The following is a 288,358-nucleotide window of genomic DNA, read 5'->3' as shown; positions in this document are numbered from 1 at the left end:
GCACTGCCCTTCCGTTGGAGCAAAGAAAAGAGGGGGGTTGACCAAAACTCAGGCCAAGGGGCTCAAGGGACTGCACACTGTCAGAGGTTACCAGCACATGACAGGTAGAAAACTGAAGCCTCAAACCAGCCCTCCTATCAAGAACAGGGATCCTTCTCTTTCGCTCTTTTACACCGAAACTCTGGTTTTGTGATGTCCAATGCCGTCTGATGGAGCAAGTACAATGCTTTGGAGATACCATTGATGGCGCGCTGACGATCGCTGTCCAGCCTTGCTACTTTCTGGGTGCTGGGACTGTAGGGCCAAGACGTCCGTCTTTCATCTGTAGCTGTCACTGGTGGGAATTAGGCTTAAATCAGTGTTCTGCAGGTTATTATGACTTAATTCCCGCAGAATCTAGTGACGTAGGGAATGTGACACAGTTGTTAGTTTCCTTCAGTTTAGTATAAAAACAGTTCATTGTATTTAACAATAGGACTGCAGGCAGGTGGCCTGCAATCTTCAAGGGAGTGGCCAGAAGCCATGGGACAACTCTGGTTTAGAATGCACTGTCACTCTCATAAGATGCAAAGGCAAAGGCAGTACTTCTAGTCCAGGGATCTCCAACGAGTAGCTCGGGAGCCACTGGTAGCTCGTTAGTACCTTCAAAGTAGCTCTCTGAGGTGAAGTTAAACCCAGAGTCAATTTCAGAGTAGGTGCCTATTAAAGAAGGCAGCACTGATCATCTCAAGACCCTAAGAGTGACAGCAAGCCAAACGTATCACAGTAACTCATACTAACACTCAAACACACAGTGTGCCAGCCTATAGGATCTGCTACATGACAGTCTGTATCCAATCTCAATATAATTAAGCCACAAGGAGATTGACCATGTTGCAGTCTCTCCTTTATCAGTCACAACATGTGTGTGAACAGTGCACCATCAAAAAGGTATGGCAGCAGTAGCCTGAGCTGTAATCAGTGCTGACCCACCAAAATGCAGGACTGCAGGAGTCAGAGTGAAAATGTGTCAGTTTAGATGCATGATCAGCTCAAAACCTGAGGAGAACAGGGTATGATACAGACCAGAGAAAACTAAGAGACTTTTAGAACAGATCACCATGTTAAATGCTCCTAATAGAGAAAGAGGTTGCTCCAAGGGGAGTGTGAAAAAAAAAAAGTGCTCATGAGGTAGGACAGATATAAAGGAGGGGAATCCAAAAGGCAAATTCAATAACCAATCAATTAAACATTCTGGTATAATTAGTAAAACTGGACGTGGTTCATAGTGGCACCAGTTTTACAGATAGGCCAGTCCCTTATGGATTTACAAATATTCATTTCATGATTTTCTAATGGGATAAACATCCCTTAAATTACTACATCTGTGTGTTCCTACATTCCTTATCTAGAACACCTCAAAAGAGGAAACGCATGATACAAATTATCAGGGGCATGCAGATACCTCCCTTTAATAATTGTGCAGCAAGTGCCCCATACACAGGCTAAACAATATCTCCTCATGATCACTGAGAATACCTGTCACCCTAGTCTAATAATTCTCAGGTCTCTGGTGTCTAATCTACAATTTTTCCTTTCCCTAGTCACCTATCCGGAGGGGGCACTATACCCACTTAAAATCACAATCCTGCTACTCAGGACAGCAAATAAGAAACTTTTGGTGTCTCTTATGACTACATGTAGAAGTGCAATATCATAAGGAAAGTTAGGTCACCTTTAGCAAGAGCCACAGATTTATAGTTCATCCTTAGGGTCTAATCAGGGAACATCAATCTATGCTGCTCGTCCCTTAAAGGAAGGAGCAGTAACATGACTAACTGCAGGTGACACACTTTTAATCCTGTATATCTCTTTTGTTTATTATTTTTAATACCATTATAGCCAAATAGACATGCACTGGTGAAGTGTTGTCTATCATATTCACAGCATGAAATATCATATCTGTGAAATTTAGTAACCAGAACCAACTGTTGCGTAGCGATGGGCATCGTCATGACCATTCCCTCACAACACAGGGGAGCTTGTAACAGTATTAAAAGCAAAAGCGTAAACACAACGCAAAAACAAAAAAAAACGTGCATAAAATAAAAACACACATGCCAAGCCATCAGGTATACTTGCTGTATACCAAGCACAGAAAGCATAGACAAATTTCAATATCATATGTAAATGAACGGTGACGCACAACACTATGTCATGTACTTTATACACAATGAACCTGCAACTCAACAACTAATATTCTGGCCTGCTTAATTTGTCAGGCTGCACAAAAATAAACACAAACATTTCTTTCCAAAGAAGTTATGCAAAAACACATCTGTTTCAACACACAGCTGACAGCACCCTCCTTTTTGCAATTTGCACATTGATTAGGTCCCACAGGGACATATGGAACACTCGTTCCACCATCTCATGATATGGACCATTGCTGTTTCGTTGGCTGTTAACCCCTGCTTTTTTCACTACTCCTCTTCACCTACTGTAACATTCTTAGTCCTTTCTAGTCTTCTCTCACCCTGATTTCCTGCCTATAGCCATTCAGGGCGCTCATTTCACCATTATTCCTTCACAACTGACATCTTCGTCAAACCAACTCACGTGTCCAACTGTAGTCTTGTCAGCCCTCAAACCACCCAGAACAATCCATGAATGATCTGTGGACAGAAGCAAAAAAAATATACAACACACAAAAGAAAAACACTTCACATAACACACAAAAATATCAACTATAACTTTTAATCAGGAGACAAAACATAACACACATTAACAAACCCCCCAAAAAAAAAAAATACAAACCTAGTGGTACTTAACTGTAACCATCTTGTCAACTTTGCAATGACTAAAACATGTAAGCATGTTAAGCCACCTTAATTTTAAGTGTCTAAAAGGAAAACATTTTCACAGACACTCTGTGTTCCCTTGCGCCACAATTCCTCCTGTGAAAAATGAATCTTAATTTGCTGATCGTTTTTAACTAGCTTCATCTTACTTTTTGTCTGAGGCTAATGCCACATTTGTTAAATGAAGGCAACTATGTGGACATTATTTTTCAAAAAGCAGAAATACCAATGTATCATTGTCTTCTATTTTGTCTTGAACAATATGGGAACAGACAGGGCTCCGTAACGATTCTCGGCTGTCCTATCTCATCAGAAAAGCTAAAAATAGCACCTCAGCGCGGAACCAGCCACTGCGAGGACTCCTGGCCCCCCACCTCTTTCCAAGGCTCTCCTGCTGCAAGCATTACACATTTTCATGTCAGAGAAGCTTTCTAAGCAGTGATTTCACCTCCTGGTTTACTCGCTCCTATTTCTAGCCCCCACCTTACAGGCTTCAAGGTCAAAATCTGCCTTCAATTTCTGCATTGCATTCTGCGCTCTTTAGCCCTGTTTCTCTCCTCACCCTGAAGCTTGTCACAGACAAAAAAAACCTTCCTAACTCTTCCTAACCTGCAATAATTAACCCTTTTTAAAAACACGTTATATATATTACTTCTTTTAGGGGCTACAATTTATTTCTATTCTTAAATTATTAAAACATCTACTGTGAATAACTCACAGAACATAATCATACTAGCTTTAGAACAAATGTTTGTTACTACCCTATGCAACGGTACTTAGTTCATCAACCTTAAAAGGATGAACGTCTCAGTAGGTCTAGCTAGAGTTAGAACCTTCAATCTTCATATTAAACTCAAACCTCTGCCCTGGGTATATTAGCTCACTGAGACATTAAAAGCAACCCCAAATGGGAACAACCTGCAAATTTGAATTATACCTAAATATATGCATTTACTGAAGCCTAAGGCACTTTAAAGCTATTGTAAAGGGCAATAATGCTGATAAAATAGTCTATTTTACCCAATTTCGACTTTGATATTTGGGGCACTTAAAAATAAATATCCTATAATTGTGCTACATATTAATCATCCTCAGAATGTTCTTTATAGATTGCAGATATTGGATATTAGACATATCTCTTGCAAATCCTTTAAAAAAAATGAGTTTTTTTAAAGCCTGCGCCAAGTGAAATTCCATATACAAATGTCCTCATTATGCAGTACAACACAACTTATAAAAATGCTTAAAGAGAGGAAACCCTTAATTGAAATGTCTTCCTGTAATACAAAATAATGAACCTTAGTTTTGGAACCTTTTTAAAACAACATTTTGAAATGCAAAGTTTCACCCGTGTTCAACTGAGGGCGAAGTCCTGGCTGAGTAAACATTCCTGTCTATTAGAGCTGCTTGCTTAGAGACAATAAAAGCTTGTCTCTCAGTGTTGTAACATGAGCGCGGTGGCAGTGTTTTTTTTCCAAACGAAGACATATCAATGCGTGTTGCGTTTGAGTTCAGCAAAAATGTACTTCAGCTGAAGTGTTTGCCTGTTAATATCTAATACAATGTATGTAAGTAAAAAATACTATAAGTTTATTTTTCTACAAAACACACAATTTCATTTTTGAGGCCATTGTATTCCTAGTGAATGTGAATTTTAATTTTATTTTTTAAGCATTTAACAGTTTGTACATGTGCATAATTGCTTACTCTATCAATTATATAGCAACATATAGCTATTTAGCATATCACATGGTTCATTTCTGGATTTTTATTTAATTTCTACTGACATTTTGCTTAACAGACTGAAAACATCAAGAAAAACCACAAACACACATTGAGCTCATTTCAAACATAAACAGAAAGGGGTCAAACACTCAGGACACATACATTTAACCCACAGATCAACACTTAGGACAGAAACAAAGGACAGCCCACAGACTGTACTTAAACCAAACCATTTGTAAATACTAGTTGCAAGTCATATTTACAAGAAACGCTTCTCAAAGGATCCTTGTATGTATTATGTCCATATTTTAATTCCCTGGGGATACAGAATCACCAAGGAAGAAATATGTTTTTATACCTAAACCTATTTAGGTATTCCATCAAGGGAGCCGGCTAATTTAATTCACATAGTTCCAACCGGAGGAATTGGACAAGAGTCCTCCAGCTGGGAATCCCTATCACAACCAAAACAACAAAACTTTCTAAACTTACTCAGACCAGGCATCGTTATTTCACTGGACTGTTCACAAACATCAAGGGGTTAAATCAAATAACACAGCACAAATGTACTCACCCCTCGGCTTCGGCTTTTGCAATAGCCGAATCAAAGACCCAAATCAAACAAAATTGTGGGAGCTACCCACCAATACTTAACTAAGTGTCTTCTTACGCCAACAGAGGCCCGTCTAACGTCTCGCATTACCATACATCACCAAAAAGGGCCAAAGCAAGACGGCAGTCAGGGCAGCAGTCAGCAGCCGTCAGGAAGGAGAAACCGCGCTGAAAAAGACCTTTGGACCACTTTGACATACAGGGGTCGCTTGACGTGGTTCGCGATTCCTCCAGAATTTTCTTGCGGGGTTCCTCACGACCTTCAGGCAAAACCGCTACCTCTGAAGCCGCCTCACAGAGGGCACCATTTGAAGAACCAGGCTGAATTAGGCCTGGCGTTGCAGGGTACGCCTTAATCTCCTGAGTTCACCTGCTTTGTTGAACAGAGACACAGGACACTCTGTTGAGCGTAGAAGATCAGGTTTATTAGCTGCAGCTAAGTACAGTTGTCCCAGAAGTACACCTGGTATGTTCTTAGGAGACTGCCACTTTACTCCATGGCGAACAATCTTTTATAGCACATAGATTCACCAAGAACACTCCCAATGCATACATGATTAGCCAATGAGAAGAGTTTGAAAACAAGGTATAACCAATGAAAAAAGTTTGAAAACAAGATATCAAGTAACCCAAATAAACCTCTTTTCCAACTGTTTTTGTCACCCCTCCCCACAAGTTAATCAGTGGTAGTATCTTCAACTCAACTTGCAGGTGGCAGGACACATTTGTATGCTTTGGAGGACAGTTGTGAAATGAGAGAATACAAGTAGAGAATAGCGAAGGCCAGAAGATAAGATAAAGTCAGGAAAGAATGGTGCAAACCAACAGACAGTTGAGACAGGGATCAGTCGGACCAGACGGGAATTAGTGGACTTAGCTAGTCCCTGACATCAGTCTCGTAAACAGAGGCAGGAGGTTATTTTGACACGTTGCAGTGAGATCAGCAGAAAAACTTTGTTTATTGTGCTGCCTGAGTGAGGGCAACACAAAATGGCGGTGGAACACAAAATGGTGGCTAAATACAAGCAAGATCGAAAATCGAATTTCCTCATGTACTCTACATAGATGTGCCAGATCTAGTGAGCTGAGGGACCCATTTGGGAATAGATCCCTGAATCCAGGATGTGATGAGGTGCGGTGTAGGAGCATGAAAATGAAGCAGTGATATACAGCACATGACAGGATATAGCAGATTTCCTGTTTCATTACAATTACAAATATTTTTTGTACAATCTATATTTTATGAACATACAAAAACAGGAAACCCATCATGCATTAGAAACCCATTTTGCTTAAGATGTACTTACTAATCAAAATAGAAAAACGCATCTGATTTAACATTATCACCAATATCGAGTTAGACGAGAAATTCACATAAGGAAAACAACTACCCAAAATATAAGTGAAACATCTTTATTGTCTAGGTTATTACAAATATTGAGCTTGATAGAACAGATTAACAAGAATAATAGTTCAATACAAACATATAGCTAAGGCTGGTTTGCAGAAACTAAACAAAGATGTTAGGCCCGAGTATAATGATTCATCTCCTCTAGCTCCACTTTTAACAATCCTCCCAAGTATCATTCAAGAAAAAATCTAGTTTTAATAATACCGATTAGTCACAATTTAGAACAAACAACCTTAGATACCAACTTTATTCAAGTAGGGAAGGTACCAAATAATTTTCCCTTTTGAGACTTTTACATTACCTGTATGAATGTAAATGCATATCAAACTATTGGTTCTGAGTTGCACCTACCTTGTATTGCCATTCTTGCTATTTATTTCGATCCTTCAAGGATACTCTTTGGGCAGATTCTATGTTTATTCCCCCACCCTGGCATCAATACATTTCAGTATTGATGAAGACATCCTGAACTCCTGGCCACTAAAGGCTAACAGAGAAAAGAATCTTTGGCCTAAAGCTCAGTCTGTGGCTGCGCTCTGCAAAGAGCAATGACTAGACACTAAAAACATGGAGCCCTGTCTCAATCATCTCCCTTACAATTGACAACACAGATAAGTACTTTTATTTAACAGCTCTCTTTTCCTGACCACCCCAGTGGGGACTGTGAGAAAGTATACCTGTGAAAACGTGTCCCACTGCCTTACTGATTTAGAGAGGGATTTCCACAGAGAGCTGGGGTCTCGTATGCATAACAGCCGACTGTGCATTGATCCATGTTGTTACTCTTGAAATCCTCTGGCCCACCTGTCACGGGAAGGACCTGACCCGCGCCTTGCTTGCAGTTGGTGCGTGTTCAGGGAGCCCTGATCGCCTCATTCCATTGGTAGCTCCAGGTCCACTCTGGCCTTGTCTCGGTGGTTGAAGCACTTGGAACTCTACTGCTTCCAGAACAGAAATGACTGCTTCCCAGATGGAGTGGAGTGGGAGTCTACATAACACAAATACAAATTGTCCCTTAAAAGCCACATTTTGCTTTGAAAGTTGAATTCCATTCAAGTTGTGACTGTGATGTTTATGGTAAATTAAATACAGTGCACAAAACATGGAAATGACTGACCTGGCCACATCCAAACAGGCAAACAGAGGGGCTAACTCACAACCACCCCTTATAACACACCCACCAAAAATTCAAACTGAGGCCCACCCACAAATGGACCAATAAAAAGGGCCCACACACACAAACCATGAGCCTTTGTAACAGACTCACTGCAGCTAGAGAGCATACACCAACAACTGCACCCATCCACCTTAACATATACACCCTCACACAACCTCCTTCACACATACCCCCTCTTCACATTCAGACCCACACCTTCACATTCAGACCCACACACCCACAACCATCCACACCCTCACCCCACACCATGCCCACAGACAAGAATTCAAAGTTCACAAGGGAGGAGCTGGAGATCCTTGTCAATGAAGTCATCAGAGTCGAGCCACAGCTGTTTGGAACATTGGTGAGACAGACCAGCATAGGCGAAAAATCACGCCTGTGGCAGAGGATCGTCAATAGGGTGAATGCTGTTGCACCCATCAGAAGGACCAGGACTGAATGCCAAGCCAGGTGGTACGATCTGCGGAGGTCAGTCAAGCGAAAAATGAATGACGACTACGCCCAGAGCAACATCACTGGAGGTGGTGGGCCCCGCAGACCAGTACATTTCCATCCCTGGGAGGAGAAGGTGATGGCCCTGCTTCCGCCGGTGGGAGTACATGGACTTCAAGGAGTTCCAGACCCTGGTGAGTACACAAACAACTTATGTAACATGGGGGTAATGGCATCCACACCCCAACTACACAAAATGCACGCAACTACCCCCAAGCCCTCTCCGGCCAGAACCACAGTCAAAAACAATGCTTATACCACTAACATGTGTATGCCCCATTGAGAAAGCAAGGCCATATTATGTCCCATGCTACACGAAGCACTAACCCAAGAATGGATGTCCGGTATGCTGGGAGGGTGGGTGTCACAAAACGCATTGTTAAACTCCAAATCAGACACAATTGCCCTCATCCCATATGGCCCAGGTACATACCCATGCACCATGCTCAATGCACAGGGACTGGGAAAGTACTGACAAGATAGCTGACACTGGGCCCTGATGTAGGCGGCACAAGGCCCTCCTGTGACCAGTGCAAACACAAACACCAAGACAACAAGGTCAGATATCTTGGACAGGAACTCACACTCACTGTCATGGCAGCATGCTCCATGGGGGGACAACTACATCACCTGGGAGCCCCAGTGCCAAATCACACTACACCCACCAGAAGGCCCTGTCACACACACCCCTTACACAAGCAGACACCCCCGGGACAGGCAATGGATTTACCCACTGTCACAATGGACATGTAACACAACAAGACCAATACATAGCCGAAGAAGCATCCAAGACAAAAATCAACATGTAAAACACTCAGGAGCACATAACAATCTGTCCCCTGCAACATACCGATCCACAAGTGAGCATTGAGGAGAATGCTAGGCACATACAACTACCTGGAGGAACAGTGCCAACTAGAATGTGTATGAAACATGGATGTTGCATGAAACAACATTAACATTGTCTGTCTCTCACACACAGGGCAACGTGAGGAATCTCCCCCCAACAATGGGGTGAAGAATCACAGACCCAGGCTCGGGAGTAACCTGATCCCACCGGCAGCGACACCTCTCAACACTCCGCGGATGACCCCGACCGACCTGGACCCTCTGGTGTCCAAGCCCCTGCAGCACCTGGTTCAGGAACATCAGTGGCAACCACCACCCCCATTCCTGCCACATCCCAGGAGACACCGAGGAGCCCTGCCCGCAGTGAACAACTGAGCCAGTCTGACCAGGAGGGACAAGGTTCGCCGGGCACCCAGGAGGAGGCAGACAACACCACCACTGCCATCCCTCAGGGGTCCCGTAGACCCGATGTGCCCACAATGGCAGGTCAGGCTCGTGTGGGCAGGGGTAGTGGGAGTGGAGGCAGGCGGAGGCGAGAACCTGACCAGCCAGCTGAAGGGACCGGTATGTCACACATACACAACATCATGGACGCATACCGGCGTGACACCAGGGAGATCAGCCAGGTAGTGGGGACCTTCACAGAGATAAAGGGAACCATCACAGAGATGAAGAACCAGCAGGCCGAGCAACACGCCAGTCAACAAGAACAGCAAGGACGGATGGAGGCAAGAGTGGCTGAGCTCCTAGCGGTGCAAAGGGACATAAGCCATTCACTCCGTCGGATCGCCGACAACATGGGCAACCCTCCCTGTGCCACCAGGCGAAGACCACCACCAGCCACAGGGAGGCTGAAGGAGGAGGATTCATCTGACGGAGCGTCCCAAGCATCGTCAAGGCCTGCATCTGAGGGTCCCCCAAGGAAGGTGGGTCGTCCACGGAAAAGACCATGAGAGGCAGCGGGCCATCCACATCTCCCAGGTCACCTAGCCTGGCACCTGGCCTTCAGGTGCAACAGCATCACCTCATTGACTGACATTCTCTGCCACATGGACTTGCTGGTCACAGTCTGACCAATGATGCCAAACTCGGCTGACTTCAAATGCCAAGGATCCCATCTCCCCCTGTGAACTTTGGATTCTATGGTCCCTGTATTGCACCTTTTTATTTGCACAAATCACGCCCCAGACCTATAATAAAATAAAAAAAATGAAATTTGATGTTGGTCATTTAGCATGAGTCCACAACATACGTGTGGGGATATGTCAAAGTATGCTTGAGTGTGGAACTAACTCCAGCCATCCATACACTGGGATCTGAGTCCGGTCGAGGACACACATGGGTCACAATGTATCATCAAATACAGACATGGAGCCCAATACTCACCCGTGATGGCCTCAAGCTGCTGAGGGGGGGCTTGCAACACTGCTCAGACAGACCAATTTGGAAGAGACCAATTTGGAAGAGTATCATGAAGGCGTAGAGGTCATGGGTCATGTGGAGGTGCCCGGGGAGGGAGTCCCAGGTCTGTTTGGCGAGGTGCATGCAGTTGTTCTGTGGATGTGATGAATGGTGGCCAGGGTAAGGTTGGCTGCACGGAGTTGGATGACAGACGTCCAAGGTCGGTTTTGGGTCTGGGGTTGTGGACTGCCTCCTGAGTGTGGGTGAGGAGTCGGAAGGTGATCCTGCAGCAGACAGTGAGCCATTGTAGCTATCTCAGGTGGACGGTGATGTGGCTGGCGCGGGGGATGTTGAAGATGAGGTGTGCGGATGCACCCTGGATGTGGACAAGTTCTCCTGGAGGGTGGCTGTTGTTCCTCCGTAGAGGGCGGTGCTGTAGTTGACCCGGCTGGTGTCGTGGACCTGGGGGACGGTCTGTCTTGCATTGGAGTGGATCTATCTGTGGATCATTTGCAGCATGCGGAGGGTGTTGCAGCATGAGGTACAGATGGTGTTGAGTTGCATGGTAATTGTGAGCGAGGAGTCCATGATGAACACCAGCTTGCGTGCGTGGCCACTGGGTGCTGGTGCGGTGCCCAGGCCGGTGGGACACAAGGAGTTGACCCAGCCGTAAGGGGACAATCCTCAGATGATGACCTCAGTCCTGTCCAAGTCCAGCCTCAGGTGGCTGATATTCAGCCATTCGTCAACGGACCTCATGCCTTCTTGAACATTGGATCTGGCAGTGGCTGGGTCTTTAGTGAGGGTGAGGAGCAGCTGGTTGTCAATGGCATACGAGATGATGAGGAGGTCGTGTGCGCATGCGATGGTGGAGAGGGGGGTCATGGAGACATTGAAGATTGTCACGCTGAGAGATGAGCCCTGGGGCATGGGCCAGATGACCCCAGTGTACTACATGCTGAAGGGTGGAGGCCGATTTCCTGGGCCTTGCTGGTGAGCTACTTGGTGATTTAATCCTGGACCCTCCTCTGGATACCAGTGTTGGAGATGTGTGAGATGACAGTCTGGTAGCACATGGTGTAGAATGCCGTTGAGAGGTCAAGGGGGGTGGTCTCACCATTGTTGAGCAGGGCAAAGTTGTCGTTGGTGGTGGCAATGATGACGGTTGCAGTGGTGTGATTACTGTGGAAGATGGTCTTGTGCCGGTTGCCTGGAGGTGTTTGCGTGGAGGAAGTTTGTCAGTTGCTCGTTGACTGTCTTCTTGATGGCATTTGCTGGGTAGGGAAGCAGGGTGATGTTCCAGGAGATCCTGCGGTACTGCCGTCCGTTGTTTAAGAAGGGCCTGGGTCTCTGCATGCCTCCAGCTCCCATTGAATGTGGCAAACTCAAAGGAGACATTCATGACGTGCTGGACGTGGGCTTCAAGGATGGGGAATGATGTGGTTGAGATGTTGTGTGGGAAGGGGCCTGATGGAAAGCCAGAGTGGATGGTGTACATGAGCCAGGTGGTGTCTTTGCTGCTTACGGGAGTCCAGAACCTGATGTCCATGAGCTTGCAGTGGTAGAAAGTTGCAAGGGATTTGCTCTGCCTTGCAAGGGTGGGGTGTCTTTTGGATGGAGAGCTGCTGTCAATTCACTCACAATGCTGATGAGCTCCTTGATGTCATGTGTTTTGGTGCCTCGGCACTATCTGAAGGATTTCCACTTGTCCTTGCTGATGATATGGTGATGGCTGTGTGTGGCGTTTTCCAGGGTTGTAAGGTAACTGATGGTTCTTTGTGTTGCAAGGTTTGCACAAGAGTCCGGCTAGATCTGTATGAGTCCAGTAGGTCTGCCTTGTCCCAGGTGGCTTAACTGTTGTTGTGCTTCACAGGAAAGTCCGTCAATGTGACAAGATTGTTGGATCAGTTACTGATCCAGTGTGTGAGGTTGCAGGGTGTGGCGGTGGTGTTGGTTTGAGTGTCCCACACAGCTTGTCTGTGGTGACTTACATCAAGCATCTTTGGGGGATCGGTAGCTGGGTTTGGGGCAGTGTGTTGCTTGTCGGAGACGTGGATGCAAATGTTGATGGACCAAAGATGGATGGTGATGTGGTTCTCCTCCAGCCAGAAGTTACTGGCCCCCAGCCACATGTAGCCTGTGGAGGTGAGTGCGTGCAGATGTACGTGTTGATGGCTTAGCGGAATTGTGGATGTAGGCCTGGAGATCTATAGATGAGTGTTACTCTGAGAGTTGCCAGGGGGTTGGTGCAAAACCTGATTTGTGACTCTGAGGGTGTACTTGTGAATAAATTGCAATTCATCCTCCGGGATTGTTGGTGCCGTCCCTGTGGGTGATCTTGTATCCGTCTGAGATGGCAATGAAGAAGTTGTGTGCTGAGGATGCTTTTATCCAGGTTACTGTCATGAAGGTGATGTGTGGGGCTGTTGTGTTGAGGAGGTAACAGAGTCCAATGGCGTGCTGGTGGACGGAGAGGGTGTGGAGTAGGAGGCACATGACCTGTTTTTTCTGACAGGGTCTGGTAGGCGGGGCAGCGCTGTGTAGGCAGTTGGAGTTGCACACTCAGCATGCGAAGGTGTCGTGTGTGCGCTTAGGGGTTGCCTGATAACAGGCGGTTGATTGTCTGGTGGACATTGCTTGGAGGGTGGCTGCAGCATGAGCCTGTTGTGTGACGTGGGTCATGCAAGGACCAGAGGGTCGTGCACCGTGCACGTTGCAGGCGCTGACGGTCGGATGTATGACGTTACAACGCACACTATTACAACGCATGCACTTACAACGCATTTTTTACAACGCATAATACATTACAACGCATGACATTACAACGCATGACACTACAACGCATTTTTAAAAAATACCTTTACAACGCACTACCATTACAACGCATACTACCTTTACAACGCATACCATTACAACGCATAATATTAAATTACATTTAAGGTAAGTATTAGATAGTATAAGGGTAAAAATTACTATTCTAACTCCAGGGGGTGCAACAGTAGGGTAAGTGTTGGATAGTGTAGGGGTAAAAATTACTATTCTAACTCCAGGGGGTGCAACAGTAGGGTAAGTGTTGGATAGTGTAGGGGTAAAAATTACTATTCTAACTCCAGGGGGTGCAACAGTAGGGTAAGTGTTGGATAGTGTAGGGGTAAAAATTACTATTCTAACTCCAGGGGGTGCAACAGTAGGGAAAGTGTTGGATAGTATAGGGGTAAAAATTACTATTCTAACTCCAGGGGGTGCAACAGTAGGGTAAGTGTTGGATAGTATAGGGGTAAAAATTACTATTCTAACTCCAGGGGGTGCATCAGTAGGGTAAGTGTTGGATAGTATAGGGGTAAAAATTACTATTCTAACTCCAGGGGGTGCATCAGTAGGGTAAGTGTTGGATAGTATAGGGGTAAAAATTACTATTCTAACTCCAGGGGGTGCATCAGTAGGGTAAGTGTTGGATAGTATAGGGGTAAAAATTACTATTCTAACTCCAGGGGGTGCATCAGTAGGGTAAGTGTTGGATAGTATAGGGGTAAAAATTACTATTCTAACTCCAGGGGGTGCATCAGTAGGGTAAGTGTTGGATAGTATAGTGTAATATTATGCGTTGTAATGGTAGTATGCGTTGTAATGGAATGCGTTGTAAAGGTAGTTTTTAAAAATGCGTTGTAGTGTCATGCGTTGTAATATCATGCGTTGTAATGGATTATGCGTTGTAAAAAATGCGTTGTAATGGTAGTGCGTTGTAAAAGTTGCGTTGTAAAGGTTGTTCCCCTGACGGTCCTGCCTTTGGAACGGCGTTGTCGCAACAGTGGGACAGACAAGCTGGGTGGAGGAAGGAATGGAGGAGCATCTTGGAGGATAATAAGGGTTGCAGAATCAGGGCACTCGGGGTGGTGCTGCAGGGGAGGCAGCAGCAGGTGGAAGGGGTGAGAAACTAGGCAAAAACTAGCACACAAAGACAAGGAGGTCAGAAAGGCACAGTGCAACAGGTGTATGTAAAGGAAGGAGTGTCAGGTTACTCATGGGTCACTCCGAGAAAATGGATGAACAATCACCAAAAATGACGGCCACAGGATTAGGCAACAAAATGCCGAGCTGCGCACAGGAGACACACCGTCAGTAGGCGTTGCCGTCCCGTTGTGGGGAGCAACCTGCACAAATACATACACAACCAGGTACTTCATGCACAATAGAGATTATTAGCCATGAAGAACTGCATGCATGTTGTCGAAGTACACATACAATCATATGCACAATCTTTGACAATTATGCCATAGATGGCGCATGCAAAGTGGCTGCAGTGACAGAGATGAGGCACTTTGGATTGTGGTGAACACCTTTATTACACAAACTCACACAAAGGGATCAAGTATGTGTTGAGGCCATGCTGCATGAGCCAATATCCATGGCCAGTGACATTGCTCTGCGGAAAATAACAGTCAAGTAATGAGTCTGCCTGTACTGATGGTGATCCAATATGCACATGACTGCCTGTTGCATGACAAACTGGCACAAAGGGAAATGCATCCATATGAACAGACTGACAGGTCAGTTGACATAACATGTGGGACATACGCTGGACCCCCCCTTCACAACACGGATGTTGTAAATCCCAATGAACTGGCACACAAGTTAAGGGGATGAGCCAAACACATCCTGCTGCACACGGAGAGGCTGCAATTCCCCATAGAGCCTGTTGTTGTGATGTCCCACACTATGTCCACCCGTAGCATCTGCAATGTTTCAGAGGCAAGGTTTACACACATTGATGCCTTCATCAGACTCCACACTCCACTACAGATGACTGTCAAGAAGGGTGACTATCATGTCATGGGAGTGATACTACATGTTATATGTTCTATGGTGAGAAGACATGTATGCATGGTACCACAACATGCACAAAAGCAGTCCCCACACATTCCCAACCCGTACCACCACCAAAAAGCCTTACTGCAATCCTTACCCAAACGGACATTTCCACATGTCCGTGCATGGAACGCTGATTCAGCACACGTTGCAATCCTCATGAGGAATAGCAGGAGGACAAAGATGACACGAGCAGACAACAGGCGCAAAAACCTGGGAATGACAGACACACAAGTAGTCACCTAAAACAATTCTCGCCGCACACATGGTCAGTTACGAAACAAGAACAATGTTGGACACATGCAAATTTCAAAGAAAGTCTCTCCGCAAAACTGTGTGGCATGACATCATCACTCGAGTGACACATCAGAACACACATCAATGTCACTTTACATCCAGTCAGCTGGACACACACATTGCAACACATGCCACTCAATGCTACAAGCTTGCACACTCATACCCAGTGACTCACCATTATGAGAAGAAGTTGCGTATGAGCTGACTCCGGATATCATCCTTCTCCTCCTCATCACTTGCCTCGTGACCAAGCCCTTGATCCTCCACGGGTGGATGTTCCTGCTCATCCGGATCCAGGATGAGTGGCACTGCCTTCTCAACTGCCATGTTGTGCAGCATGCAGCACACGATGAAGATTTTGCAGACCTTCTCCGGTGCATATGGGAGGGACCCGCCTGTCTTGTCAAGGCATCGGAATCGGCTCTTCAGGAGGCCAAACGTCCTCTCAATCACTCACCTGGTCTGCCCGTGTGCATTGTTGTACCGGTGATCTGCAGCTGTTCTTGGGTTGCGGGGAGGTGTTAGTAGCCATGGCATGTTGGGATATCCAGAGTCCCCTACATGGAAACATCATGTAAATAAGTGGGTCAGGAGATGCCGTAAGAGCCAAAGATACCGCAACACACAGGACAAACAGAGTATGCCCACCAACAAGACATGCTCGTTCGTTGTGCAGCCGCAGCATCATTTGTGGCACCCTGCTATGCCTCATGATGTAGGCATCGTGTGCTGATCCTGGAAAATGTGCACATACATGGGAAATCAGCATGTTAGCAAGACACACCACAAGGGCATTTATTGAGTGGTAATGTTTTTGGTTGCGATAGGCTTGCTCCAGTGCCTGTGGTGGTACCAAAGCCACATGTGTCCCATTGTTAGATCTGGGGGTCTCTAGTTGGCAGGGTAGGTACCACTGTCCAAGTAGGGACCCTTGCTTCTAGTCAGGGAAAGGGGGATACACTGTTAAGATAACCCCTGTTCACCCTCTAGGTAGCTTGGCCTGAGCAGTCTAGGCTATCAAAGGCAATGTGTAAAGTATTTGTACCAACACTCACAGTAACACAGTGAAAACACCACAGATTTACTCCACACCAGTTTTAGAAAAATAAGGTATCTTTACTAAAAACTTCACAAGACCAAATACTACAGACAAACCAACATATAATTCAAAAAGGTTACCTTAAAGATAGTTCAAGAGTTTGCAGAAAGTACTCCAGGATGTAAAAGTCAGTGTCTTGCACAATGCGACTCTCAATGCACAAAATGCGACACTTTCGTGCCCAACAGTACCTGTAGTTGCGATAAGGTTCCCAAAAGCTATAACAAGGAAGCTTGCAAAGGCGATGCGATACTCCTGAGATCCTGGGGAGGCTTTGCAGCAGCCCTGCTTCACGCAGCAGAGGTGGATGCGCCGGCTCCGATCTGTAAGGGGAGGATGCGATGACTTTGGCCTTCGTTGCGTAGGTTTCTTAGGGGGAAGCTTCACGCACAGGTTCGATGCGACACGCTTCGATGTGGCACGATGCGCGGCGCAGCGTTGACTTCCGGCGCCGCAACTCTCGATGCGCCATGGAACGGGACTCTGCGTCGACGCACACGATGACTGGAGACTTTTCACGCACCGGCAGTGGTGCGGCCCGCAAACTGGTTCTGCGACGACCCTCGCAATGTCAGGAATCTTCATGCTTCGGGACGATGCTCGACGCACTCGGCGATGCGGGGACCCTGCGTGTTGCGATGGTGCCGCGATGAAATTTTCCACGCACTCTCGTTCTTGCGACACGCAATCGGATGATGCGTTGGGTACCAGTTACTCTTTTCACGCTTCTGCTTCCCAGCTCCCAAAACACAGCAAAACGACCTCCTGAGGCCCCAAGACTGGGCAAGCACTCCAAGGCAGGTCAGAACTCCTTCAGCAGAGTTCCAGGGGAGCTGGTGGTGAAGTCCTTTTGTTCCTGGGACTTCTTAACAGGGAGCCAGCTCTTCTCAGGCCCTTGGAGATCAGAATCAAAAGAAGGGGACACAGCAAAGTCCTTCCCCTCTCCTTGGCAGCAAAGCAAAACAGCAAGCAGGCAGTCTTCTACTCTTCAGTCCTTTTCAGCTTTCTCCTTGGCAGAGGTTTCTTCTTAGTTCCAAAGTGATCTAAAGTTTAGGTGTCTGGGGTCAGCAGGAGGTGGAGCCTTCTTTGTGCCAGCAGAGGCAGAGTCCTCAGCCTGGCCAGCAGAGGGTGGAGCCAGCTTTGTGTTGGCAGAGGCAGCCCTATTCAAACCCAGGGACTACTCCTCCCACCCATCTAAAGCAGATCTCCCTATTCACCCTGCTGCTGACTCATCCAGGCTCCTGGAGCCACCTAGCCCATCACATGACACCGGTCAGCCAACCAGCACACAGGCACACAGGAAGGTTAAACAGGAGAATAGCTACTTTCTAAAAAGTGCTATTCTCACACAGTGAATTTAAAAACCATCTTGCTAAAAAGATGTATAATTAAATTCTGAACACAAAGATACCAAACTTGGATTTTCTATCTTGCCCTTATGGGAAGATAGGCATGTAAACAGCCTTCCCCATTCTATCCTATGGGCAAGATAGCCTCTCAGCAGTGAAAAACGAAAATGGCTGTAATTCACTACCAGGGCATGTTACACACCTCAGTACATGCCCTACCTTTCAGATACACTGCACCCAGCCCAGGGGGGTACCTAGGGCCACCATAGGGATGCCTGACATGTACAGAAAGGGAAGGATAAGGCCTGGTCAGAGGGTGCACTGGCCAGGTCGACATGGCAGTCCTGGACTGCACATAGGCACTGCAAGCAGGCCTAAGACATCATTTTAGCGCTACTCCTGTGGGTGGCACAATCAGTGCTGCAGCCCACTAGTAGCATTTGAATCACCAGCCCTGGCACATGCAGTGCACTTTACTAGGGGCTAACAGGTGAAACAAATATACCAATCATGGATAACCAATCAATATAACAATTTATACAGAGAGCATATGCACTTTAGCACTGATCAGCAGTGGTAAAGTGCCCAGAGTCCTATTGCCAACAACCACGGGTCAGAAAAAATAAAGGAGGAAGAAGCAAAAAGTTTGGGGATAACCCTGCAAAAAGGGCCGTTTCCAACACAACCCCCTTCCAGCCGAAAGCCAGGGTAGACCAAGCGATACCTCGATGGGATTCCCTGCTTAGGGTGATAGAACACGGAAACTGGCCCAAACAGCAGAGCACTATTCCTGTTCTACGCCTTCCTGAACCCGGTTAGATCTCTCCATCCATACTCTCAGGGTCCACCACGCCAACCCATGTGGAACCCTTCTCTTCAACTGTGGACACCACCTGTGCAGCACCTAGCCTTAACTTGCTCACAGGTGTGTCCCAACAGACAGACAGCAAGCCGCAGTGACCAGTGACAGTGGTCAGGGATGAGACCCAGGCCTTATGCCTCTCAGGGCCCTCAAACCCCTGTGGCGTCAGAAGGTGGGGGGCAGTAGCCCCAGGTGCTTGCCACCCTTTGTCCACTTCTTTTCCTGTCAGGTCGGGCCTGACAACCTGTCACTGACCCACCAGCCCCGGGCCTGTATCCGGTGGCTGGACAGGAGGCTGGGGTAGGCTTTTCCATACCCAGTCCTCCTCCTCCTTGGGGCTCTGTACCCTCCCACCTGGAGTGGTACCCCCTTCCAGAATAGTCAGGGCACCTGTGGCAGGTGTCCTGCACCATTCGCCCACCAGTTCAGGGGTTCTATCCTGCAACTGGGATCCCAGGTCAGGGGGGACACCCCGGACCTGGCCCTCCAACCTAGGGTCTACACCCTCCAGGTGAACCGGGGTCAGAGGCGAGGACTCCCTCCCTCTGCACCCCCTTCCAGAGTGCTGCACCCTCCCCACTGGAGTGGTACCCCTGGAAGCCAAACCGGTCAGGACACAGCTTACAGATGTCCTTCCCCCCAGGTCAGGCAGATCCTGAACCTGGCCTCCCAACCCAGGGACTAAACCCTGCGGTTGCACACCTGCCTGGCATGCCAGGACTTCTGGGGACTCACACAGTATCTCCCCGAGGGTGACACATGACTCATGTGTCTCGTGACAGTCTGCCTGGCGCAGATCTCCCGGCCCCTGTCCACCTGACAGTGCGCGAAGATCCCCCAGGACAGAATTGGTGTCACCATGGTCACTCCTAGGGGACTCAGCCCTTCTGGCTGGTCCCTGACCCACTGGTTCTCCCACTGGGGAACACATCCCCCTCTCACCCCTCAGTCTGGACTTCTGCACCCTCCCAACTGGAGCGGTACCGCCAGACACCAGAACCACTGGAGCTCTGTTTACAGAGGCTCCAGGTTCTCCTGACACTAGGAGATCCTCCTCAAATGGCCTACTAGCACTGTCTAGGCCCCCAACCTGGTGTTCCCTTAAGGAACCCACCAGGCCCTGAGACTGGGTTTCGGGCACCTTGGGACCCACAGTCCCACACTCACCCCTTCTCCACTGAGACAGGACGTGAGCTCCTACACCCCTCCCACTACACTGGGACCTAACTGGGCTACACTGAACCTCTTCCACCTCACAGATCTGGAAGATATCCGGGTCTCTCCTTTTGGGATCACTCCCCAATGCCTCTCCAGACCTTTTGACATCCAACCAAATGTCTGCCTCCAACGCAAGCTCTCTGGAACCAGAGAACTCACACTCCACCGGGTGTTGGCATAGCTCTGGAAAACAGGGACTTAAAATATGCTCTCCAACAAATGAATCACACAGCCCCCCACAGTTGTTAACCAAGCTACCGTTTGCCTCACCCTCCAGTGCCTCACACAAGTACCCCACACCACTCTCCTGAGATTGGCAAGACAGTATCTGACTGTCTCTGTCACACAACTCACACTCTTCTGGGCGGTCTCCACACTCACACACCAAGGTTTCTACCATGGGGGAACCCCTCTCCCTGTACCTCTCATCTAGGGTCAGTAGAGTGTCCCTCCCACCACTAGGAATATGGTCCCCTGTGCCAGTTCCCCAATCTACTTCAGGGACACTGCACTCCACTGGAACTACATAATATACCTGAACCCCCTGGTGTAAGTCAACCCCCTCCTTCAAGTTAGGTGCCACATCTCTGGGTGTTTGTACCTTTCTCTCAGCACTAGAAACTACAATCTTGCTGCCACCATCTGAGCTGGACTCCACCTCCAACTCAGCAAAGCTCACTTCTTGAGCTAACCATTTTTCTTCTTCAGCTGAGACACTCATGGCCTCAAGCCTCTCGAGCTCCAAATCAAGCTCCCTCATCCTCAACTCATGAGCCAGAAGCAATTTTCTTTCCTCAAAAGCAAGGGCATTCTTTTTCTCCTCCCTTGCCATTTCCATTTTCATTTTTTCCATTTCATGGTCTCTCACCCTTTGATTCTCCTCCAACTCCTCTGGAGTGAGCCCCCTACTGGAATGGGAGCTGCCAGCCCTTGAGACTGTTCTGCCCACGGGCAGATCTTGGGGAATAAAACCATTCTCTTCATCTGCATCATCTTGGTCTTGGGCCTCCCAACAGGCCTTCAAGAATCTTTGTAGCGCACCCTTTCTAGATCCGCTTTTCACCGGGCAACCAAGGTCTTTGCAGAATTGCTTGAGCTCTTCAACTTTGTACGGATACAAATCCTCAGTGGAAAACTCCAATCCTGCCCTCTCACTTGTTGCCACCTGAGACATGATGCTCTTGAAGAGTTACTCAAAAATAGAATAATGAAAAAATACAGTATGTGTTTGTATATTGGTCTGCACTTAAACTAGTGATGTACACCAATTACTGTGGCTCAAGTACAAATACAAGCTCAATCCCACCGCTGCCACCAATGTTAGATCTGGGGGTCTCTAGTTGGCAGGGTAGGTACCACTGTCCAAGTAGGGACCCTTGCTTCTAGTCAGGGAAAGGGGGATACACTGTTAAGATAACCCCTGCTCACCCTCTAGGTAGCTTGGCCTGAGCAGTCTAGGCTATCAAAGGCAATGTGTAAAGAATTTTTTTACCAACACTCACAGTAACACAGTGAAAATACCACAGATTTACTCCACACCAGTTTTAGAAAAATAAGGTATCTTTACTAAAAACTTCACAAGACCAAATACTACAGACAAACCAACATATAATTCAAAAAGGTTACTTTAAAGATAGTTCAAGAGTTTGCAGAAAGTACTCCAGGATGTAAAAGTCAGTGTCTTGCACAATGCGACTCTCAATGCACAAAATGCGACACTTTTGTGCCCAACAGTACCTGTAGTTGCGATAAGGTTCCCAAAAGCCATAACAAGGAAGCTTGCAAAGGCGATGCGATACTCCTGAGATCCTGGGGAGGCTTTGCAGCAGCCCTGCTTCACGCAGCAGAGGTGGATGCGCCGGCTCCGATCTGTAAGGGGAGGATGCGATGACTTTGGCCTTCGTTGCGTAGGTTTCTTAGGGGGAAGCTTCACGCACAGGTTCGATGCGACACGCTTCGATGTGGCACGATGCGCGGCGCAGCGTTGACTTCCGGTGCCGCAACTCTCGATGCGCCACGGAACGGGACTCTGCGTCGACGCACACGATGACTGGAGACTTTTCACGCACCGGCAGTGGTGCGGCCCGCAAACTGGTTCTGCGACGACCCTCGCAATGTCAGGAATCTTCACGCTTCGGGACGATGCTCGACGCACTCGGCGATGCGGGGACCCTGCGTGTTGCGATTGTGCCACGATGAAATTTTCCACGCACTCTCATTCTTGCGACACGCAATCGGATGATGCGTTGGGTACCAGTTACTCTTTTCACGCTTCTGCTTCCCAGCTCCCAAAACACAGCAAAACGACCTCCTGAGGCCCCAAGACTGGGCAAGCACTCCAAGGCAGGTCAGAACTCCTTCAGCAGAGTTCCAGGGGAGCTGGTGGTGAAGTCCTTTTGTTCCTGGGACTTCTTAACAGGGAGCCAGCTCTTCTCAGGCCCTTGGAGATCAGAATCAAAAGAAGGGGACACAGCAAAGTACTTCCCCTCTCCTTGGCAGCAAAGCAAAACAGCAAGCAGGCAGTCTTCTCCTCTTCAGTCCTTTTCAGCTTTCTCCTTGGCAGAGGTTTCTTCTTAGTTCCAAAGTGATCTAAAGTTTAGGTGTCTGGGGTCCTCTTCTTATACCCCTCCAAGTCTTTGTCCCTCTTTGTTCCAGTGGGGGGATTCCCCTGCTCAAACCGGTTCCTGGGTGTGCTCTGGTCTGGAGCACCTGGTTCCTTTCAGAGTGAGGGGCAGGGTCGTTAGACGCTCAGCAGGAGGTGGAGCCTTCTTTGTGCCAGCAGAGGCAGAGTCCTCAGCCTGGCCAGCAGGGGGTGGAGCCAGCTTTGTGTTGGCAGAGGCAGCCCTATTCAAACCCAGGGACTACTCCTCCCACCCATCTAAAGCAGATCTCCCTATTCACCCTGCTGCTGACTCATCCAGGCTCCTGGAGCCACCTAGCCCATCACATGACACCGGTCAGCCAACCAGCACACAGGCACACAGGAAGGTTAAACAGGAGAATAGCTACTTTCTAAAAAGTGCTATTCTCACACAGTGAATTTAAAAACCATCTTGCTAAAAAGATGTATAATTAAATTCTGAACACAGAGATACCAAACTTGGATTTTCTATCTTGCCCTTATGGGAAGATAGGCATGTAAACAGCCTTCCCCATTCTATCCTATGGGCAAGATAGCCTCTCAGCAGTGAAAAACGAAAATGGCTGTAATTCACTACCAGGGCATGTTACATACCTCAGTACATGCCCTACCTTTCAGATACACTGCACCCAGCCCAGGGGGGTACCTAGGGCCACCATAGGGATGCCTGACATGTACAGAAAGGGAAGGATAAGGCCTGGTCAGTGGGTGCACTGGCCAGGTCGACATGGCAGTCCTGGACTGCACATGGGCACTGCAAGCAGGCCTAAGACATCATTTTAGCGCTACTCCTGTGGGTGGCACAATCAGTGCTGCAGCCCACTAGTAGCATTTGAATCACCAGCCCTGGCACACGCAGTGCACTTTACTAGGGGCTAACAGGTGAAACAAATATACCAATCATGGATAACCAATCAATATAACAATTTATACAGAGAGCATATGCACTTTAGCACTGATCAGCAGTGGTAAAGTGCCCAGAGTCCTATTGCCAACAACCACGGGTCAGAAAAAATAAAGGAGGAAGAAGCAAAAAGTTTGGGGATAACCCTGCAAAAAGGGCCGTTTCCAACACCCATCAATGGACCCAATGACATGGGGCATCCTTCCCAGGGCATAGAAATCACCCTTGACATCTGTCAACTCCTCAGGAGTAGGAAATTTGATGAATTCATCAAGGTGCTCAAACATGGCTGCCAAAACATCACGCAGGACATGGCTGAACAATGTCTGTGACATCCCACCAACATCAGCTATGGTCAATTGAAACGTACCTGTGGCTAAAAAATGTAGGGCTGCCATCACCTTCATCTTGGGGGTCAGCGCAGTAGGATACCTGTATCGCGGTTTGAGGTGTGGTGCCAGCTTGTTAGTCAAGTCCTCAATCAACTGTCGAGTGAATCTGTAACGTCGGATGCAGGCACGTTCACTCATAGCAGCCAAGTCTGGAATTGGTCTTGGGACAGGCGGTGCCCTGCAGGACATTGTTTGGAATAATGAAGATTGAGAGTCTGCCAACATCAATGTCAATGAACATAGCACATGCTAAACTGCTACTAAACATCAGGTAACTATGGAGTCTGGTGTGTGCAATACATCAAGGACACATATGCCAGCTTGCTGGCACTCCTACGAAAAGCCAGAAACACCTGTTGATTGTCAAGTCTACATGACATGCCCTGAAATGAGCTGGGGGGGCCAGTCTGAGTGAACAGCCAGAGATATCACCGGAGTGACACACATCCCCATAGCTGCATTGGAAGGATGTCATCTCATCCAGACAGCTGACTGCAAGGCACACGCACAGGTCACATGGAATGTCAAATGTACATATCAAACACATTGCGATGAAGGGGTACACGTGACAACAAAAGAACACAGCCATTGAGACGACGCAGACATGTATGCCTGGGAAAATATGATGTCCGATGCACACAGACCCTACAGCCGTGGGAATCCACATGTGGCATGGTGTGCGTAGATGTGTGCCATGCCCATCTCCACACAGACCCATGTTGGATGCACCAACAGCAGATACAGTTGACGGAACACTAACAGCAAGCTCATAGAAACACATGACACACACCTGACATAGTCACATAGGGGCACGCTGATCGTGACATGTCAGTTGATAGAGTGTCCCTGTCCCTGGCAACAGGAGACAGGTGTGGGTGGTGATGACTGTGCCATCCCACTGCTGCTGTGCATGACACAGTTGGACTACAGACACACATGTGGCAAGTGTCAAGGCGATGTGTGCCACATAGTGCCCCATCACACATGACATGTGCCCACAGGTCATCACACATCAATTGTGCAACTAGATGAGATGACCTGTGCAATATCACTGGCTGCCACACCTAGGGCCTGCACATGAAAGTATGCAATGACAAGTACTTGATGGACATCCTTGTGCGACTCGTAGTCCTCCATTCCTGGCGTGTGTATGCCTCGTACCACTATTGTAATGGTGCCATACGCGATCGTGTGAAACACACCGTACCCCCGCATTGATTGCGTGTGTACGCCTCGTATCACTATTGCACTGGTGCCATACGGGTACATGTGAAACGCACCGTACATGTGTGTGGATTTCAAAATTACATAGGGGACACATAGGGGAGAAGTATTAGGCCCAAAATGCATGCTGGTTGCCATGGATACAGAGTTTTCAGTTGCAATGTGTCCATCAGGTGTCCTGGAAAAGTCAGTTGGCCCAAAAATACAATGTTGCAAAGTGGTTGTTAACTTGACATGATGCTCAAAATTTGAACGATGCGAATGCGTGTCATTGGTGTATGTTTAAAGGGATTGGAGGAAACGTACGATGCGAATGAGTCTGACCAATCACTATGTACTCCTCTAAATGAATGCCCCTCTGCAAGACAGATATAAGGCAGCCAGAACCCATGAGAGGGCACTTGCCTGCACAACTTTCGAGTCGACCACACTGCTGCTGTCTCTGCTTCTTCTGGACCATGGTGCGTACTGTGGAGAGGGCCAGGCCATTCACCCTAGAGGAGAATGAGGCGTTTCTGGACTGCCTCCTCCCACAGTACCCCAAGCTGTATGGGAGACCAGGGGAGCAGGTGAGTGCTGACTCCACTACCTTTGCCTATGCACCTGTTGTGTGACTGTCAATATTGTGTCCAGGTGGGACAGACATGCTATGTGAAACGAAGCGTATACCTGCATTCATTGCGTGTGTACGCATCGTACTCATGGTGTCGGTTCAAATCGTATCACTGTTGGAATGTTGCCAAAAGCGGTGTAAAACACTACCTTTGACTGTGCACCAGTTGTGTGACTGTCACTTCTGGCATTGTGTCCAGGTGTGACAGACATGCAATGTGGTTCCCGGGGGGGGGGGGGACATGCCATTCACCATGGAGGAGAATGAGGCCCTGCTGAATGTCCTCCTCCCACAGTACCCCAGCCTGTATAGAAGACCAGGGGAGCAGGTGAGTGCTGACCCCACTACCTTTGACTGTGCACCTGTTTCGTGGCTGTCACTTCTGACATTGTGTCCAGGTGTGACAGACATGTAATGAGGTTTAGAGTGGGTCCCAGGGGGGCGAAAGTCTTATGTCTCTCATACAGAGCATGATGTAGTTCCTGTGTGCACTCCTCACTTGCATTGTGCTTACTGTGACATTCACTGCATAGTGCATGACACATTCAGCCTGGCAAATCCTTGGTGGCTTTTTTCCTATTGTCCTGAGGTGATTCAGTGGTCCCCCCGGTGTGAAAGGTGACTGTACCCACAGATGTCTCTGACTTGAGTGGACCTATGGTGAGAGTGTCCAAATGATGTGTACACCTCATGGACATTGATGTGTGTGAATGTTCCTTGTCATGTGGGTGAGTGTCTATGTGAAGTGTTGCACCACAGCTGCATGGAGGAGGCAACAGCTATCCCCATCTGATGTGACAAGTAAGCCGTGCTGTGTGTCTGACTTGCAGAGCTAGCACGACACCTGTGACACCCCACAGGCAAGTGGCACATGTGCAGAGTGAGGGTTGTATCCGCTGTTGTCAGTGACAGGCGAGTGATCTGTGCCTGGGTGTGTCTGTCTAGTCTGCTGAGGGTGCGTCAGTGGAGTGGGACATGTGACTGCTTGGCACGTGCTGTCCAACAGCCTGCTGTTGCATGTGCTGCCCAGTGTGTGCCATGATCAGTGAGTGTGTCGCAACCCTTATGCCACCTGTTGACTTTCAATGCCATGTAGTGCATTGGGGCTTGCACACAGGCCAATTTCTCATTGAGAATGATGCAATTCCTGTCAGCATCCTATGCCCTGTTCAAAATATCAAAGATGTTTAAATGTGTGTCTCTGGGACATGGAGCAGGTGTAGTGATGTTGTCTCACTTTGTCATCCTGACAGGTAACTGCCTACAAGAAGAGGTTGATCTGGCGGGACATCGTCAGGGCCGTGAGATCGGCGGGGGATCGTAGTCGGTGCCTACAATAGGTCCGAAAAAGGTGTCAGGATATCCGGTGCTGTACCCGGCGAATCGCCCGGGTCCAGCTGGGGATCGACCCTCCTCGCCCCCACGACGGGCGCCGACGCTTGACCCCCCACATGACCCGTTTCCTGGCGGTGGTCTTCCCTGACCTCGATAGGCAGTTACAGGAGAGACTGCAGCAAGGAGGGGGTAGGTACATGGCTGTTTGTTGTGTTATGTGTCACCAGCTTTTTTAAAGTGCTCTGTAGCCTGGATACACTCCCAGAGTTTATATGTGCAGTGCCTTTTCTGTTCTGTTCTCCAATGTCACCTGGTGCTCTTTTTCATCCCTTCCCCTCCTTGACATATGTCCCCTGGTCTGTGTGTAATCACATTTGCACATGGTCATCTAGGGTGCCAGAAAATCAAAGTGCACATTGCTTTCCGCTTCATGTGGGATGGTGGTCTGTGACATGTGTTGGTACCTTGCCTGTACCATGACCTGTTCACTATGTTGGGGGTCCATATTTGTTGGCACTGATGATGAGTCTCAACATAGGAGTGTGAGGTTTCAACTGAACACCCTTGCAGAATGCATGACCAATGTTGTGGCCTCAGACATGATGTGCATGAGTGGGAGATATGCATAGTGCCATGACGGTTTCTCATGGTACAGTCAGCTCATTCCAGGACCATGGAGCAATGTGCCCACTACAGTCCCCTGAGACACCCTGGCCTCCTAATCATGTGTGTCATCCAACACTGTGCCCATTCTCTGTGGGTTCAGCATAGGTCTGGCTCTGTGGCATTGTTCCCTGGCCTAGTTTGTATTTTTCCGATGTGTGCTACATGTGTCCACTGGTCAGGGATACACCATTTGGCTTCTGCATACTCACACTGGGCAGTGCCTGTGTGGCTGTTCACAACAATCTGTTGATGGTTGGTTGTCACAAATATGTGTTGCCAGCCCCACGAGGTGATGTTGGGTCAATTTTGCAATTGTTGCTGACCAGTTTTTGTAACCCTGATTTAAGAGGTGTCACTTCTTGATCTGTATCAATCACATTGACTCAGGTATGGGGGGGTTGTGCGGGAGAGGCCTACATGGGCACCCCTGAATTTTCCTTGCCAGGTCTGACCTGTGTGTGAGAATTGGCTGTACAAAGAATCACCGTGCAGTGCCCCTGTGATGGTGGCCAGTGCTTAATGTTCGTGCTTTGCAGCCTGCGTCATTATTTTTCCAGACATGATTCCTGCTCATACATTTTTGTCACCTGTGTGTGGTTCAGATGCAATGCAGTTCGGTCTTGGTGTGCTGACATCTGTGTGGACATTCTGGCTTGCCATGAGGGTGTCTCCACAGTACAGCTATGCTTTTTTCCAACACAATTGCAGGCCCATTAGCTTATGCATTGTCCTGGGTTTGGACATGTGTGCCACTCCACATGACAGGCAGTAGGTCATATGTGTGGACAACTGTGTCATCAGGTCACGGATGGCCATGTGACAACTGACATAATTCAAGTTGTTCGTCAAAAATGATTGTACCTTGTCACTCACAGCACTTGTTAACAGTTCTTCATGTTTTAAATGTGGTAATTTGATGATTTGTGTTAAGAACACCTATGTGCCTGCATGAAAGATGTCTCCCAAGGAAGTGCACACCAAACTACATTTCCACTTTCATGGAAGACGCTGGCACCTTTTCAAAGAAGCCACTGTTAGAATTAAATAGGGTTGCAGATTATCCATATACATGTTCCCACAGTGGTCTTGATTTTGTGAAACTCCTTTGTTGTTGGTGATACAAACTAACGAGTGTCAAGACATCAAGACATCCGCGGGCCCATGTATATGGACTTTCTGCAACACCATTTATTTCTAACAGTGGCTTCTTTGAAAAGGTGCCAGCTTCTTCAATGAAAGTGTAAATGTAGTTTTGTGTGCACTTCCTTGGGAGACATCTTTCATGCAGGTGCATGAGTATTCTTTTCACGAAATGGCGAATTACCACATTCAATACATGTCGATTGTGTAAAGTATTGTGAGTCCCAAGGTACCAACATTTTTTTCGTTTTTTGTTCCAAAGCACTTACAGGTGTCTGAGTGTGGTAACACCTTGAGTATTGAGGTGTGTTAGTTTACCTTGGGTGCACCACTACTGTTTCTTTCAGGGTAAACAAGAGGTAGCATGACTTCATTGTATTGCTGTGCTCACCTGTTCACAGACACTAGCTTATCAGTGTATTTCTCATTCAAGTTGTGGCCTGGTGTGTTCTTTTTTTCCTTGTGTCCAAGTGGCATAGTGGGTCTACCAACTGGGCAGTACAGGGCTTACATATGTGCGGAGTAATCTAGCTGTTACTCATGATGCATTGCCTGATATGCACTGTGACCTATTGTTTTTGTGCTCATGTGTCAGATGTATACAGGTGACTGATGCATTTCTGTTTCTTCTCCTTGCCCACAGCATCATCACCCAAAACCGATAGAGACACCTGCACGGACCTGGAGGAGGGACCCAGCGACAGTGCCACCATTGCTGTCGAGTCCGAGGGAGCCAGGGGCACGGAGGGCAAGGGGAGTCAGTCCGAGGACCTGTCTGGAGGCGATACCACCTACGACGCCGACGGGTCCGACGCTGACTTCCATGAGGAGGCGGAGGCTGCTACACCACCTGGCAGCAGCCCCACATCTGTCCCCGCCTCCTCCGTTACCATCTCCGCCCTCCCAGTTGCTCTCGTCCCTTCTGTCTGTGTAGAGGCACACCATGTCTCCTTCGGCCCAGGCACCGCAGCCCCTGCCCCTGTCACCCCTGCTGCCCTCAGTGAAGAGTCTGTGGACATACTGCGGCAGTTGCAGGTTGGGCAGGCATCGGTGCTGAATGTCCTCCATGGCCACACTCAACTGCTCACACAGATGGTGTAGTTCATGGAGGGCCTGTCAGCAACGATGTCTGACCAACCCAGGATTCTGCGGTCCCTGGACTCTTCCCTGATGGCAGCAGTTACTCTCCTGCAGCGCTCCGTCCCCCCCACCCCGGACCCATCCACACTTCCCTCTCCCATACCTGTCCAACGCACACCCAGACAGTCACGAGCACCCACCTCACCAGACACAGGCAGCACACCCCCAAGTAAGGCGAAGCGCACACCTCCTGGCACGCACACTCAGGGGGATGTAGGCCCACCCACAGGGTCTGGGTACAGATGACATACACACAGCCACAGTCCGCAGTCCTCACAACCCTGTCCCTCCAAAACCACTCCCCTTGGCTCCCCTGCCAAACGCTCACCCAAGCAGCTCTTTCTGGGTGAGCTGGACCTCGCCCCCACTGAGCCACCACCCCGCAAGTGGGCGAGGAAGTCCCCGGGCAGGGGAGTTGAGTCCCCCACCATGTCGACCCCCTCCCCCGGGAGCGCTGCACCCCATCCCTCGCCCAACACAACCTCCCTTGACCCAGGGGAATCCTCAGGTGCAGGGGTTGGGCTGGACGAACTTGCAGCGGTGTGCAGTGCCGAGCTCGCCTCCACCTTCGGCGCTGCCCCACCCCCTGTGGTGGAGACGTCCACCCCTACACCCACCACACCTACCCTTCCCCCTCCTGTCCCTGCGGTGCCTGGTACTGCCCTCAGATGATGCCCCCCCGGTCGACGAACCTCGAGGTTCATTTGTGCAGGCAAGCTAGGGGTAGACGTGGTCCCCTACGTTCCCTCTTGGACTTTACATATGGACTGGCCATTGGCCTGTGTAAATAGTCTATTTATTGACATTATTTTTTTGTGCTGAATAAAGCCTTTTGTTTTGCTTTCACCACTATTGCATTTCAGGTACTTGATGTTGGTGATGAGGCTCCTGGAGTTGGTGTTCTGGTAATGTGTTAGGGTTCTGAGAAATGTTTTTGTCTGATGGTCATGAGGTGGACCATGGTATCTGTGTGCCATCACAATGTCTCTGCAAAGAATCATTGGTAGTGTGTGTTCATTTTGTTTTAAGACATTGTACCAATGAGTGTTCCTTCCTCTGTGGCACCTGACATCTTCCCTGCAAACAGTTGCACAATTGTTGTGCTGACATGTGTCAACATTTCCTTTGTTGGTGATGGATCCCTTCAACAATGGCCATGCCTGCTCACCGATGTCTCCTGCGGAATCATCTGTGCCATCCTTGCTAGTCACTGTACTTGTGTTTTGAGTATGTAGAAATGCCTTCAGGGACAAATTCACCCTTTTCAGCACTATGCATGTGTGTAATCACGGCCTACCACACAAATGGTACTTGTTATGCAGGGTATTTGGGCACCTGACTCACAATTGTGGGCATTGTATCTAAGGGGATTCCACCCTATTCCTTCCATGAGAGACAACATCTTGGTGGCTGGACCAGCACCTGGACATTCCTATCAGTCCTGGGATGTGCGTGACAGTGTGTATTCACTTTGGCACTCTTAGTTTTGTAGGCAGTTACATGACTATACAGTCTTGTGGCATGATATCAGGGTGTGTATTGTGCTGCATCCGCCATGGGTGGGTATGCATGTGTTATTTGTCCTCACACCCACATGTGGTGTGTCATGCAGTGGGTGAAAGACATCCATCCACCTGGGAGTGGGACACTGCTGTCAGTGATGTGTTATTATAGCACTACCATCATAGTCCAAAGTTAGGGATGCGTACTTACCCCCATGTAGGTGTGGTCATCTGATAATGATGTCCCCCCCCTCATATCTCTGTCCACTGCTGGGAGTCCTCTGCAGCCACCCCCATATGTCTGGACACTGCTGGTATTCATCTGCACCCACCGCTATATGTTTGTCCACTGCTGGCATTCATCTGCAGCCACCCCCACATGGCTGGACACTGCGGGTATTCATCTACAGCCACCCCTATATGGCTGACCACTGCTGGGAGTCCTCTACAGCCACCCCTACATGTCTGGACACTGCTGGTATTGATCTGCAGCCACCCCCATATGGCTGGCCACTGCTGGGAATCCTCTGCACACACCCACCCACACCCTTGGAGCAGTACACTGCTGGCCTGGACCTACACACACACCAATATGAAGGTAATATGCAGGGCCAGATCGTACCCCCACATTCGTGGCGTGTGTACGCCTCGTATCCCAAATGTACTGGTGTTGTACTCCCACATTCATGTCGTGTGTACGTCTCGTATCCCAATTGTACTGGTGCCGTACGGGTGCGTGTGTATTGCACCGTACCCCCACATTCATGGTGTGTGTACGCCTCGTATCTCAATTGTACTGGTGCCGTATGGGTGCATGTGTAATGCATCGTACCCCCACATTCATGTCGTGTGTATGCCTCATACCCCAATTGTAATAGTGCCGTACGGGTGCATGTGTATCGCACCGTACCCCCCCATTCGTGGCATGTGTACGCCTCGTATCCCAATTGTACTGGTGCCGTACAGGTGCAGCGTGCACCACACCGTACACGTCCACTTCCGCTGTTGCGGTACGCAGGGGTTGCTGGACACGCCCCCCAAGTGACCAGACCCTGGTGGTAATGTATGGGCTCCATATTATAGGTTTTGATTTGGGTATGGGGTATGTTTCCTGCCCCTCACCCCCCCTGGCCCCTGGTTGTTATTCTCACCTTCTGCGGCGTGCGCGTCGGTTTCGGTGCACCAGGTCGTAGGCTAAGAGGACTGGGATGACACGTACGATGGGGTTCATGGCGTGTACGTCGTATACCGGGGCTCCGTTTCGTAGCGGTTCGCGTCGGACTCTGCTTTTCCGGATGTTTTTGGCTCCCATAAGAAACGAGCCATACGGAGTGCCGTAGAGACGATTCGTACTTGCTGGGCCGGAAACCGCTGCTTAAATACGTCCGGATGTGGCGTACAGGCTGTTCCGGATCCGAATTGTGTTTTTTTTTTACCCGAACAGTCTTTTGTACGATTCGTACGGAAAGAGGCTTTCTGTACGAATCGTACTTCCTAGGTTGTAAGGAAAGTTTACCGGGTACGAGTCGTACGGAGAAAACGCTCCGTACAACGATTCGTACAGCCTTTTTCCAGGATTGGAATCGGCCCCTAAATGTTGTATTACAGTTATCTGCACTTTTAAACCTGGGGTTTTATGTTCTGCAAATGGTTCCTGTATGGCAATAGGGTGGATTCTTAAGAGAGCATCACATGTATATATATTAATGAAGGGTTGTAATACCTTTTGCACAAGTTACTAGATTTCCAGTCGGTGTACACATTGCTAAAAGTAGGGAACCACTGGATGTTGATGATGCTCCTTATTTTGCATTTCTACTGAAGTCAAGTAGAAACTTATTAAAAAGAGAATATATTGGCACAGCTTGACGTAGTTAATCTAAAGAGAGGCATAGGTGTGAATGTTTGCATTTTCTTGTGTTTGCTTTCAGAAATTCCTAGTTACAAGTTGAAGCATAAAGAGATGATTATACAGCAATATTGTTATGGTATATCTTTTCACCATTACAGTCGCGTTAATGTTTCCCTACAAAAATGCCTATTTTTGCATGAGCATCTCGATCATTATTTTGGATTGCTAGTGCTGGTTTTTTCTTCTGCCCACTGGAACTCTGCCATTCAGGCCCCATTGCATGTTCCCTACCCCTAAAACATTTTGAAATTGGTCATACTCATTATTGGCATATTTACCTTACCTATAAGTTCCTTGTATATGGTACCAAGTGTATCCAAGGCTTGCAAGTTGAATGTTACTAATGGACTGCATCACATATTATCCTCAATGTTGACCATGAGGTCAATTTCAGTCTTATGGGCACCTTTGAGTGGGGAGGGATTACTGACCTAAAGGAGGTAGCTGTGAGCCCTACAATCCAAGTAGACTGACTGAAGGTAAACGAACTAGAAACCTCTGCTTGGGTCGAGGTAGAAAGGAAGAATAATGCAGAAATGCTTGGCCTGGCTCAAACAGTCTGTCAGGCAAGTCAAGAAAGGCCGGCCACATCTCACTAAGTAGCTTAGGGTAGGAGGACCCTCCAAGGAAGAAGTCTATCAAGCATAGAGAACATGCTTAACTCTTGAAAGCTTTTGGCACCAGGCTGAAGTACAGGTGAAGGGGGACACGAGTGGAACCCATAGGATCTACTGGGAAAAAGGTGTCCTATAGAGTGAAGCTAAAGACCCAAAGCCTGGGAAGACAAGAGGATTGGTGTTCCCTCAACAGTACAGGGCCTCCCTCTCAAACCTATGTCATTATAACCCTTTAGCTGGGCATTTGAGGCAAATCAAAACCTGGAGAAGGTTGGTCAGCCATTTTTATTGGCTCAAGATGTCTGAAAAATTGGAGAACTTCTGGTAGGCTGACCTCAGGACACCCCCGCGCCGCACGGCCACCAGCTGTAGCGTGTGCGTCCCCTCGCTACTGCCCTCAGCCTCGCTGAGCCCGCCCCGTCGACCCCGCCCCCCGCCGTCACATTTGGTGTGTGCTTCTTCTTTCTATGCTGCCTGTATCGTTTTGCCCTTCTGTTCTGTGCCCTGATTGTTTTTCCTTTATTTTCTGTGCCTGCATTGTTTTAGCGCTGCTCTCTGTGCCCCCCCACCCGCTTCCCGCTCCCTGCTTCCCGCCGCCTGCGTGCGGCCATGCCCCCTTACCTTCTGTGCCCTCCCCGCTCCCACCTCCCAGCTGCTCCGCCCTCCCTCCCACTTCGCCATAAATGGCGACCGTGCATTCGCGCAGCGTTGACGCGCAGCGGGCGCGCCGATTGTGCGCCGAAGGTGCGCCAAAGGTAAGCCCGTCTGCGCCCGTCCGTGCCTGGCCCACGCCCAGCGCCCGAACCCCTGGCCCCCGAGGACCCCAGCCCACCCGTCAGACGTATGACGCCGCCACCCTCAACGCACTCAACACCGGCCGAACCCCGGGATGCCACCAAGCCACCCCGAGACGCACCCACAGACCCTTCAGCTGCCTCACCTGCAAGTTCACCTGCATCCGGACCTGCCCCACACCAGCACCCGCCAAGCCGAACACCAGCAGCAACCACCTCAAGTGCATCCTGCTCAACACCCGCTCCGTCCACAGACACGCCATCGAACTCTGGAACCTCCTCGACACCACATCTCCAGACGTTGCCTTCCTCACGGAAACCTGGATGAACGACTCCTCAGCGCCCGACATCGCCATCGCCATCCCAGAGGGATACAAGATCACCCGGAGGGATCGCGACAACCAGACTGGAGGAGGCATCGCCATCGTCCACAAGAACACCATCCGCATCACGACCAACACCGACGACACCCTGACTACCGCCGAACACCTACACTTCCAGATCCACACCGACCCCAAGACCACCCTCAGAGGCACCCTGATCTACCGACCCCCGGGACCACGCACACCATTCAGCGAAGACATCGCCGACTTCATCAGCCGACACGCCCTCCCCTCCGCTGACTACATCCTCCTGGGGGACATCAACTTCCACATGGAGAACAACAACGACCGCAACACCACCACCCTGCTTGACAACCTCGCCAACCTCAGACTCAAGCAGCTGGTGTCCACCCCCACCCACCTCGCCGGACACACACTCGACGCCGTCTTCTCATCCAGCAAAGACATCGCCTTCAGCCACGCCACTGGACTCCACTGGACAGACCACAGCTGCGTCCACTTCACCTTCAGAAGAACCACGATCCACCACCACCAGCAACAGGATGCTCGAAGAAGCTGGAACAAGATCACAGCCGACCAGCTCACCGCTTCCCTGAGCCAGCACCCTCCAGCCAGCTCAGCGAACCCTAGCCAGGCCGCCGACAACCTCACGAAGTAGATCAGCACCTGCGCGGACGAACTCGCCCCACTGAGGACCCCGCCCAGCAGACCCGGCAGCAAGAAGGCCCCATGGTTCACCGACGAACTCAAGAGCTCCAAGAAGAACTGCCGAGCCCTCGAGAAAGCCTGGAGAAGAGAGCCAACACCGGACAACATGACCACCCTCAAGCTCGCCACCCGGAAGCACCCTCAACTAATCCACGCCACCAAGAAAACTGCATTCAAGGACCGGCTGGACAACAACGCACACAACTGCAAGGAACTCTTCAACATCGTGAAAGAGCTCTCCAACCCCAACGCCGGAAACAACGACATCACCCTGTCGCAAGACCTCTGCAACTCCCTCGCCTCCTACTTCCACAACAAGATCGCTGACATACACAACAGCTTCATCCCACAAACAACGCCCCCCACGACCGCACCAACGCCCCCCACCACCACCCTCAGCGCCTGGACCCTGATCAACACAGAAGACACCATCCGCACGATGAACTCTATCCACTCCGGATCTCCGACCGACCCCTGCCCTCACCACGTATTCAACAAGGCCGACGCTGTCATCGCACCCCACCTGCAGGACATCATCAACACCTCCTTCGACGCCACCACCTTCCCTGAGAGCTGGAAGCACGCCGAACTCAGCGCTCTACTAAAGAAACCAACAGCGGACCCCACCGAACTCAAGAATTACCGCCCATCTCGCTCCTCCCGTTTCCAGCCAAAGTCATCGAGAAGACCGTCAACAAGCAGCTGGCCGCCTTCCTCGAGACGAATGGATCCCTCGACCCCTCACAGTCTGGCTTCCGAGCTAACCACAGCACCGAAACCGCCCTCATCGCTGCCACCGATGACATCCGAGCCCTGCTGGACAATGGAGAAACAGCGGCCCTCATCCTCCTAGACCTCTCCGCGGCATTCAACACTGTCTGCCACCGCACCCTTGTGCAGCGCCTCAGCAACGTCGGAATCCAGGAGAAGGCACTGGAATGGATCATCTCCTTCCTCGACGGAAGGACACAGAGAGTCCGCCTACCACCGTACAAGTCAGAGGCCACCAAAGTCATCTGCGGCGTCCCCCAAGGATCATCACTGAGCCCCACCCTCTTCAACGTCTACATGAGCCCCCTTGCGGCCATCGCACGCCAACACAACCTCAACATCATCTTCTACGCAGTCGACACCCAGCTGATCCTCTCCCTACCAACGACCCCGTCGCCGCCAGAGCCAACCTCCACGAAGGGATGAAAGACGTAGCCGAGTGGATGATGACCAGCCGCCTGAAACTGAACTCAGACAAGACGGAAGTTCTCATCCTGGGCTCCTCGCCCTCCGCCTGGGACGACTCCTGGTGGCCCCCCGCCCTGGGCACCGCACCCAAACCGACAGACCACGCACGAAACCTGGGCTTCATCCTGGACTCCTCCCTCTCCATGACCAGACAAGTCAACGCCGTCTCCTCGTCCTGCTTCAACATCCTGCGCATGCTACGAAAGATCTTCCGGTGGATCCCCACCGAGACCAGGAAGATGGTCACCCAGGCCCTTGTCACCAGCCGACTGGACTACGGCAACGCCCTCTACGCCGGAACCACCGCCAAGCTCCAGAAGAGACTCCAGCGGATACAGAACGCCTCAGCCAGACTCATCCTCGACATCCCCCGAAGCAGCCACATCTCCGGACATCTGAGAGACCCGCACTGGCTCCCCGTCAACAAGAGAATCACCTTCCGTCTCCTCACCCACACACACAAAGCCCTACACGACCAAGGCCCGAGCTACCTCAACAACCGCCTCAACTTCTATGCTCCCAAACGCCATCTCCGATCAACCAGCCACGCCCTCGCCGCCGTCCCCCGCATCCGAAGAGCGACAACAGGAGGAAGGTCCTTCTCCTACCTGGCCGCCAAGTCCTGGAACTCCCTCCCTCCCGACCTGCGCCTGACCCAAGACCACCTCTCCTTCAGGAAGAAGCTCAAGACCTGGCTGTTCGAGCAGTAGCGGCACCCCCCCCCCCCCCAAGCGCCTTGAGACCCTCCGGGTGAGTAGTGCGCTCTATAAATGGCTTTGATTGATTGATTGATTGTAGTCTTAGTGGCAACACAAGAGGGCAGCACTTAATTCCCCTACCTCTGTTTAGAACTCCTTTTGAGAGATGAGGGTGACATTGTTGGATCACTAGATCTGACAAAGCTTCAGGAAACAGGTTAATCTTGGTTGTGGTGGACTCTGTGACTTGATACTCTGAAGCCATAACTCGGAGGCTGGTGACTATGCCCATGGTTCCCCAAAATGGTAAACTCTGATAGCAGAAAAAACTTCAGAGTGTGGAGTGGCCTATAAGTTCACCAACCCCAAACTAATTGTCTTGTGGAGAAATTCAACAAATCCTTAAAAGGTATGAATATTGAGTTGTTTTAGAAACTCCATAGGAAGTTGGATGTCCCACTCCCATGGCTTGTATTTACGCACAGAAAAGTACCACATAAGGGATTGGACTTCAGCTCCTTTGAACTTTTGTGTGGGCACCCCGTCCGAGGTCCCTAAAGCCCTGTCCAAGAAAGGTGAACGAAACCTCTCAAGAAACCCAATCAGGACATTGTGGACTATGAGCTTGGCCTGTGTCTCTGCATGGCTAAGTACATAAAAAAAAGAGCTAACAAAAATTTGGAGATAAACCAGGAGCCTGTTAAGTACTGGTGTCATCCAAAGGCCACCTTGGTAGAGTGCCAGTCAAGTCAGAAATTGTGGGTCATGGAGCCTATGGCTCCCAGGGCCTTCCACAACAAATTGACAGTGCCCTAAACAGCACTGGAGAAGATGGATAAAGTCTCTTACCTGGTGGACCTTAGTACCCACAGGTACGTCCATTGTGTGATCCATGTCAACTGTCTGAAGCTCATGAACATGCTCATGGTCACTAATGGAGGGCAGAAAGAGGAGAGTGAGCCTCTCCAAGGCTTCCTATCCTACAATGCCAAGTGTGGATCCATGGAAGGAGCAGTGCTGACAGACAGAGCAGCAGCAGAGAGACTGTCACCAATTGTTGAAGCAGTTTACTGAACTGTTCTCACTGACACCTGGGCAGACGTAGTGGTGTGTTCATGTCAAGGTCAAGGAGACATTTCCTTGTACCAGCCCACTTGTGCTGGTGCCTAAGGCCAACCTGAAAGGGGGAACCCCAGAAATCAGGTTCTGCCTCGAGTACCGTAAGGAAATATCACTTTTTTTGCATATTCACCCTCACGTTTTTGGACTAATGCTGCAATTGTATGGACTTTCTGTACACTAGGTTGCTGCAGTTTTAGTGCCCGTCAATGTGATCAGATGTAGAATTAGCTAAGTATTCAGTTTTACAACTGCAAATTGAATCAAGCAAACTAAAACCTTTGCAGGGCCTAAACCTTCATTTTTAATGCCTATAACTCACCCTAAAGCTGGACCTAAATGCCCATAGTGAAGGGAGCATGGTACTTTTAAAAGTAGGATATGTATACTTCAGTATTATATGTCCTGGCAGTGGAAAATCTCCAACTGTATCATGGCTGGCTCTCCCATAGAATATCACTAGGTTACATTATAACACCTTATAATATATAATTTCAGTTTTGGAACCGCTAGAACCGTGATTCAAGGACTCCATTTATAGGGAATTTAGAAGCCAATATGATGATAAATTTGGATTTTAAAATACTATTTTGAAAATACCACTTTTAAAAGGTTTCCAATGCAAAACCAACAAGGTGATGGATTGAATGATTGAATTAATCTCATCCACTGGCAATCGCTCGAGCTGCAATCCAATCTATCGGTATATGCCCACCATGCCACCTTAGTTTGGACCCTGTCATATGCAAATCAGCCTTGACCCTGCTCCTCATGAGAACAGTGCAGCCCAAACTGCAAGGCCAGTTCCTCCCTTAACTGGAAAACAAGCAACCAAGGACCAGTTTAACCCTAGTTAGGGCTCTTCAGCCAGGTATAGCTTGGTTCCAATAACGCAGTGAACCTGGGACCCACATCTGCACAATTTAGGCATCAAATGCAAAAGCAACAAGGTGATTGACGGTGCACTTGAATTTATCTCAGCTACTGGCAATCGGTCAGGACCGCATCCCAATCCATTGCTTTTTGCCCACCATGCCACCTCAGTGTGGACCCAGCCATATGCAAATCAGTCTTCAGCCTGCTCATCCTGGGAACAGACCAGCCCCAACTGCCAGGCCACTTCCTTAATCAACCAGAACACAAGCAGCTTAGGGTCATCCAGTACAAGAAGCAGTTATGAACCATGAAAAACCTCCCACGTGACCTATATTTCTTTACTTGTAGGGCAGAAAGAGCTCCCATGGGTTATTAAACTACAATCTGAGACATGATACATGCAACACTTGCTAATTTATCAAAAATATTTGTATTTCTTTCTTATTTGTTAACATGATTCATTTCATTATTTGTATTAAAACAGTTAAACAACATACATTATATTCATGATTTTATCCATATTTTTTTTTTTACAATTGTGTTCTACAGTTTATAGGCATATTTGTACACAAATGATGTTATCTATAACCAATCCCTCTAAAGTAACCACACACTCGTACCGACCTCTCACATCCACACACATACTTGCACATGTCATCCACACTATCAACCCACCCAAGAACACATACTCCTCCTGGTCATACAGGGGATAAAGATACTTTAAGTCTCTGTGACCGTGTTGTGGGTTGGGTAAACACAAGAACTGGTAGAAGTAGTTATGGCCTTATGGCATGTTTAATTGGTTGCCTTCAGAGATGGCCCTTTTCTGGCTGGAAATGGATCGTGCATTCATGCCGATACAAGCAAGTCAAGTATAAGCAATTTCTCCAGATGATAAAAGTAAACATTTTAAAGTGTCACTCATAGCCCCAAACATTGAAGGATCTTCAGGTTGCACTCCTAACGTATGAAAGAATGAAACTGCAACATATTGGTTGTGTGTGGTTGGAGAGAAATTAACAAATTAAATTCCAGGTCTTGACTCATCCCTTCCAATCCATGGAGGCTGCTAAGCAGGATTGCATGCATACAACAAATAGCAAGGGGATCAGGACTGCTGGTGCACTTTCAAGTCTTACTCTTTGTGCGAATTGAGTAGGCAGAAGTTGTTTGAGCAATTTACTGTCATTCTGTTTTTATTAGTTTGTCTTCTAGAATTTTTCCTGTCTACAGCTATTTGGGAGCCGTAGGACATTTGCTTGGATTTAATAGGACAGGAATGATTATGGCACATGTTTGGATTTCTAGAGGGTGCAATGGCCCTGAGGAATTAATTTTGTCAGTTCATGAGTATAGTTCTGCAGCATGATCATACGATTTGATATTACCTGCCCCAATTGGGATCGCACCCAGACTCATCAGTTGAAAGGGGGGGGGGTGGACTTTTCTAAGGTGTTGGGTCAAATTACAGGATATGTTGATGACATCAGATTGCTAGGAATAGTGACATAGATCTTGAAAATTCATATTGGATCTCCATAAGTCAGAATCAAGACATGTATTTATTATATTGTAAACTACATTTAGCAGAAACTGACAGTCAAAAAATGGATGTTGGATAGTTACAGCCTTTGCTTAATGTATGTGCAGCTCAATATTTGACAAAGGGTCAACAATGGCTATAAAAAAAGAAATCAAAACCTGATATAAAGGTCGTCGTAATAGAAACCTCTCTGAATTATGGAACAAATGATTATTCAGGAGGAAAGTTCACCCCTATAAATTCTATTTACTATATTAAATCAAAACATTTTTATTACCACCCACATCCAATTAAAAGTGATTGAAGTAAAGGCTATTTGGAAGCAAAATGCCTTGTAGGTCTCCTCTGCTCATTAAGGGCCTCATGTAGGTAACATACTATTTACCGATTCATAAATACCGAATTTTACCGATTCGGTATTTATGAATCGGTAAATAGTATGTAGGTAAATAATCGGTAATTATTACCGATTCGGTAAATATCGGTAATTATCAATCGCATTTACCGAATCGGTAATAATGCATCCCTTCCCATCCATTCCTATGGGCCTGGAGGCCCATAGGAATGAATGGGAAGCCAGTTACTATTACCGATTCGGTAAATATCGAATCGGTAATAGGGGAGGCATTATCATGGGTGGCAGGGTGTCACATTCACACCCTGTTGCACCCCTGATTCGTGCATGTGTGCACATGTGGCGCACATACATGCATGTATGTCTGCCACATGGCACTTTACAAATAGCACAAAAATGCTTTTTGTAAGGTATTCGTCATTTACCATCAACTTGTAGTTGGTGGTAAATAATGAATCCAGACACCAATAATGCACTCACTTGAGTGCCCCCTACATTGCATTTCTGGATTCGGTATTTACCGAATCGGTATTTTACCGATTTCTTAAAATTCCGATTTGGTAAATACCGAATCCAGAAATCAGCCACCTACATCTCAAGTGCCTCAATACCGGTCGGTAACGGGATATTTACCGATTTTCGGCCGTTACCGACTGGTATTGAGGTACCTACATGAGGCCCTAAGTAACTAAGGGCCTGAGTTAGCGTTTGGCAGATAAAGACAGGTCGCAAAAGCATGTGTTTGCCCATTGGCCGCCATGAAACTTTGTCATATTTAGTGAATAGCGGTCTGAAGGCTGAACGTAAGTCAACTGTCCTTGCCCTCCTCCACATTTTACTTACTCTATTGAAGGCAATATACCTTAAAAACAATGGAGGGTACAGTGGACCCATCCAAAATATTGAGAGTAATATTTCAAAAGACAGATAAATGCAGGTTCATCCTCTGTGCTGGAGAAAAAGGAGCATAATTAAGAGCAATTTTCCCACCTCAATCACAGAACCTGTTCTACCAACATGTCCTTGCTACCCCAAGTCTTGGGACCCTGGCATTGCTGGATGATCAACTACGCAATGCACAATAAAATAAAAGGCAAGTACAACTTTTAAACTATCTTAAATGCACTATGTTAACTACCAAAGGCACTATGATTAAGTTTATTTACACCAAACCAAATTTAACAGCATTTTACCCTCCCCCCTGATTTGCAACAAGCTTTACTTTATATAACCATATTAAATACACACCTAATACAATTATACTATCCCTCACCCCCAAGTCGGTCAGTGAATGCTCATTTTTTAATGAATCCTCATGATCAGACAAACATAATACTAACACTCTATAACTAATATGTTTAAATGTATCACAAAATAAATATGTATATGTACTAATAATATCCACAAATCAGTGTTCTGAATAAATATGAGCCTATCATTGAAACCACTTTAGTCACTTACAACACACTTCACAATCATATGATGCAGCCATATACCCCAAGTAGATATTGCCACAATCCAATCGCTGCATTTCTACGTTTTTAAATGTGCCACTGCATATTTTCAGTAGGAAACAAACTCACATGCCAGACATTGTAGGTTTAGGCATACATAATGTATGGCATGGACTGCATGTAAATCCCAATATCCAAAGGAATTTCTACATTTTAACATCAAAATAATAAAGATGAGCCGTGTTTTTGGAACTTTACACGCTACGCGGAGTGTAGAGTGAGAAAAACTCAACAGACTCCATGAGCAGAGAGAAATTTCATGCCCAGGCCTAATCACAGTCACATCAGACGTTCATCGTGACTTTTATCAGCAAAATAGAGGTAGCACAAAATTCATTTTGGGATCTTTTCTTGATTGTTAAGTCTCTATCCTCTTTGGACTGAGTTACAGCCCTTCCTCCATTTTCAAAGGATAGCTGCAATGCGCTTGCTAAGTCTTTTATATAAGGTAGCATCCATCTACTCTTCTTTTCCAGAGACCTCTAAAAATGCCCCATGTCTTAATGTTTGGTTTGAACCTTAAGTAGATCCTTCGAGGCAACTCCAGTTCCAACCTATTGAGTGTGATGATTTTCACCTCCTATGCCGTCTGTTAAATCTGGATCTCCATTTGACCCCGCTTCTCCTGCTACTCTGGAGCAAGGTGCGAAAGAGATCTTACCTATGCTTGGTAAATTAATAGCTCTTTCGTGACAGCACAGGTCCCTCTGCACTGGAAGAATGCATCAGTAGTCCCCCTCTTTAAAAATTTATCACTTGACCCAACTAATATTGTTGCTCCCATTTTTGTAAAAAGGTTCCTAAAAATACGTCAACCAACAATTCTCGATGTTTATCACAGCCAAGGAGCTTCTGCATAGAATGCAGTCGGGATTTCTCCCTCTCTACAGTCCATTCAGCAGATTTTGGACAGGAGTGATACTGCTGCACTGCTGATGCTGCCCTAAGTTGGCAGGGTATGCCCAGATGTGGGTCCATTGCTCAGTTTGCCACTGGAGTCAAGCTAGCCTGGCTGATGATGGCTGATTAGCCAGAAACCGGTCCCAGGATGCTTGTTTCCGGTCCAGGGAAGACATGGCTTGGCAGTTCGGGCTGGACTGTTCCCATGAGGCACAGGGTCAGACTGATTTGCATATGGCCATGTCTAAACTGGGGTGGCGGAGTGAGCTAAAGAATGATGATGGATTAAACCCAGATCAGTTGACTGGGGGTGAGTGCTTGCAATGTTTAACACTCCATCCATCATCCCCTTTGGTTTTGCTTTGTTCGCCCTAAGTTGGCAGGGTATCCCCAGGCGTGGGTCCCTTGCTCACTCTGCCACTGGATTCAAGCTAGCCTGGCTGATGACGGCTGATTAGCCAGAAACCGGTCCGAGGATGCTTGTTTCCGGTCCAGGGAAGACAAGGCTTGGCAGTTCCGGCTAGACTGTTCCCATGAGATACAGGGTCAGACTGATTTGCATATGGCCATGTTTGAACTGGGGTGGCGGAGTGAGCTAAAGAATGATGATGGAATAAACACAGATCAGTTGACTGGGGGTGAGTGCTTGCAATGTTCAACACTCCGTCCATCATCCCCTTTGGTTTTTCGCTGTTCCTGAGCATGACCTTTGACACTGTATCTTACTTGAGAGGTTGTGGAACTGCGGTGTCAGCCATAAGGCCTTGCAATGGTTTTGCTCCTTTCTGAAGAGCTGCACTTTTCAGGGGCTGCAAAAACCTTTTAAATCCCAGGTTCTTCCACTGCAGCAGGAAGTGCCTCAGGGATCATCATTGAGCCCTACGTTGTTCAATCTATGTATGCACTCCCTTCTTACATCATCAAATGTTACAGTTTTAATATCATAACATTCACTGATGATACTCTATCACAGAATTCTGCCAGTGCGGCTTTGCCTTTAAGGACCTTTTTGTTGGAAGTCACCCAATAGATGGACCTCAATTGCCTGAAACTAAATGCAGGTCAAATCGTGGTCTGTTCCCTGGGCAACCAGGCTTCAATCTGGTCTCCTGCCTGGTGGCCAGATTCGCTTGGACCTCTTCCTTTGCCTAAAGCCTACAGTTAAAAATCTAGTCAAATTCAAATTCAAATTCAAAATAAGCTTTATTCGATTATTCAAAAAACAATCATAAAAGCACAAAGTAAAATAAAACTTATAAAATAAAATAATTTGTCCAAAAACATAACAGGAATTATATGACAAATTAGTTGATCATCAAAACAGAATAATTTAAAAGACCATACTTTTTCTAGCAGCAATAGATTTTAGGATAAACGTGGCAGTAAAAAAACATATTTCTATCTCATTTAAAGTGCACAACAGGCTCATAGCAGATTTCAGAGTTCGAGTCCCGTATTTTTTACAAAGAGGTTTGAGATTGATAATGCGCAAATGCTTATAAAAATCACATGTAAGGAGAAAATGTGTAACACTCTGTTTGGTGACACCATCACATGGGCAAGAAATAGTGGGGTATTTTCTTATACATGGAAAAGCCACCAAATGGTGAACAATACCTAATCTCAGTCGGGTCAATACGAACCGATGTGAGTTTCTGGTCACCGTTAGTAGGTATTGTTGAAACCCTACAGTATACTCCTGGGAATAATAAAAAGCCACAGTGGCTAGCTGCATAGACTTAGGAAGACGGCGTTGAGCTTTTTCCCTCAGGTAAATACATTTAAATTCTGACTTAGAAAAATCAGTCGCATAATACGGATTTTCCAAGATATTTACCTGAAATAGGTCCTTAAATGTAGACACCACATATTTTAACCAGGGGATTTGCAGGCATTTATCCAGACAAAATCAGTCATTTATAATACTTCTATTAAACCCGGTCTCTTTCTTCATCCAGATTGATCTCCACAACATTAGAGGTCTTAACTCTATCAGGTCAGTCAGATAGTTCAACCCCACTTTATTATGAATTAAAACAGTGGGGGCAGACGAAGGTAAACATAATAACTTCTTTAAAAAGACATTTTCCTCCACCTGAAGTTCTCCGTGAGGGCAATGGCCCCAAACCCCTGCTCCTTAGAGCGCTACCGAAACACATTTATTTCTGTTAATATGTAGCATATCTGATATACGGCGATCCCCCAATTTGATAGCAAATTTTAAAATGCCATAGGCGCTTTTGGACATTTTGGCCTTAACATTTAAAATCTCTTGATGCCACATGCCATTGCTAGAAAACATAACGCCAAGGTAACAAAATGTATTTACCAAAATAATTTTTTGGTTCTCGATATAGAAAGATTTAATATTTCTCATTTTCCGTCCACACGGTAAAATGAAAGTTTTGGAATTATTAAGTTTTGATTTCCTCTCTCTTATGAAATCAGAGAACCTATTCATTAATTTTTGTAAACCAGTGGGTGTTCTTGAGAGGAGTACTGTATCGTCGGCATAAAGCAACACAGGTACATCCTGTCCCTCAATTTGCGGGGCATCACATTTAACTTTTTTAAGATCAGCTTCAATGGCATTAATAAAAAGAGAAAAGAGAAGGGGTGCCAACACGCAGCCTTGCCTAATGCCAAGACTCACCGCAATTTGACGTGTGCATTCTCCTGCTTGACCATAGCGTCTACTTGCAGAAATCTTAGTATAAAGTCTTGCCAGGAAGTAGATAATAGCCTGGGGGGCACCTAGATCCAATAGAATTGACCATAATAGATGGTGATCCACCAGGTCAAACACGCTACTAAGATCAGCAAAGCAGAGAAAAAGAGATCCCTGCTTTGCGCGCGTGTATTTCCCGATAATAAGATCCAGATTTATACACTGTTCCAGGGTCCCCCGGCCTTTCCAGAACCCATATTGAGATTGAGCCAGGATCTCGTTATCCTCCGCCCACTCTTCTAACCTAAATAATAATACCCGACTCATAGTTTTTAATGATGAGTCTAAAAGGGATATGGGGCGATAATTTTTGGCTTCAGATCTGTTTCCCTTTTTATATATTGGGATAATAATAGACTCCCTCCAAGACGGGGGTATCTTTTCCACTACGGCTGCATTAAAAACATTAGATAAAACAGGGACCCATATCGTCGTATCCGCTTTATAAAGATCGATTGGCACTCCATCGGGACCAGGAGCTTTTCCACCTTTACTTGATCTTAGGGCAGTTATTACTTCATGGGGTGTAATATTAAGGGGAATAATAGGCCACACAGATGCAGTGGAACTTGACAGACTTATGGTATCGCTACTATTAAAGATAGATGTAAAATGAAGGACCCAACTTTCCTTGCTAACTTGAGATGTGATGGTAGGTATATCATCATTCTATAAAAAAGGGCTGTTGACCGTATCCCAGAAGAGCTTACTATAGGATAGCTCCGCCGCGACGGTCAATTTCTCCCAAGCTTCCTCCTGAAGTTCACGCCTCCTTCGCTTTAGCTGCACCTTATAGGCTATTCTACAGTTAGAAATAATTAATCTGTTCTGACGACTGCACAAGAGGGCTTTCTTTAACTTTTGTAATGTCTCGGTGCAGGCTTTATCAAACCATCCCCTTTCCTGCTTATGTCGCTTAACATTATTGATGGTCAGAACTTTGATAATTTTTTCATGAATTTCACCAAAACATTGTAAAATGCCTATATAACCAGCATTAACATCCAAACACTTGCTTATCTCAGGTAAACAAGTGGTAACAATTCTGTTCAAATACATCTCTGAATTGGTAACATTCCATTTAATCCTGTAACCATTGGCTCTACATAAAACAACATAATCTACAACAGTTTCAGTCACCTGCTTCTTAGAGCCCCATATGGACAGACATGAAACAATACAGTTATGGTCACTAACAGATAGATCCAGGGTCACCGGAGTTCCACAGAAAACATTTATGTTAGCCGAGATTACTATATGATCTATTACAGTGCTGGTGCCCCTACCAGTGAAAGTAGGGACATAATTACCCTGATCATCTTTTAGGCTCTGCAGAACTTCTAGGTCATATTTGGCCATAACAGAGTTCAACATCTCTCCATAGGGATTATGTGGGAAATGAACTTCCACCTCTTCACTATCAGTGGTATACCCACAGGCCTCAACTAGGGATAGATGACAGAGAGGAACATAAAAATCACCTACCCAAATATAATCAAAATTAATGAGATTGTCAGAGCACAATTTATCAAGGGCGCCCATGAGTTCCATGACAGCAAATGGATGCGTCTGATCAAATAGGTTATTATGATAATTAATAATCAGAACGTTGCGGCCATTTTCATGCTGTAACCATAACACTTGGGAGTGGTATCCGATCATTTCATAGGCTTTAACAACCACAGGTAACTTAATTGACAGTAATATTAAAAGGCCACCCTTTGCGCGACCCACCAAGGATTCCTGGGCTGGTAGATTAAAAGAAACAAACCCGTCTACATTGAGTTGTTCCTTGCACCAGGTCTCCTGCATGCAAAATAAATCACAACAACCAATGAACTCTCTCCAGCCAAGAATGTCCGACTTACGCTGCCACCCGGCAATATTCCAGGTGGCTAAGTAATAGCCTACATAAGTAGTAGTTGGTTGGGGACCAGAACAAACATATAGAGGCTGAGGTAATGGTCCCAATAACCTAGATGCGTTCTCAGTGGGAGTTGGACTAATTGGCATACTGGTAGAAGTAGATTGGGGGCCAGGACAATCATAAAATGACTGATGTAATTTTCCCGATGGTCTATGGGCATACTTGGGAGAGATTAAACTTATTGGCATACTAAGGCCCATATCTTCATCTACTTCGGGTGGAATATCCCCAGCCACCTGGGCGGGTAGATCTATATTATTAACAGCCTTTGTTAAGGATAACCCCTCTAACATCGGGTCATGTTTTCCAGGGTTCCCATCAGAGGTCGGGATGGTACTCCTATCTGGAAGACCCGCTGCTAATTCTCCAAGAGGGGCTCCACCCTGGCCAATTATATAACATCAATCGCAGTCTTCCAAACCCGACAAAGCCTCAAACTGGTTAAACAGGGGTATTCTCTCACTTAGCCTTCCTAGAGGGGTGCCAGGCATTAACGAACGTGGGAGACTCTTATTTTGTTGTGAAGGCGGATAAAAGAATGTAAGTGGTAATGAGTTAATGTGGGAAATCAGATTGTTTGGGGGCCAAGCGCAAATATGCTCTACGGCCCTTCTATCTCTAAAACTCAAAACAATACAGTCACCCTTCAAATATTTGGCTTGGGGGCCCACCCAATCCACCCGTCGTGCAAAGATGATTTCAGCCGAGACCGACGCTGGCAACGGCCTATATCTATTCGGCCAATGAATGCACTTATGTTTAAGATCTAGAAACTCCTCCCGTTTCCCATCCGATAATGGCGGGACCCCCGTAAGAACAACAACATAGGGATTCAGGCGGGCGATTTAAATATTGCCTTTGATCAGCTAGCCCTTGCGATTGAATACCCCGTTGCCCTTTAGATCTAACAGTAGCAGCATTAGTAACATTACCCCCATCTCTAAGTATAGCAGGTTGTGCCCCAGTGTCTGTTGGACTAGGAGGGACAACCAGAGGAGCTGGAATTACTTGGGGTAGAGAAACTACCCCTGTGGTTACTTGCAGTCCATCTTGGTTGATTGATGTTAGTCTAGAAACATTCTTAATGGGGTCATTTCCATTGGTGGCATTAACCCGCAAATCAGCTCTAGTTTGGGATGAGGCAAAGGCTAATTCTGGGCAAGAAAGCATATTGTCAATACGATCAAGTCTGTCCTGGATCGGTGAAACAGATTTTTTTAATACCGTTTCCAGTTTATGCCAAAATTCCTCTCCCAATTTATTGAACGTATTACCTACCGGGCCCAAGGAGGAGGTCAGATCTTCATATGGATCCCCTCCCTGGTCTCGGTCGACTGAGGCTACGGGCACAGCTAGATTGTTATTAGGAGGGCCAAGTTTGCGATTTTTAGGTAACTTTCCTTTACCTTTTTCCACCCACCGTTTCCTTTTCAGACATGTACTCTTCAATGCGGGGGCAGATGGTGGTTTAGTAACAGAAGAAGATCTAGTTCTAACTGGAGACAAAAAAATAGATGGAACTAGTGAATTAATACTATTAGGTTGGCATAAGATCTTTCGGTTAGACAAGCCTTCTTCCTCAGAGATTGGATGGCACCTTTGCCTAGTTTCAATCCTTTTCTCTAGCGGAGCTAATAAACTCCTGCTACCCATCATAGGCCCTTCGGATATACGGGGTGACGTTGCATGCACGGGGCTAGGAGACTTAGCAAGGATAAATGCTCCCATGGAAGATCGCTTTTCAGCCGCTATATCTAGAGACAATCACTTTTCAGTAAGCTCAGTTTCATGGGCTAATAATTTTGATGCTCTGATGATAAAATTATCTAGAGTTCCAGCCACTGATCCCTCAAATGAGGGCCTATGGGCAGTTCTCCCCGACGATTACATCATAATTAGCTAGGTAAAAACATATAACCCAATTCCAGTATATTTATAAATCTAAACCAATAATAATACTTGTATCAATCCCTTAATGATGTTGAAAGGGGGTGGGCCCGTCCCGTCCTCTACCGCACTCGAACGGGCTCAAACGGGCCTGCCCTTGGCCCGGGCTTCGCCCGGCGTCCGCCCGCGCGCGTCCCGCGGTGCGCGTTCTTTGCTGGATTATATACAGGGAAAGGGAGGGCCTCGGGAAGAGTCCGCAGCTGTGCGCGCCCCTCGGGCTGCTGGTCCTCGCAGTCCCGAGTCTGGAGTCAATTCAAGGAGGTAGCAAGAGGTCCTGTAAAGCAAAACAAACACCGCTACGAGCGGCACCCGCGAAGCTGGGGCCACGAGCAGTGATATGCACCTGGCAGCGATGGGAGGGCCTCGGGAAGAGTCCGCAGCTGTGCGCGCCCCTCGGGCTGCTGGTCCTCGCAGTCCCGAGTCCGGAGTCAATTCAAGGAGGTAGCAAAAGGTCCTGTGAAGCAACAAACACCGCTACGAGCGGCACCCGCGAAGCGGGGGCCACGAGCAGTGATATGCACCTGGCAGCGATGGGAGGGCCTCGGGAAGAGCCCGCAGCTGTGCGCGCCCCTTGGGCTGCTGGTCCTCGCAGTCCCGAGTCCGGAGTCAATTCAAGGAGGTAGCAAGAGGTCCCCACGTTTGATCCGACACCTTGGCTGCTGTGTACAGCTGCGCGGCCTCATATAGTCGCCACAGAGAAACCTTCGAATCGCCTACAGTCCCAGCAGCCCTTAAAACTTCTAAACTCCTGCCTGGTGGCCAGATTCGCTTGGACCTCTTCCTTTGCCTAAAGCCTACAGTTAAAAATCTAGTCATTTGGTTTGATGAAAACCATACATTTTATAGCCAGATCACAGACTTGGTGGGCAAGTGTTTTTAGGATTCTAAATCTCTCAAGAATATCATCTGCTTTCAGCCTGAATTTTCCATGAATACAGGAGTCCAGACACTGGTTAATTCGAGGCTGGCAAACTGCTGGGTATATTATCAAGGGCGGCGTTAAAAATTATCGCCGGTTTAGCGGCAGAAAACTGCCGCTAATGCGTCGATAATGGGCTTGATAATATGCCCTTGAGAATTCCAATAGAAGTCCATGGGCCTCATGTAGGTAGCTAAATACCGGTCGGTAACGGCTGAAATTCGGTAAATTTCCCGTTACCGACCGGTATTTAGTCAAGTGAGATGTAGGAGGCCAAAAACCATTTTCGGTAAATATGAATCGGTAAATACCGATTCATATTTACCGAATTCTAAAATACCGCTTCATATTTTCCGAATACATATTTTCCGATTCGGTAAATATGAAGTGGTAAATATGAAGTGGTAAAACGGGAAAAGATATGTAGGTAAATTCGGTAATTAAGAAATCCATGAAATTCGGTAATTAAGAGTCGGTATTTAACACTGATTGAAAGCAGGTGGTAAGCATCAACAGTGCATATAAGCAATCCCAAAATGCAACAGCGTGGACAACATGGCCGCTCTGTATGTCATTGCAAGGCGCCTACGTCTACAGGCAGCAGGACTGAGGATATGGAGACGGGAGGAACGCATTTACAGACAGCGAATCACACTATTTCAACTGACTAACGCTGAGATACATGAAAGGTACAGGCTACACCCCCAAACCATCATGGACCTGATAAGGGACCTGCGCCCACTCCTGGACCAGCCAACAAGAAGGGCGCATGCCATACCACCACATGTGCAGGTTCTTTGCAGCCTACACCTACTCGCATCTGGCAGTTACCAGGGGGTGACAGCTGCGGTGGGCGGTGTATCCCAGAGTTGCCTGTCCCGTTTCTTCAGGAAGTTCCTGGATGCCATGATGCAGAGAATGCACCACTACATCAGCTTCCCAAACACACAGGCTGAACTGCAGAAAACTAAAACTGACTTTTATCACATGGCACAGTTCCCCCATGTCATTGGCTGTATTGATGGCACACACATCCCAATCTGCCCACCAGCTGCCACTGAGCACATCTACAGAAACAGAAAGTCCACCCACTCCATCAATGTGCAGGTAATCTGCGATGCAGGGAACATCATCACAGATATTGTTGCGAAGTTCCCTGGGAGCACCCATGACTCCTACATCTTCCAGAACAGTGGGATCTACACACGACTGCTTGCGGGAGAATTTGGAGAAGGATACCTGCTAGGTAAGTAACAGTGACGCTCCATAGTACTCAGTGCAAATCATAGTGTATTGAGGCATGTGACTGATGTTTCCCTTTTACTCACCTAGGGGACAGTGCATATGCCGTGCGGTCATTCATCCTCACTCCCTACCTACACCCATCAACCCAGAGTGAGAGACGATATAATGTGGCACACAAATCTACACGCAATGTGGTGGAGCGCACATTCGGACTATTAAAGAGCAGGTTCCGCTGCCTCCATAAAAGCGGAGGTGCACGCCAGTACACACCCATCCTCTGCTGCAAGATAATTGCCACTTGTGCAATGCTGCACAACCTTGCCACGAAGAGAGGTACAGAGGTCGAAATTACATATATTGAGGACAATGATGATGAGTCTGCACAGCCAGAGGCCAACGCAGCAGGAGTGCCAACAGCAACAGATGGGAGAGTGAGACGGGCAGAGATCACATGCAACTATTTCTGAATGAATAAGGGGACACAGCCAGTAGTCGGATGCCATAACGTAGTTTAATCAGGCAGCACTACGCCACGACACAAAGGAAAACTTATTCCATCAACATAAAGAAATAAACTTATGTCAGTTAAGGGTTACTTCACCCAATGGTGTCATTGTTTTTCCTGACGCATTAATGTTTGCGCCCACGCGCACCAGTGCGGGATGGCATTGAGGGAGCGTCCTCACTGGCTGGGGTACCAGTGGCACCACCTTGCCGCCTGCTGCTCCGACATGTGTCAGGGACAGGGGGGGTTATGCTGCTCCTGCTGGTCGTGTCTTCTGTGTCACCAGAATCCAAAGCGCCAGTTGTTGCAGACTGGCTGGTGAGCAGCACTTCTAGTGCACTCGTGACCCTCACCATGCCCCTGGACACATCTGTGCTGCAGTGCGCAAGGCCCTCCTGCATCGCCACAGAGCGCCTGCAGAGCAGCGATGTGACAGTCGCCAGCCGGTTCACTGCCCTTGAGGTCAGATCCTTTCTCTGATGTCCCCTGCGCCGTGCTGCCCTGTCCCCATCATACTTTGAGCACAGCAGCATGATGGACTGGGACATGTCCCGCATGCCCGCTGCCATCTCAGCCATGCCCCCTGCCATGGCGCTGATGCCCTTGTCTATGTTTACAAAAGTCTCATTGAGGCCACGCATTTGTCGCTGTACGGACACCATTGCCCTAGCCTGGATGCGTTGGATTTTCACCATGGTGGCCTCAAGCCCTGAGGAGACTCCATGGCCCAGCCCTAGGGGAGGTGGACTAGGCGGCCGAGCCCTGCGGTGCCGTCTGCCAACTGTGTGTGCTCCCTCAGAGTCGGAAGGCACACTGGCATGGGTTACATCCTGGGGTACAGTGGACGTTTCCGCCCCCCTCGAGTCTTCAGACGATGAGTCTGTCACATCCAACCTGGCAGCAGGACGCCTCCTCAACCTGTACAGTGCAGGTGGTGAAGATGGTGGTGACACCTGCAGGAGTGGGGATGTTGGCAGGAGCGGCGATGCTGGCTGGGGGGGTGTGACTGCCTGTGGTGCCGTTCCCTGGGCAGTACTGGTGGTGGCCTTCTCCGCGCTGTGTTTGTGGTGTGCCCTCTCTCCCTTGTCATGGGCAGTTCTATGCGCAGTAGTGCCTGTGGACAGAAAAGCGACATCAGCTAAGTGTACCTGAAGCATTGATTTGCTGACATGACAAAACATTTTCTAAACAGTATCTCAATGTCCTCTGCCTGCTTCTCGCTACTGTGTGTCACATGCCCTGTTATTCTGTGCTACTCGTATCATGTTTGGGCTTTCAGGGACTACATCTCCCATGATGCATTGCTAGCATGCACTAACACCTGTACTGGAGTGGGATTCTCATTGCACATTTGGGGAGTTGGGATAGGGGTAGGGGGGGGGCACATTGCTGTGCAAGCATCTTACCTTGTTTGGTGGTGCCTCTGGCGGAGCTGTCAGCGTCCCCAATCCCCACGATGCTTTCTGGCTCAATGGTTGTCTCCACTAGCTCCTCCAGTTCTGTCAGGGCTGGTGCCCTGTTGCGTCCACCTCCTGTCTGGCTGGCCTCTTTTTTTAATTCTGCCACCTTCCTCTTCGTGATGATACGGATGTCGTACCACTGCTTCTTGAGGACATCGATATCCCGGGGGGTCACTCCCATGGCATTCACCTGTGCCTGGATTCCAAGCCAGATCTTGCGTTTCTCTGACTCAGGCACTTGCTGTGACTGTTTGCCAAAGAGCTTCTGTTGCTGCTTCACGACCTCCTCCACCAGTACTTGCAGCTCCTTTTGGCTGAATTTCAGCTTTCGCTTCCTCTCCCCTCCTTCCCTCTCTGTGCCCTGGCCGGCCATTGTTGCAGTTTCCAGGGCAGAATCAGGCAGTTGCTCTCTTCCTCTCCTCAGCACTCCCAGCCTCTCCAGAGTCTGCTGATTGTGTGCACCTGCCTGGGTGTGGCCACTTCCTGGTTGGGTGGGGTTTAGGTAGCACAGGATTGGCTGATTCAAGTCATGTGTTTTTGAACTACCGATTAGGTATTTACCGATTCGGTAATTACCTAATCGGAAAATACCACTTCGGTATTTACCGATTCGGTAAATACCACTTCGGTATTTACCGATTCGGTAAATTCCGATTCATGTTTACCGAATTTTACCGAATCGGTAATGTTTACCGATTGTTGACCTACATATAACTTACCGATTCTTAAATACCGATTCGGTAAAATTCGGTATTTAAGAATCGGTAAAAATTATTTACCTACATATGGCCCCATGTTCTGGTGTCAACATGGGCTTCTATTGGAATTCTCCAGGCCATATTATCAAGCCCATTATCGTCGCTTTAGCTGCAATTTTCTGCCGCTAAACCGGTGATAATTTTAACGCCGTCCTTGATAATATGCCCTTGCAATATTCTATATCTGGGAGTTTCTCAATCTCGCCTGGTGAGACTTCAGCGCGTGCAGAACTTCGCAGCACGGCTGCTGCTGAATCTTCCAAGATGGGTCTCAATGGGCTCTGCACTTTAAAAACTGCACTGTCTCCCTCTGAAGAAGCATCTTTCTGTTAAAGCTTTGTGCTACTGCTACAGGGCCTTTCCGAACACATGCGCCCAATATCTGCACCCCCTCATAACGCCATACTCCTCTTCAAGGCATCTCAGGCTATTGGAGGCTTTGCTGTCTTATGTCCCATCTGGGAAGAAAGTTTGCATAGAGGGCAGGTTTCTTTAGTTTCTTAGCATCCAAGCTGGGGAACTATCTACCCCCTCTCTTAAGACAGGGGAAGACAGAAACTCTGTTTTGTTGAAACTTAAAACCCTGGTTATTAGGGGGTGTGGCCAACTACTGAGGAAGATGACCACGCACTAGCACGGCTAAAGCACAACACATCCGGCAAGTTACAAAATCTGTGCACTGATCCAAGAAAAAGAGCCAAAATCAACCTCACTGTAGTCCATAGATTCCTAATAACACTAATAACACTCGAGTCAAGCGCTGTGTGGATCAAGTGCCCAGGAGCAGAGTTCAAACTGAAGACACACGGGTACACGTTCAATTCAGGAGCCCATGGTAGCCAGTCTCGAATTGACTACCTATTGACACACACAGAGGACATCCCCTACTTTACAGAGGCAAGTTGTTTAGTGAGGAGTATCTCCAATCACTCCCCAGTCCTTACCCAGATAGTAATACGCTCGGAGACTGGACGGACAACCCTCACAATCAATCCATGGTGTCTCGAAATCCCACATGTGAAAACAGAACTAATAACACAGACCTTTATTTTAACAAGAACACATGTACGGTAGAGTCACCACAAACCCTGCGGGGAGCATTGGGGGCTGTGATCCAAGGCTGAACACTAGCACTAATGGTAGGACACAAGAAAGAGTTGAGGGCATGCATAGAGACGCTAGGAAAAGAAATCCTGGTGGCAATTCAGCTAGACACACTAGACACGCCCTTAATATTAAAAGGTTAGATTACATGCAGCTATTAAAGAGGGCAGCCAGCTCCAAACGAAAGGCCATACAGCACAAAGTATGTGAACTGGGCTACAAAGCAAGTAAGTGAGATTGGGCCCAGAGATGGGTACCCCTCCTTGAGGGGGAAGAGGGAGAAGAGTTGAAATACCCACAGGAGATAACAGAGGCATTTGCCTTCTACTTTGCCCAAATATATACACCCGCCACCACAACTACAGCCATTGACTCTGAAGACTTGCTGGCCACTATCCCAGTTACTTCCTTGACCCCTGAAGAGCGGGAATCCCTGGAGGGAAACCTCACAGAGGAAGAATTATTAGTAGCCATACAAGGTATAAAATCCGGAAAAGCCATGGGACCCAACTGCCTCCAAGATAATACCCTTCCTCCAGGCCATTTATCTAGAAAGCTATCAGAGAGGCTCCCTCCCAAGTGACCTAAGATTAGCATTGATTGCCGTGATACACAAGCAAGGTAAACCGGTGGAGGAGCGTAGTTCCTTCCGGCCCATTTCGCTCTTCAACGCAGAAACCAAAATTCTGGCCAAAGCACTGGCCAACCGACTGGTGCCCATCATTAGCAAACTTGTACATCCAGATCAGTCAGGCTTTATGCCTGGATGAAGCACCGCCCTTATTCTCCGTCAGTTGCACGCGAACAAGGAGCACCGGTACGCGACGGACAGCGATGGACCCCAACCTACGCGTCATCCCGGCCCTCATAGCCTACCACCTCGTGTACAGAAACCGACACAGATGCCACAGAAGGTCAGAACAACCCCCAGTGGCAAAGGGGTGGGGGTGGGGTGCAAGGGGCAGGAAACATAACCCACACCCCACAAAATACAAATACAACCTGCACAATAATTACCTCCATGGTCTGGTCACTTCGGGGGGCGTGTCCACCAATCCCACGTCTAGCCACAACGGAAGTGGACGTGGACGCGTACCCGTCACCACCATAATGCTGTTACGGGACCCCAGAGCGTGGGTACGGTCCGTACCACCATAGTAGTGGTGTTGTAGGGGTACGCAAGTGGGTGGGTGGGTGCCTATCACTCCCAGCAGTGCCCAGACATATGAGGGGTGGGTGCCCATCACTCCCAGCAGTGCCCAGACATATGAGGGGTGGGTGGCTATGACTCCCAGCAGTGCCCAGACATTTGAGGGGTGGGTGCCTATGACTCCCAGCAGTGCCCAGACATATGAGGGGTGGGTGCATATCACTCCCAGCAGTGCCCAGACATATGAGGGGTGGGTGGCTATGACTCCCAGCAGTGCCCAGACATATGAGGGGTGGGTGCCTATCACTCCCAGCAGTGCCCAGACATATGAGGGGTGGGTGCCTATCACTCCCAGCAGTGCCCAGACATATGAGGGGTGGGTGTCTATCACTCCCAGCAGTTCCCAGACATATGAGGGGTGGGTGCCTATGACTCCCACCAGTGCCCAGACAAATGAGGGGTGGGTGCATATCACTCCCAGCAGTGGCCAGACATATGAGGGGTGGGTGCCTATCACTCCCAGCAGTGCCCAGACATATGAGGGGTGGGTGCCTATGACTCCCAGCAGTGCCCAGACATATGAGGGGTGGGTGCCTATCACTCCCAGCAGTGCCCAGACATATGAGGGGTGGGTGCCTATCACTCCCAGCAGTGCCCAGACATATGAGGGGTGGGTGGCTATGACTCCCAGCAGTGCCCAGACATATGAGGGGTGGGTGCAGAGGACTCCCAGCAGTGGACAGAGCCATGGGGGTGGATGCAGAGGACTCCCAGCAGTGGACAGAGATATGGGGGGGTGTACATCATTATCAGATGACCACAGCTCCATGGGTCAATGTACGTATCCATAACTTAGGACAATGATGATAGTGCCATAGCAACACATCACTGACAGCAGTGTCCCACTCCCAGGAGGATGGATGTCATTCCCCCACTGCATGACACACCACATGTGGGTGTGAGGACAAATAACACATGCATAACCACCCCTGGCAGATGCAGCACAATACACACACTGAGATCATGCCACAAGACTGTATAGTCATGCCACTGCCTAATAAACTAAGAGAGCCAAAGAGAACACACACTGACACGCACATCCCAGGACTGATAGGAATGTTCAGGTGCTGGCCTAGCCACCAAGATGTTGTCTGTCACGGAAGGAATCGGGTGGAGTTCCCACAGATACAAAGGCCACAATTGTGAGTCAGGTGTTCAAATACCCAGCAGGACAAGTAAAATATGTGTACTAGGCTGGGATTACACACATGCATTGTGCGGAAAAGGGACAATGTCTCCGTGAAGGCATGGCAAAACACTCTATACTTGAGTACAGTGAGTACCAAGGATGGCACAGACTATGCAGCCGGACACATTGCTGAGCAGGCATGGCCAGGGTTGAAGGGATCCATCACCAGCCAAGGATATAGACACAGGGCAACACAACAATTGTGCAACTCTCTGCAGGGGAGATGCCAGGTGACACAGAGGAAAGAACACTCCTTGGGACAATGTCTCCAAACACAAAGAGCAGACACGACAAAGAATCTTTGCAGAGACCTTGTGATGGCACGCAGATACCAGGTTCCACTCCATGAGCAGCAGAGTACAACATGTCCCTGAAACATAACACATGCCCACAACCCCAACTCCTGTAGCATCAGCATCAACATCAATACCTGAAATGCAAGACTTTCCAAATGAAAAAGAAAAGGCTTTATTCAGCAGCAAAATAATAATGTGTAAACGAGACTATTCACAAAGGCCAATGGCCAGTCCATTACATCAGTCTTTGGGGGGGCCACATGGCCATGCGTCTCCCCTAGCTTGCCTGCACATCACAAGACTGTGTCGTCGACTGGGGGGGGGGGCATCATGTGGGGAAGGACCAGGCAGTGCAGGGACAGGAGGGGGAAGGGTAGGTGTGGTGGGTGCAGGGATGGACGACTCCACCACAGGGGGTGGGGCAGCGCCAAAGGTGGAGGCGAGCTCGGCGCTGCACACCTCTGCCAGTTCTTCAAGCGTCTCCCCTGCACCCGGAGAAACAGGCCCCAAGGAGGGGGGGGTCGGAGGGATGGGTTGCAGCGCTACTGGGGAAGGTGGTGGACAGGCTGGGGGACTTAACTCCCCTACCCGTGGAGTGCCTTGACCGTTTCCGCCCAGGTGAACTAGTGGGGCTGAGGCCCAGCCCAGCAAAGTAGGCCTCCTTCTCCGAATCTGGGGCAGGGGAGCCAAGGGGAGTGACATCGGAGGGACTGGGGAGTGAGTCATGTGGACGAGGACTGTGGCTGCGTGCCTGCCTGTGTGCCCCAGACCCAGTGGGTGTGCCTGCTTCCCCCTGAGTGTGCGTGTCAGGAGGTGTGCGCTTGCCCTTATGTGGTGGTGTGCTGCTACTGTCTGGTGGGTGCGTGTGTGTGGATGTCTTGGTGTGACTGGGACAGGCCTGGTTGTGGGACTTGTGGATGGGGCAGGGGTAGGGGGGGACGCATCGCTGCAGGTGATTTGCTACTGCCATCAGTGTTGAGTCCATGGACCTCAGCAACCTCCGTTGGTCAGACATCGCTGATGACATGCCCTCCATGTACGACACCATCTGTGTCAGCAGTCTGGTGTGGCCATGGAGGACAGTCAGGATCGATGTCTGCCCAACTTGCAACTGCCGCTGAATGTCCACAGACTCGGCAGCGAGGGCAGTAGGGGGGACAGGGGTAGGGGGTGCAGTGCCTGGCACGAAGGAGACATGTGGGCGCCTAGCACGGACAGAAGGGACCCGAGCAAGTGGGAGGGCGGTGATGGGAATGGAGGGGGCAGCGAGAGATGTACTGCTGCTTTCAGCTGTGGGAGCAGCCTCCACCCCCTCTGGGAGCTCAGCCATGGACCCGTCTGCCTCGTAGTCTGTGTTGGTACTGAGCAGGTCCTCCGCCTCACTCCCCTCGCCCTCCGTGCCACTGGATTCCACCGACTCCTCAGCAGTGGTGGCACCACTGCTCGATCCCTCCTTGACTTCCGTGCCGGTGTCTCCCTCGGTGTCCTCAGATGATGCTGTGGGCAAGGTGAAGAGACAGGAAAAAATCAGTCACCTGTATACATCTGACACATGAGTCCAAACAAAATAGGCAACACTGCATATCAGGAAAGGCATCATGAGTAACATCTAGGATACTCCCCACATATGTAAGCCCTGCACTCCCCAGTTGTTTGACCCACCATGCCACTTGGATAAAAATAAAATTAGGACACAACAGCAAATAACTTGAAATCACAAGATCATGAGAAGCTAGTGTCTGGGATCAGTTGAGCACAGCGAGACTATGAAGGCATGCCACCTCTTGTTCACTGTGAAACAAACAGTATTTTTGCAACGAAGGCCAAAGACCACATGCCATTGTAGAAGGTGTCCCACACTCAGAGACCTGTGAGTACTTTTGACACCCCAAAGCAATACATTGTGACTCCTGGAGATTCACAACCCTTTACATAATGGACATGTCTAGCATGTGTGAATGTGGCACTCTGTGAACACAACACACATGTGTCTGTATAGCAGAAGTCACACAAGGAGGTGCACACCAAACTACATGTACACAGTCATTGTCTGAGCTGCCAGACTCATTCAAATCAGCCACTGTTAGGCAGAAATGGCGTATCAGTAAGTACATATACATGGCACCAGGGTGGTCTGGATGACTTGACACTCGTAAGTTGGTATCAGCAACAACCAAGGACGAACCCAATTGCTAGCACACTGTGAGAAGATGTATATGTATGAACTCCAAACAAGTTTTGTTCATACTGTGCCTTACTGTAAAATGTGCCAGCGTGTCCCTGGAAAGTGTAAAGGTGGTGTCTTGTGCACTTCCTTGGGAGACATCTGGCATGCAGGAACATCATTGTCCTTCACAACAAAACAACAAGGTCACACATATGAAACATTGAGACATGTAGACAGGTGTAGTGAGTGCCAATGGACATTTTCTCTGTGTAACAACTTGAATCATGTCATTTGTCACATGGCTATCCGTCACCTGATCACACAGTTGGCTACACATATGACCTACTGACTGTCATCTGGAGTGGCACATATGTCCACAACCAGGACAATGCATAAGCTAATGGGCCTGCAATTGTGTAGCAAAAAAGCCTAGCTGTACTGTGGGTTCCCCCTCATGGCAAGCCAGAATGTACCCACAGATGTCAGCACACAAAGTCACAACTGTGTAGCATCTGAACCACACACAGGTGGCAAAAATGTACAACCAGGATACATGATTGTCAAAAACTGACACTGGCAATGACGCATGAACATTAAGCACTGGCCAACATCACGGGGGCACTGCACGATGACTGTCTGTACTATGACTCATCACACACAAGTCAGAACTGGCAATGAAACATCAGGGTTGAACATGTTCGCCCCTCCCGCACACACCCACCCATACCTGAGTGAATGTGACTGATACCGATCAAGAAGTGACACCTCTTATTCAGGGTTACAATAACTGTGCTTGAAAACTAGCTTCATTAACACGACATCACCTCGTAGGGCTGGCAAACCATACTGGTCTGAAACAAACATCAACAGATTGTTGTGAATAGCCACACAGGCACTGCCCAGTGTGAGTATGCACAAGCAAACTGGTGTATCCCTGTCCAGTGGACAAATGTATCACACATGTGAAAAATACAACCTAGTCCAGGGAACAATGCCACAGAGGCAGAGCCATGATGTACCCACAGTGAATGTGCACAGTGTCGGATGACACACATGAGTAGGAGGGCAGGCTGTGTCAGGGGACTGTAGTGTGCACACTGCTCCATGGTCCTGGAATGAGCTGACTGTCGCAGGAGCAACCGTCCCGGCACTAAGCATATGTCCCACTCATGCATATCATGTCTGAGGCCACAACATTGGTAATGCATGCTGCAAGTCTGTTCATTTGAACCCTCACACTCCTATGTTGAGACTCAGCATCAGTGCCAACTATTAAGCACCCCAAAATGACCAAACAGGATAGGGCACTGGCAGACCACCCCCACACATGATGCAGAAAGTAGTGTGCACCTTGATAAACTGGCAGCCTAGATGACCATGTGCAATAGTGATGGCACACAGACCAGGTAACACATGTCAAGGAGGGGAAGGGAGGAAGAACAGCACAGGTTGACTTTGGGGAACTGGATATGCACTGCACATATATAGCCTGGCAGTGTACCCAGGCGACTGAGCAGATCAAAAAGCTGGCGACACACAACAAACACACATGTACCTACCCCCTTCCTGCTGCTGTAACTCCCGTATCCGCCTATCCAGGTCAGGGAAGACCACCGCCAGGACACGCCGCATCTGGTGGGTCAGGCGCCGGCGCCGGCACCCGCCACGCTTGCGAGGAGGTGAGTCCTTCAGCATGACCCAGGCGATCCTCCGGGTCCAGCACCGGATGTTCTGCCATCTCTTCCTCACTTGTGGCAGGCGCCGCTTGCGACCCTCTACCGATTGCACGGCCTTGACGGCATCCTTCCACATCTTCCCCTTGTGGTAGGGGGATACCTGTGTGGATGACAAAGTGGGACAACATCACTACACCTGCACCATGTCACAGAGACACACATTTGAACATCTTTGATCTGTTGAACAGGGCATAGTATGCTGGCAAGTAATAGCACCATAGTCATAGGGACTTTTTCCACTGTGGGCGCACCAATGCACAACATGGCATAGTAAGTGCACAGATGGCATGAGGGGTGCGAAACAATCCCTGATCATGGCACACACTGTGCATCCCAAGCAACAGAAGGCTGATGGACAGCACCGAAAATCAGTCACATGCCCCAGGCCACTGACAAAACCTCAGCAGAGTACACAGACACACACAGGCACACATCAATCACCTGCCATTGCCAACTGCGGATGCACACCTCACTCTGCACATGTGCCACTTGCCAGGGGGGGTCACAGGTGTGGGGCTACCTCAGCAAGTCAGACACACAGCACGGCTTACTTCACACATCATATGCATTGAGCACATGACATGACAAGGAACATTCACACACATCAATGTCCAGGGGACGTACACATCATTTGGACACTCTCACCACTCTCACCACAGCTCCACTCAACTCTCACACACATCTGTGGGTGCAGTCACCTGTCACACCGGGGTGACCACTGAATCACCGCAGGACAACAGAACAAGAATCCCCAAGAGGATTAGGCTGGCGGAATGTGCCATGCACTATGCAGCGAATGTCACAGTAAGCACAATGCAAGTGAGGAGTGCACACATGAACTACATCAAGCCCTGCATGAGAGACATAAGCCCCCCCCTCCCTGGGACCCACTCCAACCAACATTGCATGTCTGTCACACCTGGCTACAATGCCAGAAGTGACAGACACAAGAAAGGTGCACAGGCAAAGGTAGTGGAGTCAGCACTCACCTGCTCCCCTGGTTGACCATACAGCACGGGGTACTGTGGGAGGATCACATCCAGCAGGGCCTCGTTCTCCTCCTGGGTGAAAGGCTGGGCCCTCTCCACAGTCCTTGACATGGTGCCAGAGGGAGACAATACAGCAGCAGTGGTATCGACTGACATGTTGTGCGGGCAAGTGCCCTCTCATGGGTTCTGGCTGCCTTATATCTGCCTTGCTGGCCTATTTCATTTACAGGAGGACAGAGTGATTGGTCAGACTCATTTGCATCCTACATTTCCTCCAATCCCTTTAAACAGACACCAGTGACAGCCTTTGCATCTTTCGACTTTACAGCAAGATGTCAAGTCAACAACCACTTTGCAACATTGTTAAATGTGGCCAACTGATTTTTCCAGACCACATGATGTTCAATTTTGAACGTGAAACTCGGTATCCATGACAACCTGCATGCATTTAGGCCCTAATACTTGTCCCTCATGTGTCCCCATTGTAATTCTTAACTCCCTACACAGGAACGGCGCGTTTCGCACGTATCCCTAGGGCACCATCACTACAGTGATACAGGCCGTACTCACACGTGTACTGGCCGTACACGCGTGAGTATGTGCCTATCACTAGGACCTACAGTACCCCCAACTATAGTGATACAGGCCGTACTCACGCGTGTACAGGCCGTGCAAACGTGAATACGGCCCGTATCACTATAGTTGGGGGTACAGTAGGTCCTAGTGATACGGGCAGTACTCACGCGTGTACGGCCCGTACACGCGTGAGTACGGCCCGTATCACTATAGTTGGGGGTACCGTAGGTCCTAGTGATGGGCATGTACTCACGCGTGTACGGCCCGTACACGCGTGAGTACGGCCCGTATCACTATAGTTGGGGGTACCGTAGGTCCTAGTGATGGGCACGTACTCACGCGTGTACGGCCCGTACACGCGTAAGTACGGCCCGTATCACTATAGTTGGGGGTACCGTAGGTCCTAGTGATAGGCACGTACTCACGCGTGTACGGCCCGTACACGCGTCAGTACGGCCCATATCACTATAGTTGGGGGTACCGTAGGTCCTAGTGATAGGCACGTACTCACGCGTCTACGGCCCGTACACGCGTCAGTACAGCCCGTATCACTATAGTTGGGGGTACCGTAGGTCCTAGTGATAGGCACGTACTCACGCGTGTACGGCCCGTACACGCTTGAGTATGGCCCGTATCACTATAGTTGGGGGTACCGTAGGTCCTAGTGATGGGCATGTACTCACCAGTGTACGACCCGTACACGCTTCAGTACGGCCCGTATCACTATAGTCGGGGGTACCGTAGGTCCTAGTGATAGGCACGTACTCACGCGTGTACGGCCCGTACATGCGTGAGTATGGGCCCTACACATGCCCTCAGAGCGTGTGTACTGCATTTCACAGCTTACACTGGGGATAGGAGGCACACACGAAAGGAATGGAGGTGTCAGACTCTCACAAGGCTGTACATCAACTCATTGTCAGTGCAGTCCTTCATGTGCAGGGCCTAGGTGTGTCAGGCAGTGATGTGGCACATGTCTCCTCATATTGTGGCACAATAGATGTGTGATGAGCTGTTTACACATGTCATGTGTGATGGGGCACTACGTGGCACACTTCCCATTCACACTTTGCACATGTGTGCATGTAGGACACACGTGTCAAGCACTGCATCACTGGTATGGCACAGTCAGCAACACCCGCAACTGTCCCCTGATGCCAGGTACATGGATAATTACACCTCACATGTGACTCCCAGCGTTTCACGATGTGACTATGTCAAGGGTGTGTCATGTGTTCCCATGAGCTTTCCGTTGGTGTTCCGTCAAATCCATCTGCTGTTGCAGCATCCAACATGTGTCTGTGTGCATATGTGCATGACACACATATACGCACACCATGCCACATGTGGACTCACACGTTACATGTGTCATGATGGTTCGACGATGACTCCCTGACATGAGGCAATATCTGCATTCTCTCAATGTCTGTGTCATCAGTTTTTGACATGTTCCCCTTCATGGTAATGTGTGTTGTCAGTCCTTTTCAAGATTACATGTGACCTGTGCGTCTAGACTCCCGCCAGCTGTCTGTATGAGATTACATCCTTCAAATGCTGATATGTGGATGTCTGTCACTCCTGTAATGCGTCTGGCTTTTCACTTACACTGGCCCACAGCTAGTCGTGTTGACCTTGAGCACCCACGTGTGTAGCTGACTCTTGGTAGGAGTATCACCTGGCTGCCATACGTGGCCTGGATGCATTGCACAGAACAGACTCTGTATGTAGCATATGTGTATTAGCTGTTGGACATGTGCTCTGTTCATTGACATTTGAGTAGTGATGTACTCAATCTTCGTTATTCCTTCCAAATTTCTGCAGGGCACCGCCTCTCCCAGACCAATGCCAGACTTGGCTGCCATGAGGGAACGTGACTGTATACGCCGCTACCACTTCTCACAACCGTTGATTGACAACTTGACCGCAAAGCTGGCACCACACCTCCAACCGCTACACAGGTATCCAACTGCACTGACACCCAAGATGAAGGTGATGGCAGCCCTACATTTCTTTGCCACGGGTACGTTTCAATTGACCATAGCTGATGTAGGTGGCATGTCCCAGACCATGTTCAGCCGTGTCCTGCATGATGTGTTAGAGGTCATGTTGTTACACCTGGATGAATTTATACATTTTCCAACTCGTGAGCAGTTGACAGGTGTCAAGGGTGAGTTCTATGCCCTGGGAGGGATGCCCCATGTCATTGGGGCCATTGATGGGACACATGTGGCTTTGGTACCACCACAGGCACAGGAGGTAGCCTTTCGTAACCGCAAGCATTACCACTCCATCAATGCCCTTGTGGTATGTCTTGCTAACCTGCTGATATCCCATCTCTGTGCCCGTTTTCCAGGATCAGCACACGATGCCTACATCATGAGGCGTAGCAGGGTGCCTGAAATGATGCTGCAGCTGCGCAACGAACGTGCATGTCTTGTTGGTGGGTATACTCTGTTAGTCCAGTGTTTTGCGGTATCTCAATATCTTACTGCATCTCCTGACCCACTTCTGACCATGATGTTTCCATGTAGGGGACTCTGGCTATCCCAACATGTATGGCTGATGACGCCTCTCCGCAACCCCAGAACTGCCGCAGAACACCGGTACAACGACACCCATGGGCAGACAAGGCGCGTTATTGAGAGGACGTTTGGCCTCCTGAAGAGCAGATTCCGGTGCCTCCACAAGACCGGCGGCACCCTCCCATATGCCCCGGTGAAGGTCTGCAAAATCTTCCTTGTGTGCTGCATGCTGCACAACATGGCAGTGGAGAAGGCCGTGCCACTCATCCTGGATCCCGATGAGCAGGATCATCCACCCGTGGAGGATGAAGGGCTTGGGCATGGGGCAAGTGAGGATGAGGAGGAGGATGAGGATGAGGACAGCCGGAGTCAGCTTATCCGCAACTTCTTCTCATGATGGTGAGTCCCTGTGTCTGAGTGTGCACGCTTAGAGCCTTGTGTGGCATGTGTTGCAATGTGTGTGTCGAGCTGACTGTGTGCTGAGTGACTTGGAGGTGTGTTCTGATATGTCATTCAAGTGATGATGTCAATCCACACATTTTTGTGGGAACACAAAAAATCATTAATAGCATGGTGATGGCATCATTCATGTAGAGTACATGTACATGTCTGCGCATTACTAGTTCTTAGCTGACTTGTTGTGTGTCTGTCCTCCCCACGTTCCTGCGGCTGTCGTCTGCTCATGCCATCATTGCCGTCCTGCTATTCCTCATGAGTATTGCAACGTGTGCTGGATCAGAGTGACATGCACAGACATGGTGAACATTCATTTGGGGTAAGGAGTGCAGCATGGCGTTTTGTGGGTGGTACGTGTTTGTGATTTGTGGGGACTGCTCCTGTGCATGTTGTGTTACCATGCATACATGTTGACTCACCATGAGCCACATGACGTGTTGCATGGCTCTCATGAATTGATAGTCACCCTTCCTGACAGTCATCTGTCATGGATTGTGGATTCTGATGAAGGCATCAATGTGTGTATAACGTCCCTCCGGAACATACGGGATGCTAATGGTGAACATGGTGTGGGACATCCCCATGACAGCCTCAATGGGGAATTGCACACTCTCCGTGTGCAGCAAGGGGTGTTAGGCTCAACCCCTTCACTTGTGTGCCAGCTCTGTAGGATTTACCACATCTGTGTGTTGAAGGGGGTGTCCAGTGTAGGTCACACATGTTCTGCAAAATGACCTGTGAGTCTGTTCCAATGGTTGCATTTCCATTAGTGTGAGGCTGAGTAATAAAGGTGTTCGTAACACTCCAAGGTGCCTCATCTCTGTCAATGCAGGTCTCTTGCCACTTAGCATGCGGCATATCTGGCATACTTGTTGTAGATAATGCATAGGAGTCCATGTGTAGTTTAGCGACATGCATGCAGTTGCTCATGGATTAGGCTCCCGATTGGGCATGTAGTACATGGTTGTGTATGTTTTTTTGCTAGGTCAACCACACAATGGGCCATCAACAGCTGCTGAGGGTGTGTCTCATGTGCGCAGGTCGGCCTTCAGTTTCCTGATCCGGTGTAATGGCTCTTTGGTGATTGTGCATGCATTGTCGCTGGGTGTGCCATGTGACACTGGACACTCCTTACTTTACACCCGGGCCTGTTGCAGTTGTCCTTCTGACATCCTAGTCTTTGTGTGCAAAATGTGGCATATTGAAGGGAGATGGCGCCTGCTGCTGCGGGCCCTGCACAAGCACCCAGTGGCCACACACACAAGATGGTGTGCATCATGTTTGGCTGGCTCACATATGCCATGCTAGTCCACAGCATCTGTACCTCTTGCTGCAATGCCCTCTGAATTATGCACTTGATCCACAGATGGATCCACTCCAAGTAAAGACAGACCATCCCCCAGGTCCATGGCAACATCTGTGTCAAATACTGCCCTGCCCTCTACGGAGCAAGTACATCCAAACTCCCAGGAAACTGGTCCACTTCCAGGGGGCATCTGCACACCTCAGCTTCAACACGCTGCGCCCCAGCCACCTCACCATCCAGCATAGATAGCTGCAATGGATCACTGTCTGCTGCAGGATGACCTCCACACTCTCCACCCACACTCAGGAGGCAGTCCACAAACCCGACCCCACACCAACCTTGTACGTCTGTCATCCTAGATCCCGTTGGGCCATCTCCGTTCATCCAACCTTGCCCTGGGCACCGTCTTCTCATCCACCGTACTCCAGCATACAGGACATTGTTCTCCCACCTGGCCACACATACCTGGGACTCCCTCCCCGGGTACCTCCACATGAGCCATGACCCCTACGCCTTGATGATAATCTCCCAAATAGGTCTCTCCGCACAGTTTAGCAAGCACCCCCTCAGCAGCCAGAGGCCATCACAGGTGAATGTTGTGCTCCATGCCTACATTGTATGATACCTTGTGACCCATGTGTGTCCTGTACCAGACTCTGATCTCAGGGTATGGATGGCTGGAGTTAGTTCAACACTCAGGCATAGTTAGACATTTCCACACACATATGTGCAGAAAAATAAGATTTGATTTTTGTTGGGGTGAGTCTTTTGGTAGATGTGCTAAGGTGCACTACTGGGGGAATAGAATCCAAAGTTCACAGGGGGAGATGGCATCCTTGTCAGTTGGAGTCATCAGAGTCCAGACCACAGTGTTGGTCATCATTGGTCAGACTGTGACCAGCAAGTCAATGTGGCAGAGAATGTCATTGGGTGAGGTGCTGCTGTTGCGCCAGAGGGCCAGGTGCCAGGCCAGGTGACCTGGGAGATGGGGATGGTCCACTGACTCTCACGGTCTTTTATGTGGACGACCCACCTTCCTCCGGGGACCCTCAGATGCAGGCCTTGACGATGTTAGGGACGCTCCGCCAGACGAATCCTCCTCCTCCTCGTCCCTCCCTGTGTCTGGTGCAGGTCTACGCCTGGTGGTACAGGGAGGGTTTGCCAGGCTTTGGGCGATCTGACGGAGTGATTGGCTCACGTCCCTGTGCACCGCCAGGAGCTCAGCCAGTCTTGCCTCCATCCGTCCTTGGTGTTGTTGATGACTGGCATGATGCTCGACCTGCAGGTTCTTAATCTCATCGAGGGTCCCCTGCATCCCGGAAAGTCTGGACACGACCTGGTCGATGCCTCTGGTGTCACGCCGGTATGAGTCCAAGATGTTGCGTATGTGTGACATACCGGGGTCCGGAGCTGGCTGGTCATGTTCGCGCCTCCGCCTGCCTCCACTCCCACCACCCCTGCCCACTTGAGCCTGGCCTGCCCTTGTGGTCACATCGGGTCTACGGGACCCCTGAGGGATGGAATTTGCAGGGTTGCCTGCCTCCTCCTGGGTGCCCGGAGAACCTTGTCCCTCCTGGTCAGACTGGCTCTGTTGTTCAGTGCGAGCAGGGCTCCTGGGTGTGTCCTGGGATGTGGCAGGAATGGGGGTGGTGGTTGGCACAGATGTACCTGACGCAGGTGCTGCAGGAGCTTGGGCACCAGAGGGGCCAGGTTGGTCGGGGTCATCCACGGAGTGCTGAGAGTCGTCGCTGCCGGTGGGATCGTCTTCACGCGGAGCCTGGGACAGTGATTCTTCCCCCCCAGTGTTGGGGGGAGATCGACGACGTTGCCCTGTGTGTGAGAGAGAAACAATGTCAATGGTGTTTCCCGCCACATCTATGTTTCATACATATTCAAGTTGACACAGTTCCTCCAGGTAGTTGGTTGTCCCTAGCATTCCTCTCAATGTCCACTTGGGTATGGGTATGTTGCGGGGGACATATTGGGATGTTCTCCTGAGTGTTTGACCTGTAGATTGGTGGCTCTGATGCTTATTTGGCTCTGGATTGGTGTAGTTGTGTCACATGTCCATTGTGGGAGTGTGTAAATCCGTTGCCTGCCCCGGGGGTGTGTGCTTGTGTTAGGGGGGGGGGTGTGACCGGGCGTGCTGTCGTGTGTAGTGTGAGTTGTCATTGGGTCTCCCAGGTGATGTGTCTGTCCCCTCATGGTGCATGCTGGCATGACAGTGAGTGTGAGTTCCTGTGCCAGATACCTGTGCTTGTGGAGTTGGAGTTTGAGTGTACAGTGGTCCCAGGAGGGCCTTGTGCTGCATACAGCAGGGCCCAGTGTCAGCTACCTTGTCAGTAGTTTGCCAGTCCCTGTGCATTGTGCATGGGTATGTACATATGCCATATGGGCTGAGGGCATTGTTGTCTGCGTCTCATTTCCACAATGTGTTGTGTGGGGCCCAGCCTCCCGGACATCCAGTCTTGTGTTTGTGGTTGTTGTAGCCTTGGACATGGCCTTGCCTTGATTTGTGAAGGGTGCATGGAGACGTTAGTGGCATGAGCGTGGTTTGTGAGTGTGGTTGTGTGCGGTGAGTGCTGGGGGAAGTTGCATGCATTTGGTGTATATGTTGTGTGGACCCCATTGCCCCATGTTACGTAAGTTGTTTGTGTACTCACCAGGCTCTGCGACTCCTTCCACTCCGTGTACTCCCACCGGCGGTAGCAGGGCCATCACCTTCTCCTCCCAGGGATGGTAGTGTACGGGTCTGCGGGGCGGCCCACCTTCAGTGATGTTAGTCTGGGTATATTCTTCATTCATTTTCCTCTTGACCGCCCGGCGCAGATCGTACCACCTGGCTTGGCATTCATGCCTGGTCCTTCGGACGGGCGCAACAGCATTCACCTTGTCGACAATCCTCTGCCAAATGGCAGATTTTGCAGATATGCTGGTCTGTCTGACCAATGTTCCAAACAGCTGTGGCTCGACTCTGATGACTTCGTTGACAAGGAGCTCCAGCTCCGCCGTAGTGAACTTTGGATTCTTGTATGTGGGCATGGTGTGGGGTGTGGGTATGGGTGTGGATGGTTGTGGGTGTGTGGGTGTGTATGTGAGTGTGTTTGTGTGTGAATGTGAAGAGGGGGATGTTTGTGGTGGAGGTTGTGTGAAGGTGTGTGAGTGAAGGTGTAGTGAAGGTATGAGTGATGTGGAGTTGTTTGTGTGTGGGGTCTGGCAGCAGTGGGTCTGTTGCAAAGGCTCATGGGTTGTGTATGTGGGCCCTTTTTATTGGTCCATTTTTGGGTGTGGCTGTGTTTGAATTTTGGTGGGTGTGTTATAAGAGGTGATTGTGATTTGGGGCCTCTGTTTGGCTGTTTGGATGTGCCAGGTCAGTCATTGAGATGTATTTTGTCGTGTGGATGTGTTTGGTGGCGTTGTGCGAGTCGAATTGACCCTCCTTGTGCTGTTTTACAATGTCCTGGTTCTGTATGAGTCTTTTTCGTGTAGGTGTGATCCGTACATACGCGATGCTGGGTGTGGGTGCTGGGGTACGGTGTTGGAGTACGGCGCGTACATGCGGTGGGGGTACAGTGCGTACACGGGTGGACCAGGGGTACGGCGCGTGCATGCGGAGGTACTGCGCGTACAGGGGGGGACGGTGCGTACATGGGGGTGCGGTGCGTACATGCGGGGGGGCAGGGGGTACGGTGCGTACATGCGGTGGTGGAGGCAGGGGGTAAGGTGCGTGCAGGCGGTGCTCGGGTCCGGTGCGTACATGAGGTGGGGGGCAGGGGGTATGGTGCGTACATGCGATGGGAAGGCGGGGGTTCAGTGCGTACATGCGGTGCTGGTGTACGGTCCGTACATGCAGTGCTGGGGTACGGTGCGTACATGCGGTGCTGGGGTACGGTGCGTACATGCGGTGAGGGGCAGGGGGTACGGTGCGTACATGCGGTGGGGGGAAGGGGGTTCGGTCCGTACATGCGGTGCTGGGGTATGGTGCGTACATGCTGTGCTGGTGTACAGTCCGTACATGCGGTGCTGGGGTACGGTGTGTACATGCAGTGGGAGGGCGGTGGTTCGGTGCGTACATGCGGTGCTGGTGCACGGTCCGTACATGCGGTGCTGGGGTACGGTGCGTACATGCGGTGCTGGGGTACGGTGCGTACATGCGGTGAGGGGCAGGGGGTACGGTGCGTACATGCGGTGGGGGTACGGTGCGTACATGTGGTGGGGGAGGCAGGGGGTAAGGTGCGTACAGGCGGTGCTTGGGTCTGGTGCGTACATGCGGTGGGGCAAGGGGTACAGTGCGTACATGCGGAGGTATGGCGCGTACATGCGGGGGTGATGCGCGTACAGGGGGGGGCGGCGCGTACAGTTGCAGGGCTGGGTTACAGTACGGACAGGGTGGTGTACGGTGATGACAGAATTGGGGGTGGGGGGGCTGTACGACTCGTACACGGGCATAGGTTTACCCGTGTACATGTGTGCTACTGCATTAGCTCCGTACGGGCCTTTTTCCGTGCGAATATGTATTCGGACGGACGGTCGGGATCGTACTTGCGCGTTCGGACTTGTGTTTTACGATTTGCACATACAAATGTCCGGCTCACTCTCGTACACTTTTCCCGACGATATTCGAACGTAAAAAATTTCCTGCGCACTCTCGTAGACTTTTCCCGACGCTATTCGTAGATATTTTTCGCGTACGGATCGTACTTGGCCATTTGTACGGTACTTGTACGGCTCATACGTAAAAAAATACGGATACGAGTCGTACGGTATTTTTTTTTACCGGATCAGAATCGGCACCTATGTGTAACAAATTGTAAAACAAAAAAATGAATAAATTATACAATACATCAACTAAAACAGTAAATATTGGATAGCGTAGGGGTAAAAATGACTATTTCAACTCCAGAGAGTGCAACAGTAGGGGAAGTGTTGGATAGCGTTGGGGTAAAAAAAAACGATTCCAACTCCAGAGAGTGCAACAGTAGGGAAAGTGTTGGATAGCGTAGGGGTTAAAATTACTATTCCTACTCCGGAGGGTGCAACAGTAGGGAAAGTGTTGGATAGCGTAGGGGTTAAAGTTCCTATTCCAACTCCAGAGGGTGCAAAAGTAGGGAAAGTGTTGGATAGCGTAGGGGTAAAAATTACTATTCCAACTCCAAAGGGTGCAACAGTAGGGAAAGTGTTGGATAGCGTAGGTGCAAAAATTACTATTCCAACTCCAAAGGGTGCAACAGTAGGGAAAGTTTTGGATTGCATAGGGGTTAAAATTACTATTCAAACTCCAGAGAGTGCAACAGTAGGGGAAGTGTTGGATAGCGTAGGGGTTAAAATAACGTACTAATAATTAAAATATATATAATTTTTAAAATAATAATTTAATTATTAAATTGCAATAAATTAATTAACACTACCAATAAATAATTACTTTAAAAAATTACCAATTAATAATTAGTTAACAATTACATTGATGATAAATACAATTAATTAAAAATGTATTACCAAATAATAATGAAATAAAAAATAATTACTTTTCAATACAAAAAACAATAATTATTAAATAAACATTTAGCAATTAATAATCAATTAACAATTAATTATTGATAAATACTAATAAATAATAATTATTCAAATGCAATTACCAATTATTAATTAACGAACAATAAATTACTATATTATTATAAAGTTATTGCCAATAAATAATTAACAATAAATTAATTATCAATACTCAACGCTAAAATAAATAATTACTTAATTACAATTAAATTACTTCCCACCCAATTGCCCTATAACCTCACTTCAATAATAAATTAATGCACTGAATATAATTATCAATTAATGAATTAATAAAGATTAATTACCAAATAATAAAAATTAAATACCAATTAATTATTTAACATAAAATTAATTATCAATACCAATAAATAAAAATTAAATAATTACTTAATTACAATTAAATTCCTTCCCACCCTACTTCCCTATAAACCCACAACCCGCTACAGAACTAAGACACAAAATGTGTTTAAAAATAATTGCTAATTCCTAAATAAATTTAATTAATTTACTATAATTAAATTACTTCCCACCCTATTCCCCTATAAACCCACAACCCGCTACGGTACTAAAACGCACAATTTACTTAAAACAATTATTACTAACTTCTAAAAATGTAATACATATATTCTAAAACTAGTTCAATAATTAACAGAAAATATAAAAACAAACATATAAAATACATATTAAAAGACATAACACTAATATTAATATCAATATTAGTAACATCGATATTTTTGCTATCGATATTACTAACTTCGATATTAACAAAAACGATATTTGTTACCTTCAGGTCGATATTCTAATTGTCGATATTCTTGACTTCGATATTATGTCCCTAAGATATTTCCAACTCGATATTCTTGTAGGTCGAAATAAAAAACTCGATATTTAGACTGTTTACCATTTAATTTACCTGTCTGTCCCCAGTAATGTGGTATCTCATATACCGGTGGCCAGTAAATTAAATGCTACTGGTGGGCCTGCAGGGCTGCTTGCGCCACTGCCCAAAGTAGCCTTTCAAACCTGTCTCAGGCCTCTGCCGTTGCAGGGCCTGTGCACGCAGTGTTACTGCCGCTGAGACGTGGCACCTAAAGTGTGTGTCACGTCTGTGATCCCCTTTTTACTGCATTTCAGTCACCCCTATGATAGGCCCTAGCTATCCCTATGGGCAGGGTGCATTGTAGGTAAAAAGTAGGACATGTACCTTAAGTGTGTGACATGTCCTGGTAGTGACAAACAGCCATTTTGGTTTCTCTCTGCTGTGAGGCTGCCCTCCCATAGGAATGCATTGGGGATTCCCTGATAAGTGTTTCAGTAGTAATTCCTGATATGAGAGGAGCAGCGTGGTCAAGTTTGGTATGTTTGGAATAGTAATAATAAATGCTGCGTAATGGTGTTTTTATAATTGATTATCACTATTTTAGAAACGCCACTTTTAGAAGATGCCATTTTTGTGTGCTATGTGTCTGCCTGCCTGATGTGTATTGCGTGTCTAGCTCTGGAGTGACAGGGGCTGGGGAGGTGTGTGGCTCCAGGGAGGGCAGGGTGAGTCGTTGCTAGGCTGAATGGGCAAATCTGCATTTGGAGGAGTGAGAGGAGTAGTCGCTGCCACTGAATTGGTCTGTGCCTGCATGGGTGAATGCTGGCTCCTCCCCCCTGTGATATGTCTGATGACTGAGCACACTCTGACAAAAGAGGGTAGAATCCTGGTAAACAGAGTGCTTCAACACCCCCCCAAACCAGTTGAGACAGGTTCCCCCAAGCCCTGTGCTGGGCCAGACAAAGAGAAATTATGTACATATACTGGGGCTGTGACCCCATGAAAGTGTGCTTCGTTGTGCTTTTTTGGGTGCTTACTTGAAGACTGCTGGGCGCAAGGAGGTACCGCCATGAGGGACTGCCTCTCTGCTGGAGGGCCATATGTACTGTCCTGCATGGGCCCAGCTTTGCCGTTTTGGGCTCTGGACTAAGCGTCTCGAGAGCGCAACAACTTTGTTGCAGAGAGCCCTGTTGTGGGCCTGATCCTAAAGAGTGGGATCCCACCTGGCCTGTGCACCAGGAACAGCGAGGTGTTGGGCCGCATTGCTGGGAGCTGAGACACCATGGAGAGTGCCCCTGATTGCTGGGCCCTGGGGGCTTTTGGAGCTGACGGGGGCTCAAGGTCCAGATTGTCCACCAGACACAGAACGAGAAGGCACGCCAGTCTCAAAATCGAGGGAACCTTGCACCATGAAGTTTTCACGCGGAGACCAGAAGTCAGGCAAGTGCGGTAGAGCCTGACCAGAGGTGGGGCTGGCGGGAGCAGCCAAACCCCTATGCGGTGGCAGGAAAACAGGCGAGAAAAGCCTGACCCAGGGCGTGTCCCAGGCAGGAGGAAACCCAGGCGGGCGCCCACCCCGCTCTGGGCATCACCCGAGATCCCGCTCCTTGCTGCAGGACCCCTGTGTACCTGAGACTGAAGGTGGAGACCTGCAAGAGTGTACCACGTGGTCAGCGGTGTGGTTGTTTGCCCGGGGTGGGAGCCGAGGCTCACCGGACCTGGCGAGAAGGAGACCGTGGAAGAACTGGAGAGGTCCCGTGAGCGGGCCTGCCAGGGCACATTGACAGTGCCTTCCCCCCTGCCTAAACAGACCAGAGGAGTCGACGAAGAGCCCCGGTGAGTGGGGCTCACAGTGGGCATTGTGGTGCCAGTGCCTTATCTTCACAGCTACAGTCGTGTGGGCAGCTGCAACGACAGGGTACATTGTGTTGAAGTCCCGGAGTGGGGCTTTAGTGGCACAGTGGTGCCCAAGCTGATTGTGCATAGGTGCACCGCAAGAACGTGGGCAGCCACAACAAGAGGGCATTGTCATGGAAGTTCCAGAGTGGGGCTTCAGAGGCACAGTGGTGCCAAGCCTGATATTCTTTCACAGCTGCACCGCAAGAGCGAATGAAGGGGCATTGTTTTTGCTTCATGAGTAGGAGTGGGTGAGTCGCCTCCCCCGCCCCCCCAGTGCATCCTGCACATTTTGTTTGCTGCCAAGGCAGCTGGAGGGCCAGTTGGAAAGCCCCAGTTAGAGCCCTGACTTTTGGAACAGAGGGCATTTGGGCCCCAAGGAAGGCCAGTTGGCCTGGGGTCATTATGTGTCCTGTTGTGGCGTAAGGCCCCCAGGAGATGTGCGCACCTTCCTAGTGTTACTGGGGTGCACTGCTGGTTATTAGGATGTATGCCTAATGTGATGCCTAATGCAAATGTTATGCTATGATGTTTATGCCCAATGTGATGCAGACATAATGCATTTATGTTGCTTGTAATAATGCTGAGTACAGTATTTTACCAGTAGATACTCGTTGTTTTATATTTGCCACTTGTGCTTTCTAAAGGTTCTGACAGTGGCCTGATTGGCCCTGTCATGTTTATAATCCCCTGTGAATTTCTACCTGGTGCCAGTTGCCACAGTGTATATTGCGTGATTATGATTCTAATGTGTTTTGGATAATACAAAGGCTATTTTTTATATAACCTTGTGTGGAGTTTCGTTTGTAGTGTGCATAGTGTGTTGCTGCTGTGAGTGTGTGTTGCGCAAACGCTTTACACATTGCCTCTGGGATAAGCCTGACTGCTCGTGCCAAGCTACCATGGGGGTAAGCAGGAGTTATCTTCAGCGTGTAACTCTCTTTCCCTGACTAGAGTGGTCGTTTCTGCTTGGCTTAGGCGCAAGCCCGAGCCACCCAGATATCTTATTTCTAACAATATCCATCTCACAGAATATTATTAATAGCACAGTAGTGGCAACACGTCATGTTTAATAGAGCAAGCAGGTCTACAAGTCTGATTTGTAGTTTTGTAGTTATGTTAGTGCATCACAGATGTGGCACATATCCATTCCACCTTATTGCAAGGGCATTATATAGTATTTGACATCTAATTATGTATATGGGAAATATGTCACATTGTGATTGAGTACGGCTTCTGGCAAACAGAATCTGAAGGCCGTTTATGTTTAGTGCAGAGGGCACTTCATTTCAATTGCCAGGGAGTACCATGTCTACAAAAAACATTATCAGCACACTTTTAAGGTCCAGTGCCCTGTGGAATATTAAAAGGCATGGTCCCCATTGGCTTGTTTGTTGTAAAGCTAAATTTCACAGCCAGGGCTACCCTTGATTCAGATAGTGCTAAATCCTAAATCGGTAATAACATTAAAACAACATTCACACAGTGGATGGTATTCAATTTGAAACTCAGATTATTGTTCTCCATAGCTAGCAATGTGCCAAAGGGAGAACCTGCATGTCCTGACCAATGTCTGCCAGCAGTCCCCAGTGAAGACCTCGATGATTTGGTCAGATGCATTAATTACTGCATCCAATTTCAATTAGATAATGCTACACTGAACAATAGCAAGGCCGAGTTCCATGGATCAGGAGGCCTCACACATGTAGTTGGTACTATAGATGGAACACACTTTGCATTGTTGCCACCTGATGTCAACGGGAAAGTGAACTGCAGTAGGAAGCATTTTCACTCTATTAATGGGCAGGGGGTTTGCATGATATATATCTACGTTAATAGTGGTATATAGCAGCTACATACCACAACAGATGGCAGACATTGCACAATCAGTAAGTTTCAGTTTCAAACACTGTCTTGATTGAATTGTTTGTAGGAAAGTTGGTGCCTGTTCAAACATAATTTCCATAACTTTTGTGATTATATTTTCCTGGGGACTCAGCTTATCTGTTTGTTTACATCTCTGAGAAACCCAGCAATGCAAGGGGAAGTCTGCCCATCTGCAAATGAGGGGTTTTATGGAGCAGGGTGTTTGGATTCTAAAGGTCAAGTTCAGGTCTCTGGGCAGGTCCTTCCTTTACCCTCCTTGCACTGACTTTAGGTCTTCATAATAGTTGGAATCATTATATACCCTGCTGTGAACAAATTGGTACTGGCTGGGGGGGGGGGGGTCACTCTAGAAGCAAACACAATAATTGCCAGAGTGAAGCACAAGCAAATCCTACATTAACCTGTGCTCAACCCTCTAGAATCTTGGCACAGAGCAGTAAGGCTTAACTTAGAGGCAATGTGTAAATTATTTATGCAGCAATTCAAACATGAATAAAGAAAAACACAACACAGGAAAAATCCTGCATCAATTTAGAACAATAGAGTAAAATTTAATAAATAAATCAAGACCAAAATAACAAACATCCAATCAGTAGAACTGGAGAAATACAATCTGAAATATTTAAGTGTAAAATAGCTCCAGAAAGCCCAACAACACCACTCCTGGCTATCTGGTTGTGCGAGACTGGGAGAAAGTCACAAATTAAGGCCAACAGCTATGGAGTGTGGGTCACATACAGGGATCAGGTTAGTCCCCCTGATAAGTTACATTCTCAGTTCAGGGCAAAGAGACCTGTTTGAGGTGGAGGAGGCAGTGGGGAGCAGAGAAGCATCACATATGGTCATCAATGTTGCACAAAGAGCACACCTGTCGCAGCCAGTCATCTCTGTAGGGCAAAGATCCTGCTGTTGTTACAAGTGGGCGGGCCAGTGCTTCGCGATGGCACTCTCTGTGGGCAGTCAATGCTGTAGTGTGAAGGGCTGGGCTGACAGAACTTCTGGTTGGCGGACTATGAGTGTTGCAGGGATTCTGCTCATGCACAGAACTATGCGCAGGAAACCAGAACCTCAGTGAATTGTGGTGTACCAAATACTCACTTCAGTACCCAGAACCCCTATCCGACCAGCATCAGTGTCCCATTCGTTATCCGTATTCTCTCGGAGGGCCCAATGTATAGACAACCCAGAACAAGCGACTTAGAGTACTCTCAGGAATGGTGGGAATCAGAAATACCTGTTCGCTTTTATTCTCATATCGGTCCACAACAAGAGTAATCAGAGACACGGTAACGTTGAAAAGGTTTATTTTATAAACTACGTGTCCTAAGATGCAGTACTTTGGCTAACATAAGCAGACAAATGATTATAATTAAAACCATCAGCATTGTTACAATACCATAGAAAATGAAGGGAGAAATCATATTACAAATGACAGTGGATTACAGCCACCTTCCCTTAGCTAGTAGGCTAGTAATATTATATAAATAGAAGGTCTCTAGGCTTTAATGGGGAACCCCTTACCGTAAAGATCAGCGTAGGTGAATCACATCACAGGATCAGCTTTGCTCTGCGCCTGGGAATGTTCTTTTCCAGAATGTGTTTCTAACGCATGCAAACTGTAATATTAAAGGCTCTCGGCATTCAGGTATTTGCAGCTGTGTGCATATTATGACTAGAGAGTGGGCCGATCAACCTGAACTCAAAAACATACATTGTCTGGCGGCTCAGAGTGTTTTGCACACAAAGTTCAGACCAAGGTCGCAGTGCACGTCTAGGGATGTGAACAACAGACAGTTCTCATGTGAAGAAAAGGCAAGCAAGCAGTTATCAAATAATAACATGTCTCTGCAGTGTCGTGTGCAAAAGCAGCAAAAGTGGCAAGATGGCTTTCTAACATCTAACGCGCTTATGCTAACATAGCAATGTATGCATCTAAATCGCTGCCTTCACTACATGAGAGTGACAAGGTTTCGACACATGTAAGACAAAAAGATCCAAGGTCATGGATCCGTGAACCTAGTTAGTAGGGAATGGGGGGCAAAACTCAATGAGTCAACGTACCACAATTGAAAGAAAAGAAAATGCTTTTCTTGAGTCCCCTCACTCACCCAAGGTTTCCCTTAGGTGACATGCTTCATCATTGGGGCCATCCCAAGCATCTACTGCTTGGGGCGTGCTGCGACTTGCGAGAGTTATGTAGGAGCACTGAATTAATAAAGACTATGTGTAGTGCAGTGAGGGGGGAGTGGTGTGGATTGATTAAAATGTACCTAGTTAGTGAGTGTAGGATAAGTTTATTCTTGCTCCTAGCTGGTAAAGGATAAAAAGGGGGTTTATTTTGAGTGTAGGATAAGTTTATTCTTGCTCCTAGCTGGTAAAGGATAAAAAGGGGGTTAACTGACTCCTGTGTGTGTAGTAGAGTACCGAAAGAAATTATTTAATGTGGCCTCTCATGCCTCTGGGTCTCGGTGCCACAGCACCTGCTGCACAGTTGATAGCTACGTCCCTGCCTGAGCATTTCTTCGTTTCTCTCTTGGCAGATCGCGGTCAGGTGAGAGGCTGTGGACTGCATGCAATGTGGTCTGACAGGTGCTATCCCTTATATTCTCTGGATAAGGCTGCTTTCCAGCCTGCCACAGTAATGGAATCATAGAAAGAGGCCAGTCTGCCAAACCAAGGCGCGGCTCAGTACAAGGAACCACGCTATTTCTGAACATCGTCCCACATAGTTTCTGGCTTCTATTTAACCAGCGTTTTTTTGGATTTGTAGGAAATGCACCTGCAGTTTGGTATTCCGTTTGCAAGGTCATTTTACTTGCATTCCTTTCACTTATGGGGTAATGCAAAAGCCTAATGGCATGCTTTATGAAAAGAGCGAGGTCTCAATACCAGTGCTTCCTCACGTGATTTTGTATGCACAGGACTGGCGCACTGCGTTGCATTCTCACACATCGGATGGGCATTGCTGCATAAGTTCTCCAGCAGTAGGCATGAACTTTAAGCACTTTTTAGTGTATAGCTCAAGGAGTTCTGCTGTGTCACAATTGGTGTAATTTGTTCACCAGAAATTAATAAGGACGTGATTTATAGAGGATACTTGGAATGCTCAAAGACGACTGGAGCACGGTTCCCAAAACTGCACTATAAAAGTTAGCATTGTTGCTTTATTTGTAGTTTGAGGTGTGTACAGGTGGGGCATGCCAGGAGGCCTTCGGGTTCAGTGTTGGTTAATTGTTGTGTCCTGCGAGACACGTTCTAGTGTCTCGACAGGCACTGGTTTAGTAGCCACTCCCCTATGGGAGTGGGCACACACACACGCCACACCCATTCACCACCGGTGTCACGAGTGACGTGATCCGGCTAATAAAAGGGTCCGAGAGCATGTGCTCGTGGCCAGTTAAATAACGACATTCACGGTGTCTGTGTGAATCCTTAATCAGCATGTGGGCCTAGAGCCCACAACATCACGTTGGCGACGAGCGGGTATAGCCCCGCGTGTAGGCTTGAGGCTATTTGGGGTCCGCGTGGAGGAAATGTGGCTTGAGTCAAAGGCCCACCCTTGCACTGACCACTGGCTGAACGTGGCACGGTCAGACGTTGGCCATCCAGAACCCACACCAGCAAAGCTGTTACGACCCTCCTACTGACCGGGTGAGCCGCAGGAGGTCCAACGGAGTAAAGAGAAAGTAAGCTAGCGCTGTGCCAAGGCTGGCTCCACGTCACTAACCCTCCCATGAACGGTGAGAAGCACGCCCACTCCGGGAGTGCCCACGATGGCAGAGCGAGAGACCCGGCGGTGTGGTGAGCCAGAGTGTCCGCGGGGAAGGAAATAGTGGATTGGTCCGCGGCCACACTTGGGGTGAATGTGAAGCTTCTCGGCATCGATAAGAGGTCACCAGACACGGCCCGCAGTGGGACAGTGCGCCGCCAGCGTAGCAGCTGCAAGAAACGGCAGGGCAGCTGCCCTCCGCTGTAGAACTTCTCTTGTCCGCAAAGCGCCAGCAAGCCCCCTACAATGGCCCACATCGTAGGGCCAGCTAAGAAAAGGGACAGCCTACCTCGCCACCAACGTCGTCGTCCATCTCCAGCCCTCACGGTGCTCGCAGTGTAAGGAGAGACCGCCGAGGCATCGTTTAAGAGATGCGGCGCTGACATCGGTGAAGAAGGAATTGGGGCCGCACCAGAGGGTGGCAGGCCTGAGAGCCGCGACTGCATCCCCCCTCCCCAAAGCACTTGACAGAAAGGAAGGCGCAAGAGGGGGCTGGACAAAGCAATGATATCACAAGCATGGCTGCTCGTGAACTATAACGCCATCAAGCAGGTGTTCATGGCGCCAAATCCCAATCAGGAGGCATCACGAGCCGCGTGTGAGAAAAGCCCCCAGGTGAGACTACTCCATTCACCAGCCCAGGTGACGCGCAACACTGCCTGCACGAGAGAGGTGGCTGCTACGGCTCCAGTGCTCCCCAGGCCGCACGGGTGTCCTCCATAATTTTCAAGGCTTGAAATCAAGGGCGGACTGCACGGCCTACAAGGACAGCCGTAAACAGCGCCACCTAGCTGCCTGCTTCAACATTCAACACCCTCTGCATGCTGCGAGGTGGTTAGCACGGCAAAGCGAGAGACAGGCATAGAGACATGGAACCATGATGGGATGCACCACAGGCTGTATTCCCCACACTTGTCAGCCCGCACTCCTGCCACCAATAAAACTCCATCCCTCACACCTTCTGCCTGGCGGTAAAGAGGAGGCATAGAGCTGCTTGGCGAGAAGCACTATGGGGAACAGTCTATAAGGCCAGCAGCGACCCGGCCAGCAGATAGTAGAGCACAGCCAGAAGCCTCTCCAGCACATTCGGCCTTCCCAAACCCTCCAGCCTGCTGCAGAATCGAGGCAGCTGCAGCCTGCAATGAGTAAGGACAGCGCCACCTAGTGGCCACAGTGTCAAACCGCGCCCCAATCCGCCAATCAAGGAAACTGCAGAAGGCTCATCCAGGATGGGCTGAATGCACCATGAGCCCCCTTAGTGGTAGTAGGCCACTGCTACACCACAGCACCTCAACTCACCTCCACTAAGGGAGCACCGTTCGCCACAAGAGGCTGGAGAGACGCACCAGTACAAAGAGTGCTCACTGAGTTACTGCAGAACCACAGCATCACAGTGGCCAAAATCAGCAGTAGAGAGCCCTGGGACACTATGACGCTGAACTGCCATGTGCCAGAGGGGAAGCACAGAAAGCCCTGTGTGTTGTGTGGAAGGAGATGCGCAAACAAGCCAAGGCAGATGTAAGTGCGAAGCAAGCAAGAATAACTGGTGCAGAGAGCGCGCCACCAACGGCGGCCCAACGCAACCACAAGTGAGAGGAGCGCTCCACACACCCCTGGCGATGAACGACTACCACCGCAAGAAGGAAGAGCAGGCACACCAGGTGCCAGAAGAGGGCGCCCAAAAAAAGATGAAGAATGCGCAGTCCAAGGCGCGTGCCGCATGCACCCAGAAGTGCGACAGCACAGGTGCACGCCCAGGAGGAAGAGAGACCTATTCAAAAGCAAAGAAGCACTGCTGGAGACAGCAGGGAGATCCCATACATCTCCACAACAGCAACGGAGCCCGGAAGGGGCCAAGCGCAGCACAGTGTCCTCCCTCACACTGCCTCAAGCAGGAGTCGTCAGTGACCCAAGGCTGACGAGAGGAGAGTCGTACACCACAAGTAGCCAGCCGCCATCACAGCTCTCTACTGCCTGTGGAAGCCATTCACTGGAGAGGGACCACCCGGAGTAGGAGCTTTGCTCCCTACGGCCCGTGGAAGCCATTCCCTGCAGAGGGAACACCCGGAGTAGGCGCATCAAGAAGCTGCTTAAAGAAGGAGCACCAAAGATGTGTGGCTGCTCACCATGCAGCAGAGAAGAGCGACTGAAGTTTTGCCTGAGTGGTCCGAAGACCATTGAAGTTCAATGGCCCCGTTGGCCTTGTTAGAGCATGGTTCATGTCATTGCGCCAGAAGAAAAAGAGTGGAAATCGTGTCATCCAGAACAGCTGGACAAACGCAGGGGTGTCAAAGACGAGAGGAGAAGCACGAGGACTTGTAGCACCACAAGCCAAGAACACCTCCAAAGACACCAGACAGCCACCAAGGCGGACCGACGGCCCTGGTGACAGCACCAAGGGAGAGCCACACGTAAGCCGCCGCACGCGCAAACCGCGTTGCTCCCATCGCTTCACAGTGAGACCGTCCAGCCCGAGTGTTGGCAGTCGAAGTCGCGTGACATTCCTGCTCTTGATCGCAAATGCCAGAGGTGCAAGAGAAGATCCAGAAGAGGCAATCATGTGGCTGCGACGTCCATCCAGAAGCTTCCTCTCCTAGTTAATCGTCACCACCTGTCGTCCAGGCCCAATGGTAGCTATGTCATCAGTGCCATGTGCCTGACACTGCACTCAGCAAGATATGGGGAAGTGTAACCGAAGGGTCTACACCAAGAATCTGAAAATGAGATCCTGTGCACACGTATGGGTAATTGGCTGGTCCTGTATGTATTCAGTAAATGCCAGAAGGAGTCGGACAGATTCTTAGTAATGGATAAACACCGGTCGACATCAGGTGTGTTGCGTGCAAAAATTCTTTTAATGAAAAGTTTCAGTGCAATATACAAAAGAAAATTGATCAGCCGACACGTGTTTCGTCACAACGTGTAGCTGTTGTGACTCATCAGGGCTAAGGAAGGAAGGCATTTACTGAATACATACAGGACCAGCCAATTACCCATACGTGTGCATAGGATCTCATTTTCAGTTTTTGTTGTAGGTCTTGACCTACGCATTGCAGGGGTAATTTAATTGGGTTTGTCACCCCTGACCTAGTGGCACCGGACATCTTTGTTCACTTGACTAACCACGTACACGCTCGAGCGCCAAGCTTCCTCCAAATTATCAAACCCTCACCACTGTTATCACTACCTTCAGGAGGAAGGGCAGCCGCATCGTGTGATTCAGCCACTTCTGGTATATTACTTTCAACTGTCTTTCTGTGATATGGATAGAGACAAGGTCGCATCAGATCTTTTCGAGAATCTAGCCAAAGGTATACCTCTAACCAGCGCTACCTCCAACAACAACTCTCAACGTAAGGAAGGACTTAAGGATAAATTCATTAGACTAGAACGTTTAAAGAAGACGGAGAATTCTCGGTGGTGGGATAGCGCCACCTTGAAACAGTACCTAAGGCTGAACAGAGTCCCGAGGGGACTACGCTCACAAATATTCCCCACATTTGATGATCTGGATGACGATCTGTTGGGAAAGTGGGAAGAAGCTCTAACTAACAACTCTAAAACTCTTATTCACATCCTGATAGAGAAATGCAGAACGAAAAGTGACGAAACTCCAATCAGAAATCACCATTCTGGAAAAAGAAATAGAAGAGCTCAACCTGAAAGACGCAACTGAGAAAAATTACGCTATCCTTAACGAAATACTGGCTAAACACCAGAACGATATAAAGGAAAGAAAAACCAGACAACTTAGAAGAGACGAAGCAGACTACAAAGAGGGCCGTGTCTTCACCTTCGCTCGCAAATACGACCAACTGGTACACAACTCTACCAAAGCTGTGAACATCTCCAGATCCTCTATCTCCTCTAGTACATCTTCTCTCAATACAGCACCCACTAGTGATAGTGATCCAGAAACCACGGGACAGTCCAATCCCACACCCACGTCTTCAAGTAGTTTTTTATGGGAAGTACAAGCAATCAGACGGGAGACCAGGACTCAACAGAGACCAGGAATAGGAGACAGAAAACCCGTAGAGGGAAAAGATCAGGACAACGATCAATACAAAAAGAAACTGAGATCTGGCAACGGCAAGAAACAGTAACAACCAATACTAACATTCAAGTAGTAAATCTTTCCTCCAAACCTCTCAACACGAACATGGTTTCTCTACTAAACAAAGGTCTCAATTTCAACCCTTATGAATCAGGAGACTTATGTAGATCGAAGATAGATCTCTTCAAATTCATCAGGAATTTGAAACTCAAAAAGCATTTTGAACTCATGCCAGCATCTGACACAACAGGGAGAACCAATATCTGTCTCCTGGACACTCAGACCATCAAGGATGTTAATGATACACATCTTCTCCTCTCCATTACTGAAACTGATAATCCACCATACAGTCTGGAATCACTACTACAAGACCTAGACATTGATCCCTACGGCACTATACCCAGTGGCTTAAAAACCAAGTCCAAATGGACACCCACTCTCCCGGGTGGGAATGCCATAGATGTCTTCCACAATCTTGTACTCAAAGATCTTGACAAATATGAAAAAAGACTCATGCACAAAATGACTAGGATTAAAGACAATCTAACCAAAGGAGAGAGATCTGCGCTCAAAACACTCAGTGCTGACCCCAATATCATCATAAGAGAAGCGGACAAAGGGGGCAATGTGATCATTATGAACCGCGCTGACTACCACAATGAAATAATGGGCCAACTCCGAGACCAAACCTGCTATGAACATCTGAACTACAATCCAATTGGCCAGTTGAACAATCTCATCAACAAAAAAATACTAGCTTGGCAGACTCAAGGTATCATCGATGAAGACGAGGCACGGTACCTGAAAGTAACCAAACCGACCTTTCCCGTGCTCTATACCCTCCCTAAGATTCACAAGCAAGCACCTTTCCACCAGGCCGACCTATAATCTCAGGTATAGGTGGTCCCACAGAAAAGCTCTCACAATATGTTGACCTCTTTCTTAACCCCATTGTAAAGAATCTGCCGTCCTATATTCAAGATACGAAACACATTCTTAGCATCCTCACAGACATACAATGGCAACCCAATATGATCATGGCCACCCTGGATGTAGTTTCTCTGTACACATCCATCGAACCAGACCTAGGTCTAAAGGTAGTGACCAAATCTCTCCAACACCGTTCGGCATCATTGTGGGAACACACTAATATGATCTCAAGTATGATGGAGATTATACTCAATAACAATTACTTCCTGTATGACAACCAATGGTACAAACAAACCAAGGGAGTAGCAATGGGTTCAAAATTCTCACCATCTTTTGCTAACCTGTACATGGGAGCACTGGAAACTGACTGGCTATGGGGGAAGAAAGCAGCTCAATGGACGGATTTCATCGCCTATTGGGGATGATACATTGATGATTGCTTGTTATTCTGGTCAGGCTCACAAGATCAACTCGATTCCTTCTGTAACTATCTTAACTCCAACGACATGAACATGAAATTCACATGCCTAGCCAGTAACACCTGTGTCTCTTTCCTTGACATTGAACTGTACGTAAAAAATGACACCCTACATAGCAAGCTGTTTCGCAAAGAAACGTCCTGCAATGCAATTCTTCACGCCAACAGTGCTCATCCCCTGCATCAAATACGAACAATTCCCTACGGAGAGTTTTCCAGGGCCAGGAGAAACTGTAGCGAAGATTCTGAATTCAAAGACTGTCTTAATGACATGCAACACAGATTCTGTCAACGCGGTTATAAGCCCATGATCATCAAGAAAGCAACTAACAGGGTTAAAAATATCCGAAGAGCTATGACCTTACAACCCAAAACCTCTAAAGAAACAGACAAACAAACCGTGAGACTGATTACAGAGTACAATGCAATCAGCACCACCATGCGCAAAAGCTTCAATAAACATTGGAACACTCTACTGACCGACAAATCGCTAAGGAACAATATAACAGCACACCCACAGATTACCTTCAGAAGAGGAAGAACCCTTGGGAACAGACTGTGCCCCACCACACCACGCTGAGCTCCAACCTCCTCATGGCTCACCAGTCACACGGTCGGCTTTTTCAAATGTGGAAGCTGTGGAACTTGCAAATGGGCCATGAATGGTACCAAGGATTTCAGTGGATGGAATGGCAAAAAATACAAAATCACGACTAACATTAACTGCAATACCAACTTTGTCGTTTACATTCTGCAATGCACCTGTAAATTACAATATGTGGGAAGTACTATCAGACCACTGAAAGAACGCATCAGCGAACATGTCAGAGCTATGCACAACCAAGATGCCAAGTACCCCATGGCTTCTCACATATCCACATTCAAAACTCAAGGACCACGCAAGAGCCTGACTTTTTTTGGTATTGACATTGCCAAAAACAGTGTCAGGGGTGGTAACCGTGAATTAAGACTGAGAAGACAGGAAGCATCATGGATCATGCGTCTTCAGTCGGTCAAACATGGTCTCAACATTGACCACGAGCTGCAGTACTTCTTAGGGTCTTGACTCTTCATATCATATGTATTCTGCCCTACCATGTAACGCTATCTGCTCAGCCCTTTCTGGCCCGCCAGCGGCACATTATCCTTGCATATATCGGAACCCAGTGATGTTTATTATTTTTTCTCTCTCATATGTGAATGTCTGGTTTAATTTCTCTCCTTTGCTCGTTTCAGGTGTTTTATATCATGCATTTTCGTTGTTTTTAGATCATGGTCACTGACCCTCACTGGCCTTTCATTCTAAATTTACATGTTATGCCTTTTCTACCGTCCTAAATTTATACTTGTCACACTCTTTTTTCGTACTACCCTTGTTTCTCTTTTTCATCTTGATTAATTTTTACACACTCATTATCACTCTTACTATTCTTATCTCTTTTCATTTTTCCCCGGTTAACGCCACTCCTGTTGTGTCTTTATCTCCTCTGACCTTCAATCCCTCTCTACATACTTTAGATTCAGTTGCACCATCCGACTCATTCTCGCTAACCTACGTCCTCACTTCCGGTTCTTTAACCGGAAACACCATCTGCCGCTCTAGTTTTCTCAAACCTGAAGACTATTTCACTTCCGGTCTTACTGATACTCGCCATTCAGCTCCCTGGAATCACGAGCTGATCCCATACCCGAGACCGCTCTTCAACCGGTAAGGCCATGCACCACATACTCTTTCCCCTTCCCTACAGGGAATAATTCTACCTGTACTGATCGACATCCCTTCTCTCCATGTTTACAGATCCTGCTATTTTAGCGTCATCCGTGCGACCCTAGTTCCCGCCGTCTCCTCAGCGGGTCCTTTTACTCGAGTGACTTCATATCGAGGTCCTTTTTGTTACACACATTTACTTCCGTACAGGTAGTTGCCACTTCCCTCACTCTTTTTCTTCCATTCACAACTTACTCTGTGCTCCTGTCACGTTTCTCTATTGTTTTTCTAACCGGGATGTTTCTCCCACGAGCATTTTTGTATATATTTTTTGTATTGCTTATAAATTGGTGCCCTGTACCTGCCATGTAATTGTTTCGCTTAACTCGTGTCACTGACTTCATGAACCACTTACTGTTGCATTATGTGTACCCCTGTCACTTGTTTACTTTTATCCTTTATTTAATTTTTCTGTTTTATGCGCTTTTCTTTTGCTTCTACAATGATTATTATCGTTCAGGACCGTCACCTTTCTTAATTGATTCAGCTAGCCTAGTTTTTTGGGTCTTTTTCCCGTTATGACCTTCTGATCGTTCCCAGATCAACATGTGTTCTCAATTGACTGATTTTCGTCCTTGAATGTTTTCACCATTTAATGTGTTTACTTGATGGATCTTTCTCATGAACTGTTCGCCATCTGTTAGTTATTCTCTCTCATGCCTTTCTTTATCCTCTCACTGGCATGACTCACTACGTTTAGCTTATACCACTATCGACCTCGCACTTCTCCCATTATGGATCATTTGATTGTTGTAGAGACGATATACGACCTCCGACCCCACCACGTTTATCTACCACCGTGCCTATACAGGCACTTACTTATTCTTTCGCCCCTTTGTTTAAAATTTTTTAATTTTATATGCAACATTCCACGGTGATTATATACTATATTATTTATTTTATTTTTTGTTTTGCATCATAGACACTAACTTAGTCATTCGAGCAAGACTATGTCTTCACGGTCAATCTAATGTTCACGACATTTGCCTGCCTCATTTGTTTATACTTTCCATTCCTGTTCATCACGAACTTGCTTGACCATTCGTTTCATTTGGCACCCCGTTCCCAGCACACCATAGAATCCTCCGTCTCCCTCACCGACACCTTATGTCGAGCCGGTCTTTCTTGGCTCTCATACCTTTTGACTGTTGCAATGGCTCCATTTATTATTATTTATTCGTTTACCTTTATTTGCATTCATTTTGTCTTATCCCCTTCTTCCTTCCTTAGCCCTGATGAGTCACAGCAGCTACACGTTGTGACGAAACACGTGTCGGCTGATCAATTTTCTTTTGTATATTGCACTGAAACTTTTCATTAAAAGAATTTTTGCACGCAACACACCTGATGTCGACCGGTGTTTATCCATTACTAAGAATCTGTCCGACTCCTTCTGGCATTTACTGAATACATACAGGACCAGCCAATTACCCATACGTGTGCACAGGATCTCATTTTCAGTTTTTGTTGTAGGTCTTGACCTACGCATTGCAGGGGTAATTTAATTGGGTTTGTCACCCCTGACCTAGTGGCACCGGACATCTTTGTTCACTTGACTAACCACGTACACGCTTGAGCGCCAAGCTTCCTCCAAATTATCAAACCCTCACCACTGTTATTACACCAAGAATCTGACAACCAGCTGAGGTCAAAAGGGGAAGTCGTGAGTAGCAGGGCCGGACGATGAAGAAAACCCAAGCTATACCAGGAGGGAGTCCTGACACAGCGACAGCAAGGGAAGAGGGGGATAACCCGAGAAGGAACTGACAACCGCACAGCGGGAGTCCGAGAGTAAGCCGCACAGCCTGCGCAAACCGAGTCTCAAGTCGTACGTTCCTCAGCGTGTTCATCACTCCTCCGTCATCAAAGTCCCAACGGCCCAAGAAGTGCAAGTGCATGGATGCAAGTGCGTCCCCAGAGAACATGGAGATACCTGGCCACTCCCTGCCTCAGGTGATCAACTCCAGACTAGACACCTGCATCCATCAAGGCAAATCATCACCCGCCGTTGTCCCGATTCACCACATGGCTGGCAACGCTACCATGCCAGTCCTCATCAAGTGCGTCTACCAACACCATCTCAGATACACATGGATTGGAGTCCAACACTATTGCCCAACTAGCCAACAAGAAGACTCGGAGGCTACCTGCTAACCTGGTCTGCACCTGAACTGCAGCAGCGAGAGCATGTCCTGACCAAGACCCACACACCCTTGAGGTTTGTGCGAGATACTGGCTACTGGCTCATTGGCGGTTTGCAGCTGCCCTCAGCCGGCACACACGCAGCCCCATCGCAGCCTACCAGCAGTCCCGTGGCAAGCCCAACGAAGGGCCTCCCCAGGCGGGAGAGCTGGAAGAGATATTGCCCCACCGACAGGTCACCGGACACAGCAAGACAGCGTAATTGAGACTTCAGGCGATCCAGGAATAATCCAGTGAATTCTCACCATGGACTCCCACCATGATCTTGACGCACCCAGTCAATGAACTATTGTTACACACCACATACCATCATCCATGTCAAGCAGACAGAAGTTACTGGGGACTAAAGGACATGCTTACACTGGCACGTTCCTAATGCGCAGATGAAATCTTCAAGCAAGCGTTCGTATCCTGAACCGATCAGGTTAAATGATGAAAACCTGCTGAGAGTGTCCTGCCACAGTCGAACACACCAGCCTTTGTCAACCGTCTTCCTGATGCCAGACCCAAGAAACTGATGGACCCTGTGGTGTATATTTCATTACTTTTTATCCCTACAGGTTGACCTATAGAGCATTTGTTTCATTAAAGTTTTGGAGGAATGTTGTGTCCTGCGAGACACGTTCTAGTGTCTCGACAGGCACTGGTTTAGTAGCCACTCCCCTATGGGAGTGGGCACACACACACCCCACACCCATTCACCACCGGTATCACGAGTGACGTGACCCGGCTAATAAAAGGGCTCGAGTGCACGTGCTCGTGGCCAGTTAAATAACGACATTCACGTGGCTGTGTGAATCCTTAATCAGCATGTGGGCCTAGAGCCCACAACATCACAGTTAATGTATGGGGTGCAGCAATTTTATGGGGTACAGTGACTTGCTGTTTTCCTGAGCACCATACTTACAGAGCCTCGTATCCAGAGTCTCTCTTCTGGGGCCTCTCCCTGCCAGCCCTCACAACATCCACAGGCCGAGCATAGCTCATCTCCCTCATCGGGCCATAAATCTTCTCCAGCTGATCATTTGCTTTGCTCTGATGTCTTCAATTCTCTTTGTCTGTGTGTTACAAATGCTTCTCTTTCTTGGTTTCAACAACTATATTTCAGGCCTGCCAAAAAAGCAGTGTGTAAAATTTCAGGTTAAGAGCCAGTTGAATCCCGTTATGCACCCAGGGACAGGGATTTCTTCTCGAGGTATTTTCCATATGAATTACAAACGGTAAAGCAATCTGTTTTTTTATGTCCACTTCTTATTTGCAGTAACTTACGTGTTTAACTGCTACTTTTTTTCCCTTTCCTGGTTTGATTTTGGAATGTTTCAAACCATATCCACCACGAGTCGGTGTACTGAAGGGCAGTCATTATAAACTATCACTGGTAATCGCATTAAATAACTTAAAGTTGTCGCATGCTGTTAGAGACGTCTTGCATGATTAGACGAACCGAGACAGATTAAAGGACGTTATTTTCATAATCAGTTTTTAGGTTTCAGCATTTAGTCAAAAACCAAAACGTAAGCTAAGCACGTTCTTCATAGATTACATTTACACGCATAAGATATACTGGAAATACGACAGAGGCTTCGGGTTGAACTCCTAAAACGAGTTGAATGAATAAAACCTGCACTGCCTTCTTAATTTAACCAGTTGTGGCCAAATTATGCACAAATGTGTTCATCTCCGTTAAATTTACTTAAAGCTGTTGAAAATGGATGATCTAAACTGCATTTTAATTGCCACTTTCACATCTATTTCCTTTACTATTAACAGAGCTGCAGAATTACAGATTTGCCGGCATAACTACCTTCTGCATATTTAAGATTTTAACCCAAATCTTTCTAGCTCAAAAGGTACTAAAATTGCAGCTACACTTGTTGCTGCAAAACACCATATGTAAATGTTGAATGGTCATCGTTAAGTTGCTTACTAGAGTATTTGGATCTTAAACTGCTACCAATGAGGTTATGCGTTTGCCCAAACAATGTTAATGTGTGAATATGCCAAAGTTATGTAAGTCGTGTACTTTGCTGATACTTGCCATACATTTTTTTCAACCCTGCCACATAATTTGTTCGTCCCCGTATTGCATAATTTCAGTGGTTTTAGCTATTAATCGATTGACCGCAGTGCCAGTGTGAATACAATATTAAAGCTGCAGTGTTTCCCACAACTCCATAGCCTGTAGTTGATAGTTTTCCAGTCCCATCCAGTTAAACGTCCAGTTAATTGAGCTTTAATTCTAATGGGAAGATAGTCCTACGCTTACTGAGACTCAAATGGTAGTTGTCATGTCTGGCCCAGAAGAGGTCCGTAAAATACCAGCATAGCTTTCTGCTGACGGAGTTTACTTTTTAACAAAAATATTTCTGGCAACTGCCTCCATTTATCTTTCTTGAGACAAAACGATCAGCAGAGGTCAGTAAAATACCAGAGTCACTTTCGCATTCTCTAGATTCCAGTCCATAGAAATTGTCTTCCACGAGCACCCGTAGACAATAATATTTTTTTCAAATCTTGTATTTTCAGTAATATGAGCACTAAAGGCTCTGATTTTATATTAAAAACAGAGCTTTACACTATACCATTTCCCGCTAAAAGGCAATATTTCTCTCCATGTGTTCCCATACCTGGCGTATCATGCGGTTTGGTGCTTACTTTCCATCCATGTTAAAGAACAGTAGATGTTTCAGCACCCAGACTAATGTGCTGCACAGATAAATACATATAAGGTCCCAAAGGCGAGACCGATTGCATTGCAAATGCTTGTTTCTCCTGCAAAAGTCACCTTTTCCACCTGTTGCTATATCACTGACAGGTTCTTTGGGTGCTCTATCCTCCCTTAAATCGGGTTCCCCTAATGATCCCTGTCCTGTCAAACTTATGGCCAGCGCAGCTGTTGTCATCAACCCTCTCCTCAATCAGTTGATCAATGCCTCCCTGACATTGGCCTCTGTTCCCACTGAGTGGAAACAGGCACTGCTTATCGCTCTTATCAAAAACATGACTCTTGATCCCAACCTCCCAGACAGTCATCGCCCTATCTCTCTGCTCCCTGCTATCGCTAAAGTATGCAAAAAAATGGTTAATAGGCAGTTGGCTGCCTTCATTGAACAGCATGGCCTTCTGCATCCAGCTCAATCTGGATTCAGGGCCTCTGACAGCGAGGGGTCAGCTTTGGTGGAAATCACCGAAGCTATCCGTGAGACTGGGGATGGTGGAGGCAGGGCAGCTCTGGTCCTGTTGGATCACTCTGCCGCTTTTGATACTGTTCCCCATTCACTTCTTCTAGCCCGCCTACAGAAATTAGGTATCATGGGTGCCACCGGTGAATGGCTAAAATCGTTTTTAGAAGGCAGAACCCAACAAGTATGGCTCCCCCCTTTCACGTCCACTCCCCAAGCCCTTTTGACAGGGGTTCCGCAAGGCTCAGTGCTGAGCCCACTTTTGTTCAGTTTGTACATGACTCCTCTCATTCAGCTGGCAGAGGAAATGGAAGCTAAAGTTGTTGCTTATGCCGACGATACTCAGCTCCTGTTCACTTGGAAAAAACAAGAGACTTCCACTGCCCAAGTTAAAACGTGTTTGTCTGCGGTGTTCAGTTGGCTTACGTGCCCTCAACTGAAATATAATGAAGGTAAAACTGTGATTTTACTCTTTGGGGAGTTTCCCCCTCAGGTTTGGCATACTTTCTGGCCAGATGAGTCTCCCAGGCCCTCACCTTCAGGGCCCCTGTAAAAAATCTCGGGATTTGGTTTGATAAAAAGCTGAGTTTCTGCAACCAAATCAATAAACTGACAGGTACCTGTTTCGGCATCCTGAAGCTTCTCTGAAAATGTCTTCTCCTTTTGCCCTTAGCAGCAAAAGAAACGGTCATCCGAGCTCTCATTACCTCCCGCATCGATTATGCGAACGCACTTTACGTAAGCCTTCCTGCCTATCAAATGGACAGACTTCAGGTGGTGCAAACTGCTGCTGCCCGGCTGCTTCTTGACTTACCTAAACGTACCAGTGTCAGGCAACATCTGCTCTATCTGCTCTGGCTACCGTTGAAGGCAAGGGGCACTTTCAAGGCCCTGGTAACAGCTCATGCTGCGCTCTATGAGTAAGGCCCCCTCTATCTCAGGAAACGCTTTCAGTACAACTGCCCTAGCAGACATCTGCATTCCTCCAACATGCTTATGGACTCTATTCCTAAATTCCACTTGAAAAGAAAGGGTGTCAGCTCCCTGACCTATTTGGCAGCTAAGGAATGGAACTCCATCCCTTTTGACTTGCACAGCTTACAAAACTCTACCCAATTTAGGAAAAAAACGAAAAACCTTCCATTTCAAGTGAGCTGGTTCTGTGTTGTTGTTTTATCCCTCCTCTCTCCCCCTTCCTGCTGTCCCTTGGGCTCGCGCCGGGACACTCTTTGAGTAGCTGTGCGTGCTATAAAACCGTGATAACATAACATATTCACAAGGAATTACCACAGCGCGGTGCCGCAATGCGCTGCGTTTATTCCGAAGCAAAGCGACGAGTCATATCTACAATGATATGACAAATACCTTTGCTCTCCCCTGCGCTGGCGCACAATTAGCTGTCATGCGCCGATGCAGGCACCTTGCACCATGGTACAAGGGTGCCTGGATCATGGGGATGATTGTTTTTGTGCAGGAAAGGACACCTTCATGCACCAAAACAATCACAAGAGGTGATTTCCTCTTCCTATGTGTGTTACATCTCCCTACATCTCCCCTGGGGAGGCGTAGCATTCTGACACATATCCAGGTTTACAATGTCCCGTAAATCTGGAAATGCAGCAGAAGCCATGGGTGTTGTTTGGTAACACCCACAGCAACACCCATGGCACTCTCCTTTCACGCAAAGTGTTGCGTGAAAAGGGGCCATATTTACAAGGAAACGAAAAGCCATGCAGGGGGGCTTTATGTGTCCTTGTAAATATGGGGGAGGAGGTTGCACCGCAGGTGCATCACAAAAACTGACGCACCAGTGACACAAGGGGATTGTAAATCAGCCCCTGTGTTTTTGAGGTACTGAGTTTGAGATGGTTATCAAATATCCAATGGAGAACAGATGGTAGATATTTTCCATCATAGGTGAGGCTAGGACACATACACTTTAAAGCTTTAGAATGATTTGAGTGTTGTCAGCATAATTGAAGCAGTTGAGAGTGCAGGAGAACAGGAGCTCTGGCAGTGGATGAAGGGTAGATGTTGAGTAGATGGGGACCAACAAAAGAGTTGTGGCATTCCAACTTTCAACTAGAACTATCAGAAGAGAAAGGAGAATATGAAATGATGAGTATCCGTCAACGAGGTAGGATCTGATGCATTACAGGGCAGTTTGTTGAATACCAATGTCATGAAGTCTTGGGATGAGACTATGGCCATGCACTGTGACAAAAGCTATAGAAAGAGCAATTGGGATTAAGACCATGACTCCATTAAAGTGGCTGTTGTTTTAAAATCATCCGTGCCGCATCGCAATTAGAGAGGCAACAGGGCCACAACCACGGCAGAATCCACTTCGGCAGTCCGACAGCAGAATATTCTTTTCAATGAATGCTGATATTTGTTTGAATGTGGATCTTTCAGTCTGTTTCCCTACAAAATGGACATTCACGTAGGTCTGCAGTTATTAGGTGCTGATGGACTCGAACAAGCTTTTTATATCACTTTAATATGTGTCTTTGTTGTTCATTTTGGGAAGCTCTGGTAGCTCAAGAATGGTTGCTTATGGCTCTAACCAGGGTGGCAGCAAAGCCTTTAAGGAGTGTGTAGCTCCGAGCCCTGCGCACCAATAAAGCTGAGCGCTCCCTGCTAGCCCTTAAACAAAGATATTTTGAGGGGGGGGGACAAGGTGGGCAGACTGTTGGCGAAGCACTTGAGGGTGCGTGCAGCGAAGGCCCCACATAGCGAATATCCAATCGCCGGATGGAAATTGGGCTATCACGGAGCGAGCTAAATGCGAGGCATTTAGGGCCTATTACGCTGCCCTATATGCAGTGGAACCGCCCTCCCAAGCTCATATTGATGCTATTCTCAGCGCCCCTGGGCTCCAATTCACCCACAGCATGCCAAACAATTAGAATGTCCCCTCAGCGGAGGAATTGATGGCAGCGCTACAAGATCTTCCTCTGGGGAAGACTCCAGGGCACGATGGCCTACCATTGGTCTTCTACCGTATGTTCCTACTGCAACTCCAGCCCCACCTCCTGCGCCTCTGCAACTCCTTTTCAGACACGGAAGGGCCAACACCCTCCATGGGTATGGCTGAAATAGCCCTTATCCCCAAGCCGGGAAAAAATCTCAAGAAATGTGCCTCATATCGTTCCATCGCCTTGCTGAACACAGACCTCAAGCTCTACACTAAAATGCTAGCCAAACACCTGGATCCCCACATGCCTGGCCTTGTGGAGCCGGATCAAGTTGGCTTCACCCGCAATAGGCAGGGGACAGACAACGTGCGTAGAATTGCGCATCTGGTGGGGTAAGCACAGCACTGGAATATACCAGCCTGCCTTCTCTCGCTTGACGCGGAGAAGGCGTTTGATCGGGTGGATTGGGGTTTTCTTCGCGCGGTGCTACACAAGATCGGACTGGGCCGAAATATGATTTCTATGATCATGGCCCCTTATATATCCCTGCAAGCTAGTGTTCGGGTTAATGGACAACTTACAGACCCCTTCACCATACATCGAGGTACGCGGCAAGGTTGCCCCTTGTCGCCTCTGTTGTTTGCCCTGGTGGTAGAGCCCTTAGCAGAGATGATCAGGCAAAATATGGACATACATGGTATTTCTCTTGGAGGCGGGCAGAACAAGGTAGCGCTCTTCGCGGATGATCTTATTCTCAACATATCGCGTCCACATACATCCCTCCTGGCGCTTCACAATCTGTTACAGTCTTTTGAGCAGGCTTCAGGCCTTAAAATTAATCAATTAATCATGGCAAGTCTTGGGCCTTGAACCTTACGATCCAGTCTTGAAAACGCTCGCCCCTTAACAATGGGCCACGGAACATATTAGGTACTTAGGGCTTCAATTGACTCCCTCCTTGGCCACATGGACCCAGGTAAATTGGCGAGAATGCAGGAGAACCGTTCTGGAAGACTTACGGGGATGGAAGTCACTATATATATCTTGGTTGGGTAGGCTTAACGCCGTGAAAATGTTGATACTCTCTAAAATATTATACTTATTTCAATGTCTCCCCACCCCAATCCCACAGCACCAAATACAGGGCCTCCTGCGGGACCTCACTCGCTTTATCTGGGGCGGACGTAGGCCACGCTTCTCTCACAAGACCCTCATGTCGCCACGGGACAGAGGGGGACTGGCATGCCCTAATCTTCTGGATTATTATTGGGCCTTGCATCTCCGCTTGTATCGGAGTGGATAGCCGTTGAAAGTGAAAAGGTCTGGTTCCATATGGACAATACAGTAACTGGACGCTCCATCTGGGACCTTGCGTGGCACTATCGTGCGGCGCGCTCACGCAGTGCCTAATTGCAGTACCTACTAAAACGGTGCTGGACATATGGGACAAGGTAGCCGTGCGTAAGGGGCTAACGACCTTCCCCTCCCCTCATACCCCCATTGCAGGTAACCCACTATTCCCTTCGGCCTTCCATTCACATACATTCGCCAATTGGCTACAGGGGGGTTGCAGAGTGATCGGGGACCTGTATAGGGGGGAGCACTTAAGACATTTGCCCAGTGCAGGGAGGACTTCTCTCTTCCACCGCATGCGAGGCTACAATATGCGCAGCTGCAGCATTGGGTGTCCTCATCTGAGATACAACAGACCGCTGTCAGACCATTCACCCCCTTTGAACGGCTGGTCCGCTCCTTTGATGAATCGAAAGTCCTAATCTCTCAGATGTATCAGATTCTACAGCACCCTCCAATGCTTGCTGCACACACGTATCAGCGCCAATGGCAATCAATGTCAACCACGGAAATCACGCCAACGCAATGGCGGGATATTCCTAGGGTCTATCGCAGCATACCGCAAAGGGAAAATGCATATAAAATTATGACGCAATGGTATTATACGCCCACTCGACTGCACATATAGCACTGTACTGGAAAAGAACGGAACCTCCCCCAATAACTGCTTGGTTCACGCGCTTATGGCATGTAATAACCATGGAACTTTTTACAGTGCGATTGCAGTCGCGCGACACCCGCTTTAATGCTGTTTGGCGGCCCTTAGTCCAATATCTTTGCAAAATAGAACGTGCACGTTATCTACCCTCCAAGCTTAGAGCGTTACGACTTTTTGAAGATGCCATACTCCCGTCGGACCCCAATAGCAGCCCTGTGCAACGCTTCCCACGGTAAGCCTCATGATATGAGCTCTCAATAACATGCACCTCAATGCGCATATACCCATCCGCCTACCTAGCCGCTTTCCTTGCTGTGTCTTTCCTTCTTTCTCTTCTCCCCTCGTTTTCTGACTAGTTTCTGCTCCTTCCCTATTAGTTACTTTTTATGGGCCTTGTACCCGTGTTCTCACTGTTCTTGTTGTTGCACCCAAAAGGTCCTGCGATTCCACTCATCACTCTCATATTGTTATACATGCAGTGTCACGCAGCCAGCCCACCAAAGGTTGTAGGCGACAACCTGTGTTTTCAACTGTCTCTTAATGCCTTTATATAATCCTTAAGAGCACTGGATGAAACGCGGCCGGCCCTAAATGGCTTGTAGGCTTAACGCTGTGTCAATTTGGACCTCCGTTATGCTTTGTGCGTAGAAAATAAAAACACACTGTGTAAAAAAAAAATTAGACAACGGAGAAACCGCGGGCCTCATCCTCCTGGACCTGTCAGCCACCTTAGACACGGTCTGCCACCGCACACTACGAACACGCCTCCACAACGCCGGGATCAAAGAGAAGGCACTGGACTGGATCACCTCCTTCCTCTCCGGCAGAACACTGAGCGTCCGCCTCCCCCCCTTCCACACCGAAGCCATCGAGATCATCTGCGGCGTACCCCAGGGCTCATCCCTCAGCCCAATGCTGTTCAACATCTACATGGCACCGCTCACCCGCATCGCCCGACTGCACGACCTCAACATCATCTCTTACGCCGATGACACCCAGGTGATCCTCTCCCTCGCCAAAGACCCCCACACCACCAAAACCAACCTCCACGAAGGAATGAAGGCCGTCGCCGACTGGATGACAAACAGCCGACTGATGCTGAACTCGGACAAGAAGGAGGTAATCATCCTCGGACCCACCCCCTCGGCCTGGGATGACTCCTGATGGCCGACCGCACTAGGAACAGCTCCAACGCCCACCGACCACGCACACACCCTATGGGTCATCCTCGACATCACCCTCTCCATGACGAAGCAGGTCAACGCCGTCTCTTCCTCCTGCTTCAACACCCTCCGCATGCTCCACAGGATCTACAAGTGGATCCCCACTGAAACAAGAAAGACGGTCACCCAGGCCCTCGTCAGCAGCAGACTGGACTACGGAAACACCCTCAACGCAGGAGCCCTGGCCAAACTCCTGAAACAGCTCCAAGGCATCCGCACGCCTGATCCTCGACATCCCTCACCACAGCCACATCACACCCCACCTGAGAGACCTGCACTGGCTCCCTGTCAACAAGAGGATAGCCTTCAAGCTCCTCACCCACGCACACAAAGCACTCCACAACAACTGACCAGCGTACCTCAACAGCCGACTCAGCTTCTACACCCCCACCTGCCAGCTCCGCTCCGCCGACTACGCCCTTGCCACTCTCCCCCGCATCCGAAGAGTGACTGCCGGCGGCAGATCATTCTCCCACCTCGCCGCCAAGACATCGAACACCCTCCCCATCCGCCTACTGCAGACCCAAGACCTACTGACTTTCAGAAGACTCCTAAAGACCTGGCTCTTTGAACAGTAGCAGCATTCCCCCACCCCTTAGCGCCTTGAGCCCCTCACGGGTAAGTGGTGCGCTTTACAAATGCTTTGATTGATTGATTCATTCATTGATTAAAGAACTTTGGCTAAACCTACCTGTGTGGGCCCATCCATCACAGGCAACTTGTTTGATTGGATATATATATATATATATATATATATATATATATATATATATATACAATAAGTCTGGTGGCGCCGGTTGACGAATCTTCGCGAAATTTTCCAACCTTTTGGCCAGCTCCGGTCCGCTCCTATCCTGAAAGTTTCGTGGTGATTCGTCAAGAGGGGGGCAAGAAAAAAGGGGGATCCCGAAACACGTTTTCCCCATGCAATTTCCCATAGGACCTGATGACGCAGCTACAGCCCGAACTGCTGAACGGAATTACACCAAATTTGGCAAAGAGGGAGTCCTCAGTTCAGACTCGTGCCTTTTGCATAAATGGTGTAAATCAGTTCAGTAGTTCCTGAGAAAATTAGAGTAAAAACGATAGATATATCTATGGCCTCGGAGGATCCGCGCACCCTATGCGCACCCTGAGCGCACCCTCTGCAAACCGAGCGTGCACCCTCCCGATCATGCGCTGAATGCTAATTGGCTGTCAAGTGTCTGTCAACATTCGAAAGCAGGAACTATTGGCAGCCATTTTGTGCCTAAGTAGAAGCAAAGCTGATTAAGTAAGGGAAATAAGTGTGTGAAAGATGTAAAGGGGGCAGGGTAGAAATACTCTGACCCTCTAGTGTTGCTTAGGGGGTCCCAGAAGGACCCCCTGGGGCCCCTTTTTTTTTTAAACGGCAAAATGCGCGCAGGGTGCGTGGATCCGGATGGAAAAAAAAAACGAAGCGCGGGCTTCCGTGCTTCGATAATAATTAGCCCCCGGGGGGGGCCAAATCCCCGGGGCAAAATCTGTAAACATGAATGGGAGAGGGGGGCTGCGTGGCCCCCCTCCTGGAGCCCTTGAGGGCCCTGGGGACCGCCACCCCCCAGGGCCGGCTCCTACAGTGTCCTGGGGTGCCCACCCCCAGGACACTGTTGTTTGCAATGAGAGGGCAGGAGTTTCCCGCCCTCCCATAGCGAACTTCGTTAGGATTTTGAAAGAGTGAGCAGGGAAACCTGCTCTCTCTTTCAAAATCCAAACGATATTGCTTTTCCACACGGGGAGCTGCATGTTAGCAGCTCCCCATGTGGAAAAGCAATGCCGGCTCCCGAAGGACGCGGGGAGCCGGCTGGGACCGTGGGGGCATTGGGGCTTCCTCCACGGTCCCCAACGTTTTTTTAATAAACCCCGGGGGATGGGGTCCCCGGGGATAATAAAAATTAGTGATAGGGGCTATTTTTTTATTACGGTAAAATTAGGAGTCGCGCATCCTAACGCGTTGGGTGCACGATTTCTCTTGCGTAGGGTGCGCGGTTCCTAACGCATTGGGTGCGCGACTCCAAGGAAAAAATTGTAAAAAAATAATAAAGTTTTAAAAATATAGTTTAAAAAATATTTTAAAAAATAGTTTAAAAAAAAATTCAATTATTAAAAAAAAAAACAGTATAAACAAATAACATTTTTTAATTTTTAAAACAATTAATTGAAAAAAAAACGTTAAAAAATGGTGAAAAACAATATTAAAAAACATAATTAAAGGAATTGATACACTGAAATATAAAGATTTAGAAATCCTACGAAAATCATTAAACATCATAGTTTTAGAGATAAGTTATAGATAGGACTTAGCATTTAAAAAACCTTTGAAATACACTTAAAAAACCGTAGGTTTCAGGTATGTTACAGTTAGGAAATAGCATTTAAAAAACCTTTGAAATTCACTGAAAAAACCATAGGTTTCAGGCACGTTATAGTTAGGAATTAGCATTTAAAAAACCTTAGAAATTCACTGAAAAAACCATAGGTTTCAGGGGCGTTATACTTAGCTGGACATTTCCCTCGTACAAAACTCTAGAAATTCCCTCGTTATAGTTAGTTCAGCTAACTATAACTCGCGCCCCCGCAATGCACTGCTGATGACGTCACATATTACATCACTCATGACCTGGTCATTGACATCACTGATGACATCACTGATGACATCTCAAATGACATCACTGATGACATCACTGATGACGTCATTCATGTGATCATTTGATGCTTCTTGTCACACCCTAATATAACCTTTGATACACCCACTCTAAATTACATACTGCCACACTCAAAACCATAGACACTCCAACACCAATAAGTACATACCCCATCACAGAGTCTTACGTCTAAACACCCATCCACTCACTCACCCGTACAGTCACTCATACTTATGGTCACTCAGTACAGGACTATCATATGCACTCATACACCTATATAGACACTCCCACACCGCTACTCATCCATAGAGTTACTCACACACATACACAGTCATGCAAGTAATTAATCACACTGCCATTTACTCACCTATACAGTTATACACACACAAGGTCAATTACTCATACAAATACTAGCACATTCTTATGGTCTTATACAATCAATGATACATGCACACACTCATCCATACAGACACTCACACTATCATACACTCTCAGTTATAGTAATTTCTGTACTCCAACATACATATATACTGCCATTCACATATGTAGAAAATTACACATGTACTAATGAAATATATATTCACTCACTAACACAACCATACACATATTCACCATACAGTCATTCACACAGTTTAGTCATTAACTCATGCATTCAGTAAGATGCATTTAATGACTCACTTATAGAGTCAGTCACACACCTACAAAATCATCCATTCACACACTTATACACTCACTCATTCTTCAATATGCCTTTCCCTATATATAATAAACATATTTAAAGTTTATAGAAACACACAGACACTGGATGATGTCATCAGTGATGTCATTTGAGCTGTCATCAGTGATGTCATCAGTGATGTCACTGACCATGTCATGAGTGATGTAATATGTGACGTCATCAGCAGTGCATTGCGGGGGCGCGAGTTATAGTTAGCTGAACTAACTATAACGGGGGAATTTCTAGGGTTTTGTACGAGGGAAATGTCCAGCTAACTATAACGCCCCTGAAACCTATGGTTTTTTCAGTGAATATATATATATATATATATATATATATATATATATATATATATATATTATCTACTGGCAGTCGCCAGTAGATAGTTATAGTTAGGACCGTGTTTCCATAGGAAATCTCAAAATTCTATTTTGAAGAACTTTGGCGCCGGTTGACGAATCTTCGCGAAATTTTCAAAACTAATGGTGCGCTCCGCTCAGCTCCTACCCAGAAAGTCTCGGAGTGATTCGTCAAGTGGGGGCTGAGAAAAAAGGGGCGTCCCAAAACACGTTTTCCCCATGCATTTTTCCATAGGACCTTTAGTCGAAGGTACAGCCCGAACGGCTGAACAGAATTACTTGAAATTTGGCAGAGAGGTAGTCCTCAGGTCAGGGAAGTGCCTCTTGCATATATGGAGTCAATCTGTTCAGTAGTTCCTGAGAAAATTGCATTTAAAAGCACATACATATCCGCGCACCCTTACGTGCGCGAGTGTAATTCTTATTGGTTGTTACATGTCAGTCAACGTTCGAATCGGTCGAAATCAGGAAGTGTCCGCCGCCATTTTGTTTGTTTTCAGTGCGAGAGTGGAAAAGGAAGGTGGCGAATGTGAAAAGGGGGCAGGGTAGAGAGTTCCTGACCCCCTAGCCTTGGTCAGGGGGTCCCTGAAGGACCCCAAAGGCAGAAAAAAACATTTAATTTTTTTTTTTTAAATCGCGGGGGTGCGTGCACCGTGCGCGCACGGAGAAAAACCATAAAAGAAAAAAGAAAAAAAATTTAATACGTAGTTTATTGAAAAATAAATATATAAAAAAAATAGTAAGACATACATAACTTAGCATTTTAAAACCCATACAAATTCACTGAAAAAACCATAGGTTTCACACACGTTATAGTTAGGAATTAGCATTTAAAAAACCTTTCAAATTCACTTAAAAAACCATAGGTTTCACACATGTTATAGTTAGGTGGATATTTCACTCGTAAAAAAACAATGAAATTCCCCCGTTACAGTTAGTAGAGATAACTATAACTCGCGCGACCGCCACTCTATCACAAGGATGATGTCATCAGTGATGTCATGAGTGATGCCACTGACCATGTCATGAGTTATGTAATATGTGACGTCATGAGCAGAGGATTGCGGGCACACGAGTTATAGTTATCTCTACTAACTATAACGGGGGAATTTCATTGGTTTTTTACTACTGAAATATCCACCTAACTATAACATGTGTGAAACCTATGGTTTTTTAAGTGAATATATATATGTATAGATAGCTAGATAGATAGCTAGATAGATAGATAGATAGATAGATAGATAGATAGATAGATAGATAGATAGATAGATAGATAGATCCATATATATATCTATATATATATCCATATATATATCCTTGAAGATAAACCTAATAGCCACAGGCTTTTGTTCTGTTGGAGAAGTCTTCCGAAATAAGAGGATTACCTGCAGGCCACGTTAAGGTTTGTGCTATGACTGTGTGTTTCAATGGTTATTGTTTGGTTAAATGATTTGCTAAAGAGTCAAATAGATCCTGGGAGTGAGCAAATGTCATGTCAGTGAGTTCTTGGTTCTGGAATTCATTGATCATTTTAGACAGTTCTTTCATTGTTTTTGATACTGACTGCTGTGTTCATCTCCCTATCTCCTGCTGAGAAATGGCATTCATGGAGTCTTGTTTATTTAAGCTGAAATCAAACTTTCCCTCCCCTTTCTTTTCTGTCAGCAAATAAATCACCCACAGTCACAGCGTTTCTTAGAGTCCTACATATAACGTCAGCCATGGATGTACGCCTCATTTTCAAAGCAATGAGCTTTCTGACCTTGGAGGTCATTGGAATTCCCGGAAACCTAATCATTCTGGCCTGTTTTAGGGTCTATAGTGGCAAAATGATGCCTGTTGATATACTTTTAAGCAACTTGTCCTTCACAAATTTGGTAGTTGTTTTAATTAGAGGTATTCCGCAGTCACTGTCCACTTTAGGAATTCAACGGCTTTTTGATCAACAGGGATGTAATTTTGTTATCTTCACTTATCGGGTCTGCAGAGCCATGTCAATATGCATGACTTCCTTGATGAGCTGCTACCAGGGTGTCCTTTTAGCACCATCTTCCAGTTGCTGGCCTTCCATTAAGCGAACATTGATTCAGAAACTGCTGCCAATTGTGCTATGCCTTTGGTTACAGCATAAATCTAACGAGCTGTGCTCCCCCATCGGTATGTGCTCCCCCTACGTCATAGGGGAGCTTACAAATACAGCATAAACCTAACTATATGTGCTCCCCCCTATGGGGCTTACAAATAGAGCTAATACCTTGCTTGTTGGTGCCTAGCCGTATGTCTATGCCTCCACTAAAGCGCTGCAGCTATTTTATCTACCTGACCGAAAACTGTTATGGCATGAGTAAAGTTGTCAAACAATTACCTTTTTTAAGCAATACTTTTGAATACATTTTCATATGTAGCATATGCATAAGGCATTGGAAAATGTTTCTTTTCTCAAAATCTTTGGTATTTAAAGTATTTTTAGATTTTGAAAAAAGGAGTTTATTTTTGTTTGAATAATGCCATACTTTTTTTACAAATATGTATATATTTATACATAAATATAATAGGGCCCTTCCCCACCCCCCTGTGCTCATCCTTCTTTTTTTATTTTTGGGTTATTTCGCACTTAGGCCCTTGTAACTTTTTGTCCACATAAGGTATCAATGTTAAATGTATCCCTTTTTTCCCAACAACCTGAGTATTCGAAAGGTACCCAGGGTTTTTTAATTGCCCTGGAAGGGACCCATACATTTTCTAAATATTTTAATGTTTTGCCTTTTTAAATAAAGAACTTCTATATTCGAAAGCGTCTGGTGTGTTTCCAGTAAATGGCATCAAAAATGTGTTTGTGGTGATAAAATCACCATCATCTCTGATTTCAGGGGCAAGTAAACTTTTGACAGTAATCAAAATTTTCTTTGAAGTTTTTACATTTTACTGTGTTAGGAATGGGTTTCAAAACAAAAATGGAGCCCCGAAAACTAGACATTTCTGAAAACTAGACAAAATTATGAATTAAGTAATGGGGACATTTGTCTAAATCCTTTAATGATTTCCTATACAAATTTACAATTGATAACAGAAAATATTGCACTAATGTTGAAAAAAAAATAGGCAATTGTGTTAACGTTTTCACCTGTAATGTAAAGTATGCCAAATATTATAACATTTTAATCTGCATATTCCTTCTTTTTTTGGGATATGTAGGACTTATAGGTTCACCAAGAACCCGCGGTACACAGATCCAAAAACTGAGCTGCATCTTGTACTTGTTTCTCATTGTGTACTGTGTTTATCGCAATTCATTTGGTAAATATAAACAGATAAATATAGGTACAAAAGAAAGCCAAATATTTCTTAAACAAAATATAGATTTTAGAAGCAGTGTGTTTTGCACATCTCCTGTAAGCAGCACCCGCTGCAAAGCCAAAGTGGCATGTCTTGCATTGCCATGCACAACGTAGCAGGCACCTCTTGGTGCCTGCCACCTTGTAGATGACAATGAGGGGGGTACCATAGGTAGCCCCCAAGTGCAGCTCCCCACCCCTCAAACCCCCAGACCCCCAAAGCAATTCCCGCCAGCCTTTTCATAGCGGTGAAGCCGCCATGGAAAGGTCTTCTAATTACACCATCCTAATATGGATGGTGGTACCTGCTAGGCACCTCCACCATATTAGGGGCCAATTCTGCCCAGTTGGCATTTGGAATGATTGCCGGATGGCAGAAAAGCGGCAGACGCACTTTGCATCCTCTGGGAACCCCCCGCCATTGTAATATGATGGGTGGTTTAAGTTGTTACGATGTGGTGGTGGTCGCCACTGCAGGCTCGGTGGTGTCGATAGTTACGACATACTAATGAGCCCCCAAGTGAAATCCAGTATGGGGTCACTTCTATGGCTCTCTTCAGGTTCTGTGTCCCAGAATCCCTTGCAAACCTCAAACTTCTAAAAAATTAAACACATTTTCCTCTTATTTCTGGGAGGGAAAGTTCTTGAATCTGCCTTGACCCACAAAATTCTACCCACCCTGTATTCCACAAGTCTCCTGATAAAAACGGTAGCTGACTTGTGTGTATCGGCCTAGTGCCTGCAGCAGGAAATGTCCCAAAATTCAATATAGACACACCACATTTTTAAAGTGAAAACTGACCCTTATTTTTCCAAGTGCCAAGCTTTGGATTTTGAATCCTAGCTCTGCCTGCACCTCGCGAAACCTAGCAAATTTATACATTTTTTAAAACTAAACGTTTCTCAAAACTAGACATCTGGGCGAGTACAGGGAGGTATGGCTTGCGTGTATCCCCCAAAAAATATTCCTGACCTGAATTCCGTGCAAAACCTCAATTTTAGTTTAAAAAATCACATTTTCCACATATTTTGTGTGTGATCACCATGCTGGCACAAATATCTTACCACACAGCGTCGTCCTCAGTTTCTTCCGAGTAAAATAATACCTCACTTGGTCGGGTGTCCAATACAGAATTGGCATAATTTTTTTTTTTACGCCTCTAAGTTAGCCTGAATGACCGTTTGAATTCCATTACGACCGCTATCATGAAAATGAGGCACTCATAAAGTAATATTTTCAGGCATATTACGATGCAGCTTAAAAGGCTCTGATGAAGGTTCGGAGGCTTTTACAGCTGCATGCTAATCATCCCTTAAATAATCTTACATTTTTAAATAATATTTTTTAATTTATAACTTGAACCGGAAATACAGTTTTATACATAATAATCTTTTTTCATACATTATATTTTTATATTTACACATTTTTTTTATTACTTTTGCAACATTTGTGTATATTTTTGTTACAAATAATCAACAACAAATTAACCAAACCATTTTGGATATATTTTTAAAAATGTATGTATATTATAATAATAATTACTATATATTTCTTCATTTTGTCAAAAATTTGTATAACATTTTTTTGAAGTGATATCATTTTTTACATATATTTTTAGAATCATATTGTGTTCTATTGATTTCAAAGGTACATAATATTTTTCCATTTTTTATTTGGTGTCCAAGTAGATTTTTTCATCTATCCCTGTTATTGTTTGGACGCATTTGGGGAGAGAAGCTTGCATTTGGTAGCTACGGTTATCGGTTAAGGTTAGTTTCAATTTTAGTTAATTTAATATTAGAGGGGAGGTAGTTAGGTTTTCTATATTGTTTGTATTGTCTTTTTGTGCATTTTAATATGTTGTGTAATACATATTTACAGTTATATGTTTACTACCATGATAACCTTTAAGGCTTTGCGATATGTAGTATATTATGAGCTCATTATGATAGCCATCACATTAAGATTTACCCACCAGAATATTAGGATGGTGGGGGGTATCGTTGCGGATGCAAAGGGCCCCATTAGTATGGCGGGTGGACAAAGACCGCCCGCCATACCCTCGGGAAACGATACAGCCTGCTGAGGGTGCGGCGGTCCCGTACTCCCGATTAGCATGCGCCCGCCACACTGGCCGCCCGCCGCAATGCCACAAAGGCAGCCTGTGCCTTTCAATGCACAACGTGACAGGCACCGCGCGGTGCCTGCCACGTTTTAAATTGAAATGCAGGGGGGTACCATAGGTACCCCCCATGTGCTCCCCCCACCCCTGCTACGGGCCCCCAATGTCAAACACCGCCTGCCTTTCCGTGGCGGCGTCGCCACAGAAAAGCAGGTCCCCGCCTGCATAGTAATATGGATGGCAGTGTCTACCAGACACCGACACCATATAAACTGCTTTTCCGCCCGGTAGGCAATCGAACGGATTGCCCACTGGCAGAAAACCGGTGGATGGTCTTCCCATCTGCCGGGCTCCCCCCTCCATGGTAATGTGGTGGGGGGAAATTTGCAGCGGGCGGATGTTTTTAGCGGGAGGATCGCCACCACCATACAGGCGCCCGCTATACTAATGACCCCCAAAGTCTGTCAACCGCTTTTCCACCGGTGGCAATTGCACCGATTTCCTGGTGTATGGAAAAGGGCCACTAATATGGTGGCGGTGTCTAGCAGGCACAGCCACCATATTTGGTTGTGTCCTGTAAGCTGTCTTTCCACATTATGGACGGTGCTGTAGCCCCCCAGCACCGCCTGCAATGTTAAAGACCCAGAATTCGCCTGCCATTTTCGTGGGCGCATCCTGATCGCACTAGTGGGCCCGCTGCATGTCTGACGGGCAGTCCCAATCACTGCTACAGTGGCGGGCAGACAAAGTCCGAATACCATTGTAATCAGCCCCTTAGTTAAGTTTTGATTAGTATGTGTAGAGTTATTTTAGTAGTTTTAAGTGTAATATATATGCCTTCATTATGATCTTACTTTGAAAGTCTCCGACCTTAGGTTGGAGGCTTTCTGACAGAAACAGTCAGTTTCACTTTTGACCTGCTGATATAATACTGCCGGTCTAAAGTGAAACCAGCCGGTTATTCACGCTGGCCTTTGACAGGCTCCATGAACCTGTTGCCCAATCGGAACTTGCATGTAATTTATACGTACGGCGTTTTACGCCATTTGGATTACGATGCACTGTTTCTGTCAGGGTTTTTTAATATCCGGCTTTCACATATGGAAAGCCTGTTAGAAACTGACTTCACCCTGCGGCCTACGTTTTGTGTTTAAGGGGATACCTAGGATGCCCAATTGTTGATCCCTGCACTGTGTATCAAGCACCCTGTGTTGCCTGGCACATGGTGCAGGGATGAACTCCACCTCCTATTTCCCTATGGGAGCTTGTCCTACGGCCAATGTACGGCCATAGAACATGCACCTATATTGGAATGTGATAATGCAACTGCACCGCACCATGTCTGGTTTTATCTTGTTTGTTCATGTTTCGCGATGGTGTTGTACACCATAATAAGTCCTTTAATTGTATTAATATATTTATGTGGAGGAGGTTTTTTTTTTTTTTAACTTGTGGAATTGTTCCTGATCTTCTGTTCCAGGGATGATGAGGTTACCATTTTTTAAAGGAAATGCCGATTTAAAAAAAAAAAAAATTAGAAATATTTTACATTTTATTTTTTATTTTTGCTTTCCATAAGCATTTCTTTCTTTTGATCTATTTTTCATGTATTTTTTCCTTTAGATGCTATCTATGATTATATCTTTAGCTTTAATTTTTTCTCATTTGTATTTCCCATTTTATTTTTATTTTTTCCAAATTAAAAAAAAAAAGAAGAGCGGAAAGAGTGTCCACCCCTGCCTTGTGCATCCACAGGTCACTCAGGCCATAAAGCACTTTAGATTCACGTTATCAAAGTACAACTTCCTTAGGCCCATGACCTCCATAATCCATAACGGTAAGTCCACTTTATAAGTTTCAGCGCCTTCTTGCTTTCAAGAGAGACAACCACCTTCTCATCCTCATTGTTCTGCGTCTCCAACAGTCGATGGGAGTTTGTGCTAATATGATTCACTTAAGTGTGATCATGCATTAACATTACCTGTGGTGGTGAAATATTAATGGAATATAGACCTTAAGTCTATTGGGCAAAACCTTCAACATAATCTTCATATCTGCATTTATGAGTGATATCTGTTTGTATTTTGCTAATTCAAGTGGGTCACAACCATGTTCTGTAAATTAAGGTGGGTTCAGATCGAATTTAGAGGTCCATTCGGATGTAGGGCGTAAAAACACCGCGACCGCCATTGAAGCGGAAAACAACCGCCCGCCGGCCACGTGGGAAAACCGGCGGACAAATTAGCATTAACCGCCCAAAAAAAACGGCCGCGGTGCTACTCGTCCCAGAATAACCGCCCGTAGCAGGCATAGATGGCCAAAATCCATCCGTGGCGTTCGGAATCGCGGCGGCAAAACAACAACCCGCCGCAAGTATAGTGGAGACACCGTCCCGGAAATTAGTATATCCCCGACGGTCCCGCGGTATGTACCGCCGTCACCAACTGCCGCGGTCACACAATGGAATGAATCGGAGAGCCAGCAGAAGAGCTGAAGAACAGCCACCACGTCAAAAATATGGCAGACGAAGCCAAAACCCCACAAGAAGGCCAAACGTGCACACAGAAAACTAGACATGCCTCCCAAATACACAAAACACACCCCAATGACACAACCACATGCCAAAACTAAAAATACAAATCCCAGGACAACACACCTGTGAGCAACACCCCAATTGGACACACCCACATAGCTGTGTATAAAGCCAGCTCCTTCACTGACCACAATCCTTTGCAAAACTCCAGGAGAGAAGGGACACATACCCCAGCAGATAGGAGAGCCAAAGGATACAACATCCCCAGCCACACCACACACAGCCGAACCACCACCTCCAAACCAGAACAACTAACCCCCTGCACAACACACCATACACAGCACAACCACAACCACCACTCACACCCTTGCATCCACAATCACTTTGCACACCACACACCATGGCCACACACAAAATGCCCAAATTCACTGAGAGTGAGTTGAAGGTCATGGTAGATGAGATAGTCAGGGTGGAACCACAGCTTTTTGGTACCCTGGTCCAACAGACACAATTAGCTACAAGGACACAAATGTGGGCTAGGATAGTCCAAAGGGTCAATGCAGTAGGGACCACCCCAAGATCAAAAAAGGAGATCATGAAGCGTTGGCATGACCTGAAGAGGGTGGTCAAGGAGAGGATGAGCAAGAACCGTGAGTTGGCTCAGAGGACTGGCGGTGGCCCTCCCATTCCACTAAAAGCATTCACACAATGGGAGGAGAAGGTGCTTGCCATACTGCATCCAGAGAGTCTCACAGGAGTAGCCGGGGGAGTGGAGGCTGGTAAGTACAAATAAATGACTACCGCCACTCTGCTATGTACTGTCTTGCACAACTACAAAGCCACACCACCTAGGACACACACCATCCATCTGCACCCCACACTCACAAAAACATGGCCCACAGATCCAACATACACCCACTCCTATTCACCACAAACATAGTTAACAACATAACCATGGGGGCATGTATACAGGCAGACAGCACTACAACAACCACCAGTCCCCCTGGCTCACACCCGAGCAGGATGGCTCCCTCCCCCACCCCACCCAGGAGCAGTTGGAAGCCATTGCAGTACAACAAACAAACTTACAGGTAGGTAGCCATCTTTACAATGAGGGTGTCTGGGGGTGGAGGGCCTGTACCACTACTCCCACCATGCCCCCTGTCCCACAGCCCAGCAAGATGAATCCCTCCCCCACCCCACCCCACCCAGGAGCAGTTGGAAGCCATTGCAGTACAACAAACAAACTCACAGGTAGGTAGCCAGAACGTGCACCCACACATTTTCCCTAAATTAAATGGTGCCATATGACAACACCAGCCCTCACATTGCACAAAGAGCCATGCCTACCCATTGCCAAGCACAGTGTGCACACAGGTAAGCCAAGGAAACTGTCACAACCGCCAAAGTGTGACACACCAATGCACAAGTAGAAGAAAGCCTGGGCACATTCATGCACACTAACTAGTTACATGTGCATCACCATGGGGCAAGTGCAACAATGACCATTCTCAAAATATGAATGCATGTGTGGTGGCACAAATCAAGATATGCACATGACAAGACAAAGGCATGCAGGAGATGACAATGGCCAGTCTATGGCCAGATGTGACGTCTGCTAGGTCAGACAACTAAACCATGAGTCCACAATTAAACACATGTTGTGACAGGCCCTAGATGGCAACAAGTCCCAGTAACCTCAATTGGACATGGTTCGCATGGTATGCCCTGACACCTCGCACCATGGACAAGTAATGCTTGTACCACTATATCATGTCAGGGAGCACAGTACTGCACACAGTCAAAAGTGTGATGATATGTCAATTGTGCAGTGTATAAAATGTGAATCACACACAGCTAACCCAAAGCTTGACGGGTGCACTGCAATGACCATTTCCCATCTAACCCACAGGTGACCAAGAACTCACTGCAGAGAACAACACCAGCAACCTGCAGAGCCAGTCTCAACCCCCGGTACAAGGACTCTCGGATGTTGACTCCCAGGATTCCGTGGACGATGATCTCTAAGCCGGCCCATCTGGTGTGCCAGGGAGCAACAGGACCCAAGACCCCAGCGTCCCCCCACCACATCTGCGGAAACAACTCCACAGCAGACCCCTGCTGTCACGGCCTGTGCAGCCACAGCCACCACCACCACCACCAGTGCTGCCGGCAACACCCTCCCTGTCCCAGAGGATGCCCCGCACACACCATCCATGGAGGAGGGCAGGGAGAGGATGCGGGCGCCCACAGTGGTGAGGCAACAGGTCCATGGCAGCAGGGCAGGTGGGAGGGGCAGGGTCACCCAGTGTCACCAGGAGGCTGGGACCCACTCCCTGGAACACATCTCCAGAGTCTTGGGCGCATACGAACAGGCCCAGGGACGAACGCGCCGGTCGGACGATCTGTAGCACTAGCTCATCCTGCTGATGCGGTCCATCGACAGACGCATGGGACGAATCGTGGACCTCTTGGGCCAGTAAGTGGCGGTACTGAGGGACAGGATGTGTCCCAGACAACACCTCTGCCTCCCTCTGGTGTGCTGCACACTGACAATTCACCATCCTCCCCTGCGCCCACAGAGAGGGGTGAGTCCTCAGACCCCACTGGCCCTGCAGCAGGACCCCCCCTGCCAAACGACAAGGGGCCATCCCAAGAAGACCCTGTGAGTATCTGGAGGCAAAGCACCTGCCAGACGCAAGTCACGGAGCCAGCCATGATGGCAACCCTCTCCACCACTGCATTGGCTCTTTGGACTGTCCTACCCCACACTGCCTTGTGAATGGCATCTGCCTGTTGGACTGGGTCACCACAGCAATGTGGTGACTATTTGACCATCTCATCTACCACGACTGTCAACTCACCCCCCAATGTAAATGTACACCCCCTTGCATCTCACCATAGTAAATAAAATATCCTCACAAACATGTTGTTGTGTCTGCTCCATCTTTATTGCAGGGTGTACAGTCTTCAAAATGATCACAATGTACCCGGACCATGGGCTGTATGTAGGCAAGGAGAAGTCGAAGGCACCTAGGGAAACACAACAGAATAACTGTCACTGGTCTGGGTGTGGCATCACAGACATCACACAAGATCTAACACCAGGATAACCCAACATGCATATCTCACAATGGCCCCCAAGTGTCAACATACACGTCCCGTTGATGTTCATAAATGACTAGAAACATTTCCAACCACCATTGAGTCTACAACTGGCTGATGCTACAATTCTCACATGCCCCTTCACTACAACAGCAATCACATCAGACAATGGGTAAGTTGCATATTGCCACCCACCTTCAAGTTAAGTTGCGGGTTATGAGCTGTTCACGCAGGTCAACACCTTCCTCCTCTCCACTGTCCTCATCACTGGACACAGCTTGGTTTGCAGGCTGGAGCCTTGGGTCCTCACCATCATCCAGGAGCAGGGGAATCTCCCTGCAAATGGCTAGGTTGTGGAGCATGCAGAATGCAACAACAATCTGACACACCTTCATGGGCGAGTATGCCAGTGCACCTCCGGTCTTCTCCGAGCACCAGAAACGTGACTTGAGCAGGCCAAAAGTGCGCTCCACCACACAACGTGTCTTCCCATGGGCATCATTGTAGCGGACTTTAGCCGGGGACCTGGGATTCCGCAGTGGGCTCAGCAACCAGGGATGGTTGAGATATGCAGAGTCACCTAGGTATGACAAACACAAATAGACATCGCAATGTCGCAGAGTCTCAGGGGAGCAGGCCACACACACAGCACGCCACACGACTAGGCATAATCACCCACAATCCATGCACGCTTTGGAAGAAGATTATCCATCAGCTGGTGCACTATGCTGTTCCTCAGGATGTATGAGTCGTGGGCCGAGCCTGGGAATTTGGCACACACCTGCAAGATGGTCATATCTGCCAGGCACACCACCTGCACATTGATTGGGTGGTAATGCTTGTGATTGCTGTAAATGTGGTCCCTTGCATGTGGTGGCACAAGACAAGAGCAACATGGGTGCAATCAATGGCCCGAACAACATTGGGGATGTGTCCAAGGGGATAGAAGTCTCCCTTCACAGCTGGCAATTCAGCACCCCTGTGGAAATGGATGTATCTGTCCTTGTATAGCATCATGGCGGACAGTACATCATGCAGCACCATGCTGAACATCGGTTGTGACATCCCACCAGTGCTGGCCACAGTCTCCTGGAAAGATCCTGTCGCAAAAAAATGCAGGGCTGCATCACCTTATAAGTAGGGGTGAAAGCTGTTGAATATGTCCTGCGTGGCTGCAGGTGGGGATCCAACAGATCACAGAGGGTTTTCGGGGTGGCTCTGTCCAGGAGGCCTTTACGTATGATCGCAACATCCTCCATGTCCTCCAGCACCGCCAAGTGACGAATCAAATTTGGCCTCCTCCTATTGGAGTTGATAGTCGACACGTCAATAAAATACACCAAGAGATGTGCACAGCATATCACGTTCAGGATGACACAATGACAACAATGACTGACATCTAGAGTGACTAACAGACCAGCTTACATGGAGGGACACCTTCAGCTACACAAAGGGCACACGTTTCAACTTACACAAGACAAGTACCTCAAACACCACCTTTGTCGATGTGAATGGCCACAGTACACATGTGCACGCCTGGGAGTCTAGCATCCAGCATATGTGTAACCAATCATAACCACTGTCTCCTACCTAGCTGCTGTACCGGTCACACCTTGATGCGTCATTTCAACCTAGCACACATCCACCACACAATGACCACAGTCGGCGCTGGAATGATGAATGTGTTCATGAGCAGACATGAGAGGCAATGCTAATTAGATCAACATTCATCGAAACAAGCATTGCTGTGATTGTCACTGGATCTCAACACATTGACATGTGTTCACATTGTAGAGTCCAGGACTACACTGTCCTGCCTACACCAACATCAAATCCTCAAGTGACATGTGAGTGGGTACAGACAAATGTGCGTTACACACACACAAACATGGCATGTGTAGCCATCAGTGGATTAAATTGAACATTGGCATCGTGTGCACAATGATGTGCCTTTGAACATGTTGGCACTATGCACTGTTGATGTGTGACAGATGGACATCACCATTGCATGGTACCCATATCGCGGTAGCTACCGTCTGGCACTGGCGGTGTATCCCCAGCATCCCCAATCTCACAAGTGCGGTACTCATAGGCATGTAGACATGCCCATATGGTGGATGGCATGCTCCGCCGCCTGAATGGCGGTGCCCCGTGTCAATGCATGGCATCCATATTGTGGTAGCTACCACCTGGCACCGGCGGTGTGTCACCAGCACCCCCATTCACACCAGTGCAGTACTCATAGGCATGCAGACATGTGGAAATAGCGGTTGGCATGCTCCGCCAGCTGAATGGCGGTGCCTCGTGTCAATGCATGGCACCCATATCGCGGTAGCTACCGCCTGGCACTGGCAGTGTGTCACCAGCACCCCCATTCACACCAGTGCGGTAGTCATGTATACATGCCCATATGGCGGTTGGCATGCTCCGCCGCCTGAATGGCGGTGTCTGATGTCAATGCATGGCACCCATATCGATTTAGCTACCGCCAGACACCGGTGGTGTGTCACTAGCACCCCATTCACACCAGTGCAGTACTCATAGGCATGGAGAAATGTGGAAATGGCGGTTGGCATGCTCCGCCACTAAAATCGCGGTAGCACACCCTGGGCCCCAACGGTGTTACACCACCCTGGAGCTTGCCCTAGAGCCAATGGGAAGCTCGATAGCGGTGGCATTTTGTAATTTTGAAGATCGCGGTAGGTGTGCTCCACCACCGCGGAGGCAGTCATTGGCTGCATTTGAAAGATGCACCATCGCGGTAGCGCACCACGGGCCCCAGCGGTGTTACACCGCCATGGAGTTCGCCATAGAGCCAATGGGAAGCTCGATAGCGGTGTCATGATGCAATTTTGAAGATCGCGGTAGGTGTGCTCCGCCACCGCGGAGGCAGTCATTGGCTACATTTGAGGTAGAGACAGACATGGACCACCATTTGCTGCAGCTTGGCAGCTTTGAAACGACCCCAGGGGGCTATATATGTGGGAGTGAGCCTCACATTGCCACTGCTCACAGAACCTGCTGCCTGAGATCCCTCACCTGCTGCTGCCTTCAGGGACTGCTGCCTGAGACCCCTCACCTGCTGCTGCCTCCAGGGACTGCTGCCTGAGACCCCTCTCCTTGCTGCTGCCTCTAGGGACTGCTGCCTGGGTACCCTCGCCACCAAAATCCCCTAATGTTGTCTCACATCCACAGTGATGACAAGGACAGAGAAGATCCGTGCCAGTCCCTTCACGAGCGAGGGGCTGGAGGTCCTGGTAGACGAGGTGCTGACACAGTACCCAAGGCTATATGGTGCCCCAAATGTCGTGGTGAGTCTTAAACAGTGTTGTGGTTGGGCAGGGGGGCCACACATATAGTGGACTGATGCAGTATGTGCCTGGTAGTGTGGAGTAGTGTAATGCACTGACTAACATGCTGTCTCCAGTTGGAGGGTGTGTGTACCCAATGCCACAGCTTTCCCTCCCTGCACATGTAAGTATGAGTGACCTGTGTTGTGTTTTGTCAGCCTTAAAGTGACACAGAAGGTTTTTCATGCTGTAGTCAGGACAGTGATTGCTTGGCTGGATGGCTGTGTGTGCCCCTGTAGTCCATCTCAGTGTGAACCCAGCTGGCCTGCACAGTCCTCGTCTACTAAGACACGGACACATCACTTCACTACAGAGTATGACATCAGTCTTTTCACATTGCACTCCAGCTGTGGCCCATCTCAGCACTGTAGATTGCACACAAACGCCCTTTTGAAGGGGGTTTTGAATTCGTGAGATCATGTCTCTCAATGTGACATCCATGACACAGTTATCTATTCACAGGGCAGGGACATTGAGGGCTGCGCAGTCTTGGACACAGTGGGTCACCCCACCAACACAGGTTGATATGTGATGTATGTGTTGCTCAACCCAACAATTGACTGGAGATGTGGGCAGGCAGGTTTCAGTGCTGGCATCATGCATGTGTGTGAGATGTGCAGGGACTTTCTTCCCCCTCACACCTGCATGCTTTAACATCAGCTTTTCCCATGCAGGGGTCACATGTGGGCTGTACTATAGTCTCTGATTGATCTATTGTTGGATATGTGATTTGGTTGTATCTTTCTGCTATACTGATAGATGTCGTTACATGGCACTGTATACCTGATAATTTCTCCCTCTTGTCTCCCATGCCTGCAGCTCAAGGTACACCAGCGTAAGGCCGTGTGGAGGGCCATTGCAGCGAAGGTGCGAGCCCTGGGGGGCTCAAACCGATGGCGCACCCACTGCCACAAGACATGGGATAACATCAGCCGGCTGACAACAAATGTGACAGAGATGACCATGGGGCTGCTTCCTCACACTGGGCGTCTGGCACGGCGCAGCATGACACCACTAATGGGGCGCATCTTGGCGGTGACACAGCCTGAGCTGGATGCACGTTTGAAGGAGCATCAACAGCAAGCCAGGGTGGAGCATTTGGGGAGTCTGAATTTGGATGGGAGTGGCCGCATGTATACAGTGCCTGTGCCAGTGCTGGCCTCTGTGATGTTGGTAGTGTGATGCTGTGGCATGTAGGTGGGTGCTGGCCTGGGTGCCTGTGGCATGCATTTTACCCTACCTGTACTTACAAAGTTGATTTGGAAGCTGTGCCTTCACATTACATTCTGAGTTGTGCTCTTCAGGTTTCTTCTGCATTGGTGTAGTCTTGGGAATCCCATGGGAGGGAACGGCAGTGTGCCCAGTCTGACTCTGCGTACATCAGTGCATCCATTGCATGCACCCATATTGGGGAGGGCTAGATATCTTACAGCAATGTGCAGCATTCTATTGTCCCCAAGGTACGACATGGTGGGTGGCATGGGATAATGTCCATTCTGGACTGTCATGTTGTAATCTTGCTCTGTGTTGTCCCCTCCTGTTACATCCAGTTCTGTCATTGGCAACAAGTTGTGTGCCCCCATCATGTCCCTACATGTGCTCAGAACTAGTTGTGTGTCTGTTTGAACAGAGCCACAAGCAGGGTGTTGTGCAGTGTGGTCATCACATGGCTCACTCATGCCTGAGTTTCCAGTTTCCATGCACTGCTTGAATCTATGTAGTGAGTTGGCAAGATGTGATTGCACAGGGTGGTGTGCAACATGTAGATTTGCTCAACTTTTGTCATGCATTGCTTGCATATGTTAGTTCTGTTTTTGCCACTGACCTGACCCTACATCTCTCTCTCCCATGCAGCATCACCTGTGGTTACGGATGGACAGGAGATGGACACCAGTGGGGGTGAAATTAGCACCACAGCTGCCCAGGAGCCCAGTGACACAGATGTCACCAGCGCATCAGAGGGGGACAGGAGTTTGCTGGAGGAGTCCCAGCCTGAGACGCAAAGCACCACAGCATCCGATGCCAGCGGGGATGCATCCATGTTGGAGGGCACAGGGAACGGGGACCCTGCATCAACTTCCACCACACAGCAGCCATTGCCCACCCTCCCAGCCACTTTCTCTGGTGCTGCCCATGTCCGCCTCAGTAAGAGGGGAAGAGTGTCCTTCACTGTGCCACATGGTCTGTGTGGCACTTCAACATGGTCAATGTTTGGGCTCACTTGCTCTCTTTTTTCAGGGGTGACAGGGGCTTCAGTTCTTCTTGGCCCAGATACTTGTGGTGGCAATGGTGTCAATTTCTAATGTTTATTAGTATTCATTTACTTGATTAGTTCATGTTGGCTCTATTGTGCACATGTTAGGTTGGGGGACACTGCCGGCACAGGGTGGGTTTCTGCACACAGTATTTCAGGCAGGCTGTCCAGGGTCATTATGTGTGTGTTCTTCCTATATGTGTGCCCAGTGGTGTATGTGTGATGGCCAGTCATCCTAGTCCCATGGCTTACTTTCCATGTGTGTTCTTGGATGACCAGGTATTGTGCAGTGTGAAGGGTGTGAGTTTGTGGAGAGTGTTGATGTGTGCATGCCTCTGCAATGTCAACTACACACATGTGTCACCCAGGAGTTGTGTGCCTGTTGTTTTGATTGTTCATCCCTGTGGATGTGGTTGTATGCCCATGTGTGAGTTGTATGTTGTGCGCTGTGCAGTGTGTTGGTGTTTCCTGTGTCCTTGCAGTTGTGTCTGACTACTACTTGTTGTTTTTGTCACTTGTGGGTATGCAGATGTGTTACTGGCAAGTCAGTGTTGTGTTTTGTTGCACATCCATGTGTGTTGTTGCTGTTTGTGGGAACTGTGCAGACCTGCTGCTCCACACTGCCATTGTGGTTGTATTTTCTCGTGCCTTGCTGTCCCATGGTGCCTTCTTGCCTCCAGTGTGGCATGTTGTGTGTGTTGTCATCCCATCCCCTATCTGTGCTTCAGCTGCCTACCCATTGTGGGTCTCCCCCTCTTTGTGTATGGTACACTCCTGCGATGCCCCCTACTGACATGCAGTACACTTCACTTTGGTGTGAGCTGTCCCCTTGGTTTGTATTTGTGTGTGCCTCACCATCACTTCATTTGTGCTACTGTGCTTTGTGGTGCAGTTCTTTGTCCAGGGTCAATGTGTCACTCAGTGCATTTCCCCAATGGGTCTTGTGTGATGTTCTGGTGCTGTTTGTCAGACATGGTTGCTGCTATGCAGTTCAGCTGTGTGTGCTGCCCAGTCCTGTGGTCAAGTTGTTTCCACCTTTGTGTCCCAGACTTGTGCATCTATTGGGAGTTGTGTTGGAAGTATGTGTGTTGTTTGTATTATTGCTTCACTTCCTGGGTATGCTGCTGTCTTTGTGCTGTGCTGTATTGGGTTGTGTGTGTTGCTGTTCTGTCACTGATTTCTGTGTGTGTCTGGTATGCTTGATGTGCACACTCAGCTTGTTGTGCTTGTGATTGCCTGTTGTGCATCCCCTGATGTCATGCTATGTTTGCTATGTGATTGTTCTGCCTGTGCATCTGTTGTTTGTTTGCTGTGGCTGTGTTGTTCTGTGATGGTGCACTTCTTGTGTGTGTTGTGGAATGTTGTCTGTGCATTGTTCCTGGGTGATGAGGTTGTGCACTCCTGTTGTGTCAGTTCGGTGATGTGTTTGTCTGTTGTATTTGTTTCCACATTTGTGGTGGCATCTCTGTGTGTGTGTTTGTGATTTTTGTGGCTGAGCCCAGGGTATGTGGTTGTTTGTGTGTGTATTGCCTGTCAAGTATTGGCAGGCTTCAGTGTGTTTGGCACTGGTGTTGTGTGCTGCTGGTGTGAGGGGGGCGGCGGGGTATGTGTGTAGATTCTTACTGGTGTTTGTCAGTCCTGAGGTGTGTAGATGGTCCCTGTGTGTAGTGCTGCTTGTGTACTCCTGTGAAGTAGTTGTATGTATGTGTGGCTGTTCCCAGTTTGAGTTCAGGGCCTTCCTTACATCCTTGTGCCTGCACATGGTTTGCCTTGCTGTCTCCCTTTGGTTTGATTTCACTGACTGTGCCAGCCATATGTGCTTTTATGGTGTGTGGGTGTTGTGCTCTGTTCCTTGTGTTGATGTGATTTACACATGCTTGTTGTGTGTCTCCAAGGCCTTCAATTTGTGTGCATCCCACTTTGGTTTCCCTATTTGTTGTGCTCCATTGCTGTTGGCATGTGGGGTGTGTATGTGTGTGTTTGTGTGTCAGTCTGTGACATGTATGTGTGACTGGGCAGACTATGTGTCCATTTGGATGTTGCAACCTTGCAGCCACTCCTGCATTGTGTGTCTCCATGATTGTTGGTTGTGTGGTGCATGGTATGTATTGCCCGGCTTGTTGTTGTGCATGGGGTGCACGGGGGGCATATGGCATGTGCCTTCATGGGGTGTGCTAGTGTGTGGGTGTTGCCCTGTGGTCTTTGTGCCCTGCCCATGCCTGGCACTGCCTTCTGCATTGCGCAGGTATTTGCTTGTGTTCGCTGCTGCGGTGACGTGACCTGGACATTGCTGCATGGTGGCGGTAGCTGTGTGTCCTGGATGCTGCGTGGTAAATTTGTGGCAGGTGGGTGATGTGTGGGTGCCCTTGAAGATGTGTCCCTATTCCCCCTAGGTTGTCTGATTTGGATTTGGACACTGTGTCAGGCCGTGGGTTGTGTGTTGTGTGTTGTGTTATTGCGTACCTGCGGCGGCGTCCGCGACGGTCCATGAGTTCCTGGTGATGTAGCAGGTACAGCACCGGAAAGACGTGTGGAGCTGGGTCCATTGCGGTCGTGTCCGGGTGGTGTGGACAGGGACTCTGGTTTCGTTCTCCGCTGTCGAGTTTCCGCAGTCTCTGATTGGGCTGTGTCTCCGCTGTGGTGCGTCTGCTTGCTTGAGCCATCCTAATTTGTGGACCGGGACGGACGTCATTTCGCACGGTGGAGGGTCTCCATTGGCTCCCACCGCCGCGGTGGCGGGCGTACTTTCATTTGTGGTGCGCGTCGCACCGCGGCATTCGGGAATTGGCCTATGTTTGACCATAATAATATGGCACACGTGATGTCCGCTGCTAGCTGGCAGAAAAAGGCATTTTTCTGCACTACCAACGCGGCGGTGGTCTCACCGCCCTACATCCTAATGGACCCCTTAGTGTTTAGTAAATGTAGCCCTAAAGAAAAATCTATTCTTAAATATGATTCTGAAATATCTAAAGCAAGAATATTGTGTTTAAGAATATTGGTTATAACTCAAATATCATTTTAAATAATACATTAAATTGTATTAATTTTGTAAATAATATACTTGTTTAAAAAACATTTTTTTACATTATTCTCATGTATTGTAGTATATATTTTAAAAGTATGTGACTTTATGTATTTCATTAATAATTGTTTATGTTGTTTAATATATGTGTTAGGTTTTTAGAAGTTTCCAATTTTATTGTAATAAAATTTAACGTTTTTTTACTTCCCTAGCGGGTAGGGGGTTTATCACTTTTGTTGCTAATATAAGTGTGTTAAGAGTCATTTTCCTGCCTGAAATCTGTCAAAATAGAAGCTTCCGAGTAGTTGGCAAAGTCTATAAAAATTCCAATTTTAATCTCTGTCATGTTTTAAAATGAAATAGGTTGTGAATAATTTAATTTTAACACAATAATGATTATGTTTTGTTTTTTAATATTTATTTATTTTTGGTTTTATATTGCTAATTGGGGGTAGTCATTTTGTTTTCGATGCAGTTTGTGGGGTTTTTATGGGTAAAGTGTTGTGAAGTAATTTTTTAAAAAAAATTATTAATAATAAGTTCTTAATTAATATTAACTATTTATTAGCAAATTTTAATATCGAAACTGGGTAAGTTATTTTAGGCATGGCTTTTGGGGTTTATAGGGGCTTAAGGGTGGGGTGGTAAGTAATTATTATTTTAAAAACAAATTTTAACGATTTGTTGGGTGCCGATTCCGATCCGTCAAAAAAAATTACCGTCCGACTCGCATCCGTATTTTTTTACGTACGGATCGTACAAGTCCCGTACAAACGGCGAAGTACGATTCGTACGTGAAAAATCCATACGAATGACTTCGGGAAAAGTCTACGAGACGTCCCCGGACATTTTTACATACAAATTGTAAAAGTGAAGTCCGAGCACGCAAGTACGATCCGTACCGGCCGTCCGAAAACACAAGCGCATGGGACAGGCTCCGTACGGATCGAACGCCATACCACTCGTAGCCGGGTAAACTTGTGCCCGGGATACGAGTCGTACAGCCCCCCCCAGCCCCCCACATGTCTGCCTCATACCCCCCCATGTCCGCACTGTACCCCAGCCCCGTACATGTACGCACTGTACCCCACCACAGTACCCCAGCCCCGTACATGTACACACCGTACCCCACCACCCTACCCCAGCCCCTAACTTGTACGCACCGTACCCAACCACCGTCACCAGCCCCTTACTTGTACGCACCGTACCCCGCCACCGTACCCCAGCCCCTTACTTGTACGCACCGTACCCCGCCACCGTACCCCAGCCGCATACTTAGATGCACCGTACCCCACCACCATACCCCAGCCCCGTACATGTACGCACCGTACCCCACTACCCTACCCCAGCCCCTTACTTGTAGGCACCGTACCCCAACACCGTCCCCCAGTCCCAAACTTGTATGACTGTACTCTGCCACCGTACCCCAGCCGTGTACTTGGATGCACCGTACCCCACCACCGTACCCCACCACCGTACCCCAGCCCCGTACATGTACGCACTGTACCCCACCACCTTACCCCAGCCCCTTACTTGTACGCACCGTACCCCAACACCGTCCCCAGCCCCATACTTGTATGCACCGTACCCCACCACCGTACCTCAGCCCCATACATGTACGCACCGTACCCCACCACCCTACCCCAGCCCCTTACTTGTACGCACCGTATCCCAACACCGTCCCCCAGCCCCATACTTGTACGCACCGTACCCCACCACCGTACCCCAGCCACGTACTTGGATGCACCGTACCCCACCACCGTACTCCAGCCGTGTACTTGGACGCACCATACCCCACCACCGTACCCCAGCATCCCGTATGTATGAACCATACAACAACATTGCATATGTGAGCACTGTACAACAACATCGCGTATGTACGCACGTTACATACGCTATAACAACTCGTACAGAACCAGGACACTGCAAAACAGCACAAGGAGGGTCAATTCGAATCGCACAACACCACAAAACACATCTACAGTACTAAAAACATCTAAAAGACTGACCTGGCACATCCAAACAGGCAAACAGAGGCCCAAACTCACAACCACCTCTTATAACACACCCACCAAAATTTCAAACCCAGCCACACCCACAAATGGACCAATAAAAAGGGCCCACACTCACAAACCATGAGCCTTTGCAACAGACTCACTGCTGACAGACACCACACACAAACAACAGCACCCATACACCTTAACTTACACACCATCACACAACCTCCTTCACACATACCCCCTCTACACATTCACACACACACCTACACATTCACACCCACACACCCACAACCATCCACACCCACACCCCACACCATGCCCAGAGACAAGAATCCAAAGTTCACAAGGGAGGAGCTGGACATCCTTGTCAACGAAGTCATCAGAGTCGAGCCACAGCTCTTTGGAACATTGGTCAGACAGATCAGCATAGCTGAAAAATCACGCCTGTGGCAGAGGATCGTCGATCGGGGGAATGCTGTTGCGCCCATCAGAAGGACCAGGAATGAATGCCAAGCCAGGTGGTACGATCTGCGCAGGGCAGTCAAGCGCAAAATGAACGAGGACTACGCCCAGAGTAACATCACAGGAGGTGGGCTGCCCCACAGACCGGTACATTACCATCCCTGGGTGGAGAAGGTGATGGCCCTGCTTCCGCCGGTGGGAGTACACAGAGTCGAAGGAGTTCGAGAGCCTGGTGAGTACACAAACAACTTAAGTAATATGGGGATAATGGCATCCACACCCCAACTACAACAAATGCACACACCTACCCCCAAGTACTCACCGGACACAACCACACTAAAAAACAACGCTCTTGCCACTAACATGTGTATGCCCCATTCACAAAGCAAGGCCATGCCATGTCCCAGCCTACACAAACCACAAACCCAAGACTGGATGTCCAGGATGCTGGGAGGGTGGGGATCACTAAACATATTGTACAACTCAGAAACAGACACCATTGCCCTCGGCCCATATGGCCCAGGTACATACCCATGCACCATGCGCAATGCACAGGGACTGACCAATTACTGACAAGGTAGCTGACACTTGGCCCTGCTGTAGGCAACACAAGGCCCTCCTGTGACAACTGCAAAATCTAACACAAACACAACCAGCTCAGATATCTAGGACAGGAACTCACACTCACTGACATGGCAGCAGACTCCATGGGGGGACAGATACATCACCTGGGAGACCCACTGCCAAATCACACTACACCCACCAGCAGGCACCGTCAATCAATCAACAATCAATTAGGGTACTTGTAAGGTGCGCTACTTACCTGTGAGGGTCTCAAGGTGCTGAGGGGGGCGTTCCACTACTGCTCGAAGAGCCAGGTCTTGAGGAGTCATCTGAAGGCAAGTAGGTCTTGGGTCAGTTGTAGATGGGTTGGGAGGGTGTTCCAGGTCTTGGCGGCGAGGTAGGAGAAGGATCTCCCGCAGGCGGTCGTACGTTGGATGCGGGGGATAGCTGCGAGAGCGAGGCTGCCAGAGCTGAGCTGGCGGGTGGGGTTGTAGAAGCTGAGTCTGATGTTCAGGTAGGCTTGTCTGGCGTTGTGGAGTGCCTTGTGTGAGTGGGTGAGGAGCTTGAAGGTGATCCTCTTGTCGATGTGTAGCCAGTGCAGGTCACTCAGGAGGGGGGTGATGTGGCTGTGGCGGGGGGCGTTGTTGATCAGTCGTGCGGAGGCTTTTTGGAAGCGTTGTATCCGCCGTTGGTGTTTGGATGGGAGTCCTGCGTAGAGTGCATTGCCATAGTCCAGTCAGCTGCTGACGAGGGCCTGTGTCACTGTTCTACTTGTTTCGGTCGGGACCCACCAGTCGATCCGGCAGATCGTGCGTAGGGTGTCGTAGCAGGAGGAGGAGACGGCGTTGACATGCTTGGACATGGAGAGGGAGGATGCAAGGATCAATCCTAGGTTGCGTGCGTGGTGGGTGGGTGTCGGTGCTGTCCCCCAGAGCGATCGGCCACCAGGAGTCATCCCAGGCTGAGGGTGTGTGTCCCAGGATGAGGACCTCCGTCTTGTCCGAGTTCAGTTTCAGATGGCCGCTCCGCATCCAGTCGGCGATGGACCTCAGCCCTTGTGGATGTTCTTTTTGGCGGTGTGAGGGTCCTTGGTGAGGGAGAGGATGAGCTGGGTGTCGTTGGCGTAGGAGATGGTTTTGAGGTGGTGGGGGTGGGCCACTTGTGTGAGGGGGCCATGTGGATGTTGAACAGAGTCGGGCTGAGGGATGATCACTCACCCCTTACACAAGCAAACACACCCCGGGGCAGCCAATGGATTTACCCACTCTCACAATGGACATGTGACACAACAAGATCAAGCCACAGCCAAAGAAGCATCCAAGGCCAAATTTGACATGTCAAACACCGTGGAGAACATTTCAATCAGTCCCCTGCAACATACCCATCCACAAGTGAACATTCATGTGAATGCTAGGCACATACAACTACCTTGAGGAACTGTGGCAAATAGAATATGTGTGAAACATGGATGTCGCATTAAAAAGCATTAACATTGTCTCTCTCTCACACACAGGGCAACGTCATGGATCTCCCCCCAACAATGGGGGAGAAGAACCACAGTCCCACCGGCAGCGACACCTCACAACACTCCGCGGATGACCCCAACCCACCTGGCCCCTCTGGTGTCCAAGCCCCTGCAGAACCTGCTTCAGGTACATATGTGCCAACCACCACCACCATTCCTGCCACATCCCAGGAGACACCCAGGAGCCCTGCCCACACTGAACAACTGAGCCAGTCTGACCTGGAGGGACAAGGTTCGCCGGGCACCCAGGAGGAGGCAGACAACACCGACACTGCCATCCCTCAGGGGTCCCGTAGACCTGATGTGCCCACAACGGCAGGCCAGGCCCGTGTGGGCAGGGGTGGTGGGAGTGGAGGCAGGCGGAGGCGAGAACCTGACCAGCCAGCTGAAGGGACCGGTATGTCACATGTACGCAACATCATGGAGGCATACCGGCGTGACACCAGGGCCATCAGTCAGGTAGTGGCGACCCTCACAGACATTAAGAATCAGCAGGCTGAGCAACACGCCAGTCAACAACAACACCAAGGACGGATGGAGGCAAGTCTGGCTGAGCTCGTGGCGGTGCGAAGGGACATAAGCCATTCACTCCGTCGGATCGCCGACAACGTGGGCAACCCTCCTTGTGACACCAGGCGCAGACCAGCCACAGGGAGGGAGGAGGAGGAGGAGGATTCGTCCGACGGAGCGTCCCAAACATCGTCAAGGCCTGCCCGTGTGCATCGTTGTAACGGTGATCTGCAGCTGATCTGGGGTTGCGGAGAGGCGTCATCAGCCAGGGCATGTTGGGATAGCCAGAGTCACCTACATGGAAACATCATGTAAAAAAGTGGGTCAGGAGATGCCGTAAGATACAAAGATACCGCAAAACACAGGACAAACAGAGTATACCCACCAACAAGACATGCTCGTTCATTGTGCAGCCGCAGCATCATTTCTGGCACCCTGCTACGCCTCATGAAGTAGGCATCATGTGCTGACCCTGGAAAACGTGCCCAGACATGGGAAATCAGCATGTTAGCAAGACACACCACAAAGGCACATACGTGTAGGCACTGGTAGTACACGTACCCATACGTGTACTACCATTGCGGACATGTACGTGTAGGCACTGGGAGTACACGTACATGTAGGCACAGGTAGTACACGTACCCGTATGTGTACTACCATTGCGGACACGTACGAGTAGGCACTGTGAGTACACGTACATGTAGGCACTGGTAGAACACGTACGGGTACGTGTACTACCATTGCGGGCACGTACATGTAGGCACTGGAAGTACACATACGTGTAGGCACTGGTAGTCCACGTACCCGTACGTGTACTACCATTGCGGACATGTACGTGTACTACCAGTGCCTACACATACGTGTCAAAGGCACTGTGCAACTGGTGCCGTAGGTGTACGTGTGAAACGCACCGTACCTGTGTGTGGATTTGAAAATTACATAGGGGACACATAAGGGACAAGTATTAGGCACTAAATGCATGCTGGTTGTCATGGATACAGAGTTTTCTGTTCACATTTTCCATCAGGTGGCCTGGAAAAGTCAGTTGGCCACAAAATACAATGTTTCAAAGTGGTTGTTGACTTGACATGATTCTGAAATTTTGAATCGGCAAGATGGCTTTCTAACATCTAACGCTGTTATGCTAACTTAGCATTGTACATATGTAGATAACGATCTTCACTACACCCCCCCTTGATCGGACCACTAACCAGTAGGGGCGCACTTGCAAGAACGCAGAGTTCAAGTTTGATAGAACGGAACCAAGGGCATGAACTATAAGTCCATATGAGGGAAGTGAAAAAGTTCGAAGAAAAAAAGAAAAAAAAAAAAAAAGTTAAAACGGAGTAAAAAAAAACAAGTAGAGGATAAAAAAAACATCATCGACGGACGTAGGATGAAATGAAAGTTAAAAGTCAATCCATCAATGTATAGGCACAATAAATTGCAACAGCTTCCAAGAGGAAATCGTTGGAACGTTCCGCAAAATTATCTGCCATCCAGTTCAGGATGGGGAAGGAACATACATGCTCCTCAACCACCGGAGCCTCCAGCACCAGACGAGGACAACTGGTGTGTTCTTCAAGATAACTTCTCACTAAGAAATCAATCGCAGCCGTTCCGATGTCCCAATTCCCAAGAACTCCATGCGCTGCTGCACAGACCATAATGCCGACACCAGAACAGTCCAACTCATGAGCCACTAAGGGGCTCATTAGCTGATAATAATCCGGGTCAGGAGACACCGAGTTTGACAGACACAAATCCAGAGCCCATTGGAACGGACAATCTAGGCAATGAAAGACTGGCTGCACACAAGTAAAGTAGGCAAACCGGAAGGACAATCCATAGGCTACGCTCAGAGTTGCCAGCGGTAAAGTGCCATAGAATTCAAGCATCCGGTTACGAAGATGGAGCAGCCGGGACATGTTGTCGTGTGACGCAAGTTGTGCATCCATAGCGCAGGGCGCAGATCAACAACAGTATTCCAGCTATGAGGGCGAGAAGTAAAGGGAGACCTTCGAAGACACTGGAAAAAATAGAATGAAAAAAGGCCGGGATCACTCCAAAAATAGTTTGAAAAGAGGTCACGAGGCCGGAGCCCACAATTTTAAAAAAATGAGCTATGCTGCTTGTGGATGAGGCATTAAAGATAGTCTGTATCAGAGTCCCAAAATGAAGCGGTAGATCAGTATTTAAAAGCGCTTGCACCTCAGTGCGCGTGTTTGCTACGTGAAGGACAAATGTTTCCCGGGACGAAGTCAACGCGACTTCTTTTTGAGACAATAGAGCCCTTATTCTGCTCATCTTGTTGAACTCTGCTTTCAAGGTTGGAATGGAAGGCCAGATGGATACATCGAGCAGGCCATGCGGTGGTGGGAACAGGACGTTATTACAGCAAACTACTCTCTGTGATACAGTCACTATGTAGGGAATTCCCACTAACATCCCACAGCAAGCTTCATTATTTAACAGCAAATAACTACCGTTAGCAAGCAGCGTAAAAGATGGAGTAATAACTGGCACAGGAATCCCTTTCAGGACGCAAGCTAAATTAGGGGCGTGCACATTACATGCACCATGCAATTGAATGTGCCTACATACAACAGAGTGATCCGGAGTGGAAGTGCACTCTTCACCTTTCAAGTAAACCTCCTTGCCGCCCCTCACACATCTGTATGTGAAAGGGAGCGACCAAACTTCATGCAGGAAGGCAGTACTCAATTGTTCGCATCTGCCTAGAGCATAATGTTTCATGCACGAACTAAACTTAAACAGGGGAAATGGTAATGTGATCCCATGTACAAGCCACACAGCAGAATTCAATTTGGCAACAGAGAAAGGCAAAGGTTCTAACTTTTCAATGTGTAGCAATGAATATGTAGCATCTTTCATGGACATGAATTGCTGTTTTGCAGTTAAATTAAAAGGAAGGAACAAAGACGAAGTATTCATGTAATCCCAAGGGACTTTCCCTGCCTTTAAAGTTTGCAACGTCCATGCATACTGCATAATGGAACGCAACTGATTTTGACCATGATACAATACAGACAAATCATCCTGCACAATGTCTACCACAGATGATACAATATTATCTAAGGTATAAATTCTAGATGATAGGGTGTTAATACTATTATCTATTACAGCCAACACTTTTTCCATATTGGCTTGATCAATAGCACGTAATCTGGATGCAGCCTCAATTTGTGATAACTTCCAAACTTCGTTATAAACAGCATACACCCATCGTTTGGGCCTGCCAACTGCAGGACCCTTAACAAAATCATTCAAATCTATTTTGTCATTTAATCGTGCTAAATGAAGTTTAACAGACGCTAAAGTGGAATGTTGCAGCCAAGACTGGCATAACTTCCCTACTGAGTAGGTAGTTACAGTGTGAGAAGATTCAAAACGGGGGTCTACACGAACCTGTGTATACCCCTGCTTGAGATCCAGAAACCGATGTTGACAGGAGTCCGAACTCGTTTGCCACACCAACCACCCTTCCGGATTCAATTCAGAAGGACGTGTTGGAAACCTGTGTCTGCAACATAGCAAGTGATAGATCCGTATGATTACCCCAATTGGGATAAGCACCCAGACCCAGAACGGAGGGAGAATTTAATTTTTTAGAAGTAGCCAACCCAAAACAGGTTGTCTGAAAAATAGATGAATTTAAAAATAACATGTGATTCGGGATAAGACAGGAACGATGCAAAGCTTCTGTTCCCTGTACTTGCCATCGTTTGGAGCCCCAAACCGATTTAAGATCGACTGTAGCTTTCCACAGATCATACCCACCAATTGCCAACTCGTCTATAAAGGACTTGGAATACAACAATTTGGTGTGTGTCAGTCTAACTTTAGAAGCAGACTCAGGTGCAACCTTAAAATAAAAGGAGGCCGGAGTAGACACACTAAAACCAGAAAAATAAGTGAACTTTTCCACTAACGTGGCAGAGCTGCCCTTCCCAGGGGCTGGGCAGTGTTCCCATTGTGTATAATTTACAAAATTTCTAAACGTATTTGCTTTGTGTAGGAAATGCGTGCCATAATGTTGATAACAAAATTGCTCATCATAATTAGCAGTATCTAAATACAAATCCTCAGCATCAAATGCAGCATAATATTTCAAATCAGAAAACAGTGCTTCTATGGCTTGAACATCCCAATCATCTGAGTGAATGTTCTGCTTAACGACATCACCCATAGAAACACAAAATACATTTGGCACATTAATTACTTAAGTGGGGCCATGAATTTGAAATTTAACGGCATCCCAAGCGATCCCATCACGTACAGGCCAGGCAGTAATGTTCACAAAAGTTTGGTCTCTCTTCATAATGTGTGATGAGGAGTGGGGGGCCAAAGTTCCATTAATTAGTCGAATCGTAGACCGTTCATTCAGGTAGTGTCCATTGATAAGTCTAAAAAACACTAACACAAAGCCAATGGACATAAACAAAAAAACACATATGAGCACCAGCCAAATGTAAGTCCAAGAGGGTATTAAAAAATGTCTTTTGAACCAAGCCACAAAAATTGAAACCTTGGACGGGGCCATGGAAGTCATTGAACGAGAATCAAAAGAGTCTTGTGAGAGGGCAACTGTGGTGGATTGTAAAACAGGCAAGGTAACATCCACAGGATAAGCATACTCAACTTCTTCAAGCACACCACTAGGTGTTTGTGGCAACAAGGGACCAGTAACGGCATGCATCTCGATGGCAACATCAGGCACTGTGTCAGAAGCTCAGGCCACAACAGAATTTCTCAGCATTGAAGGGCAGGAAACCGCTGGAGTCATACTAAGAAGAATCGGCCACTCGCTGTAGTTTGACATTGTCAATCGAAATGTACCTGTTATCCTTTCGACCATGAAGTGGAGGTAAAATGACTGTTCTAGTACCCTGCACTCCAAGCACTGGAACCGGTGCACGATAAGAGGGGCCGAACTCCTTCTTGTTTTCCACCTTCTCACGGACCAGATCACCAACTCGAGGTAGCCAGCCGACTACCGGAATCTGAAGTTCAGCTTCAGATGAGGAGGGTACGTGTTCCTTTGCTAGACTGTTTCTGGCTTCTTGAAGATTCTGCAATACAGCACAGTGTTCATCTACGTCAAAGGGTGCGGCTGACGCCGCCATGTCTAGACCATCAAGGTCTGGAACAAACATTCGAACACCAAAGAGCATCATGTATGGGGTCCGCCCACCCAGAGACCTTCTAGGGAGATTATTAAGTGCACGTTGCACGTCATACAAGTGGGCTAGCCAGTTCCGGCCAGTACCCAAAACTCTGGCTGTCAAAGATTGCTTTAAGTCACGGTTCATTCACTCCACTACACTATTACCCTCAGGTCGGTATGGAGACGAAAATTTGACTTGGACCCCCAAATTTCTCATGGCCTCTTTGTACGCCTTAGAGGCGAACGCCGGGCCCTGATCAGAATGAAAAATACCACATGCAAAACTCCCAACAAAGACACGCAAATCTTTTATGACAGTAGGAGAATCAGCACTCCTTTGTGGCCACACCCACAGAAAACGTGTGCACGAATCAACTGCAACCAAGATGTATTTGTACGCAGTATCAGAGGCAAAAGGACCGCAATGATCTAAATAAACACAACCCATCGGTTTATTAGATATGTACAACTGAGTTTGTGGTGGGCGCGCCACAGTTGAAGGTTTAATCTGCTGGCAAATGTCACAATTAAGAACATAAGCTCTGGCTTGTTTATACAAACCGCACCACCAGTAACGTTGTTGTAACAGAGATACAGTAGCTGCAACGCCGGCATGCGCGGACGCCATGCCCTCGTGAGCCGCTAATATTAAAGAAGGTCTGCAGTCCGCGTTGGGAATCAATCTGTCACCAACGTCATCAATCCTCACTAATGGGACGTTATCAGGACTTAAGCGATAATGGTAACGAGCAGGGAAACCTCTCGGTGGCTTCGTTCCCTGTTCTGTAGCAGCAATAGCTGCCAAGATGTCATCATCGATCTTACTTTTGGATCTTATAACTGCTGCTACTAAGTATGTCGCCACTGCTGTTTTTGCTGCCTCGTCAGCTAAGCTGTTGCCGACAGCATGGACACCAACGCATTGGTGACCAAGAGTGTGAATTACAATCACGAGAGGCAGACGTTCTTTAAGATCTGCCACTCGAACCCAAAGCAGTTTATGCTTAATAGTGCTACCTTTGGAATCATGGTAGTCATTCTGAGACCAAAAATGTAGATTGTCGTTGTAAGATTGAACACAATAAAAGGAGTCACTCACTATAAGTGTAGTGACTCGGGGATCAGCATACTCCAGTGCAAGCACCAGAGCACGAAGCTCCGCCAACTGAGCGGTACAATCACCCAATGACTGCGTATGCACGACATCGGACTGGAATTCACCGTTTACAAAAGTACCGACTACAATTGCGCAAGCCGCTGAATAGGCGTGCTTTGATCCAGTTGCGGGTTGCGTAGAACCGTCAGTGTATATGACACAATGGTAATCCTCGAGCGGGCGCAAGGACAGAGGAGCCGGATGAACGAATTCATACTACAAAAACTCCTGAGTCTGAAGTGCCGTGTCAAAGATAAAAGTGACGTCCGGCGAGGTCAAGGAAGTGGCCGATTGTATCCACCGTGGATGCAAAGCTTTAGAATTCGATACACTTGCTTTTGTCACCGCCTCAAGGGCAGGATAGGGTGTTACCACCAACATGTGTTTTCCTTGCGACAGAGCTCTTTCTTTCAGAATCGCCATCTGTACTGCTGTCAGAACCTTCTCGACAGTGGAAAAACACAGTTCAGCTGAAGTGTACAAATGAGATTTGTCAGCAATGGGGACGGTGCCGCCCTCATTGAACGTTAAATATGTGAAACCAACTGCGCCGGGCACTATCCTTATGACCAGGTTAGTGTGGTTATCACGTGTCAGTAAGTACTTAGAAGCAAAAAGATCAGCTTGCAATAACTGCAATATAGCTGAATGCTCCGGCAGCCAACAAGATTTGGAAAAAGCAGGTTGTACCAAGGCATAAAGCGGCTTGATACGCTGGGCATAATCCTGGATGTAAGTCCAACCGAAATTCAGAAAACCCAGCAGGGATTGTAATTTCTCCGGTGAAGTAGGAGCAGGGAGGCATGCACATTTCTCTAGAAAGTGCGGAGCCAATCCTCGACCTTCATTGTTGAGTTCGTACCCCGAGAACAACACTGTATATTCCGCAATGTGTGACTTCGCAAAGTTGAATTTGTAACCGAAGTCTGCAAACAAAACAATAATGCGATCAACGCGACGGAGATGCGGGTCCAACTCGTCATCTGCGAGATAAATGTCATCCACATACGAGTACGCATCCGGGTCTATACCCTCCAAGAGGGAGACCACGTGAGCGGCAAAGACTCCTGGGCTGTTCTTATAGCCCATTGGTAATATTTAGAATTGTTTCTGTTTGCCACCAGAGGTGAACGCCGTCCACTCACTACTTAGAGAGGACAGGTTATGGCTGTAAAAGCCATTAGAAATGTCAAGTGTGGTTTTAAACCTTTTTCTCACGAGACTATCGACGAGAGCCGAACTATGGGTGTTCTGTACTGCACAGGTCCGGCAATGAGAGTTTAAGTGCCGGTAATCCAAAACTAGGCGGTACGACCCGTCAGGCTTCGTCACAGTGAACAAGGGATTATTCATAGGTGACACACATGTTTCGATTACTCCCTGATATTCCAATTGTTCAAGGATTGACGCGACGTGAGGTCTAGCTTCACGACGCATGGGGTATTGGGGTTGAGGTTGTGGCGTAGTCCGCAACGGAATCTCATGGCCGGGAGACAATTTATCCCAGCCAACCTGATTTCGATGTAACGCAGGCGCTTGCACCTGAGCCCATTCCCCGGCGTACTTTTTAGCTAGGACCTTAGGCACAGTGTGCGCAAAGGACGGGAGGATTACTTCCTCCCCTCTAGGAGCATCTAAAACGAAAGCCGGGGGCCAATCTGCCTCCGCCAACTGAATATCATAGGTAGTGGTCAGATTATCCCAAAAAAAACCTTGAATTGTACGTTGTATGTCACCTTCAATTTGAATGACTATATTATACAGTCTATCAGGGGGAGACACCCGAGTGTCAGCAGTTTCAATATTCACAAATATATCAGTTGCTGTCGCCACCAGATATGGATGCAGTGCTTGTCGCACTACTGTAACTTCCGCCGCGCTGTCTAGCAGCGTTAGCGCCCATGTCAGGTTCTGAAACTACATCCGTACCATCTGAGACATACCTCGCTGTCAGTGCAGCAACTTTCTTCTTCTGAAACGGGGGTCGTTGACGTGCAGAGTCCTCTTGCTTGCCTTTGCCGTCAGTCTGTCGGGATTGCTCACGTGCTTGCGGTGCACCCCGACTTTTGCCACCGCCTCCGCCACCGGACTGTGAAGCCAATGTTTCCTGTGAAGAACGAGGAGAACGTTGGTCAGAAACCTGAAATCGATTAGGTGACTTAATAGTAGCACGATCACGCAGATCATAAGTGCGTTCACTACTTGACTGTACTGGAGAGGCAGGACGAGACCCCTGTTTCTGTTGCTGCTTCTCCTGTTTTTTCGCCCGCCAACTTTGTTTTGGAAAATTAGGGCATTCGTCCTTACCAGACGAGTTTGCCTTCGTCTGCTGTATCAAATCAGGATTCTTAACAGTTGGTTTAACACCTAAGGTGCTACGACCAACTTGTTTATAGGCGTTCGCGATAATTTTCACGAATTCCCTTGGCTTGTCGTCTTCGTTCACTGTCTCTAATTTATTAAGCACTTGGAATTGCATAGCATCTCCTTTGAGGTTGCCCAGTATCATGGTAGCAACCACATCGAACACACCGACAAGCCGCATTCCCAATTCAACAGCAGCCTCCGCATCATGATTCTCCTGAACATGTTTAATAACGGAGGGCAGTACCGACAGAGACGGAGTGCCAAAGCACTTTGAGTATGTCGCTGCAAAGACCTTACCCCAGTTCTCACAATCGGCCATATCTGAGACTAAGTCTTTCAGCAAAGTGATGGTAAGGATCCTGTGTTTTTCCACAGGACTCGTATGCGGATAAACCGCTTCCAACTGGTCAAATTTCTCAGCAAGCCAATAAGGGAAATCATCCCTATTTTGGGGTCGCTTGCCTACAACCGAATTAACCATAACAGGACTAATAACCACCGCGTGGTGGTCCGTTGGTTGTCCCGCAACAGCAGTAGCGACCACCTGCCCGTTGCGTGACACATACTACACTAAAGCCCTATGTACTGTAATAATGGCTGTGTGAAGCACACGCAACTCAGCCACCGTTACCTGTAGATAGCGGGGATGAGGCGTATATCCGGCTAGTACCGGCCATGTGGCCCCTGCAATCGACAAAGGGTCCATTCTCGCCGGTATAACCGCATGGGGAAGGGCGCCATTAAACCAAATGCTATGCTGCCAGGCAGAAATAGGAATTTCCTGAGTCCTATATGGCGTATAGTTGGCTGGTAGATGCGTGGCAGTATAGGTGTGGAACGTATCATCGTCTTCACTCACCGCCGGCAAAGTAACCCAAGAGTAGAACAACTCAAACGGAAACAACGCATCGGCACTTACCACAAAAATCACAGCCATACCATCGTCCGGCACCCCATACTGTGCCAGATGACTTTTCAGGGGTGCCCGGCTATGAGCCGGTATATCGACTGCCATTAGGACACAAACAGTAAATCTACAGAATATTAATAGCACTAGGGTTCAGATTAGATAACCTTTTTAATCATCAAGCTTGAAGGAACCTATTTTGTCAAAACACAGGTAGGTTAAACCGTCACTCCCGTCTTCCGGAAACCAGAGTGAGGGTGTTGTGGACTAATACAAGCACTACTAAGGCGTCTCAAATCAATAGACCAAACGTTAGGTGCGCCATGTTGCAGGGATTCTGCTTATGCGCAGAACTATGCGCAGGAACCCAGGCCCTCAGTGAATTGCGGTGTACCAAAAACTCACCTCAGAACCCAGAACCCCTTATCCGGCCAGCATCAGTGTCCCATTCGTTATCCGAGGTTTAGCTCGGCGGTCCCAATGTATAGACAACCCAGAACTTAGTATATTTCTCAGGAATGGTGGGAATCAGAAATACCTTTTCGTAATTATTCTCGTACCAGTCCACAACAGAATAAACAGATACACGGTAAAAGTTTAAAGAGTTTATTTTATAAACCTCGAGCCCTAAGATGCAGCAGTTTGGCTAACATTAGCAGACAAACGATTAAAATCAAAACCATCAGCATAGTTACAATACCATCGAAAATGAAAGGAGCAATCATACGAAAATGACAGTGGATCTAAGCCACCTTCCTTTCTCTAACACACTAAGTAATAGTATTATTAGACTAATAAAAGGTCTCTAGACTTGAATGGGGAACCCCATACCGTAAAGATCAGCTCAGAGAGTTCACATCACAGGATCAGCTATGCTCTGCTCCTAGGAACGCTCTTCTTCCGAATGTAATGAAAACATGTAACACTGCAATATTAAAAGCACTAGACTTTCAGGTATTTGCAGCTGCGTGCGCGTTATGGCTAAACTAGTGGGCCGATCAACCTGAACTCAACAACATGCACCGTCTAGCGACCCAGACTGTTTCTTTTACACTGTGTACAGACCAAGGTCGCTGCTCACTGTTTGGGATGTGAACAACAGACAGTTCTCATGTGAAGCAAAGTCGAGTAAGCATTTCTCAATTTAATAACATGTGACTACAGTGCCGTGTGCAAAAGCAGCAAAAGCGGCAAGATGGCTTTCTAACATCTAACGCGGTTATGCTAACTTAGCATTGTACATATGTAGATAACGATCTTCACTACACCTCCTTGACATGTGTTCCCTGGTCTGTGTGTAAACACTATTGCACATGGTCATCTATGCTGCCAGTTAATCCACGTGCACATTGCTTTCTGCATCATGTGTGGGGGTGGTCTGTGACATGTGTTGGTACCTTGCCTGTGCCCTGTCCTGTTCAGTCATTTGGGGGCCCATATTTGTTGGCACTGATGCTGAGTCTCAACATAGGAGTGTGAGGATTCAAATTAACAGCCTTGCAGCATACAGGACCGATGTTGTGGCCTCAGATATGATGTGCATGAGTGGGAGATATGCATAGTGCCGGGACATTTGCTCATGTTACAGTCAGATCATTCCAGGACAATGGAGCAGTGTGCCCACTAGAGTTCCCTGAGACACCCTTGCCTCTGATTCATGTGTGTCATCCAACACTGTGCCCATTCTCTGTGTGTTCAGCATAGGTTGGCCTCTGTGGCATTGTTCCCTGGCCTCATTTGTATTAATGTAAAGTGTGCTACATGTGTCCACTGGACAGGGTGACCCCATTTGGCTTGTGAATCCTCACACTGGCCAGTGCCTGTGTGTCTATGTACAACTATCTGTTGATGGTTGTTTGTCACAAATATGTGTTGGCAGCCTCACGAGGTGATGTGGAGTACATTTGGGATTTCTTGATGCACATTTTAGTAAACCCAGATTAAGAGGTGTAACTTCTTGATCTGTCTCAATCACATTGTGTCAGGTATGGGGGGTTTGTGCGGGCAAGGCCTACATGTCCAAACCTAATGGCTCCTTGCCAGGTCTGACCTGTGTGTGATAATTGTCTGGACAGACACTCAACATGCAGTGACCCAGTCATGTTGTGCAGGGTTTAATTTTACTGCTTTGCTGCATGTGTCAAAAGTTTAAATACATGATTCCTGCTCATCCATTTTTGGCACCAGTGTGTGGTCCAGATGCTACGTAGTTTGTTCTTTGTGTGGTTACATCTGTGTGGACATTCTTGCTTGCCATGAGTGTGTCTCCTCAGTGCAGGTGCTCCTTATTCCGACACAATTGAAGGCCCATTATCTTATGCATTCTCCTGTGTTTGGACATGTGTGCCACTCCACATGACAGACAGTGGGTCAGATGTGTTGCCAACTGTGTCATCATGGTTCGGATGGCCATGTGACAGGTGGCATGATTCAAGTTGTTAGGCAAGAAGTCTTGTACCCTGGCATTCACTACACTTGTCAACATGTCTTCATGTTTTCAATGCTTGACTTTGATGTTTTGTTGTGTCGGACAATAATGTGCCTGCATGACAGATGTCTCCCACGGAAGTGCACAAGAAACCCCCTTTACACTTTCAGGAGACACGCTGGCACATATTAAAGAAAGGCACAGTTCGAATAACACTTTTTTTAAGGTAATACATATCCATGTTCCCACAGTGTGGTGGCATTTGGGTAAGTCCTTGGTTGTTGCAGATACCAACTTACGAGTGTCAAGTCATCCAGACCGCCGTGGGGCCATGTATATGTACTTACTGAAACCCCATTTCTTTCTAACAGTGGCTTGTTTGAATAAGGCTGGCAGCTCATCCAATGACTGTGTAAATGTAGTTTTGTGTGCACCTCCTTGTGTGACTTCTTTTATACAGGCACATGTGTGTTCTGTTCACAAAGTGGCACATTCACACATTCTAAACATGTAGATTGTGTAAAGCGTTGTGATACCCAAGGGATCACAATGTATTTTGTTTGGGTTTCCAAATTACTCACAGGTCTCTGATTGTGGGGACACCTTCAGCATTGCGGTCTGTTATTTAGCCTTGGGTGCACCAATACTGTTTCGTTCACAGTAAACAAGAGGTAGCATGCCTTCATAGTATTGCTGTGCTCAACTGTTCCCAGACACTAGCTTCTCAGTATAATTCGATATCAAGTCATTTGCTGTTGTGTCCTAATTTTCCTTGTTTCCAAGTGGCATGGTGGGTCAACCAACTGGGGAGTGGAGGGTTTACATATGTGCAGAGTAATGTAGATGTTACTCATGATGCTTTTCCTGATATGTACTGTGACCTATTTTGTTTGGACTCATGTGTCAGATGTATACAGGTGACTGATAATTTTCTGTATCTTCACCTTGCCCACAGCATCATCGGAGGACACCGAGGGAGACACCTGCACGGACTTTGAGGAGGGATCCAGCAACGGTGCCACCACTGCTGGCGAGTCTGCGGGAGCAAGTGGCACGGAGGGCGAGGGGAGTCAGGCGGAGGACCTGTCAGGTGGCGACACCGACTACGACTCTGACGGGTCTGAGGCTGAACTCCTCAAGGGGGCGGAGGCTGCTACAGCACCTGGCAGCAGCACAACATCTGTCACCACCTCCTCCATTCCCATCACCGCCCTCCCAGTTGCTCCGGTCCCTTCTGTCCGTGCAGGGCACCACCATGTCTCCTTCGTGCCAGGCACCTCACCCCCTGCCCCTGTCCCCCCTGCTGCCCTCACTGCAGAGTCTGTGGACATTCAGCGGCAGTTGCAGGTTGGCCAGACATCGATGCTGAATGTCCTCCATGGCCACACCAGACTGCTGACACATATGGTGTCGTTCATAGAGGGCATGTCAGCAGCGATGTCTGACCAACGGATATTGCTGAGGTCCATGGACTCTTCACTGACGGCAGCAGTGAGACTCCTGCAGCGCCTCGTCCCCCCCCTACCCCTGCAACATCCACACTTCCCACTCCCATGCCTGTCCCATGCACACCCAGACATTCCCAAGCACGCACCCCACCAGACACAGGCAGCACACAAACACGTAAGGGCAAACACACACCTCCTGGCACGCACACTCAAGGGAATAAAGGCACACCCACTGGGTCTGGGGCACACAGGCATACGAGCAGCCACAGTCTGCGTCCGCATGCCTCACTACCCAGTCCCTCCAAAGACACTCCCCTTGGCTCCCCTGCCACGCAGTCAGACAAGGAGAGCTACTTGGCTGTGTTGGGCCTCAGCCCCTCTGGCTCACCAGCCCGCAAACGGGCAAGGCACCCCCGGTTAGGGGAGTTGATCCTCCCCCTGTCCATCCCCTCCCGAAGTAGCGCTGCACCCCATCCCTCCGACCCCACCCCCTCCTTTGTGCCTGTGGTTTCTTCCGGTGCAGGGGATACTCTGGACGACCTGGCAGAAGTGCGCAGCGCCGAGCTCACCTCCACCTTTGGCGCTGCCCCACCCCCTGTGGTGGAGGCGTCCAGCCCTGCACCCACAAACACCTACCCTTCCACCTCCTGTCCCTGCGGTGCCTGGTCCTTCCCCACATGATGCCCCCCCCCCAGTCGACGAACCTGAGGGTTCTAATGTGCAGGCAAGCTAGGGGAGACACGTGCCCATGTGTCCCCCCAAGGACTTCTAATCTGGACTGGCCATTGGCCTTTGTATATAGTGTTGTTGATACAATTTTTATCTTATGCTGATTAAAGCATTTTCTTTTGACTTTGCACACTATTGCATTTCAGGTATTGATGTTGGTGCTGATGCTCCAGGAGTTGGGGTTGTGGTAATGTGTTATGTTTCGGGCAAAGGTTCGAGTCTGATGGTCAGGAGGTGGCCCATGGGATCTGCGTGCCATCACAAGGTCTCTGCAAAGGATCTTTGGTTGTGTGTGTTATTTGTTTTTTGAGACATTGTACCAAGGTGTGTCCCTTCCTCCGTGGCACCTGACATCTTCCCTGCAGAGAGTTGCACAATTGTTGTGCTGACCTGTGTCTACATTCCCTTTGTTGGTGACGGATCCCTTCAACTATGGCCATGCCTGATCAGCAATGTCTCCGGCTGCATCGTCTGTGCCATCTTTGCTAGTCGCTGTACTTGTGTATTGAGTATGTTGCCATGCCCGCAGGGAGTAATTCTCCCTTTTCCGCACTATGCATGTGTGTAGCACACATATGATACCTGTTCTGCAGGGTATTTGGGCACTGTATCTGTGGGAACTCCACCCTATTCCTTCCATGAGAGACAACATCTTGGTGGCTGTCCCAGCACCTGTACATTCCTATCAGTCCTGGGATGTGCGTGACAGTGTGTGTTCCCTTTGGCTCTCTTAGTTTAGTAGGCATTGACATGACTATACAGTCTTGTGGCATGATCTCTGTGTGTGTATTTTGCTGCATCCGCCAGGGGTGGGTATGCATGTGTCATTTGTCCTCACACCCACATGTGGTGTGTCATGCAGTGGGGGAAAGACATCCATCCTCATGGGAGTGGGACACTGTTGTCAGTGATGTGTTGTTATGGCACTTTCGACATAGTCGAAAATTAGGGATGCGTACATTCACCCATGGAGTTGTGGTCATCTGATAATGATGTACACACCCCATGTCTCTGTCCACTGCTGGTATTCCTCTGCACCCACCCCTCACATGTCTCTGTCCACTGATGCGAGTGAAAGGCACCCACCCCTCACTTGTCTCTGTCCACTGCTGGGAGTCCTCTGCACCCACCCCCATGTCTCTGTCCACTGCTGGGAGTCCTCTGCACCCACCCCTCACAAGTCTCTGTCCACTGCTGGGAGTACTCTTCACCCACCACTCACATGTCTCTGTCCACTGCTGGGAGTCCTCTGCACCCACCCCCATGTCTCTGTCCACTGCTGGGAGTCCTCTGCACCCACCCCTCACATGTCTCTATCCACTGCTGGGAGTACTCTGCACCCACCCCTCACATGTCTCTGTCCACTGCTGGGAGTCCTCTGCACCCACCCCCATGTCTCTGTCCACTGCTGGGAGTCCTCTGCACCCACCCCTCACATGTCTCTGTCCACTGCTGGGAGTGATAGGCACCCACCTCTCACATGTCTCTGTCCAGTGCTGGGAGTCCTCTGCACCCACCCCCATGTCTCTGTCCACTGCTGGGAGTGATAGGCACCCACCCCTCACATACACTGAATACAGTGTTCATCTCCCTATCTCCTGCTGAGAAATGGCATTCATGGAGTCTTGTTGATTTAAGCTGAAATCACACTTTCCCTCCCCTTTCTTTTCTGTCAGCAAATAAATCACCCACAGTCACAGCGTTTCTTAGAGTCCTACATATAACGTCACCCATGGATGTACGCCTCATTCTCAAAGCAATGGGCTTTCTGACCTTTGAGGTCATTAGAATTCCCAGAAACCTAATCATTCTGGCCTGTTTTAGGGTCTATAGTGGCAAAATGATGCCTGTTGATGTACTTTTAAGCAACTTGTCCTTCACAAATTTGGTAGTTGTTTTAATTAGAGGTATTCCGTAGTCACTGTCCACTTTAGGAATTCAACGGCTTTTTGATCAACAGGGATGTAATTTTGTTATCTTCACTTATCGGGTCTGCAGAGCCATGTCAATATGCATGACTTCCTTGATGAGCTGCTACCAGGGTGTCCTTTTAGCACCATCTTCCAGTTGCTGGCCTTCCATTAAGCGAACATTAATTCAGAAATACATATTACTATGCAGGCTAATACCTTGCTTGTTGGTGCCTGGCCGTCTGTCTATGCCTCCCCTAAAGCGCTGCAGCTATTTTATCTACCTGACCGAAAACTGTTATGGCATGAGTAAAGTTGTCAGACAATTACTTTTTTAAGCAATACTTTTGAATATATTTTCATATGTAGCATATGCATAAGGCATTGGAAATTTTTTCTTTTCTCAAAATCTTTGGTATTTAAAGTATTTTTAGATTTTGAAAAAAGGAGTTTATTTTTGTTTGAATAATGCCATACTTTTTTTACAAATATGTATATATTTATACCTAAATATAATAGGGCCTTTCCCCACCCCCCTGTGCTCATCCCTTATTTTTTTATTTTTGTGTTATTTCGCACTTAGGCCCTTGTAACTTTTTGTCCACATAAGGTATCAATGTTAAATTTGTCCCCTTATTCCCAACAACCTGAGTATTCGAAAGGTACCTAGGGATTTTTAATTGCCCTGGAAGGGACCCATACATTTTCTAAATATTTTAATGTTTTGCCTTTTTAAATATAGAACTTCTATATTAGAAAGCGTCTGGTGTGTTTCCTGTAAATGGCATCAACAATGTGTTTGTGGTGATAAAATCACCATCATCTCTGATTTCAGGGGCAAGTAAACTTTTGACAGTAATCAAAATTTTCTTTGACATTTTTACATTTTACTGTGTTAGGAATGGGTTTCAAAACAAAAATGGAGCCCCGAAAAATAGACATTTCTGAAAACTAGACAAAATTATGAATTAAGTAATGGGGACATTTGTCTAAATCCTTTAATGATTTCCTATACAAATTTACAATTGATAATCGAAAATATTTCACTAATGTTGAAAAAAAATAGCCAATTGTGTCAACGTTTTCACCTGTAATGTAAAGTATGCCAAATATTATAACATTTTAATCTGCATAACCCTTCTTTTTTTGGGATATGTAGGACTTATAGGTTCACCAATAACCCGCGGAACACAGATCCAAAAACTGAGCTGCATCTTGTACTTGTTTCTCATTGTGTACTGTGTTTATCGCAATTCATTTGGTAAATATAAACAGATAAATATAGGTACAAAAGAAAGCCAAATATTTCTTAAACAAAATATAGATTTTAGAAGCAGTGTGTTTTGCACATCTCCTGTAAGCAGCACCCGCTGCAAAGCCAAAGTGGCATGTCTTGCATTGCCATGCACAACGTAGCAGGCACCTCTTGGTGCCTGCCACCTTGTAGATGACAATGAGGGGGGTACCATAGGTAGCCCCCAAGTGCAGCCCCCCACCCCTCAAACTCCCAGACCCCCAAAGCAATTCCCGCCAGCCTTTTCATGACGGTGAAGCCGCCATGGAAAGGTCTTCTAATTACACCATCCCAATATGGATGGTGGTGCTTGCTAGGCACCTCCACCATATTAGGGGCCAATTCTGCCCAGTTGGCATTTGGAATGATTGCCGGATGGCAGAAAACCGGCAGACGCACTTTGCATCCGCTGGAAACCCCCGCCATTGTAATATAACGGGTTTAAGTTGTTACGATGTGGTGGTGGTCGCCACTGCAGGCTCGGCGGTGTCGAACGTGACGACATACTAATGAGCCCCCAAGTGAAATCCAGTATGGGGTCACTTCTATGGCTCTCTTCAGGTTCTGTGTCCCAGAATCCCTTGCAAACCTCAAACTTCTAAAAAATTAAACACATTTTCCTCTTATTTCTGGGATGGAAAGTTCTTGAATCTGCCTTGACCCACAAAATTCTACCCACCCTGTATTCCACAAGTCTCCTGATAAAAACGGTAGCTGACTTGTGTGTGTCGGCCTAGTGCCTGCAGTAGGAAATGTCCCAAAATGCAATGTAGACACACCACATTTTTAAAGTGAAAACTGACCCTTATTTTTCCAAGTGCCAAGCTTTGGATTTTGAATCCTAGCTCTGCCTGCACCTCGCGAAACCTAGCAAATTTATACATTTTTTAAAATTCAAAGTTTCTCAAAACTAGACATCTGGGCGTGTACAGGGAGGTATGGCTTGCGTGTATCCCCCCAAAAATATTCCTGACCTGAATTCCGTGCAAAACCTCAATTTTAGTTTAAAAAATCACATTTTCCACATATTTTGTGTGTGATCACCATGCTGGCACAACTATCTTACCACACAGCGTCGTCCCCAGTCTTCCGAGTAAAATGATACCTCACTTGGTCGGATGTCCAATACAGAATTGGCATAATTTTTTTTTTACGCCTCTAAGTTAGCCTGAATGACCATTTGAATTCCATTACGACCGCTATCATGAAAATGAGGCACTAGTAAAGTAATATTACAGGCATATTACGATGCAGCTTTAAAGGCTCTGATGAAGGTTCAGAGGCTTTTACAGCTGCATGCTAATCATCCCTTAAATAATCTTACATTTTTAAATAATATTTTTTAATTTATAACTTGAACCGGAAATACAGTTTTATACAGTTTTATACAGTTTTATACATAATAATCTTTTTTCATACATTATATTTTTATATTTACACATTTTTTTTATTACTTTTGCAACATTTGTGTATATTTTTGTTACAAATAATCAACAACAAATTAATCAAACCATTTTGTATATATTTTTAAAAATCACGCTCTAAACTCCGTCTTTTTCTCTTCACTCTCGATCGGGTGCTCTCATAGCGGTGACGGACACCGCGTGTGTGATCAGGCTCGTGGTACTCCAAATAAGATACCAGCACTCACGGGAACAGTGTCTTTAGTTTATTGAAAGACAAGCCTCACGACAAAACGCGTTTCGGCTGCCGCCTTCGTCAATTGTGACGAAGGCATTTTAAAAATGTATGTATATTATTATAATAATTACTATATATTTCTTCATTTTGTCAAACATTTGTATAACATTTTTTTGAAGTGATATCATTTTTTACATATATTTTTAGAATCATATTGTGTTATATTGACTTCAAAGGTACATAATATTTTTCCATTTTTTATTTGGTGTCCAAGTAGATTTTTTCATGTATCCCTGTTATTGTTTGGACGCATTTGGGGAGAGAAGCTTGCATTTGGTAGCTACGGTTATCGGTTAAGGTTAGTTTCAATTTTAGTTAATTTAATATTAGAGGGAAGGTAGTTAGGTTTTCTATATTGTTTGTATTGTCTTTTTGTGCATTTTAATATGTTGTGTAATACATATTTACAGTTATATGTTTACTACCATGATAACCTTTAAGGCTTTGCGATATGTAGTATATTATGAGCTCATTATGATAGCCATCACATTAAGATTTACCCACCACAATATTAGGATGGCGGTGGGTATCGTTGCGGATGCAAAGGGCCCCATTAGTATGGCGGGTGGACAAAAGCCCGCCATACCCTCGGGAAATGATACTGCCTGCTGAGGGTGCGGCAGTCCAGCACTCCTGATTAGCATGCGCCCGCCACACTGGCCGCCCGCCGCAATGCCACAAAGGCAGCCTGTGCCTTTCAATGCACAACGTGACAGGCACCACGCGGTGCCTGCCACGTTTTAAATTGAGATGCAGGGGGGTACCATAGGTACCCCCATGTGCACCCCCCACCCCTGCTACGGGCCCCCAATGTCAAACACCGCCTGCCTTTCCGTGGCGGCGTTGCCGCCACAGAAAAGCAGGTCCCCGCCTGCATAGTAATATGGATGTCAGTGTCTACCAGACACCGACACCATATAAACTGCTTTTCCACCCAGTAGGCAATCAAACGGATTGCCCACTGGCAGAAAACCGGCGGATGGTCTTCCCGTCCGCCGGGCTACCCCCTCCATGGTAATGTGGTGGGGGGAAATTTGCAGCGGGCGGATGTTTTTAGCGGGCAGATCGCCACCACCATGCAGGCGCCCGCTATACTAATGACCCCCAAAGTCTGTCATCCGCTTTTCCACCGGTGGCAATTGCACCGATTTCCTGGTGTATGGAAAAGGGCCACTAATATGGTGATGGTGTCTAGCAGGCACTGCCACCATATTTGGTTGTGTCCTGTAAGCTGTCTTTCCACATTATGGACGGTGCTGTAGCCCCCAGCACCGCCTGCAATGTTAAAGACCCAGAATTCGCCTGCCATTTTCGTGGGCGCATCCTGATCGCACTAGTGGGCCCGCTGCATGTCTGAAGGGCGGTCCCAATCACTGCTACAGTGGCGGGCAGACAAAGTCCGACCACCATTGTAATCAGCCCCTTAGTTAAGTTTTGATTAGTATGTGTAGAGTTATTTTAGTAGTTTTAAGTGTAATAGAATTCCCCGAGGATTACGGATTGCTTTGAAACCTCTTCTCTGCAGACACAGCCCCAAATTTGTAAAAAAATGGTACGCCATTCTTAACAAGTGCTCCCTCGATCTTATCTTGTTAATCATTGAAGAACTTTCGAAGGTGTTGGAAGATCTCTCCAAGGACATCTCAACAATCAAATCTGAACTCACCAATATGATGGATCCCAACGATTTCACCAAAATGTTGGAAGACATAAACACACAACTTGACAAATATTCTGTGTAAATCAATGAGAGGAAAATTCGCAAATACAAACGCGATACAATCGACTACAAATTGGGAGAGGTTTACACATGGGCCGAAGTATACGCAAGATGCAGACAGAACCGCCCATCTGATAAAACTGATACAGACACCTCTTCATCTGGAAGTGAAACCAGAACTAGGTCATCTAACCAACCACCCATGCGACCGCCTCCATCAACAACTCACCTGGATGCACCAACCCCCAGCACTTCGGCTTCTTTTTTAGAGGACACCGGGGACAAAGACGACCCAGGAGGAGCAAAAGAAAAAGACAAGGAATCACTCGAACCGAAGACCATCCCGACTACCAGCAAACGTCAGAAAGGGGGCAGGAAACTCTAGATGATAACAACTTAGTTATCAACATCTCCTCTTACTCATTGAACTCCATGGAACTTAAAACTCTACAAAAAGGTACATCTTTTGTACCCACTTGCCACACCAACTCTCTAGAATTTGAAATCAGTTTTTTTAAACTGATGCGCAACCTACGTCTTCAAAATTTCTTTGAAAATGTCACTCAAATTGATGAAACTCAGAAAAGTGATTTTCTAAAAGGTCTCAAATCACCCAGCACCTATATGGCCCCTGTGAGCCACAAAAGCTTGGACACCTTCGAGACATTGGTAAAAAAGGACTTACAATTGCTACCTTTCACCAAGAAATCCAAACACCGAAACCTTTCGGTTAAAGAGCACAACATCCTCCTAAAACTAGCCAACAACTCCAACATAACATGTCAGAATGCCGACAAGGGAGGGGCACTAGTTATCATGGATACGGAGTTCTACATACAACAAGTACATAACCATGTATCTAGTACTGACACTTACATGAAGCTGACCCAGAATCCTACAGAAGAATTCACATCTATTCTTCAAGAAATTTTACTGAAAGCTCTCAATGATGGCGTGATCCAAGAGAAGGCATACACATTTTTGTTGAAAAGCCATCCCCGGTCACCTTCCTTATACATGCTACCAAAGATACATAAGAACATTGAAAAACCTCCTTTTCGACCTATTGTTTCCACTAGAGGTAGTTTACACGAACCCATCGGAAAACTGTTGGATAGATATCTACAACCTTTTGTACTAAACATGAGTAGCTATGTCAGAGACACTACAGATTTTATCAATAAAATCAACACCATTACCTTGGATGACAACAATGAATACTGGCTATGCACTGTGGATGTGACATCTTTGTACACTTCGATTCCACATGATGTAGGCATTTCTGCCATCGAACATACACTTGTCAATTCAAACCTGGATCGTCAACTACAATTGTTTCTCATAGAACTATTATACTTCACCTTGTATCATAGCTATTTCAAATGGCAAGATCAATGGTTCTTACAGCTCACAGGTACATCGATGGGCAATTGTGCCGCTCCGGCATATGCCAATATCTTCATGGAAAAATTTGAAACTGAGAATATCCTGAACAACAACACATGGCAAAATCATGTTACTATTTTCCTCAGATATATCGATGATATTTTTTTCATTTGGAAAGGAGCACATTCTGAACTCATGTCAGCACTCAACACTTTGAACACTATTGATGAAAGAATTCAATTCACCTTTGAAATGCAAGAGGATTCTGCTACATTTCTTGATGTTAAAATCTGCCGGATTCATAACAAGCTTGAAACCACTATACACCGCAAAAAAACTGATCGGAACAACCTGTTACACTTCAACAGCTTTCATCAACCTGCACTCAAAAACCACCTACCATATTCGCAATTATTACGTGTAAAACGGATTGTCTCTCAGGCCGACACTTGCACCCAAGAAATGGAAAAGATGCTCAACAAGTTTTCCCAAAGAGGATATCCACAACAAATTCTAACACAAGCCATACAACGTTGTTCTACAACCTCCAGAAATCAACTTCTGATAAAATCTGATAAACCGACAAGCCGACGAGCAGTTGTGGTATCAAAATTCTCAACCATGAGCAACTATTACAAAATATTAATCCTAAGACACTGGCCAATACTGTCCATAGAACCGGATTTTAGAGGGCTATTCAAAGACAAACCCATTTTTGCATTCAAAAGAGGCAAACACCTCAAAGAAATCCTCACTAAACCCACTGATACATCCTCATGTACGACTTACAATGGAACCAGACCCTGCTATAACTGCAGCAACTGCAACAACGTGATTACCGGTCCCTTCATTAACCATCCTATGAAGGGTTACAAAATCAATCTCAAAGTGAACGCCACATGCAACACCATGAACGTTATTTACCTTCTCAAATGTCCTTGTGGATTTGTATATGTTGGCAAAACTGAAAGAAAAGTGAAGACTAGGATTCTAGAACACAAGAGCAACATCCGTACCAACAACACCAAATCCACCATAGCCGCACACTTCACTGAATTCCATCACAACATCAGTCAGCTCAAATTCATGGTACTTGAAACCGTGGAATTCAAAGAAGGAAGAGACATTCACAATCTGCTTTTCCGCAGGGAAAATCATTGGATCAAACTGTTGAACTCAATGAAGCCGAACGGACTCAATGATCGCATGGAATTTTTGTGTTACTTGTGATCGCCCCAGCTTCTCATGTTATTACATTAGTTTAGACCTTGTTTTGACCACTATTTCTTCATTCATGTATCTATTTATTCTTTCCCACGTCCTTCTCCACTATTCCACTTTCATTTTTTACCTATCGTTGCCTATTTTGCAATACTCATCATTACTTCTAACACACTGTCCTGGTCATTCATTTCTTTCATTTTTGCCATTTCAACATGGCGCCCGCACTTATTCGTTCTTAACAGTCCTCTTTCTCTATTCATTAAGCACGTTACTAAAATCACCTCAGAAGCGCGTTTCTGCGTTCACATCAATGTCAACCACGAGACAGTCGGAGCACCATGAAAGCGCATAGCGTTTCGTAAGTTTTCCTCACTTTTTCGTTTTAGTTGCTATATTTGATTTTTAGATCACGTTATTTTTAACTTAACAGCGCACCGGTACAGTTCGCGCTCGAGCACCATTACGTTCTTTTAATATACTCGAACCGGCATAGCTCGTTTGCACTTGACTTTCTTTTCTTGTTTTTTAGAATCTTATTTATACTGACCATGTACTAAATTCACGATCACTCACGATGATTATATCTTTGAGAGTCACGTTTTTATTCACCATGATTTATTATTGTACCCGTTTATATTTAGTTTTATCCTTGTACAGCGTTATAGTTACGGAATCACCACATCTCACAGTTTTTGATTCACAGACGTTCTGTCATTTCCCACAGTGCATGCTTGACCAACACCATTAAGCTACACACTTTGGAACACTTCATCGCCTCAATGTAATGTAAGCTATTTTTCTTGCCTATTGACTTCCTGACTCTTGCGTGTTGTTATACTTTATAGATATGTCCCCTGATGAAGGTCCGTTTGGGACCGAAATGCATTGGGCTAATCTCCGCAATGATTAACATTTGGATTTAATGGAAGATTACTCATTGATATGACTTACTAAATATCGATTGAAATATCCAACCAAGGTCTCGCTGTATTTCATTCTTTCTAAACCTATGAACATTAAGTGTCATAACCTTATCAACCCCGGTCTATAGGGTTTGGAGCTGTGCACAGGGGGACGTCTCCTAACTCTAGGATACGCTTTATTTGGTACATCCCAGGAGACACCCAGGAGCCCTGCCCACACTGAACAACTGAGCCAGTCTGACCTGGAGGGACAAGGTTCGCCGGGCACCCAGGAGGAGGCAGACAACACCGACACTGCCATCCCTCAGGGGTCCCGTAGAACCGATGTGCCCACAACGGCAGGCCAGGCCCGTGTGGGCAGGGGCGGTGGGAGTGGAGGCAGGCGGAGGCGAGAACCTGACCAGCCAGCTGAAGAGACCGGTATGTCACACGTACGCAACATCATGGAGGCATACCGGCGTGACACTAGGGCCATCAGTCAGGTAGTGGCGACCCTCACAGACATTAAGAATCAGCAGGCCGAGCAACACGCCAGTCAACAACAACACCAATGACGGATGGAGGCAAGACTGGCTGAGCTCGTGGCGGTGCAAAGGGACATAAGCCATTCACTCCGTCGGATCACCAACAACGTGGGCAACCCTCCCTGTGACACCAGGCGCAGACCAGCCACAGGGAGGGAGGAGGAAGAGGAGGATTCGTCCGACGGAGCGTCCCAAACATCGTCAAGGCCTGCCCGTGTGCATCGTTGTAACGGTGATCTGCAGCTGATCTGGGGTTGCGGAGAGGCGAAATCAGCCATGGCATGTTGGGATAGCCAGAGTCACCTACATGGAAACATCATGTAAAAAAGTGGGTCAGCAGATGCCGTAAGATACAAAGATACCGCAAAACACAGGACAAACAGAGTATACCCACCAACAAGACATGCTCGTTCGTTGTGCAGCCGCAGCATCATTTCTGGCACCCTGCTACGCCTCATGATGTAGGCATCGTGTGCTGACCCTGGAAAACGTGCACAGACATGGGAAATCAGCATGTTAGCAAGACACACCACAAGGGCACATACGTGTAGGCACTGGTAGTACACGTACGTGTAGGCACTGGTAGTACACGTACCCGTACGTGTACTACCATTGCGGACACGTACGTGTAGGCACTGGGAGTACACGTACTTGTAGGCACTGGTAGTACACGTACCCGTACGTGTATTACCATTGCGGACACGTACGTGTAGGCACTGGGAGTAGACGTACCAGTACGTGTACTACCATTGCGGACACGTACGTGTACTACCAGTGCCTACACATACGTGTCAAAGGCACTGTGCAACTGGTGCCGTAGGTGTACGTGTGAAACACACAGTACCTGTGTGTGGATTTGAAAATTACATAGGGGACACATAAGGGACAAGTATTAGGCACTAAATGCATGCTGGTTGTCATGGATACAGAGTTTTCTGTTCACATTTTCCATCAGGTGGCCTGGAAAAGTCAGTTGGCCACAAAATACAATGTTTCAAAGTGGTTGTTGACTTGACATGATTCTGAAATTTTGAACGATGCAAATGCTGTCACTGGTGTATGTGGAAAGGGATTGGAGTAAACGTAAGATGCGAATGAATCTGACCAATCACTATGTACTCCTCCAAATGACTGCCCCTCAGCAAGACAGATATAAGTCAGCCAGAACCCATGAGAGAGACTTGCCTGCACTAGTTTCCTGTCGACAACACTGCTGCTGTCCGTGCTTTCTTCTGGCACCATTTCAAGGTCTGTGGAGAGGGCCCAGCTATTCACCCAGGAGGAGAATGAGGCATTGCTTAATGTCATACTCCCACAGTACCCCAGCCTGTATGGGAGACCAGGGGAGCAGGTGAGTGCTGACTCCACAAGCTTTGACTGTGCACCTTTTTTGTGACTGTCACTTCTGGCTCCAGGTGTGACAGACATGCAATGTTGTTTAGAGTGGGTCCCAGGGGGGAAAGGCTTATGTCTCCCATGCAGAGCATGATTTAGTTCATGTGTGCACTCCTCACTTGCATTGTGCTTACTGTGACATTCACTGCATAGTGCATGACACATTCAGCCTGGCTAATCCTTTGTGGCATTTTTTGTCCATTGTCCTGAGGTGATTCAGTGGTCTCCCTGGTGTGACAGGTGACTGTTCCCACAGATGTGTGTGAGTTGAGTGGAGCTGTGGAGAGAGTGTCCAAGTGATGTGTAAGCCCCCTGGACATTGATGTGTGTGAATGTTCCTTGTCATGTTGGTGAGTGTCTATGTGAAGTGTTGCACCACAGCTGCATGGAGGAGGCAACAGCTCTACCCGTCTGATGTGAGAAGTAAGCCGTGCTGTGTGTCTGACTTGCTGAGCTAGCCCCACACCTGTGACACCCCACAGGCAAGAGGCACATGTGCAGAGTGAGGTTTTGTATCCGCTATTGCCAATGGCATGTGATTGATCTGTGCCTGTGTGTGTCTGTGTACTCTGCTGAGGTTGCGTCAGTGGCCTGGGGCATGTAACTGCTTGGAGGTGCTGTCCATCAGCCTGGTGTCTCTTGTGATGCATAGTGTGTGCCATGTTCATGGAGTGTTTCACACCGCTCATGCCACCTGTGTACTTTACATGCCACAGAGGCCAATGTCCATATGACTAAGATGCAATTCCTTGGCAGCATCCTATGCCCTGTTCAACATTTCAAAGATGTTCAAATGTGTGTCTCTCTGACATGGAGCAGGTGTAGTGATGTTGTCTCACTTTGTCGTCCTCCTATGTAACTTCCTACGCCAAGGGGGAGATCTGGAAGCAGGCCGTCAGGGCCGTGAGATCGGTGGAGGGTCGCAGTTGGCGCCTAGCACAAGTAAGAAAACGGTGGCAGGACATCCGGTGCTGGACCCGGAGGATCGCCCGGGTCCTGCTGGAGGACTCACCTCCACGCCGCCACGGCGGGTGCCGACGCCTGGCCCACCAGATGAAGCGTGTCCTGGTGGTGGTCTTCCCTGAGATGGATGGGCGGTTACAGGAGAAACAGCAGCAGCAGCAAGGGAGTAGGTACATGTGTGTTTGTTGTGTGTCACCAGCTTTTGGAAGTGCTCAGTCGCCTGGATACACTGCCAAGGTTTATATGTGCAGTGCATATCCTTTTCCCCCAAGTCAACCGGTGCTGTTCTTCCTCTCTTCCCCTCCTTGACATGTGTTCCCTGGTCTGTGTGTAAACACTATTGCACATGGTCATCTAGGCTGCCAGTTAATCCACGTGCATATTGCTTTCTGCATCATGTGTGGGGGTGGTCTGTGACATGTGTTGGTACCTTGCCTGTGCCCTGTCCTGTTCAGTCATTTGGGGGCCCATATTTGTTGGCACTGATGCTGAGTCTCAACATAGGAGTGTGAGGATTCAAATTAACAGACTTGCAGCATGCAGGACCGATGTTGTGGCCTCAGATATGATGTGCATGAGTGGGAGATATGCATAGTGCCGGGACGTTTGCTCATGTTACAGTCAGATCATTCCAGGACCATGGAGCAGTGTGCCCACTACAGTTCCCTGAGACACCCTTGCCTCTGATTCATGTGTGTCATCCAACACTGTGCCCATTCTCTGTGTGTTCAGCATAAGTTGGCCTCTGTGGCATTGTTCCCTGGCCTCATTTGTATTAATGTAAAGTGTGCTACATGTGTCCACTGGAAAGGGTGACCCCATTTGGCGTGTGCATCCTCACACTGGCCAGTGCCTGTGTGTCTATGTACAACTATCTGTTGATGGTTGTTTGTCACAAATATGTGTTGGCAGCCTCACGAGGTGATGTGGAGTATATTTGGGATTTCTTGATGCACCTTTTAGTAAACCCAGATTAAGAGGTGTAACTTCTTGATCTGTCTCAATCACATTGTGTCAGGTATGGGGGGTTTTGTGCGGGCAAGGCCTACATGTCCAAACCTAATGGCTCCTTGCCAGGTCTGACCTGTGTGTGATAATTGTCTGGACAGACATTCAACATGCAGTGACCCAGTCATGTTGTGCAGGGTTTAATTTTAGTGCTTTGCTGCATGTGTCAAAAGTTTAAATACATGATTCCTGCTCATCCATTTTTGGCACCAGTGTGTGGTCCAGATGCTACGTAGTTTGTTCTTTGTGTGGTTACATCTGTGTGGACATTCTTGCTTGCCATGAGTGTGTCTCCTCAGTGCAGGTGCTCCTTATTCTGACACAATTGAAGGCCCATTATCTTATGCATTGTCCTGTGTTTGGACATGTGTGCCACTCCACATGGCAGACAGTGGGTCAGATGTGTTGCCAACTGTGTCATCATGGTACGGATGGCCATGTGACAGGTGGCATGATTCAAGTTGTTAGTCAAGAAGTCTTGTACCCTGGCACTCACCACACTTGTCAACATGTCTTCATGTTTTCAATGCTTGACTTTGATGTTTTGTTGTGTAGGACAATAATGGGCCTACATGACAGATGTCTCCCACGGAAGTGCACAAGAAACCACCTTTCCACTTTCAGGAGACACGCTGGCACATATTAAAGAAAGGCACAGTTCGAATAACACTTTTTTAAGGTAATACATATCCATGTTCCCACAGTGTGGTGGCATTTGGGTAAGTCCTTGGTTGTTGCAGATACCAATTTACGAGTGTCAAGTCATCCAGACTGCCGTGGGGCCATGTATATGTACTTACTTTAACCCCATTTCTTTCTAACAGTGGCTTGTTTGAATAAGGCTGGCAGCTCATACAATGACTGTGTAAATGTAGTTTTGTGTGCACCTCCTTGTGTGACTTCTTTTATAGAGGCACATGTGTGTTTTGTTCACAAAGTGGCACATTCACACATTCTAAACATGTAGATTATGTAAAGCGTTGTGATACCCAAGGGATCACAATGTATTTCGTTTGGGTTTCCAAATTACTCACAGGTCTCTGATTGGGGGGACACCTTCAGCATTGCGGTCTGTTATTTAGCCTTGGGTGCACCAATACTGTTTCGTTCACAGTAAACAAGAGGTGGCATGCCTTCATAGTATTGCTGTGCTCAACTGTTCCCAGACACTAGCTTCTCAGTATAATTCGATATCAAGTCATTTGCTGTTGTGTCCTAATTTTCCTTGTTTCCAAGTGGCATGGTGGGTCAACCAACTGGGGAGTGGAGGGTTTACATATGTGCAGAGTAATGTAGATGTTACTCATGATGCTTTTCCTGATATGTACTGTGACCTATTTTATTTGGACTCATGTGTCAGATGTATACAGGTGACTGATTATTTTCTGTATCTTCACCTTGCCCACAGCATCATCGGAGGACACCGAGGGAGACACCTGCACGGACCTTGAGGAGGGATCCAGCACCGGTGCCACCACTGCTGGCGAGTCTGCGGGAGCAAGTGGCACGGAGGGCGAGGGGAGTCAGGCGGAGGACCTGTCTGGTGGCGACACCGACTACGACGCTGACGGGTCTGAGGCTGAACTCCTCGAGGCGGCGAAGGCTGCTACAACACCTGGCAGCAGCACAACATCTGTCACCGCCTCCTCCATTCCCATCACTGCCCTCCCAGTTGCTCCGGTCCCTTCTGTCCGTGCAGGGCACCACCGTGTCTCCTTCGTGCCAGGCACCGCACCCCCTGCCCCTGTCCCCCCTGCTGCCCTCACTGCAGAGTCTGTGGACATTCAGCGGCAGTTGCAGGTTGGCCAGACATCGATGCTGAATGTCCTCCATGGCCACACCAGACTGCTGACACATATGGTGTCGTTCATGGAGGGCATGTCAGCAGCGATGTCTGACCAACGAATGTTGCTGAGGTCCATGGGCTCTTCACTGACAGCAGCAGTGAGTCTCCTGCAGCGCTTCATCCATGCCCTACCCCTGCACCATCCACACTTCTCACTCCCATGCCTTCCAATGCACACCCAGACATTCCCAAGCACGCACCCCACCAGACACAGGCAGCACACAAACACGTAAGGGCAAGCACACATCTCCTGGCACGCACACTCAGGGGGATAAAGGCACACACACTGGGTCTGTGGCACACAGGCATACAAGCAGCCACAGTCTGAGTCCGCATGCCTCACTACCCAGTCCCTCCAAAGACACTCCCCTTGGCTTCCCTGCCACGCAGTCAGACAAGGAGAGCTACTTGGCTGTGCTGGGCCTCAGCCCCTCTGGCTCACCAGCCCGCAAACGGGAAAGGCGCTCCCCGGTTAGGGGAGTTGATCCCCCCCATGTCCATCCCCTCCCCCAGTAGCGCTGCACCCCATCCCTCCGACCTCACCCCCTCCTTTGTGCCTGTGGTTTCTTCCGGTGCAGGGGATACCCTGGACGACCTGGCAGAAGTGCGCAGCGCCGAGCTCACCTCCACCTTTGGCGCTGCCCCACCCCCTGTGGTGGAGGCGTCCAGCCCTGCACCCACCACACCTACCCTTCACCTCCTGTCCCTGCGGTGCCTGGTCCTTCCCCACATGATGCCCCCCCCCAGTCGACGAACCTGAGGGTTCTAATGTGCAGGCAAGCTAGGGGAGACACGTGCCCATGTGTCCCCCCAAGGACTTCTAATCTGGACTGGCCATTGGCCTTTGTATATAGTGTTGTTAATACAATTTTTATCTTATGCTGATTAAAGCATTTTCTTTTGACTTTGCACACTATTGCATTTCAGGTATTGATGTTGGTGCTGATGCTCCAGGAGTTGGGGTTGTGGTAATGTGTTATGTTTCGGGCAAAGGTTCGAGTCTGGTGGTCAGGAGGTGGCCCATGGGATCTGCGTGCCATCACAAGGTCTCTGCAAAGGATCTTTGGTTGTGTGTGTTATTTGTTTTTTGAGACATTGTACCAAGGTTTGTCCCTTCCTCCGTGGCACCTGTCATCTTCCCTGCAGAGAGTTGCACAATTGTTGTGCTGACCTGTGTCTACATTCCCTTTGTTGGTGACGGATCCCTTCAACTATGGCCATGCCTGCTCAGCAATGTCTCCGGCTGCATCGTCTGTGCCATCCTTGCTAGTCGCTGTACTTGTGTATTGAGCATGTTGCCATGCCCGCAGGGAGTAATTCTCCCTTTTCCGCACTATGCATGTGTGTAATCCCAGCCTAGCACACATATGATACCTGTTCTGCAGGGTATTTGGGCACCTGACTGACAATTGTGGGCATTGTATCTGTGGGAACTCCACCCTATTTCTTCCATGAGAAACAACTTCTTGGTGGCTGTCCCAGCACCTGTACATTCCTATCAGTCCTGGGATGTGCGTGCCAGTGTGTGTTCCCTTTGGCTCTCTTAGTTTAGTAGGCATTGACATGACTATACAGTCTTGTGGCATGATCTCTGTGTGTGTATTGTGCTGCATCCGCCAGGGGTGGGTATGCATGTGTCATTTGTCCTCACACCCACATGTGGTGTGTCATTCAGTGGGGGAAAGACATCCATTCTCATGGGAGTGGGACACTGTTGTCAGTGATGTGTTGTTATGGCACTTTCGACATAGTCAAAAATTAGGGATGCGTACATTCACCCATGGAGTTGTGGTCATCTGATAATGATGTACACACCACATGTCTCCGTCCACTGCTGGTATTCCTCTGCATCCACCTCCATGTCTTTTTCCACTGCTGGGAGTGATAGGCACCCACCCCTCACATGTCTCTGTCCACTGATGCGAGTGAAAGGCACCCACCCCTCACATGTCTCTGTCCACTGCTGGGAGTTCTCTGCACCCACCCCCATGTCTCTGTCCACTGCTGGGAGTCCTCTGCACTCACCCCTCACATGTCTCTGTCCACTGCTGGGAGTACTCTGCACCCACCCCCATGTCTCTGTCCACTGCTGGGAGTCCTCTGCACCCACCCCTCACATGTCTCTGTCCACTGCTGGGAGTACTCTACACCCACCCCTCACATGTCTCTGTCCACTGCTGGGAGTCCTCTGCACCCACCCCCATGTCTCTGTCCACTGCTGGGAGTCCTCTGCACCCACCCTTCACATGTCTCTGTCCACTGCTGGTATTCCTCTGCACCCACACCTCACATGTCTCTGTCCACTGCTGGGAGTCCTCTGCACCCACCTCCATGCATCTGTCCACTGCTGGGAGTGATAGGCACCCACCCCTCACATGTCTCTGTCCAGTGCTGGGAGTCCTCTGCACCCACCCCATGTCTCTGTCCACTGCTGGGAGTGATAGGCACCCACCCCTCACATGTCTCTGTCCACTGCTGGGAGTGATAGGCACCCACCCCTCACATGTCTCTGTCCACTGCTGGGAATCCACCCCCATGTCTCTGCCCACTGCTGGGAGTACTCTGCACCCACCCCTCACATGTCTCTGTCCACTGATGGGAGTGATAGGCACCCACCCCTCACATGTCTCTGTCCACAGCTGGGAGTGATAGGCACCCACCCCTCACATGTCTCTGTCCACTGATGGGAGTACTCTGCCTCCACCCCCATGTTTCTGTCCACTGCTGGGAGTCCTCTGCACCCAACCGCATGTCTCTGTCCACTGCTGGGAGTCCTCTGCACCCACCCCTCACATGTCTCTGTCCACTGCTGGTATTCCTCTGCACCCACCCCTCACATGTCTCTGTCCACTGCTGGGAGTCCTCTGCATCCACCCCCATGTCTCTGTCCACTGCTGGGAGTACTCTGCACCCACCCCTCACATGTCTCTGTCCACTGATAGGAGTGATAGGCACCCACCACTCACATGTCTCTGTCCACTGCTGGTATTCCTCTGCACCCACACCTCACATGTCTTTGTCCACTGCTGGGAATCCTAGGCAGCCACCCACCCACACCCTTGGTGCAGTACACTGCTGTCCTGGCCATACACCCCCCAATGTACTGGTTATATGCTGCACCAGGCCCTAAACCAACATTCGTGGCGTGTGTACGCCTTGTCTCACAAATGTACTGGTGCCCTAGGGGTACGGGTGATGCGGTCCATACCCCCGCATTCATCGGTTGGGTACGGTCCGTACCACGCGTACCCCTACATCACCACTGCAATGGTGGTACGGACCATACCCACGCTCTGAGGGCGTGGGTACGGTCCATACCACGTGTACCCCTACATCACCACTGCCATGGTGGTACGGACCGTACCCACGCTCTGAGGGTGGGTACGGTCCATACCACCATTGTAGTGGTGATGTAGGGTATGCGTGGTACGGACCGTACCCACGCTCTGAGGCCTTGGGTACAGTCCGTACCACCATTGTAGTGGTGATGTAGGGGTACGCGTGGTACGGACCGTACCCACGCTCTGAGGCCGTGGGTATGGTCCGTACCACAATTGTAGTGGTGATGTAGGGGTACTCGTGGTACGGTCTGTACCCTCACCCTCAGAGCGTGGGTACGGTCCGTACCACGCGTACCCCTACATCACCACTACAATGGTGGTACGGACTGTACCCACGGCCTCAGAGCCTGGGTACGGTCTGTACCACGCGTACCCCTACATCACCACTACAATGGTGGTACGGACTGTACCCAAGGCCTCAGAGCGTGGGTACGGTCCGTACCACGCATACCCCTACATCACCACTACAATGGTGGTATGGACCGTACCCACCCTCAGAGCGTGGGTACGGTCCGTACCACCATGGCAGTGGTGATGTAGGGGTACACGTGGTATGGACCGTACCCACGCCCTCAGAGCGTGGGTATGGTCCGTACCACCATTGCAGTGGTGATGTAGGGGTACGCGTGGTACGGACCGTACCCAACCGATGAATGCGGGGGTATGGACCGCATCACCCGTACCCCTAGGGCACCATTGTAGTGGTGATGTAGGGGTACGCGTGGTACGGACCGTACCCACGCTCTGAGGCCGTGGGTTCGGTCCGTACCACCATTGTAGTGGTGATGTAGGGGTACGCGTGGTACGGACCGTACCCACGCTATGAGGGCGTGGGTACGGTCCGTACTACGCGTACCCCTACATCACCACTGCAATGGTGGTACGGACCGTACCCACGCTCTGAGGGCGTGGGTACGGTCCGTACCACGCGTACCCCTACATTACCACTGCAATGGTGGTACGGACCGTACCCCCGCTCTGAGGGCTTGGGTACGGTCCGTACCACGCGTACCCCTACTTCACCACTACAATAGTGGTACGGACCGTACCCATGCCCTCAGAGCGTGGGTACGGATTGTCCCACCATTGTAGTGGTGACGGGTATGCGTAGACGTCCACTTCCGTTGTGGCAGTACGCAGGGATTGGTGGACACGCCCCCCAAAGTGACCAGAGCCTGGAGGTAATGAATGTACAGAATATAGTTTTTTAAAATTGGGTAGGGTTTATGTTTCCTGCCCCTTGCCCCCCATTTGCCCCTGGGTGTTGTTCTGACCTTTTGTGGTGTGCGCGGCAGTTTCGGTGCACCAGGTCGTGGGCTAGGAGGGCCGGGATGACACGTAGGATGGGGTCCATGGCTTTCCGTCGCGTACCGGTGCTCCTTCTTCGCGTCGTCCTCAATTTCCCGGGAGTTTTTGGCTGCCGTAAAATATTAGCCGTGCGGAGTGACGTAGGCACGAATCGTACTTGCTGGTCCGTAAAACGCTGCCTGACTCCGTCCGGACGTCACGTACGCGATGTCCCGGATCGGAATTGTGGGTATTTTTCCGCCGTACGTAGTTTTTTACGATTCGTATGGAAATGGTATTTCTGTACGAATCATACTTGCTGCTTTGTAAGGAGGATTTCCCGGGTACGAGTCGTACGGAGAATACGCTCCGTACGACCATTCGTACCCATGTTTTACAGGATCGGAATCAGCACCTTGATCTATAATATTAATTTCATTAATTTATATTTATTTATGGTTATCGTTCATCATTTTGTTGTGTGCATTTTACTTTTATAGGAGTAAAGGGTGTGAAGTATATTAATTTTATTAAGTTTATAATTACAAGTTGAACAAAATTATCTTCATAGCTTAAAATATGTTTTAATTGTCTAATTTCTGTTTTTACATTTTAATTTTACCTGTGATGTTTCACAATTACAAGTGTATAAATTGTGGGTATTTTCTTAAGTTTTAATATTTTTTTTTAGTTTTTTAATTCTTAATATTCTTTAATTGGTAATTAGTAAGGGCCATATGTAGGAAGCCAAATACCGGTCGGTAACTGCCGATTTCCGGTAAATATCCCGTTACCGACCGGTATTTAGGCATTTGCTATGTAGGGGGCATATTTCAGGATTCGGTAATTTACCGAATCGGTAAATTTACCGATTCGGTAAATACCGAATCCTGAAATGATATGTAGGGGGAGTGTATCGTCGGTGTGTGGATTCGTTATTTACCACCAACTAAAAGTTGATGGTAAATGACGAATACCTTTAAAAAAGCATTATTGTGCTATTTGAAAAGTGCAATGTGGCAGACATACATGCCCTTAGGGCATGTATGTGCGCCACATGTGCACACATGCATGAATCAGGGGTGCAACAGGGTGTCAATGTGACACCCTGCCACCCATGATGATGCCTCCCCTATTACCGATTCGGTATTTACCGAATCGGTAATGGCAACTGGCTTCCCATTCATTCCTATGGGCCTCCAGGCCCATAGGAATGAATGGGAAGCCAGTTGCCACTACCGATTCGGTAAATACCGATTCTTAAATACCGAAAGTTACCGAATCGGTAATAATTTACCTACATTACATTTACCGATTCATAAATACCGAATCGGTAAAATTTGGTATTTAAGAATCGGTAAATATAATTTACCTACATATGGCTCTAAGTGTATTAGGTAAGTACATATTTTTTTTAATTTAGAGGTGGCCTTTGAATTTTGTGGGGTTATAGGGGAGGTAATAAAAATAAGTACATTTAAGGAAAAATTTATGTTTTTCTTTCTTGTTTTTGGTTCAAGCCAATTTCTTAAGTTTTTTAAATTCAACATAATCTTTATAGGTATGTGCTATATGCATTTATCCTTAGTATATGTTTTGCTCAATATGTAATATTAAATATATTTTCAATTGGATTTGTATCATATTTATATATATATATATTTTTTAAATCAGTTTGCTGTTTTTAATATTTTTATTCTTTTTAATTTGGTACTGACTGTAGTGAGAATATGAATTCTATGTATTGATTGCAGTGTGAATATTAAAATTTAGCTTGCTACTATCCAACACTATCCTTACTGTTGCACTCACTGATGTATAAATAATAATTTTTGCTCCTCTGCTATCCAACACTTTCTCAACTCTTGCACTCATTGCAGTTGGAATATTATTTTTTACCTGTCCACTATCCAACACTTTCCCTACTGTTGCACTCATTGCATTTCTCATTGTAAATTTGTACCCCTCCACTATCCAACACTTTCACTACTGTTACACTCATTTTAGTGTGAAGCTTAATTTTTACCCCTCTGCTATCCAACACTTTCACTACTGTTACAATTATTGGAGTGGGAATACTAAATGTTATCCCTCGCCTAACCAACATTTTCCCTACTGTTGCACTCATTTTGTTGGCAATAGTACATTTTACCCCGTCACTTTCCAACACTTTCACCACTGTTGCACCCACTTGGAGTGGGAATAGTACTTTGTACACCTCCGATACCCAGCACTTTGCCAACTGTTGCACTCATTGGATTGTGAATATTTATTTTTGACCCGTACGCTATCCAAGGCTTTCCCTATTGTTACACTAAGGGCCTGATTCTGATGCGGTTAGGAAATCATTCCCACCTAGGGCCTGATTCTGATGCAGTTAGGAAGGCCTCCTAACAGCATTTGCTCCTTCCAAATCGGATCGGGAACGTGTTTTCCCGACCGAGGGCCCAATTATGATGCGGTTAGGAACATATTCTCCCATTTAAGTCAATGGGAGTCCAACCAAATCATATCTGGAAGCATCCAGATGCATCGTACTCCGCCGGTTGGACTCTCCCGATCCGAGTGGGTCGGAAACTATTTCCCAAACAATTTGGGGGCCGATTCCGATGGCCGGTCGGACAGCTATCCATAGCCTTACCGTGCGACCGACACGTACCCGGAGCCGGTCCGTCCTGTCTAGTAAGTACGATGTGAATAACTGCCAAAAACACGACCAACAAGTAGGCCTTGAATCAAGCCCCATTCTCCGTCCGAGCCGTAACTCCTAAAGAGGAACCGAGTCGCCCGGAAGCAGTATTCATAGCAGTTTCCGGCATGACAGGTACGATGCGTACTTCCTACGCGCTGGACGGGTCGTCACGTACGGCACGTCACAGCATCCGGAAAACAAGCATATCAGCTACGATTCGCGCCACAAATCAATACACGGCTACGAGACGGACCAGCTTGCAGCGGGTACGAGACGGGGCAACAAGCAGCGTGTACGACACGAACACATCAGGAGTCCCATCACGCAGGTCATACCAGTACTCTACATCTATGACCGGATCAGGAACTGACGCCGACGGCGCAGACAGTAAGTTAGACACCTACAACACAAACAACCAACACGTACCCGCAAAATGGCACAAACACACAGGGGATCCGCATCCTGGGCAATAACAACAGCCCACCATAGGGGTTGCATGGCCAGCACCACTAACACCCCCACCCATAGGGGGCCTGTTGCCCATCACTGCTGCCACCCACACCCATAAGGGACCTGTTGCTCATCACCTCTGCCACCCCCACTCACAGGGCTTATGTTGCCCATCACCCCTGCCACCCCCACTCACAGGGCTTATGTTGCCCATCACCCCTGCCACCCCCAGCCATAGGGGACCTGTTGCCCATCACTACTGCCACCCCCACCCATAGGGACTATGTTGCCCATCACCCCTGCCACCCACATCAATAGTGCTTGTGTTGCCCATCACCCCTGCCACCCCTACTCACAGGGGACCTGTTGCCCATCACCCCTGCCACCCACACTCACGAGGGACCTGTTGCCCATCACCCCTGCCACCCCCACTCACAGGGCTTATGTTGCCCATCACCCCTGCCACCCCCACTCACAGGGCTCATGTTGCCCATCACCCCTGCCACCCTCAGACATAGGGTTCATGTTGCCCATAACCCCTGCCACCCACACCCATAGGGGACCTTTTGCCCATCACCCCTGCCACCCCCACTCACAGGGCTTATGTTGCCCATCACCCCTGCCACCCCCACTCACAGGGCTTATGTTGCCCATCACCCCTGCCACCCCCAGCCATAGGGGACCTGTTGCCCATCACTACTGCCACCCCCACCCATAGGGACTATGTTGCCCATCACCCCTGCCACCCACATCAATAGTGCTTGTGTTGCCCATCACCCCTGCCACCCCTACTCACAGGGGACCTGTTGCCCATCACCCCTGCCACCCACACTCACGAGGGACCTGTTGCCCATCACCCCTGCCACCCCCACTCACAGGGCTTATGTTGCCCATCACCCCTGCCACCCCCACCCACAGGGCTCATGTTGCCCATCACCCCTGCCACCCTCAGACATAGGGTTCATGCTGCCCATAACCCCTGCCACCCACACCCATAGGGGACCTTTTGCCCATCACCCCTGCCACCCCCACTCACAGGGCTTATGTTGCCCATCACCCCTGCCACCCCCACTCACACGGCTTATGTTGCCCATCACCCCCTGCCAACCCCAGCCATAGGGCTTATGTTGCCCATCACCCCTGCCACCCACACCCATAGGGAACCTGTTGCCCATCACCCCTGCCACTCCCACTCACAGGGCTTATGTTGCCCATCACCCATGCCACCCCCAGCCATAGGGCTTATGTTGCCCATCACCCCTGCCGCCGCCAGCCATAGGATGGGTGATGCACAACACATCCAGCATACGCAAACATCAGGTATGTCTGCAAAATACATCCCCCATGACATCATGACAACAGTGTGTAGTCTGTGACAAATGCCCACAACAGTGATTATGGCTACGAGCATACAATGTAAGTAACAGCACATGTGTGACCAACACATGAGTGTGACATACACAAGGCAAACATCACCATAGCACTGTGGCAATGTAAAAAGAACACCCCCTCACTGTGTAGAACAGACGTTAGGTGGGGGCTCACAAAATGCAGCAGATGTGGAGCATTGTGGTGATGGGGATCAAACCCCCCTCATCACAGTGACCAAAAGGTAAGTGTCATCATGGTCAAAGCTGCAAATAACAAACAGCTTGAGTGATCCCTGCTCCCAACACATCAAACACTTCTGGGGCAAACTAGTGGTTGTGTCCGATACACACAGAGATGTGGTGAGTCTAACAGTGCTGTGACAACATAACACTCTAGGCCATGTGCAGACAAGCATCCACACATGGGGGCTGACAATGCACACAGCGTACAATGACACAACAGCAGAAGTGAGCATCACCAAGCATGTACACATCTCGAAAATAGACACACCAATCAAAACAACATGTGTAGACTGTAGGTGTCAGCTCACAAACTCACATTCCATGCCAGCAATGGCACCCAACAACCAGGATGAATGTGCACAATGATGTGAAATGACTCACAGGGACGGCATGCAAAATCACAGAAACAGCATCCAGACCAAGGCCCACAACAGCAATACCAATGCACTGGTGCAGATGCACAACCAGGCAAACTCACATTGCACATCGGACACAACATGTGTGTGTGTGTGTCACAGTATCCCCAGGCAACTACGCAACACATGAGGGGGTCTGAACCACAGTGACACAGATGTGTACACAGTGCCATACAAAAGTAAACCATCATTGGGACACCCTCAGTGGGCAATCAGGCATTGGGAGATGAGAGGAAGCACAACAGACACATGTGACACAAGCTGGAATGAACACCAACTAACACAGCAAGAGACTGACACACAACACCACTACCCCCAGTGACCAGAAAGTGGGGTGACACAAGCATGCATGACACCTCCACTGTGATGACAAAGGCAGATGTCGTACAAACTGGGAAACCCAGACATGTGTCCTGTGCCACAAACGTACATCACACATACACAAACACAAATCACTCAGCATGGCCCCTCATCCATGGACAAACGAGAGCTAGGGGACCATCCATGCAAACATTCACATCAGTCCACCCTGAACACCACACACCTGAACTGCAACAATGTGTATCTGTGAAGTCCACATGGACAGGTGACATTGCACATGCACCCATGACAAACACAGGAATGTTGGCAGGAACTAAGGTACACACACACATCACACAAGGACTGTTTACAACCCTGGGGAATGACAGACACACTGCACAGTATGCGGTACATTGCCATGACCTCAAAGGTCATGTAACCTTCAGAATCCCTGCCACAGTCCCAGGACTATGCAGTTGCCAAGGAGAAACACAAGGCACCCATGCTGACACCTGCCAGCATCGCAGCCGTGAACCCGACAAGTGGGAGCAGTCACACACACATACAAATGTCTCAATCACTGAAAACTACCACCTAGGGACAACTACATGATATTGTGAACAAACAAGTGCCTTGAGGAACCCTGACTGTGTCCCATCTGTGTCTGACAACATCATCACCACTCAGAACTGACAAATCCCAATGATGAAACACCAATTAACAGTAGTGTATCATGCACCCACACATCTGGTAGCCCATTGGAAAAGTAGTGGGATGAACCCAGTACCACTCAGCAAGCATCAACAACAGGAACATATCAAGGGAACACTGTCTGTGTATGAACAGGGATGTAGACACACACAGATGCACATACAACACACACCATGGGCCCAGGCCATGTCACTGGACAACACACTAACTTGAGGGGACACAACTCCTGTGGGTTTCCAGCTGTGCCAAACATATTCACCGCAAGTTCCACTCATGTCTGCAGAACGCTTGGTCGGTCAGCCATCAGTTATCACACAATGAAGGCTCTGGTCACAACAGCCTGGGTACATGAGTCTCCCCTAAGTCAGCTGCACATACCCAAAACATATGTCTAGCAAGTTGCACAGAGGCCCAGTTGATCCTATTACAATGATGCCCACACCTGTAGGTCCAGTATTGATGAGCACGAAGTATGTGGAAGTGACAATTTGGACAATGGGAAGCACATCATATGTGCAGGGGTGCAAGCCACAGATGTGACCATGCCAATGAAATGCTCACAGAGAGATGTACACAAATAGTTGATCCTGACACACCCAGGTAGCTGCAAGATGTACAGCTAAATCAAGTTCACAGGGACAAAGAAAAAAGCTTAATTCAGCATATTAAAAGTGAAACGTCTGTTCCAACAAAAGGCCAATGGCCAGTCCATGTCCAAATGCCAAGGAGTGAACTAGAGTGACAAATTTAGTATATGAAATTCTAAACGTCTGTGCAACCAAAAGGCCAATGGCCAGTCCATGTCAAAATGCCATGGAGTGAACTATAGTGACAACTGTCACTCCTTGCTTGCCTGCACTGCTAAGGACCGGGGTCATCGCTTCGGAGGGGCAGACATGGGGGCAGGCCAGGCACCGCAGGGACAGGATCATGTTGCAGCAGAAGGAGACAGTGAAGAGGTGGGGGATGCAGGCGAGACTCTTGCAACTGCAGTGGAGCTGACTGAAGTGGTGGGTGCTGTCACCACTGTGGGGCACAAGTCAGATGGGGTGGGTGCCGGCACAACTCCAGTGGGCAGGTCAGATGGAGGGGATTGGCTCACCACTGCAGTGCCCAAGTCAGACGGGGTGGTCGTGGACTCCAAAGCAGTGCCTACATCCATGGGAGCGGAATGGGGGAGAGGTGAGGTCGGCAGGGCAGGGGGGGGACACGGTTTCCACATAAGTGGCACCAACTGTCTGACCAGGTGTGGAGGAGCAAGTGCTAGGGGGGGATGGCCTTAGCATTTTGGGGATGGTGTATCTGTGTGTGGGGGAACCCGGGGCAGGGAGTGGCGGGGGAACCTCTGGAGTGGTGGCCTGGGGGATGGAGGATGGAGACTTTGCCTTGGAGCTGCGTGGTGGTGGGGGGTCTTGCTCTTCTTGCGCCAGGGGGACTTGCGGGTGGGCGTCTCGGTCTGACTGCGCCTGGGGGAAGGTGTCTGGGTGTGAGGGGCACTCCCATCTGTGTGTGGGGACTTCCTCTTCCCCTTGTAATCAGGATCTGCTGGGTCGGTGGGGAAGAGGCCATGGTCACAGAGGAAGAGCTTCTGGAGGGATGGGGTTGCAGCTGTGGCAAGGGAAGGGGGCTGGGAGGGAGAGGTCTCGGAGGACTGTGGAGTGGTTGTGGATGACTGTGTGTGTGTCAGCAAACCAGCCCCTGTGAGTGTGGAATCAGTCCCCTGTGCTTGCTTGTGTGCACGTCTAGCCCTTGGTTTGGGGGTTTCTGTGTTTGGGACAGGTAGGGTGCTAGGAATCGTGGGTGGTGCAGGGGTAGGAGGGGTGCGGGACTGTTGGAGGAGGGACACTGCTGCCATCAGGGAGGAGGCCACGGACTGGTTGGTCCTCTGTAGGGCAGACATGCCTGAGGAAATGCCCTCCATGAATGACACCAGTGGTGTCAACAGACCTGTGTGTGCATGGCGGAACTTCAGCATCGACGGCTGCCCTACATGGATCTGTCGAAGTAAGTCCACAGACTCCTCACTCAGGGCAGCAGGGGACACAGGGGCAGGGGATGCGGTGCCTGGCACAAAGGAGACATGATCACGAACACGGGATCCCACAGGGACCTCTGGGATGGGAGCCGATGGGAGGGGGTGGTGGTGGTGGTGGCGGTGGCGGAGACAGCCTCACTAGCTGGGGTTTGGTGGCTGCTGACACCCGCCTCCACAAGGGAGTCATCCTCAGAGCTGCTGTGGCCTTCAGCTGGGGGGGATGGTGCTGACTACTCCTCTGTCTGGCTCAACTCGCCCTCCGTGCCACTGGGTCCACCTGACTCCTCTCCTTCTGTTCCTGTAAGGCTCTGTGGCTCCTCCTGGTCCGTGGCGCTGTCCCCTCCTGTGGCCGTGGATGTATCTGGATAGGAATAGGAAGTAACAGAACTACATCAGTCACTTGCACCGACTGCACACACCACAGTGAGTACATCACATCACAGGGCAAGCCCTGGCATCATCAGCTGAACACAGCTCAAAGTGCCAACACTGTTTAGGATAAGACAATTGTCATTGTCAAAATCAACCATGGCACACATATCCCTCCTTGACTTTCACACATATGTCCGTTGCATGTTGGATGCTAACACACCCATGTGCCAACATGCACCACCCACACATTAGTTGTACATGCAAGTGAACATGTAGGAGTATATCACTATACACACAGCACATCTCTTGCGACTGACTCAGTACAGGTGTCCGGATGAAGGGATGGGCAGAGACTCATTTCACATGCTTGGGATGCATGCCAGCAACACACACTATGATGTACTCATGTCCTGATGGGCAAGGCCACAATGGGGAGCATGGTGCACACTTGAACACAGTGCAGGCTCACTCATAGCAAGTTAAATGCCATGGCACTGGGATGCCCTGAAAGCCAGTCAACACTGTCTCCTGTCACAGGGGCAGGGCATCCAGACAACAACAATATGCACTGAGTCACAATCCTACCTCAGGGGTAAAGCAGGCTCTGCAGATGACCGGCACACTTGCCCATCCCATGCAAACAACATATCCAGGACCCAGAAGACCCCACATCATGCAAATCATTCATATGAGTCTCAGCAAACACAAATCCCTGTACATTAACACATCACAGTCTGCCATGCATGTAACGCAGCTGCATGAGGGACACAGTTGCATACACCATTGTGCGCTGTCAGATGATCACACACCTATATGTCACACAGGTCTTGTCTCCCACAGTCACATTGCAGATGTTGTGCTGACCCTCTGAATCATGGACACCCCAGTTGTATGTAGCAACAAGCCACACCCTAATGACACAGAAACAGACACCTGAGGGCACATGTCACTAAGCACAACCTGCAATTTCATACACAGGATTGGGATTACAGAGTGTTTCTGAATGCCCTTGAGGGGGCATAACTGGGCAGGAATAAGTGAAACAGTGTTTTTCCCCGGACAGTAGTCAGGTGGCTAAGCAATTGTGACATACTTGATATACATACTCCTGATGCCCAAAAATTGGAGTCTCCTGCTGCATGGTTTTGTTTGGAATGCCCCAGGCACATGTTGCGAGTCAGATCAGCAATTGGTACACATCTCAAGGGCACACACAGTTCACATGTCAGATCTCAGGCATTGTGTAAACAATTGACCCACCCATGAAACACACAACCGAGTCACGGGAACTGATGCTGACCGGTACCTGAAGCATAGCTGACTGCAGGGACACAGTGCCCTAGTGACACAAGCAACAGACTGTAGGGGCCACACCTGTGGAACTGATGAGGAGGGTGCATCACACAAATGAGGGACCTGAGTTTGGGACTACAAGACCTATGTAATGTGGAAGTGTGACCAGGACAAAAGACTGCTATTTGCATGTCAGACATAGTACACAGACCAGGCAAGGACTTACCCCCTTCCTGCTGCTGTCTGGCCTTCAGCTGCCTATCCAGGTCCGGGAAGACCACCACCAGTATCCGGAGCATGTGGGGAATCAGGGTCTGGTGCCTGCCCCTCCTGCGTGGAGGTGACAGCTTCAGCTGGACTCTAGCTATCCTCCGGGTTCAGCCCCAAAGGTCATGCCACCTCTTCTGGCAGTTGCGGATGCGGCACTTGTAGACCCCCACAGAACGAACAGCCCGGGCGATGGTCAGCCAGATCTCCTGCTTCTGGTGTGCATCAACGTGTGAGGAGGACAAAGTGAAAAGTACATAAACACACATGCCCCAGATTTGTGGAGCACACATTTGGATATACATGTCATCATCACAAAGGGAAATAAATTACACAGGTAGTGCAACCATGGGGAATGAAAACTCTCATGCATGTCTGACATGTCAACAATGCCTGGATAGTTTAAGCTTGCAATAATGCACTTTAGCAGCAGGAAAACTATTCATTACATGTACCTACACACTTTGGTGGATGAAAGTAGTCAGTGTGAATGATTGCCACTGGTGTACTCACTGCTAGTACTGCTAATCGGACAACATGCATAATTAGGATGGCAGTGGACAGCACACTCACCTGCTCCCCTGGTGTCCCATAGAGCTTTCTGTACTCTGGAAGGAGCCCGTCCAGCAGGTCCTGGTTCTCCTCCTCAGTCAAGGCTGGGGCCCTCTCCAGAGTACATGCCATAGCAGGAGCCAGAGGATGCAGAGACAGCAGCAGTGGTAGCAGGGATGTGGTCCAGTAGCATGTAGTGCAGGCAAGTGAGCTCCCTGGGGGCCAGCCAGCCTTATAGCTGTGCTGCAGAGGCAGACTCTGTGCCATGTGTCCCAAGTGATAGGTCCAACACGGTTGCATTCTATGAATCTGGCCAATCCATTCAAAAGTACGACTCGTACACGCCTTCCGCATCGTTCAAATCTTCACCTTCATGGAACACTTGAAATTGCAACATTGTTTTAGGCATCCAACTGAATTTGCTGTGCACAACTCGTACAAGTTTTGAATCCGCATCTGTCTCCATGACAGTCCTGAGCTAATGGGTGCGCCCGGCTCGTTCAACTGACTGTACAATGCGTATTTTGAATATACACATGCACCCGTCTCCATACGATTCAATGACCAAGGTGTACGCCTGTTTCGGACCATGCCTGTCCGACGTGTATGCATGATAGTCACCCGCGTCAGACCTCATTGGATTCAATGACAAGGCGTACGCATGGCTAGGTCATGAACCGTGCAATGCGTACGCATTGTCACCCGCGTCGGACCTCATTGGATTCAATGACAAGGCGTACGCACGGCTTGGTCATGAACCGTGCAATGCGTGTGCATGGTCACCCGCGTCAGACCTCATTGGATTCAATGACAAGGCGTACGTACAGCTCAGTCATAAACCGTGCAATGGGTACGCATTGTCACCCGCGTCGGACCTCATTAGTGTGACTATTATACGGTTGCAACACACATATACTGGCCATGGACACCTGCTCACACCTGGCACACTATAGCATTGGCCACACAGTGTCCCATGGCATGTAAGGCTGCATTCCCTGGGTGTTTGAGGGGACCAGAGCTGTTTTTTTGTCTGGCACTTTGTGCAGCCACTCACAGGCTGTTATCTTGTACATCGGGGCAGAATCCTTTGTGTGTTGGGCACATTACTAGTGTGATGTGCAATTGGACAGTAATGGGCATGTGTGAAGGCCACAGTGTCAGGTTGGATATGTTTCAGACATGTCACATACACCCTGAGTCCTGGGGGTGATGGCATGTGTGTCACAGTGAGACCTGTAGCCCCAATACTGATGTGCACCCACAGTCTGTGTGCATGTTGTGTCTCAGATGTGTCTGATCACATGTTACCAATGGGTGACTGTTTCCACATCCATGTGGTATATGCATCAACCTTGATGGGGTGTGTGTCTAAGAGACGTACATGTAGGGCCGGCAGGAACAACAGTGGCCACTACCTGTGGGACTTACGCTTGCCTTGTGGTGTGTAAGTGCTACGCCATGTCCATTGCTGTGTTGATGTGGCAATACAGGGAGCCTGGGTTTCTGCTTGGCAAAGATCTGTGATGCCTGGGAGACATGAGTCCTCAATTGTCACTGGGGTGTTTTTTTTTTTAACATTGCAGCAGCACATAGGTTGGGTGACACAGCCAGATGATTGGCCCATTGCACTACATGGCACTCATGTGGACATGTGGAATTGAGATGTGAGGTGGTGGCCTTGTAGGTGACATATGTGTCCATGACCAACAGCACACACCTCAGTACATTGTATAATGTCATGAACTAGCATGTGATAGTGATCGTGGTCATGGCCACATGGGTGGATGTACTGACAATCTTCCTCTGTGCATCTCTGTACTGCAGGGAACCAGCTGTCCATCGCCCGTTCCAAGACCTTGAAACCATGCAGGAACGTGACAGCATCAGACGGTACCGCTTCACCAGGCCACTGATTGAGGAGTTGGCGGAGCAGTTGGCGCCACATCTGCTACCTGGCCGGACATACCCTACAGCACTGACCCCAGAGGTGAAGGGGATGGCAGCCCTGCACTTCTTTGCTGCCGGTACCTTCCAGTACACTGTGGCTACTGCTGGTGGTATGTCGCTCGCAAACGATGTTTAGTCGGGTGTTACGCGATGTTTTGGAGGGGATGTTGCAATTCCTCGACCTGAATATCAAGTTCCCGAGCCAAGATGAACTCCCTGAAATTAAGGATGCCTTTTATAAACTGGGGAGGATGCCTAACGTCATTGGATCCATTGATGGGACACACGTTGCCCTGATACCACCACAGGCACATGAGCAGGCATACCGGAACAGGAAGCACTACCATTCGATCAATGCTCTGGTGGTCTGTCTTGCTGAGATGTTGATCACACATGTGTGTGCATGGTTCCCTGGTTCTGCGCACAATGCCTACATTATGAGGAGTAGTCGCATTGCAACGCTGATGTCACAGATGCCAGCTCAGCATGCCTGGCTTGTCGGTGTGTACTGACTGTTTCTCATTGTGTGTGTTTGTCAGTGTTGTATTCCGCACTCCTACAAAATTCAGCTATTTGTTCATTTTTGTGTGTGTAGGTGACTCTGGATACCCCAACATGCCGTGGTTGCTGACACCCCTCAGGAACCCTGTGACACCAGCCGAGCTGCGCTACAATGAGGCACATGTTCGGAGCAGGAGGGTGATTGAGCAGATAATCGGCTTCCTGAAAAGCCGCTTTCGCTGCCTGGACAAGACCGGAGGGGCCCTCCCATATGAGCCTGCAAAGGTGTGCAAAATAATACTGGTCTGCTGCATGCTACACAACATGGCGGTGAGGAAGGAGGTGCCTCTCATCCAGGATGACGATGATGACGACCAACCACCGGCACCTGTGGAGGATCCAGGCCTGGGTCAAGATGCCAGTGATGATGAAGATGATGGTGACGTCCGCTCCCAGCTCATCAACAACTTCTTCACCTGAATGTGAGTTTCCAGGGTTGTTATGTGAATGTATGGAGGTAGCCTGGAATGTGTTGAGCCAGCTCTGTTACTGCCTGAGTGTGTCTGTGTGCCACTTGACTGGATGCGTGCTGTGATGTGTCCATTCAGGTGGTGTGTACTCCACAATAGGGTAGTACTGCTAACTAGTGTTTGTGTAGGTGTTTTGCAACATGTTTTGTTCATGTGTATTGCACTTCTCTCCTGTTCTTCTGTGCTTTTGACTGTATCTTGTCTGTCCTCCCCAGGCTCCTTTGCCTGTTGTGTGGTCAACACTGACCCCCAACACCCAGAAGCCAACACCAGTGTGGAAGTTTACAATTCCCATCAACTGATGTACCACATATCCCTGGACTTCCATTCTCCAACACATTGTGAGCTTGTGTCCACTGTTACGTAGAATTACCGTGCAACTAGTGTGGAATAAACGTGTTGCTGATGTGTAATGAACCTGTGCTACGCTTTGTTATGTGCGTTGTCTGTCTTCTAGGCCTGGGCGGTAAATTCCGTTCCGCTGGCGGAATTTGCGGAATTCGCGTAATTTCGCGCTCCGCGGAGAACGCGAAATTGCTCAAAAGGCTGCTTTCCGCGATTTCGCGAAATTTTTGCTTGTTCGCGTTCTCAAAATGCGTGTTCGCGAGATATTTCTTCCCGAGCACGCAAACAGCAATTGTGAACAGGAAAAAAGCATCGCGAACAAGCAATTCCGCGTGCTCGCGGAATTTCTGCGTGTTCGCGGAGATTTTTTACCGTTTCGCGGAGATTTGCGTAACGCAATTTCGCAAATTCCGCCCACCCCTACTGTCTTCCCACATCTTAGTGACATCTGCTTACCTCACCTGTGGACTTGTTACCACTGACCGTGCTTGGTGTTGTGTCTGTGCATGCCAATGTGTTTCAGGTCAACATCATTGTGTGTGATGAGTAACATGGCCATGGTGAGTATGTTTTGTGTTGCCATAGTGGTGTGTCTCCCTCACATGTGTCACATCCCCATGACTCACCTCATGTTGGTGACATTGTTGCAGTATTTGGCATGCACTGTGTTGTGTAGCAGATCGGCATCTCCCTGAACATGACAAGTTGGAATCACAACAGAGGCAAGTACGGTGTACTGGTGAGTTTATTTACAAACATGTGTGAGTGAAGTGCACAGGATGGTGGGTGCTGTACAGTGGTTTGGGAATCCAAAGTTCACATTGGAGTTGGAAGTGCTGGTAGATGAAATGTCCAGAGTAAAGTCAACAGTCTTCTGCTACTTTGGCCCAACATGAACCCTCCATGTAATGTGGGCGAGTTGTGTGCGACTGGACAAGGTGAACGGGTTGCGTACAAAGAACATTGTCCAGAACAGGTTTGGAGGCCCTGGGGGATGTGCTGGGACATCTGCCTCTCACATGTCCTTCGGACGACCCCTCTTCTTCCAGGGGGGGTGGATCCTGATGTGCAGGCCTCTGCAGTGCAGGGGACTCTCCGCCAGAGTCCTCCTCCCTCCCTGTGGCGCTGGCAAATGGTGTTGCGACAGATGTTGTGGGCACACAGGGGGGTGTGGACAGGTTGGTGTTGATCTGGCGTAGGCATTGTAGTATGTCCCGATGCACCGCAGTGATGTCATCCCACTTGGCCTCTATGCGGGCACGGTGGGTGACCTGCTCGTGTTGCATGTCCTTGAGTATCCCCACTACCTGGCCAAATCCTCCGGTGCTATCCTGGTACGCATCTAAGATGCCTGCCAGTTGGGGGTCATCATGCAGTCCAGACCCCTCTGCAAGCCGTGCCCTGTGCCTCCCACCCCTCCCAGCACCCCTCTCCACATGGGCAGGGCCAGCGGCGGTATGCCAGGTGACACTGGGACCCCTTGGGTGGTGTTGCTAGTGGTGTTGGCTGTAGCTTACGGGGGGTCCTGTGTCCCTGTGCTGTGGGTGTTGATTGTCCTTGGTCTGTCCGTGTTGGCGGGGGTGCCCTGTCGGTGTCCACATGCTGGCGGCGTGGGTACAGGGGGCGCAGATGTTGCTGCTGCTGGTGCTGCATGATGGCTCACACCGGAGGGCCCAGGTTGGTCGTCTTCATCCAAAGAGGACAGTGAGAGAGTCAGACCAGAGAGCTCAGTGTCCACCAGATTCTGGAACTGGGTATCCTCGTCATTTGGTGCTGGGTGCCCAGCACGACCTGTGTTTGGAAGAGACACACAATGTGATTTATGTTTCTACATGCATCGTTGGTTCACAAACATGAAATGTTCTACTTTTCAAAAAGATGCCTGTCTGTACAGTGCTTTTTCCCAGATTGTCACAGACAGAGTTGTTGGCCATTTGCCAGCATGGCCTTGTGCTCCCCACAACAGAGCCCTGTTGGAAGGCGGACCCCGAGGAGTCGGCGAGACCAACAAGGGGGGCCCTCACACTGTACGAAGTAGCCGAGCGCTGCCGAGAAGTCTCCTGAGAGATCCTTCTCCTATCACGTACTAGCACAGTAACACCACCACACAGGACTCAAGGAGGTTGTCTCCAGACAAGCAATTCTTTATCAGCAATAAAAAGGTTACGAGGTCAATATTTACACGAAGGGATCGAGGGATCCACCAAAAGTCTCAGTGTCTCTTTGGAAGGGTAGGGGTAGCGGGACAGTCCTCGGCAGGAGTGCGGTACGAGGGTACCTGGGGCCCAGTTCTTATCCTCAAGCTGGAGGACCTCCGGATCTCGGAGGGGTCGAGCCGCGACGGCGTCAGCAGGGCTCTGGCGGACAGTTTGTGGAGAGCCGCGATCCAATCAGCAGGGTTCTCAAGATGGTTTCTGCTCAGCTCGAGCCGCGACGTCGTCAGCAGGGCTCCGAGGGAGGTTTCAGCGAGGTTGGGCCGCGACAGCGTCAGCAGGGCTCCGATGTTCCAGGTGGCTTCAAAGTGTTCACAAGAAGGAGCCGCGACGCAGTCAGCAGGGCTCGTGATGGTTCCGACAAGAGTTCTTCTCCGTAGGGTCAGCCGCGATTCAATCAGCAGGGCTCTCGACTCCGGGATACAACTGCCGATCTGTGGCGGGGTCGCCCCAGATATAGGTCTGGAGCCCTTTGATGTCCGGACCCAGGCACCCGGTGGGGGCGGAGAGGCCGGGTGGAGGTGGCCAGACGCCCAGCAGGAGAGGCGCCAGGCCCAAGGGAGTTGCAGGGCGATCACACCTCGAGAGGGGAGGACAGTTGGGGGTCCCATCGATACTGTCCTCCGCCGGGGGCGATGAATGGTTCCTGCGGCACCCCCTGGCCAGTTCGTGGTGCCTCGATGTCGGGGCTTCGCTGGGGTCGAGGCCGGGTTGAGCGGGGTCGCGCTGGCTGGTGCACAGAGTCACGTGGGTGCCAACAAGATGGCGGAGCCACGAGGGGTATGCGACCTCGTGCCGCTCAGGAGGAAGGGCCTCGGTGTAGTTCAGAAGGGTGGCCCGTGAAGGCCGGGGCGGGGAACGGGCACAATCCACGGGGGTTAGGACCATGCCACGAGGCCGGGTCCAACAAGCCCAGTGTCAGCCATCTTGTCAGTCCCTTCCCACTCCCTGTGAGGCGAGTATGGTTCAGTTTGATCTTGCTGAGCCATGTGGGTGGGTGTAGGTTGTCTGTGACTGCGAGTCCCATCATACTCTTGGCTACACCCCCCGTCCCAGCATGCCCATGCTTCCTCCCTCTTGACTCTGCTTCCCTGTGAGGGGGTGTGACAGCAATGGCAAGGTGGCTGACTGTGAAATTCTGGTGTTTGGCTACAAGTCCCAAATGAGCCCCTGTGCTTCACACAGCAGCACCCAGTACGGGGTATCTTTTGCTGATATTTCAATGAGGTGTGTGTCAATGCATTGTACCCGGTGAGTTGTGTGGAGTTTGTGTTGGGGGGTGTCTCCCCATGCTGAGTAGTATGGTCAGGGCTGTCAGTCCTCCTTCCCATCATGAAACGTGCTTCCATTGTAGGGCGTGTAAGTTGTTTTTCAGGATGTCAGTCAGTGGTGTCCTGCTTCTGATTTGCACACAAGCCCTAGCAGGGCCTTGTGCTCCCCACAGCAGGACCCAGTGTCAGCCATCTTGTCAGTCCATTCGCACTCCCTGTGAGGCGAGTATGGTTCAGTTTGATCTTGCTGGGCCATGTGGGTGGGTGTAGGTTGTCTGTGACTGTGAGTCCCATCATACTTTTGGCTACACCCCCCTTCCCAGCATGCCCTTGCTTCCTCCCTCTTGACTCTGCTTCCCTGTGAGGGGGTTTGACAGCAATGGCAAGATGGCTGACTGTGAAATCCTGGTGTTTGTTTGGCTACAAGTCCCAAGTGAGCCCCTGTGCTTCACACAGCAGCGCCCAGTACGGGGTGTCTTGTGCTGATATTTCAATGAGGTGTGTGTCAATGCATTGTACTTGGTAAGTTGTGTGGAGTTTGTGTTGGGGGGGTGTCTCCCCATGCTGAGTAGTATGGTCAGAGCTGTCAGTCCTCCTTCCCATCATGAAACGTGCTTCCATTGTATGGCGTGCAAGTTGTCTATCAGGATGTCAGTCAGTGGTGTCCTGCTTCTAATTTGCACACAAGCCCTAGCAGGGCCTTGAGCTCCCCACAGCAGGACCCAGTGTCAGCCATCTTGTCAGTCATTTTCTACTCCCTGTGATGTGGGCATGTTTCTGAGAGGTCTTGATGGGCCAATCAGGAGGGGGGGCATTATCTGTGACTACAGGCCCCATCATGCTTTTGTCTACACTCACTTCCCCTGCATCCCCCACTATTCCTTCCTGACAGTCAGCTGCACTGTGAGGTGGTGTGTTTGTGGTGTCAAACTGTCTGGCAGGGTGCATTTGGCTTAGTGCCACTGGCTTGCTCTATTTGTTTGTAGGTTGGTGCATGTCATGACACAGTCCCCAGTCACTATGAGATGGTAGGTATTGTGTTTGTGTGACTGGCATACACATCTTGGTGCCGATCACTATCCTGTAAAAACCGGGTACGAACCGTCGGACGGAGCATATTCTCCGTCCGACGCGTACCCGGTCGTAAAAATATACAAACATGGAAGTATGATTCGCACGGAAATACCATTTCCGTACGAATCGTACAAAACCCCGACCGACGAAAATAAACATACAAATGTGATCCGGGAAAGCGCCGACGTGACGTCGGGACGCACGCAGCCTGCCATTCACAAACCAGGCATTACGATTCACACCGACGTCATCCCGCACGGACAATATTTTCCGGCAGCCAAAAACCGCCGGGAAATCAGGACGACGCGAACAAGGAGTACCTGCACGCGACGGACAGACATGGACCCGTACCTACGTGTCATCCTGGCCCTCATAGCAGTCGACCTCCTCTACAGGTTACGACGCAGATGCCGCAGAAGGTCAGAACAACAAAGGGAGGGGGGAAAGGGGAGGGGCAGGACCAGGGGCAGGCCACAAATCCCCCACCAAAGTCACACAGCACACATGCCCTGGACATACCTGACCCCCAGGCCCTGGTCACTACGAGGGGGTGGGGGCGTGTCCAGCAAAGCCAGCGTCCGCCACAACGGAAGTGCTTGACGACGCGAACCGGCAACACAACAATACAGGTACGTCCCGTTCCCATGCCTTAAGAGCGTGGGTACGAGTCGTACCACGCCCACACCTATGTCACCACAATAATGGCGGGACGGCTGTACCCACGTGGCAAAGGCCTGGGTACGGCCCGCACAAGCATTCCACAGGGTGGGTACGGATATGTACGGACCATACCCCCACCCCCGTATGCATGGAGCGTACCCCCCACCCCAACAGTGTAACTCCGACTCGTACCCTCACCCACGTACGCATGGAGCGTACCCCCACCCCAACCGTGTATGTACGACCCGTACCCTCACCCGCGTACGTATGGAGCGTACCCCCCACCCCAACAGTGTAAGTACGACCCGTACCCTCACCCGCGTACGTATGGAGCGTACCCCCCACCCCAACAGTGTAAGTACGACCCGTACCCTCACCCGCTTATGCATGGAGCGTACCCCCACCCCAACCGTGTATGTACGAACCGTACCCTCACCGGCGTACGTATGGAGCGTACCCCCCACCCCAACAGTGTAAGTACGACCCGTACCCTCACCTGCGTACGTATGGAGCATACCCCCCACCCCAACAGTGTAAGTACGACCCGTACCCTCACCCGCGTATGCATGGAGCGTACCCCCACCCCAACCGTGTATGTACGACCCGTACCCTCACCCGCGTACATATGGAGCGTACCCCCCACCCCAACAGTGTAAGTACGACCCGTACCCTCACCCGCATACGTATGGAGCATACCCCCCACCCCAACAGTGTAAGTATGACCCGTACCCTCACCCGCGTACGTATGAAGCGTACCCCCCACCCCAACAGTGTAAGTATGACCCGTACCCTCACCCGCGTATGTATGGAGCGTACCCCCCACCCCAACAGTGTAAGTACGACCCGTACACTCACCCGCGTACGTATAGAGCGTACCCCCCACCCCAACAGTGTAAGTACGACCCGTACCCTCACCTGCGTATGCATGGAGCGTACCCCCTCCCCAACCGTGTATGTACGACCCGTACCCTCACCCGCGTACGTATGGAGCGTACACCCCACCCCAACAGTGTAAGTACGACCCGTACCCTCACCCGCGTACGTATGGAGCGTACCCCCCACCCCAACAGTGTAAGTACGACCCATACCCTCACCCGCGTACGTATGGAGCGTACCCCCCACCCCAACAGTGTAAGTACGACCCATACCCTCACCCGCGTACGTATGGAGCGTACCCTTCACCCCAACAGTGTAAGTATGACCCGTACCCTCACCCGCGTACGTATGGAGCATACCCCCCACCCCAACAGTGTAAGTACGACCCGTACCCTCACCCGCGTATGCATGGAGCGTACCCCCCATGCCAACAGTGTACATACGGACCGTACCCCCACCTCGTATGCATGGAGCGAACCCACACCCGTGTATGTTCTAAGCGTACATATCGTGAAATAGGAGGGTTGGGTGCAGAGTCCTCCCAGCAGTGCCCAGACACAGGAGGGGTGGGTGCCTAACACTCCCAGCAGTGCCCAGTCACAGGAGGGGTGTGTGCAGAGTCCTCCCAGCAGTGCCCAGACACAGGAGGGGTGTGTGCAGAGTCCTCCCAGCAGTGCCCAGACACAGGAGGGGTGGGTGCCTAACACTCACAGCAGTGCCCAGTCACAAGAGGGGTGGGTGCAGAGTCCTCCCAGCAGTGCCCAGACACAGGAGGGGTGGGTGCAGAGTCCTCCCAGCAGTGCCCAGACACAGGAGGGGTGGGTGCCTAACACTCCCAGCAGTTCCCAGTCATAAGAGGGGTGTGTGCAGAGTCCTCCCAGCAGTGCGCAGTCACAGGAGGGGTGTGTGCAGAGTCCTCCCAGCAGTGCCCAGACACAGGAGGGGTGGGTGCCTAACACTCCCAGCAGTGCCCAGTCACAGGAGGGGTGTGTGCAGAGTCCTCCCAGCAATGCCCAGGCACAGGGGGCTGGGTGCCTAACACTCCCAGCAGTGCCCAGTCACAGGAGGGGTGTGTGCAGAGTCCTCCCAGCAGTGCCCAGACACAGGAGGGGTGTGTGCAGAGTCCTCCCAGCAGTGCCCAGACACAGGAGGGGTGGGTGTAGAGTCCCCCCAGCAGTGCCCAGACACAGGAGGGGTGGGTGCAGAGTCCTCCCAGCAGTGCCCAGACACAGGAGGGGTGTGTGCAGAGTCCTCCAAGCAGTGCCCAGACACAGGAGGGGTGGGTGCCTAACACTCCCAGCAGTGCCCAGTCATAAGAGGGGTGTGTGCAGAGTCCTCCCAGCAGTGCCCAGTCACAGGAGGGGTGTGTGCAGAGTCCTCCCAGCAGTGCCCAGACACAGGAGGGGTGGGTGCCGAACACTCCCAGCAGTGCCCAGTCACAGGAGGGGTGTGTGCAGAGTCCTCCCAGCAGTGCCCAGACACAGGAGGGGTGTGTGCAGAGTCCTCCCAGCAGTGCCCAGACACAGGAGGGGTGTGTGCAGAGTCCTCCCAGCAGTGCCCAGACACAGGAGGGGTGGGTGCCTAACACTCCCAGCAGTGCCCAGTCACAGGAGGGGTGTGTGCAGAGCCCTCCCAGCAGTGCCCAGACACAGGAGGGGTGGGTGCCCAACACTCCCAGCAGTGCCCCTGCAAAGAAAAGGGTGGAGTACCCACAGATCCAATGCCCACAAATGTCAGTCAAGTGCACAAAGATCTTGCAGTATATGTACCACATGTGTGCGAGGCTGGGAGTATACACATGCATAGCGCCAAAAAGAAAACATGTACACATGAAGTCATGACAACAGTCTACATACACAAGTACAGTGACCACCAAGGACACCACGAATGATGCAGGTGGAGACATCGCTCAGCATGCATGGCCCAAGTCTTACGAGTCCGTCACACACCCAGCCAATGTAGACACAGCTCAGCACCACATATTGGAAAGACCCTGCAGGGAAGATGTCAGGTTACACAGAGGAAGGAACACACCTTGGGACGATGTCACCATGCAGTAACTGCTTACATGAACAAAGTTATGTAGCCAACAGCTTGTGATGGCACACAGATACCAGGATCCACCCTATGACCAGCACAAGACTACAATTCCCACACACCCAACACATTATCACCACCCAAAATAATGGGCAGGTCGACCAACAGCAGTACCAGACAGACAGTAGTGTACTAAGGAAAAATAAATTGCTTTATTCAGCATCCAAAAATCAGTTTGTCCCTTGAAATTTCAAAATGTACAATGCCCATAGGGCAATCCAAAGTTCAAATCCAGGTGGGGGACACAGTGGGACGCGTGTCCCCTAGCTTGCCTGCACAGTCAGAATCCTTCGTCTTCCAGAGCGGGGAGGGCAAGGACCAGGCACCGCAGGGACATGAGGGCGAAGGGTAGGCATTGTAGGTGCAGGGATGGAGGACTCCACCACAGGGGGTGGGGCAGGGCCAAAGGCGGAGGCCAGGATGTCGCTGCACACCTTAGCAAGGTCCTCCAGCGACTCCCCTGCACCCAAAGGAACCACAGGCCCCAAGGAGGGGGGGGGCGGAGGGATGGGTCGCAGCGCCACTGGGGGAGGGTGTGGACAGGGGGGGGGACTCAACCACCCTGACCGGGGACTCCCTTGACCGCTTGCGGGGTGGTGTCACAGTGGGGCTCAGGGACAGAGCGGCCATGAAGGAGTCTTTGCCGGATATGTGGCCAGGAGAGCTGAGGGGAAGGGATTTGGAGGGAGTGGATTGGGTGGAATGCGGACTCCCACTCTAGCTGCGTGGCTTACGTTTGCCCCCCGACCCAGTGGGTGTGCCTACTTCACCCAGTGTGTGCGTGCCAGGAGGTGTGCGTATGACCTTCCCTGCTGGTGTGGTGCCTGTGTCTGTTGTGGTGGGTGCATGCTGACGTCTGGGTGTACGTGGGACAGGCATGGGAGTGGGAAGTGTGGATGGGTCAGGGGTAGGAGGTTGGACGTAGCGCTGCAGGAGACCCACTGCTGCAGTCAGTGTCGAGTCAATGGACCTCAGCAAGTTGCGGTGGTCAGCCTGCGATGAGAAAATGCCCTCCAAGTATGCCTCCATGTTGTTCAGCACTTGGCTGTGGCCATGGAGGACATTAAGCATCGCAGCCTGACCAACCTGCAACTGCCGCTGGATGTCCACAGACTCGGCATTGGCGGCAGCAGTGGAGACAGGCGCAGGGGGTGCGGTGCCTGGCAGGATGGAGACATGTGGTGACCAGGCACGCTGGGAAGGGACACGAGCAAGTGGGAGGCGGCTGATGGCAATGGAGGGGGCGGGGTGAGATGTTGTGCCGCTGTCAGCTGCTGGTGCAGCCTCCGCCCACTCGGAGAGATCATCCTCGGACCCGTCAGCTTCATATTCTGTCGTGTCAGTGGACAGGTCCTCGGCCTCACTCTCCTCCGCCTCAGTTCCACTCAATGTGCCAGCCACGATGTCAACGCTGACACTGGTGCTCGGTCCCTCCGCTCCGTCTGTGCTCATGTCTCCCTCCGTGTCCCCCGACGATGCTGTGGGCAAGGTGAAGAGACAGCAATGAATCATACACCTGTATACATATGTCACATGAGTCCAATCTACATAGGTTACAGTGCATAGCCTGAAAAGAAAGATCAGTAACATCTACAAAACAAGGTACAGATGTAGGGCATGCAACACACAGTTGGTTGACCCACCATGCCACTGAAAAACCATGGAGAGCATGACACAATAGCAAATGACATGAAATGGAGTTTGACAGAGGAGCCAGGCCCTGGGGACAATCCAGCACTGCATCTGCACCACACAGCGTTGCCGAAAATAGGGATGAGCAGGGACCATATCCATGAACTTGAGGCACATGCTGCATAGGTAATACTGAAAACATGCCCACCATGACTGGCTCACTGCACCTTGAGTGTATGTCCAGACAAACATCACACACTGGCCAGACCTAGCAAGGAGACATCAGGTTTTGACATGTAGGCTTTGCCCGCACCAACCACCCCCTACATGAGACAATTTGTTGAGACACAGGAAGCAGTTACATCTCTTAGTCTGGGTGAAATACACAGGGGCTGCATAAATGCAAGATTGGACACCAAATACCCAAGGTGCGCCTGTCCAAATAATCATGTACAAATGGTCATCATCAGATGATTGTAACAAGACACACAGGCACTGGCCACCGTGAGTATGAACAAGGAAAATCAGGTCAGGCTGTACAGTGGACACTTGTACTACATATTACGTCAATATACATGGTGCCAGGGGACAATGGCACAGAGCACAACCTATGCTGTAGACACTGAGAGTGTCCACATTTTGTGATGACACACATGACACCAAGGAAAATATGCCCCAGGGGACAGTAGTGGCCACACAACTCCATGGTCCTGAATGGGAATGACTGCAACACACGCCACCATCCCTGCACGATGCGTATCGCACACTCATGCACATCATGTCACAGGCCACAACATAGGACATGCGTGCTGTAAGGCATGACACTTGAGAGACTAACTCCCATGTCTGGACTCAGCATCAGTGCCAACTGACATGGAACCCACAAGTACTGAACTGGACAGGGCACAGGCAAGGTCCCAAAACCCGTTACACACCACCCCCACACATGATGCTACAGGCATAGTTCACGTGGAGAAAGTGCCAGCCTACATAACCTTGTGAAGGAGTGACTACACACAGACCAGGGAACACATTGCAAGGAGGGGAAGGGAGGCAGGAGAGCACCGCTATACTGTGGGTAACAGGATCTGCACAGCACCTTTAAACCCTGGCAGTGTATCCATGCAACTGTGCACTTACAAATGCTGGTGACACACAACAAACACACATGTACCTACCCCCTTCCTGCTGCTGCTTCTCCTGTAAGCGCCTGTCCAAGTCTGGAAATACCACCGCCAGCACACGCTTGTGGATGTGGGTCAGACGGCGGCGCCCACGGTTCTTATGGGTCTCAGGTGAGTCCCCCAGCAGGACCCGTGCGATCCTCCGCGTCCAGCACCGGATATCCTGCCAGCGTTTCCTCACCTGGGCCAGGCGCCGCATGAAACCATCCGTCCTCCTCACGCCACTGACGGCGTTCATCCAGATCTGCTTCTTGGCAGAGGCGCCTACCGTTGAGGATGAACAAGTGACACTACATCAATACACCTGGCACATGTCACAGAGACACATATTACAACACATTTGCTGTTTACAACAAGGCATAGTATGCATCCAACGCATTGCACCTTTGTCATAGGGACATGATCCTCTGGGGAAGGGCAAAAGCAGTACGTGCCATTGAAAGTACACAGGTGGAATGAGGGCAACGACACAATCAATGATCCAGGCTCACACTGTGCATCACAAGCTACACCAGGATAATGTGCAGCACCTCTAAGCAGTCACATGCCACAGGCCACTGACGCTACCTCAGCAGAGTACACAGACACACACAGGCACAGGACATTCACCTGCCATTGCCAAATGCAGCGACAAACCTCACTCTGCACATGTGCCACTAGACGGGGGGGGCTCACAGGTGTGGGGCTGGCTCTGCACGTCAGACACACAGCACTGCTCCCTGCTCACATCACATGGGCAGGGTATATCCATCCCTCATGCAGCCCGGGTGCCACACTCCACATATGCACCCACCCACATGACAGGGGACTTACACACACACCGATGTCCAGGGTACGAACACATCATGTGGACACTCTCAGCACAGGTACACAGAACTCACACACATCTGTGGGTACAGTCACCTGTCACACTGGGCTGACCACATAATCACATGAGGACTGTAGAGGCTACATTCCCAGGAGGACAAGACAGGCAGAATGTGGCATGCACCATGCAGTGATTGTCACAGTAAACACAATGCAAGTGAGGACGGCAGACATGCACCACAGCATGCTCTGGCTGGGAGACATCAGGCATTCCCCCCCTGGGACCCCCCTACAGTACATAGCATGTGTGTCACACCTGGACACAATGCCAGAAGTCACAGTCACAAACAAGGGACACAGTCTGTGCCAGTGGACTCTTCACTCACCTGATACCCTGGTCGCCCATACAGCAGGGGGTACTGTGGGAGGATCACATCCAGCAATGCCAGGTTCTCCTCCAGGGTGAAAGGCTGTGACCTCTCCACAGACCTTGACATGGTTCCAGGGAATCAGTAGCAGCAGCTGGGTCATAGAATCCAAAGATGTGCAGGCAAGTGCTCCCTCATGGGACCTGGCTGCCTTATATCTGCCTTGCTGGCCTGTTTCATGCACAGGAGTACAGAGTGATTGGTCACTCACATTTGCATCCTATGTTTCCTCCAATCCCTTCAAACCTAGCACAATCAGTGTGTTCTGATTGTGTTTTTTTCTTGAGCATGATGTCAACTCCAGAACCACATTGCAACAAAGTAGATTTATTCAAAATGACTTCTGCTGTGCACCTGCTGAAAAAAATGCAAACTTTAAACTTGGTCTCCATGACAACCAGCATGCATGTAGGCCTTTATACTTGTCCCTCATGTGTCCCCTATGTAATTTGGAGATTCACACACATGTACGGTGCGTACCGGGGCCCTAGGGCACCCCAAAAGCATAGCAACGGCCCGTACAGGCGTGTGTACGGTCCGTATCACTATGGGTGTGCTCGCATATGCGTACCCATGCTATGCTTTTGGGGTGCCCTAGGGCCCCGGTACGCACCGTACATGTGTGTGAAACTCCAAATTACATAGGGGACACATGAGGGACAAGTATAAAGGCCTACATGCATGCTGGTTGTCATGGAGACCAAGTTTAAAGTTTGAATTTTTTTCAGCAGGTGCACAGCAGAAGTCAGTTTGAATAAATCTACTTTGTTGCAATGTGGTTCTGGAGTTGACATCATGCTCAAGAAAAAAACACTATGGGTACGCATACGCGAGAACACCCATAGTGATAGTGAGCGTACATGCGTGTGTACGGTCGTATCACTATGGGTACGCATACGCGAGAACACCCATAGTGATAGTGAGCGTACATGCGTGTGTACGGTCGTATCACTATGGGTACGCATACGCGAGAACACCCATAGTGATAGTGAGCGTACAGGCGTGTGTACGGTCCGTATCACTATGGGTACGCATACGCGAGAACACCCATAGTGATAGTGAGCGTACAGGCGTGTGTACGGTCCGTACCACTATGGGTGTTCTCACGTATGCGTACCCATAGTGGTACGGACCGTACACACGTCTGTACGCTCACTATCACTATGGGTGTTCTCGCGTATGCGCACCCATAGTGGTACGGACCGTACACACGCCTGTACGCTCACTATCACTATGGGTACGCATACGCGAGCACACCCATAGTGATACGGACCGTACACACGCCTGTACGCTCACTATCACTATGGGTACGCATACGCGAGCACAACCATAGTGATACGGACCGTACACACGCCTGTACGCTCACTATCACTATGGGTGTTCTCGCGTATGCGTACCCATAGTGGTACGGACCGTACAGGCGTGCGTACGCTCACTATCACTATGGGTACACATACGGCAGCACTCCCATAGTGATAGGGAATGTACACAGGCCCTCTGAGCGAATGTACGGTGCCTTTCACACATCACCGTGGTGACAGGCAGCACACAGGAAGGAATAGGGCTGACATACTTGTCCATGGATGGACATCAAGGCATTGTCTGGGCAGTACTACATGTGTGGGACACAGGTGTGAAAGGCTGTGATGTGGCACATTACTCCTGAGTCGAGAAGGCACCAGATGTATGATGAGATGTGTACAGATGTCATGTGTGACGGTGCAATGTGTGCCAGGCATGCCCTTAACTCCTTTGACATGTGTGCATGTTGTACTGCACACTTGGGATGAGCGTCACTGGCATGGCACAGTCAACAACACACGCAAGTGTCCCCTGATGCCCGCTACAGGGGTTACCACACCAGACATGTGACTACCCACGGGGCACGATGTGTCTATGTCATGTATGTGTGGTGTGTTCCCATTAGCTTGATGTTGGTGCTCCCTCAAAAGCATCAGCTGTTGCAGCAACCAACATGTGTCTGTGTGTAGATGGACATGGCACACTGTTACGCACACCAGGCCACATGTGGTATCGGATGTGAGGTGTGTATGTATGCATGGGACACAGAGTAGCATCAGAAGGACATGTCTGCATCCTCTCAATGAATGTGTGGTGAGTCATTACATGTACACCTTATTGGCAAGGTGTGTGGGCTGTCCTAGTGTCATGTCATGTGACCTGTGGCTCTAGTGTTCCGCTACCAGTCTCTGAAATCGACATCCTACTTCTGCTGATGTGTTGATGTATGTCACTCCTGTGTTGCGTCTGGCTGTTCACTTACACTGGGACACAGCTAATCCCATGCCATGGCATGTGGAGGTTCACAATCTCCGTGTGTAGCTGGGTCTTGGTAGGAGTGTCACCTGGCAGCCATACGTGTCCAGGGCATTTGGCACATACCTGACTCCGTATGTCGCATATGTGTATTGACAGATTAACATGTGCTCAGTACAAATAAATTGTTGTTGTAGTGCACTCACTCTTCCTTGTCACTTCCAAATTACTGCAGAGCGCCGCCTCTTCCCCGACCAATTCCGGACTTGGCTGACATGCGGGAGAATGACTGTATCCGGTGCTACCGCTTCCCCCAACCGCTGATTGAGGAGTTGACGGCGAGGCTGGCACCACACCTGCAACCGCTGCACAGGTATCCTACGGCACTGACACCCAAGCTGAAGGTGCGACCACTGCGCCTCCGGCCTGGTTGCCCCCTCGCTGCTCTTCGATCCTGCTCCTGAGACCCTTGCTACTCCAGTCTCCAGCCGCCGCAGGGCCGCCCGCCCAACCCAATCCAGTTTCCCGCCGCTTCCTGACCGCGGCCCCGCCCCCTCGCCAGTCCATTGGTGGTCGCGACCCCGCCTCCCAGCTGACCCGCCCTCCCGACTCCCCTCTTATGTCGACCCCTCAGCGACCGCGCAGCGGACGCGCGCAGCGGGAGCACCGAATGAGCGCCGAAGGTGCGCCAAATGTAAGCCCGTCTGCGCCCGTCCGCGCCTGGACCGCACCCAGCGCCAGAACCCCTGGCCCCCGCAGAGGCCAACCCCCCCACCGGACTTACGATGCCGCCACCCTCAACGCACTCAACACCGGCCGAACCCCCGGCTGCTACCGAGCCACTCCGAGACGCACCCACGGACCCTTCAGCTGCCGCACCTGCAAGTTCACCTGCATCCGGACCCGCCCCACACCAGCACCCGCCAAGCTGAACACCAGCAGCAACCACCTCAAGTGCATCCTGCTCAACACCCGCTCCGTCCACAGACACGCCGTTCAACTCTGGAACCTCCTCGACACCACAGCTCCTGACGTTGCCTTCCTCACGGAAACCTGGATGAACGACTCCTCAGCGCCCGACATCGCCATCGCCATCCCAGAGGGCTACAAGATCATCCGGAGAGACCGCGACAACCAGACCGGAGGAGGCATCGCCATCATCCACAGGGACACCATCCGTATCTCGACCAACGCCGACAACACCCTGACAACCGCCGAACACCTGCACTTCCAGATCCACACCGACCCCAAGACCACCCTCAGAGGCACCCTGATCTACCGACCCCCGGGACCACGCATTCAATTCAGCGAAGACATCGCTGACTTCATCAGCCCGCACGCCCTCCCCTCTGCTGACTACATCCTCCTCGGGGACATCAACTTCCACCTGGAGAACAACAACGACCGCAACACCACCACCCTGCTTGACAACCTCGCCACCCTCGGACTCAAGCAGCTGGTGACCACCCCCACCCACCTCGCCGGACACACACTCGACGCCGTCTTCTCGTCCAGCAAAGACATCTCCTTCAGCCACGCCACTGGACTCCACTGGACGGACCACAGCTGCATCCACTTCACCTTCAAAAGAACCACGGTCCACCACCACCAGCAACAGGCTGCACGAAGAAGCTGGAACAAGATCACAGCCGAACAACTCGCCGCATCCCTGAGCCAGCACCCTCCCGCCAGCTCACCGAACCCCAGCCAAGCCGCCGACAACCTCACGAAATGGATCTCCACCTGCGCGGACGAGCTCGCCCCACTGAGGACCCCGCCCAGCAGACCCGGAAGCAAGAAGGCCCCGTGGTTCACCGACGAACTCAAGAGCTCCAAGAAGAACTGCCGAGCCCTCGAGAAAGCCTGGAGAAGAGACCCAACGCCGGACAACATGACTACCCTCAAGCTCGCCACCCGAATGCACCATCAACTGATCCACGCCACCAAGAAAACAGCATTCAAGGACCGGCTGGACAACAACGCACACAACAGCAAGGAACTCTTCAACATCGTCAGAGAGCTCTCCAACCCCAACGCCGGAACCAACGACATCACCCCATCGCAAGACCTCTGCAACTCCCTCGCCTCCTACTTCCACAACAAGATCGCTGACATACACAACAGCTTCAGAACACAACCAACGCTCCCCACAACCAAACCAACGCCCCCCACCACCACCCTCAACGCCTGGACACCGATCAACCTCGAAGACACCATCAGCACGATGAACTCCATCCACTCCGGATCCCCAACCGACCCCTGCCCTCACCACATCTTCAACAAGGCCGACGCTGTCATCGCACCCCACCTGCGGGACATCATCAACACCTCCCTCAACACCGCCACCTTCCCTGAGAGCTGGAAGCATGCCGAACTCAACGCTCTACTAAAGAAACCAACGGCGGACCCCACCGAACTCAAGAACTACCGCCCCATCTCGCTCCTCCCGTTTCCAGCCAAAGTCATCGAGAAGACCATCAACAAGCAACTGGCAGCCTTCCTCGAGACGACCGGTTCCCTCGACCCTTCCCAGTCAGGCTTCCGGGCCAACCACAGCACCGAGACCGCCCTCATCGCTGCCACCGATGACATCCGAACCCTGCTGGACAACGGAGAAACAGCGGCCCTCATCCTCCTAGACCTCTCCGCGGCATTCGACACTGTCTGCCACCGCACCCTAGTGCAGCGCCTCAACAACGTCGGAATCCAGGAGAAGGCACTGGATTGGATCATCTCCTTCCTCACAGGAAGGACACAGAGAGTCCGCCTGCCCCCGTTCAGATCAGAAGCCACGGAAGTCATCTGCGCCGTCCCTCAGGGCTCCTCGCTCAGCCCCACCCTCTTCAATGTCTACATGAGCCCCCTCGCGGCCATCGCACGCCAACACAACCTGAACATCATCTCCTACGCCGATGACACCCAGCTGATCCTCTCCCTGACCAACGACCCCGCCACCGCCAGAGCCAACCTACACGAAGGGATGAAAAACGTGGCCGAGTGGATGACGACCAGCCGCCTGAAACTGAACACAGACAAGACGGAAGTCCTCATCCTGGGCTCCTCACCCTCCGCCTGGGACGACTCCTGGTGGCCCCCCGCCCTGGGCAACGCACCCAAACCGACAGACCACGCACGCAACCTGGGCTTCATCCTGGACTCCTCCCTCTCCATGACCAGACAAGTCAACGCCGTCTCCTCGTCCTGTTTCAACATCCTGCGCATGCTACGTAAGATCTTCCGGTGGATCCCCACCGAGACCAGGAAGACGGTCACCCAGGCCCTCGTCACCAGTCGATTGGACTACGGCAACGCCCTCTACGCCGGTATCACCGCCAAGCTCCAGAAGAGACTCCAGCGGATCCAGAACGCCTCGGCGAGACTCATCCTCGACGTCCCCAGGCGAACTCACATCTCCAGACACCTGAGAGACCTGCACTGGCTCCCGATCAACAAAAGAATCACCTTCCGGCTCCTCACCCACGCACACAAAGCCCTACACAACCAAGGCCCGACCTACCTCAACAGCCGCCTCAACTTCTACGCTCCCAAACGCCACCTCCGCTCGACCAGTCACGCCCTCACAGCCGTCCCCCGCATCCAGAGAGCGACAACAGGAGGAAGATCCTTCTCCCACCTGGCCGCCAAGACTTGGAACGCCCTCCCGACCGACCTACGCCTGACCCAAGACCACCTCTCCTTCAGGAAGAAGCTCAAGACCTGGTTGTTCGAGCAGTAGCGGACCACCCCCCCCTAGCGCCTTGAGACCCTCCGGGTGAGTAGTGCGCTTTATAAATGCCTGTGATTGATTGATTGATTGAAGGTAATGGCAGTCCTACATTTTCTTGCCACGGGTACCTTTCAATATACCATAGCTCATGTTGGTGGCATGTCCCAGAGCATGTTCAGCCGTGTGCTGCATGATTTCTTAGAGGTCATGTTGCTTCACCTGGATGAGTTCATCCATTTCCCAACTCCTGAACTGTTGACTGGGGTCAAGCGTGGATTCTATGCCCTGGAAGGGATGCCCCATGTCATTGGGTCCATAGATGGGACACATGTGGCTTTGGTACCACCACAGGCACAGGAGGTAGCGTACAGGAATCGCAAGCACTACCACTCCATCAATGCCCTTGTGGTGTGTCTGTCCAACATGGTGATTTCACATGTCTGTGCTCGTTTTCCAGGATCAGCACACGATGCCTACATCATGAGGTGTAGCAGGGTGCCTGAAATGATGACGCAGCTGCGCAACGAACGAGCATGTGTTGTTGGTGGGTACAATCTGTCTGTCCTGGATTTTGCGTAGACTTCCAGCACGACTGCTTCTCCTGTCCTACTTATGTCCATGTGGTTTCCATGTAGGGGACGCTGGCTATCCCAACATGTCATGGCTGATCACACCTCTCCGCAACCCCATCACGCCGGCCCAGCTCCGCTACAACACCGCCCATGGCCGGACAAGGCGAGTGATAGAGAGGACATTTGGCCTCCTGAAGAGCCGATTCAGATGCCTCCACAAGACCGGCGGCGCCCTCCCATATGCCCCGGCGAAGGTCTGCAAAATCTTCATGGTCTGCTGCATGCTGCACAACATGGCAGTTGAGAAAGCTGTGCCACTCATCCTGGATCAAGATGATCAGGACCATCCACCCGTGGAGGACGAAGGGCTTGGCAATGGGGCTAGTGATGTGGAGGATGTGGTTCCGCAAGAGGACATCCGGTGTCGGCTCATACGCGACTTCTTAGCTTAGTGGTGAGTACCAGTGTCTGTGTGTGCACACATTGGTCCCCGTGTGGCATGTGTTGCGATGTGTGTGTCCATCTGCATGTATGGCACGTGAGTCAGAGGTGTGTGTGGATGTGTCACTGGAGTGATGGTGCCAGTGATGAGTGTATTTCCCCAGTCATAATTGTGACCTAGCATGTTGTCATCCTTACATGTGTCGAGTACATGCACATGCAAGTGGCTGTGCTTTTTGTGGCTGACTTCTTGTGTATCTCTCATCCCCAGGTACTTGCGCATGCCGTCTGCTGGTTGCATTGTTGTGGCACTGCTATTCCTCATGGACACGTCATCGTGTGCTGACTCAGCGTTACACGCACGGACAAGTTTGGAAGTCTCCTTAGGGTAAGGGATGCATCAGGGGTGTATTGGGTGTGGCAGTTGTTTACGCTGTGTGCACACTGCCCCTGTCGATGTTTGGTTCCTCTGCAGACATGTCGCATCACCATGGGACACATGACATGCAGCTGGGTACACCTGAATAGATGGTCAGACTTGTTGACAGTCATCTGTGATGGGATTGTGGATTGTGATGATGGCATCAATATGTGTGTTACACTGCCCTCGGACACATACGGTTTGCATTGGCTTGACATGGTGTGGGACTTCCACATCAGAGGATCAGTGGTGTATGGCAGCCTCTCCGTGAGCAGCAGGGGGTGTTTAGCTGTTAGCCGACACTTGTGTGCCAGTTCCATGGCTATCACGCATTTGTGCTGCAGAAGGGGGGTTCCAGTGTTGGACCCACATGTTACTCCACATGACCTGTTCATGTGTACTCTGAGTTGCCTCTGCATTCCCGAATACATGAATAATAAAGGCGTCCCTATGCCTCCAAGGTTCCTCTTCTCAGTCAATGCTGGTGTGTTGCCACGGTGCATCCGGCATGTCTGGCATGGTTTTCCGTGATAGTGGCTATGTGTCTATGTGTAGAGTAGCAAGATGCTAGCTGTTTGTGTGGGATTAGACTGTGTATTGTGCATGATGTCCATGACTGTGTGGGTATTGTGACATGTGCCATCCCCATGCATCCAACGTTGGCCAGGCCACCATTCTCTGCAGTCACCTGACTCAAGCTTGCAGGACATGGTTCTGCAACCTGTCCACACATACCTGGGTGCCCCACAGGACACTCCACATGATCCCTGACCTCTGCGCATGGCTGTCGCTGTACTCAATATATCTGTCGGCACGGTTGTGCGGCCACCCCCTCAGCTGGTTGGGCCCATCACAGGTGTGTATGGTGCTCCATGTCTGTCTTGCCTAATACAATGTGACCCATGAGTGTCCTTTTGCCAGACTCAGGCCCCAGGGTGTGGATGGTTGAAGTCAAATGAGAACTCAGGCATGGTTAGACTTTACAAGACACATGTAAGGTAATAATGCAAAATGTAGGCATCTTCTCTTTATGGTGTAACTTTTTATTTTGGTTGGGGTACTGGGGGGGGGGGGTATGACATGAGGGGCTTTCCGGGTGTGTGGAATCCAAAGTTCACTAGGGGAGTTGGTGTCCTTGCCATTGGAAATCCTCAGAGTCCATGCCACAGTCTTTGTCAACATTGGTCAGACAGTGACCAGCAAGTCCATGTGGCAGAGAATGTCTTTTGCTGCTGTGCTGCTGTTGGTCCAGTGGGCCAGGTGCCAGGCCAGGTGTCCTGGGAGATGGTGCTGTTGCGCTGACCCTCACGGTCTTTTCCGTGGACGACCCGCCCTCCTGCGGGGACCCTCAGAAGCAGGCCGTGACGATGTTTGGGATGCTCCGTCGGATGTCTCCTCCTCCTCCTCATCCCTCCCTGTGGGTGGTGATGTTCTACGCCTGGTGGCACAGGGAGAATTGCCCATGTTGTCGGCTATCCGACGGAGTGTACTGTGAATTCCCATGAACACCGTCACGAGCTCAGCCTGTCTGTCCTCCATCCGCCCTTGGTGTCGCAGTAGACAGGCATGTTGCTCCGCATGTTGCTGGGCCTGCTGGGTCTTGATCTCCTCGAGGATGGACACAACCTGGGCCATGCCCGTGGTGTCCTGCCGGTATGTGTCTAGGATGTTTCTGACATGGGAATATACCGGTTCCGCAGCCAACCGGTCAGGCTCGCGCCTCCGCCGTCCTCCACTCCCACCACCCCTGCCCACTTGCACCTGGCCTGCCCTTGTGGGCACATCGGGTCTCCAGGACCCCTGAGGAGTGGCATTGGCGTTGTCGCCTGCCTCCTCCTGGGTGCCCGGTACACCGTGTCCCTCCTGGCCAGCCTGGCTGCATTGTGGTGGTGGGGCAGGGATCCTGGGTGTCTCCTGGGATGTGGCAGGAGTGGGGGTGGTGGTTGGCCCAGTTGTACCTGACGCAGATGCTGCCGGTGGTTGGACACCAGAGGGGCCAGGTTGGTCGGGGTCGGGTTCGTCCACAGAGTGGTGAGAGTCGTCGCTGCCGGTGGGTCCGTCATCCCGCCGAGCCGGGTCCTGTGAGTCTTCCCCCCCAGTGTTGGGGGGTGATCCACGACGTTGACCTGTGTGTGAGAGAGACAATGTTAATTTTGTTCCATGCAACATCCATGTTTCATTCGTTTCTAAGTTGGCACATTTCCTCTGGGAATTTGGATATGTCTTGCATTCCACTCACAGTGCACTTGTGCATGGGTATGTCCCTTGGCCACAGCTTTTGCGACTTTACCTATGTGTGGCACAGTCTTACTTGCTGCGTCAATTGTGACTGCAGTCAGCAGTGGAGTGAGCAGGTGTGGCGAGCCATGCATTGGCGCCTTCCGTGTTGCACTGTACGTGGGCACATGGAGTTGTTCCACACACTTAGATAATGCAGGTAGCTGGCGTTGTGCTCGTGCACAGGTTGAGACATGGCCCTGTGTTTTGCCATGGAGAAGAGGGGGGTTCAGGCACTGGCCACCCTTGTCTACATGCACGCAGTCCACCTGCTGACGAGCAGACATTCCCACACCCACCAAGGCTGAATTGGGCTCCCTGTGTGTCCCTTTCTCACTCCCTCTCTGTCCCCCTCTCCCTGCCTCTGTGTGTCAGCCTCCTCCCTCTGTCCGTCTCCCTGTGTCTCCCTCCCTCTCTCTCCCCCTCTCCCTCCCTCTGTGTGTCACCCTCTGTCACCTCAGCCCAGCTTCCTAGGCACACACTTTTAGCAGATCTTTGAATGGCCCTTGGCTTGTTGATGTGAGTTTGTTTCTGATCTCCAGGCACCCATTGGGTGTAGTGTCTGTGTCTGCGCTGCTGCTGTGGTGGTGTGTGCTGCCACTCTTTCACAGTGTTGGCTGTTCATTAGCTGCTGTCATGTGCAAAAACGTGCCGTCACCCCCATGTGTTAATGCAAGGCATCTGCCATTTGCTGGCAAGTCTTTCCTGTGTGGGGACACACTGTTTGTCTGGCTGTGACCTAGGCCATATGGGCAGGGGGCATTGTTGTCTGCTTCTGAGTTGCACTATGTGATTTTTGGGGCCCACACTCCCGCCATCCGGCTTACCGTGTCTTGTGTTGGTGTTTTCTGTGGCCTGTGACTTTGCATTGTCCTGCTGGGTGCATGGGGCATGGTGGCGCCAGTGGCATGTGCGTGTTCATGGAGTGTGGTTGAGTCATGCGATAGCTTGGGGTGGTTGTGTGCCTGTTTGTGAGTTTGGTTGTGGATGACGTTCCCCCCATGTGAGGTGAGTTGTTTGTGTACTCACCCGGGTCTCGGAGTCCTTCTAATCCGTCCACTGCCACCACCGGCAGTATGGCCATCACCCTCTCCTCCCAGGGATGGTAGTGTACGGGTCTGCGGGGCGGCCCTCCTCCAGTGACGTTGGCCTGGTTGTGGTCGTCCGTCATTTTGGCTCGGACCCTCCTCCGCAGATCGTACCACCTGGCTTGGCATTCATGCCTGGTCCTTCTGGTGGCCGCAACAGCATTCACAGCATCGACAATCCTCTGCCACATGGCTGTTTTTTCGGACATGCAGGTCTGTCTGACCAATGTTCCAAAGAGGTGTGGCTCGACTCTGAGGATTTCGTCGACAAGGACCTCCAACTCTCGGCTAGTGAACTTTGGATTCTTGTTAGTGGGCATGGTGAGGGGTGTGGGTGTGGATGGTTGGGGGGGGTGTGGATGGTTGTGGGTGTGTGGGTGTGGTTGTGCAGGTGTGTGTGTGAATGTGATGAGGGGGTGTTTGTGAAGGTGTGTGTGTGAAGGTGTGCAAGTGTAAGGTTTAGTAAAGGTTCAAGTATGGTGCTGTAGGTTGTCTGTGGGGTCTGGCGGCAGTGAGTCTGTTGCAAAGGCTCATGGTTTGTGTGTGTGGGCGCTTTTTATTGGTCCATTGGTGGGTGTGGCTGTGTTTGAACTTTGGGTGGGTGTGTTATAAGGAGTGGTTGTGTTTTGGGCCTCTGTTTTGGATTTTGGCAGTTGCAGGTCAGTGAATGTGTTGTTTTTGTGCTTGTTGGACATGTTTTGTGGCTTTGTGCCATTCGAATGGTGTATTCTTGTGTTGTTTTGCTTTGTCCTGGTTGTGTACGTGCGTTTTTAGCGTGTGAACGGTGTGTACTTCGGGAATTTTGTTGTACAGTGCTGTCCTTGTGTCTGGCTTGGTACGACTCGTACATGCGCGATGTTGTGTGAAGGTGCTGGTGTTGGGGCTTGGGGTGCGCTCCGTACTTAGAATGTTGGGGTGGGGGTACGCTCCATACGTACGCGGGTGAGGGTACGTGTCGTACATACACGGTTGGGGTGGGGGTACGGTCCGTACATACACTGTTGGGGTGGGGGTCCGCTCCATACGTACGCGGGTGAGGGTACGGGTCGTACATACACGGTTGGGGCGGGGGTACGCTCCATATGTACGCGGGTGAGGGTACGGGTCGTACATACACAGTTGGGGTGAGGGTACGGCCCGTACATACACGGTTGGGGTGGGGGTGCGCTCCATACGTATGCGGGTGATGGTACGGGTCATACATACATGGTTGGGGTGGGGGTACGGTCCATACATACACGGTTGGGGTGGGGGTACGGTCCGTACATACACGGTTGGGGTGGGGGTGCGCTCCATACGTACGTGGGTGAAGGTACGGGTCGTACATACACGGTTGGGGTGGGGGTACGGTCCATACATACACGGTTGGGATGGGGGTACGCTCCATGCATACGCGGGTGAGGGTACGGGTCGTACATACACGGTTGGGGTGGGGGTACGGTCTGTACATACACGGTTGGGGTGGGGGTGCGCTCCATACGTACGCGGGTGAGGGTACGGGTCATACATACACGGTTGGGGTACGCTCCATGCATACGCGGGTGAGGGTACGGGTCGTACATACACGGTTGGGGTGGGGGTACGGTCCGTACATACACGGTTGGGGTGGGGGTGCGCTCCATACGTACGCGGGTGAGGGTACGGGTTGTACATACACGGTTGGGGTGGGGTACGCTCCATACGTACGCGGGTGAGGGTACGGGTCGTACATACACTGTTGGGGTGGGGGTACGCTCCATACGTACGCGGGTGAGGGTACGGGTCGTACATACACGGTTGGGGTGGGGGTACGGTCCGTACATACACGGTTGGGTGGGGGTACGCTCCATGCATACGCGGGTGAGGGTACGTGTCGTACATACACGGTTGGGGTGGGGGTACGGGCCGTACATACACGGTTGGGGTGGGGGTACGCTCCATACGTACACGGGTGAGGGTACGGGTCGTACATACACGGTTGGGGTGGGGGTACGGTCCGTACATACACGGTTGGGGTGGGGGTGCGCTCCATACGTACGCGGGTGAGGGTATGGGTCGTACATACACGGTTGGGGTGTGGGTACGCTCCATACATTCACGGGTGTACATACGCGGTTGGGGATTCAACTCGTACATAGGAGTGCTGGGGGAAGTGTTGGGCGCGTATGCGGGCACATGTCTCCATGGTTGCTATGTGAGTTCGGTGCGGACGGTGTTTTTTCCATACGGTTGTAACATCGGACGCACGGGATGGATCGTACTTCCGCGGTCGGACTTCACTTTTCACATTTGCACGGTAAATCGTCCGAGGACGTGTCTGACACATTTTCCGACCCGAGGACTTGTGGGGAATAATTCCCAATGCGATTCGTATGGTCTTTTTCCCACGCGAATCGTAGTTGGCAGTTTGTACGGCACTTGTACGATTCGTACGGTAAAAAGACCGGATACGAGTCGTACGGGGAATTTTTTTACAGGATCGTAATCGGCACCCTTGTGTTGATTATCTATTGGTTAGTGTAGCTTTGCTCTCAGTGCATGGTTTCACTGTCCCGTTGCCACACAATCTTGGGTATGTTGTTTGTGTACTCACCAGGCTCTGGGTTGTCTGTTAGGCCATGGACGCTCTCTGGTAGTAGGATGTCCCACACCTTCTCCTCCCAGGTCCTGAAGTAGACTGGTTTGGCAGGAGGGCCACCGCCAGTGCGCTGACTCAAGGCATGATCTTTCTCGATGAGTTTCTTGACCCTCCTACGCGCGTCATACCACCGGTTCTGGATTTCGTCATTTGTGGGCAACGTTGGTGCTTGTGCTTTCACCTTGTCCACAATCCCCGCCCACATCTTGGTTTTCTGTGAGATGGGGGTCCTTTGAACCTATGTACCAAACAAATGTGGCTCTACTCTGATGATCTCGTCTACCAGCACTTCTAACTCACTATCTGTGAACTTTGGATTCTTCTTTGGGCGCATGTTGGTGGTGGGGGATGTGTGTGTGAGGGTGCAAGTGATGTTGGGTTGGTGTTGGTTTTGCTGTGTGTATGTGTGTGTGCTTTTGTACGAGGTGCTGATGGTGTGTGAGTTGTGTGATGGGTGAGTTGTTAGCGTGTCTGTGGTTGCTGTGTACTGGTGTTTGCTGCTGGCTGTGTCTCCTGTTTGCAAGGGATGATGGTAGTGATTGTAGTCCTTTATATAGTTGGAGTTGTGGGTGTGTCTTTGTCCCATTTTTCTTTTTTTTGGTATTTATTGGCTTAGTCATTGCTTGTTTGGTCCTTTTTATGTCTTTTTTCCTTTGTGTTTTGTAGGCATGAAGGAGACGTTCATGTGACGGAAACAGACGCTGCTGTTGCCTCGTGCGGGCTTCTCCACCTCGTTCACGCTGCCTGTCTTCTGTGTTTGGTACGCGTCGTTCGCGGCAGTCTCTATTGCTTGTGTGCCGGGTAGTCTGTGCGTGTCGGTCGTGCGGCTTGGTCTCCGTGTGAGTCGGTCTGGTTTTACACACATTGCATCGTACTGCGCTAATCGTACATCGCGGGTACGAGTCGGTCGGGTTCATTCCAGGGTTCATGTCGGTCGGTGAAAATCACGTCGGTTTTACATCCGGATCACTATTTTCCCTCCGGCTCGGTCGTACGGCTTGTATTCCGTACTGCACGGTCGTACGGCGCTGGTCCGTGTCGGTCGGTATTCAGGCCGGGTCCGTTTCGGTCGGTTCGTTTTGCCGCCGGAATCGGAATCGACCCCTTGATCGGGAAGCTTTTCCAACCCGCATCGGAATCGGGCCCTTACTGGAGTGTGAACAGTAATTTTTACCCCTCCCCTATGTAACACTTTCACCTTCTGATGCACTTACTCGAGTGTGAAAAGTATTTTTAACACCTCCGCTATCCAACACTTTTACTATTGTTGCAGTCACTGGAGTGGGAATAGTAATTTTAACTCCATCGTTATTCAACATTTTCCCTACTGTTGCACTGACTGTATTACTATATTAAAGTTAAAAGACTTTTATATAGTGTAAAGTTTTGATTCATTGTTACATTTAATTTATTTAATTTATTTTATTTTATTGATATGTATATATATATAGAGAGAGATATATGTGTTTGTGTGTGTGTGTGTTTATAGTTTGATGTAAAGTTAAAAGTAAAAAAGCAAAAATATATATATTTTTAAGTTAATATCTATACATTTGTTGATTATGTATGTTTGTTTTACCTTAATTGTTTGGGGTATATTTCGTAAAAAGTGTATTACATTTACTTTTTAATCAAAAAATTATTTTTTAATTATATATATATATACTTTATTTATTTCACACACACACATATATATAAATATCTATATAAATATATATATATATGTACATATATATATGAAAATTCACAATCCTGACATGCTTTTTTCCGCATCAAGCAGGTACGGACCACAACGTGCTTTTCAAGTTTTAAAGTGCAAGTTTATTGCATCCACAATCAGCTACATTTCGTATAGCAAGTGCCCAGCATGATGCGTTTCGACAGCAGGACGCTGTCTTGATCACATAACGCCCCAGGGGCCAATCCGCAATAAATACTCATCTAAGTGAAAAAAACTGGGAAAAAAAATCGTTTTTTTCTAAATGCATAGAGATAGAAAAAATACTATAGTTGTACAAATACAAAATCAAGAATTATTAAATAGAGCAAAAGAATATGTGCAAATGGTCAGAGAAAAATGTCAATACATTAATTCATGATTAATTAATCCATTCCTCATTTGCAACCAGTTATTAAAATCATAGCTGATAAATCAGTCTGAGAAGTACCATATAGGTGCTATTATCATCATAAATATACAAGTGCAAGTGCTTAGCTAATTTTTACATCTCGAGCATAAAATGCATAAAGTATACTTAAGTGCAAATAGCTATTAATCATCACCAATCAATTATTATTGAAGTTGATTACAGTTATTAGTGTGATGATCACAAAAATGTCAATATAAAGTGCAAGTGCATAAACATGACATTAGAATAATGCAATCAATAACCAAATGGTATGGAAAACGAAGAGCAATTGAAAGGATCAAGGTGGTTTTAAAAGAAGAAACATATATAATTTGCATAACTATATATTTCAATTCAATTAGTTTTTTTCTAAAATTTATCGAACTTACCTGTTTAGGTAAAGGTAATTAATATTTTGGCATTTTTTTTTCAACGTTTGTTTTTTAACAATCTATATTTTGGAAATCAATTTTTTGAAGGTCATCCAAATAAGGAAATAAGCCCCCTACTGAATAATGCAAGAGGATTGGGATGCTGGATATACACAGTATCAGTTTGATCTAAAAAATGCATTATAATGTGTTAAGTGATTTTGTTGAATTCAATTGGAAAAATTATTTTTTCCCGTGGCCTTCACAGTTGCGTTCTTGTAAATTTAATTGTGCAATTTATTGAAACACTAGTTTTGTTGAGGAATGTTACTGCCTAGTTAAGGAGGCAAGTGCCTTGCTAAGAATTGCATATTTACGCAATTTGTCTTGCTTGCCAGTTACTGGCATATCACATGTTAATTTCATTGTTTTTATCGTTGCATACGACTGAGCCTGGTAAAACTGCGCAGCAAATCACCATCCAGCCTTTATCCTCCATTTAAATGTCACAGCTTGAAGAAAAGAGGAATTTTCTCTTTTAACTCCTTGCAATAAGTGATTATATTGACCTTGGTGATTAGAAGTTCTAGATGTACTGAGGAGGTTGGTAAAGTGTTATGTGCCATACTCAGGCAAATGATCATGCCAGTCAACCACTTGCATTGTTTCAACCAACGTGGCTTTAAGGCTGTTGAGTTTCTCAACAAATTTCCTCTCACAGATTAATTTCTGTCTGTACGGAGTACCTGTGCAGATCAAATTAATACAGCATTCTAATACCAAATAGAATCTCAGTTAGTGGCACAACCGATGCTTGTCCTCAGGGGCCTTGTACTGTATATTGGTCCTAATCCTGGGCTCCTGGTGGGGTTGCAGGAGACAGAGTTCGAGTTACAGCAACACAGTCTTTCTCAGATGTATGCTTCACTACAATCGAGGCATTCAATATATTTTGTTTTTGGGATAAAATATGTTAAATAAAATACTGCAATGCATAAACATCGAGTATGAAATATTGTCACATAGAAATAATTTGTGCAAGAATATCAGAATCAAAAATATTGATTTTGATGAAATTAATACAGTTGTTAGTATTATTGAAATCATTACTATACTTTACATAAATTTCAAATTTAAGAATATCAAAGATCATTTTTTTTAATATGTTTTCTTACTTCATCTGTTATAAAATGTTTTTTTAAATTTTTATCTCTATTAGTGTTTTTAAAATGTAATTAATTTTTTTCTTTTTGTAAAGTTAAAATACACAATGGTTGTGTGGTTCATAACCATTTAGGGTGGTTATTAAATAAATTATAATTCATCAGCAAACAATTATTATCTATTATTTTTTAAATATAAATAAAAATTAATTGTTGCTTCTATAATTACATGTTATTTCTGATTAAAGATTATGTAGCAACATGTGTTTTTTAGGTGTGGAGATAATGAAGGAATTTAATGAATTAGAATTAAGTATTAGGTTTTGGTTAGTATTACTTATTTATTTGAGAAATATGTATGTCAATTGTATAATACAATTTCGCACAATGGGGGTCATTAGGATGAAGGTCAGAAAATCACCCCGACTGACATGGTAGCAGGAAAAGACCACCCATAAGGATCGCGGCATAACCGACGGTCCAATTAGTATGCTCCGCAGTCCAAATCTGACCTCGGCGGTACAATCCTGGACTTTATCATTGCTGCAGTTGCTGCTGTCAGCAGCACCGCCGCAATGTCAAAAGGAGCATGTCCTGATTTCCCTGCACTGTGTGGCAGGCACTGCACAGTACAGGGACATAGTAGCCCCCCAGTGCACCCACATCCCCCCAACACATTGGGGGCCCGCAATAGGCCCCCGGAAACTGTCTCCGCCATCCTTTCAATGGAGGTTCCAATGCTGGGGAAAGGCTGGCTTCCACTGGCATCATAATAGTGCCGGCAGAGCCTGCCCCTGCACATGCACCATTTTAGCGGTCCAGCTCTTCCCACCAGGCAAGCGTGAGGACTGCTAATGGTGGAAAAGTGGCCTGTGGAATTTATCACCGCCACGGTCATCACCGCAATGCTAATGTGACCATCCGTTTTCCGGGTTTCGCTCGCAGACGGATGGCCGCCGCTGGCTTGGCGGTTGCTACCGCCGGCCCTGAGGCGACCATCTTTCCGCCTTCCTAATAGAGACCTTCACGGGTAAGTTTTGCGCTCTACAAATGTACTGATTGATTGATTGTAATCCAATATGTTATTCCTGTTGTGTAACGCATTTTTATGTTTAAACCCTGTGAATTAATGTAATTTTAATCATTAAATACAATGTTAATCCCTAATAATTAATGAAATGTTAAATAGTTATGCTTATTCTGTACTTGTGATTATGTTTATTTGATATAATTGGTGGGACTTTTGACATTTGTAGGAACAGTTTTGAAATTAAGGTAATTTTATATAACTCATGTTCTATAGTTAATAAATAATAATAATTTAACTGGCAATCATCAAAAGAGCACAGAATATTATCTTAATTTATATATTGGGGTTTGGCTGATTTTTTATTCTATCCTTTAATGGTATGTATGTTCATAATTATAAATAGTGTGTTATATTATTACTTGTTATTAACATATTCACATATTACAATTTTAATAACGTGTATATTATAATATTTGAATACTTTGTTTAAGATTTTTTTGTGCACTTTGTATAAGTAAAGTGTATACATTTTTTAAACTAATAATAAATGTCTTTATAGTTATTTATATTTTTATTGTTTTCTTCTTTTTCATCTAAATAACATTAGTTCTGATTATGATTGCATTTGGAAGACTGTCTTACCGCCATTGTTGCAAGAATGTGACGGACCAACAGGTAGTCATTAGTCCCACCCTACCAAATTTATGATCAGACTGCCTTTCAGTCATTCCTAAACATGTCTATTTTATAAAGGCTTGTGCTGAAGCATGGAAAAGTACCGCATCACAAGCTTCAATCCAAGGAGGCATGTTTTTAAACATCCCTGTACCACATGGCAGGCACGGCATGCAAGTATGTTTAGGTGGTGCACCATGGAAGGATTTCACCATTGCGGAGGGCCATAGGTGGCACAGCCCCCGATACGTACACCCAAAAAAATGTTCCACCAGCCTTTTTAAGTCAGCATAAGCTACGCAAAGTGGTTGGCAGAATGTTGCATCATAATCCATTGTGGTGGAATGCAATGGTACCGACCACTGCGGTACTTGAGGCAATTGGAAGATGTTGCTCGGTTGGTCCCTCGGCAATTCTTTCGGACCTACTGCATCCTAATGTTGCTCTCTGCCCGTGTGTAGAGATCTCAGTACTACAGATCCTGATGGTCCTACAGATATTATAATCATGCTCAATTTTTTTAGAGTTATAATAAATACATATAATATAGTTCTTGAAATATTTAAGAAGACATTTTATTAGTTTTTGAGATAAATGCTTATGATTTTTTTTGTTATTCTAAAACTTTTGTTTGATATTATGTCTTTTAAAATTTATTTTTTGTGTGTATTTAGTATTATTTTAAAACTGTTATATTTTGTTTAAGTAAGTTAGTCTGTTTCTAATATTCTACTTACTGGAGTACTAATTAATAATAGTTACCCCTATGCAATACAACTCTTTACCTATTGTTGCGCTTACTAGAGTATCAATAGTAAATTTTACCCCTTTATCAAATAACACTTTCTCTACTTGTCTGCTTATTGAAATGGAAATACTTAATTTTACCCCTCCACAAATCCAACTTTGTCACTAATGTAGGATTTTCTTTTGTGGGTAGTGTACATTTTACACGTTTAAATTTTAACATTTTGCCTACTTTTTTATACATTTTACATTTTACTGGAAATATGTTATCTTTCAATTGACAGATTTTATATTATAATCTACATTTTTTAAAATTTTTAATATTACGTTTATGGTTACATAGAATTTGCAAATCTTAAATTCTTCATTTATTTAATATGTATTATTTTTTTATTAAAGTGTTTTTGCGTATTTAATATACATTTTAATACCAAACATAATTCTCAAAACATGTTACTGTATAATAGTTCTAACATTGAATTTACATCCTGAATTAAATTATTAGTTTATTTGTTTTTTGGGGAATAAAAAAAAAATATATATATATACATTATGGTCAGTGACATCACTCATGACATCACTGATGACATCTCAAATGACATCACTGATGACATCACTGATGACATCATCCATTGAGTATGTGTTTCTGAAAAATTTTAATATGTTTAATATATATAGGGAAAGGCCTGTTGAAGAATGAGTGGGTGTACAAGTGTGTAAATGGATGATTTTCTGTGGTGCGTAACATGCTTCTATAAGTGAGCCATTAAATGTATCTTACTGCAGACTAGTGACTAAACTGTGTAAATGTCTGTATGTGTCTGTATGTTGGTGTATAAGTGGCTGCATGGTTTTGTGAATAGCTATATGAGTGCCTATATAAGTTATTGATTGGTTGTCTGAGTATCTGTATGGGTGTCTGAGTGTTTGTGTGGGTAGGGTGTGTGTGACTCTATGCATAGATGTGTGAGTGGGTGATTCAGTGGGTGCATGGTTTAAAGAGTGCATCTGTGATGGACTGTATGGTTGAGTGAGTGTATGTATGGGTGTGTTAGGGATTGAATGTATATCTCAGTGGTACATTTGTAACTAACTACATATGTGAAAGGCAGTATATGTGCGTGTTAGAGTATATAAGTGGGTAGATGTGAGAGTGTGTGATTGTGAAAGTGACTGTATGGATGAGTGTGTGCTTGTATCAATGATTCTATAAGAGTGTAAGAATGTGATACTATTTTTATGAGTAAGTGAACTTGAGTGTGTATAACTGCATAGGTGAGTAAATGGGAGTGTGATTATTTGCATGACTGAGTAGGTGTAAGAGTAGCTCTATGGATACTTGTTAGTGTGTGAGTGTCTATATAAGTATATAAATGTATATGATAGTTTTGTACGGAGTGACTGTAAGTATGAGTGACTGTACAGGTGAGTGAGTGGAGGTATATGAAGACCTAAGAGTTAATAAGTGGGTATGTAATGATTGGTATTGCAGCATATATGGTTTTGAGAATGGAACTCTTAAATTTGTAGTCAGTGTATCAAAGGTTATATTAGGGTGTGAGAAGATGTGGTAATCTTTCACATGGATGATGTCATCAGTGATGTCATCAGTGATGTCATTTGAGATGTCATCAGTGATGTCATGAGTGATGTCACTGACCATGTCATGAGTGATGTAATATGTGACGTCATCAGCAGTGGATTGCGGGCGCGCGAGTTATAGTTAGCTGAACTAACTTTAACGGGGGAATTTCAATGGTTTTGTACGAGTGAAATGTCCAGCTAACTATAACATGTGTGAAACCTATGGTTTTTTAAGTGAATTTGTAAGGTTTTTTAAATCCTTTTTTTTCTTTTTCTTTTTTCTTTTGATTTTTTTTTAAAACAATATGCTATCTATGTTTATAATCATTGATTTACTGTACCCTGCAATATAGAAAGGTTCACCTTTTTTAAAAAAATGGTTAGATATAGTTGAATAACATAGTTAATATCTTCTACAAACCTTTTTTTTTAGGATTTTTTACCGTGCGCGTACGGTAAGCTTACCGTATGCGCAAGGTACGTTTTATGTACGGTGCACGTACGTAATGTTTATGCTCCTTGTGCGCATGCGTACGCGATTTACGTATGTGTACGTAATTCGCGTGCGCCGTGTAAGCGCTTGCTCCCTACGCGCACGCGCGCGCGCACGTTACCATGCGCGTATGGTAAGCGTTTGGTAAGCGTACGTAGCGCGCACGGTTGGTCATGTGATCCAGAAACAACACTTTTCATTGGTTTAAACTTGTTTCATTTACAGAAACTTCCAACACCACACCCATTCCCCTCATTACTGCTTGTGATTCCTTAGGAGAAGGAGCTGAATTGTCTTTGGGATACAATGGCAGAGCAGCAGTCCTCTTCTGAGAGTGAGCAAGGCAGCAGCATCATTAGACAGAGAAGGAGGAAACAGAAGAATTCTTTTGTTTGGGAGTATTTCACTTTTCCAGAGGGGCAGAAAAAGGTAAATGCTCCATTAGTCACCTGCTCACTTTGTGAGCGTGTCTTATCTAGAGGTAATCCAAGGAAGAAGTATTCCTTTGGTAATCACACTATGTTGAGACACATTAGGGATGTACATCCCAGGACTTTTGCTCGACATACTGAAGCAAACCCTTCAGTAAGTCACCCGAGCACATCCGCAGAAGCTCAGCCGAGTACATCTTCGGCAGCTCAGCCGAGCACTTCCTCTGCGGTGGGAGCATCACCCTCTTCTGCTCCTCTGGACATCTACCCTCGGTTTCAGAGGGTACAAATAAGGTGCATAACTTGTTACTCACTTATTGCTATGGGGGAATCTAGTATTCCTCTAATAGATAATAAGATTGAGCAGCACAAGTGCGGTTCCCTCTAATACTCCCATTCTTTCTTTCCTCTGTCCCTGTATTAACACAAGGGCTCTTTTAAGAGCCACCCTACCTCCCATTTTTTTTTTCTTTATTTCATCAGTTTAAAAAAAAAAAAAAAATTACCGTGCGCGTACGGTACGCGCAACTTTTTAAAAAAAACAAAAACAAAAAAAAAATATTTATTACACCCTTCAATGTACTTCAGGGACCACAAGAGAAATGACAACAGCAGAGTGAGGAGAATTGAAAACAAGGAACTATGAAAGTAAATGTGTGATAAATACAGATATTTCAAACTTACCTGACCAACTTAATTTTCATTAAATGGTTTTTTTAAATTGCTAGAAAAAAAGGATTAATTTTCATAAAATGTCTTTCTCAATCTGTAACAAAAGAAACTTTTATCATATACATTTATACACTTATCTAGACACTCACACACTAACAAGTCTCCATAGAGCTACTCTTACACCTACTCAGTCATGCAAATAATCACACTCCCATTTACTCACCTATGCAGTTATACAGAAAATCAACCGACCAACATCCAAACATTTCATTTTGATTTTTATTTCTATTTTTTTTTTATTTATTTTTTCCGCCGTACGCGCACGGTACGCGTACCCCGCGATTTTTCTTTAAACAACTAAAAATGTATTTTTCACACTTCTGAGTCCTTTTTGGACCCCCTGACAAAGGCTAGGGGGTCTGCAACTCTCTACCTTGCCCCCTTTTCACCTTCTCCACCTTTGTTTTTTAGTGTGAGACACACAAAATGGCGGCCGACACTTCCTGATTTCGACCGATTGGAATGTTTACTGTCATGTAACCACCAATCAGAATTACGCTCGCGCACGGCAGCGTGCGCGTACGGTAAGCTTACCGTACGCGCACGGTGCGCGCTTATAGATATATATGTACTTTTAACTGAAATATTCTCAGGAACTACAGAACAGATTGACTCCAGATATTCAAAAGGCACATCCCTGACCTGAGGACTACCTCTCTGCCAAATTTCAAGTAATTCTGTTCAGCCGTTCGGGCTGTACCTTGGACTAAAGGTCCCTATGGAAAAATGCATGGGGAAAACGCGTTTTGGGACCCCCCTTTTTTCTCAGCCCCCGCTTGACTAATCACCCCAAGACTTTCAGGGTAGGAGCGGAGTGTAGCACCTCACCTATTTTGAAAAATTTGCGAGGATTCGTCAACCGGCGCCAAAGTTATTCAAAATAGAATTTTCAGATTTCCTATGGAAACACGGTCCTAACTATAACTATCTACTGGCGACCACCAGTAGATAATATATATTTATAGATATGTGTGTGTGTGTTTGACTTTAATAAAATAATGATATTTAGGTGCCGATTCGGATCCTGGAGAAACTGGGTACGAACCGTCGGTCGGAGCGTTTTCTCCGGCCGACTCGTACCCGGGAAATAAACATTACAAACATGCAAGTACGATACGTATGAAACACCATTTCCGTACGAATCGTACCAAACACCGACCGACGAAAATATACATACGAATGTGATCCGGGAATGCTCCGACGTGACGTCGGGACGCATTCAGGCTGCAGTTCACGAACCAGGAAGTACGATCCGCACCGACGTCACCCCGCACGGATTATATTTTCCGGCTGCCAAAAACTGCCGGGAAATCAGGACGACGCGCACAAGGAGCACCTGTACGCGACGGACAGACATGGACCCAAACCTACGTGTCATCCCAGCCCTCATAGCAGTCCACCTGCTCTACAGGCACCGACGCAGACGCCGCAGAAGGTCAGAATAACACCCAGGGGCAAAGGGGGGGGCAGGGGCAGGACACATAACCCCCACCCAAGTCACACATTACACATGCCCTGGACATACCTGACCTGCAGGACCTGGTCACCTCGAGGGGGTGGGGGCGTGTCCAGCAACGCAAGCGTCCGCCACTATGGAAGTGGATGTTGACGTGAACCGGCAACACAACAATACCGGTACGCACCGTACCCAGGTCTTCAGAGCGTGGGTACGGGTCGTACCACGTGTACCCCTACATCACCCCAACAATGCTGGTACGGCCCGTACCCAGGCCATTAGAACGTGGGTATGGGCCGTACCGCCATTGTTGGGGTGACGTAGTGGTGGGCGTGGTACGACTCGTACCCACGCTCTTAAGGCCTGGGTACGGTACGTACCCAGGTCTGCAAATCGTGGGTACGGGAATGTACGGAGCGTACCCCCACCCGTGTATGAATGGACCGTACCCCCACGCGTGTATGAATGTAGCGTACCCACACCCCACCGGTGTATGTACGGAGCGTACCCACACCCGTGTATGAATGGAGCGCACCCACACCCATGTATGAATGGAGCGTACCCCCACCCGTGTATGAATGTAGCGTACCCACACCCCACCAGTGTATGTTCAGAGCATGTATGAATGGAGCGTACCCCCACCCGTGTATGAATGGAGCGCACCCACACCCGTGTATGAATGGAGCGTGCCCAGACACAGGAGGGGTGTGTCCAGAGTCCTCCCTGCAGTGCCCAGACATAGGAGGGGTGTGTGCAGAGTCCTCCCAGCAGTGCCCAGACACAGGAGGGGTGTGTGCCTATCACTCCCAGAAGTGTCCAGACATAGGAGGGGTGTGTGCCTATCACTCCCAGCAGTGCCCAGACACATTAGGGGTGGGTGCAGAGTCCTCCCAGCAGTGCCCAGACGCAGGAGGGGTGTGTGCAGAGTCCTCCCAGCAGTGCCCACACATAGGAGGGGTGTGTGCAGAGTCCTACCAGCAGTGGCCAGACACAGGAGGGGTGTGTGCAGAGTCCTCCCAGCAGTGCCCAGACACAGGAGGGGTGTGTGGCTATCACTCCCAGCAGTGCCCAGACATAGGAGGGGTGTGTGCAGAGTCCTCCCAGCAGTGCCCAGACACAGGAGGGGTGTGTGCCTATCACTCCCAGCAGTGCCCAGACACAGGAGGGGTGGGTGCCTATCACTCCCAGCAGTGCCCAGACATAGGAGGGGTGTGTGCAGAGTCCTCCCAGCAGTGCCCAGACACAGGAGGGGTGTGTGCCTATCACTCCCAGCAGTGCCCAGACATAGGAGGGGTGGGTGCCTATCACTCTCAGCAGTGCCCAGACGCAGGAGGGGTGTGTGCAGAGTCCTCCCAGCAGTGCCCAGACATAGGAGGGGTGGGTGCAGAGTCCCCCCAGCTGTGCCCATGGAAAGAAAGGGGTTGAGTACACACAGATACAATGCCCACAATTGTCAGTCAGGTGCTCAAAGACCCAGCAGAACACAAAACACATGTGTGCGAGGCTGGGAGTACACACATGCATAGTGCGGAAAAGGTAACATGTACACATGAAGTCCTGTCAATATACTCCAGTCACAAGTACAGTGACCCCCAAGGATGCCACAAATGATGCAGGTGGAGACCTTGCCCAGCATGCATGCCCAAAGTTGAAGGGGTCCGTCACACACCCAGCAAATGTAGACACAGCACTGCACAAATGTCTTCACAACACCCTGCAGGGAAGATGTCAGGGTCCACAGAGGAAGGTACACACCTTGGGACAATGTCACCATGCAGTAACAGCTTACATGAGCAAAGTTTGATAGCAAATACCGTGTGATGGCACACAGATAACAGGGTCCACCCCACGAACAGCACACTACAACATATCCCAGACACCTAACACATTATCGCCACCCCAAATCATGGAGCAGCACCACCAACAGCAATGCCAGAAAAGCAGTAGTGTGCCAAGGAAAATAAAATAGCTTTATTCAGCAATGTTCTAAAATGCATTGTATGAAGAGTTCCATATGCACAAGGCCCATAGGGCAGTCCATAGTTCCAATCCAGGTGGGGGACACATTGGGATGCGTGTCCCCTAGCTTGCCTGCACAGTTCAGACTACCTTGTCATCCACAGGGGGGGGCATCATGTGGGGGGAAGGACCAGGCACCGCAGGGACAGGAGGGGCAAGGGTAGGTGTTGTGGGTGTAGGGACGGACGACTCCAACACAGGGGGTGGGGCAGTGCCAAAGGTGGATTTGAGCACGGCGCTGCACACTACTGCCAGGTCGCCCAGCGTCTCCCCTGCACCCGAAGGAACCACAGGCCCCAAGGAGGGGGGGAGGTGCAGGGATGGGTCGCAGTGCTACTGGGGGCAGGTGTGGACAGGGGGGGGGACTCAACTCCCCTGCCGGTGTCCTGCCTCCACCGCTTGCGGGGTGGTGCCATACTGGGGCTGATGGACACACTGGGCAGGACTGACCCTGTGTCCGACTCTTGGCCAGGAGAGCTGAGGGGAGTGGATTTGGAGGGTGGTGGTCGTGAGAAATGTGGACTCCCACTCTGGCTGCGAGTCTTCCGTTTCCCCCCGACCCAGTGGGTGTGCCTACTTCACCCTGTGTGTGTGTGCCAGGAGGTGTGCGCTTTGCCTTCCCTGGTGGTGTGGTGCCTGTGTCTGGTGGTGTGCGTGCATGGGGACGTCTGGGTGTGCTTTGGACAGGCATGGGAGTGGGAAGTGTGTATGGTTCAGGGGTAGGGGGGGACGTAGTGCTGCAGGAGACCCACTGCTGCAGTCAGTGTCGAGTCTATGGACCTCAGCAAGTTGCGTTGGTCAGACTGCGCAGCTGAAATACCCTCCATGTATGCCTCCATCTGGTTGAGCACTCGGCTGTGGTCATGGAGGACATTAAGCATCGCAGTCTGACCAACCTGCAACTGCCGCAGGATGTCCACAGACTCGGCATTGGTGGCAGCAGTGGAGACAGGGGTAGGGGGTGCGGTGCCTGGCAAGAAGGAGACACGTGGTGACCTAGCACGGCAGAAAGGGACACGAGCAAGTGGGAGGCCGGTGATCGGAATGGAGGGGGCGGGTAGTGATGGAGTGCTGGTGTCAGCTGTGGGAGCAGCCTCCGCCCCCTCGGAGAGCTCAGCCTCGGACCCGTCTGCGTCATAGTTGGTGGTGGTTTGACTGGACAGGTCCTCCGCTGCACTCCCGTCGGCCTCCGTGCCACTCGATGTGACAGCCAACTCAGCACTGCTGGCACTGGTGCTCGCTCCCTCCTCACGGTCCATGCCAGTGTCTCCCTCGTAGTCCCCCGACGATGCTGTGGGCAAGGTGAAGAGACAGGAGAAATCAGACACCTGTATACATATGTCACATGAGTCAACTCTACATAGGTCACAGTGCATAGCCTGAAAAGCAACAAGACTAACATCTACAATACAAGGTACATATGTAGTCCCTGCAACACACAGTTTGTTGATCCACCATGCCACTGTTAAAATATGGAGAGCATGACACAATAGCAAATAACTTGATATCAAATTGTACAGAGGAGCCAGGCTCTGGGGACAATCTAGCACAGCATCTGCGACACACAGCGTAGCCTAGAAAGGGATGAGCAGGAACCATGTCTATCAACTCTTGGGACATGCTGCAAAGGTAATACTGAAAACCATGGCCAACATGACTGGGGCACTGCACCTTGAGTGTTTGGCAACACAAACATCACACACTGGCCAGACCGAGCAAGGAGACTTCAGGTTTGGACATGTAGGCCTTGCCCGCACCAACCCCCCCCCCACCTGAGACAATGTGATTGAGACAGAGGAAGTACTTACACCTCTTAGTCTGGGATGAAAACACATGGCCAGCAATTAATCCTGATCGCACACAAACTACCCCTGGTGCGCCTGTCCACATATATCACTGACAAACAACCATCATCAGATAGTTGCACCAAGACACACAGGCACTGGCCCCTGTGAGTATGCACCAGCTAAATTAGGTCACCCTGTACAGTGGACACATGTAGCACAGTATACGTGAATACAAATGAGGCCAGGGTACTATGCCACAGGGCCCAAACTATGCTGAAGACACAGAGAATGTCCACATTGTCTGATGACACACATGATACCTAGGAAAAGGTGCCCCAAGGGACTGTAGTGGCCACACTACTCCATGGCCCTGGATGGATATGACTGGAACACAAGCCACCATCCCTGCACTATGTATATCTCACACTCAAGCACATCATGTCAGAGGGCACAACATTCGACATGCAGGCAGTAAGGCAGTACACATGAAACACACACTCCCATGTCGGGACTCAGCATCAGGCATGGTTTGACTTTACAACACACACATGCAGTGGAATAATGCAAACTGACGGCATCATCTTGTGATTGTGATGATTTTTATTGGTGCTGGGGTACGTGTTAGGGGGGTGACAAGAGGTGCTTGGCGGGAGTGTAGAATCCAAAGTTCACAGGGGGAGTTGGTATCCTGCCATTGAAAGTCATCAGAGTCTGTGCCACAGTCTTTGTCAACATTGGTCAGACAGTGACCAGCAAGGCCATGTGGCAGAGAATGTCAGTTGCTGCTGTGCTGCTGTTGGGCCAGAGGGCCAGGTGCCAGGCCAGGTGACCTGGGAGATGGTGATGTTCCGCTGACTCTCACGGTCTTTTGCGTGGACGACCCACCTTCCTGCGGGGACCCTCAGAAGCAGGCCTTGACGATGCTAGGGACGCTCCGTCAGATGAATCCTCCTCCTCCTCCCTCCCTGTTTCTGGTGCTGGTCTACGCCTGGTGGCACAGGGCGGGTTTACCAGGCTTTGGGCGATCTGACGGAGTGATTGGCTCACGTCCCTGTGCACCGCCAGGAGCTCTGCCAGTCTTGCCTCCATCCGTCCATGGTGTTGTAGATGACTGGCATGATGCTCGACCTGCAGGGTCTTCATCTCATTGAGGGTCTCCACTACCTGGTCGATGCCTCTGGAGTCACGCCGGTATGCGTCCAGGATGTTTCGGACGTGTGACATTGCCGGGTCCTGAGCCAACTAGGCAGGTTTGCGCCTCCGCCGTCCTCCACTCCCACCACCCCTGCCCACTTGCGCCTGGCCTGCCGTTGTGGGCACATCGGGTCTCCGGGACCCCTGAGGGATGGCATTTGCGGTGTCGCCTGCCTCCTCCTGGGTGCCCGGAGAACCTTGTTCCTCCTGGACAGACTGGCTGTGTTGTTGTGTGCGGGCAGGGCTCCTGGGTGTCTCCTGGGATGTGGCAGGAATGGGGGTGGTGGTTGGCACAGTTGTACCTGACGCAGGTGCTGCAGGTGGTTGGACACCAGAGGGGCCAGGTTGGTCTGGGTCATCCACGGAGTGGTGAGAGTCGTCGCTGCCGGTGGGGTCCTCTTCACGCAGAGCCTGGTTCTGTGAGTCTTCCCCCCCAGTGTTGGGGGAGATCGATGACGTTGACCTGTGTGTGAGAGAGACAGTGTTAATTGTGTTACATGCGACATCCATGTTTCATTCATTTTAGATTTGGCACAGTTCCTCTGGGTGGTTTGATTTGGCTAGCATTCCTCTCACAGTGCACTTGTGCATGGGTATGTCCCTTGGCCACAGCTTTCGACACTTTACCTATGTGTGACACAATCTTAGTTGATGCATCTTTTGGGAACACAGTCAGCAGTGTAGTGAGCGGGCGTAGCAAGCCATGCAGAGCCGCCTTACGTGTTGCACTGTACTTTTCCATGCTATTTGAGAATGCAGGTAGGTAACTTAACAATTTGTGACAGGGTTCTGACAAACACAGTGGGTGGGTATACTGGGTGTAAGGTTCTGTTTGTGCCTGCAGCACGGATGTACTCATGCACAGATTGACACATGGCCCAGTGTTTATCAAAGGTTGAAGGGGGGGTTCACGCAGTGCCAAACCTTGTCTACATGCACACAGTCCACCTGCTGATGAGCGGACATGGCCACACCACCCGAGGGTGATTTGGTTTCCCTCTGTCTCCCTTTTTCCCTCCCTCTGTCAGCCTCCTCCCTCTGTCTGTCTCCCTTTCTCCCTCCCTCTCTCAGCCTCCTCCCTCTGTCCGTCTCCCTTTCTCCCTCCCTCTGTCAGCCTCCTCCCTCTCTCCGTCTCCCTCTGTCTCCCTTTCTCCCTCCCTCTGTCAGCCTCCTCCCTCTGTCCGTCACCCTTTCTCCCTCCCTCTGTCAGCCTCCTCCCTCTGTCCGTCTCCCTCTATCTCCCTTTCTCCCTCCCTCTGTCAGCCTCCTCCCTCTGTCCGTCTCCCTTTCTCCCTCCCTCTGTCAGCCTCCTCCCTCTGTCCGTCTCCCTTTCTCCCTCCCTCTGTCAGCCTCCTCCCTCTGTCCGTCTCCCTTTCTCCCTCCCTCTGTCAGCCTCCTCCCTCTGTCCGTCTCCCTCTGTCTCCCTTTCTCCCTCCCTCTGTCAGCCTCCTCCCTCTGTCTGTCTCCCTTTCTCCTTCCCTCTGTCAGCCTCCTCCCTCTGTCCGTCTCCCTCTATCTCCCTTTCTCCCTCCCTCTGTCAGCCTCCTCCCTCTGTCCATCTCCCTTTCTCCCTCCCTCTGTCAGCCTCCTCCCTCTGTCCGTCTCCCTTTCTCCCTCCCTCTGTCAGCCTCCTCCCTCTGTCCGTCTCCCTTTCTCCCTCCCTCTGTCAGCCTCCTCCCTCTGTCCGTCTCCCTCTGTCTCCCTTTCTCCCTCCCTCTATCAGCCTCCTCCCTCTGTCCGTCTCCCTCTATCTCCCTTTCTCCCTCCCTCTGTCAGCCTCCTCCCTCTGTCCGTCTCCCTTTCTCCCTCCCTCTGTCAGCCTCCTCCCTCTGTCCGTCTCCCTCTATCTCCCTTTCTCCCTCCCTCTGTCAGCCTCCTCCCTCTGTCCGTCTCCCTCTATCTCCCTTTCTCCCTCCCTCTGTCAGCCTCCTCCCTCTGTCCGTCTCCCTTTCTCCCTCCCTCTGTCAGCCTCCTCCCTCTGTCCGTCTCCCTTTCTCCCTCCCTCTGTCAGCCTCCTCCCTCTGTCCATCTCCTTTCTCCATCCCTCTGTCAGCCTCGTCCCTCTGTCCGTCTCCCTTTCTCCCTCCCTCTGTCAGCCTCCTCCCTCTGTCCGTCTCCCTCTGTCTCCCTTTCTCCCTCCCTCTATCAGCCTCCTCCCTCTGTCCGTCTCCCTCTATCTCCCTTTCTCCCTCCCTCTGTCAGCCTCCTCCCTCTGTCCGTCTCTCTTTCTCCCTCCCTCTGCCAGCCTCCTCCCTCTGTCCGTCTCCCTCTATCTCCCTTTCTCCCTCCCTCTGTCAGCCTCCTCCCTCTGTCCGTCTCCCTCTATCTCCCTTTCTCCCTCCCTCTGTCAGCCTCCTCCCTCTGTCCGTCTCCCTCTATCTCCTCTTCCCTCTGTCCGTCTCCCTTTCTACCTCCCTCTGTCAGCCTCCTCCCTCTGTCCGTCTCCCTCCCTCCCTCCCTCTGTCAGCCTCCTCCCTCTGTCCGTCTCCCTCTATCTCCCTTTCTCCCTCCCTCTGTCAGCCTCCTCCCTCTGTCCGTCTCCCTCTATCTCCTCTTCCCTCTGTCCGTCTCCCTTTCTCCCTCCCTCTGTCAGCCTCCTCCCTCTGTCCGTCTCCCTTTCTCCCTCCCTCTGTCAGCCTCCTCCCTCTGTCCGTCTCCCCTTCTCCCTCCCTCTGTCAGCCTCCTCCCTCCCTCTGTCTGTCTCCCTGTGTCCACCTCTGTCTCTGTCCCTCTCTCTGCCCCTCTCCCTCCCTCTGTGTGTCACCCTCTGTCACCTCAGCCCAGCTTCCTGGGCACACACAGTTTGCAGGTCTTTCAAAGGCCATTGGCTTGTTCATGTGGGTTTGTTTCTTCTCTGCCGGCACCCATTGGGCGGAGTGTCTGAGTCTGCGCTGCTGCTGTGGCGGTGTGTGCTGCCACTCTTTCAGTGTGCTGCGTCTTATTTAGCTGCTGTTATGTGCAAATTGTGCCTTCATACCCATGTCGTCCTGCAACGCGGCCACCATTAGCAGGCAAAACAGTACTGTGTGGGGACACAATGTTTGTATGGCTGTGCCCTAAGCCATATGGGCTGAGGGCATTGTTGTGTGCTTCAGAGTTGCTCTAAGTTAGTTTTGAGGCCCACCCTCCCGGCATCGGGGACATCCTGTCTTGTGTTGGTGTTTTGTGTGGCCTGTGACTTGGCATGGCCTTGCTTGGGGCATAGGGCATGGAGGCGCTAGTGGCATGTGTGTGTTTTTGGAGTGTGGTTGTGTCCGGTGCTGGCTTTGGGGGGGTTGCGTGCATGATTGGTATTTGGGTTGTATATGGCGTTCCCCCCATGTGAGGTGAGTTGTTTGTGTACTCACCAGGCTCTCGGACTCCTTCTAGTCCGTCTACTCCCAACGCGGCAGCGTGGCCATCACCTTCTCCTCCCAGGGATGGTAGTGTACCGGTCTGCGGGACGGACCTCCTCCAGTGATGTTGGCCTGGTTGTGGTCGTCCGTCATTTTGCGGCGGACCGTCCTCCGCAGATCATACCACCTGGCTTGGCACTCATGCTTGGTCCTTCTGGTGGCCCCAACAGCTTTCACGGAATTGACTATCCTCTCCCACATGGCAGATGTTTCGGATATGCTGGTCCGTCTGACCAATGTTCCAAAGAGCTGTGGCTCGACTCTGATGATTTCGTCAACAAGGACCTCCAGCTCCTCCTTTGTGAACTTTGGATTCTTGTCAGTGGGCATGGTGTGGGGTGTGGGTGTGGATGGTTGTGGGGGTGTGGGTGTGGATGGTTGTGGGGGTGTGGGTGTGGATGGTTGTGGGTGTGTGAGTGTGGTTGTGCAGGTGTGTGTGTGTGAATGTGATGAGGGTGTGTTTGTGATGGTGGTTGTGTGAAGGAGTGCAAGTGTAAGGTGTATTGATGGTTGAAGTATGGTGCAGTGCGTTGTCTCTGGGGTCTGGCAGCATTGGATCTGTTGCAAAGGATCATGGTTTGTGTGTGTTGGGCCTTTTTATTGGTCCATTTGTGGGTGTGGCTGTGTTTGAACTTTAGGTGGGTGTGTTATAAGGAGTGGTAGTGGTTTGGGCCTCTGTTTATCTGTTTGTCAGTTGCAGGTCAGTGTATAGGATGTATTTGGCCTTGTTGGATATGTTTTGTGGTGTTGTGTGCCTCGAATTGACTCTCCTTGTGTTTTTTTGGTTTGTCCTGGTTCAGTAGGAGTGTTTTTTGCGTCTGTACGGTGCGTACATGGGCCATGTTGTTGTACAGTGCTGTCCTTTGCTATGGCTTAGTACGACTCGTACATGCGCGATGTTGGGTGAGGGTGCTGGTGTGTGGGCCTGGGGTAGGGTGCGTACAAACATGGGCAGGTCCGCACTGTTGGTCCGCACTGTCCATCGGTGGTTGTGTTTCGCACCGTACATACAGGGGGGGCTGGGTGTAGGGTCTGTACATACACGGGTGGGGAGTTGGTACGCTCCATGCATACACCGGTGGGGGTACGGTCCGTACATACACGGGTGGGGGTACAGTCCGTACATACACTGGTGGGGTGTTGGTACGCTCCATTCATACACGGGTGGGGTGTGGGTACGGTCTGTACATACACTGGTGGGGTGGGGGTACGGTCCGTAAATACACAGGTGGGGTGGGGGTACGGTCCGTACATACACAGGTGGGGGTACGGTCCGTACATACACTGGTGGGGTGTGGGTATGGTCCGTACATACACGGGTGGGGAGTTGGTATGCTCCATGCATACACAGGTGGGGGTACGGTCCGTACATACACGGGTGGGGTGTTGGTACGCTCCATTCATACACGGGTGGGGGTACAGTCCGTACATACACGGGTGGGGAGTTGGTATGCTCCATGCATACACGGGTGGGGGTACGGTCCGTACATACACGGGTGGGGTGGGGGTACGGTCCGTACATGCACGGATGGGAAGTTGGTACGCTCCATGCATAACACGGGTGGGGGTACGGTCCGTACATACACGGGTGGGGGTACGGTCCGTACATACACTGGTGGGGTGTTGGTACGCTCCATTCATACACGGGTGGGGTGTGGGTACGGTCCGTACATACACTGGTGGGGTGGGGGTACGGTCCGTACATACACGGGCGGGGTGGGGGTACGGTCCGTACATACACGGGTGGGGGTACGGTCCGTACATACACTGGTGGGGTGTGGGTACGGTCCGTACATACACGGGTGGGGAGTTGGTATGCTGCATGCATACACGGGTGGTGGTACGGTCCGTACATACACGGGTGGGGTGTTGGTACGCTCCATTCATACACGGGTGGGGGTACAGTCCGTACATACACGGGTGGGGAGTTGGTACGCTCCATGCATACACGGGTGGGGGTATGGTCTGTACATACACGGGTGGGGGTACGGTCCGTACATACACTGGTGAGGTGTTGGTACGCTCCATTCAGACACGGGTTGGGGTACGGTCCATACATACACTGGTGGGGTGTTGGTACGCTCCATTCATACACGGGTGGGGTGGGGGTACGGTCCGTACATACACGGGTGGGGAGTTGGTACGCTCCATGCATACACGGGTGGGGGTACGGTCCGTACATACACGGGTGGGGTGCGGTCCGTACATACACTGGTGGGGTGTTGGTACGCTCCATTCATACACGGGTGGGGTGTTGGTACGCTCCATTCATACAAGGGTGGGGTGTGGGTACGCTCCGTACATTCACTGGTGGGGTGGGGGTACGGTCCGTACATACACGGGTGGGGTGGGGGTACGGTCCGTACGTACACGGGTGGGGAGTTGGTACGCTCCATGCATATACTGGTGGGGGTACGGTCCGTACATACACGGGTGGGGGTACGGTCCGTACATACACTGGTGGGGTGTTGGTACGCTCCATTCATACACGGGTGGGGTGTTGGTACGCTCCATTCATACACGGGTGGGGTGTGGGTACGCTCCGTACATTCACTGGTGGGGTGGGGGTACGGTCCGTACATACACGGGTGGGGTGGGGGTACGGTCCGTACGTACACGGGTGGGGTGGGGGTACGGTCCGTACATACACGGGTGGGGTGTGGGTACGGTCCGTACATACACGGGTGGAGAGTTGGTACGCTCCATGCATACATGGGTGGGGGTACGCTCCATGCATACACTGGTGGGGGTTCGGCGCGTACATCCGCGGCCGGGGGGCGTTTTGCGCATACATGCAGGGTCTGTGGTGGGGTGTTCGGTGCGTATGCGGGCACGTGTCTCCATGGTTGCTAAGGGAGTTCGGTCCGTACGGTGTTTTTTCCATACAGTTGTGAAATCGAAAGGACGGGAGTGATCGTACTTGCGCGGTCGGACTTCATTTTTCCGATTCGTACGGTAATTTGTCCGGAGATGTGTCGGACACAATTTCCGACCCGAGGATGTGTGGGGAAATGTTCCGGATGTGATTCGTATGGAGTTTTTCCCATGCGAATCATACTTGGCAGTTTGTACGCTACTTGTACGATTCGTACGGAAAAAAATCCGGATCCAATTCGGGCGGCGGAAATTTTTCCAGGATCGGAATTGGCCCCCTAATAGATATTTATATAACCATTATATAATTTGCAGGGTTGTTACATTTGTGTTCTTATTTGACTTATTTAATGCTTACTATTAAGATTTTTATATAATTAAAAATATATATTTGCTCAAATGCTATTAGTAACAACGAAAATATTTCTTCACTGATTCTGTGATTTTCAGCGCCACTATATATCATGAAAAGTTTTTACCTATATACATTTCTCTGTCGAAATTTAAAGGGGAGGATATATTGGTTGGTGGTATTTTTTCTGTAAAATCTAGCTTACCAAGCAGCCCGCTAGGGAGCAAAAAGTAGTCGATATGGGAACCTGTGCCTTGGAGGCATAAGGTCAAAGGGTAGTCTTTGCCTATCTGGTGTGTCTTTCTAAAGGGATCTGTCATTTCATTGACAACTGTAATGTCAGATATCAGGAATCTATTGCTCTGGTTACTGCAGGCCTTCTGAATGGCTGACGGGCTATCGATGCCCTTGGTAAGACATTCTGAAAACCATTTGGACTCACTTCCAAACTAATTTATTGAAATGGGTCTGTCTGTACAGAATCCAACCGTACAATACAATGCGGGCTGTAGGTCTTTCCTCGATGTTCGCAGCCCTGACAGGCCGCATCGTAATTGGGCCCGGGGTTAGTCATGCTCTGTGTGGGACAGGTAACCTCTACCAATGCCACATCAAGGAGGTGCATCTGCAGAACAGAGAGTAGTATCCCCAAAGGGCAGGTTAGACCATGTTTTGAGGAGAACGTATGTAAGGATTCTGTGGGAGGGAAGGGAAAGGTTGCAATTACAAGGGAAGAAGGTACCTGAATTCAGTTACCTGTGGAGAACAACTGACTATTCAAAATTCCTTCTCCAAGTCCCCTGGCAGGGTGTATTATAACTAAACTAGAACACAGTGAAGTGTATCCCTACCACCGTCTCAAACTCTAGTGGTATCAAGAAAGCTATAGACTAGAGACATAGTAAAGCTGCTGATCTGCGGTTTTTATTCCCTGGTTCATAAATTGACAGTTAACATATGAAAGCGGTTCAACACCAGCATAGTTGCTGTATAGCTAAAGGGGAAAAATAAGTCTAAAACACATGCCACTGTCCACCTCATCCAAAACAAAAGAACTAATGTACATAACTCAGCTTGGAAGCCTAGCAAAAGAATTTACACTTATGTCACAGTTGAACACATGGATAGTTTGAAATCACAGTGCTTACGAAGCAGGTTTTTTACAACCAAAGATGAAAACATGGTGGTGCCAGCACCATGTCTTCTGCTTTTGAGTCAGTGGGCATAGTCACACTGGAGACAGCTTCACATAATCAGAGTTGGTGCATGTACTTCGACCTAAGCTTGGACATGTACGACAGTCAAGTCACATCTAGGGGTAACAAGTAGCTCACCTGGTGAATCAGATGTTCAGAAATGGAATCTCCACTTCCAAATCAACAGAATTAGGTTTCTGGGTGCACTCCAGGCATGGAACACCAGTGCGCGACTCCAGGGGCAGCAAAGCACTGTGTCAGCATGGTACAGAAACCACTGTGCTTGCCCACAATCCAAGGAACGAGAGCTTGTATGACAATCCCATTTCAAGTGAAGAGTGGTTGTCATTGACATTTGACTCAGTTTTGATTCTAGCATGGCAGAAGACTATAATATATAAGCTGTTGTTCACCGTCTGTGGACTTTAAACAGTTTCTTCTTGAAATTCCCCTGGCATTGTGGCTGCACTGCTCTCGTTATGTGTCAATGACCGTCCGCAGCAGCGTACCTATGGCGATCCTTCCTGTGACAGGCACACTCAAATCCATGCCTAACTGCTAATCAAATCTGCAAGACCTTTATGGCAATGCAACGTTTGAGGCAGAAGATAGGTAAACACTATTCCTAAAGTCCACTTACATGTTGTGTGTGAGGGTGATGGGCATCTAACAAGCCGAGCGTCTCCAGCTGCAGTCTACAACTGTCCTCAGAGCCCCTAGGCGCTCCACATGCTGGTTGGACACAATAGCTGGTGCCCCTAAGCAAAGGCTAACATTTGTTTATGTGCCCCAAATGCTTTAAAGAATTAGCCACATTGTTAAGTGTAGCATGTCTTAATGTTTCATAAGGATGCATTATAAAAAACTTTCAAAAACAGATGTTGGGATTTCGATGCTGGGTTGTGTCCACACCACTCTCATGCAACTTGCACTTGTTGTGCTTCTGGCCTTGCTCTTGGCTTACAATCCGTACGCCTTGCCCCTTCCTTTAGGAAGCTGGCTCTTTATATAGTATATCATAAATCGATATTCTGTACAAAGAGTCCTAGTATTAAAATATGAATGGGCATGGCTTGCTCTATCAATCCAAAGGTTTCTTTTACATGGTAGTGTCGTAGAGTATCCTCATGCTCATAAGCGAGGAGTGTTAGACAACTGCAAACACACACAATATTCAATAATTGATTCACACGACTCAAGGAGATCTATACGAATGTATAAAAAACATGTACCTTTATATATATTTTGGCCAAAAAATAAATAGGATCAGTTAAGTACGGTTAGCAAGATAAACATTTTTACATTTACAATGTCGCCAATGCAGTTTTCAGAGGCTGCAAAGTTGTCCTATGGGAGGAGAAACAAATATGCCATATAATGTCTTTGATGCAACTTACAACAGAACCCACTTTCTGTTAAGTTTAATTTGTGCAAGTTCAATGGCAGCAACATCATTTTACTTCCAGTGGCAGTAGGCCGCAAAGAAGAAATTCATCAAATTAAAATTTGATTCTCAATGTAAGTCAATGGAGATTGCTCTTGTCAAATGAGGGTGAAAGTTTTCACTGGTAGGCAAAGCCAGGATTTACAATGATCAGGGATTTTGGGACACCTTTGGTCCTCTTCTCCACAGTCCAAAGGTGACAAGTGCAGAGTTGTCCTAAGGTGTAGGGTTGTTTGTCACTGTGAATGCCCACGGTAGAGGGGGCTGGCATACAGAGGCTAAAGGCTGCGTCGGGAATCCCACAGCGTAGAAACACAATTGGGCCTGAAGTTGGTATGTTAACAAACTTAACAGAAAAAAGTTTGTGTTACCTAAATATCTTCTAATCAATATTGCAATGTTCAAATATCCTGGTATGTAATAACATGTTATAAATAATCAAAATTAAGTCCATCATTTTTTTTTACTTCTGAAAGCCTCCGACATACAGTCGGGTTCCCATCACCTGAGTCATAACCCATCTGCCCGAGTCGGCCTGAATCAAATCCGCCTAACCGATTAAAATGCTCACGGTCGGAAGGGGAACTGTTTGGTCATTCTGAATCGGTCATGGATGGCAATCGTAAATACAGACTTGGTCTGAGGCGATCCGTACAGTTCTGCATATACAGTTTACGACTGACCCATTACGATTTGTTGTTCTGACAGCCATTCTTACTTGGTCTGTCCAGCACGTAAAAAGGCTGTTTGAAACTGACTTTTGTGGCTCCTATAAGTCCACTCTTCATAGTGGAAGGTTTTCCGCAGAAAGTTATTTCCCTCATAGGAGTTTGTGTTATTGGTGTGAATACAGGCTCCCATAGAAGTGAACGGGAGTCCTTCCAAATTTTTTTTAAGCATTGTATTCTGTCATGTTCAACCGCCGACCAGTAGTCGGTCAAATCCTTAATATGAGGCGGTGTTGGGCGCAAAATTTCAAAATGACATCGTAATGAGCTCAGTGCTGTTATGTGAAATATGTCTGTTAAAAATAATGTACAATTAGATTGAGATTTAAAATTTTAAAAACAGTCTTAATTTTGTTATGTTTTCTTATTTATTGAAACTTTAACCAAATATATGTTATGTTATGTTATGTTATGTTAAACTGTTAGTTCTACAGCGCACGGCTACTCCGTGGAGTGTCCCGGCGCTTTATCGAGGCAGCTCAGTAAAACAGAAAACATAAAACAGACAAAAGAAAAAGACAGAGGCACCCTAAAGGTTAAAAAGCCACGTCTTGAGGCTCTTCCTAAACAAAAGGAGAGAAGAGGAGGACCGTAGGTCCAAAGGCAAAGAGTTCCACAACTGAGGGGCCCTCAGACTAAAAGAGCGACCCCCAGTGCGGGCCTTCCTCACCCGAGGAACCACCGCGAGAAACAAAGATTCCGACCGCAGAGATCTAACTGGGTGGTAGAAAGACAGTCTCCGCTGTAGATACTTTGCTCCGGCGCCAAAAAGCGCTTTATGCGCCAGGGTCAGTGCTTTAAACATAATCCGCTTCCGGATAGGTAACCAATGAAGCGATTGCACCAGACCCGAAGCTCTCGCTCGCCTATGAAGGCCAAAGATGGCCGGGCCGCGGAGTTCTGCACAACCTGCAGCCGCTGAACCAGATATTCCGGAAGACCTACATAAAGGACGTTCGCGTAGTCCAATCTGGAGCCTATCAAGGCTTGCACAGTGATCTTTCTATATATCTTTTATTTTGTTGCGAATTTATATATTTTTTACTATTTGAATTGTACGATTATTGGTTTTTCAAATATTTAATGATTTTTTTTTCCAACATTGATGCCGATTCCAATCCTGTAAAACCCGGGTACGATTTGTCGTATGGAGCGTATTCTCCGTACGACTCGTACCCGGGAAATCCACCGTACAATCCAGCAAGTACGATTCGTACAGAAATACCATTTCCGTACAATTCGTACAAAACACCGTACGGCTAAAAAATACCTATGGTCTGATCCTGGACAGCGCGTACGCGACGTCCGTAGGAGTCAGGCAGCGTTTTACGGACCAGCAAGTACGAATTGTTCCTACGTCACTCCGCACAGCTATTTTTTTACGGCAGCCCAAAAATGCCCGAAAACTGAGTCCGACGCGATAACCGAGCCCCGGTACGCGACGGACAGCCATGGACCCCATCCTACGTGTCATCCCGGCCCTCTTAGCCTAGGACCTGGTGCACCGAACCCGATGCACACGCCGCAGAAGGTGAGAACAACACCCAGGGGCCAAGGGGGGGTGAGGGGCAGGAAACATACCCCCTAACCAAATTAAAACCTACAATATTGAGGACATACATTACCTCCAGGGTCTGGTCACTCCGGGGGGCGTGTCCACCAATCCCTGCATCCCGCAACAACGGAAGTGGACGTGTACGCGTACCCCTACGGCAACACTACAATAGTGATACGCACTGTACTCACACATCCATAGCGTGGGTACGGTCCATAGCACTATATTAGTGGTGCCGTAGGGGTACGAGTGGTACGGACCTTACACACGCCCTCAGAGCGTGTGTTCGGTCCGTATCACCATTGTAGTGGTGCCGTAGGGGTACGCGTGGTACGGACCGTACACATGCCCTCAGAGCGTGTGTACGGTCCGTAACACCATTGTAGTGGTGCCGTAGGGGTACGCGTGTGTCAAGAATTCCTGTCATGCGGGGGGAGGAAAACGGTAACCAGCGAAAACGGACTACATCTCCCAGGATGCTTAGCGGTTGAGAGGTTATGTAAACAGGAGAGCTGTTACATAACTCAAGGAAAACACGCCCTTATGTAAACAGGAGAGCTGTTACATAACTCAAGGAAAACACGCCCTTATGTAAACAGGAGAGCTGTGACATAACTCAAGGAAAACACGCCCTTATGTAAACAGGAGAGCTGTTACATAACTCAAGGAAAACACGCCCTTATGTAAACAGGAGAGCTGTTGCATAACTCAAGGAAAACACGCCCTATAAAGGGAGGAACCGGGAGGTACAACGCTGTCGGATATTGTGTTTACACCGACGTACCTGCTTAGTGAAGAGCAGTGTTCCGGAGTGGTGCTCCAGTAAGACAAGAACGGAGGTAGGTAGAGTCGTTACTCCCTGGGCCGTGTCTTGCCCCATCGTCACCTGTGAAGGACCCGGAAGCTCTACCGGATAACCATTGAGCTTCGCTTTTTGACTCGGCTGAGTCAAAGCGCTGTGGCGCTTTTGCTGGTTGGAGTCGTAACTCCCAGCCCGACCAGAGATACAGGGACTGCCAGCTGTAACGCACACCAGGAGGTGTTTGCCGCGTTACAGACTCGGAAGTCCACGGGATCGATCGAGCGGCTGCTCTCGGTTCAGTCTTCTTTGCTTGTGATTGGGGTATCGGTGACGTATCACCAGGAGGTGACTCCGCGTCCCGGTGCAGTCTGAGGAAGAGGTTGAGCGGCTGCTCCCTTCAGGTAGAGACCCCGGCTGGGTGTTTCCCTGACTCCTCGATTCTCCCCAACACTCTTCGTGCCCCTCACAGCCTACCGATTGGCATTGTCGGCCATTTCATTTCTGCCCTCTGTTGGCATACGCCGGGATCGGCGTATATGCAGAGGACGGTTAGGACCATCCGTGCTGTGGGCTGGTAACGTACTTAGCCTGGAGGATTCCAGTGACTATAACCTTTGTTTATTCCTTGTATTATTTTTGCCTTCATTAAAATAACTAAACCTTCACAAGTGGTTGCGTTCTCATTATCGTGTCTGTTAAACGATCCTGAGACGTTCAGGGCGTTACAGCGTGGAACGGATCGTACACACGCTCACAGGGCGTGTGTACAGGCCGTACCATGCGTACTCCTATGGCACCAGTACATTTGGGATACAAGGCGTACACACGCCACGAATGTTGGCCTACGGCCTGGTGCAGCATATTACCTCTATATTGGTGTGTGTGTAGGCCCAGGACAGCAGTGTACTGCACCAAACTTGAATGAAAAATACACTGAGGAGCTAGTGTCTGGGAACAGGTGAGCACAGCAATACAATGAAGTCATGCCACCTCTTCTTTACCCTGAAAGAAACAGTAGTGGTGCACCCAAGGCAAAGTAACACACCTCAATACCAAAGGTGTCCCCACACTCCGAGACCTGTAAGTACTTAGGAAAACAAAACAGAAAAATGTCGGTCCCTTGGGAATCACAATACTTTACACAATCGACATGGTCAGAATGTGGGAATTTCGCCATTTTGTGAACAGAACACACATGTGCCTCCATAAAAGATGGCTCCCAAGGAGGTGCACACAAAACTACATTTACCCAGTCATTGAAGAAGCTGGCAACCTTCTTTAAAGAAGCCACTGTTAGAAAGAAATGGTGTTGCACAAAGTACATATACATGGGCCCACGGAGGTCTTGATGACTTGACACTCGTAAGTTGGTATCACCAACAACCAAGGACTTACCCAAATTCCACAACACTGGGGGAACATGTATATGTATAATCCGAAAAACTCATTAGAACAGTGCCTTCTTTTAAAATGTGCCAGCGTGTTCCCTGAAATTGTAAAGGTGGTTTGTTGTGCACTTCCTTGGGAGACATCTGTCATGCAGGCACATTATTGTTCTTAACAACAAAACATCAAACTAAAGCATTTAAAACATGAAGACCTGTTGACAAGTGTTGAGAGTGCCAAGGTACATTACCTTTTGACTAACAACTTGAAATATGTCAGTTGTCACATGGCCATCCGTTACCTGATGACACAGTTGGCAACACTTGTGACCCACTGCCTGTCATGTGGAGTGGCACACATGTCCAAACCCAGGACAATGCATAAGCTAATGGTCCTGCAATTTTGTCGTAAAAAGGCATACCTGCACTGAGGAGACACCCTCATGGCAAGCCAGAATGTTCACACAGATGTCAGTACACAAACACATAACTACGTAGCATCTGGACCACACACTGGTGCCAAAAATGTATGAGCAGGAATCATGTATTTAAACAATTGACACATGCTGCAAAGCACAAACATTAAAACCTGCACAACATCACTGGGTCACTGCACGTTGAGTCTCTGTCCAGCCAATTATCACACACAGGTCAGACCTGGCAAGGAGACATAAGGTTTGTCTATGTAGGCCTCGCCCGCACAAATCCCCCATACCTGAGACAATGTGATTGAGACAGATCAAGAAGTGACACCTCTTAAACAGGGTTTACAAAAATATGCTGCAAGAATTCCCAAATGTACTCCACATCACCTCGTGAGGCTGCCAACACATATTTGTGACAAACAACCATCGACAGATAGTTGTGAATAGACACACAGGCACTGCCCAGTGTGAGTATGCACAAGCCAAATGGGGTCTCCCTGTCCAGTGGACACATGTAGCACACTTTGGAGAAATACAAATGAGGCCAGGGAACAATGCCACAGAGGCTAACATATTTTGAACACACTGAGAATGGACACAGTGTTGGATGACGCACATGATTACGAGGCAAGGGTGTCTCAGGGGACTGTAGTGGGCACACTGCTCCTTGTTCCTGGAATGTACTGACTGTAACATGAGCAACCGTCCTGGCACTATGCATATCTCCCACTCATGCAAATCATGTCTGAGGCCACAACATTGACATGCATGCTGCAAGTGTGTTCATTTGAAACCTCACACTCCCATGTTGAGACTCATCATCGGTGCCAACAAATATGGACCCCCAACAGAGTGAACAGGACAGGGCACAGGCAAGGTACCAACACATGTCACTGACCACACTCCCACATGATGCTGAAAGCAATGTGCACTTGGATCAACTGGCAGACTAGATGACCATGTGCAATTGTGATTACACACAGACCAGGGGACACATGTCAAGCAGGGGAAGGGACGAATAAGAGCACCGGTTGACTTTGGGGAACAGAATATGCACTGCACATATAAACCCTGGCAGTGTATCCAGGCTACAGAGCACTTCCAAAAGCTGGGGACACACAACACAACACAACACAACAAACAGACAGGTACCTGCCCCCTCCTTGCTGCTGTCCCTCCTGTAACTGCCTATCCAGGTCAGGGAAGACCACCGCCAGGACACGCATCATGTGGGTGATCAGGCGTCGGCGCCCGCCGTGGGGGTGTGGAGGTGAGAGCCCCAGCTGGACCCGGGAGATCCGCCGGGTCCAGCACCGGATGTCCTGCCACCGTTTTCTGACTTGGGCTAGGCGCCGACTGCGAACCCTCGCCACTCTCACGGCCCTGAAGATACGCTTCCAAATCCCCCCCTTCTCGTAGGCAGTTACCTGTGAGGATGCCAAAGTGAGACAACATCACTACACCTGCTCCATGTCACAGAGACACACATTTGAACATCGATGATATGTTGAACAGGGCATAGGATGCTGCCAAGGAATCCCATCTTACTCATATCGACATTGGCCTCTGTGGAATCCCCAATGCACTACATGGCATTGAAACTACACAGGTGGCAGGAGTGGTGTGACACACTCCCTGATCATGGCACACACTGTGCATCACATGCAACACCAGGCTGATGGACAGCACCTCAAAGCAGTTACATGCCCCAGCCCACTGACACAACCTCAGCAGAGTACACAGACACACACAGGCACAGATCAATCACCTGCCATTGGCTACAGCGGATACATACCTCACTCTGCACATGTGCCACTTGCCTGTGGGGTGTCACAGGTGTCGGGCTAGCCCAGCAAGTCAGACACACAGCACGGCTTACTCCTCACATCAGATGGGTAGAGCTGTTGCCTCCTCCATGCAGCTGTGGTGCAACACTTCACATAGACACTCACCCACATGACAAGGAACCTTCACACACATCAATGTCCAGGAGGGCATACACATCACTTGGACACTCTCACCACAGCTCCCCTCAACTCATACACATCTGTGGGTACAGTCACCTGTCACACCGGGGGGACCACTGAATCACCTCAGGACAATAGCCAAAAAATGCCACCCAGGATTTGCCAGGCTGAATGTGTCATGCACTATGCAGTGAATGTCACAGTAAGCACAATGCAAGTGAGGAGTGCACACAGGAATTACTTCATGCTCTGCATGACAGACATAAGACTTTCCCCCCTGGGACCCACTCTAAACCTCATTGCATGTCTGTCACACCTGGACACAATGTCAGAAGTGACAGCCACGAAACAGGTGCACAGTCAAAGGTAGTGGGGTCAGCACTCACCTGCTCCCCTGGTCTCCCATACAGGCTGGGGTACTGTGGGAGGAGGACATTCAGCAGGGCCTCATTCTCCTCCATGGTAAATGGCTGTGCCCTCTCCACAGTCCGCTACATGGTGCCAGAGGAAGCACAGACAGCAGCAGTGTGGTCGACAGGAAAGTTGTGCAGGCAAGTGCCCTCTCATGGGTTCTGGCTGACTTATATCTGTCTTGCTGGGGGCTTTCATTTACAGGAGTACAGAGTGATTGGTCAGACTCATTTGCATCCTACCTTTCCTCCAATCCCTTTAAACATACACCAATGACACAAATTTGCATGGTTCATGTTTTGAGCATCATAGCAAGGCAAACACCACTTTGCAACATTGTAATTTTTGGCCCAACTGACTTTTCAAGGCCACATGATGGCCACATTGCAACTGAAATCTCTGTATCCATGACAACCAGCATGCATTTTGGGCCTAATACTTGTCCCAAAAACATGTACGGTGCGTTTCACACGTACCTGTACACGTACGGCACCACTACAATAGTGATACCGACCGTACACACACTCTGAGAGGCTGTGTATGGTCCGTATCACTATAGTAGTGGTGCTGTAGGAGTACGCGTGTGTGTACGGTCTGTACCACGCGTACTCCGACGGCACCACTACAATAGTGATACGGACCGTACACACGCTCTGTGAGCGTGTGTATGGTCCATATCACTGTGGTAGTGGTGCCGTAGGAGTACGCGCGTGTGTATGGTACGTTTCACACGCTTACACTGGTGATAGGAGGCGCACACAAACAGAATGGAGGTCTCCGACTCGCACAAGGCTATACATCAAGTCATTGTCATTGCAGACTTTCATGTGCAGGGCCTAGGTGTGTCAGGCAGTGATATTGCACGTCTCCTCATGTAGTTGCACAATTGATGTGTGATGACCTGTGTACACATGTCATGTGTGATGGGGCACTATGTGGCACACTTCCCCTTCACACTTTACACATATGTGCCTGTAGTACAAACGTGTCAAGCACAGCATCACTGGTATGGCACAGTCACCATCACTACCCGCAACTGTCCCCTGATGCCAGGGACATGGACACTAACAACTGACATTTCACAATCACCATGCCCCGATGTGACTATGTCATGTGTGTGTCATGTGTTCCCATGAGCTTGCTGTTACTATTCCGTCAACTACATCTGCTGTTGCTGCATCCAACATGTGTCTGTGTGGAGATGGGCATGGCACACATCTACGCACACCATGCCACATGTGGATTCCCACGTAAGCAGGGTCTGTATGCATCGGACATGATATTTTCACCTCAGGACATATCTGCGTCGTCTCAATGTCTGCATTTTCACGTGTACCCCTTCATGGCAATGTGTGTGATCTGTACATATGAGTTTCCATGTGACCTGTGCGTCTAGCTTGCCATCAGCTGTCTGTATGAGATGACAAACTTCAAATGCAGCTATGTGGATGTATGTCACTCTTGTGATGTCTCAGGCTGTTCACTCAGACTGGCCCCAAGCTCATTTCAGGTCATGTCATGTAGACTTGCCAATCAACGGGTGTATCTGGCTTTTCGTAGGAGTATCACCAAGCTAGCATACGTGTCTTGGATGTATTGCACACACCAGACTCTGTATTTAGCAGATGTGTAGTAGCAGTTGAGCATGTGCTCTGTTCATTGACATTGATGTTGTTATGCTCTCAATTCTCGTCATTCATCACAAATTTCTGCAGGGCACCACCTGTCCCCCGAACAATGCCAGACTTGGGTGTCATGAGGGAACGTGCCTGCATCCAACATTACCGATTCACTCAACAGTTGATTGAGGACTTGACCACCAAGGTGGCACCACACCTCCAACCGTGACACAGGTATCCCACTGCGCTGCATGAGGCGTAGCAGGGTGCCACAAATGATGCTGCGGCTGCACAACGAACAAGCATGTCTTGTTGGTGGGTATACTTTGTTTGTCCTGGGTGTTGCGGTATCTCTGGCTCTTACGGCATCTCGTGACCCACTTATTTACATGATGTTTCCATGTAGGGGACTCTGGCTATCCCAACATGCCATGGCTGATGACGCCTCTCCGCAACCCAAGGTCAGCTGCAGATCACCGGTACAACAATGCACACAGGCAGACCAGGCGAGTGATTGAGAGGACGTTTGGGCTCCTGAAAAGCCGATTCCGGTGCCTTCATAAGACAGGCGGGTCCCTCCCATATGCACCGGCGAAGGTCTGCAAAATCTTCATCGTGTGCTGAATGCTGCACAACATGGCAGTGGAGAAGGCAGTGCCACTCATCCTGGAGCAGGATGAGCAGGAACATCCACCCGTGGAGGATGAAGGGCTTGGTCACGAGGCAAGTGATGAGGAGGAGGAGGATATCCGGAGTCAGCTCATACGCAACTTCTTCTCATAATGGTGAGTCACTGGGTCTGAGTGTGCACGCTTGGAGGCTTGGGTGGCATGTGTTGCAATGTGTGTGTCCAGCTGACTGTATTCTAAGTGACTTAGATTTGTGTTCTGATGTGTCACTCGAGTGATGATGTCATTCCACACATTTTAGCAGGGACAGTTTCTTTTAAATTAGCATGGGGACAACATTGTTCCTGTTTAAAAAATGCCCATGTATGCGGAGAAAAAATATTTTCGCTGACTTCTTGTGTTTCTGTTATTCCCAGGTTCTTGCGCATGTTGTCTGCTCCTGTCAACGTTGTCCTCCTGCTATTCCTCATGAGTATTGCAACATGTGCTGAATCAGTGTTCCATGCACGGACATGGGGAAATTTCATTTTGGGTAAGGATTGCAGCAAGGCATTTTGGGGGTGGAACGTGTTTGGAATGTGTGGGGACTGCCTCTGTGCATGTTGTGCTACCATGCATACATGTTGACTCACCATGGGGCACATAACATGTAGCATGACTCCCATGAATTGACAGTCTCCCTTCGTGACAGTCATCTGTAACGGATTTAGGATTCTGATGAAGACATCAATGTGTGTAAAACTTCCCTCTGAAACATACGGAATGCTACGGGTGGACATAGTGTGGGACATCCCCATGACGGGCTCAATGGGGAATTGCAGCCTCTCCGTGTGCAGCAGGAGGTGTTTTGCACATCCCCTTAACTTGTGTGCCAGTTCATTTGAATTTACTACATCCGTGTTGTGAAGGGGGTGTCCAGCAAAGGTTCCACATGTTCAGTCAAATCACCTCTGAGTCTGTTCGCATTGATTCATTTCCCTCAGTGTGAGCTTGAGTAATAAAGGTGTTCCTCACCCTCCGAAGTGCCTCATCTCTGTCAATGCAGGACTCTTGCCACTTTGCATGCGTCATCTCTGGCATAGTTGTCAAAGATTGTGCATATGAGTGTATGTGTAGTTCGGCAACATGCATGCAGTTCTTCATGGATAATGAGCTCTATTGTGCATGAAGTCCATGTTTGTGTATGTATTTGGTCAGGTTGCTCCCACCAACGGGCCGTAAACGCCTGCTGAGGGTGTGTCTCCTGTGCGCAGCTCAGCCTTCTGTTTCCTGATCCTGTGTCAGTCATCTTTGGTGATGGTTCATCCATTTTCTCTGGGTGAGCCATGACATGAGTAACCTGACACTCCTTCCTTTACATGCACCTGTAGCAGTTGTCCTTTCTGACATCCTTGTCTTTGTGTGCTACTTTTGGCCTACTTACCAGTACATGCCGCCTGCTGCTGCGGGCCCTGTGGCAAGGGCCCACCAAGTTTCCGGATTCTGCAACCCACATGCCTCCAAGATGCTCCTCCCTTCCTCCCTCCACGCATTCATTAGGCTGTCATCAGCTTGTCTGTGCCACTGTTGCGGCCAGGCGTTGCCAAAGGCAGGACCGTCAGTGCATGCAACGTGCACATTGCACGACCCTCATGTCCTTGCATGACCCACATCACACAACAGTCTCATGTTGCAGCCACCCTCCAAGCAATGTCCAAGCAAAAATCTACCGCCTGCTCTCAGGCATACCCTAAGCGCACACACGACACCTTCGCATGCTGAGTGTTCAACTCCAACTGCCTACACAGCGCTGCCCCGCCTTCCAGGCGCTGTCACACCAACCAGGTCATGTCCCTCCTACTCCACACCGGCTCTGTCTAACAGCCCGCCATTGGACTCTGTTACCTCCTCAACACAACAGGCCCACACATCACCATAATGGCAGTGACCTGGATGAAAGCATCCTCAGCACACAACTTCTTCATTGCCATCTGAGACGGATACAAGAGCACCCGCAGGGACGGCACTAACAATCCTGGAGGATGAATTGATATCTATTCCCAAGTACGCACTCAGGGTCACAAATCCGGTTTGGCACAAACCCCCTGCAAACCATCAGAGTAACACTCATCTACAGATCTCCAGCCCTACATCCACAATTCCGCAAAGCCATCAACACGTCCATCGTCACGCACGCCCTCACATCCACAGGATACATGTGGCTGTGGGCCAGGAACTTCTGGCTGGATGAGAACAACACCAGCATCCATCATTGGTCCATCCACATTAGCATCCACGTCTCCGACGGGCAACACACTGCCACACACCCCGCTACCAATCCCCCAAAGATGCTTGATGTAAGTCAACACAGACATGCTGTGTGGGACACTGGAGCCAACACCACCGCCACAAGCTGCAACCTCACTAACTGGATCAGCAACTGCTCCAACAATCTAGCCACATTGACGGACTTTCCTGTGACGCACATCAACAATTAAGCCACCTGGGTCAAGGCAGACCTACTGGACTCATACACGTCTAGCAGGACTCTTGTGCACAGCTTGCAACACAAATAGCCATCAGTGGCGTTACAACCCTGGAAAACGGCACACACAGCCATCACCATATCATCAGCAAGGACAATTGGAGATCCTTCAGATGGGGAGGAGGACAAAAAACAGCACGACATCAAGGAGATCATCAGCATCGTGAGTGCACTGACATCAGCTCTCCATCCAAAAGACACCCCACCCTTGCAAGGCTGAGCCAATCCCTTGCAACTTCCTACCACTGCAAGCTCATGGACATACAAGCAAGCCTTGGCACACAGAGGCAGAACGCACTATTATACGCGGGACCAACCCCCCTCAGGTTTTGGACTTCCATCATCAGCAGATACAACACCCGGCTCATGTGCAACATCCCCTGGGGATCTCCATCAGGACCCTTCCCAAACAACATCTCAACCACATCATTCCCCATCCTTGTAGCCCCCGTCCAGCACGTCATGTATGTATCTTTGGAGTTAGCCACATTCCATGGTAGATAGAGGCATGCAGTGACCCAGGCCCTTCTTAGACAATGGACGGCAGGAACGCTGGCTCTCAAGGAACCTCAACATGCTTCCCTAGCCAGCAAATGTCATAAGGAAGACAGTCAACGAGCAACTGGCAACCTTCCTCCACGCAAAGAGCTCCAGGCAACCTGCACAAGACCGTCTCCCACAGTAATCACCCCACTGCAACCGTCATCATTGCCATCCAACACCGACAACTTTGCCCTGCTCAACAATGGTGAGGACACCCCCCTTGACCTCTCCACAACATTATGCACAATGTGGTCACACACTGTCAGCTCACACATCTTCAATACTGGTTTCCAGGGGATGGACCAGGATGAAATCATCAAGTGGTTCACCAGCAAGGCCATGGGAGTGGGACTCACGCCTTCAGCATGTAGTACAGTGGTGTCATCTGGCACATGGCCCAGGGCTCATCTCTCAGCGTGTCAATCTTCAATGTGTCCATGACCACCCTCTCCACCATCACATGCGCACACAACCTCATCATCAACTCGTATGCCATTGACAGCCAGCTTCTCCTCACCCTCACCAAAGACACAGCCATTGCCAGTTCCAACCTTCAAGAAGGCATGAGGTCCGTTGATGAATGGCTGAACATCATCCACCTGAGGCTGGACTTGAACAGGACTGAGGTAATCATCTGAGGATTGTCCCCTTACAGCTGGGTCAACTCCTTGTGTCCCACCCGCCAGGGCACTGCACCAGCACCCAGTGGCCACACACACAAGATGGTGTGCATCATGGACTTGTCGTTCACAATTGCCATGCAACTCACCAGCATCTGTACCTCATGCTGCAACACCCTCCGCATGATGCACATGACCCACAGATAGATCCACTCCAAGGCAAGACAGACCGTCCCCCAGGTCAACGACACCAGCCGTGTCAACTACAGCCCCGCCCTCTACGGAGCAAGTACAGCCAAACTCCCGGAAAACTTGTCCACATCCAGGGTGCATCTGCACACCTCAGCTTCAACATCCCGCGCCCCAGCCACATTACTGTTCACCTGAAAAAGCTGCAATGGATCACTGTCTGCTGCAGGATGACCTTCAGACTCCAGTCCTCACCCACACTCAGGAGGCAGTCCACAACCGCATACCCCAAACCAACCTTGGACGTCTGTCATCCAAGACCCCGTTGGGCCAACTCCGTGCATCCAACCTTGCCCTGGCCAACATTCTTCACATCCACCGCACTCCAGCATGCAGGACATAGTTCTCCCACCTGGCTACACATACCTGGGACTCCCTACCCGGGCTCCTCCACATGAGCCATGACCTCTACACCTTAATGATGCTCTTCCAAATTGGTCTGTCCGCACAGTCTTGCAAGCCCCCCCTCAGCAGCTTGAGCCCATCACGGGTGAGTATTGTGCTCCATGTCTATATTGGATGATACATTGTGACCCATGTGTGTCCTGTACCGGACTCAGATCCAAGGGTATGGATGGCTGGAGTTCGTTCAACACACAGGCATAGTTTGACATTTCCCCACACATATGTTGTGGACTCATGCAAAATGACTACAACATCTAATTAAAGAAAGTTTGTTTTATTCTCGGTGGGGGCATATATTGTGTGTGAAAATAGGTGCTATACAGTGTGGCTAGAATCCAAAGTTCACAGGGGGAGATGGGATCCTTGGCATTTGAAGTCATCAGAGTCCAGAACACAGTGTTTGTCATCATTGGTCAGACTGTGACCAGCAAATCCATGCGGCAGAGAATGTCAGTGGATGAGGTGCTGCTGTTGCGTATGAAGGCCAGGTGCCAGGCCAGGTGACCTGGGAGATGTGGATGTCCGCTGCCTCTAACGGTCTTTTCCGTGGACGACCCAGCTTACTCGCGGGACCCTCAGATGCATGCCTTGACGATGTTTGGGACGCTCCGTCCGACGAATCCTCCTCCTCCTCCCTCCCTGTGGCTGGTGTTGGTCTTCGCCTGGTGGCACAGGGAGGGTTGCCCATGTTGTCGGCGATCCGACGGAGTGAACGACTTATGTCCGTTTGTACCGCCAGGAGCTCAGTCAGTCTTGCCTCCATCCGTCCTTGGTGTTGTTGTTGACTGGCGTGTTGCTCGGCCTGCTGGTTCTTAATCTCTGTGAGGGTCTCCACTACCTGGCTGATGGCCCTGGGGTCACGCCGGTATGCCACCATGATGTTGCGTATGTGTGACATACCAGTCCCTTCAGCTGGCTGGTCAGGTTCTCGCCTCTGCCTGCCTCCACTCCCACCACCCCTGCCCACACAAGCCTGGCCTGCCGTTGTGGGCACATCAGGTCTACGGGACACCTGAGGGATGGCAGTTGCGGGGTTGTCTGCCTCCTCCTGGGTGCCCGGCGAACCTTGTCCCTCCAGGTCAGACTGGCTCAGTTGTTCACTGCGGGCAGGGCTCCTGGGTGTCTCCTGGGATGTGGCATGAATGGGGGTGGTGGTTGGCACAGATGTACCTGAGGCAGGAGCTGCAGGGGCTTGGACACCAGAGGGTCCAGGTGGGTTGGGGTCATCCGCGGAGTGTTGAGAGGCATCGCTGCCTGTGGGATCAGGTTCCTCCCGAGCCTGGGACTGTGATTCTTCCCCCCCATTGTTGGGGGGAGATCCATGACATTGCCCTGTGTGTGAGAGAGAGAGACAATGTTAATGTTGTTTCATGCGACATCCATGTTTCATACATATTCAAGTTGGCACAGTTCCTCCAGGTAGTTGTATGTGCCTAGCATTCCCCTCACTGTTCACTTGTGGATGGGTATGTTGCGGGGGACAGATTGATATGTTCTCCTGAATGTTTGACATGTAGATTTTGGCTTGGATGCTTCTTTGGCTATGGATTGATCTTGTTGTGTCACATGTCCATTGTGAGAGTGGGTAAATTCATTGGCTGCCCCGGGGGTGTGTGCTTGTGTAAGGGGTGTGTGTGACAGGGCCTGCTGGTGGGTGTAGTGTGATTTGGCTGTGGGTCTCCCAGGTGATGTATCTGTCCCCTCGTGGTGCATGCTGGCATGACAGTGAGTGTGAGTTCCTGTCCTAGATATCTGAGCTTGTGGTGTTGGTGTGTGAGTTTACAGTGGTCACAGGCGGGCCTTGTGCTGGCTACAGCAGGGCCAAATGTCAGCTACCTTGTCAGTACTTTGCCAGTCCCTGTGCATTGAGCATGGTGCATGGGTATGTACCTGGGCCATATGGGCTGAGGGCAATGGTGTCTGATTCAGAGTTGAACAATGTGTTTTGTGAGCCCCACCCTCCCAGCATCCCGGACATCCAGTCTTGGGTTTGTGCTTCATGTAGCCTGGGACATGGCATGGCCTTGCTTTGTGGATGGGACATACACATGTTAGTGGTATGAGCGTTGTTTTTGAGTGTGGTGGTGTCCGGTGAGGGCTTGGGGGTAGTTGCGTGCATTTTGTGTAGTTGGGGTGTGGATGCCATTACCCCCATGTTACATAATTTGCTAGTGTACTCACCAGGCTCTGCAACTCCTTCGACTCCATGTACTCCCACCGGCGGAAGCAGGGCCATCACATTCTCCTCCCAGGGATGGTAATGTACCGGTCTGCGGGGCAGCCAACCTCCAGCGATGTTGCTCTGGGCGTAATCCTCTTTCATTTTGCGCTTGACTGCCCTCCGCAGATCGTACCACCTGGCTTGGCATTCATTCCCGGTCCTTCTGATGGGCGCAACAGCATTCACCCAATCGACGATCCTCTGCCACAAGGGTGATTTTTCGGCTATGCTGGTCTGTCTGACCAATGTTCCAAAGAGCTGTGGCTCGACTCTGATGACTTCGTTGACAAGGATGTCCAGCTCCTCCCTTGTAAACTTTGGATTCTTGTCTGTGGGCATGGTTTGGGGTGAGGGTGTGGATGGTTGTGGGTGTGTGGGTGTGAATGTGAAGGTGTGTGTGGGAATGTGGAGAGGGTGTTTGTGTGAAGGAGTGTGTGTGAAGGTGTATATGTTAAGGTGTATGGGGCAAGTTGTTGGGGTGTACTCTGTAGCTGCAGTGAGTCTGTTGCAAAGGCTCATGGTTTGTGTTTGTGGGCCCTTTTTATTGGTGCATTTGTGGGTGGGCCTGAGTTTGAATTTTTGGTGGGTGTGTTATAAGAGGTGGTTGCGAGTTTGGGCCTCTGTTTACCTGTTTGGATGTGCCAGGTCAGTCATTTTGATGTTTTTTGTACTGTAGACGTGTTTTGTGGTCTTGTGCGAGTCAAATTGACCCTCCTTGTGCTGTTTTACAGTGTCCTGGTTCAGTACGAGTCGTTTTTGCGTATGTAGGGTGCGTCCATACGCGATGTTGTTGTGCGGTGCTCGCAAACGCAATGTTGTTGTAAGGTCCGTACATACGCGATGCTGGGGGATGGTTCAAGGGTACGGTGCATCCAAGTACAGTGCTGGGGTATGGTGCGTCCAAGTACGGGGCTGGGGTACGGTGCTGGGGTACTGTGCATACAAGTACGGGGCTGGGGTATGGTGCTGGGGTACGGTGCGTACAAGTAGGGGGCTTGGGTACGGTGCGTCCAAGTACGGGGCTGGGGTATGGTGCTGGGGTACGGTGCGTACAAGTAGGGGGCTTGGGTACGGTGCGTCCAAGTACGGGGCTGGGGTATGGTGCTGGGGTATGGTGCGTACAAGTACGGGGCTGGGGTACGGTGCTGGGGTATGGTGCGTACAAGTACGGGTCTTGGGTACGGTGCGTCCAAGTACGGGGCTGGGGTACGGTGCTGGGATACGGTGCATACATGTATGGGGCTTGGGTACAGTGCGTCCAAGTACGGGGCTGGGGTACGGTGCTGGGGTACGGTGCGTACAAGTACGGGGCTGGGGTACGGTGCTGGGGTACGGTGCGTCCAAGTATGGGGCTGGGGTATGGTGCTGGGGTACGGTGCGTACAAGTACGGGGCTGGGGTACGGTGCTGGGGTACGGTGCGTACACGTACGGGGCTTGGGTACGGTGGGTCCAAGTACGGGGCTGGGGTACGGTGCTGGGGTACTGTGTGTACAAGTACGGGGCTGGGGTACGGTGCGTACAAGTACGGGGCTTGGGTACGGTATGTCCAAGTACGGGGCTGGGGTACGGTGCTGGGGTACGGTGCATCAAAGTACGGGGCTGGGGTACGGTGCTGGGGTACGGTGCGTACAACTACGGGGCTGGTGTACGGTGCGTACAAGTACGGGGCTTGGGTACGGTGCTGGGGTACGGTGCGTCCCAGTACGGGGGTGGGGGATGGTGTGTCCAAGTACGGTGCTGGGGTATGGTGCGTCCAAGTATGGGGCTGGGGTACGGTGCGGACATGTGGGGGGTATGGTGCTGACATAGGGGGGTACGGTGCTGACATACGGGGGGACGTACGGACATACGCGGGGGGAAGGAGGGGGCTGTACGACTCGTATCCCAGGCACAAGTTTTTTCCCGGGATACGAGTGGTACAGAGTTCGCTCTGTATGGGACATGTGACATACGCTTGTATATTCGGAAGGGCGGTACGGATCGTACTTGTGTGCTCGGACTTCAGTTTTACGATTTGTATGTAAAACTGTCCGGGTACGTCTCGTGGACTTTTCCCGCAGCGATTCGTATGTATTTTTTACGTACGAATCGTACTTCACCGGTGGGACGGGACTTGTACGAATCGTACGTTAAAATATACGGATACAAGTCGTACGGGAAATTTTTTTACCCGATCGGAATCGGCACCTTTATATGTAAAACCTTAATAAATATGAATAGGAAATTATTTTATGAAAGAGAAAGTTTTTAAAATTTGAAAAAACGTAAGGTACAATAAAAACTTTTGTCAGATGTGAAAATACCATATTTCCTTTATAAACTATACAAAACTCATTGAAAGGGTGTATCTGTAAAGGACTTACATATATTGCAATATTAGTGGTAACTTTTTTCTTGCAGAGCGAAAAAATTAACTAGTACAATATTGGTAAATCTTGAGATAGTAAAATGTTTGATTTTTTTTTTTTTTTTAAATGAAATCTCACAACTACAGTCAGTGACTTTAACCGTATGTTAAGTGTTGGATATATGAGGAATGAAAGGTATAATCCACTTGAAATTCAATTCATTTGAAATGATGAGCCTTAGTTCAATGTAGGATGATAAAACCTACAACCGCTAATCTAGGCTCTTATACTGAAATGTGTTGTTAGAATTCCATCAGCCGGGGCGTGGCCAAGGGCGTCAAGATGGTGGTCGCACTCTAAGAGTGCTCCGGACCCCCTCTGTCATCCGCCTGGCATCTGCCGCCATCAGCTGCCTGTTTTTTCCTAAACTGCTCCTACCTGCCTCCCGGACCTTCATGGCTGTTTGTGGAGCCGTTTTGGCGGTGCTGGGGCATCCTGTGGACCCGGATTTGCCCGGGACTGCTCGGCGCAGTGGCGTTGGGCTCGGCGGCTGGGCCGCTCCAGAGCTGTGGAGGGCCGGCGGCTTTCCCCTTCTGGCACCTTTCCTGGCAGGCCTTCTGAGGTGCAGTGGTGTGGAGGGTGCTGCGGGCCCTGGCGGCGGTGCCCTGCTGCTTGGGAGGCGACCCTGGAAGCGGCTGCCTCCCGTACCTGGTGAGTGGCCATAGGAGGGGGTGTGCTGGACTCGGCTGCCTGGGCCGGGCAGTGGTGGGCAGCGGACGGTGTGCCTTCGGTGGCATCTGGGGCCTTGCTTGGCCATCGGATCGGGTGGCGGTGCCCTGCGGGGGGTAGACCAGGCCACTACCGTGCTGAGGCTGCGGGCAGCGTGACCCCGCCTAGCAGGTGCGGGCCTGTAGGAGCGCGGCCCCTATCTCCTGCGTGGCCTTGTGGGCTCCTGGCTCCTCCCAACTAACCTGTGCATCCGTGTCCGGGCCCTTGATCGGCCGTCAGGTCGGGCAGCGGTGCTCTGCCTTGGGCAGCCCAGGATTTGGCATTACCGGCGCTGTTGGCGGTGTGAATCTGCTCTGCAGGTGGGGGCCTGCGGGAGTGTGAGCCCTAGCCTTGTGTGCACTCTTTTAGGCCCCTGGCTTCTCCCGCCTACATCTGAGGCTGCGGCGGGCCCTCCCCGATTGAGACTGCGGCGCTGGGGTGGCCTAGTGCCGGGGGCATGCCACGTGATTGTGGTTTCTTAAGTGCAGAGGGGCCTGGGGCACTGGCTCTCTGCTCCTGCTCGGCCACTAAGTCGGGTGGCGGCGTGCTGCGGGGGTCGGGCCCTGGTCCGGACTTGGGGCTCTGTGCCGGGGCTACCCGTGGCGGGACTTTGAGGTGGACAATCTGGGGGGGGCGCTTTCTCCCCTTGCATCAGATCGCAGTATAGTGCCTACTAGAGACCTCTCTTGGTGGAGACAGCCATGGCGGGATGGTGCGGCTCTGTCATCCTGCTGTGACCGTGCTTTCACCTGTGGCTAGGGTCCGGCCGGGGATGGGGGCCCACTGGCGGTCGGTGGGGACGGTGCCCTCCCTCCTTTCTCCTTTGTGACAGCGGTGGGGGGAACCGGCCATCATGCTGGGTGGCTGGGCACGGTGGTAGGTGGTTGCCCTCGCCCCCCCTCCCCCGCCGGCACTGTGGTGTCTCTTGCTGACGTTGGCCCGAGGCTGCCCGGTTGGCTGTGGCTGTTGGTGGTGTATCGGCTGGTTTCCGGACTGGTGGAGCCCCCTCATGAGGCCTGTCCCAGGGTCCGTTGATTGAAGTTTCCTGGCTCCTGCTGGTTGGCCCTGCCTTCGGGTGGCAGCCGGACCTCACATCGCAAGCAGGACGGGATCGGCCATCATTTCGGGTGGTGGTGCAGGTGGGTGGCGCCTCTGCTTCCGTTCCCCCCTGCCTCTCGGTGTATGGGCCGTGCTGGAGGGCTCCTACTGTGCTAGGCACCTTCGCCACTTCTCCCACCTAGCTTGGCCCTATCCGCGCGGGCCCGAGTTCCCCCTTCCTCTTGCTTCCCCGGCAGTCCCACAGCTACGAATTGACTCCTATTTGAGGCGTCATGGGCAAGACCCACGCCCCTTCAGCCTCCGTCCCCCTGACTCAAACTAAAATGGATCAGTTCACCACGGTGGAGCGGGATTCAGGCAGGGGGGCTCCTGCCGCGCCGGGGGTTTCAGGTGGTGACCTCTCCGCCATTCTCCAGGCGATCAGCACGTCCCAAGCCTCTGTTGAAAGTAAGATCGGTGAGGTGCGGGTGGACGTGTTCCTCCTCCGCCAGGATCTACGCAATGCCACGGCACGCATCTCGGAGGTGGAATCCCGTATTTCTACTGCGGAAAACGATATCAGCCAGCTTAAGTCTCAGGTGGCCCGCCTCCAAACCCAAGCCTCCGAGCTCCACCGGCGGGAGGAGGATGCTGAAAATAGATCAAGGAGGAACAATCTGTGCCTTATTGGCTTTCCAGAGGGTGTAGAACAGGGTCCCGTCGACACGTTTGTAGAGACCTGGGTGCGCTCATGGATGCCTAAGGCAGACCTTTCGACCAGGTTCGCCGTACAGTGGGCCCACCGCTCCCTGGCACCTAAAACCGCACCCAGAGCCCCTGCCCGTCCCATAATTTTGAGGGTACTGAACTTTCGTGACCGGGATGCCATCCTCAAGGCGGCCAGGGCACACGGTCCCCTCCAGTTTCAAAATCATCGTATCATGGTGTTCCCCGACTATTCCAAAGAGGTGCAGTCCCAACGCCGTTCCTATGAAGATGTCAAACTGAAGCTCCGATCCATGGGAATATGGTATGGCCTCCTCTTCCCCGCCCGACTCAAGGTTATCTTTCAAGACAAGACCCTTTTCTTTGACACTCCCCAGGCAGCTTGGAGCTGGCTCACGGAGGAGTGGCCTCTCCGGCAGGGGCTGGGGCCCTCCCCGGCTCGGCAGGGTTCCTCACGGCCCTGCTCGGTCCGGCTGGGGCCCTGTAGGCCCCGGACCAGGTCCCGTAAGAAGACTGATCATCGGGGGGCGTTGTCCCGATCGCCGGGCGGGGTCTCGCCGCGCCACCAGTCCCAGGTTCCACGGGGGGTCTCCCTCCCCTGGCCCAGCTGATCTTCCGATCGACCTGAGCGGCCTCCCCGGGCCGTCGGACGCGGTGCGGCACCCTGTGTCAGATTCTGACTTGTCCCGGAGCCCCGAGATCCACCAATCTGGTACCGATGAGAATTATTGAGGGGGACTAACATGAGGATCCTTGTTCATGCCTTCTGACTGCTTCTATAGTGTCACTGGCCTTAACACCTTGTAGCGAGGAGGTTCTGCTTCATGGTGGGGGGGGCCGGGTGGTATATGCCCTAATTGCTGGATCCTATTGGTGTTTTTCCGGGTGCAGAAGTGCTCTCCTGCTATTAGCAGCTGATGACGAATATCCATCCGATTCTATGGGAGGGGTCCATCTCCGCTTTATCCATGTTCAGCTAACCGTTTAAGCTTAGCATTTAGACTCATTGGTGGGTTGTGTTATATGCTGTTCCTTTTTCAGGGCAACAGATGCTTCATCTTTGGAAGTGTAGGGAGGGGGTTGTTGGGGGGCGAGGGAGGGGGGTAGACCGTTGTCTCCCATTTGTTTGTTGTTTTCCGCCACCTACGGGCCGCTGCTTTTAGTTATTCTAGGCAGAGATCTATGCATGCCCGCTCCTGGCGATGCCCAAGGACTCAATATGTTGCACCGCGTTCCCCCATCCACTGACCACTGCCCGGCGCCTCCCCTGGGACTCGGGTCCACCCGTGCTCGCGGCCCATTCACCGCATATTTTCCACTCGAATGGCGTCCACGCTACATAGAACCCTCCATGTCCTGTCCTTAATCGTCAATGGCCTCCTGGATCGCAAAAAATGTACTGCCTTGGTTACCACTAGATCAATGAGCCCGTTGCACAGTCAGCAGGGTCTCAGAATACTTAACAGACAGTCTTAACGACGTTGGAATTATGATGGCACTTACACACAGCAGTTCATGTCGGATTTCCGACAGAGAACTGCTCTTAGAAAGTGTATTTGGGGTCCATGGCAGGGCCACCATCTTCTTAAAGTATCCTGATGTGGCCTTTGGGGGTACCTATGGTGCAACATTAAAAATGAATGCACTGTGTGGCAGCACCAATAAGGTACCTGGCACACAGTGCAGGGATTTACACAAAATTCTAATTCGATGTGGGAGATTGTGCTGCGGGCGGTTTCCCAACCATAACACAAGCATAAAAAGAAAAAATGGAGTTTGCGAGCGCACCATGGGCCCGCTTATGATGTAGGGTGGACTTAGGTCTTCACAAACACTGTCGTGGAATCAGTCCCGCACATATAGGAGTTTAAGGTACCGCTGCCGCATTATATTTCATCTGCTTTCACGACAATCGCAAGGTGTATTCTTTATATTGCTGCATGTGCTGTGGCCTGCAGCACACACTGCAAATTTAAAATGAAATACATCTGACATATACATGTACTATGTGGCAGGCACCACAGTGCAGGAATATGTAGGGGGGCACCATAGGTGCACCACATGTCCCATCTTAAAGTTCAAAGGGGAAAGTGGAAAGGGGTCGACTACAGGGCCCAAAGACCCTATTTGAGTGCATTTTCATGGCGGGTTAACTGCCATGAAACAGCAATCAGAAAAGGATATAGTAATTTCTACGTTAATCGCTACGGTGCCTGATCAGGCACTGCCACTGGTGTAGGGATTACAGTCCCTATGATGACCAAATTGATCATGTCAGATACATGGCTGTCAGTGTATCTGCCCTCCCTTTCTCCGCCCACCATGATAATGCGGTGGGCGGTCCAGAAGGGTCAGATGGCGGTGAGCAAGGAACCTATGGGCTGATGTTGGCGGACAAACCGCAATCCTATTGAGTGCCAATTTGCGGTTGCATACTATTCCAGTACGCATAACCAGTGAAGATGTAATTATGAGGCAACAATAACGTATATCATAATGATGCCCTATGTGAAGTGTTGGATTGCAGAGGGGTAACATTAACTCAAACACATACTTTCAGTGAAACAATAGAGTAAGTGTTTGATTTGGAGGGGTAACCCAAAAAATTCATGTAATGCAAGAATATGATAAAGTATTGGGCTGTAAAGGAGTTTAAACTTTGTATTCTCACAAAAGTGCTGCAAAAAGTATAGAATTGTTCTGGCTGCGGAATGTTAATATTTAGTATTCTACACCATTAAATTGAAATGTACTAAATGAGTAATGCACTACTAATTATTAAATGATTTTAAAGTACATAGGTACATAGTAAAAAATATATATATATAAAAGTGTTAATGACCCTGATATTGACATAAAATAAAAACGAATTAAAGATGGCTTTCAATGGTTCAGTGACATGATAGTGATGTTAAAAATATAAATGTAAAAAAAGTAGATTACAAAATGTTGAATGCAAAAATAATGACTACCTATACTTAAACAGGTAAGTACAAAATGTCGTTGTTATAAGTATATACAAAATCCAAAATGATAATAAATAATCAAAGTTTTAAATTATTAACATATATTATTTTTATGTAAATATTGAGTTAATATACATTTTAACAAATATATAAAATAAAATATAATTTAATAGATAAAAACTTATACCTAATTTATCAAGTTATATATATTTATTTTAAAACAATAATTAAACTATTTATGAAAAAATGTTTTATAATTAAAAATATATATATATATAAAGATTGACTAATATAAATATAAATTAATATATACATACACACACATTGATATATATTACCTACTGGCGGTCGCCAGTAGGTAGTTATAGTTAGGACCCTGTTTCCATAGGAAAACCGCAACATTCTATTTTGAATAACTTTGGCGCCGGTCGACAAATCCTCGCGAAATTTTCAAAACTAATGGGGCGCTACGCTCCGCTCCTACCCTGAAAGTCTCAGGGGGATTCGTCAAGCGGGGGCTGAGATAAAAGGGGGGTCCCAAAACACGTTTTTCCCATGCATTTTTCCATAAGACCTTTAGACACAGCTACAGCCCGAACGGCTGAACAGAGTTCCTTGAAATTTGGCAGAGAGGTAGTCTACAGGTCAAGGAAGTGCCTTTTGTAGGTTTGGTGTAAATCTGTTCAGTAGATTCTGAGAAAATAGCCTTTAAATCAATATATATATCTGAGCCAGCTTACGGTGCGCTTACGGTGTGCTTACCGTACGCGTACGGTGACGTGCGCGAGCGCGATTCTGATTGGCTGTTAGATTTTAGTAAACATTCGAATCGGTCGAAACCAGGAAGTGGCGGCCGCCATTTTCTCTCTCGCACTCTGAGAGGGGGTTAAAAAACAAAGGCCAAAAACATGTAAAGGGGCTGTTTAGACAGCTCCTAAGCACCTAGCCATGGTGAGGGAGTCCTCAAAGATCCCCCAAGGTAAAAAATGGAATTTTAAATTTTTTGATAATTTCGCCGATTATGTGTACCGTACGCGTACGGTAAAAATTAATTAAAAAAAAAAATTATCCATACTCTCCCCACCCCATGTGCAAATGGTGCCCGAAGGGCACCATTTGCGCATGGCATATTAATGTTATGATAAATTAAAATATTACCTTTCACAACGAAGCGCATCATATGTCCTCCATGTGCGCACGGTGCGCGAAGCGCATCGTGCGTACATGGCCCATCTAGCGTAACGTGGGCACGCGGTGCGCGTAGCGCACCGCGTGCCCAACGTGCGTGCACAGCACTAACTGCGTAAGGTGGGCGCACGGTGCGCGAAGCGCACCGAACTGCGTTAAGTGGGCGCGCACGCCACGAATGGCGTAAAGTAACTTAGCATTTAAAAAACCATACAAATTCACTGAAAAAAACATATGTTTCACACACGTTATAGTTAGGAATTAGCATTTAAAAAACCTTGCAAATTCAGTGAAAAAACCATAGGTTTAACACATGTTATAGTTAGCTGGAAATTTTACTGATAAAAAACCAATGAAATTCCCCCGTTATAGTTAGTGCAGGCAACTATAACTCACGCGACCGCAATCTTCTGCTGATGCTAATACTGTATTTAGACACTTATTTGCCCATGTCTTCTTCCATTAAATTTTAGCTATACATATATTACAAATATTTTTTTTTCATAAAGACACATATGTCATCAGCAGAGGATTGCGGTCGCGTGAGTTATAGTTGCCTGCACTAACTATAACGGGGGAATTTCATTGGTTTTTTATCAGTAAAATTTCCAGCTAACTATAACATGTGTGAAACCTATGGTTTTTTCACTGAATTTGCAAGGTTTTTTAAATGCTAATTCCTAACTATAACGTGTGTGAAACCTATGGTTTTTTCAGTGAATATATATATAGATATATAGATAGATAGATAGATAGATGGATAGATAGATAGATAGATAGATAGATAGATAGATAGATAGATAGATAGATAGATAGATAGATGGATAGAAATATATATATTTGTTTATATATATCTATATATCATCACACAGAGTTGCGCCCCAAGAAGATGCCTCACATGTCGGGGTTACAGCACAGAACATCCCAGGCAGCCTGAATTGCAGCATGTGGCAGGCATCCCATAAGCCAAATGCGTTTCGAGCATCCTACGTGCTCTTGATCACTGGCAATACTGACACAAGGCGGGCTGATTGAGAACAAGCTTTATTGCTGTCAAGAGTCCCGCCCTAATGGGCGCAGGCATTGTGGTCCTTGTAGTCCGCAAAATAATGCCCCCAGACTCAGCGTTCCTCTCCCCCAGTGGAAACCAAAGCCAAAGTCAGTGAAAATGTCATACCCTGTTGGGTGAGAGTCCCGTTCACAAAGCTGCATTCACGCCAATATATTCCTGCGATTAAGGCCCCCTGCCTTCCAATGAGCCTCAGTGTTTACCGGTACTCAGGATCCGCTTGACGAGCGGCGGGGCATCTTCGCAAATTGTTTTTAAAAGAGGTGAAGTTTTGGAGGGCATACTGGGAATTACAGGTGGGAAAGCTCCCGGCCCTGATGGTATTCCCCCTGATTTATTCAAATCTGATCCTAATTTCTGGGCACCCATCTTAGAGTCTGTTTTTAATGCTGCTGTAAAAGAAGGATGTCCACGATCATGGGGTGTTTCTACAATAGTCCCGGTTTTCAAAAAGGGTGACAAGGGTAGCCCACAATGCTATCGACCCATTTCTCTGATAGACTCTATGGTTAAGATTGTAGGAAGAATTATATTGCAAAGACTGTCAGATTGGGTGGAAGAAAAGAATATTATGTCTCCCTCGCAGTATGGTTTTTGCAAAGGCCGCTCGACAATAACTCAATGCCTTAACCTCTTCCTGATATTAAGTAAATATACCATAATACAGAAAGGCACCATTCATCTTGCCTTTATGGACTTGTCCTCCGCCTTCGACTGTGTAAATCGGGGAAAGCTGTGGCAGTCCATGAGGTCGAAAGGGGTTGATAGCGGTCTGGTTGATTTTTTGGTTGACCTACACTGTAATACCAGAGCCAACGTGAGATACTCCCAAGATCTGAGTGTAACAAATGATTTTAGCATTGGAAAGGGTGTCCGGCAGGGTTGCATTTTGGCCCCTTTTCTTTTTAACTTTTATATTAATGACTTAGATGGTGTGTTACAGGATGTTTGTGCTGACTGCCCAAGAGTTGGCAGGCGTGGAATTCCAATACTTCTTTATGCAGATGATGCAGTTTTAATTTCTAGAACAGAGAAGGGACTTCAATCTTTGCTAACTGTTTTTAATTCATTTATGAGAGATAGAGACCTTCTGGTAAATAACTCAAAATCATTTGTTTTACAAATTGGTCAGCAACCAAAAAGACCCTTCCGTTTTAGGATTGGTGAAGAAATAATCCCCCCAACTAAAACTTTCTCCTATTTAGGAGTTCTCTTCGACACAAAACTAAACTGGGAATCTCATCTTGCAAAAAACAAAGGAGAAGGGGGAAGATGGCGGCCGACTAGGTTGTCCGGTCGGGAGCTCCATACTCGCCCAACAGAATAATGCATAACAATCCCCAGGATCCCGAACGGAATATTCCAGAGGAACGGCACCTATGAAGAAAGAAATGCTGACGGAGTCTTCGATAACTGGAACTAAAGTCAAACTTACTCATTTACCGAGGTCGGAAGTGGAATCAACCACTAGCGGCGCCTCACAGGCGTTTACTGGTCTGTGGGCGAAAGCCTCTGCAGCGCAGCGGAGCTGCCGGCGGGCGGTTGTCAGGATCGCGTTTTCCTTCCAGGGCAGCGTGAGTGGTGTGAGCGGTGTGAGTGCTGCTCCTACGAACCCTTCATGCCTCGATCGGAGAGAAGCTGGAACACCGCAAAAGTTACCCAGCACAACTCGTGACTATACAACGGCTCAAAAGGACCCGGGAATTTTTTACATGAGTAGGGTAAGCGGTTGTGAAGGTTCTGTGGGGGGTAGCTTTATAAAGGGAGCAGTATTAAGACAGAGTGGAAAAGAAGGGGGAGGCGGCATTGTTACGACAGGGGTAGAGAGGGGGGAGTCTTTGAACACCTCCTGCTCCCCTGATTTAGCCGTAACGGTAGGCAGGGAGCAGGATCCACGTACAAGCTATTGCTTAAGAAATAAGCAATTTTTAGAAACTATTCCGACCCCTGCCCTAATACAGAATATAGCCCCCCGAAGCACAAAGAGAAAAGTTAAAAAACAACTCATGCCTACAGTAACTGCCCCTAAAACCAAAAAGAAATACACAACCGAGAAAGGTTTAGCAGGGGGGGGGTTTAGCTTCTAAAGTTAAAATTACCCCCTCCTTAAAATCATTCTTCAAGGTACAAATGCTAGAGCAAGGACTTACTAAGCCTGAACCTATCAGAAATCACCCAGTAAACGACAGTGTGGAGAGTAATAGGAATATGGAGAACAGCGAAGAGACTAGGGTAAATATGGAGGGGGGACTACTGCCAGAACTACTACAGTCACCGACTACAATAGATAATATAGCAGGTCAGCATGCAGTTAATAGTATAGCAGCAGTAGTAAATACGGCTGACGTAGGCAATGCAGAGCTTACTGAACAGTATCTAAAACCCCTTGAGAATTCTAAGAGCTCCACTGATCAGATTTTGGAGAAAATGTTAGAGGAGATAAGGGGAAAGTTTGCAGTCTCTGAAGCTAACCAAATTAAAATTCAACAGGCTTGTGATTTGCTAGACACAAAACTGAATGTTTTGGGTGACAGAGTAACAGCGGTAGAGGCAGAAGTAGAGGTTCTGAGCGAACAAGTTGAATTAAATCGTAAAGAGATTAAAGTTTTGGCATCAAATGAAGAAAGCTTGAAAGAGAAATTAGAGTCCTTAGAAAATCAGGCAAGGAGGAATAACTTAAGAATTTTAAATATACCAGAAGGACAGGAAGGAAATGATGTCAAAAAGTATATAGTAGCACTTCTTGAAGAGAACTTTCCCTGGGTAGAAGGAGCAGCACTAATGGAGGACATACAGAGGGTACATCGAGACCCGTTTGGCAGAAACAAGATGAAAAAGGCTCCGAGGAAAATTTTAATAAGCTTTAAGACCTTCACCCTTAAGGAGAAGATCCTGAGTGAGGCCCTAAGGAAGGGCTAATATAACAAGGATGATTGGTCTTTTAGAATAAGATCAGATATTTCTAAAGCAACCCAAAACAGACAATGGGAACTCGGACAGCATATGCAGGAACTAAGATCTCTTGGTGCTACAGTACAGATGAAGTTCCCTGCAGCTTTACGGATAATGTGGAGAAACAAAATGCATAACATCAGGGAGCCAAAAGAGGTTGAACTTTTTCTGGAACAAATGAGAGACCAAAGGTGAAAAATTTTTTTTTAAAAAAATGGGGAAAAATAATAAATAAAGTATAAAATCAAGTGGCGAGTAGGAGCTCAAACAGGGCTATTAATATTGCCCTATGGGAATAAGGGAGGCTTCCCCTGGGTGGTGGTTTTTAATAAACACGAAAGTGAAAAATTTTAAACACAAGGGTGGGGAGCAAAATAGGGGAAAAAAAAAACTTGAAAAGTCCTCAAGAAACACGGAGAGAAATGAAGGAGAATGGGACCCACAGATCTGGAAGAAAAAAAAAAAAAAAGGGAAATAATAAATGGAGAAAGACCCGACAATAGTAAATATATTATCTTGGAATGTTAACGGCCTTAGAACTAAAAGCAGGAGACGAAGAATATTTGAATATTTGAGAACAATAGACAGCGAAATCCTAATATTACAGGAAACACACCTCTTGAAGAATGAATGGTGTGGTAAATAATTTAATTACCGGAACTTAATTTGATGCGGAAAAATCTATAATAATAGCTCAGTAAAATAAGAGGCAGAATCCGTGGTATTAGAGGTTCGGAACGGGCTTTATTCCATAATCAATTTAAATCGATGAGCTCCAGATTCCATCACCACGAAGGTTCAGGAAGTGAAGACCGTACTTTATTGATAGGTAATCATTTTTATACAATAGGCATTACAGTGAAGCAAATGCAGGAGGCGTAACAATTGATAGTAAAGATAAAACATACATGCGTAGCAAAAGTGGGTGTAACTGGGCGTAAATAAAGAACGTCATCAGGTATGATGTCATAATAGGGTGGTTCCATGAAAGAATTTCGCAATGTCAGCAGAAATACTTGGCAGAAATGCGCGCGCAGCAGCATGACGTGTGATTGACGTGCAACTAGGGGGTGAAGGGGACTTGACATTTTGCTCTACATGTGGCGACAGAAGTCTGGAGAGTCAAGTCAACCTAATCCCAAATCATATCTAACATCCTATGTTTAAAGAACTATGTTATCCAAAAGAGAGGCCTTCTTGGAGTAGAATCTTATTCTATACTGACTATACTGACTGTGAGTGCGTGTACAAGCGTCTAAGTGTCTACACTAGATGCGAGGGCAGGAATCTTCCATAGTAACAGGGCTATGAATTACTGGCATAATGACAGAGAAGCCGGGCCTTTGCTCGGTAGCTGGAAGAATGTTTACTTAAACTACTAGACAGGAATGCATTGGGTAGGGAGCGGAGCAGATAATTTCAAAGGTGAAATACAGTTTTTGGCAGGCAACAGGCTGATGTCAGGCACCGTTAGCTGCGCAGAGAATGAGGACAAAGTTCATGGATACAGATGCGAGCTCAGACTGAAGCTTTCAGAGGCAGAAGGCAGGAAAAGCTTGATGACAGAATCAGGGCCTACTTGCCTGGACTGTAAAATGGCATAAGTGAACCATATAAAGCCGGTGGCCTTTCATGCTTAGGAATGGAATATCCGGCCCATTCATGGCGGATCTGAAAGAGGACATATTGGCGGTGGACACACATGTGTTTGCGTCTTCATAACTGGAACTGGAGGGAACATACATGTACTTGTGATTTATACATGAAACCGTTGGGGTCCAAGATAGGGGACATAACTGACCAGAAAAATCCATATTTCCACATTCCCTCCTTGTCCCCTACTTGCCCGTCAAGAGATATCAATCTTCATCAATCCATCGATCTGTTCATATAGCATCATTTGTTCTTCTTTCTTCTTCCGTGATGAATGAAATCTTGGTGGTGGAATACATGATGTGGCACACAGACCACAGATCGCTGGTCCACATTGTAGACATAGACAGCAACTGAATAATATGAGGAAGCCAATACCTAGGAAGGATAGGACCTTCCATCCAAAGGTAGATAATACACTCCAAAACCAACCGGACCAAGTCCAGGTGCCTGGATTCTGGTGTATCTGGCTTACAATCTTATGAAGGCGAGTTATGGCTTTATATACAGATGGCGAATTTTCTGGTATGAAAATGCAACAACTTGATCCGATGACCCTACAAGCTCCGCCCCTATCGGCCAGGATGACGTCAAGGACAAGACGATTTTGAAGCACAACAATCCGCATAGCAGACTGCTCTTCTGTTAAATTGCCTAAGGCGGAAATAGTTTCGTTCACTACTGCTTCAAGGGTTCTAGTTAATCTACGTATCAGCTTACTATTGGTAACTGTACCTATATAGGGAAAGAGACCTTTATTGAAATCTGTGTATTTTTCCCATGCTGTCTCAGTGTAATCGACTATTGGGAGATCTCTCCTTTCTCTATTGTGTACTAAATGAGTATTTCTGTGATAATCAGGAGGAGCTAGGAAAACAGGTGGCAAAAGGAATCCGATGTAGCAGGTACCATCCCAATCTAGTGGCAAACGTATGTATGCTGTCTGACCACATATGAAGTAGGAATGGCGGGAAGCTCTAAATGTAGACTTGCCTTGATCACTAAATTCTATTACAGTGGTGCATCTACTATGGCCCATATGTATGGAACCATTCTTTCTTACACATAATTCACCTTTAACTGGAAATACTGACATGGCGGGCAAAATTGGAGTAGCTTCGGATTCGACATTCAAGATCATGAGATTGAGCGTAAAATTACCTAATCCATATACTTCATTTTCTAGATCAGTTCCTGTTCTTTTGGGAAGTCCCTCCTTGTTAGGGTGACAGACTTTGAGTAAAACTAAGTTCAGATTTCCCCATACCCAGTTATCCTGGTAAACTGCAGAATTCGAATCTAGGGAATTAATTAAACTAAACCATGCTCCACAGGAGCCGTTGTGTGTGAACGGGTATGGAAAGAGAGGTAGAATTCCTTTATAGTTCTGATAGGGAGGGAGTCGACCACATATCCAACAATTTGTAGCATTGCTAACCTGATGGGAATGATGTAACATACTAATAAAAGTGTTATTGCGCAGCGCAAATCTATAAGACAATTCATGCGGAGGTAATTCACTAAAAGAATGTTCAGCAGTAACATTATAAACATGTCTAGAAATAGGATAATATATGTGCAACAATATACTTGCAGTAATTACTAAAAGACTTAAGAAAAACAGAATTAATAACGTCACTGTGCAATGACTACGCAGTGATTTACAGTACGCATGTCGTTTCAGCTTTATCCTTTTGTTTCTTTCTCTGTACAGGTCTAAGGGATACATGTCAGAGACAAATTCGACCGCTTCACCTTGGAGAGGACTTAAACAATCAAATTGCCTGACTGGTTAGACCTGAGTTTTAGTCTGTATAGTTCATGGCTATTCAGTTCAACCAAAGGAAGTTTAGAGTCAATCGGGGAAGACACGCAAGGTGTGTCGTTTACGTCTGACGGGAGTCCATGAAATTTCTTGATATGGCTTGAATGTATCCAGCCTTTTCGTCCTTCGATCTTTACGGCTGTCCTCGTCGTTAGCAGTACGAGCTGAGGTGACTTCCACCTAGGATCCAGCTGAGACTTCCGATCAAAGTTCCTCACTAGAACTAAATCCCCTGGAAGTACGTCATGGGGTTTCACCTCGGTGTTGTCGGGAAAGGCTGCAGCTACCTGTGAACGACAAGATTGTAGTGCAGACATCAAGGAAGCCAAGTAATCTGTCAGCATATTACAGTCAATATCAGTTATTTTGCGTGGTATAGGCGTCCCCCACATATTTGGTGGTCTACCGAAGATCACCTCATAAGGGGATAGCCCTGTTCGAGAGTGCGCTACCATTCTCATGTAAAAGAGTGCAACGGGTAAGGCTACTACCCAGTCGACACCCTTCTCTCTGCATATTTTGGACAATCTAATTTTCAGGGTCTGGTTATGTCTTTCCACGAGACCTGCTGCCTCGGGGTGTCGGACACAGTGAAATTTCCACTGATAACCTAACAAAAGTGAAACGTGTTTCATTAATTCGGATGAGAACGGCTGGCCGTTATCTGAGTAGACAACACGTGGTAAACCGTATCGTGGGAAGAATTCTCGAACTAACTGTTTGGCAGTAGTCGGGGCAGTGTAATCTGAAACCGGGTATGCCTCTGTCCAACGGGAAAGAGCACAGACAACTACGAGAACATATTTGAATCCCCGACATCGTTCCATCTGGATATAATCCATCTGGAGGACTTCAAAAGGGTGATCAGGAGGCTGAAATCCACCCTGTTCTACGGGAATGCTTTTACCTGGGTTAAACTGACAACAGATCATACAGGTACGGACTTTTTGTTTAGCTGCTGCTCGTAAATGTTTGTTGAACCAAATGTGTTGAATGCTGTCTAGCATAGCTTTTTCTCCTAGATGTGCTGGACTATGTACAGTGTTAATAACGACTTGGACCATTGAATCAGGAAGGAACCACACAGATTTTTCCTTCGTCATCCATCCTTGATCCGTTTGGATCCCTCCTAATTCAGTCCATTTCTTTATTTCGTCTGGTGTAGCATGTGTCTGTATGTCGATTACGTCAAGAGCGGGATCCTTAACCATCATGCAATGTGTTGGTGTCGGGACTATTGTCTTTGTCATGTCGGATGTTTGAGTTTGAGCAGTCTGTTTAGCTGTTCTGTCAGCTAGATCATTGCCTTGAGAAATGATATCAGTAACTTTCGTATGAGCTTTACATTTCATAATTGATATTGCAGTGGGTAGATGTATTGCATCTAATAAGGCATGAATAAGGGGTCCGTGCTGAATGTGGGCACCGTGAGAAGTTAAATAACCTCTCTCTCGCCACAGCACGCCGAAGTCATGTACAACTCCGAATGCATAACGTGAATCAGTGTATATGTTGACTTTTTTATTTGTGGCTTGAATACAGGCTTGTGTCAGAGCGATGAGCTCTGCTGCTTGAGCGGACAAGGTATTTATGCAATTTGTTTCAATGATTTCAGTGTCTGTTGTGACTGCGTAAGCGGCCACTAGCTCTCCTGTACTTGTTCTCATACATGAACCATCTACATACAACGTCAGGTCTGGGTCTGACAATGGGACATCTGTCAAATCTTGTCTCGGTTTCGTCGTGATAGTGATAACTTCAATACAATCATGTGCTAATGGGTCTGTTCCATGTACAGGTAACAGTGTGGCAGGATTCAATGTACTACAACGTCTGATTTCTATATGTGGCTGAAACAATGGTAATTCGTAACCAGTAAGTCGTGCTATAGTCAAGTGTTGTGTTTGTGTGCGGTTCAAGAGAACCTCGACTGCATGTGGTACTTGTACTGTCAATGGATGTCCTAATACTATGGCATCGCTTTGTCTGATTGCTAAAGCTGTTGCTGCCACTGATTTCAGGCACGCAGGCAAAGCCTGAGCTACGGGATCTAATGTACTAGAAAAATAAGCACATGGTTTGTGTGATCCTGCTTGTTCCTGTGTGAGTACTGACAAGGCAGTACCTTCGCGTTCTGTAACGAAGAGTGTAAACTGTTTATTGTAACATGGTGTTGCTAAAACAGGTGCTTGGCATAAGGCTTTCTTTAGGCTTTCAAAAGCTTGTGTATGTTCCTGAGTCCAAGGGAGAACAGTCGATGTGGCTGCCTCCTGTGTTGTCAATTGAATGAGTGGTTTTGCTAGAAATGCATACTGAGGGATCCACTGCCTACAATATGAAGTGAGGCCTATGAAAGCCCGCACCTCCTTTTGTGTCTTGGGTATCGGCATATTAGCAATTAGCTGGATGCGATCTGGTGTAAGCTGCCTTCCCTCCTTGGACAGCGAGTGACCAAGGTAAACAACTCGCTGGACACAGAATTGCAGCTTAGAAGGGGACACCTTGTGCCCCTTTTCGGCCAAAAATTGTAATACCGTCAGTGAGGCTTTCTCACATTCAGGTTCGCTTCTAGCGGTGATCAGCAGATCATCGACATATTGAAGCAGGGCAGTGTTGACTGGCATGTGGATACTGTCGAGTTCTCGTTTCAGTGCTTGGCTATAAATGCTGGGGCTTTCTGTAAATCCCTGAGGTGCGCGTGTGAATTTAAAGCTTCGACCATTTAAACTAAATCCGAACAAGTATTGGCTTTCCGGATCTATGGGGACGCTGAAGAAGGCATTCTTGAGATCAATTACAGTAAAGAATGTTGCTTCGGAATCAATGGCTGTCAGTAATGAAGAAATGTCTGGGACTACGGGGTATTGTGGTACTATGCATTTATTTAATTCGCGCAGATCAATAACCAATCGATATACTGGCGGGGCTGTTGGATCGGTTCGTTTAAGAATCGGAATTATCGGTGAATTACATACATTGGAGTCAGTTTCCACAACCACTCCTTGGGTAATAAGCTCGTCAATGATTTGTAGTAAAGCCACTACAGCATCTGGGGGTAACTTGTATTGTCGCATTCGTGGAAGTACCACTCCTGCCTTTAGTGTGACTTGATATGGTGTAATGTTCATGCAACCAACATCTGTAGGGCCTTGTGCCCATAAATGTGTCGGTAAAGTCTGTAGTCGGTGATCCATGTCTCGGGACACGTAGTGCCCTTTGAAGTCACGTAAAAACAATCTTACTCCTTCCGGAGAACAACATATAATAGCTCCTAGAGCTTTCAAAGTTTTTATACCTAACAAATTTTCTGGACATGATTTAGTAAGCAATAAATCTGTAGTTTGTGTCAAGGGACCAATCGTAAGTGGAAGAGGCTGTGTTACTTCGTTAACGATAGGCTTTCCTGAAAAGCCAAGGGAAATATTCTGTGCGCCTGAGAGGGGTGCCCCTGGAACTTCACTACGTTTTATTGTTGTTCGGCTTGCCCCTGTATCAAGTAAGAATTTTCTATCTTGACCTAACAGTTCACTGTGTACATAAGGTCCTTCTTGATCCACAGGGACCTCAATAAGGGGTAAGCCAACTTCCCTCTCTAGGCTGTTTCATGAGTATCGTTGATAATCAGGATAGTCATACTGTGCGGTCTGATACATCTGTCGGGTCGTTGTTTGTGTGGCAGCAATAGGCCGCGGTGGTGGAGCTGGCATAGACTGTTGCGGAGCTGGAATGGACTGTGCATGCTGCGGAGCTCCTTGTTGGTTCTGATCCTGTCTAAGTGGTCGTGGTCTTTCTTTTGCGTTACCTATGGCAATATTATGTTTTAAAACTGGACAATCATGTACATAATGACCTGGCTGTTTACAATAGTTGCACGTCCCTTTAACAGGACCTGTTGAAACACTGGACTGTGTTATACCCTTCTTATGACCGTCAACTGGCACTGTCTGGGAAACTAGCATTTTCATTTTCGTGTCTTTCATGCGTCTATGTTCATGTTCTTGTTCTTCTCTAATTCTATTGTGATGGTACTGTAGCATTTGTAACATTTGTGACGGAGTGTTACCTTGCCAGGTACTCTCGAACTTCAATACTCTATTCTTAACTTGGGGCAAGGCATTTTCAACTAACTTTGTCACAAACAGATGTGGATACGACTCGCTACTTGCTTTTATTCCACTATTTATACCAAAACATTTCTCAAATCGGGAATAGAAATCACTAGTGTCTTCATCTGATTTTTGTTTACAGGCTGAGATTGCACCCCAGTCTTCCTTTTTCGTAGTTAATAAACGTGGCAGTACCTGTACTAGTAAACCTGGTAGTGCTTTGATCTTGTCCCCGAGCCCTGAACCTGGACCTCGAGCTTTTTCTTCGTTTTCTAATGCTGTCCAATCTATCTTCTGGTCTCCCACCTCCCAATCCTTTTCCTTGAGTTTTTCGTATATGCCCGCAGGCATTAATACCTTCAATATTGTCATAATGTCGGGGTAGGTATATTCTCCCATGAGTAACATATCTTTAATTTCACGATGGAAACCTGCTGGGTCTTTATCATGACTGGGTACCACTTTCTTCATTTCTAATAGTTCTATTTTAGATATGGGTGTGTATACAAACACACGTTTAAACTCATTGTCATCACCCTTTATCGGGTGCACTTCGCGTAAGGGATTCTGTCTATCCATGTAATACGTCGTTCTTTCCTTGATGGGCAGTGAGACATGTTCAGGACATACAAAAAGAATATACTGTCTTCTAGATTCTAGTATTTCTCTAATTAACTTAGTACCGGAACCTCTCCATTTATTCGTGAGTAATTCAGTCAATATATCAGGTAAGGGACCAGGATCGGAGTGTTGGCTTTTATATAATATAAGGAGTTGTTGAATCATGTAGATACCAGCTAAACGCTGTTCATCTGGGGCGAGGTTCAAAAACGTATGTGCTAGTGTATCATCACCATATTTTCCAGGACTATCAACCCAGTGAACGGCTGACCTGGCTAATTCTTGTTCGTCCATAGAATCGAGTATATGATAACCCCTTCGTTCTCGGAGTAATTTGTCAGCGGCTTGGAATGAATGTTCGGGGGACCTTATATTTATTATAGGAGTTTGGAATTTTCTGTTATTATCTGGACGTATCGGACATATCGGATCAGTAAAGCATCTAGTATTATTGCAAGATCTTCCTCTACCTACATATCCCATTGTTTCTAACTGTCCTGTGGGCAGTTCTAATTCTTCCTCGTCCTCGGTTTGTTCTGGTTCGTCTACTGCTAATCTTTCCTCGTGTATTCGTTCTATTTCTTTGCGGATCTTTCGGCTCATAGCTACTATGCATGATCGTTTATCGTGTCTCCCCTCTGATATATTCTTACCCCACGTGGTAAGAATTTGCATTTCTTCCGTATTTACCCCTGGTTGATCTTGATTTCTGATCACACAGTTTATGAGGAAACGTAACAGTTCCCCCTGTATTTCCACCTTTTGATACTCCATGGCTCTGTTAATACTCTCAGGGTCTCGCCCTGATTGAACAAAATGATATATATTTTCTAAATGTGCAGTCATTCCTGGTAGCTTCCCTAAATATATTGCAGCTCGTCGGATACGTAATGATGCCAGCATCATTTCGTCCCCTTTTCCGGGCACAGGGTCATATCTACAATCTATTAGAAGTTCCTTGAGCGTGCTGGGAGTTACTAGTTTGGGCGTACGTTGGTGGGCTAATTCTTGAAAGGAAAGTTTATTTGTTCTGGGTGGCGTAGAAAAAATGCTTGATGTACCTCCGGTAGCACCACCTGGGGTGCTGGATGTGAAAGGATTCGTTGAACGAGATATAGCAACCATGGGTGTGGATGTAGAAACAGATGTGCTTGCCGGAACTTGTGTCGGGGTTTGCTGTTGCAGAGGTACAGACGAAGGAGGGTCTCGGCGTTGAACCCCCTCGGCAGGCGGTCTATGTGGCGCAGCATTAGCATACTCGGGAGCTGCGTCGTCTAAATAAGAGGAAAGAAAAACATCTTCTGCGGTTCTGGGATGCCCTTTGGGATGTGCTTTTATCGGAAACAATGGGGGTGGCAAGTCTCTTGGTATCTCCGGGGTAGCCTTAGGTAGTCCTTCGGCCAGAAGAGGATACATACCATTCACAAGGGCATTTCTTTGTCTGTCTGTTTGTTCTGACTTTACTCGAGTACCTTCTTCAATTAATACACTTTCTCGAACTTTATTTGAATTCTCCTTACTCTTCTCTTCCTGTCTACGTGCTTTTTCTGTACGTCTATACGATTCTTTACGCCATAATTCAATGGCGTCTTTCTGTGACTGTCTAGCTTTCCTTTTCCATAATTCTTCCTCTACTTTCACGATGCAATCTGCATCCCAGGTCCCAGCTGCGGGCCACCTCTGACTTTCTGGTAATTCCTTGGTGTAGTCTACCCATAGATCAAGAAATAATATGGCGTCTAGGCCATGTTTATGATACATGAAGTACCCTGGAGTGTCCCTAGGAGGAATGGGAACAGCTTCTTCGAGTACCCCTTTTCTAGTTGTGATCTGTCTTAATTTCGAAAAGAGCGGCATATTTGAGGACTGATCTGATACCTAATTTTGAACACGTTTAATACCATAAAACACAATAATGAACAGTCATTCACACCACAATATACAGAACGTATTTAAAACATTTTAACATTTAACATTTAATGAATAGACAATGATGGTCATTTAGGGAACTAGTCACTAAGCATAATACTCGATACTAACTAGATAAATTCTGAATTATATACTAGACATACTTGATATACTGCTAAACAGTACAGATACACTGCTGAAACAGTGCAGACCGGATTTGTGTACCCAAACCCGTCTTGACCGGCACAACCTATGTGCACGTCAGAACGCCTCCCCGATAATGGTACTCACCGGGTAGCTCGGAACGGAAGGCCTCGGAACTGAACTGAACTTGAACCGGACTGGACTCGACTCGGAACTTCGGAAACTTCTGAAACTGGTGGGCCTCTGTATACCTCGGATCTTGCTCTCTCAGCTAGGCTCTGGTCGGGATACTTCGCACTTCTCACCGCCTCGTCTGGGTGTTGATCGCAGCCTCAGTTACCCCCGCTCGGCAGGAGGGAGATACAGGAAATCCTGTGGGTACGCGTTGTTGTCCGTCCAGCTGTGACAGGAGACCGGGCCTGCAACGCACCGCCGGCGCGTGAGATGAGAAAGTGTCCCTGTTCGGGCGCCATTCATGTGGTAAATAATTTAATTACCGGAACTTAATTTGATGCGGAAAAATCTATAATAATAGCTCAGTAAAATAAGAGGCAGAATCCGTGGTATTAGAGGTTCGGAACGGGCTTTATTCCATAATCAATTTAAATCGATGAGCTCCAGATTCCATCACCACGAAGGTTCAGGAAGTGAAGACCGTACTTTATTGATAGGTAATCATTTTTATACAATAGGCATTACAGTGAAGCAAATGCAGGAGGCGTAACAATTGATAGTAAAGATAAAACATACATGCGTAGCAAAAGTAGGTGTAACTGGGCGTAAATAAAGAACGTCATCAGGTATGATGTCATAATAGGGTGGTTCCATGAAAGAATTTCGCAATGTCAGCAGAAATACTTGGCAGAAATGCGCGCGCAGCAGCATGACGTGTGATTGACGTGCAACTAGGGGGTGAAGGGGACTTGACATTTTGCTCTACATGTGGCGACAGAAGTCTGGAGAGTCAAGTCAACCTAATCCCAAATCATATCTAACATCCTATGTTTAAAGAACTATGTTATCCAAAAGAGAGGCCTTCTTGGAGTAGAATCTTATTCTATACTGACTATACTGACTGTGAGTGCGTGTACAAGCGTCTAAGTGTCTACACTAGATGCGAGGGCAGGAATCTTCCATAGTAACAGGGCTATGAATTACTGGCATAATGACAGAGAAGCCGGGCCTTTGCTCGGTAGCTGGAAGAATGTTTACTTAAACTACTAGACAGGAATGCATTGGGTAGGGAGCGGAGCAGATAATTTCAAAGGTGAAATACAGTTTTTGGCAGGCAACAGGCTGATGTCAGGCACCGTTAGCTGCGCAGAGAATGAGGACAAAGTTCATGGATACAGATGCGAGCTCAGACTGAAGCTTTCAGAGGCAGAAGGCAGGAAAAGCTTGATGGCAGAATCAGGGCCTACTTGCCTGGACTGTAAAATGGCATAAGTGAACCATATAAAGCCGGTGGCCTTTCATGCTTAGGAATGGAATATCCGGCCCATTCATGGCGGATCTGAAAGAGGACATATTGGCGGTGGACACACATGTGTTTGCGTCTTCATAACTGGAACTGGAGGGAACATACATGTACTTGTGATTTATACATGAAACCGTTGGGGTCCAAGATAGGGGACATAACTGACCAGAAAAATCCATATTTCCACAATGGGATGAAATAATAAAAACCTTGAGATGGGTGGACTCCTACGCCTGCACAAACCAAAATTGTTGTATTAAAGGAGTGGCTATTTTATTCAAGAGATCACTCAAAGCAAGACTAGAGCTGGTGGAAGTTGACAGGACAGGGCGTTGGGTGATAACTAGAGCAAGAATAGCTAACAAATTATATACTATTGTAGGTTATTATGGTCCTAATACAGACGACCCGGACCCTTTACAAAACCTATATACTCAGCTATTAACGGAGACCTCACCAATAATTATAGGGAGAGATTTTAATATAATCTTAGATCCTAAGGTGGATCGTCTCCCTCAGGGAAGAGAAGCAACCTTGACTAAAATGAGAGAATGGCTGGGAATCTGTATAAAAGATTTGGGCTTGGTAGACATTTGGAAAGAGAGAGGAGAAAACAGGCAAGGCTTTACATTTCAAAATAAAAAATTAAATTTGCCGTCGAGAATAGATTACTTTTTACTAGACAGAGCCTTACTGGATAGCGCCCGGAGGGTACAGCACTTGCCAGCCCATTTATCCGATCACTCAGCAGTATTATTAAAACTTCAAATGAAACATAACTCTACACAACCAAGATGGACAGTGGACCGTACAACTTTATTAGACCCACAAAATATAGAAGTACTTATAAGAGAAACAGAGCTCTATTTTCAAATTAATAAAAACAGCGCTTCTGTACAAATAATATGGGATGCCTATAAGGCAGTTATCAGAGGAAGGCTGTTAAGTTTGGCTGCCCACAAATCAAAGATAACGAAACAAAAAATTGGCCAACTAGAAGCGACCATAAAATTACTTGATATGCAATTATTAACGGAAACGACAACATCTAAAAGGGAAAAAATGGAATCTGAAAGATCAGTAAATAAGGAAACCCTAGCAGAACTATTGGAAAATATAGTGAGAGAGAAATGGGAGGCCAGCAAATTGTCTCATTATGAATATGGAGAAGGGTGCAGCAAGATGTTGGCATGGAAGATGAAAACTGATCAGACCAGAAATAAGATAGCAAGTATCCAACTTAGAGACTACAATGAAACAAGTTCCGATGATTCTCTGATTATGCAGGAATTTGTTACATTTTTCGCGGACCTATATACTGAAGACATTAAACCAACCGATGAACAACTTTGCGAGTACATAGATGGATTGGGTCTCCCAGTATTAAAGCAAGAGGAAAAAGAAGAATTAAATGTCAGAATCACAAAAGAAGACGTTGAAGATGTCATTAGGGATTTAAAGAGAGGAAAGGCATCTGGACCAGATGCTTTACCTAATGAATTTTTTATTGCTTTAAGAGAAGCTTTGGTCTCCCCTCTTACGGACTTGTTAAACAAAATCTTTGAAGAGAGGGGTGAATTCCCAGATTCATGGAACGATGCAGTAATTAATGTTCTGTTGAAACCAGGGAAGAACCCGGGAAAATGTGAGTCCTATCGTCCTATATCCCTATTAAACAGTGATTATAAGATCTTCACACAAATTATGGCAAAGAGGTTAGGGAAAGTAGCAGGAGCCCTAATTAACAACGATCAGAAGGGGTTTGTAAAAGGCAGACAAATTCAAGACTTGACCCATGAACCGATTGGAACAATAGATTTAGCAGTACAGGGTAAGATGCCCCTTTCCATAATCACCTTCGATGCAGCCAAAGCATTCGATAGAGTGAATTGGGTGTTTCTAAATAGGGTCTTAGATAAATTTAACCTGGGAGAAAACATTCAAGGTATGGTGAAGAGCCTATATAAAGATCCAAGGGCTAAGATATTAATTAATGGGAATCTTACAGATAATATAGAGATCAAGAGAGGAACGAGACAGGGCTGCCCCCTGTCTCCCCTGCTCTTTGACCTATATATTGAACCCCTGGCACATAATCTGAGAAATAATCCGGGAATAGACCCCTTCACTTACCAAGGGTGGGTGAAAAAGGTAGCACTTTATGCAGACGACTTGATGATCTTTACGAACAACCTGGAGGGGTCAATCAATACTATAGGAGAAGCCTTGAATAACTTCGGGAAAGTATCTGGATACCTGATAAATCAGGAGAAAACAGAAATTATGGAGTGGAATACCTGTAGTAATAATCATTTAGTCAAAGAAAAGATACAATATTTAGGTATTGAACTGGTCAAAGACCTGGACAAATTAGCTCAGATAAACTTTAAAAAAGTTAGTGCTGAGGTAAGGAAACTGCTTAAAGTATGGGGGGGTCTCCCGTTGACATTTCTAGGGAAATCGAATATAATAAAAATGTCTATTTTACCTAGATTCACCTACATTTTCAGTACAATCCCACTAGAATTTAAGAGAGATTCAATAAAGAGGCTACAAGGGGAATTAAACAGTTTCATTTGGTCATCAAAAGGAACAAGGATAGCATGGAAAAAACTTAGAAGGAAGAAAGAACAAGGTGGAATAGCTAGCCCGGATATATTAGAATATTATAGGGCCTTCCAATTTAAGTATATGAGGATCTTACTAAAAGATTTTGAGTATTACCCTGTTTACTTGCAAGTAATGACGGGTAGAGAAGGCTACTTTCTTTACAAATTTGGACATCCAAAATTTTTTAAAAAGGTGAAATTAAAAGTTCTTAAGTCAGCTGCAAAATTGTGGTATCACATTAGAAACATTATGAAGATACCATATTACAGCGATCTTGCTCCCATATGGGATTCACCAGGAACCCCGGAATGCCTTAAGGACAGGCTTGCTGCTCCGCTGAGAACATTTGGACTATTAAAATGGGGACAACTGATGTCAGGAAACAACATTATTGAATGGGACTATTTGGAAGCAATAACAAATTCGTCTCTATCAAAATTCAAATTCTACCAACTAACTAGCTGGGCAAAAACCCTAACAGAAAATAAGGAAGGAAATAACGTAATAGAGAGAGAGATGCAGAAAAATGTGCCCCAAAAAAAAGAGATTTCACGATGGTACTGTGGCTTAATATCAGCCGGTGAGGAAGAATGTTTGGTTTCAGAAGAGATCTGGGGGAAAGACCTGCCGTCGCTGGACGCAAAAAAAATCTGGCGAGTATCTATGGAAAAATGTTGGTCAATTGTGAAATCTGCCGCACTGAGGAGAAACCATCTGTTTACCACTCATAGAGCCTACTGGACTCCGAAGAGGTTATCAAAGTTCAGCGGGGGAAAGATAAGGCATTGCCTAAAATGTGGTAAGGAGAGAGCGGACGATCTTCATATGTTCCGGCAGTGCCCCCAGCTCGAAAAATTTTGGCAAGATGTGGGTAAGACGCTCGACATGTTATTAGGAAGACCAACTGATGTGAGTATTGATCTTGTAATATTCGGAGTTGACCAGACAGAGTGTCCAATTAAGCTAAATAAGAAACAGGAGAATTTGCTTTTTGTGTTAATTCTATTAGCTAGAAGGGAAATATGTTTCAAATGGGTAAGCCCTATATCACCTACACATTGGGAATGGATATCCTCTATACATAGTTTATATAAATTAGATAAGAGGGGGAATTCGGGTAAGAAATATAAATTTTGGGAAATTTGGGAACATTTTAATAAATTCTAAAAATTGACCATACTTTTCCCCAAAACATGCTCCATGCTTTTCAATGTCCAATGATTACGCAATAGCAATAAATCAATAGGCAGAAGGTCTGCCAGAGTAGCCATGAAGGCTAGCTCACTCCCCTTTGGAACCAATATTTATTGAAAATTGTAAAGGAAACAAGGGTACCCCTACCAACAAATAAAGGGAAACACTCCATCGGGCCACGAAAAAATTGGGGTAGTGAAGGGTCGGATAGTGAAAGGTGGGGTCCCCGATAACTCCTTACAAAAATTATTGCAGAATGAGGACTAAAAAAAAAATTTAAAAAAAAATAAAAAATTAAACTATTTATGAAAAAATGTTTTATAATTAAAAATATATATATATATAAAGATTGACTAATATATATATAAATTAATATATACATACACACACATTGATATATATATATATATTCACTGAAAAAACCATAGGTTTCACACATGTTATAGTTAGCTGGACATTTTACTGATAAAAAACCAATGAAATTCCCCCGTTATAGTTACTGTAGGCAACTATAACTCACGCGACCGTAATCCTCTGCTGATGCTAATACTGTATTTAGACACTTATTTGCCCATGTCTTCTTCCATTAAATTTTAGCTATACATATATTACAAATATTTTTTTTTCATAAAGACACATATGTCATCAGCAGAGGATTACGGTCGCGTGAGTTATAGTTGCCTACAGTAACTATAACGGGGGAATTTCATTGGTTTTTTATCAGTAAAATGTCCAGCTAACTATAACATGTGTGAAACCTATGGTTTTTTCAGTGAATTTGCAAGGTTTTTTAAATGCTAATTCCTAACTATAACGTGTGTGAAACCTATGGTTTTTTCAGTGAATTTGTACGTTTTTTTAAATGCTAAGTTACTTTACGCCATTTGTGGCGTGCGCGCCCACTTAACGCAGTTCGTTCCGTGCGCGCACGGTGCGCTTCGCGCACCGTGCGCGCACAGTGAGCGCGCGGTGCGCTTCGCGCACCGCGTGCCCACGTTACGCTAGATGGGCCATGAACGCACGATGCGCTTCGCGCACCGTGCGCACATGGAGGTCTCACATGTTATAGTTAGCGGAAATTTTACTGATAAAAAACCAATGAAATTCCCCCGTTATAGTTAGTGCAGGCAACTATAACTCACGCGACCGTAATCTTCTGCTGATGACATATGTGTCTTTGTAATATATGTATAGCTAAAAATTTATGGAAGAAGACATGGGCAAATAAGTGTCTAAATACAGTATTAGCATCAGCAGAGGATTGCGGTTGCGTGAGTTATAGTTGCCTGCACTAACTATAACGGGGGAATTTCATTGGTTTTTTATCAGTAAAATTTCCGCTAACTATAACATGTGTGAAACCTATGGTTTTTTCAGTGAATATATATATAGATAGATAGATAGATAGATAGATAGATAGATAGATAGATAGATAGATAGATAGATAGATAGTTAGTTAGATAGATAGATAGATAGATAGATAGATAGATAGATAGATAGATAGATAGATAGATAGATAGATAGATAGATAGATAGATAGATAGATAGATAGATAGATAGATAGATAGATAGATAGATAGATAGATAGATAGATAGATAGATAAATAGATAGATAGATAGATAGATAGATAGATAGAAATATATATATTTGTTTATATATATCTATATATCATCACACAGAGTTGCGCCCCAAGAAGATGCCTCACATGTCGAGGTTACAGCACAGAACATCCCAGGCAGCCTGAATTGCAGCATGTGGCAGGCATCCCATAAGCCAAACGCGTTTCGAGCATCCTACGTGCTCTTGATCACTGGCAATACTGACACAAGGCGGGCTGATTGATAACAAGCTTTATTGCTGTCAAGAGTCCCGACCTAATGGGCGCAGGCATTGTGGTCCTTGTAGTCCGCAAAATAATGCCCCCAGACTCAGCGTTCCTCTCCCCCAGTGGAAACCAAAGCCAAAGTCAGTGAAAATGTCATACCCTGTTGGGTGAGAGTCCCGTTCACAAAGCTGCATTCACGCCAATATATTCCTGCGATTAAGGCCCCCTGCCTTCCAATGAGCCTCAGTGTTTACCGGTACTCAGGATCCGCTTGACGAGCGGCGGTGCATCTTTGCGACCGGGCCGGCCGCAATAAATCATCACAGAGAGTTGCCCCCCAAGAAGATGCCTCACAGGTCGGGGTTACAGCACAGAACATCCCAGGCAGCCTGAATTGCAGCATGTGGCAGGCATCCCATAAGCCAAACGCGTTTCGAGCATCCTACATGCTCTTGATCACTGGCAATACTGACACAAGGCGGGCTGATTAAGAACAAGCTTTATTGCTGTCAAGAGTCCCGCCCCAATGGGCGCAGGCATTGTGGTCCTTGTAGTCCGCAAAATAATGCCCCCAGACTCAGCGTTCCTCTCCCCCAGTAGAAACCAAAGCCAAAGTCAGTGAAAATGTCATACCCTGTTGGGTGAGAGTTCCGTTCACAAAGCTGCATTCACGCCAATATATTCCTGCAATTAAGGCCCCCTGCCTTCCAATGAGCCTCAGTGTTTACCGGTACTCAGGATCCGCTTGACGAGCGGCGGGGCATCTTCGCAAATTGTTTTTAACAGAGGTGAAGTTTTGGAGGGCATACTGGGAATTACAGGTGGGAAAGCTCCCGGCCCTGATGGTATTCCCCCTGATTTATTCAAATCTGATCCTAATTTCTGGGCACCCATCTTAGAGTCTGTTTTTAATGCTGCTGTAAAAGAAGGATGTCCACGATCATGGGGTGTTTCTACAATAGTCCCGGTTTTCAAAAAGGGTGACAAGGGTAGCCCACACTGCTATCGACCCATTTCTCTGATAGACTCTATGGTTAAGATTGTAGGAAGAATTATATTGCAAAGACTGTCAGATTGGGTGGAAGAAAAGAATATTATGTCTCCCTCGCAGTATGGTTTTTGCAAAGGCCGCTCGACAATAACTCAATGCCTTAACCTCTTCCTGATATTAAGTAAATATACCATAATACAGAAAGGCACCATTCATCTTGCCTTTATGGACTTGTCCTCCGCCTTCGACTGTGTAAATCGGGGAAAGCTGTGGCAGTCCATGAGGTCGAAAGGGGTTGATAGCGGTCTGGTTGATTTTTTGGTTGACCTACACTGTAATACCAGAGCCAACGTGAGATACTCCCAAGATCTGAGTGTAACAAATGATTTTAGCATTGGAAAGGGTGTCCGGCAGGGTTGCATTTTGGCCCCTTTTCTTTTTAACTTTTATATTAATGACTTAGATGGTGTGTTACAGGATGTTTGTGCTGACTGCCCAAGAGTTGGCAGGCGTGGAATTCCAACACTTCTTTATGCAGATGATGCAGTTTTAATTTCTAGAACAGAGAAGGGACTTCAATCTTTGCTAACTGTTTTTAATTCATTTATGAGAGATAGATACCTTCTGGTAAATAACTCAAAATCATTTGTTTTACAAATTGGTCAGCAACCAAAAAGACCCTTCCTTTTTAGGATTGGTGAAGAAATAATCCCCCTAACTAAAACATTCTCCTATTTAGGAGTTCTCTTCGACTCAAAACTAAACTGGGAATATCATCTTGCAAAAAAATAAGGAGAAATGGTGAGGGTTAATGCTTCTATTTTTAATTTCGCTGCTAAATTGGGGGAAAAACCCATTTGCGCTATGCTGAAATTGTATAATGCTAAGTCCGTGGCAACTGCATCTTATGGCAGTGAAATCTGGGGGTATGTCGGTGGAGAGCAATTGCAGATTGTAGAAAACTCATTTATGAAGCACCTTTTGTGTGTCCCCATTGGTACGTCTAACCTCGCTGTACATGAGGAGTTGGGGTCACAATATTTATGTGATTTACTTTCCCTACGCCCTTTGATTTTTTGGCTCAAATTATGGCTAAATGAGGACATACCCCTAACACATTTAATTGTGAAGGACTTTATGACCCTGGACAAGGCATTGAGCTCTCCCTGGTTAAGCTATTTAAAAACAAACTTCGCTAAACTTGGTCGTTCTGAACTTTTTGCTAATCCACGTCTAATTTCAAAGGGAGATCTGGAGTTCCTTAAACAAGCATTTCTGCTGGATAGGAGGACTGTGAGAGAAGAAGTGGAGCTTCAGAAACCGAGTGTGAGGAAGTTTGCTATGTTAAAGACGACTGTGGCCATTGAGCCATATTTGGAAGGGTCCTTGACCTCACATGAGAAATTTTCACTGACCAGATTTAGGTTTAACCTGTTCCATCATCTGCTTATTAGACCTAAGTGTGTTATTTTTAATAAATCGGCAGCACCTTGCGGCTGCGACGGAAAGTCTCCGCAGGACATGCTGCATTTTATTTTTTTATGTAAATTTTATGAATTTCCACGTAAACAATATTTAGTATCTCTTTTAAAAAAACTTGGTTTTAAACAAATCAGGCCGGCACTTTTGTACTTGCAGCTTTTGCACAGTGACAGTATCCTTCAACTCAAGGAGTTTTTAAAATTATGCATTAGATTGAGAAAATGCTTGGACCAGTGAAACTCTGTCCTTCCTTTGTGCCCATATTGTTAATGTATTCTTTCCCTTGCATTTGTACCTGGTGAAATGTTTGGCTTTCTGTGATAATGTACTGTATATTTTATGTGACTTTTATGATTTGCAAATAACCGAAATAAAGTATTATGAAGAACGGGACTCTCACCCAACAGGGTATGACATTTTCACTGACTTTGGCTTTGGTTTCCACTGGGGAGAGGAACGCTGAGTCTGGGGGCATTATTTTGCGGACTACAAGGACCACAATGCCTGCGCCCCTTGGGGCGGGACTCTTGACAGCAATAAAGCTTGTTCTCAATCAGCCCGCCTTGTGTCAGTATTGCCAGTGATCAAGAGCACGTAGGATGCTCGAAAAGCATTTGGCTTATGGGATGCCTGCCACATGCAGCAATTCAGTCTGCCTGGGATGTTCTGTGCTGTAACCCCGACATGTGAGGCATCTTCTTGGGGGGCAACTCTGTGTGATGATATATCTATATATATATATATAAATGTGTATACATACAGAGGTGAGATAGTCTTTTTTTAAAAACTTTATTTTTAAATTAAATACTTAAGGTATTTAAACATCTTTCAAATTAAATTGAACACTAAAATCAGTGCAACAGTATGAAAACTGTTGGATAGTATAGGGATACCCAAAAACTAGTCACACTCGAAATAAGTGTATCAACAGGGAAAGTGTTGAATAGTGGAGTTCTACAAATTACTATTCCCACTCAAGTCAGTGCAATAATGGTGAAAGTGTTGTATAGCGGAGGTGTAAAACTTACTATTCCTACTACAGAGAGTGTAACAGTAGGAAACTTTTTGGATAGCGGACGTGTACAAATTATTATTCAAACTCTAATGAGTGTAACTGTAGGGAAATTTTGTAGAGAAAAGGGGTAAAACTTACTGTTCACACTCCAGTGAGTGCATGAGTAGGGAAAGTGTTGGATAGCGTATGGGTAAAAATTATTTTGCCCACTCCATTGAGTGCAACAGTAGGGAAAATGTTGTATAGCGGAGGTGTAAAGCTTAGTATTAACACTTCAGAAATTGTACCAGTAGGTAAAGTTTTGAATAGCGGAGGAATACAATTTATTTTTCCCACTTCATTGAGTGCAACAGTAATGAAAGTGTTTGAAAGAGGAGGGGTAGAAATAAGTATTCACCTTCAGTGAGTGCAACAATAGTGAAAGTGTTGGATAGCGGTGGTGTAAAATGTACTATTCTCACTCTGGTGAGTGTACCAGTAGGGAAAGTGTTGGATATTGGACCTGTAAAAATGAGTATTCCCACTGCAATAGATAGCGGAGGGGTAAAACTTACTGTTCCCACTACAATGAGTGAAACAATTGGGAAATAGTTGAATACCGGACAGATAAAAATTATTATTCAAAATCCAGGGAGTGCAACAGTAGGGAAAGTGTTGAATAGTGGAGGTATAAAATTTTGTATTCAAACTCCAGTCAGTGCAACAATATGGATAGTGTTAAATAGCAGAGGGGAACATTTACTATTCACCATCCAGTAAGTGCAACAATATGGAAAGTGTTGGATAGCTAGGGGTAAAAATTAATATTGCCACTCCAATAAGGGGTCGATTCCGATCTCGGTCGGAATGGCAGCGAATCGGGTTTGGCAGTAGCGGATCCGATTCCGATACTTCTTTTCCGACCGATCCATAAACGGGTCCGGGCGGCAAAGTACAATGCGAAGATGCACGAATTCTCCGACCGACTCGTTCCCCGCTCCGACCGGATCCGTGCAACTAAGTCACACGCAAACCGACACACGCAATGAAGACAATTCTCGACCAAACGAGTACGATGCTCGAATCAGACAGCTCGAGTCGGAGCATCCGGCTCGCAAAAGCTCTCAGAGTTTCACTTCAGGGGTCCGCGTCGGACCCCCCGACACCCAGAGCCGTACGACACGCACACAGGGGGAGACACATGGGTCTTCCCCACACAGGGATGTACGACGCTGATGGCACTGGCGAATACCCACTGTAGGGGGCGCACTTGTTCGAGATGTACCCATTCAGTCAATGGGAGCGCATGTACGCGTCGTACAACTGGCTCCCATTGACTTCTATGGGAGTCCGACCAAACCAAGTCCGACAGCATATGTGCGCATCGTACTCACTCAGTCGGACTGTAGGGGTCCGGCTTGGTCAGAAAACACTCCGGATCCGACTAGGTTGGAGTGCTTTCCGACCTGGACCAGAATCGGCAACTAAGTGTAACAGATGTGAAAGTGTTGGCTACCGGAGGAATACAATTAACTATTAACACTCCAGGTTGCTCCATAGTAGGGAAAGTGTAAAATACAGAGGAGTAAAAATTACTATTCACACTAAAGTGAGCGCAAATCTAGGGAAAGTGTTGGATAGTGGAGGTGTAAAGGTTACTAATCGTACTCCAAACAGAACAACAGTCGTGCTACTATTGGATTGCTGAGGGGGTTAAAATGTATATTCTCAATACAGTGAGTTCTAAAATTAAAAAAAAAAAAATAATTCATCAAGAACTTTTGGAAAAGTCAAAAGCTACAGAAATATATAAAAAATTTATAAATTGAAAAAGAAATATATTTAAGATTCCAAATGTAAATTAAACATATTATAATGGCAAATACAAATGACGCATACCTAGAGATATTAAAGAAAATTAAATCCAAAAGTATATATATTTAATTTGAAATTAATTATATATAAAAATCTTATTTCATTACCTACATTTACTTTTTATATTTCATACCCTATAACACGACACGATTCACATGACAGATATAAATGTAAAAGCTAAGAAATTACTTAAATAAACTATCTAATAAATATTGTAAGAAATATCAATCATGAAAAATAATTAAAATAGACAATCTTAACAAAGTTTAAACCTATACCAACCCCAAACCACATCTAACATTATACTTTTGCAAAAAAATATTTACATATTTAAAATAATGTTTCATTTAAAAAAAAAAAAGGATTTAATAAGTAATTAAAAGGAGGTTAAAATTAAATGACTCCACACCCTCTACCCTATATAAATGAAAAAGCAACCCCAAAAAATATAAGTAATTGTGCTAATTAAATATTTAATATCAACGATCAACAAAATATTATAAAAATAAACATAAATTATTAACCAACCTTAACGCCTATCAACCACACAAGCCACACATAGAGAAAAATTTGAATATTTCAGTATTTTTTGTTCACTTAATTATTATTAATTATGAACTATTAGGTGCCGACTCCGATCCGTCAAAAATAATTTGCGTACGACCCATATCCGTATTTTTTTACGTACGAGTCGCACAAGTACCGTACAAACGGCCAAGTACGATTCGTAAGTGAAAAATAACTACGAATAGAGTTGGGAAAAGTGTAAGAGAGTGCGTCAGAAAGTTTTTACATCCGAATATCGTCGGGAAAAGTGTACGAGAGTGAGCCGTACATTTTTATGTGCAAATCGTAAAACACAAGTCCGAGCGCGCAAGTACAATCCCGACCGTCCGTCCGAATACACAATCGCACGTAAAATGGCCCGTACGGAGCCAACGCAGTAGCACACATGTACACGGGTAAACTTATGCCCGTGTACGAGCCGTACAGCCCCCCCACCCCCAAATATGTCAGCACCGTACACCACCCTGTCCGCACTGTACCCCAGCCCCGCAACTGTACGCGCCGTACCCCCATGTACGTGCCGTACCCCCCATCTACATACCTTACCCCCCCTGTCCGCACTGTACCCCAGCCCCGCACCTGTACGCGCCGTACCCCCCATGTACGCGCCTTCCCCCCCATGTGCGTGCCATACCCCCGCATGTATGCGCCGTACCTCCGCATGTAGGCGCCGTACCCCAGGCCCGCACCTGTATGTGCCGTACCCCCATGTACGCACCTTACCCCCCCGCATGTATGCGCCGTACCTCCGCATGTACACGCCGTACCCCAGGCCCGCACGTGTACGCACCGTACCCCCACCGCATGTACGCACCTTACACCCCATGTACGCGCCGTACCTCCGCATGTACGCACCGTACCCCAGGGTCGCACGTGTATGCACCGTACCCCAACTGCATGTACGCGCCGCACTCCAACACCGTACCCCAGCACAATCACCCAGCATCGCATATGTACGGATCGTACCTACGCGAAAAAGACTCTTACAGAACCAGGACACTGTAAAACAGCACAAGGAGGGTCAATTTGACTCGCACAACACCACAAAACACGTCTACATGACAAAATACATCTCAATGACTGACCTGGCACATCCAAACAGGCAAACAGAGGCCCTAAATCACAACCACCTCTTATAACACACCCACCAAAATTCAAACACAGCCACACCCAAAAATGGACCAATATAAAGGGCCCGCACACACAACCCATGAGCCTTTGCAACAGACCCAATGCTGCCAGACCCCACAGAGAAACAACTCTACATTACTCATACCTTCACTACACCTTCACTCACACACCATCACACAACCTCCTTCACAAACATCCCCCTCTTCACATTCACACACACACCATCACATTCACACCCACACACCCACAACCATCCACACCCACACCCACACCCCACACCATGCCCACAGACAAGAATCCAAAGTTCACAACGGCGGAGCTGGACCTCCTTATCAACGAAGTCATCAGAGTCAAGCCACAGCTGTTTGGAACATTGGTCAGACAGACCAGCATAGCTGAAAAATCTGCCATGTGGCAGAGGATTGTCGATAAGGTGAATGCTGTTGCGCCCATCCGAAGGACCAGGCATGAATGCCAAGCCAGGTGGTACGATCTGCGCAGGGCGGTCAAGAAGAAAATAAATGAAGAATATGCCTAGAGTAACATCACTGGAGGTGGGCCGCCCCACAGACCCGTACACTGCCATCCCTGGGAGGAGAAGGTGATGGCCCTGCTAACGCCGGTGGGAGTACACGGAGTCGAAGGAGTCGCAGAGCCTGGTGAGTACACAAACAACTTACGTAACATGGGGGCAATGGGTTCCACACCACATATACACGAAATGCACGCAACTTCCCCCAAGCACTCACCGCACACAACCACACCCAAAAACCACGCTCATGCCACTAACGTCTCCATGCACCCTTCACAAATCAAGGAAAGGCCATGTCCAAGGCTACAACAACCACAAACACAAGACTGGATGTCCGGGAGGCTGGGAGGGTGGGCCCCACACAACACATAGTGAAAATGAGACGCAGACACCAATGCCCTCAGCCCATATGGCATAGGTACATACCCATGCACAATGCACAGGGACTGGCAAAGTACTGACAAGGTAGCTGACACTTGGCCCTGCTGTATGCAGCACAAGGCCCTCCTGGGACCACTGTACACTCAAACACCTACTCCACAAGCACAGGTATCTAGCACACGAACTCACACTCACTGTCATGCCAGCATGCACCCTGAGGGGACAGACACATCACCTGGGAGACCCAATGACAACTCACACTACACACAACAGCAGGCCCGGTCACAACTCCCCCCTAACACAAGCACACACCCCCGGGGCAGGCAACGAATTTACACACTCCCACAATGGACATGTGACACAACAAGACCAATCCATAGCCAAATAAGCATCAGAGCCAACAATCTACAGATCAAACACTCAGGAGAACATCCCAATCTGTCCCCCGCAACATACACATCCCCTAGTGGACATTGAGAGGAATGCTAGGCACAACCAACTACCTTGAGGAACTGTGTCAACTTGAATATGTATGAAACATAGATGTTGCATGAAACACCATTAACATTGTCTCGCTCTCACACACAGGGCAACGTCGTCGATCTCCCCCCAACACTGGGGGGGAAGAATCACAGGCCCAGGCTCTGCGTGAAGATGATCCCACCGGCAGCGACGACTCTCAGCACTCCATGGATGACCCCGACCAACCTGGACCCTCTGGTGCCCAAGACCCTGCAGCACCTGCGTCAGGTACATCTGTACCAACCACCCCCCCATTCCTGCCACATCCCAGGACACACCCAGGAGCCCTGCTCGCACTGAACAACAGAGCCAGTCTGACCAGAAGGGACAAGGTTCTCCGGGCACCCAGGAGGAGGCAGGCAACCCTGCAAATGCCATCCCTCAGGGGTCCCGTAGACCCGATGTGCCCACAAGGGCAGGCCAGGTTCAAGTGGGCAGGGGTGGTGGGAGTGGAGGAAGGCGGAGGCACAAACCTGACCAGCCAGCTCAGGACACCGGTATGTCACACATACGCAACATCCTGGACTCATACCGACTCTCAGAGATGCAGGGGACCCTCGATGAGATAAAGAACCTGCTGGTCGAGCATCATGCCAGTCATCAACAACACCAAGGATGGATGGAGGCAAGACTGGCTGAGCTCCTGGCGGAGCACAGAGACATGAGCCAATCACTCCATCAGATCGCCCAAAGCATGGGCAACCCTCCCTGTGCCACCAGGCGTAGACCAGCACCAGACACAGGGAGGGAGGAGGAGGAGGAGGATTCGTCTGACGGAGTGTCCCAAGCATCGTCAAGGCCTGCATCTGAGGGTCCCCGGAGGAAGGTGGGTCGTCCACGGAAAAGACCGTGAGAGTCAGCGGACCATCCACATCTCCCAGGTCACCTGGCCTGGCACCTGGCCCTCTGGCGCAACAGCAGCACCTCATCCAATGACATTCTCTGCCACATGGACTTGCCAACACTGTGCCCTGGACTCTGATGACTTCCAATGCCAAGGATACCATCTCCCCCTGTGAACTTTGGATTCTATTCTCCCGGTAGAGCACCTAATTTCATCTACCAAAACACGTACCCCACCGCAAATAAATATATTACTTTGGTCATGAGATGTTCCTGTCATTTTGCATTATTCAACGACATATGTGTGTGGAAATGTCAAACTATGCCTGAGTGTTGAACTAACTCCAGCCATCCATACCCTGGGATCAGAGTCTGGTACAGGACACACATGGGTCACAAGGTATCATTCAATGTAGGCATGGAGCACAACACTCACCTGTGATGGCCTCTGGCTGCTGAGGGGGTGCTTGCTAAACTGTGCGGACAGACCTATTTAGGAGATTATCATCAAGGCGTAGAGGTCATGGCTCATGTGGAGGTTCCCGGGGAGGGAGTCCCAGGTATGTGTGGCCAGGTGGGAGAACAATGTCCTGTATGCTGGAGTACGGTGGATGTGAAGAACGGTGGCCAGGGCAAGGTTGGATGCACGGAGATGGCCCAACGGGATATAGGATGACAGACGTACAAGGTTGGTTTGGGGTCGGGGTTGTGGACTGCCTCCTGAGTGTGGGTGGGGAGTGTGGAGGTCATCCTGCAGCAGACAGTGATCCATTGCAGCTATCTATGGTGGACAGTGAGGTGGCTGGGTCGCAGGGTGTTGAAGCTGAGGTGTGCAGATGCACCCTGGACGTGGACAAGTTACCTGGGAGTTTGGATGTACTTGCTCCGTAGAGGGCAGGGCAATATTTGACACGGATGTTGTCATTTACCTGGGGGATGGTCTGTATTTTCTTGGAGTGGATCTATCTGTGGATCATGTGCATAATGCAGAGGGCGTTGCAGCATGAGGTACAGATGCTGTGGACTAGCATGGCAAATGTGAGCGAGCCAAACATGATGCACACCAACTTGTGTGTGTGGCCACTGGGTGCTTGTGCAGGGCTCTTGCGGGTGGGACACAAGCACTTGACCCAGCTGGAAGGGGACAATCCTCAGATGATCACCACAGTCCTGTACAAGTCCAGCCTCAGGTGGCTCGTGTTCAGCCATTCATCAATGGGTCTCATGCATACTTGAATGATGGAACTGCCAATGTCTGTGTCTTTGTTGAGGGTGAGGAGCACCTGGCTGTCAATGGCATACGAGCTGATGATGAGGTGCTGTGCGCATGTGATGGTGGAGACGGGGGTCCTGGACACTTTGTAGATTGACATGCTGAGAGATGATACCTGTGCCATGTCCCAGACGATGACACCATACTACATGCTGAAGCCGTGAGTCCCACTCCCATGCCCTTGCTGGGCTACAGAGCCGGTGGGGAGTATTAGGGACGTGACCTGGTTGGTGTGACAGGGCCTGGAAGGCGGGGCAGCGCAGTGTAAGCAGTTGGAGTTGCACACTCAGCATGCAAAGGTGTTGTGTGTGTGCCCAGGGTATGTCTGACAGCAGGCGTTAGATGTACGGATGGACATAGCTCGGAGTGTGGCTGCTACATCAGACTGTAGTGTGATGTGGGTAATGCAAGGACAGGATGGTGGTGCAATGTGCACCTTGCATGTGCTGATGGTCCAGCCTTTGCCACCGCGTGGCAGCAACAGTGGCATAGACAAGCTGAGGACAGCCAAATGAATGGGTGGAGGGAGGAAGTGAGGAGCATCTTGGAGGCGTGTGTGTTGCCAAATCTGAATACTCTGTGGGCCCTTGCTGCAGGGGCCGCAGCAGCAGGCGGCATCTCCTTGCAAAATGCCAGAATTTGCACACAAAGACTAGGATGTCAGAAGGACAACTTCAACAGGCGCGTGTGTAAAGTAAGGAGTGTCCAGTGTCACATGGCACACCCAGAGACAATGCATGCACAATTACCAAAGAAGCATGACACCGGATCAGGAAACTGAAGGCCGACCTGCGCACAGGAGACACACCCTCAGCAGCTGTTGATGGCCCATTGTGTGGACCAACATGCCAAAAAACATACACGACCATGTACTTCATGCCCAATAGGGAGCCTAATCCATGAGCAACTGCATGCATGTTGCTAAACTACACATGGACTCCTATGTATAATCTTCCACAACTATGCCAGATATGCCGCATGCAAAGTGGCAAGAGACCTGCATTGACAGAGATGAGGCACCTTGGAGTGTGACGAACACCTTTATTACTCAGCCTCACACTAAGGGAAATGCATCAATTGGAACAGACTCACAGGTCATTTGGCTGACCATGTGTGACCTACACTGGACA

This window comes from Triturus cristatus, chromosome 1_1 (assembly GCF_964204655.1).
Source record: "Triturus cristatus chromosome 1_1, aTriCri1.1, whole genome shotgun sequence".
In the NCBI taxonomy this organism is placed as follows: domain Eukaryota; kingdom Metazoa; phylum Chordata; class Amphibia; order Caudata; family Salamandridae; genus Triturus; species Triturus cristatus.
This window is presented reverse-complemented; position numbering follows the sequence as displayed.